The sequence below is a fragment of the Aethalodelphis obliquidens genome, unplaced genomic scaffold, assembly GCF_003676395.1.
Source record: "Aethalodelphis obliquidens isolate GAN/ISIS:26980383/991018 unplaced genomic scaffold, ASM367639v1 scaffold16, whole genome shotgun sequence".
Lineage (NCBI taxonomy): Eukaryota > Metazoa > Chordata > Mammalia > Artiodactyla > Delphinidae > Aethalodelphis > Aethalodelphis obliquidens.
Genome location: NW_020837960.1, coordinates 25,306,892 through 25,552,620, shown reverse-complemented (window position 1 = coordinate 25,552,620; position 245,729 = coordinate 25,306,892). Strand labels below are relative to the sequence as shown.

Here is a 245,729-nt window from a genome sequence, read left to right as displayed (position 1 = left end):
TACATTCACATAATTACCCATAAAACAGTTTCAGAATTTATACATTCACATAATTACATAAGCAAGTCTACTAAAAAGGTAGTTTTTCTTCCCCAGACTGAGGGTTGAAAATCGAAGTACTAGGTGCAAAAATGACTTGGATTACTTCTCTCGCCCTACCCTATCCCTCTTCAGTGGTTTTAAGTTAGTCATTTGAAATACACTTGAGTTCATTTGTTTCTATTTCCAGTTTTAGTTTATTTTTCCTTCCATTATTGATAATTCCATTTTACTTTTGGAATATGTAGAATAATATGCTTGCCAAAGTATAAACCGTACAAAAAAATATATTCAGAGGAATATCACTCTCCTCCCTCTCTTTTTTTTAAATTGATTTATTTTTTATTTATTTATGTTTGGCTGCAGTAGGTCTTCGTTGCAGCGCAGACTTTCTCTAGTTGCGGCGAGCGGGTGCTGCTGTTTGTTGCGGAGCACAGACTCTAGGCGGGCGGGCTCAGTAGTCGTGGCACGCAGGCTCTAGAGCGCAGGCCCAGTAGCTGTGGCCCACAGGCTTAGTTGCTCCGCGGCATGTGGGATCTTCCCAGACCAGAGATCAAACCCGTGTCCCCTGCATTAGAAGGTGGATTCTCAAACACTGCACCACCAGGGAAGTCCCTCTTCCCTATCTCTTGAACACTTTTTCCTGCCACCTTTTTTTATGTATACAATTTTATTGTTTCTGATGTATCCTTCCTATGTTTCTTTTTGCAAAAATAAGTAGATATATATGTTTTCTTACTCCTCTTTTCTTCCTCCAAAGTGAACATACCACATATGCTGTTTTGCATTTTGGTTTTTTCAGTTAACAATATCTTCTGGAGATCACTTTGCATCAGCTTATTGAGATCTTCTTCATTCTTTTCTTACAGCTGAATAGTACTCCATGGTGTGGATGTACCATAGTTTATTCACTTAAAATCTGATGCTTGGATGTTTAGGTAGCGACCAATATTATGCAATCATAAATAATGCTACAATAAATAACCTTCTGTTTTTATATCTTAGGAGGTCTATCTTTAAAGATAGGATTGCTAGGTCAAAGGGTAAATCCATATGTACTACATATTGTCAAATTGTCTTCCACAGAGGTTGTATCATTTTGCACTCCCACCAGCAATATATGATAGTGTCAGTTTACCTGAACTGTTGCCAATGTAATGAATGAGAAATGGTATGTCAGTGTAGTTTTAATGTATACTTCTCTTAATTTGAGTGGGGACAATTTTTGTATCTTTTTTGTGGATTGTCTGTCATTGGCCCATGTTCTATTGGAATTTTTAAATCTTTTTTTTTACTCAATTAAAAAATGTCTTTATATATTAGGGATATTAGCCCTATATCTGGCATATTTCTTGCAATATTTTCTCCTGATTTATGTCTTTTTTTTTTTACTGTGCTTGGGGTTTTTTTTCCATGTAAAAGTTTTTTATTTTTATGGGGGTAAAACTCATCATTCCTTTATTGCACATGGACTTTAAGTCATAGCCACAAAGCATAACACAGGGTAAAGAGGAATTCATTCAAACTTTCTGCTAGATCTCTGATCAATTTGGAGTTTATACATATATATGGTATAAGAAATTAATTTCCATTTTTTTCTCCAACATGATTTATTAAACAGTCCATCTTTGCTCCAGTGGTTTGCAATATCACTTTTATAGTATTTTAAATGTACACGAGCCTAGGTTTTCTATTTTATTCAATTGGTCTTTCTGTCTATTCACATACCAGTACTACACTATTTAAATTGTATCTTGCTATGCTTATCCACCCCCTCTCCTATAAATAGCTCTTTTTAGTAATATCCTAGATATTCTTAAGTGTCTGTTTTTTCATGTAAACTTTAGTATCAACTTACCTAGCTCTAAAAAAAACTTTTGGGTATTTTTAAAACTGGGATTGCACTATATTCATAAATTAACTTAAAGGAGAACTGATATATAGGTAATGTTGACACATCATAACTGAGAAAGGATATCTTTCAATTTGTTCAAATCAAGTTTTGTGTCAGGAATATTTTATAGTTTCCTTCACATAGGTTTTGAACATTTATTGTTAAATTTATTTCTAAGTATTTTTATCTTTTTTATTACAATTATCAATGAGATTTTTCTCTTTCATGAGCTCTTCTCACTGGTTACTATTTGTATAAGTTAAGGCTGTTGTTTTGCATATTAATTTAGTATCCTGCTATCTTACTGAATTATTTTGTTATTTTAGTTTTAGCATTGATTGTCTAGAATTTAACAAGTGTACTATCATGTCATTTGCAAAGAGAGGTCATTTTTCTCTTTTTCTTTTTCAACTCTTATACCTTTAATTGATTTCTCTTGCCTAACTGCACTGACTAATACTTTCAGCACAATATAGTTATGCAGATAGTGATAATCCTTGTCTTGTTCCTGACTTTAGTGGAAATGTCTTAGTGTTTCTCCATTAAATAAGATTCTGGCTTTAGAATATATATATATATATATATATACACACATACACACACATATGTCCTAATATATATATGCCTTAGATTAATATATATTCTCATATGTATTTTCTAATATATATATAGTCTAATATATATCCATATATTCATATTAGATAAATATATATATATTCATATTAGATGTTAGTATATATACACACATAGGCATACACTGGAGATATTATGGATGTGGTTCTAGACCACTGCAGTAAAGTGAATATCACAATAAAGCAAGTCACACAAATTTTTTAGTTTCCCACTGCATATAAAAGTTCTGTTTAGGGTTTCCCTGGTGGCGCAGTGGTTAAGAATCCACCTGCCAATGCAGGGGACACGGGTTTAAGCCCTGGTCCAGGAAGATCCCACATGCTGTGGAGCAACTAAGCCTGTGCACCACAACTACTGAAGCCCATGTGCCTAGAGCCCACGCTCCGCAACAAAGAGAAGCCCCTGCAATAAGAAGCCCCTGCACCGCAGCGAAGAGTAGCCCATGCTCGCCACAACTACAGAATGCCTGCACACACAACGAAGACCCAACACAGACAAAAATTAATTAATTAATTAATTAAAAGAAAAAAAAAGAATCTGCCTGCCAATGCAGGGGACACGGGTTTGAGCCCTGGTCTGGGAAGATCCCACGTGCCACGGAGCAACTAAGCCTGTGCGCCACAACTACTGAGTCTGTGCTCTAGAGCCCGCGAGCCACAGCTACTGCGCCTGCATGCCACAACTACTGAAGCCCGAATGCATAGAATCCATGCTCCAAAACAAGAGAAGCCACCACAATGAGAAGCCCGCACACCGCAACGAAGAGTATCCCCCGCTCGCCGCAACTAGAGAAAGCCTGCGCGCGGCAACGAAGACCCAGTACAGCCAAAAATAAATAAATAAAAATAAATAAATTTATTTTTAAGAAGTTATGTTTATACTATAATGCCATCTATTGTGCACAACAGCATATGTTTAAAAACTAATGTACATACCTTATTTTAAAAAATGCTTTATTGCTAAAAAATGCTAACCATCATGTGAGCCTTTAGTGAGTAGTAATCTTTTTACCAGTGGAGTGGATTCTTGTCTCACTGTTGATGGCTGCTGACTGATCAGGTTTATAGTTGCTGAAGGTTGGAGCTGCTGTGGCAATTTCTTAAAGTAAGACAACAATGAAGTTTGCCACAGGGATTGGCCCTTCCTTTCACCAACAATTTTTCTGTAATCATTTGATAGCATTTTACCCATAGTAGAACTTTTTACAAAATTTTTACAATCCTCGCAAACCCTACCACAGCTTTATCAACTAAATTTATGTGAAGATTCAACAATCTTCACGTCTTCACCAGGAGTAGATTCCATCTCAAGAAATCACTTTCTTTGCTCATCCATAAGAAGCAAGTCCTCATCATTTCAAGTTTTATCAAGAGATTGTAGCAATTCAGTCACATCTTCAGGCTCCATTTCTAGTTTTAGTTCCCTTGCTATTTCCACCACATCTGCAGTTCCTTCCTCCACTGAAGTCTTGAAATCATCCATGAGGGGATGGAATCATCTTCCTCCAAACACCTGTTAATGTTATTATTTTGACCTCTTCCAGTGAATCGTGAATGTTATGATACATAGAATGATGAATCTTTTCCAGAAGGTTTTCCATTTACTTTACTCGGATCCATCAGAGTAATCACTGTCTACAGCAGCTGTAGCCTTACAAAATGAATTTTTTAAATAATAAGACTTGAAAGTCAAAATCACTCCTTCATTCACGGGATGCAGAATGGATGTTGTGTTAGCAGGCAAAAACAATCTCGTGTACATCTCCATCAGAGCACTTGGGTGACCAGGTGCATTGTCAATGAGCAGTAATACTTTCAAAGTAACCTTTTTTTCTGAGCAGCAAGTCTCAGCAGTAGGCTTAAAATATTGATTAAACCATGTTGTCAGCAGATGTGTTGTCATTCAGGCTTTTTTTGGTTCCATTTATAGAGCATAGGTAGAGTCGATTTAGCATAATTCTTAAGGGGTAGGATTTTTGGAATGGCAAATGAACATTGGCTTCAATTTAAAGTCACCAAGCTGCATTAGTCCCTAACAAAGTTAGCCTGTCCTTTGAAGCTTTGAAGCCAGGCATTAACTTCTCCTCTCTAGCTGTGAAAGTCCTGGATGGCATCTTCTAGTATAAGGCTGTTTCATCTACATTGAAAATCTGTTGTTTAGATGAATGATCTTAGCTAGATCGTCTAGATAACTTTCTGTAACTTACACATCACCATTTACTGCTTCACCTTGCTCTCTTTTGTTACTGAGACGGCTTCTTTCCTTAAACCTCCTGAACCAACCTCTGCTTGCTTCAAACTTTTCTTCTGCGGCTTCCTCACCTCTCTCAGCCCTCAGAGAATTGAAGAGTTAGGGCCTTGCTCTGGAGTAGGCTTTGGCTTAAGGGAATGCTGTGGCTGGTTTGATCTTCTATCCAGACCACTAAAACTTTCTCGGTATCAGCAATTAAGGATGTTTCACTTTCTTATCATTTGTGTGTTTACTGCAGTAGCACTTTTAATTTCCTTCCATACTTTGCCTGTGCGTTCACAACTTGGCTAACTGTCTCAAGAGGCCTAGCTTTTGGCCTATCCTGGCTTTCTTTCTTTCTTTTTTAAAGATTTATTTATTATTTATTTATTCATTTTTTTAAATTTCGGTTGCATCGGGTCTTAGTTGTGGCAGGTGATATCCTTGTTGAGGCATGCGGGATCTTTCGTTGTGGTGCACAGGCTTTTCTCTAGTTGTGGTGTGCAGGTTTTCTCTTCTCTAGTTGTGGTGCGCAGGCTCCAGGGCACGTGGGCTCTGTAGTTGGTGGCACGCGGGCTCTGTAGTTGGTGGCACGCGGGCTCTGTAGTTGGTGGCACGCAGGCTCTCTAGTTGAGGCGCGTGAGCTCAGTACCCGCGTACCCTGCATTGCAAGGCAGATTCTTTACCACTGGACTGCCAGGGAAGTCCCCAGGCTTTCTTTTTTTAATTTTTTAAAAATTAAAAAAGTGTTTTTAAAATTGAAGTATAGTTGATTTACAGTGCTGTGCCACTCTCTGCTGTACAGCAGAGTGACTCAGTTATACACATAGAGACATTCTTTCTGGCCTTCCCAGCTTTCAACATGCCTTCCTCGCTAAGCTTAATCATTTCTAGCTTTAGATTTAAAGTGAGAGACGTGCGACTCTTCCTTTCACTTGAACTCTTAGAGGCCAATGCAGGGTTGTTAACTGGCCTAATTTCAATATTGTTGTGTCTCAGGGAATAGGACGGCCGTAGGAGAGGGGGCAGGTGGAGGAGCAACCTGTTGGTGGAGCAGTCAGGACAGGCACAACATTTATCGATTAAGTTCGCCATCTTATATGGGTGCAGTTTACCTATTTTGTAAATTCAGTGAAGCCCCAACTTTGTCATTTAAATGTGCCAACACAACTTGCATGAAGAGTTCATTGAAAACAACAATGATAGAGGTGAATTGTTACTTTATAGATGAAAGATAATAGGAATCCTCCTAATTAGTGGCTGAACACAAACTTTTTCAGAATAAAACTTTATACCAGTTCAAAGGATACCCTGCTAATGCAAGGGTGAGGATTGTTTCTATATTTCAACACACCTATCTCTCTCTATATTTACATATACATCTTAAACACCACTGATTTCATCAACAAAAATCCATTTCTAGCATCAAGTATGCTAATTCGCAAAACTCTGGCATTGATCAGAGGTGAATAGAGCTAACGTGGATATAGGAGTCATCTCTAGAATGTAACCATTTTATTAAATTTTAGCTAACCATCTCTAAAATATATATTCCTGAATAGGGTACAGAGCACCCTTATGGTGTAGATTTAAACTAGCACACACACAATGATATCACATTATTTATGCTGAAGTATTTGAAAATAAACTATAGATAATTTACAGCAGGTCACAAGCCAAGCCCCACGTTCATTTATCCTGCCTGTCTGACTTGTACTGCCCTGCTACCAAAATGATGACACTAGGAGGCATTTTGTAAATAAGAAAATAATATATTTGTTTCTTATGGTGATTAGTGCACTTGTCCCTGAAGGTAGCAGCGAGTAAATCCTAAACAGAGAAGCAAGGGAGAAAGTTTTTCCCTAGCGGGAGTGATAGCAAGGAAGGTGGTAAGGACACAGGTAATGAGGCCAAGGCAGGGGCCAGCTAGTTTCTCCAGTTGGGCCAGGCCTTGGTCTGCCCACCATTACCTCTTCTAACCAGTATGGTCTCCGGCAGTGGTTGTTATTATCCCCACTTTCCGTCAGTCTTCACAGAAAAAACAAAACTTACAATGGATATGGCATTCCAGACTTCACACAAATAAAATGATACTAAAAATTGGAAGAAGAAATAAGCAGTTATTTTCAATGAACCTTAAGGAAGCTTCTCTTAAAATAAAACTATCTTGCTACAAAGCCACATGAGTTTTTATCCTATTCATAAAGAAAATCTGCATTTGGTAATTTTTATATCTAGAACAAGAAATTTCAGGGTTTTGGGTGAAAGAATTAACTTGTGCAGTAAAATACTTTATAGTTTTATTTCATGGAATGTAATTAATTCCCACAATTTTTATTGATTCTCTACATGAAGCCTTTTATGCTAGTAATTGAGTTGCAGAAATAACATCTTTCTTGACTGTTTAGTGCCAGAGTCATTGGAAATTATACCTTGTAGGCAATCTTTCAGAAGAACTAGTCAATATATTTGCTTTTTAAAAAATATGCAGCTTCAATAAAACCTCGTATGTGACTTTTATGGTTTCACTAATTTCCCATCAGTGATATGATCTATTGATTTTTCCATTATAAATGTTTGTAGTTATCATGCAGAAAAACTTATTTTAAAAAACGATGACATTTCATTGCATAAAGATGATTTTTTTTAGAACCTAGAAATGCAGAAGCTGAATTTATTTTTAGCTCAATCATTGTCTAAGATTCCAGGAAGAGAGTGATTGATGGATGTTTCAGTAGTGTTTTTCCTATTTAAAGTTTTTCCATCTTATTAAAGTGATTTTTATCACAAAAATGTGGAAATATAGAAAGGATAGAGAAGTTACATTGCTTGGAGCTACCCATAGACGCCAGCTCTGACTAGATTAAGCAGAAGGGAATTTATGGGAACAATATCAGATATCAGATGACAGTCTACGGGCAATGTCTGTTGCCTGGTTGTGTCAGGACCTGTTTCCACCCTTATGCTTGTGAAGAATCTGATGAAGTGTTCTAGAAAGCAGCACCAAGCCTACATACTGTTACATCCTCAGCACATCCACATCTCTGCATCCACCAGAGTCTTCCCCCAGCCCATCCCACAGTGCTGGACCATTTTATAATCCTTTAACACCAAGTGACGTTTTCTTGTGACAGATTTGATTTTCATGTAAAAGTGTTCTTGCTGCCTCCTTTACTCCATGTTTATTATTCATACACTATAACCCGAGAACCTTCCTTTTATAATAATTTAAACATCCTAGTAAATAGTCAAGCTTTTAGTAAACTTGTTACAGATAGCATATTACCTAAAATTCATAGTGCCTAGCAGTCTTATGTGCATTTGCCCAGTTGTATTACTATGGAGATTTTTAGTACTGTGGCAATAAATAATACTTTATTTCAAAACCCTCAGCTTTTGTACAGTGATCTTCATTCATAAATGATAGGTTCTCAACCCAGAGAGCTTAAAAATAACCAACATAGTGCTTACTCTGTCCCAGATACTATTCTAAATACATTACTTAATTGATTCATTGAATCTTTTGAGCAGTCCTATGAAGTAGATGCTATTATTTTTACAAACCAAGGAACTGAGCTTCTGAAGGGTTTTGTAGCTATAACTTGCTCAAGGTCATAGAGCTAGTAAGAGGTAGAGCCAGAATTTGAAACTGTGCAACCTGCCTTCAGGGTCCACATAACTATGTTGGCTCTAAACTTAAAGCAGAAGTATGTCTTGTAGATAATATGTAAACTTAACTTTAGGAGGATTTCACTGTGTTCACGTAAAAATTATTATAAACTGTTTGTTTGATCACTATAAAACAATGCTGTAAAATGTTCTTGAGCTTGCAAAAAATGTACATAATATACATTCACTGTAACAGGACAAAAATACAGAGGTATATAAAAGAAAAGCTACTCATTCCCCACCAGCCCTCATTCCACCTGAATCCTCTGAGGTAACCAATGTTAATGTCGTGCGATGTCTCCTTCCACATCATTCATTGTGTTTGTACAAATATATACACACATGTATGGGATTTCCTCCTTGCTTCTTCTTTTCTTTCTGCTCCTTTTCACAAAATGGGATCGTCCCGTACACATGCTCTTGCAGCTGGCTTTTTTCCAGTCCTTTGGAGGGAAACATTTCACTTTGGTAGTGTACCAGTTGCTCTCTGGAAATTCCCTCTTCTGATACCTGTGTTGGGCAGAAGGACCTGTGGAGAGAAATGAATCCTGCCCACCTAACAGTCTAGGTCTGCGAGTGGAAATAGGACAGGGCTGAGATAATCCTGTGGCCATTGCAGAAGGGACACTGTAACGGCACACATCGAGGGACGTCACTGTGGCACTGTGTAACTGAAACCTCCGGAGTGGTCCCTTTGGTAATTCTGTTTCCCTTATGATTATTAATAGGAAAATCCATAAAACCAAAGGCACTTTTGTATTTGTCTGGGAGGAAGGGGGAACTGGGGTGTCTCCGTTTCTGATGCTGAGGGATAGAGTGGGACGGTTGGCACTGGCTGACACTACTGTCCTTGGCAGGGCCCAAAGGGAGCCTGGGACAGACCAGTGGCAGCCAAACAGTCAGAGATTTAACTGCAGAAGCAGAAAGCTCATGGGCAGGACTGGTTACATAGTTTGTGGGGCCCAGTACAAAATGAAAATGCAGGGCCCCTTGTTAAAGAATTATTAAGCATTTCAAGGTGGTGACAACAGAGCATTAAATCAAGTGCCGGCCCTTCTGAGCACAGGTCCCTGTGCAGCTGTGCAGGCCCCATGTCCATGAAGCCAGCCCTGTTTATGGGGTCCAACAGTGAGAGGAAGGAAACTTTCATTAGCTTGCCTTTTGGTCAAATAATAACACTTTATTTTTCATTTTCACTGAAGATTATTTTTTTCTTGCTTTTAAAATTCTCATTCTAATGACACTGAAGGGAAGATGTGAAATTTTTACTCTTAAGTGTAATTTATAACACATGCATGAAGGTAAAGTCCCCTCTGAAGCATTATGTCTTATCGCCGGAGGTTGGAGGGGACTACGCTCTGTGAACATCATGTACGGTGAAACATCAGAAGAGAGATCGTGCCATTGATTTGAGTACAGTGAAATCCCAAGATTTCCAAGATCGGGCAACCTCCTTGTTTCCCTTATTCAGAAAAGTTAATGGAGGACCAGAACAAATTAGAAGCAGAAAAATGTTGTCTATCATCTCTGCTGGCACTTTTACATGAAATTATTTTCAAGTTTAATTCCATTTTTTTCATCTAATTTCTTTCAAAGAATTTTCTTTCTATCCAAGAACCTGAAAATACCTATTTCTTCTGTTACTAGATCTCCCGGTCACTATCACTTTTTTATTGTGGTAAAATAAAATGGTAATACTGATCATTTTGTCATTTATAAGTACAAATTAGCTAACCCATCACTTTTTAAGCCTTGGGATCTCTTTCTGGGGGAATAAGTCACAGAATTTTGATTAAGTCTGCCATCCAGGCAATGATAAAATCAATCGTCTGTCTCATGTGGAACAGGTTATGCCTTTGAGAATGGTAAGGCCAAGACAGTCAGGTGAGGCAAAGCAGCTGGTACCATAGAGATGGAGCCTTCTCAAAGCCCTAAAATCCCTACTACTGGGCCCCCCATCCTTCTTTTTATTTTTATTGCGAGCTGACCTGAGCAAATTTAGTAATACCTAACTCTTAGCTTCTTTTTTCATAGGTAACAGTTGTCTTCAATGGTCAGTCAATAAAGGGTTACCTGCTCCTCCATAACCTTGAAAGCAAGTTTCTGTCTCACAGACATTTGCTAACAAATATTTTTGTTTAGATAGTGGTCACAGAAGAATTCGTAGAGCTTTTTCTGTAATTTTGTTCTTTGTTCTTTTAGTACTGTGACCACCACCTTGCATGAAAGGTTCCTTTGAAGCAGATACAATAGTGTTTCAGAGGCAAAATTCTGTTGCTCTTTATAGTTGGCATTAGACAACAAGAAATCCTCGTGACCTATGACTGAATACCATCCCAGAGGGTGCAGACTCCAGGTCTCACTTTACTCTCATCGCTAGTTCATGTAAATGTGGGGAGTGTTTCCAAGATACTTGTTTGAATATTTTTAATCCTACCAGTAAGAATCCATTTCTAACATCCTTCATGATATTTACAAGCCACTAACTATGAAAACTCATTTCTCACATTAGTTAGCAAAATAGTATTGATGGAGGTATGAAGAGCCAGCAGGGTGGTTGGAACCACCCCCTTTTTTTAAAAAATTAATTAATTTATTTATTTTTGGCTGTGTTGGGTCTTTGTTGCTGCGCGTGGGCTTTCTGTAGTTGCAGTGAGCGGGGGCTACTCTTCCTTGCGGTGCGCGGGCTTCTCACTGTGGTGGCTTCTTTTGTTGTGGAGCACAGGCTCTAGGCACGCGGGCTTCAGTAGTTGTGGCACTTGGGCTCAGTAGTTGTGGCTCGCCGGCTCTAGAGCACTGTCTCAGTAGTTGTGGTGTGTGGGCTCAGTAGCTGTGGTGCACGAAACCACCCTTTTTGGTGTAAGGCTATTTGACTCCCTCCCCCTTGTCATATGAATGATCAGATTGCTAGCTGCACCTAGAATGTTACTTGAACACATTTATATCACAGTGTCTATGTGAACTATTTTAAAGCAAATGACAGGCATCATAACAATCTCATAGCCGTGCTTTAAGAAAACATCCTCACTTCTTACTCACATTGAACCCTGCTGTGATCTGGCTTCCACCTCCCACTGTGCCATGAAAACCTTCTCTAATATCTCCTGTAAGCTCTTCATCCCCAGCTCCATGGATTCTGTTTTGTCTTTCCCTCCCTGTGGCCTTTGACATCGTTGACCTCAACCTTATTTTTGATGCTTTCCCCTGCTCTCTCTGTTCCTTCTTTGCAGACTCCTGTTCCTTCCCACTTGTCCATTATCAGTGATCTTGAAGATTTTGACCTCAGCCTTTGACTTTTCTGTTAGTCCCCATATTCTCTTTGACTGAGCTCCTCCAAGTCTAATGCTTCCCCTAGTTTTCTTCCTTACTGAAAACCCCCAGTATCTTCATCTCTGCCCCTCTTGTGAATGCAGCCAAATATATCTATTCAACACTACCATTTGGAGATCTTCCAGGCAAATCGTATGTGCCATGTACAAAATTGAATTCACCATGATCTATCCTCCATGACAGGGCCCATTCCTCTTGTTAGTTTTGCTACTCAAATTTAATGACACTATATGTACATATATATATTTCCTATTGAGTTTGTTTCTTTGGAGAACCCTGACAAATACATATGTACTGTGATGGAGGGAGTTTAGAGTGTTATGGAAGCCTGTACATGGGACACTTAACTGAGACATGAGGGGTTGGAGAAGGCAATATCTCAACCGAGGTTGTCAAATAGACTTCATCTCAAGGGACCACTGGAATTAGTCGGTAGTGGCTGTTTAGTGTGCTGGTCTTTCAAGCCACGTCAATCAAGGCTTAGGAGAAAATATGAGGCTGATCTGGTTAGCAGGCACTGGATCATTAAGGATCTTGTAATGATTCTAAGTGGGACTTTATCCTGAAGGCAGTCAGATATTACTATTGCCAGGAAGTCATTCAGTCAGATTTTCATTTTGGAATTTACTCAATGTAGAGAAAAATGATAAAGTTCTGTTGTGGAAGTTATAAAACATTTCACAAATGAGGAAACATGAAACTCAAAAAGATTGAATATATTTCCCAAGATCATATAGCTACTAAGCCTGGAGTCCAGTTTCTAACCCAGCTTTGTCTAATCTGTTGTTGTGCCTATGATTGTTTTTCTAGTACACAAATATTACCACAGTCATCTTTAATATTCCATAGTCATTCACATTCATTCATTTGTGTAATATATATGAAATGCTCTTTGGGTTAACAGTTGAGAATGCGAATATAAATTATGGTTATCTGCAAGGAACTCATGCTCTAGTAATGGATATAAATATATAATTAATAAATAACAAAATACAGGGTAATTAGAGTGAGAATAAAGTTATACTAGGCAGGGATTGTGGAGAGCATAGTTAAAGGACCACCGAACTCTCCCTGGGCATTATGATGGGCTTCTCAGAGAAGGGGGTAGTTGAATTGAGTCTTAAAGAATGTCTGGGAGTTTTTCTAGAGGAGAAAAGCACAAAACATTCAAAGTAGTGAAGGCAAGAGAAAGGACCTTGCATGTAATTCTATATGGCCAGAGCCTCATAGCATAGACCGTGTATTGTATTAGAACAATAAGCCAAGGTAAGAATCACAGAAAACTCGATGAAACATGAAGAGGCGGGCTTCCCTGGTGGCGCAGTAGTTGAGAGTCCGCCTACCAATGCAGGGGACATGGGTTCGTGCCCCGGTCCGGGAAGATCCCACATGCTGCGGAGCGGCTGGGCCCGTGAGCCATGGCCGCTGAGCCTGCGTGTCCGGAGCCTGTGCTCCGCAACGGGGGGAGGCCACAACAGTGAGAGGCCCTCGAGGCCCTCGTACAGCAAAAACAAACAAACAAACAAAAAACATACAGAGGAGTTTGGGCTTTGACCGGTAGGGGAAGGAAACAGGGAAATGGGCAAGATTAGAATTGCTTTTTTGAACTTTGTGAGGATTTGGTTATAAAGGAGATGGGGCTGGAAAAGGGAGGCTGTTGCATTGATGATGGCAGGAGGTAAAGACATAGAAATGCGGATCTTGGGGAAAATAATTTATATATTTGACTCTCCCCCTGGTGCCTAGCCTCTGACTCACTCTTGTCTCCTTTCCACTGGCAGTCAGTTTATCTCTCTTTTTTCAGCAACTGATAAGCTGTTTGCTGACTTAAACTTAGTCTCTGCATCCCCAGCATCCCCTCTACTTCAAGCTCTGCATTTTCAAAGTAAATGCCTTTGCAATGCTAGCAGTGCCTTCAGCAGCCTGGTGATGATGCTCCCAAGTCATAAAAAAGAACTGCAGCGTCTTTGCCAAGGAGTTGAATGAATGAAGACTTTCCATACCATCTTTGAAAGGTTACCAACTCCTGTTCTTTGCCATGTTTACAAAATATTGTAAATAGTGATAACAATATGTCAATCTTAGCTTATTTTAAGAGGTTTCTTATAGAACATAAAATTACCTACCTATAGAATTTAATAATATTTTCAATTTATTAGGTGACTACAACACCCCAAAAATAGTATCTGGGGCTTCACATATAATGTTTTGTATTATCACAACATCTCTGAAAGATGGCTGATAATATTATTTAGATTTTACAGATGATTAAATCGAGTATTTGAAAGGTTAAGTAACTTGCCCAAAGTTCACAATGTGGGGTTGAGATCTAACTTAGGTTCATGGGATATCAAAATCCACTCTCTTTACACAACACTATCATGCCTTTGTATGTAGATGTGTATGTCCTCATATACTTTAAGTAGGTCTTTTCACTTTGATGTGCTAACTCATCTCTTTTTTTTTTTTTTTTTTTTGCGGTATGTGGGCCTCTCACTGTCGCGGCCTCTCCCGTTGCGGAGCACAGGCTCCGGACGTGCAGGCTCAGCGGCATGGCTCACGGGCCCAGCTGCTCCGCAGCATGTGGGATCTTCCCGGACCAGGGCACGAACCCGTGTCCCCTGGCATCGGCAGGCAGACTCTCAACCACTGCGCCAACAGGGAAGCCCTTTCCAAAGACTTTATTTACACTTTAAGCATTGCAGATATCCCCTTTTCTCCCACTTGATTTCAGTGAATGACGTTGACTCCTTGTCAGGTCAGGCAGATGCCATGCTGTCTTCTAAAAGCTAGATTCTTTCTCGCTTCCATATTTCTATGCATGTGGAATGCTCTTTCTCCCTTTGATGTATTCAGATCCTTCCTTAAGGTCCCACCTCATCTAAAAATTATCCTCTGACTAAAGAGGCTCAACTTTTGTTGCTTCAACCAAAAGAATGACTACATTTAACCAATGTGTTTAACCAACCATAATCATGATTCTGGTATGGTAACAATATCAGCATATTTCAGAAGAAAGTACACCATTAGATTATCTTCTTTGAGCGCAGGGACCATGTCTTAGTCATTTCTGTTTATTCAGTCCCTACATAGGGCCAGAAATACAGTAGACAGCAGGTGGATTCTTAACCACTGCACCACCAGGGATGTCGGAATTTATTTTTTTATTTTTATTGAGGTGTAATTGTCATACATCATTATATTAGTTTCAGGTGTACAACATAACGATTCTATATTATATATATTGCAAGATGACCACCACGATAAATTCAGTTAACATCTGTCACCATGCATAGTCACAGAATTTTTTTTTTCTTGAGAACTTTTTTTTTGAGATTTTTTTTTGAGAACTTTTAAAATTTACTCTCAGGGCTTTCCTGGAGGCGCAGTGGTTGAGAGTCCACCTGCCGAAGCAGAGGAGACAGGTTCGTGCCCCGGTGTGGGAAGATCCCGCATGCCGTGGAGCAGCTAGGTCCGTGAGCCATGGCCGCTGAGCCTGTGCGTCTGGAGCCTGTGCTCCGCAACGAGAGAGGCCACAACAGTGAGAGGCCCGCGTACCGCAAAAAAAAAAAAAAAAGCTTTACTCTCAGCAATTTTCAAATTTGCAATACAGTATTACCAACTATACATTACATATGCATGACTTACTTTACAACTGGGAGTTTGTACCCTTTACCCCCTTTACCATTTCCCCCACCCCCTCAACCCCTACCACTGGCAGCCACCAATCTGTTCTCTGTGTTTAGGAGCTTGGTTTTTTGTTTGTCTGTTTTGTTTTGTTTTTTTAGATTCCATGTAAAAGTGAGACCATATGGTATTTGTCTTTTTCTCTCTGACTTATTTCACTTAGCATAATGCTCTCAAGGTCCATCTATGTTGTTGCAAGTGGCAAGATTTCATTATTTTTATGGAAGAATAATATTCCATTGTATATATGTGAACCACATCTTGTTTACCCATTCCTCTGTCGATGGGCACTGAGGTTGCTTCCATATCTTGGCTGTTGTAAATAGTGCTGCTGTGAACATTGGGGTGCAGATATCCTTTCAAGTTAGTGGTTTTGTTTTCTTTGGATAAATACTCAGGAATGGAATTGGTGGATCATATGGTAGTTCTGCTTTTAATTTTTTGAGGAAGCTCCACACTTTTTTCCATAGCAGCTGTACCAATTTACATTCCCACCAACAGTGCAAAAGGATTCCCTTTTCTCCACATCCCTGCCAACATGTTATTTTTAATATTTCTTATATCCATTCTAACGAGTGTGAGGTGATATCTCATTGTGTTTGTTTTTTAAAATTTTATTTATTTATTTATTTTTGGCTGTGTTGGGTCTTCGTTTCTGTGCGAGGGCTTTCTCTAGTTGCGGCAAGCGGGGGCCACTCTCCATCGCGGTGCGCGGGCCTCTCACTGTCGCGGCCTCTCTTGTTGTGGAGCACAAGCTCCAGACACGCAGGCTTAGTAATTGGGGCTCACGGGCCAAGTTGCTCCGCGGCATGTGGGATCTTCCCAGACCAGGGCTCGAACCCGTGTCCCCTGCATTGGCAGGCAGATTCTCAAACACTGCACCACCAGGGAAGCCCTCTCATTGTGTTTTTGATTTGCAGTTCCTTGATCATTTGGGATGTTAGGCATCTTTTCATGTACGCATTGCCCATCTGTATGTCTTCTTTGGAAAAATGTCTATTCAGAATTTCTGCCCATTTTAAAATCAGATTTAAAAATTTTTTACTATTGAGATGTCTGAGTTCTTTACATATTTTGGATATTAATCCCTTATCAGATATATGATTTGCAAATATTTTCTCCCATTCAGTAGGTTGCCTTTTCTTTTTGTTAATGGTTTTCTTTGCTGTGCAGAAACTTTTTGGTTTGTTGTAGTCCCATTTGTTTATTTTTGCTTGTGCTTCCTTTGGTTTTGGTGTGACCCTTGGAATTTATTTAAGAAACCATGTCATGTCCCTACATATTTCTTGTAAATTGGTACTTGCATCTAGAGACTTGATCAAATTCAGGTTGGATTATTATGGAAATATTACTGCATAGGTGCTGCTTTGTTCTTCCATCAGGGAGCATCTAATGTTCAGTTGTCTTTCTGTGTAATATTAGCAGGTATTTATGTTCAATGTCTGGATCTATTATTTTCATTCGGGTTTAAGAAACAAGATGATATTCTAATTCTATCATTCCTTCTTCATTTATTAGCTGGACTACTTCTGTTCATAGAAAACTATTTGATTATTTACTGCTATAGTTTGTGTAGAACAGGGATGGATTCTTTCTCTTTATTTGCCAGTCTCTTCAACAGTGACTGTTTTTATTTTAAAAATATATCATTAAAACAACACTGTAAAGCAACTATACTCCAATAAAAATTAATTTAAAAAATAAATTTAAAAAAATATATGAACGTATGGATTTAAACATATTTTATGTTACGATTCATCATTGAACTGTTCAACAATAGAGGTTCATTAAATAAATTATGGGGGCTTCCCTGGTTGCGCAGTGTTTAAGAATCCACCTGCCAATGCAGGGGACACGAGTTCGAGCCCTGGTCCGGGAAGATCCCACATGCTGCAGAGGAACTAAGCCTGTGTGCCACAACTACTGAGCCTGCGCTCTAGAGCCCATGCCCTGCAACAAGAGAAGCCACTGTAATGAGAAGCCTGCACACTGCAAGGATGAGTAGCCCCCGCTCACGACAACTAGAGAAAGCCTGTGCGCAGCAACGAAGACCCAACGCAGCCAAAAATAAATAAAATAAATAAATAAAATAAATAAATAAATAAAATTATGGTATAGCTACACAGGAAATAGTAGTATATAGTCCTAAAAATAATGATATATGTGTATTTATTCACCTGAAAGTTATTCATGATATTTAAGTCATTTTTAATGTTAAATACATAATCATGGTACCAAAGGGAACACAGTGAAATATTTCTCTTCCACCATGGTTCCCAAGCCACTCAGATTCCCTCCTAGAGGTCCCCTAAGTTTGCGTATCCTTGTACAGATCTTCCTTGACTTACAGTGGGGTTACATCCTGATAAACCCATCATAAGTTGAAAAAATCGTAAGGCGAAAATGCATTTAATACACCTAACCTACCCAACATCACAGCTTAGCTTAGTCTACCTTAAATGTGCTCCGAACACCTAACGTTAGCCTACAGTTGAGCAAAATAATGTAACACAAGGCTTATTTGATGACAAAGTGTTGAATATCTCATGTAATTTATTGAATACTGTACTGAAAGTGAAAAACAGAATGGTTGTATGGGTCAAGAATCGCTGTAAGTATATTCGTTATTTACCCACATGATCGTATGGCTCTGGCTTGCTTCCACTGCCCAGCATCCCTAGAGTGTTGTACCTTATATCACTAGCCTGGGAAAAGATGCAAACTCAAAATCATAAGTTGAACAATCTTAAGTCAGGGACTGTCTGTATATTCTTCCAAATATTTTAGAGCTGATAGTTCAGCTGCTGTGCATTGCTGTGGCTGTATCAGTTATTAAAATAATAAAATACTTCTATAAGGTGTTACATGGTCACTTTCCTGACCCCCTGAGTACTCTCCTTCCTTCTTGGGCACTCCAGCCCCTCCCTGTCACCCTGCAGACCTTGCCCACTTTTCCCAGCACCACTTATTGAAGAGACTGCCTTTTTTCCAATGTATATCCTAGCCTCATATGTCATAGATTACTTGACCATAGATGCGTGGGTTTATCTCTGGGCTTTCTATCTTGTTCCATTGATCTATGTTTCAGTTTTTGTGCCAGTACCATATTGTCTTGATTACTGTAACTTTGTAGTATAGTGTGAAGTCAGGGAGGCTGATTCCTCCAGCTCCGTTCTTTTCCCTCAAGACTGCTTTGGCTATTCGGGGTATTTTGTGTCCCCATACAAATTTTAAGATTTTTTGTTCTAGTTCTGTAAAAAATGCCATCGGTAATTTTATAGGGATTTCATTGAATCTGTAGATTGCTTTGGGTACTATAGTCATTTTCACAATATTGATTCCTTCAATCCAAGAACATGGTATGTCTCTCCATCTGTTGGTATCATCTTTAATTTCTTTCATCAGTGTCTTATAGTTTTCTGCATACAGGTCTTTTGTCTCCCTAGGTATTTTATTCTTCTTGTTGCAATGGTAAATGGGAGTGTTACCATAATTTCTCTTTCAGATTTTTCATCATTAGTGTATAGGAATGCAAGAGATTTCTGTGCATTAATTTTGTATCCTGCAACTTTAACAAATTCATTGATTAGCTCTAGTAGTTTTCTGGTGGTATTTTTAGGATTCTCTATGTATAGTATCATGTCATCTGTAAACAGTGACAGTTTTACTTCTTCTTTTCCAATTTGTATTACTTTTATTTCTTTTTCTTCTCTGATTGCCATGGCTAGGACTTCCAAAACTCTGTTGAATAATAGTGGTGAGAGTGGACATCCTTGTCTTGTTCCTGATCTTAGAGGAAATGCTTTCAGTTTTTCACCATTGAGAATGATGCTTGCTGTGGGTTTGTCATATATGGCCTTTATTATGTTGAGGTAGGTTCACTCTATGCCCACTCTCTGTAGAGTTTTTATGATAAATGTGTGTTGAATTTTGTCAAAAGCTTTTTCTGCATCTATTGAGATGATCATATGTTTTTTATTCAATTTTTTAACATGGTGTATCACATTGATTGATTTGCATATATTGAAGAATCCTGGCATCCCTGGGATAAATCCCACTTGATCATGGTGTATGATCCTTTTAATGTGTTGTTGGATTCTGTTTGCTAGTATTTTGTTGAGGATTTTTACATCTATATTCATCAGTTATATTCGTCTGTAATTTTCTTTTTTTGTAGTATCTTTGTCTGGTTTTGGTATCAGGGTGATGGTGGCCTCATAGAATGAGTTTGGGAGTGTTTCTTCCTCTGCAATTTTTTGGAAGAGTTTGAGAAGGATGGGTGTTAACTCTTCTCTAAATGTTTGATAGAATTCATCTGTGAAGCCCTCTGGTCCTGGACTTCTGTTTGTTGGAAGATTTTTAATCACAGTTTCAATTTCATTACTTGTGATTGGTCTGTTCATATTTTCTATTTCTTCCTGGTTCAGTCTTGGAAGGTTATACCTTTCTAAGAATTTGTCCATTTCTTCCAGGTTGTCCAATTCATTGGCATAGTGTTGCTTGTAGTAGTCTCTTAGGATGCTTTGTATTTCTGTGGTCTGTTGTAACTTCTCCTTTTTCATTTCTAATTTTATTGATTTGAGTCCTCTCCCTCTTTTTCTTGATGAGTGTGGCTAATGGTTTATCAATTTTGTTTATCTTCTCAAAGAACCAGCTTTTAGTTTTATTGATCTTTGCTATTGTTTTCTGTGTTTCTATTTCATTATTTATGCTCTGATCTTTATGATTTCTTTCCTTCTGCTAACTTTGGGTTTTGTTTGTTCTTCTTTCTCTAGTTCCTTTAGGCATAAGGTTAGATTATTTATTGGAGATTTTTCTTGTTTCTTGAGGTAGGCTTGTATAGCTATAAACTTCCCTCTTAGAACTGCTTTTGCTGCATGCCATAGGTTTTGGATCGTCGTGTTTTCATTGTTATTTGTCTCTAGATATATTTTGATTTCCTCTTTGATTTCTTCAGTGATCTCTTGGTTTTTTGGTAACGTATTGTTTAGCCTCCATGTGTTTGTGTTTTTTTTACAGTTTTTTCCCTGTAATGGATTTGTAGTCTCATAGAGTTGTGGTCAGAAGAGATGCTTGATATGATTTCAATTTTCTTAAATTTACTGAGGCTTGATTTGTGACCCAAGATGTGATCTATCCTGGAGAATGTTCCATGCACCCTTGAGAAGGAAGTGTAATCTGCTGTTTTTGGGTGGAATGTCCTATGAATATCAATTAAATCTATCTGGTCTATTGTGTCATTTAAAGCTTCTGTTTCCTTATTTATTTTCATTTTGGATGATCTGTCCATTGGTGAAAGTGAGGTATTAAAGTCCCCCACTATTACTGTGTTACTGTCGATTTCCTCTTTTATAGCTGTTAGCAGTTGCCTTATGTATTGATGTGCTCCTATGGTGGGTGCATATATATGTATAATTGTTATATCTTCTTCTTGGATTGATACCTTGATCATTATGTAGTGTCCGTCCTTGTCTCTTGTAACATTCTTTATTTTAAAGTCTGTTTTATCTGATATGAGTATTGCTACTCCAGCTTTCTTTTGATTTCTATTTGCATGGAATATCTTTTTCCATTCCCTCACTTTCAGTCTGTATGTGTCCCTAGGTCTGAAGTGGGTCTCTTGTAGACAGCATATCTATGGGTCTTGTTTTTGTATCCATTCAGCAAGCCTGTGTCTTTTGGTTGGAACATTTAATCCATTCATGTTTAAGGTAATTATCGATATGTATGTTCCTATGACCATTTTCTTAAATGTTCTGCATTTGTTTTTGTACGTCCTTTTCTTCTCCTGTGTTTCCCACTTAGAGAAGTTCCTTTAACATTTGTTGTAGAGCTGGTTTGGTGGTGCTGAATTCTCTTAGCTTTTGTTTGTCTGCAAAGCTTTTGATTTCTCCATCAAATCTGAATGATATCCTTGCTGGGTAGAGTAATCTTGGTTATTGGTTCTTCCCTTACATCAGTTTAAGTATATCATGCCACTCCCTTCTGGCTTGTAGAGTTTCTGATGAGAAATCAGCTGTTAACCTTATGGGAGTTCCCTTGTATGTTATTTGTCGTTTTTCCCTTGCTGCTTTCAATAATTTTTCTTTGTCTTTAATTTTTTTCCAATTTGATTACTATGTGTCTTGGTGTGTTTCTCCTTGGGTTTATCCTGTTTGAGACTCGCTGCGCTTCCTGTTCTTGGGTGGCTATTTCCTTTCCCATGTTAGGGAAGTTTTCAACTATAATCTCTTCAAATATTTTCTCTGGTCCTTTCTCTCTCTCTTCTCCTTCTGGGACCCCTATAATGCGAAATTTGTTGCGTTTAATGTTGTCCCAGTGGTCTCTTAGGCTGTCTTCATTTCTTTTCATTCTTTTTTCTTTATTCTGATCCACAGCTGTAAATTCCACCATTCTGTCTTCCAGGTCAGTTATCTGTTCTTCTGCCTCAGTTATTGTGCTGTTGATTCCTTCTAGTGTAGTTTTCATTTCAGTTATTGTATTGTTCATCTCTATTTGTTTGTTCTTTAATTCTTCTAGGTTAAACATTACTTGCATCTTCTCGATCTTTGCCTCCATTCTTTTTCTGAGGTCCTGGATCATCTTCACTATCATTATTCTGAATTCTTTTTTTGCAAGGTTGCCTATCTCCACTTCATTTAGTTGTTTTTCTGGGGTTTTATCTTGTTCCTTCCTCTGGTACATAGCCCTCTGCCTTTTCATCTTGTCTACCTTTCTGTGAATGTGGTTTTTGTTCCACAGGCTGCAGGATTGTAGTTCTTCTTGCTTTTGCTGCCTGCCCTGTGGTGGATGAGGCTATCTAAGAGACTTGTGGAGATTTCTATATAAGCAAATACATCTGATGTTTTCAAGGAGAGAAGGCAGATTATAAAACATTATAAATATATATTTAATATATTAAATTTATATTAAAATACATATAAAATTACATTTTTATAATATTTAAGTGTAAATATATGAATAGAATGTATTCTGGACTGATATATACTAAAGCATTAAAGGTAATTTTCTCTGGTGGCATGATTATAAATGGTTTATTTTCCCTTTTAATCTTAACTGCATTTCCAGATTTCTCTATAATAAACACATTATTTACACTTAAAAAAATATATACTTAAACTGGTTTTATTTCAGTAAATTTTTTTTTTTTCAGTAACAGCAATATTTTTCAATAGCTCCATCTGCTGGCTGCTGAATAAAGTTAATTTTCAAATATTACTGTATTTGTTTTTACTGTAGCCAGGACAAGAAATAGAATTCCTCTATTAAAACAAAGGATGCTTCTTATATATCTATGAAGAGAAGTATCTGCAGTCAAGTTAATTCACCTGATACACATTTGGTTGGATACAGAGTAGGCTATTACCCCATACACAAAAATAGACTGTTTGCCTAGAACAGAAACATTACATTGAAAAATTGGTTTGGTGTTTTTGGCTATCTTACATTGGCATGCTGATTTTGTTGATTGTGTAAAATAAAAACATTGATTAGTGGTTGAATATTGATATGTATTAAATATATCATATTGTAGGAATTCATATACTTTTGCATTCATATTCAGAGCTGCAGTCTAAACTGTCCTATGTCATTCTCATTATTTTGAAGTGAAATTGCTCTTGTTTCCATATCTCTTTATTATTTCCTGAAGTTGAATTGATGATAAATGCTTTCCTTAACATGAATTTCTCTTTTTATGGTAACAGGAGGTATTATATTTTGTTTAAAAGTCTCTCAATCATCTAGCTTTGGAACTCTTAAAAAGTAAAATCTGTCATTATGCTGAGTGAAATAAGTCATTCATGAAAAGACAAGTACTGTACGATCCCACTTATATGAGGTGTCTAAAGTAGTCAGATTCATAGAAGCTGAAAGTAGAATGGGAGTTACCATGGGCTGGGGAGAAAAGGAGTTGTTGCTTAATGGGTATAGAGTCTCAGTTTTGCAAGATGAAGAAGTTCTGGAGATCTGTTTCACAACAATGTAAATATGCTTAACACTACTGAACTGGGCACCTAAAAATGTTAGAATGGTAAATTTTATGATTTTTTTTTACCACGATAAAAAAGTAAAGTCTAAAAAATATATATTCTATGTGTGATATTTATATATATATATATTTTATATATTTATATGTATAACAAGTTTGAGAGAACATATTGAAGCATGCACTATACTTTTTAAAAAAATCTTTATTGGAGTATCATTGCTTTACAATGTTGTGTTAGTTTCTGCTGTACAACAAAGTGAATCAGCTGTATGTATACATATATCCCCATATCCCCTCCCTCTTGAGCTTCCCTCCCACACTCCCTATCCCACCCCTCTAGGTCATCACAAAGCATCGAGCTGATCCATTTTTCTGGTCTCCTCATAAGTCAATTAGTATTTCTACAAATTTATCATATTTATTTGTGATTTACATGGGACTTAATTTAAAAAGAGATTCAAACATGATTGTAAGATGAAATGGGATTTTAAAATTACATACTTTCTAAATTAATTGGAAGATGATGAGATTCACTAAAAAATTTCCCCTGACTATGGATCCCTGGACAAATTACTTAGCTATTTGTCTCAGTTTTTTTATGTAAAATGAATTGAAAGAGGTGATCATTTCTATGCTCTATGAACCCTAAAATTCTCAAAATATTTTCATGGCATCTTTTTGACACCCTTTCCTAACCAGCTCTAATGCAATAATATATATATAAGGAAACAGATAATAAAATTTAGAAAGCAACTATCAAGTAGTTAAAGGACTCTTAGGTATATTTTGTATAAGAAATCACACCTAGTTTGATCCTATATAAAGTAAGTCTCCCCGCTACAATGGATAGATGTGATATGAACTTACAAAGAGCAGACTTTTAAAATATGCATATACATATGGAATTAATATAGTATCCATACCCTGCTTGGGGAGCAGTTTGAAATCTTTGGAAAATAATATAGAGTGGGGCTTCCCTGGTGACACAGTGGTTGAGAGTCTGCCTGCCGATGCAGGGGACACGGGTTTGTGCCCCGGTCCGGGACGATCCCACATGCCGCGGAGCGGCTGGGCCCATGAGCCATGGCCGCTGAGCCTGCATGTCCGGAGCCTGTGCAAAAAAAAAAAAAAAAAAAAAAGAATATAGAGTATTTCCTTTTTTGCCCTTTTAAAAAATAGTGAGGCAAACATTTTCTACAGTTGTAAATAGGCAGTAAGACTATGGAGAGGAAAAGAAAATTAAGATGAAGGGTAAGTCTACAGGCAAAGGAAGTCATGGGCCAAAGCAGCATGGTTGTGGGAAGTGGAGAATTATGGAGTAATGAGAAGTAAATTAAAGTGGCTAAGTTAAGTAAACGAGTCTGGTTGAATAAGTAGGGGTAAGCCGCTGCGTAGCCTCAGACCTACCTAATCAACAGTAGCAGGATCTGCCCTGGATACCCGACAGTTCAGTAAAATCAAAATATAAATAGGCTGTCAGGGAGAGAGTCCTCACTTTTATTCCATTCAGTCATCTGGCCAGATTGTTCTATTACTCATGACTTCTAACACCATATAAAGAAATTTTATTCTAGATGAAACTGTGTTTAAAGAAGCTCATGTATTACTATAAGTATGCTTCTGGTATTAAGTTAAACTGCTTGCTGAGAATTATGGCTCATTCTAATGGCTAATCATAATGCTATTTATTTTAAAATATTTATTTGGCTGAACCAGGTCCTAGCTGCGGCGTGCGGGATCCTTAGTTGCAGCATGTGGGATCCTTAGTTGCGATATGCAGGCTTCTAGTTGTGGTGTGCGAACTCTTAGTTGCGGCACGCATGTGGGATCAAGTTCCCTGACCAGGGATCGAACACAGATTGGGAGTGTGGAATCCCAACCACTGGACCACCAGGGAAGTCCCCATAATGCTCTTTAAATCAGTTCTCATTTGCTTTCTTACATATCTGAGCCAATGATATACTTGATATAAATATGAAATTTAGAAGAAGTCATTGTTCTATGTCAAAATAAAAACATGAGCATAAAATAACAATATATATACTATACTATATATATATAATGCTATATGAGTATATGTATATACATATATATTTGATTTTTGTCATTTTGATTACAATATGTGTTGGTGTGTTCCTCCTTGGGTTAATTCTGTATGGGACTCTGTGCTTCCTGGACTTGGGTGACTGTTTTCTTTCACAGGTTAGGGAATTTTTCAGCTATTATTCTTCAAATATATTCTCAGGCCCTTTCTCTGTCTCTTCTCCTTCTGGGACCCATATAATGAGAGTAGTAGTACACTTGATGTTGTCCCAGGGGTCTCAAATTGTCCTAATTTCTTTTCATATATATTTAAATACATGCACTTCAACTGGTACTGGCATAATTCTTAACAAACTTCAACAGTTGCAAAGAAGACACTATGAAACAATGTTGGATATTTATTATAAATTGTTAAAAAATAGCATTTTGATTCCAGAGTCTACTGGCTGTGCTGTTCACCATAGGAAGCCCCTAGCCACATGTACTTATTGAGCACTTGAAACGTGACTAATGGGAATTGAAATGTGCTTTAAGTGTAAAATTCACAAGATGAACAAAAGAATGTAAATTATGTCATTAATAAAATTTTAAATTGATATGTGCAAATGACAATATTTTGGATATACTGTTTAGTAACATAAAATGTTATTAAAATTAATTTCACTGGTTTCTTTTCACTTTTTAAAATTGGAAGATTTTATGTTGCATACCTGGTTCACATCATATTTCTTTTGGACAGTGTGGATTTACAGTGTAACTAAATGCAATTTCCTCCCGTTAACCAAGATCAGGCCCATGGACTGCACACACTGCTGAGTGCTGACCATGGATAAGAGTGAACAGTCTTTGCTTTGGCTGTTCTGCCCAGTGCATTCAGGAATTCTCAGCCAGCAGCTCAGAACCTTAGTCACAATGGTGACCTATGCTATTTGTTATAACTCCAATGAAACCAAGAAGACTTTAACAAGTCTGTATATTTACCCAAATGATCTTCGATAACACACATACACACAATATCCCCAAAGATTCCAGAGAGTTCTTCAGAATAAAAAAGTTAAGAATTTCAGTCTAGTGTCTGCATAGAAGATCGGGAGTACCATTAGTTATTAGGTAGGTAAGAAGATGGTCCAAAAACTCTTTAAGGAACTAAATGTGCTTAACAAGACGAGACCTCTAAAACAATGTTTAAAAAGAAAGAAAGTCAGCAGGAAACTGCCTTGGCTTACATTTGCTGGCTCTGGCATTGAGCTGTGTTGTAGGCAAAGGTCATCTCAGAACCCTTACCCTAATTTCCCTTTGTGGCATCCTTTCCCTTCTTGCTATTCTCCCTGTTTGGAAATCCTAGTGCCTCTCTCAACGGAAAGGAAAATAATCTTTTGTTAGTGGAAAGCCAGTAGAAGTGTGGGCTGATGGGTGCCACATACTGCTCCTGATGAATTACAACTTGGTTATTTTTTGGACTTTACTTTTATTAGATCAGCTTTATGTTTACAGCAAAATTGAGAGAGGGGTACAGAGATTTCCCATGTACACCCTGCCCCCACATTTGGTTGTTTTTTAAAGCCCTAAACACAGAAATTTATTTTTCTTTTATTACCAACTTCAGATTCCAGTTTTCCTAGACTGTTGCTTTAAATGAAGGTTTAGATTACTAATTTCTGTAAATCCATTTGCTGTTGCATGAAGCATAGTCTCTTTGGTTAGCAGCTATACTTCACTGAGGCCTTAAAGATTTTTGCCTCTCTCCATCCTAACAGTAATCACCAGATAACTTTTAACATATTCCCTCACAGCTGCAGCAGGGAGGAGTGGCACCTCCTGGAGGTGAAGGGGGTTAGAAAACCCACCTTCTGGAAAGCATCCTTGTGGTCTTTAGATTGTTTCTCCCCCGATAAGGACAACTGTGATAAAACGAATGAATGGAATGCTTTGTTACAGATGGAATTACTACGTCCCCCCACCCGCTACCTAAACAATACCTGAAAACGGGAAAGCTGTGGGATTAAGTAAAGACATTACACACACAGTGCAGAAAAAAGCTATTTGATGGCATTTTGAGGTGACTAGGTCAGAGTTCCCAAGTAAGGAGCAAAGTAAACACCAATTTTATTTACTTCGCACAACATTAGTACTCAATTTCACTGTTTTAAAAAATTCCCAACTTTTATCTGTAAGGCTAGAGATATATAACAATTTATGTGGTTTTCGGCAAACGTCAAGGAAGCGAGAAAGCATTGACAGCTGCCGGTCTCGCCCCCACCGCGGCTACAGCGGCGGCGTGCCCGTGTGGCTGCGTGCGCGCGCGACGGGCGGGGCGGGGCGGAGCGGAGGCGGGCACGCGCGCGCGCACGGGGCGGGGCGGAAGGGCCGGCGAGCGCGCGCGCGCGAGGCTGTCCGGTCGGCAGGGGGCGCTGCGCACCCACGCGGCGCTCTGCCTGCCCCCGGGTGCTGTCCGCGGCGGTTCGATTGGAGCAGCCGCCGAATAGCGCTTGGCGCCATTTTGAAGCGGAGAGGAGGAGGAACGGCCGGGCTGGCTGCGGAAGGGGAGGGGGGGGAGGAGGCGATTGGATGCGGCGGCGGCGGCGGATCCCGGAGAGCAGCGGAGAGGAGTAGCGAGTCGGCCACCCGGAGGTAGGAAGCAATTCAGTTAACGGGAAGAAAATGTCTCTTCCCTCTGGTCGCCGCGCTCCATTTTTCAGCGCCCGCCACCGCGGCTGAGTCTGTGGCGGGGCTCAAGCGCCGCCCGCCTGCCAGCCGAGACTCGCCTCCCGGCATCGGGGGCTGCAGCCGCTGGCTGCCTGGCGGCGGCGGGGCCGGGAGGAGTAGGGCGCGGGCCGGGGGCGTGGGCCGGGTTCTGCGGTGGGGGTGGGGAGGGCCCCACGGCCGGCGCGCTCCCTCCACGCCGCGGGCTCAGCCGCAGCCTCTGGAAATTAAACTTGCCGCCCTGGCAGGGCTGGGGCGCCCGCGGCGACGAGGGCGGCGGGCGGCGGGCGGTGACCTTGCGCGCGGCCGGGGGTCCGCGCCGGCTGCCCGCCGCCCCGCCGCCCGCGCCCCGCCGCCCCTCCCCCAGCGCCCGGCAGCCCGGCGGCTGTTTCCCGGGCGGCAGGCGGGCGGCGCGGCGCTCCTGTTGAATCCTCCCGCGGGCGGGTTTTCCCCTTTCCGGGCGAGGGGCGGGGAGCGCGGGTCGGGGCTGACCTCGGGGCGGTGTGCGGGCCTCGGCGCCCTCGCCCCCGCCGCTGGGTCGCCCGCGCCGTGCAGCCTCCGCTCCGGGCGACGACAACGGGCCGACCGAGTGACATTTTTATCCTGTTACTTGCCAGTCGCGGGAGATAAAGCGCGCCTACCGCGCCTCTTGGAGCTGGTGCTGGAGGCACCCGAGGACCTAGTTGAGGAAGAGTCCAGCATGGGCTGGAGTGGCTTCTCCCGGGCCACTACTGAGTTCTAGTTTTCCTTTCGGAAGCCTCGGAGTCGGAGCGACCATGCAAACGGTGTGCAGCTGTACAGTTGACATTTTTGCAGTCTTTTATCTTAGTGACACCTGAAAAGTTTCTGGTCGAGAGGAAACGCTTGTTTGTGGTTTCTTGCTGCTGTTGCCTATTGGTATATACGTTGAAGCTACGTTAAGCCGCGGTACAGTTATTCGAGGGAATGAGTCTGAACCCTGAAACGCTGCACCTCGTCGGCTTCAGAGTTGCCTGTTCCTGCGTTCCTTCGCGGCCGGTGTAAACTCGGGGTAGGGTTTGAAAGAGCAGGTCCCTGCCTACTTGACACGTTTAGGCATCCTAACCAACTCCCGAAAGGGAACCCTTTATTTGATTTTGAAGGACGTGCTTTGAACGCTCTTCTCACACTTCTGTTATGAAATGATGGATGGGCAGTACTGTCCTGAACGACCCTACCCAACCCTGTTTGTTAAACCGTTTGGGAGACTGGATGTAGCCTTTACGTTCGAAGGTTGGTCTGTGGTCTTGAGTGAGTTTTGGAGGTCTTCTACTGTCTTCCTAATAATTTCTAAAAGTTCAAGTGTGTTTATATATGAGGCGAGCTGTAAGTCATAATTATTTAAAACTTGAATGGCAGTATAATCATTGTTCTCAACACATGTAGATGAAGTTCCAAGATAGAGCATTTTCTATACTTACGTAAGCAGTATTCAAGTAAAATGGTTAAAAGCACAAACATGGTATTAAGCAAAATATGAGCTAGAAAGGACACTTATTTATGCAGTACATATGTCGGAGATGTTAGCAATTTTAGACAATAAGATGAGCATTCCTCTGGTGTGTGCAGGTCAGTTTGTGGAACGATTAATCTGCTGTCGTCTGGTGATAGCAGAAAACCTAATTAAAATTTATAGTGATGAATATGTAGGTGACAGTTTCAACATGGAACTTCTTATAGAAAGGTAGATTTATTTTGAAAACCTTAACTGTAAAAAAAAAAATTGAGAACATTATTCTTTCAAAAAAAAAAAAACCTTAAATGAGAACATTATTCTTTCAAAATAAATGTACGAATGTATATAGAAAAGGTGCACATTAGATATTCTTTGATTACTGAAATAGTGGTTTTTTGTGTGTGCTTTTTTGATGGTTTAAAAAATTATACTCTGGGTTTTACTTGAACGTGTGAGTATTTTAAATGACAAGGTAGTGTTTGTATTGGCCTTTATTTTTTCTTAAAGAACTTTTGTGCCCTTTCTTATTTTCTCCTTTTTTGTTGAGGTTGATTCTCCTTGTGTTAACTTTGTTTTTTTACAGTGGCTTTTGACTCTTCCTGTCACTTTCATTCTTGTCTGGTTATGCCTTTTTCCTCACTTTTCCCGAGAATTAGAGGAGATAACGTGGTGAAGATAGTGATCCTTGCTGTCGTGGAATGTTTTGTACTAAGCATATTTGACAAGTAGTTCTACTGAGTTGGCTGTTGGATAAAAGTTTTAATTTCTAAATTTATTTTAAAATGGTTTGCAACTTTAATGGATACAAAGAGTCATGTTTTGAGGACCAGGCTTTGTCAATAATTTGTTAAGCCTAAAATAAAGTGATACGCTGTATTAGACAGGGCTTACCCTGGTGAAGACTGAATGGTACCCAAAACTTTGTGTAGAGGGGAATATTTTGGGAGATTGTGTTCTTTCTGCTTCTCCCTCTTGGAGATTAGGATTGTCCTGTGGCTTCTTCAGTGCTACTTCTTTTGATCATGTGTGCCTAGAACTAACAGGAGAGCTCACTGATTTCGCTTGGATGACAAGTACTGTATATAATCTATGTTAGAAAAGAATAAATTTGTGTTTCCTTTATTAGTGTTAGAGAGCTATAAGGAAATTTAGATGATCTCCAACTCATTATATGCATGAGAAATTAGGTTCAGATTGTAACTTGATTGATTTATTCAAAGTCACAGTCATATTCTTGTGGAATTGAGGCAGCCCTTACATCTCCTGGAGGCTTAGAAGTATCCACGTGGTCTGTATTGTTTTATTCAGGACTTAAGCAATATTTAAAATTATTGCCAGGTAGCATATTATTCTCTTTCTCCTTTCCCCCCTTTTTTTTCATTCAACCAAGAAAGTTTCGAGGTTAACCATCTGTTTCAGAGTCTGGTTTTAATAATTTCTATCCAGGATGCGGTCCACTTAAATTGTCTCAGAAGATAACCTCTTGCATGTCTCTGTCTCCTGGAGTTGCTTGATCTTTCATTGTGTAACAGTATTTGACAAGGCATTTATTTATTCTTTGTTAAACTTGTAAGCCAGGGTAATTTGGAAGTTAGTGTTGAACTTTATTTTGTTATAAGATGCATGTGTGCATGAATGTGTTTTTTTTTAATTTTTTACTTTCTTTTTTTTTACTTTTAAACTCAATTTGCTACACAAGTCATTTGCTTCCAGTTACAGTAGGTGTTTGGAGAAAATTGTATTTGGTTTGAGTATTCCTGTTTGGAAATGTTAAAAATTCCAAAAATACTTAGTCTAACAATAAACCCAGTAATTTCTCTGAGAACATATTTACTTTTTTAGTTTATTTAAGAAGTTGCCAAATGGTTCAAAATTGTGCTTCCTTGGAGTGTAGAGGTCAGCTCTTCCTCACACTGTACTGTCATGAACCACCTGATTATAACCATTTTCCCCAATACTTAAAAAGGTTTTATAACTCTTTCTCACTAATTAGTTCAAAATTAAGGATAAGTTTGCTGTAATTGTTTCAGTTGATAGGGATGATCATGCTCTGTGAAAAAATCGTGAAGATTAAACTCAGATTAGTTAAATTTAGTTGTTTAAATCTTAAAGCCATTACTCTGAGATGTTTAAAAATATCCATGATAGTTATTGTGCTCTAATGATTAGACATCAGTAATAAGCAGTAATTAGAAATACTTGGTTTAGCTGTGTAACACTTATAAGTCAGCCAAGGGGAGTGGAGGAAAGACTGATAAGCAGGAAGCTAATTTGAGGCATCTTTAAAGGACCATGATCTAGAAGTACTCCACTAACTTGCTTCCCTTTGACAGAGATTGCTCTGACCTGATTCAGTTAAAATGAACAAATACTAAGCTTCATATATATACTGTACCATGGATGATGTAATAAACAGGACTGAGACTCTGCCCTATAGAAGTTTCGAGTGGTGGTTTGCCACTTGCACCAAGGTGATGAGAGCTGAGAAAAACCAGAGTAGGATCCCTGCTGTTAAGTGATTCTACCATGGCCAGGCCTTCCTCCCTCTTCAGTGACAGTTGAGGTTGCTCTTTATGTGGGAGAGTGAAGGAGGGGACATTATGACCACAAGCATTGTCTCTCTCTTGGAGAGAATGGTTAGGGGGCCCAAAAGGAAACAAGAGTTTGTGGTTCCCTGGGCAGCGTAGGGATTCTTTTTCCCTTTCATCTCAGAGGTGGTTTTAGAGAAGTAAGAGAAGAGATTTTTAAAGAAAAGTCCCAGATATATATCCAAAGTGTATTTACAGAATGCATCCCTAAGTAGTTGAAATTCCGCCAGGCAATTTCAGTTAACCTTCAGATATTGGGATGGGGGTTGGGGTGTGTATGGAGAGTTGGTAGTGAGAGTTGTTGTTAAGGTTGGCGGGAACAGAGTACTTTAAAGAATTGTATATTTTAAGTTAAAAGTTATACATGTATATGATAAGGAAATTCTTGTGGTACAGAAAATAAAAATAAAAGCTACTTTATCTCTTCCCCCTAAAAGGTAATCCACTGTTAACAGTTTTCAGAAAATTTACTTTTCAAAAAATTTATGCAAATAGTATTATACTTACTGCTTTTTGTTGTTGTTATTAAAAGCTATATTGTTTACTTTTTTTCTGAAATTTACTTTTTTCTGTAGTTGATGTCATGTAGCTCTTCTCATATTGGCACATATAGATCAACATAATTTAAACAATGATTAGAGTATTATATGCATGTGTCACCACAATTTATTCTGACTCCTTTTGAGTGGTATGTAGGTTGTAACTACTTACAGAAACCGACAGTATATGACTATGACTGTTACATGTTTGCCAACATTGGGCTTTATTAAACTTTATGCCTTTTGCTGATTTGATATGTGAAGTTTGTATCTTGTTTTGGGTTTGCATTTTGTTGATTATGAGGAGGGGAAAACATTTTTGTATGCTTATTGGGCAGAGGTTACTTGCAGCGCACACTTTAGATTGAGTAGGTTAAGTTATCTGTGCACCCCTCCTCCCCATCTAAAATGGTTTGAGGGAGATGGAACTTTTAGAGAGAAATAAGGTTTCAGAGCCCGTGGCACGTTGAGGGGGAGCAGTGCTCTGAATGGAGAGGCTGCAGTGCTAGACTTTGAACAATAACCAGAGGTTAAGTATTGAAAGCCCTTAACTTGGTCTTAATGGAAGATTATATAAAGGCAGGAAGGGAGATTTGAGAGTCAGGGCAAGTAATTTCATATAGGGTAAGCTCTATCTCCTACTGTCTACTTGTCCTGTCTCACCACTCCCCCCTTGTGCCCCAACTGTCATTTCATTTTTATTTATACTGTCTTTTGACTTGCTCCTCTTCCCTGGTGGGGTGGCAGCCTTGACTTTGATATTTCAGTTCTTCCAGAGATGAGGAACACTTAGTTTTTATTATAAGGGAAACTGATTTTTCTTCAAACCAAAGGGAGCAGTTCTCATTTCTAATGTTCTTTAGATCTATTTTTTGATCTTTAGTAGTCCCTCTTTATAGTTGATATTCTGCTAGTGTCAGGGACCTTACATGCTGACCTGTGCAGAAGTTGGCATGACTACATGAGCTTTGTTCCTATTTAATCCCTACATGCTGCCCCCACCCCAGCTTCACATTTTTTTTTTAATGAAATAAGTTTTTTTTCTTAGTAGGTTTGGGAGGCAATTGATTTAAAAGGCTCTTGTCTGTTACTCCCTATCCCAACCCCCCCCAAATGGTAAGTATGTAGAGATGTGTTAATTAGCTTGATTGTGGTGATCTTTTCACAGTGCATACATATATCAAAAGACAAGCTGTATACCTTAAATATCTACATTTTTATGTGTCAAAGATGTCTCAGTAAAGCTGGTTAAAAAAAAGTTTTTGTCTCCAGTTATTATATACACGAGTTAATATCAAATGGCTGGCCCTTTTTCAACTTTACCTTTAGTCTAGGCCAGCGGCTCTCAAATGGGGGTGATTTTGAACACCGCTTCCTTCCCCAGCTCCTCGCCCAAGGACCTTTGGCAATGCCTGGAGACATTTTGGTTGTCACAACTGGGGGGGGGGGGGGGGGGGGGCGGGAAGAGTGGTGCTACTGGTATCTAGTGAGTAGAGGTAGGGATGCTGCTAAACATCCTACAATGTGTAGGGCAGCCCTCCACAACAAAAAATTATCTGGCCTAAAATGTCTCTTTTGCCAAGAAACCCTGGATTCAGCAGACCTAGTCCAGGAAGCTCCCAGCTCAGGTGAATTAGGCCTGCCCACCAACTTTGATGATAGCAGTCAAGCAGTAGTAATGTTTCATGTAGTCTTATGCTCAGAATGGAAAGCTTTGAAATATAGATCTTGAGTACATTTTTTTTCTCCTCTGTCTCTTTGGTCCCTTTCTTTTCAGCGTTTTGCTTTCCTTCTCCTCTACCTTCATGGTGTAACATAATTAGGTCAAGGCTTTGCAGTCCTACGTGGAGTTTGGAAGGTCACTAGCATTGAAGACTTGAACAGCAGTAGGAACATATTTAGGCATTTAATATGATGCTTGATAAGTGAAGTCCTTTGCTGAGGAAAGCAGAAGAGCATGGCGGTTAAGCATATAGACATAGAGTCAAGACTGCTTGGGTTTTTATCCTCCCTCCATCACTAGCTAGTTGTGTCACCGTGGATAAATTACCTAATTGCCAAGCCTCAGTTTCTTAAATCTGTGAAGTGGGGAATAATAGCAGGTATCTCATTTTTAAAATCAGCTTTATTGAGATATAATTCACATTCCATACAGTTCACCTATTGAAACTGTGCAACTCATCAACTTCTAGTACATTCGCAGGTGTGTGCAACCATCACCACAATCTGCTCTTAGCATATTTTTGTCTCTTATAAAAGAAACCCTAAACCCATTAGCGGTCACTTCCAGTCACCCCTTAAATTAGTTTTTGATATAAGGCAGGCCAGATGCTTCCCTCGGTGACAAGTATGTAAGTACTTAATAGAAAACTATAACTTGGGGCAGGGAGACTCTATTTGTGGCAGGTCCATTCACAACACTTTAGAGAAGGCAAAGATGGATATTTGTTGAATGGATATTTGCATGCTATACTATGTAAGGAAATTGTGCTCAGAGATATAAAGATGAAAGATACACCTTTATTTAAGAGATCTATATTCAAGTGGGAAGAAGGAGACTGGTATCACAAAATACCAGTTATAATTGTAAAATAATTATAAAACGAGGCAGAATAAAGTGCTTTCAGGAAGGTGTAAACAACATACTTGAAATTGGAAATTTGTTAAAGGGAGATTAATTACTTAGGTTAAGAGTGTAGGAACCATGAAAAACTTCTTAAAGCAGGGACCATTTTGGCCAAGTCTTAGATGATAAAATATGGTACTCTGGCTCTGTGAAGAGCACTTGAAGAATGCTGTGCTTTTTTGAGGTATTGGTGGTATTCTCATCTTTTTTTTTTTGCTGCCTCATGCTGCTGCCAAATGGTTGCCTCTGGTAGCTCCACCTGCACCCTTTTTTTAAAAAAATTATTTATTTACTTTTTGCCACACCTCGAGGCTTGAGGGACCTTAGTTCCTGGACCAGGGATCCAACCCGGGCCCTCGGCAGTGAAAGCACCAAGTCCTAACCACTGGACAGCTGGGGAATTCTCACCCGCACCCTTTTTTGATGTTTCTAATCTGTTGTGAACTTGGGAAGTTACCTAAATGTAACAAATAAATAAGCTTTTAGTGAGAGCCTGGTGTCTGTGAGAAAAGGGTATGATTGTGTGGCCTTATGCTGTCACTTTGAGTTAGTTGCCTTTTTAGTTTTATTCTCTGGGTTAATTGGGTTTACAGAATAAATAATTCCTAGGTAAATTAGGCTCATATAAAATGTTTTCCCTTTTTTTCCTCCAAGGCTTCTATTAACAGCCATATCCCTAACGTTTCTTCTCAATTTCCTATCTTTTTCTCATATGCCATCAGACACAACACTTCCAGTACATGTCCAAAACTGAGCTGCCTTCCTTTATCCTTTAACATCTGCATTGGTTAATACAATTTTTTTTTTAAGTTGAATGGCTAGGTTTGTCATCAAGTCAGCAACTTGAGTGTCATCTTGATCTCTCTGTCTCCTTTACTTCTCAAATCAAATGAGTTAACAAAGCCTGTTGATTCTGATACAGTAGTTCAAAGTTGTTTTTTTTTTTAACACTATCTGCACAGTAATACTTCAAAAGTAAAAAACCAAAAAGAGAAAAAAGTCTCTTTTCCATACCCTTCCTCATCTGTAAAGTTCCCAGACTCCTCTACAATAGCTTACTAGTATTATTGGGTTTTTTATATATCCTTCTGGGGGTTTAAAAAATACAACGCTGTACAAGTATATGTATCCCACCCCATGCCTCCCCTCACCCCAACACATGTTTTACACTAATGTTGGAAACTTTAACTGCTTTGCCTTTTATTTATTTATTTATGTCACTTAACAGTATACCCTGGAGATCTTTCTGTATTAGTATATAAAGTTCTAGTATGTGCGCTCTCTTTCTCAACAGCTGCAGAGTGTTCATTTATGGACCGTAATTTAACTAGCCCACTGATGGACAGTTAAATTGTTTCCAGTTCTTGCTATTATAAAAATACTGCATGAACAACCTTGTACATATATCATCTTGTACACATGCAAGTGTGTCTGTAGATTAACTTCCTAGAAGTGGAATTGTTGGGTCAAAGAATAAAGCGGATACAATTTTGATAGATACTGTTAAGTTGTCCTTCATGAGGGTTGTAGGATATAATTTTGATAGATATAGTTCCGTTGTCCTTTGTGAGGGTTGTCACAGTAATGTATACATGAGAGTAGTTGTTTTCACTATAGCCTTGCCGCAACAGCATACAATGATACTTTTTGGATTTTTGCCAATATGATAGGTGAAAAATGGTACCTCAGTGTAGTTTTAATTTACATTTCTCTCTTTTTTTTTAAAACATCTTTATTGGAGTATAATTGCTTTACAATGGTGTGTTAGTTTTTGCTGTTTATCAAAGTGAATCAGCTATACATATACATACATCCCCATATCCCCTCCCTCTTGCGTCTCCCTCTCACTCTCCCTATCCCACCCCTCTAGGTGGTCACAGAGCACGGAGCTGATCTCCCTGTGCGACTGCTTCCCACTAGCTATCTATTTTACATTTGGTTGTGTATATATGTCAGTGCCACTCTCTCACTTCTTCCCAGCTTACCCTTCCCCCTCCCCGTGTCCTCAAGTCCATTCTCTACATCTGCGTCATTATTCCTGTCCTGTCCCTAGGTTCTTCATAACCATTTTTTTTTTTTTAGATTCCATATATATGTTAGCATATGGTATTTGTTTTTCTCTTTCTGACTTACTTCACTCTGTATGACAGGACAGACTCTAGGTCCATCCACCTCAATACAAATAACTCAATTTCATTTCTTTTTATGGTTGAGTAATATTCCATTGTATATATGGGCCACAGCTTCTTTATCCATTTGTCTGTCAGTGGACACTTAGGTTGCTTCCATGTCCTGGCTATTGTAAATAGTGCTTCAGTGAACATGGTGGTACATGACTCTTTTTGAATTATGGTTTTCTCAGGTTATATGGCCAGGAGTGGGATTGCTGGATCATATGGTAGTTTTATTTTTAGTTTATTAAGGAACCTCCATACTGTTCTCCATAGTGGCTGTATCAGTTTACATTCCCACCAACAGTGCTAGAGGGTTCCCTTTTCTCCACACCCTCTCCAGCATTTACTGTTTGTAGACATTTTGATGATGGCCATTCTGACCGGTGTGTGGTGATACCTCATTGTAGTTTTGATTTGCATTTCTCTAATGATTAGTGATGTTGAACATCCTTTCATGTGTTTGTTGGCAACCTGTATACCTTCTTTGGAGAAATGTCTATTTAAGTCTTCTGCCCATTTTTGGATTGGGTTGTTTGTTTTTTTGACATTGAGCTGCATGAGCTGCTTGTAAATTTTGGCGATTAGTCCTTTGTCAGTTGCTTCATTTGCAAATATTTTCTCCCATTCTGTGGGTTGTCTTTTCGTCTTGTTTATGGTTTCCTTGGCTGTGCAAAAGCTTTTAAGTTTCATTAGGTCCCATTTGTTTATTTTTGCTTTTATTTCCATTTCTCTAGGAGGTGGGTCAGAAAGGATCTTGCTGTGATTTATATCATTACATTTCTCTTATGAGTGAAGATGAGTATCCTTTGTTTGGGCCATTTTGATCATTCTTTTTTTTTCTGTGAACACTCTGATTTTAATTTTCACTCATTTTCCTGTCCATTTTGGGGGTTCTTGAATTTCTCTTCAGTCCATGTGCGGCGATTGGTTTACTAAAAGGAAACATGACTTGCTTGTTGCAGGTGCCTTCTTACAGGTAGCTCTGCTTCCATTTTTCACTCTCTTTTAGGCTTTTTCTCACAGTGTTAGCAGAGTGATACTTGTAGTTGCAGATTTGTATGTGTCCTTCCCTTGCTTAAAGCTGTTCAGTGGCTCTTCACTGCCTCTATAATGCAAATGCCTTAACATTAGAATGGTACCTACCTACCTTGCTGGCATTTCCCTTTTTTCCATAGGTTCTCCAAACTCCAAAAACACTGAACTGCTCCTAGCTCCCTGTTGTTTTAGACTCTTTGCCTCTGTGTCTTTGCATGTGGTATTTCTCTGCTTATAATGATCCATTCCTGCTTGTCTGCATGTCCGAAGTCCTGCTTTTCATCCTTCACCTAACGAAAAGGCTTTTCTGTTACCTAACTCTTCTTTCAGGCAGTGTATGGTGCCCTTTTCTCCTTCTCACAAGTCCCTGTGTATATCTTTTTTTTTTTAATTAATTAATTTTTATTTTTGGCTGTGTTGGGTCTTCATTGGGGTGCATGGGCTTCTCACTGTGGTGGCTTCTCTTTGTTGCGGAGCATGGGCTCTAGGCACGGGCTCAGTAATTGTGGCTCGAGGGCTCTAGAGCACAGGTTCAGTAGTTGTGGCTCGAGGGCTTAGTTGCTCCATGACATGTGGGATCTTCTCGGACCAAGGCTCGAACCTGTGTCCCCTGCATTGGCAGGAGGATTCTTAACCACTGCGCCACCAGGGAAGTCCTCCCTGTGTATATCTTTATAATGTAAACCCTCACATTGTGTATTGTTATCGTGTATTTCCTTGCTTTAGATTGTTATCCTCTTGAGGCATGAACTTAACAGTTATTTTGTAAGCAAGCATCATGTTTGGCACATAGTAGATGAGTAACAATTACCGATAACCCATAAATGTGTGTGTATATATATATATATACACACTAAGTATATATGTGGACAACCCAAGACAAATAAAAAATGGAAAATTAATACTATGAGCTCAAATTTATTTTTAAAATTTGTTTTAATTTATTTATATTGAGATGTAAATTAAATACAATAAAATGTACAGATTTTAGCTGTTCACTTTTAGTTGTGACAGTTATACCCGTGTAACTGATAACCAAAAGATGATAAAGAACATTCTCATCACCCCAGAAAGTTTAATGGTTGCCCTTTCCATTCCGTTCTCCTCTCTCCCAAGCACTGTGATTTCTAACAATGTAGATTATTTTGTTTGGTCATCATACAGTGTGTGTTTTTTTGCATCTAGCTTCTTCTGCTTAACATATATTTCCAGATGCATCTATGAGGTTGGATGTGTCAGAGTTCTTTTTATTGCTGAGTAGTATTTTGTTAGATGAATATACCAGAGTTTATCTTTTCTTCTGTTGATGGATATTTGAGTTGTTTCCAGTTTCTTGTTGTTAAGAATAAGGCCTGCAGGGATCTTCTTGCAAACATGTGTTTTCATTTCTCTTGAGTAAATGCCTAGGATTGAAATTGCTGGTTCACAGGCAGATGTGTGTTTTACTATATAAAAAACTGCTGTGTAGTTTTTCAGTTTTCTCTTACATACTCTCACTGTGACTCTGTGTTAGTTCTAGTTGCTCTACATCCTTGCCAGCATTTGGATAATCATTTGTTAAATTTTAGCTATTTAGTGGAAGTGAAATGGTATCTTGTGTTATTTTGGATTTCCTTGCGACCTAATGATGTTTCATATGGTTATTGACAATTGTCAGTAATTAGTGTATTTTCTTTTGTGGAATATCCCTGTTTTTTGCACATTAAAAAAAATTGGTTATCTTTTTATTATTGATGTGTAAGAATTCTTAATATAGTCTGGATATGTTTTTTGTCACATCAATGCATTGAGAGTATTTTCTCCCAGTTTGTAAGTTTTTGTTTTCCTTAACAGTGTATTTCGATAAGCGAAAGTTTTTAATTTTGACAAAGTTCAATTAATCAATTTTTTTCTTTAATAGATTTGAGTTTTAAGAAGCTTTTGCTACTCCCAAGTCTTGAAATAATTTCCCTTGTTTTCTTTTACAAGTTTCATAGGTATTGAGGTTCATTTTTACAAATGCATTTATCCAGTCCCAACACCATTGTTTGAAAAATTTTGTTTTCTTTTCTGCACTGGACTGCCTTTGTGTTTTTGTCCAGGAATGTTTTTATTTATTTGTTTATTTATTTATTTTTGGCTGTGTTGGGTCTTCGTTTCTGTGTGTGGGCCTTCTCTAGTTGCGGCGAACGGGGGCCACTCTTCATCACGGTGCGCGGGCCTCTCACTGTCGCGGCCTCTCATTGCGGAGCACAAGCTCCAGACACCCAGGCTCAGTAGTTGTGGCTCACAGGCTTAGTTGCTCCGCGGCATGTGGGTTCTTCCCAGACCAGGGCTCGAACCCATGTCCCCTGCATTGGCAGGCAGATTCTCAACCACTGCGCCACCAGGGAAGCCCTGTCCAGGAATGTTTGAACACATATATGTATGGATCTGTTTCTGGACTTTCTTGTTTCTTTGATCTAATTGTTTCTGCTATGCTAGTATCATACTGTCTCTATCACCTTAAGTCTTGGAATCAAATAGTGTGAAACCTCTAATATTGTTTGTCCAGTCTAGTTCCTTTGTGTTTCCATATAAATTTTAAAATCAGTTTGTCAGTTTCTACAGAAAAAAAAAGAACCTTTTGGGATTTTGATGGGGATTGTGTTTCTCTATAAAATATTTAGGGAGAACTGACCTATAACAATATGGAATTTGGTAGTCAGCCTTTAACATGCTTCCCATTGATCTCTGCCTGGTTGTATTTGTATCCTTTTGTAGTCACCTTGCACATTATATTAGGGTTGGTCTGTGTAACCAATATAATATAGTTGAAGTCACTTCTGAAATTAGGTTGTAAAAGGCACAGTGGCTTGTGTATTAGTCTTTCTCTCTCTCATCAGTCACTCTAGGAGAAAACAGCTGCCATGTTGTAGAGAGGCCCATTGTCAAGCCTGTGAAGGAGCTGAGATTTTACCCTACTTGCAAGCTAACAAATTAGCCTACTGCAGTTTCATGGATGCTGATAGAAGACATGAGACTCTTGGGTCTGCGTCGAAAGACAGGTTATTGTCACAGCTATAGTAGTAGCCAGGGTACTTTCAGCATTTTTGCACCAGTTCCTCAAGCTCCAAATCACACTCGATATGAAGAGGGTCAGATGACAACTGCACATGCAGTGCTTGCATTACAAGAGAGGAATTCCGAACATAGGGAACCTGGATATTTTTTTAATGGGCGGTAAGCATAGCTGTTCTTTGCTCTGGAGGAGACTTTATCTTCCACAACTGTTCACTTTATAAACACCTTTGGGAAGTTAGTCTGGAACAAAGGGCAGTGAGATCCTCAGTTGCAAGATGTGCAGAAAGAAATGCAAGAGACCAGTGGAATATTGTCTCCAGACATCCACATGACAAAGAATTGAGGCCTTCTGCTAGTAGCCTTGAGTGGATCCTCAGGCCTTCAGTTGAGTGTAGACCTCACTACAGTTTGCAACCTCATAAGAGACCCTTGAGCCAGACACACCAGCTAAGCTGCTCCTGGATTCCTGACCCTTAGAAACTGTGTGAGAAAATAAATGTTATTTTCAACTGCTGAAGTTTTGGAGTAGTTTATTACACAGCAGTAGATTATTAGTACAGTTGTTCACCTCTCCTTTTATTTAGGTCATCTTTTTTTTGATATGTACTATAGACAAATTTATATTTATGTATCTATGTATCTGTGCAAGATCTTTACGCCAGCTCAATGAAGTAGGTTTTTCCGTATTAATGTTATGTTACTATGTCAATTATGTAATATGATTTTGTTAACATATTAACATATATACATACAATGTAAAGTAACATTTTAATGTTCTCCGTAGAGATCTTGCAGTTAATTTATTCCTAAAGATTTTTCTTTTTGATGCTATTTTCTAAATTTTATTTTTTTATTTTTTTCTGATAATATATCCAGATACAGTAGTTGTCTTAAAAATTGTGTGTGTATTCTTTGACTTTGCTGAAATTCATTTAGTTCCAATAGTTTTTTTGTAGATTTAGGATTTTCTCTACAAAAACAATCATATCTGTGAATAAGACAGTTTTGTTCTTTTTTCTCCCATCTTTATAAGCTTTTTATTTCTTTGTGTTACTTTATTGCACTGTCTAGCATTTTCAATTTAATGTTGAAGAGATGGTGGGAATGGATATTCTTGTTTTATTCCACATCTTAAGGGGAAAACATTGTCTTTTAACGTTAAGTAGAATGTCAGCAGTGATTTTTTTGTAGATTAAAAGAAATCAGATGGAGCGTGTTCCCTTCTATTCCCAGTTTAGTGAGATTTTAATTTTTAAATTATGGATGGGTGTTGAATTTTGCCAGATGTCCCCCCCTTTTTGTATTTATTGAGACGACTATGGATTTTATGCTTTATTCTGTTATTATGGTGAATTATATTTATTGATTTTTGTAAGTTAAACCAATTTTGCAATCTTGGGTTAATCTCATTTGGTCATGATGTATTGTCCTTTTATCTGTTTCTGAATTTGGTCAGCTAATATTTTGTTGAGGATTTAAGTGTCTGTGTTCAGGGGGAATATTGGTCTATGATTGCCATTTCTTGTAATGCCTTCTAATAGCATGGTTAGACTAGCCTTCTGAAACCAAGAAATGTTTCCTCTTCTGTTTTCAGAAATAGTTTGTATATGATTGATATAATTTCTTTAACGTTTGGTAACCATCTAGGCATGGAGGTTTTTTTGTGCGTGCGGGAAGATTTTTGGTAACAGGTTTTGTTTCTTTGGTAAATATATGGTTATATGGATTTTCTGTTTTGTCTTTCTCCCCCCAAGCAGTATATCTGTCTCATTTAAGTTATCAAGCCTTTTGGCAGAAAGAGTGTAATTTTCCCTTGTGATCCTTTTTATGTCTGTAGGATCTGTAGTGACCCTTCTTTACACTCTTCTTTCCTTGGTCATTCTTGCTACAGGTTTAGCAGTTTTCTTTCCACAGCTTTTGGTTTCAATAATTTAATTGACTTTTGTGCTTATCTTGATAATTTCCTTCACTCTTATTTTCAATTGGTTTAATTTGTTCTTTTTATTCCCTGGCTTCTTAAGCTGGAAATTTAGGTATTTAATTAGGGAATTTCGATATTTAAATTTAAGACTTTGTTTTTAAATATAAGCACTTAAATTTATAATTTCCCCCACATTTTTATATGTTGTATTTTCATTTTCAGTTCAAAATATTTTCTAATTTCCTTTGTGATTTCTTCTTTGACACATGGATTTTTTTAGAAGTGTGTTGCTTAATTTTCAAATATTTTGGGTTTTCCTGGATAGCTTATTGAAATTGATTTTTTATGTAATTCTTTTGTAGTCACAGAACATACTCTGTAAGATTTCTGTCTTTTGAAATGTGAGACATATTGTATGGTGTAGTATATAGTCTCATACAATTAAGTTGGTTAGTAGTGTTCTTTAAATCACCTATATCTGAGGTCAGAAAATGTCCTGCAAAGGGCTGTATAGACAATAGTTCAGGTTTTGTGAATTATACTGTTTCTGTTTTAACTACTTTGCCCTTGTAGTGCAAAAAGCAGCCGTGGCAATATGTAAATGAATGGGCATGGCAGTGTTATAATAAAACTTCATTTACAAAGATGGGCAGAGGTCCTGCAGTTTGCTGACCCCTGATTTATATGCCTATGGATTGTTTTTTATCCATTTCAGTTGCTGAGAGAGGGGTATTAAAGTTTCCAAATATACCTGTGCATTTGTTCATTTCTTCCTGTAACTTTTTCAGCTTTTGCTTCATGTATTTCCTCCATGTAGTTTTCCCCTCAAGCTCTGATATTAGATACATTCCCATTTAGGATTGTTATGCCTTCTGGATGAGTTGACCTTTTTACCTTTGATAATTCTCTTACTGAAGTTAATTTTTTCTGACTTTAGTTTACTTATACCAGTTCCCTTATGTTTACTATTTATATTTATGGTGTATAATTTTTTATTATATGTTTAATGTGATTGTGTCTTTGTTTTTAAAGTGTGTCTCTTATAGACAGCATGTATTTAATGGGTTTCCTTCTCTCCTTCTCCCCTTCCTTCTCCCCTTCCTTCCTCCCTTCCTTCCTCCCTCCCTTCTTTTAATAGTAAATATATCTAATAAACTGTGTCTCTGAGTGGAGGACTTGTTAACTTTACATTTAATGTTATTTATACGGGTAAGTTTAATTCTCCCATTTTGCTCTGTGTTTTGTCAGTTTGTCTCCTCTCTTCCTTCTCTTATTGCCTTCTTTTATGTTGGTCAAATTTTGAAAAATATTTTAGATCTTTAATGGGCTTTTTAAACTGTACTGCTTTGTATAAGTGGCTGCTCTAGGGATTACAGTATTCATGATTAACTTTTAAAGTTCATTTAGCATTAACATTATGCTACCTGATGTAAAATGAAAGAACCTTAAAAAGCATAATTACATTTAATCTTTTTGCTATTGGTGTGTTAATTTTTGCTTCAACACAATGCTGTTTTTGCTTTAAATAGTCAGTTGCCTTTTAAAGAATTTAAGGAGAGAAACAAGAGAGTGTTTTGTATATAACTACATAGTTGTTTCGGATTTTCTTTATTTGTGTAGATCTAAGTTTCGCCTGATGTCATTTCCCTTCAGCTTGAGTTTCCTTTAACATTGCGTAATGTCCCGGTCTAGTGATTAAAGTTTTCAGCTTACGTGTGTACATGTACACACACACACACACACACACACACACACCCAGATAGAGTAAGTGTATGTATTTTTATATATATATATATATATATATATATGCTTACTCTTATTTTTCAAGAATATTTTTGTTGGACATAGATTCTGGTTGACTTAAAGGTTCTTCTTAATTGTCTTCTGGTCTCCTTTGCGTCTTTAATTTTCAGCACTTTGATGTGTTCTTTTTTCTTCTTTTTTTTTTTTTTTGTTATTCTGCTTAGAGTTGAGCTCATTGGATTTGCAGATTGGTTTTTTCACCAATTTTTAGCCATTTTTCAAAATGCTTTTTCTGCTCCATTCTCTCTTCTCCTGAGATTCTTGTTCTTTTGCTTAAAAATGTAATATAGGTCTGTGAGTTTGTTATTTTTAATTTTTTTTCTCAATCTTTTGCCCTCAGTTCTTCAGATTGAATAATTTCTACTGATTTGTCTTCAAGGTCACTGATTCTTTTTTATTTTGCTTCTAATATGCTGTCAAGCCCATTCCCCACCCCCCATTTATTTACTTATTTTCCAGTTTCATTGAGATATAATTGATAAGCAACATTGTATAAGTTTAAGGTGTATAGTGTGATGATCTGATACATGTATGTACTGTTAAATGATTACTGCAATAAGGTGGGGTAACACATCTGTCATCTCACACAGTTAACATTACTTTGTGTGTGTGGTGAGAATATTTAAGATTTACTCTCTTAGCAGCTTTTAAGTACACAATACAGTATTGTTAACTATAGTTACCATGCTGTACACTAGAGTCCCAGAACTTAATTTATCTTATAACTGAAAGTTTATGCTCTTTAACAAAAATCTCCCCATTCCCCCCACCCCCCTCAGCCCTTGCCCACTCTCTGTTTATATGAGTTCAGCTTTTTAGATTCCATATATAAGTGAGATCATACAGCATTTATCTTTCTCTGATTTATTTCACTTAGCATAATGTCCTCAAGGTTCATCCATGTTGTTGCAAATGACAGTATCTCCTTTATTGTGGTGAATATTCTCTTGAATATTATATCTTGTTTATTCATTCATCCATTGATGGATATTTAGGTTGTTTCCATGTCTTGGCTGTTGTGAGTAATGTTGCAGTGAACATGGTGGTGCAGATATCTCTAAGCCCACTTTGAAATAACATACTCTTCAGTTCTAGTATTTCATTTTTTAACTATTTCCAATTATCTGCTGAGATTCCCCATTGTGACCATGTTTCCCATTAAGTCCTTGAACAAATTTATAGTAGCTTCTTTAAAGTCTTTGCTTGCCTTTGAATTATTTCATTGTTTTTTCCCATTTATTGTTTTATTTTCATTCTTGACAGTAGGTCACACTTCCCTGCTGCTTTTCATGTCTAGAAAATTTTAATTGTAGAGTGGACGTTGTGGGTGATATATCTCTAAATTCTCTTTATCTTCTGATGAGTATAGTTAAATAACTGGTTGATCACCTTGAACTTGTGGAGGCTTGGTCTTTAAGATGGGTCTGTAGAAAGCCTGAGGTGTTTTTTAAGCCCTTGTAACTTGGACAGGCTCATGTCTCCTCTCCAGTGGGCAGCAGCTGAGATCCCTGATGAGTTCTTGTAGATTTCCAGTTGTTTTCCATTGAGCTCCTTGAACTCTTCCCTGAGCATACTCACCTCAGGGCTCAGTGAAGAATTTGAAGTTTATATTAGTTTTTGAGGCTTCTGCTGCTGTGACTCACTCCTTTCCTGAATTTGTCCTCTATTTCTAGCCACTTTGTGGCCATGAACTTAATAAAACTGCAACTTTCTGCTTGAGTTCTAGTAGCCCATGCTATTGCAGACTAGGAATGCCCTCAGGGGAAAAGCTGTGTAAATTTGAACCTTTTCCAGTGTACTTCCCTTCTTTCACTGGTCAAATTTCCAATTTCTTCCCGCTGTTGATGGTTTGTTCTGCCTTCAAGTCATTCTTAAAAGTGTTTTATCCACAGCTTTTATTTGTTTTTTATAATTGCTATCTGTGGAAGCATTAATTTAATGAGTTGACAAAAACTACTCCACCATTATTAGAACTCTTCAGGCTGATTTTCATTCATTTCAAACTGGCCCTTTAAGTACAATTGCTAACTTAACACACACCTTGTGTCAGGCTTACACATTTTTAGAATAAGACAGAACTCTATATTTTCTTTTTTAAAATTTTTGAATTTTATTTATTTTTTATACAGCAGTTTCGTTAGCTGTCAATTTTGCAGTATGCGGGCCTCTCACTGTTGTGGCCTCTCCCATTGTGGAGCACAGGCTCCGGACGCGGGGGCTCAGCGGCCATGGCTCATGGGCCCAGCTGCTCCACGGCATGTGGAATCTTCCCGGACCGGGGCACGAACCCGTGTCCCCTGCAACGGCAGGTGGACTCTCAACCACTGCGCCACCAGGGAAGCCCTAGACATCAATTTTGTACACATCAATGTATACAGGTCAATCCCAATCTCCCAATTCATCACACCACCACCACCCCTGCCCCCCCCCCCCCCCACGGCTTTACCCCTTGGTGTCCATACGTTTGTTCTCTACATCTGTGTCTCAATTTCTGCCCTGCAAACTGGTTCATCTGTACCATTTTTCTAGGTTTCACATATATGCGTTAATATACGATATTTGTTTTTCTCTTTCTGACTTAACTTCACTCTGTATGGCAGTCTGTAAATCCATCCACTCTCAACAAATGACCCAATTTCGTTCCTTTTTATGGCTGAGTAATATTCCATTGTATATATGTACTACAACTTCTTTATCCATTCATCTGTCGATGGGCGTTTAGGTTGCTTCCATGACCTGGCTATTGTAAATAGTGCTGCAGTGAACATTGGGGTGCATGTGTCTTTTTGAATTATGGTTTTCTCTGGTTATATGCCCAGTAATAAGATTGCTGGATCATATGGTAATTCTATTTTTAGTTTTTTAAGGGATTTCCATACTGTTCTCCATAGTGGTTGTATCAATTTACATTCCCACAAACAGTGCAAGAGGGTTCCCTTTTCTCCACACTCTCTCCAGCATTTGTTGTTTGTAGATTTTCTGATGATGGTCATTCTAACTGGTGTGCAGTGATACCTCATTGTAGTTTTGATTTGCATTTCTCTAATAATTAGTGATGTTGAGCAACTTTTCATGTGCTTCTTGGCCATCTGTATGTCTTCTTTGGAGAAATGTCTATTTAGATCTTCTGCCCATTTTTGGATTGGGTTGTTTATTTTTTAATATTGAGCTGCATGAGCTGTTTATATATTTTGGAGATTAATCCTTTGTCTGTTGATTCATTTGCAAATATTTTCTCCCATTCTGAGGGTTGTCTTTTCGTCTTGATTATGGTTTCCTTTGCTGTGCAAAAGCTTTGAAGTTTTATTAGGTCCCATTTGTTTATTTTTGTTTTTATTTCCATTACTCTAGGAGGTGGATCTAAAAAGATCTTGCTGTGATGTATGTCAAAGAGTGTTCTTCCTATGTTTTCCTCTAAGAGTTTTACAGTGTCCAGTCTTACATTTATGTCTCGAATCCATATTGAGTTTATTTCTGTGTATGGTATTAGGGAGTGTTCTAATTTCATTCTTTTACATGTAGCTGTCCAGTTTTCCCAGCACCACTTATTGAAGAGACTGTCTTTTCTTCATTGTATATCCTTGCCTTCTTTGTCATAGATTAGTTGACCTTAGGTTTGTGGGTTTATCTCTGGGATTTCTATCTTGTTCCATTGATCTGTGTTTCTGTTTTTGTGCCAGTACCATATTGTCTTGATTTCTGTAGCTTTGTAGTATAGTCTGAAGTCAGGGAGTATGATTCCTCCAGCTCCGTTTTTTCCCTCAAGACTGCTTGGGCTATTCGGGGTCTTCTGTGTCTCCATACAAATTTTGAGATTTTTTGTTCTAGTTCTGTAAAAAATACCATTGGTAATTTGATAGGGATTGCATTGAATCTGTAGATTGCTTTGGGTAGTATAGTCATTTTCACAATATTGATTTTTCCGATCCAAGAACATGGTATATCTCTCCATCTGTTGGTATCATCTTTAATTTCTTTCATCAGTGTCTTATAGTTTTCTGCCTACAGGTCTTTTGTCTCCTTGGTTAGGTTTATTCCTAGGTATTTTATTTTTCTTGTTGCAGTGGTAAATGGGAATGTTTCCTTAGTTTCTCTTTCAGAGTTTTCATCATTAGTGTATAGGAATGCAAGAGATTTCTGTGCATTAGTTTTGTATCCTGCAACTTTACCAAATTCATTGATTAACTCTAGTAGTTTTCTGATGGCTTCTTTAGGATTCTCTATGTGTAGTATCGTGTCATCTGCAAACAGTGACAGTTTCACTTCTTCCAGTTTGTATTACTTTTATTTCTTTTTCTTCTCTGATTGCCATGGCTAGGACTTCCAAAACTCTGTTGAATAATAGTGGTGAGAGTGGACATCCTTGTCTTGTTCCTGATCTTAGAGGAAATGCTTTCAGTTTTTCACCATTGAGAATGATGTTTCCTGTGGGTTTGTCGTATATGGCCTTTATTATGTTGAGGTAGGTTCCCTCTGTGCCCACTCTCTGTAGAGTTTTTATGATAAATGGGTGTTGAATTTTGTCAAAAGCTTTTTCTGCATCTGTTGAGGTCATATGGTTTTTATTCAGTTTGTTAATATGGTGTGTCACATTGATTGATTTGCACGTATTGAAGAATCCTGGCATCCCTGGGATAAATCCTACTTGATCATGGTGTATGATCCTTTTAATGTGTTGCTGGATTCTGTTAGCTAGTATTTTGTTGAGGATTTTTGCATCTATGTTCATCAGTGATATTGGTCTGTAATTTTCTTTTTTTGTAGTATTTTTGTCTGGTTTTGGTATCAGGGTGATGGTGGCCTCATAGAATGAGTATGGGAGTGTTCCTTCCTCCACAGTTTTTTGAAAGAGTTTGAGAAAGATGGGTGTTAGCTCTTCTCTAAATGTTTGATAGAATTCACCTCTGATGCCATCTGGTCGTGGACTTCTGTTTGTTGGAAGATTTTTAATCACAGTTTCAATTTCATTACTTGTGGTTGGTCTGTTCATATTTTCTATTTCTTCCTGGTTCAGTCTTGGAAGGTTATACCTTTCTACGAATTTGTCCATTTCTTCCAGGTTGTCTATTTTATTGGCATAGAGTTGCTTGTAGTAGTCTCTTAGGATGCTTTGTATTTCTGTGGTGTCTGTTGTAACTTCTCCTTTTTCATTTCTAATTTTATTGGTTTGAGTCCTCTTTCCTGATGAGTCTAATGATTTATCAATTTTGTTTATCTTTTCAAAGAACCAGCTTTTAGTTTTATTGATCTTTGCTACTGTTTTCTTTGTTTCTATTTCATTTATTTCTGCCCTGGTCTTTATGATTTCTTTCCTTCTGCTAACTTTGGGTTTTGTTTGTTCTTCTTTCTCTAGTTCCTTTAGGTGTAAGGTTAGATTATTTATTGGAGATTTTTCTTGTTTCTTGAGGTGGGCTTGCATAGCTATAAACTTCCCTTTTAGAACTGCTTTGCTGCATCCCATAGGTTTTGGATCGTCATATTTTCATTGTCATTTGTTCCAGGTATTTTTTGATTTCCTCTTTGATTTGTTTACTGATCTCTTGGCTCTTTAGTAACATATTGTTTAGCCTCCATCTGTTTGTGTTTTTTGCGTTTTTTCCCATGTAATTCATTTCTAGTCTCATAGCATTGTGGTCAGAAAAGATGCTTGATATGATTTCAATTTTCTTAAATTTACTGAGGCTTGATTTGTGACCCAAGATGTGATCTGTCCTGGAGAACGTTCCGTGCGCCCTTGAGAAGGAAGTGTAATCTGCTGTTTTGGGGTGGAATGTCCTATGAATATCAGTTAAATCTATTTGGTCTATTATGTCATTTAAAGCTTCTGTTTCCTTATTTATTTTCATTTTGGATGATCTGTCCATTGGTGTAAGTGAGGTATTAAAGTCCCCCACTATTATTGTGTTGCTCTCAATTTCCTCTCTTATAGCTGTTAGCAGGTGCCTTATGTACTGAGGTGCTCCTATGTTGGTTGCATATATATTTATAATTGTTATATCTTCTTCTTGATTTGATCCCTTGATCATTATGTAGTGTCCTTCCTTGCCTCTTGTAACATTCTTTGTTTTAAAGATTATTTTATCTAATGTTTGTATTGCTACTCCAGCTTTCTTTTGATTTCCATTTGCATGGAATATCTTTTTCCATTCCCTCACTTTCAGTCTGTATGTGTCCCTAGGTCTGAAGTGGGTCTGTTGTAGACAGCATATCTATGGGTCTTGTTTTTGTATCCATTCAGCAAGCCTGTGTCTTTTGGTTGGAACATTTAATCCATTCACGTTTAAGGTAGTTATCGATATGTATGTTCTTGTGACCATTTTCTTAAATGTTTTGCATTTGTTTTTGTAGGTCCTTTTCTTTTCTTGTGTTTCCCACTTAGAGAAGTTCCTTTAGCATTTGCTGTAGAGCTGGTTTGGTGGTGCTGAATTCTCTTAGCTTTTGCTTGTCCATAAAGCTTGTCTGTAAAGCTTTTGATTTCTCCATCGGACCTGGTAGGTAGAGCTGACTGTTGCTCTTGTGGACAGAGCTCAGTAAACTTTAATCTGATTGACTGATGATGGGTGGGGCTGGGTTCCCTCCCTGTCAGTTGTTTTGCCTGAGGCAGCCCAACACTGGAGTCTACCTGGGCTGTTTGGTGGGGCTAATGGCAGACTCTGGGAGGGCTCACACCAAGGAGTACTTCCCAGAACTTCTGCTGCCAGTGTCCTTGTCCCCATGGTGAGCCACAGCCACCACCCGCCTCTGCAGGAGACCCTCCAACACTAGCAGGTACGTCTGGTTCAGTCTCCCCTGGGGTCACTGCTCCTTCCCCTGGGTCCCGATGTGCACACTACTTTGTGTGTGCCCTCCAAGAGTGGAGTCTCTGTTTTCCCCAGTTCTGTCGAAGTCCTGCAATCACATCCCTCTAGCCTTCAAAGTCTGATTCACTAGGAATTCCTCCTCCCGTTGCTGGACCTCCAGGTTGGGAAGCCTGACGTGGGGCTCAGAACCTTCAGTCCAGTGGGTGGACTTCTGTGGTATAAGTGTTCTCCAGTCTGTGAGTCACCCACCCACCAGTTATGGGATTTGATTTTGCTGTGATTGCGCCCCCCCTACCATCTCATTGCTTCTCCTTTGTCTTTGGATGTGAGGTATCTTTTCTGATGAGTTCCAGTGTCTTCCTGTTGATGATTGTCCAGCAGGTAGTTGTGATTCTGGTGTTCTCACAAGAGGGAGTGAGAGCACGTCCTTCTACTCCGCCATCTTTGTTCAGGGCCCCAGAAACTCCCTGTTAATTCAATTACATGTATTTGATTTAAGTAGGTAATTATTTAGTGAAAAGCCTAGAGTTAAAGAATGCTTATAAAGATTGGTGAAAGGGATAGCCATATTTCTACTGCCGTTTCTTTTCCCCTTTATTAGCGCCAGCCTCTGATAGATAGCTGTGAGACACATGCGACCAGATAATACTGGAAGAAAATGTTGTTTTTCACCTGTCTTTGACTTTTACTTTTCTTGGTATTTCTACTCTATGGAAAAAAGTAGTAAAATGTAAATGTTTGTCTCAGCTGCTTCTGTCTCAAAATTCATTTTCATGATAGGCCTGTTGGACATCTGTTTATGTTTAAATCGTTATCTAGGACGAGCTCTGGTCCTCTAGGACTAGCTCTGGTCCGGGGGGCCTTTTAGAATCATTCTACAAAAATTTAACTTTATGGCTCTGACTTTTAAGCAAAATATATTTAAAAAGAAAGTGTGTCCAAGAGGGAACTGGATGCGTTGATTGTAAAGATGGCACATACATCTAATAAATTGATTGTCTTGTGCGCTTAGCATAAGTCTAAGGTTAACATTAATATAGTCTAATATAGTCTATATTTTAAGATGTGTTGATTTTTAATTGTTCTCGAAATTGAACAAGGTTATTTTGTTGTTTTAATGTAAATATAATTTAGTAAGAGACAGATTTTAAAATTTGTACTGGCTTCTGTAGAAAGTAAGTGCAGGGCTTCCCTGGGGGCGCAGTGGTTCAGAATCCGCCTGCCAATGCAGGGGACACGGGTTTGAGCCCTGGTCCGGAAAGATCCCACATGCCGCGGAGCAACTAAGCCCGTGTGCCACACTACTGAGCCTGTGCTCTAGAGCCTGCGAGCCACAACTACTTAGCCCACATGCCACAAGTATTGAAGTCTTTGCGCCTAGAGCCCGTGCTCTGCAACAAGAGAAGCCACTGCAATGAGAAGCCTGCACACTGCAACGTAGCCCCCACTCACAACAACCAGAGAAAGCCCGGGCACAGCAACGAAGACCCAACGCAGCCGAAAACAAATCAATAAAAATAAATAAATTTAGAAAGTAAGTGTGTTCAAACCTAACATACTTCAGGTAAATTCTTAAATATTTTTGCTGATGGAAGGTAAATGAGGTATATTATAACCCGAATATGTGCTATTTGACTTTTTTTTTCTTGTATAAACTTATTTATTTTTGGCTGCATTGGGTCTTCGTTGCTGTGTGCAGGCTTTCTCTAGTTGCGGCGAGTGGGGGCTACTTTTCATTGCAGTGTGCAGACTTCTCATTGCAGTGGCTTCTCTTGTTGCGGAACCCAGGCTCTAGGCGCATGGGCTTCAGTAGCTGTGGCTCGAAGCCTCTAGAATGCAGGCTCAGTAGTTGTGGCATATGGACTTAGTTGCTCCGCAGCATGTGGGATCTTCCCGGACCAGGGCTCAAACCCATGTCTACTGCATTGGCAGGAGGATTCTTAACCACTGCGCCCCCAGGGAAGCCCCTGAGTTTTTATCTTTAATTTAGTGTTATAAGAAGTAGATAAGAGGCATGTGGATACCTTTAGCTCTTTCTACAGTAGTCAAACTCTAAATAACATTTCTGTCTTTGTCAGTTAGCGTTTGATTAGAGAAGTAAGATTATTGTTGTGATTGGTTTTTACCAATTGTAGGAACTAGTTATACACACCTGAATCTGCTGCTAGGCTTGAAGTTAGCAGGGCTAGTAGTTGGAAAGGGAACATGGACATGAAGCAGGGGGAGGAAGGTTAGACTGGAACCTGCAAAGAACTTTTAGCAATAAGTTAGAACCTATGAGCCCAAACTTGAACTTTCATGGCTCTCACTGCTTCCACACCTGCAACCTTGATGATGTAGGTAACCTTCAACCTTGATGATGTAGGTAATCTGCAGTAGGTGTGGCACACCTCACCATGGAGCTGCACACAAACCTGCCCCAGTATTATTTGGAAAAGCAAAGGTGGAGCTCTGACAGGAGCTGAATGAGCTGTAGGCTCAATTGCTGCCCCATGCCAATGAGCCCAAAGTTCCATGACACTGTGTGATTACTGCAGTAACACCTGACTTTAGGTTTACATTCTGAACCTGGTGGCTGCTTCACGTTTGTCTTCTAATCTCATGGGAATTTTTTTTTTTTTTCTTTTTGAGGCCAACCCTAACCCACAACCATGCAGGGAATGAATCGTGTTTGGGAAAGTGTAGTTGCAACCCGGCTAAGGTAAAAAGCCATCACAGACCATCACTTGTCACCACGGCACCAGTGCACACCTCTTTTTATCATATTTACCTTATAAATAAAGACAATTACAAAAGTATACTTTTGGTGAACATAATGCAGCTATCCTTTGTTCACCTGATAACATACAAATGCCCTCCTTAAGAGAGGATACAAAATCCCTTTATCCATAGGTGGGTTAATTTTTTTTCTACCTGTGTCTAGGTACCAATTTTTTTTCTACCTGTGTCACATTTTCTACTTAATATCCTGTAACTTAAATATGGAGATATGAGATTAGCTACTATCAGATGGTTGTAGAAAGGGAGATAAGAAATAAGTTTGTTAATATATATACAAATTTTTTATATCATAAAAAGAAAAACTACTCATTAGAATATTTATTTCTGCAACTAGTCATGTGGTTGTAGTTGCTGTCTATAATTATCTTCTGCTGTCATTCCACAGTCCCTCTGTTCTTGGCAATACCTCAGCTGGTTGTGGTTTCTTGCCTGATGGGGTGACCTAAATCTTCATTCCTTAAGGGTCTGGGTCATTAGCAGTCCTGCCTGGATTGTTTCCACTGACTTTAATCACAGTACATGGAAATACTAAGTGGCCTCCTAGGGGAACTTCTGCATTCCAGACATACTTTCTGTTAGCCCCTCTTGTGTGGTAGCAACCTGACTTCCCCTTGATTGTGAGATGAGAACCCTAGTTGGTTCTGTAACCCCCTTTGTCTGTTGATTCATTGGCACGAATAACCCAAAGTGGCTGGGTGGCAGTCTGAATTTCCAGTTTAATGGAATCATTTCTGCATCCCTTGGTGGAAACTAAGATCTTCCAAAGGGACTATATGGGCATAGATGGATATAGGTGGGTAAGTGATGTGGTGTGTTGTATGTGTCAGTGAATTGGGAAGCAAAGTAAATCTGTTTAGAGTGAGAATGAGTTAATACAAATTAATATAGTACATTTCACGATACTTGTGGAGTTAGTAGGGATACCCTATATGAAATATTTACTTTGAAAGAAGTGTAAATATATTCAGAACGTGCATATAGTTTTTTCGTTTTTATTATCCCATATTTAATAATGGGCAGGTGGTTGGTAGCAGTTGAGTTTGAATCTGTGTGTTTTTTTGTTTGTTTTTTTGGCCACACGGCATGTGGGATCTTAGTTCCCTGACCAGGGATCGAACCTACGCCCCCTGCATTGGAAGCGTGGAGTCTTAACCACTGGACCGCCAGTAAAGTCCCAAGTTTTGAATTTAGATCTGATATACTTCTTGGATTTTTTGTTTACCTAAAGGAGGAAATAAGAATTACATTTACTATTTTGAGTTTTTATAAGTTAATTTTAAAGAATATAGAAGAGTGAACATAAATGACTTCATTTTCACAAATGAAAATACTACAGTAACGTTGCTTGTCATATCTACTCTGAAACTAGAAGGAGGAGGGTGAGCCTGGAGTCAGACCACCTGGCTTTAAATTCCAGCTCTTCTGCTTACCATGAATTTCTGTTAACTATGGCTTTGTAACAACAGCCCCTCCCCCACCGTCCCCGCAATTTCAGTGGCTTAAAATGAGTGTGTGTTATTACTCATGAATCTGTAGATCACGTGGATGGTTCTGATCACTTGGGCTAGATTTGGCAGATTTCATCTAGGATAACTCATAACATCGGTGGTCACCTGGCAGATTGTCGGGAAGCTGGCTAGTCTATGGTGGCTTCTCACATTTCTGGCTGTTGGCTGACTCTCTGCTGGATGATGGAGGGTGACCGAGGCTCTCATCATTTATCAGGCAAGTCTGGACTTCTTCACATGGTGGTGGCAGGATTCTTAGAGAGGCAGTAGAAACAAGCAAGGGCTCTTGAGGTCTGCATTTGGAACTGGCACAACATCACTTCTGCCACGTTCTGTTGGTTCAAGGCAAGTCATGAGGCCAGACAAGATGCAAGATGTGGGGAAATGAGCTCTACCTCTTGATGGGAGGAGCTGCAGTGTCACATTGCTAGGGGTGTGGGTACTAGGAGGGATGGAGAATTGGGGCCATTGTATAAGCATTTTACCATACAACATGATGATGCACAAGTCTCTTCATCCCTTTGAATCTGTTCCCTAACCTGTAAAAATGGCTAGGAGAGTAACGATTCTTTTTGAGACAATTTTGAAGATTAGGTAAAATAAACTGTGTAAAGTGTCTCTGGTAGTGCCTTAATATATGCCAATATGTGCTCAGTAAATGTTTATTATTATTACTTGTAATGATTAGGTGTTCTATATTCATGACTAAAATACTCATAATAATCCTGTGATGCTGTCATGATTTCCTTCTTATAGCTGAGGAGACAGACTGAATTGCTTAAGTTACCAGTATGCCAAGGTTGGTGGTAGACCCAACGTTGAGCCAAGGTTTTTTGTTTTTGCTTTGAAAACCTAATACTGGCCTTTGAGAGCCAGTACAGTGGTAAAACATGGGGGCTCTGGAACTGTTAAGAGTCCTTGTCCCAGACCTTACTAGGCTTTCAGCCTTGGACACATTACTTAACCTCTTTGTGCCTCACTTTTTAGGAAAGGAGATTGCTTACGTCCCACCATTGTTGGTGAGGATTAAATGAATTAATATACATTGTTTAGAACTACAAGCACAGGCTAGGTAGGTACTCTATATGTTATTCCTTTTCTTCTTATTATTACACTATGCTGCCTTTAGTCCAAACCTTTAAAAGCCTTTCTTATTGAAAATATTAAATGAGGCTGAAGTTATCACCCTTTTCTTTTTAGAGCCATCTAATTTTTTCATGAAGTAGTATTAATCTTTACGGTTAGTTTCCTAATAGAGTAATTATGGATTTTACTGATGTGATTTGGTTATATGGGGACATTTCAATTTGAGGAAAAACTATTCCATGGTACTTTGTTTTTTTTCTCCTTTTCTGAGCTTTTCTTGCACAATGTCATTCATTTCTGTGACTTCTGTTTAATGTTGGTTACTCTCAAATCAACATCTGAAGTTTGACCTCACTCCTAAGTTTCATTACTTAATTGGTTTTTCATTTTTCTCTCTCCAGTTATTAAATTTACTATTTCTGTTATCTCTCACACTCTTTTCCTTTATGCTTATTGCTTTTGGTTTAGTGCAAATTCTTCTCTTTTTTTTTTTTTATATCTGACCTTATTTATTTGTTACTCTTAGAACATCTTATTTTTGACTGGACTCAGAGGTAGAAGCTTTCAGAGAGGACAGCCTCCCTTTCTTGGTAGTCTCTTCCTGGCATTTTTCTTTGGCCTCCTTCATTCTCTTGGCCAAAGGTTTAGCATATTCTGCAGCCTTTCTTTATTTTTCTTGGTACACTGTTCCTTCAGAGCAATATGCTGATGTTTGTGTTGCAGAACACGTGGAATAACAAACACTGAATCTTGTGTGCCTTGGTCTTAGGTTACTTACCCTCTTTGTTTAGGGGCTTTCTCACAACACACTGGTGGACATGATCTTCTCTAGAGAGATTGAAAAGTTTGTGAATTTTAGCGATTTTGGTCCCAAGTCAGCGAGGCGCAGTAGTATCAGTGACTTCAGGAATATCCTTCTCTCCCCTTTTTTTTTTTTTTTTTAAATGATGACCAAGTTGAAAGCACTTAGACTGGTGTCCACAATGCAACCCTGAACAGATTTGCACTTTCTTTCTCCAGTCTTCCTTGGTCTGTAACAGGACTGCCCCTTAGTAGCAGATGGGCACAGCCATGGGTGAAGACACCCTGATTCATGGGAAACCTTGTTTGTCATTCCCACCAATGATTCTGACCGCATAACACTTCCATTCTTTACCCAGAGCATTAGCAGCAACTTCTGTGGCCATACGCTTCTCATAAAAGGTACAAAGTTTGCATTCATCGTCCACTTCAGTGAGTTTCTGGCATCTAGTGGCTGGGAAAGAGATGTTCAGTTTCATCCTGAAGCAGCTGACCAGCTCTGAGGTTCTGCAAAAAAAGAGCTCATCATTTTTTTCTTAAATTAGTTTAGAAGCCTCCTAATCAGTCTCTTAACTCCGTTCTTACCTTTTCCCAATCCATTCTCCAGGGACTGTCAAGATAGTTTATGTAAAAAACATTTGATGATTTTATTCGTTTGGTTAAAATGTTAACTTCACATTGCTTGCAAGAAAAAATAAAGTTGAGCGTTCAGGGCTCTTGATGAATCTGTCTCTGCTTCCCTCTCCAGCAGAATTTTTAGTTACTTTGCAACAGAATTTCTGACTTCTGCTGTGTGAAATCATCCAGGACTGTTATATTCTCTTACATGTCTGTGCATCTGCGTGTGCTTTTAATTTCACGTGAAATCCTCTGCGTGTGGTTTGTTCTGTTGGCACACTTTGCACATATTTTTAAAGATTTAGCTCGTGTGATTTTTCAGGGAAGGTTTCCTTATCCCTACTACATACTTTCAGACTCCTGATTCTTCCCTGGATTGGTATATGATTTATTATAGCTTTTATCCCATTGGTGTTTTTTTTTTTTTTTTTTCTTTTTGCGGTACGCGGGCCTCTCACTGCTGTGGCCTCTCCCGTTGCAGAGCACAGGCTCCGGACGCGCAGGCTCAGCGGCCATGGCTCACGGGCCCAGCCGCTCCGCGGCATGTGGGATCTTCCCAGACCGGGGCACGAACCCATGTCCCCTGCATCGGCAGGCGGACTCTCAACCCCTGCGCCACCAGGGAAGCCCCCCATTGGTGTTTTTAAACATCCTTTTTTGGATATAATTCACATACAATACAGTTCACTACTTTAGTGTACAGCTCAGTGGTTTAGTATATTTAGAGTCGTGCATCTGTTACCACAGTCAATTTTAGAATATTTCATTATCCCGCAAAGAAACCCACACCTTTTAGCCAACACCCCCTAACGTCTCATCTCCCTTCTCCTCCCCTCTGCAACCACTAATCTGCTTTCTGTCTCTATAGATCTGCCTATTCTGTACATTTCATATTAGTGGAATCATTTAATATTTGGTCCCTTGTAATTGGTGTCTTTAACTTAATGTTGCCAAAGTTCATCTGTGTTGCGGTATATGTCAGTACTTCATTTCTTGTTATTGCCAAATATTCCATTATATGGCTAGACTATATTTTATCCATTCATTAGTTGATGGGTATTTGGGTTGTTTTCACTTTAGCTATTATGAGTAATACTATAATGACCATTCGTGTAAAAGTTTATGTGCAGACATGTTTTTATTTCTGCTGGATCATATGTTAACTTGGTTTAACTGTTTGAGGAAAAGCCAAAGCTACAGCACCATTTTACATTCCTGCCATCAGTGTATGAAGGTTTTAATTTCTCTACATCTTTGCCCACACTTGTTATTGTCTGTCTTTTTGATTATAGCCATCCTAGTGGGTGTGAGCTGGTATCTCATTGTGGTTTTGATTTGCATTTCCTGATGGTTAATGATGTTGAGCAACTTTTCATGTATGTATTAACCACTTGTGTATCTTTGGAAAACTATTCAGATCCTTTGTCCATTTTAAAATTGAGTTGTGATAGTTCTTTGTATACTCTAGATACAAGCCCCTTAGCAGATACATATATGATTTACATAAATTTTCTCTCATTCTGTTGGTAGCTGTTACACTTTCTTGATGTTACCCTTTGAAGCGCGAACGTTTTTTGTTTTTGTTATATAAATCCCCACTTATCCTTGTTGTATTCAGAGTTGAGCCCAGTCTCTCTCCTCTGTTGCTATAGTCTTGACACTTAAAGGGGTCCAGAATAAGCTATCATGGCATAAAAATTATTTTGAGAAGAAGGCATTTGAGTTCCTGAAATCTCTTATCTGCCTAAAAGCATGGCTTCCCCAAAGAACTCAATTGTCATAAATACCCTTCCTGGAGCAGCCATGGAAGACTGACTCTTATCACTGGAGATGAGAAGTCTCCACACCACACCTAAACAGACATTGTCACAAAACTTCCCTGTCTCCCATTTGTTCTTGTCAGGGCCCATTTATCTTTTCAAAAAGTCATTTGTTTTCCTATCAATGCCCATCTCCTATTAAGATGCCATATAAGCCTCAGATTTTAAATGTCTCCTTGAGTCACAGTTTTCTGTGAACTCCTATACATACATACGTGAATAAAAATCTGACTTTTACTAATTTCTTGTATAGGAGGAAAAAATCTGTTTCCTCTATCCATCCTAAATTCATTGGCTGGGACCCTACAAATTAGACTGATAAAAGAGCAATGCATTTTTAGAGAACTGACAAGATGAAGGAAAAGGACATTGAGTTTCAAAGGGTGGCAAACTGTGGAAAGTTAAATATATGGGGAATTAATGGACGATAAGGGCTACTTAGTAAAGTTAAAATGTTTAAAAAATTGAGACTTCCCTGGCGGTCCAGTGGTTGGGACTTTGCCTTACAGTGCAGGGGGTGCAGGTCCAATCCCTGGTCAGGGAGCTAGGATCCCACATACCTTGTAGCCAAAAGAACAAAACATAAAACAGAAGCAATATTGTAACAAATTCAATAAAGACTTTAAAAATGGTCCACATTAAAAAAATCTTTAAAAAAATGTTTAAAAAATTGAGATATGATTGATATATACCATATTAGTTTCAGGTGTACAACATAATGATTTGGTATTTGTATATATTGTGAAATGATCACCACAATAAGTCTAGTTATAGTTAACATCTATCACCACACCTACACATTTTTTTTTTTTATGGAAATAACTTTTTTTTTTTTTTTTGTGGTACGCGGGTCTCTCACTGTTGTGGCCTCTCCCGTTGCGGAGCACAGGCTCCGGACACGCAGCCTCAGCGGCCATGGCTCACGGGCCCAGCTGCTCGCGGCATGTGGGATCTTCCTGGACCAGGGCATGAGCCCGTGTCCCCTGCATCGGCAGGTGGACTCTCAACTACTGCGCCACCAGGGAAGCCCTGGAAAGAACTTTTTAAGATTTACTCTCTTAGCAAATTTCAAATATACAATGCAGTATTATTAATTATAGTCACCATGCTGCACTTACATCCCCATGACTTATCTTATAACTGGAAGTTTGTACTTTTTGACCACGTTCACCCATTTTGCCCACCTCACCCTCCAGCTCTGGCAGCCACCAATGTAATTTGTTCTCTCTATCTGTGAATTCAGTTTTTTGTTTTGTTTAGATTCCACATATAAGTGAGATCATATAGTATTTGTCTTTCTCTCTCTGACTTATTTCACTTAGCATAATGCCCTCCAGTTCCATCTGTGTTGTTGCAAATGGCAGGATTTCCTTCTTTCATTTAATGGCTGAATAATATTCTATTGGAATTAAATTTGGAATTGAATTCCAGCTTTGTCAATTACAAGAGTTATGACCTGTGGGCTATGGACATGTTGCTTCTGTTAATCCTTTATAAGCATGAACCTCATATATTTCAGGGTTGCTAGAAAGATGAGTAACACCAAGTATTGAATACGTAAAAGTAATTTATGTAGTTCCTGGCAAATAGATGCTCAATGAATGTTAGTTTTATTCTTTCATTTACTATGTAGTAAATACAATAATTTGGCAATCTAGAAGTAGCCTTTTGTTTTCAAAATACTATTGTCGTAATGTACTTGCCTGCAGCCAAAGACTTCCTTAGTAGTTACATCTTGAGTTCTAGAAATATTTCAAAGTGCTAAGCTAGAACTGGCAATTACTTTTTTTATTTAAAATTTATATTTGAAAAATACAAATGGAGGTCATGCTATATGTATTGTTTTGCCTTTTCAATTTAATGATGTATTTTGGAATTTGATCTGGGTCAGCACATAAATTGCATCATCACGTTTAGTTTTGTATGTTTATACCAAAAATTGCTTAACTTTACTGTTGTAGGACATGTAATTTTACATACTTTTCTGTCACACTCGTCTCTGCATGTAAATATATTAAAAAAAAATGTAGCCCATGTTGCCATTGCCTGGTATCTTGGGGTTCAAACTGGCATGTGGAGAAGACAGAGTCAAGGACATGGGATAGAATTAGAGTCAAAAGCAGTAATGGAACCATACCGAAAGCCTTTTCTACTTTGGGATTACTGTTTATTTCCCCAAGACAATAAACTCTTTTTTGATGTTGAATGTAGTTGGACTAGGAAATTTTGTTCCTTGACACTTCACGAATCCAAATGGATACTGTGAGCACTCTTTTTTTTTTTTTAAATTAATTAATTAATTTAATTTTGGCTGCGTTGGGTCTTTGTTACTTCGCGCAGGCTTTCTCTAGTTGCGGCAAGTGGGGGCTACTCTTCGTTGCGGTTGTACGGGCTTCTCATTGTGGTGGCTTCTCGTTGCGGAGCACGGGCTCTAGGCACGCGGGCTTCAGTGGTTGTGGCGCGAGGGCTCATTAGTAGTGGCGCCCAAGGGCTTAGTTGCTCTGCAGCATGTGGGATCTTCCCGGACCAGGGCATTGGCAGACGGATTCTTAACCACTGCACCACTAGGGAAGTCCCTGTGAGCACTCTTATCTTGCACTTGTCTAAGTGGAAATGCTCTCGTGTTTTGTAACTAAGTTTAATTATTTGCTCTTTACTTCTGAAAGGTACTGTTCATTATATTAAAGAATCTCTCCTCTTCTCCTGATTTGTTCTAAGAGAGATTTATATAAATCAGGAATAGGGAGTAGTTTAATTTAGATGGTCTTGTGCTTTTTTTTTCTTTTGCCTGTCAATATAATTCATTCATTAATAGATTCTCTGATGTTGACAGTCTTTGCAGAGAGAACTCATTTGCAAGAGAGAGATTATACATTAGTGAGAAGTGAAATCATGTGAATTTTTTTTTTTTTTTGCGGTACGCGGGCCTCTCACTGCTGTGGCCTCTCCTGTTGCGGAGCACAGGCTCCGGACGCGCAGGCTCAGCGGCCATGGCTTATGGGCCTAGCCGCTCCGCGGCATGTGGGATCTTCCCGGACCGGGGCACGAACCCATGTCCCCTGCATCGGCAGGCAGACTCTCAACCACTGCGCCACCAGGGAATCCCTCATGTGCATATTTATTATTTGTCTCAGCTAAAACAAATTCCTGATCTATGGTTGAACCACCTGTGTATCAGTACCTCTGGCTTGGAGAATTGGCATATCCCCATCAGCTTAAATCTGTTTTACTGTAAACCATGTATTTACTCTTTAGGGAGATGGAGTTATTCTGATTATCTAGGGCAGTTAGGGCCTATTTAATGGAGTTAGATATTACTGCTACCCTAAATTAATTGCAGCTACATTATCAAAGAGGGGTGTAATGGTTGTAGGGGAGGCAGGCACATACCCACATTGTTTTGGGTATCTTGACTGTGAAAATATGAGATAAGTAAGAGATACAAATATCTGAAAGGAAGGGACCAATGTGGCAAACAGTGTGGTTAGCTTCTTTCTTGCAAATGGAGCTCAGGTTTGTTACATGTGCTTGGGAGGAGGCTGGTCCCTAGTGAACCACAAGGGTTAAATAAGAGTAGTTTAAACCAACTGTGGCAGTTTCATTTCCGTTGCTAGCATCTGGTTTAATAATGGTGTTATTACCTGTTTCAATTTTTGCTAATTCATTGTGTGAAAATCCTTCCTTATTGTGGTCTTAATTTTTATTTTTCTCATTACAAAGGAGAGAGGGGACAACTTGTCAAACGTTTAATGGATATTTATTCGTCTTTTGTAATGCACCTGATAGTGACACTTTTTTTCTGTTTGGTTGTGTGTTTCTTCCCTATTTGTACGTGTATATATTCTGGTTACTAACTTTAAAAAAAAGTTGAGTTGTAAATACCTTCTCCCATATTGAGATATTAATTTTAATGTAGTAAAGGTTATTAATCTTTTATTTCATGGTTTATTTTTTTATTTATATTTAGTTTGGTTTAAGAAATCTTTCCAGACTTGGGTAATAAAAAATGTCTCTTGTTTTAAACCTTTGTCTTTCATTTCATTTCACTGGGTATGCTTTTGTTTTTTTCATCAGTAGTGGGGTAGGGATTGAAATCCATTTTTTCCTTTATGAATATTCAGGTTCCTTTGTTAAAGAGTCCATCTTTTCTGCATTGATCTGCAAAACTAACTCTATCACAATCAAGTTACCATATGTGTGTAGGTCTATTTTTAGACTCATTTCTGTTCCATGATCTATGTCTGTCCTCACTGTAATAACTTATGCTTTCTGTTAGGGCAAATTCCTCCCCACTTCATTTTTCATGTGTGTTTTAGCTTTTTGCACATCTGAATAATTTTAAAATCTGGTGCTAAGGTCTTTCAGGTGCTCTGTTGACTTATTTATCTATAAGATACTTCGGGGGAGAATTGCTGTCTTTATGATATAAACATAGTATATCTTTGTAAGCATTTAGATTTTATATAATGTTTTTTAGTAAGGTGTTACAGTTTTTCATCATATAGGTCTTAAACATGTTTGGTTAGAGCTTTAAAATGTACCTTGAAATTTTTTTTTAATTTTACATTTTCAGTTGCTTTGGCTGGTGTATGGAAATGCAGTAGATTTTTGCATACTAATCTGCCGACCTTATTAAGCTTTTTGTCTCCCAATATTTTGCTGTTTATGAGTTTCTACATAGCAAATTATATCACCTGCAAATAATGAGACTGTAGTTTCTTTCTAATCCTTATACACTGATTTCCTTTTCTTAGTGTACTAGCTAGAATCTTCTGGTAAATATTAAAGAGCAGTAGTGATAGTGGAATTATTATTATTTTTTGGCTTTAGAGGGAATGCTTGACACGTCTCACCATTGAGAATGATGTTCGTTGTGGGTTTTGGTAGGTAACCTTTATTTAGGGAAGCGTATTTTCTTTTCTTGTATATTTAGCAAATGGGCATTGATTTCTGCATGTGTTGAGATAGTTTTCTTTCTTCCTTCAGTGTGTTGGTGTGGTAGATGATGTTGATAGATTTTTCTGGTTATAAACCAACCTTGCATTATTAGGATAAACCCAAGTTGGTCATAAGATAGCTACACTGTCCAATATAGAAGCCACTAGCCCCATGTGGCAGTTTAATTTTAATGAGAATTAAGCAAAATTAAAATCCAGTTTCTTAGGCATACCAACCACATTTCAAGTGTTAATTGTAGCTAGCAGCTATGATATTGGACAGTGCAAATTATAGAGCGTTTCCATTGCAGGAAGTTCTGTTGAGCAGTGCTGTGATATAGCTGTCTTTTAAGATACGTTGCTGGAGTTATGTGGTTAATCCATGTATGTATGTTTGCTTATGAGTCTTTGTAGTATTTTTTGATTTTCATGTCAGAGTTTTATTAGTTTCACAGAAAGATGGAAAATATTCTCTCTGTGTCTGTTTTCTGGAAGCTTTTGTATAAGATGGAACCATTCTGTTCTTTGAAAATTTGAAACAGCTCATTAAGCCTGATGTTTCGTTTGTGGGAAGATTTCAGTTTTCAGTTTCTTTAATGATTACTGGTATATTTAGATTTTTAAATTTCTTCTAGAATAAGGTTTTGTTATTTATGTTGTTTTTCTAGGAAATTATATCACCTGAGTTGCCAGATTTATTGGCATAAAGCAGGGGTCAGCAAACTATTGCCCATGGGCTGCCTGCCTCTTTTTTGTAAATAAAGTTTTATTGGAATACAGCCACACGCATTCATATTGTCTGTGATTGCTTTAGTGATGTAAGTGCAGTTAGGAAATAAGGTATGAGCCATAAGCCAAAAGCATTTATTGTCTAGTCTTTTAAGAAAAACTTTGCCAATCCTTGGCTTAAAGTATTCTTTATCATGCTTTTAATACCCATACTAATGTCTGTAGTTACATTCTTTTTTTATTCCTAATGTTAATTTTAAAAGTTTCTATTCTTGATCAGCCTTATCAGAAATTTGCCAATTTTTGGCTGTTTAGATGTATTCTCCTAATTAATTTCTGCTCTTTATTATTTTTTTCCTCTATTCTTTGGGTTCATTTTTGTTTTATTCTTATTTTCTTTTCCTGGCTCCTTAGGTTTCATGCTTAACTTCTTTATTTTAACCGTTTTTTTCTTTTCAGTATAAACATAAAAGGCTCTCAATTTTCCTTTCTATACTACTTTCCCTAATTACTACAAGTTTTGTATCTATTTTTTCTTACATCTCTGTTATAATTATTATTTGTGTGTTTTTACATTTCCTAACACATGGACACATTTATCTTTTTGTTTTCTACTGATTGATGACATTTTAGTCAGAATGATGTGGTCGGTGAGATTTGGATTCTTTTGAATTTGTTGTATGCCAGATCGTGCTTAATTTTTCTAAGTGTTATATATTGTGCTTGAGAAGAATGTGTAAGGGTGCAGGGTTCTATAAATGACCAACAAGTCAAGCTTGTTAATTATCTTAAGTTTTCTATATCTTTGTTAATTTTTCTAGTGTATGTCAGTAGTGGAAAAGGTGTTAAAACTCTTTGTACTCTGTTCATGGATATATATACGTTTATCCCTGTGGTTTTATCAATTTTTGCTGTATTTTAATGTCATTTAATAGTTCATATAAATTTAAAATTACCTTCCTGGTGATTACACGATTTTAATTATTTTGTGATGACTTCTTTATGATGATGTCTTATAACTCTTTATGTTTTAAAATCTGTTTGGTCTGATAATAATGTAGGTACCCACTTTTCTTTTTCTTGTAGTTTCCATTTTCTGTTTGCCCAACCTTTCCCTTTTCTTTGCTTGCTTTTATTTCTTTTTAAAGATTTATTTTTATTTTACCACAATCCATTTCTTTTTCTTCCTTTTTTATTAAAGTTTCTTTTAATTGAATAAACTTGATATGTAACATTGTGTAAGTCTGAGGTGTACAGCATATTACTTTGATACATTCATATACTGTAATATGATTGCTGAAGTAGTGGTACTAATCACATTGCATAATTATAGTACAACATTATTGTCTATATTATTCTGTGCATAGATCTATATGGCTTATTTACTACTTGTTACAAGTTTGTACCCCTGAACATCATTAGTCTTATCCCCCATTCTTTCTACCCCATGCATCCCCTGGCAACCACCATGTTACTGTGTTTTTTATATGTTTAACTTTTTGGATTCCACTTACAAGTGATAACATGTCTTTCCCTGATTTACCTCACTTAGCGTAATGTGCTCAAGTTCCATCCATGTTTTCGCAATGGCGGGATAACCTCCTTTCTCATGGTTGAATAATATTCCTTTGTGTATATATACCACCTCTGTTTTATCCATTTATCCATTGATGGCCTTTGGGGTTTTTCAATATCCTGGTTATTGTGAATAATACTGTGATAAACATGAAAGTGCATGAATTTCGTCAAAATCCTGTTTTTATTTCCTTTGAGTATATACTTAGAAGTGTAATTGCTGGATTGTATGGTAGATCTATTTTTATTTTTTTTGAGGAACAGCCATGTTGTTTTTATTGAACAACCATGTTGTTTTCCATAGTGCTTGGACCAATTTACATTCCCACCAACAATTTATAAGAGTTCCCTTTTCACCACATCTTTGCCAGCACTTGTTGTCTCATGTCTTCTTGGTGATGGCCATGCTAACATGTGTGAGGGGATATATCATTGTGGTGTTGATTTGTATTTCCCTGATGATTAGTGTGATGTCAAGCATCTCTTCATATGCCTGTTGGCCATTTTGATGTTCTTTTTGGGAAAATGTCTATTTCTTCTGCCCATTTTTTAATTGGATTTTTTGTTGTTAAGTTCTTTATATTTTGTATATTAACTCGTTATCCAATATATGGTTTGGGTAAATTTTCTCTCTGTACGTTTTTTGATTTTGCTGTTTCTTTTGCTGTGCAGAAGCTTTTGAGTTTGATGTAGTCCCATTTGTTGATTTTTGCTTTTGCTGTTTTTGGTGAAGTCTAAAAATTCATTGCCAAAACCAGGTGAGCTTCATCCCTACATTTTCTTCTAGAAGTTAAATGGTATCAGGTCTTGTGTTTGTCTTTGATCCACTTTGAGTTAATTTTTGTGAGTGGTGTTAGATTGAGGTCCAGTTTCTTTGTTCTGCATGTATTTCTCCAGTTTTCCCACCATCATTTGTTGAAGAGACTGTTCTTTCCCTGTTGGGTATTTTCAGCTCCCTTGGTGAATATCTGTTGACCTTATGTGCTGGGATTTAATTCTGGGCTCCTTATTCATTGGCTGATGTGTCTATTTTTGTGCTTGTATCATACTGTCTTTATTACTATGGCTTGTGGTATAGTTTGAAATCTGGAAGTGTGATATCTCTGGCTTTGTTCTTTTTTTCTCAAAATTGCTTTGGCTGTTTGGGATCTTTTGTGGGTCCCATAAATTTTAGGATTATTTCCTCTATTCCTATGAAGAATGGCCTTTTATTTGATGGGGATTGTGTTGAAACTGTAGATAGCTTTGGTTAGTGTGGCCATTTTAACGACGTTCTTTTGTTTCATGAGTGTGGGATATCTTTCCATTTATCTATGTCTTTAATTTCTTTTAGCAGTCTTGCGGTTTTCATTATACAGACCTTTCACTTCCTTGGTTTAATTCATTTGTAAATATTTTATTATTTTTGATGCTATGGTAACCTAGATAGTTTTCTTTCTTTTTCAAATGCTCCATCATTAGTGTAAAGGACTGCAACTGATTTCTGTATGTTGATTTTGTATTCTGCACTTTACTGAAATTGTTGACTAATTCCAGCAGTTTTTTTGTTTTTGTTTTTTGGGATTCCATGTGTAAGATCATATCAGCAAATAGCAGCAGTTTTACTTTGTTTCTAATTTGGATGCCTTTTATTTGTTGGTGTTGTGCAACTGTTTTAGCTGGTACTTCTGGTAATATACTGATTAGGAGTGGTGAGAGTGGACATCCTTGTCTTGTTCTGGATCTTATGGGAAACACTTTCAATTTCTCTCCATTGACTATATGGCCTTTATATTGAGGTATAGTCCTTCCATACCCAGTATGTTGGGGGGTTTCCTCATGAAAGAATTTTGCATTTTGTCAGTAATTTTTCTGCAAATATTGAGATGATCATGTGATTTTTGCCCTTTATTTTATTGATGTGATGTATTACACTTATTGATGTAAATACATTAAATCATTCTTTGCATACCAGGGATAAATCCCACTTGCTCATGGTGTAATACGCCTTTGCATGTATTCTTGAATTTGGTTGCTAATATATTGTTGAGAATTTTTGCATCTCTATATTGATCAGGAATATTGGTCTATATATTTTTTTCCTGTGGTATCCTTATCTGGTTTTGGTATCAAGGTAATGCTGGCTTCATAGAATGAGTTAGGACATTTTCCCTCCTCAATATTTTGGAAGAGTTTGAGGAGGATTGGTGTTAATTCTTCAGTGAAGATGTCTGGTTCTGGAGTTTTCTGTATTGGGAGATTTTTTTTTTTTTTTTTTTTTGCCGTACGCGGGCCTCTCACTGTTGTGGCCTCTCCTGTTGCAAAGCACAGGCTCCGGACGCGCAGGCTCAGCGGCCATGGCTCATGGGCCCAGCCGCTCCACGGAATGTGGGATCTTCCTGGACCGGGGCATGAACCCGTGTCCCCTGCATCGGCAGGCGGACTCTCAACCACTGCGCCACCAGGGAAGCCCTGGGTCTTGTTTTTTTATCCATCCAGCTATTATGTGTCTTTTGGTTGGTGAGGTCAGTTCATTTACGTTTAGGGTGATTATTGATATGTAAAGATTTACTATCTCCATTTTATGTTTTGCCTTCTGGTAATTTTGTCCTTCCATTTTCTTTCTGTTTTTGTCTACCTTTGTATGTAGTGGTTTTCCATGGCGATTTGCTCAGTCACCCCCCGCCCTTCTTTTATGTTTTGTGTCTCTGTTCTAGATTTTTGCTTGGTGGTTACCATAAGGTTTACGTAACCCATTTCATAAGTAAATAGTCCTTTTTCTGTGGATAGCAACTTATTTTCACTCATCTATAAAGGTTTCAGCCTTTTACTCTTCCTTCTTTATAATTTTGATGTCACAAATTATCTTTTCATACTGTGATTTCATTACCAAGTTGTAGTAGCTATAGTTATTTTCAGTGTTCTTTTCCTTTAACCTTGATGTTATAATCAAGAGTTTTATATATTTTTGTAAAAAAAGTAAAAATTTTCTAATTCTATTTATCACCTTAGAGTTTTGTGTACTTTTGTCTTTTTGTTTCAGTTTAAATTGCTCATCCCAACATTTCTCGTAAGGCAGGTCTGGTGGTGGTGAACTCACTTTTGTTTGTCTGGGAAAGCTTTTATGTCTTCTTCATATCTGAAAGGTAATTTTGCTGGATAGAGTATTCTTAGCTGGCAGTTTTAATGTTTCAATACTTTGTCATTCCATTCTCTCCTGGCCTGTGTAGTTTCTGTTGAAAAATCTGCTGATAGTTTAATTGGGGTCAGAGAGGGGGTTCCCGTCTTTTTTTTTCCCCTGGCTGCCCTTAAAGTTTTTTATCATTGACTTGAGAATTTTAACATAATGTGTCTGGAGAAGGTCTTTTTGCATTTAGATAATAAGGTGTATTAGCTTCATGGACTTCTTTTATCCGGTTCTTTCCCCAGGCTTTGGAAGTTCTTAGCTATTATTTCTTCAAACATAATTTCTATTACCTTCTCCTTCTGTTTTTCTGGTATACCCGTTAATCTTACATTGCTTCTCCTAATCGAGTCTGATAGTTCTCATAGGGTTTCTTCAGTTTTTAAAAATCTTAGTTCCTTCTCCTCTTCACCTGAATTCTCTGTTCCTATCCTCAGTGTCACTTATTCTCTCTTCATCTGATCTGCTTTATTTCCATTGCTTTCTAATGCATTCTTCATCTCATTTATTGAGCTCCAGAAGTTGTTTGGTTCTTTTTTTAGAATTTCAGTCTTTTTTGGTAACGTACTCCTGTTCATCAATTTTATTCATCAAGTTGTTATATTGCTTTTTTTTTGCGTTTTCTTACAGCTTGTCAAATTTCTCCATAATAGCTGTTTTGAATTCTTTATCAGTCAGATCACACTATTCCATGTATTTGTATTTGTTGCTGGAAGATTGTCATTCTTTTTGTGATACAGTGTTCCTTTGTTTTTTTCATAGTGTTTGATGACAAGTGTTTCTGTCGTTGCATTTGAAGTCGTGAACACCTTATTTAGGCAAGGCTTTGTTTATTTTTAGTCTAACAGTTCAGTAGGTTGGTAATTAGGAGTCTTTTGTTTTCTAGGTGGCGCTATATAGCACAAGTTTTTGTTTTTTCTTACCATCACTGACTCTTGGCTAAGGTTGGGAGCCTGTGCATAAAAAAAGCTGGCGGAGGAAAAGGAGTGGCAGCAGAGTGGGAAGAGGTGTGTGCTCAGCACTTGGGGCTTTGAGGGTGCCCACAGCCCAGTAGGGTGATCCTGGAGTTGGGGTAGCAGGGGTTGGGGCGTGCTCAGAGGTCCATGGGTCCAAATATCTTGCCAGAATTTCAGGGCAGATAGCAGGATACACTTTCCCTCAGTTTTCTTTGCCACCTTCCCTTTTGTGTCCCTACCCCCAGTCACTATGGTCTCCCCTCAGAACAATGGGTTCCTCCAGCTGCAGAGGCTGGGCAGACCTTTACTTTCTCTGCCAGAAAGGTCTTGCTGACCTTCTGCTGGACCTGCCACCACTGCCCTTGCTTCCCAGCCTCCTGCAAGGTCCACTCACTGTTGGGTGAACAGATGTTTGGATCTCTTGGGTGTCCTGCTGTGCTGCGCAGAGGTACTTTTTTGGGTTATGGATGTTCTGATTAGTTGTAAATAGAAGGGGAGTGATAAGAGGAATGACTCATGCCACCACGATGCTGATGTCACCCTCCGTTTCTTATTTCTTTTTCATATGGAAGTCACTTTTTATAAAAAATTGGTACCCTGGAAATTCTGTTTTGCATACTTAAAGTTAATTTTAAGATGAATACCTTAGCCTTTTTCAAAGATGACACAAAAAGTCTCTTTTACTCTGATCAATACCCCCCCAACTTTCATGATAATGTTGCCCAGCATTTTAGTCAAATGAGACTTGTTACTGTGTACAGTGCTTGTTTGTATTCTGCTTTCATGTTTATAGTTTCTTCTTCCTTTTTCTTTTTTGTTAAAGGTGATTTTAAGCTTCTGTTTATTTGTTTAGGCCGTGCCGCACGGCTTGTGGGATCTTAGTTCCCCAGCCAGGGATTGAACCTGTGCCCCCTGCATTGGAAGCTCAGAGTCCTAACCACTGGACTGCCAGGGAATTCCCCTACAGTTTCTTTTTTTTAAAAAAATTTCTCCTACCAGGATTTCACAGTTCTCTTTGTATCTTTCAGTATCTCTTAATTTCCTTTTAAATTTCTTTTCTCTTTGTCTCTTAGCCCTGCATTTTAGATAGTTTCTTCAAATTGCTAATTTTTATGACTCTGTCCATCTTTAATCTGTTTAAGTGGTCCAGTGAGATTTTGAAATCAGCCATACTTTTCATTACAGTTTTTTGGTTTTTCTGCCCCCACCCCCGGTCTTTCTGGTTATTCTCAGCAGCCTCTTCCTGCTAGCATATTTTGTAATTTCATTTTTAAAAACTTCTTCAATATTTTATCCATGTCTTACCTTTTGGTGATTAAATTTTAATATCTGAATTCAGTGGTGCATGCATCTCACATGTGGTGTTCATTTGCTTATGTGTTTGGTGATCCTTGAGTAGGGCTCAAGTTTTGTTGAGCTTATTTAATACTTGGGAAATTTGGGAGACTACATTGAGAAGGTTTTTTTTAAGCCCACAGAGGATTTGCTTTTGTATCTGCTAAGATACAGGATTTGTTATATTCTGGGAACTTTATAGGGTTCATGCTTCAAGGATGACTCTCAGGTTCACCTTTCCTCCTTATAACTGGCACAGTGCTGATATGGACGTTTACCCTCTTGCATCTCCATGTGCGTACTGCCTACTGCCCAAGTTTCAACTCATTCTATTTTTATGGGGATGGAGAGGTGGGGAGCATGGAAGTGCTGGAGCGTGGAAATGTCCTTGTATATTTTTCTTTGTATGAATTCAGCAATATGATAACAGTTTTCTACTGGATCAGTTGGGTCCTTCATAATATATAGACTCTATTGATACGGATGTTCAATTTTTTCAGTTGTGCTTGTTGGGCTCTTCACTGCTTCTGGTGATATTTAGTTCTCTCTCCCCTCATCCCTTCCAGTTTGGTCTATCATGCTCTCAAGTCACTAGAATTCTCTTGTTTTACTGTTGCTACTTTTCATACAAGCTTACTTCGTTTATTAAACATACGTATCCACGTTTCATTGACAGTACTAACTAAAAATTTAAAATGTATTTCTGTTGTGTATTTATATTAACTTTGGCCTTTTTGCTCTGCTTCTCATTTCGTGTACCTGTTTTGTACTCTGAGTCTCCTGATGTGCTTGTTGATTTTTCTTTATGCAGTTATATTTGTAAATGGAATTCTAAATTAGTCATTATTGGTAGCAGGTGTGGGCTTCTTTAGCAGTTGTACAAATTAGGATTATTTTGTCTGGATGGGTCCTTCCAAGGGAATGGGTAGCCATAGTTCTTTCTCTGTGGGTTATCCCTAGTATTGTAAATTAACTGAGACAGGCTTTAAAAATAGGGTTATTTTTAGGGTATGTGGGCGGGGAGCACATTGATAGGGCTTGTGTCTCCTGTGAATAAGACAGATGGCTGTGAGAGCATTTGGGTCACAAAATCCCAACTTGATTTACCTTGCAGTCTATGCCAAGTCAGGAAAAGCTCAGGTGCCAAGTCTTTACCTATCTTAATTCTGTTTTGGTGTCTGATGGACTTTCAAAATCCTATCGTTTGGGACTTCCCTGGTGGCGCAGTGGTTAAGAATCCACCTGCCAACGCAGGGGGCACGGGTTCGAGCCCTGGTCTGGGAAGATCCCACATGCCGCAGAGCAACTAAGCCCGTGTGCCACAACGACTGAGCCTGCGCTCTAGAGCCCACGAGCCACAACTACTGAAGCCTGCGTGCCACAACTACTGAAGCCCGCACACCTAGAGCCTGTGCTCCGCGACAAGAGAAGCCACTGCGATGAGAAGCTCACGCACTGCAATGAAGAGTAGCCCCTGCTCGCTGCAACTAGAGAAAGCCTGTGCTCAGCAACAAAGACCCAACGCAGCCAAAGATAATATATAAATAAATAAATAAATTTACTTAAAAAAAAAATCCTATTGTTTTCTGTGTTCTTTGAGCTGAGGTTATTAACAGGAATTAGGAAAGGAGTTGCTGTAGAGGTAAGAGTATACTATTTGGAAGATTCTGTTTGCTTGTTTGTTAATTACGGTCGCCCAAACGTAGGGAACTTTATCTTCTTGTCTTCATTGAGTCCCCCACCCCCTAATTCTGAGTTGGGGTGGTTTACTGAGTCCTGGTTTTGCTTGTGTTGACTATCAGTGTTGTCAGTGATCTTCTGATTTCTAACACTGCTGTCATTTTTTCACCTTAGTTTTCATTTCTTTGGCCATTTTAATGGATTCGGGGAAGAGGAGAGAGAAATGTTATTATGAAGTTGACCACTGTAAAATCAGAAACTACTGAAAAATACTTAAAGGTTTACTCTTATTTTCAGGTTGAAAAGTTCCTTCTTAACTAGAGATAAGATTTTGATGATTTTACTTTTTTACATTCAGCACTTATTCATGCAGATTCACTCCTTCCTATTTCCTCCTTTCTCCCCTTGTCTTTTGTTGTTTTTGTTGGGTTTTCAGCATGCACTGTGAGGTGGAAATCTTAATGGGTTTTGTTTGTTTGTTGTATTATTTCCGAGTAAGAAATTTGTTCTTTCCTTTCTCCTTCTCTCTTAACTCACTTTAAAGTATCTATTTATTTATTGCAGGTTGAGAAGTCACTGAGGTGATTTCTTAGGTCAGAGTTTTGTAAACCAAGTTTCAGTTTGTATAGAAAATCTCAGAATGAATCACACACAAGAATATTATTTAATGAGATTTTTTTTTTTTTAAAGTGTATTTATGTACTGGGTTGTATTGCAAATAAAAAAAATTTTGAAAGACATTGTCTTAGCTTTAGGCTATGAATTGTACCCCGTGCATCCTTGAATCCATTATTTAAATGAGATCTTCAGTAAAGCGATTGAAGGTCAGGAAAGGCCTTTTCCTCTTCCCTGCAGCAACCTAAAACTATTTGTTGAAGCCTAGTGGTTCCAGTGAATACTGTTACAGGTGTGGAGGAGGTAGGCCAGACTGTGGTCCTAGGCTACTCATCAGCTACAAACAGAGACTTATGCTTTTTAGATATTTTGTAACTTAGAAAATACAGTGGGAGATTTTGTTTGAAAATAGAGCTCATCTGCTAAAGAGTGTTTGAAAACCATTGTTAGATAACCAAGGTTTTGAAACTAAATTAGCCCTTGTCTTTAAATAAACCAACATAATACAGGCAACATTTGGATATTTTTTTCTTATTAATCATTGTATTCAACCTTTAGTTTTGTCTCCTGCTTTTCTAGAATGAAATGTGACACTGAGCAGCCTGTCATCATCCTACTCGTTTTTGCTGTGTTTTCAATCTTCACAGTTTATTTTCTTCACCCTGACACCAGTGAAGATAGGATAAAGATATTGCACCATGGTGCAACCTACAAATGTCTGTGAAAATCCCTTGTAAACATACAGTGAGAGGTTCCCAGAAGTTCTTGGTTCACGGTGCCCTTAGCATTTCATTATTTTTTCATAGAGGCAAAAAATAATATCTAATAGGTACAGATAGTTTAATAAGTATTTATGGTCTAAGAATTACATTTTCATTGAAAGAAAAAACATTCCTTTTTATTATTAAATAACGACAGTTACCTATTGATGGATTATGTGTGTCTGTTGGGCATGTGCAAGTTCTGAAGTCTTAGAATTAGATTAGACACTGCCACCTGCATTTTCTATTTTACATTGATTTCCATGCAGTACTTTTTATCACATCCACTGCCCTAAACCCAGTTTCTCAAAGATATGGTAACCATCAAAATGCATTTAGAATGATCTCACGTTGAAATGGAACTCCTTCGAGCTAGTAGTTCACATGGTGTCTGAGAGCTATTGAGAAGAACTGTGTTTTCCTTGATAATTAAAAATATCCTACAGTACCTGTGAGTTTGCTATGAAGTCTAGGGTGTTTGAGATGTCTTGGTGCACAGTTTGGTAACTGTAGGTGTAGTGCTTTACAGTTTATATACTGTTTAAACAAATAGTTACTATCTACATTTTCTAGAAGAGAAAATGGAGCCATCTTTGTAGGATAAGCTATAGATATTTTGCACAAGGCTAATATACTGAGCTGTCTATTTGCATCTAAGAAGAAAGTCTGTAGTTTAAAGTTTATTTCTGATTGGTATTTTAAAAATGTAGTTCATTTTCTGTGAGTTTTTATCCTTTTAGTGGAAGAAAATTGGTTTGCCAGGGGATTGGAAAGAAATATCTTCTTTCAAAGTGAAAGATAAAACCATTTTCTGTATTGACATTTTTTCTGTTGCAAGCTTGTTTTCCTGAGAAAATTTAAAAGAAAGATCAAAAATTAATTTTAAGCAAGTAAGTGAGTAACTGCATTAATGGATCTGTGAACAGGTCATATTTAACTGATATTGTTGGAGAGCTGAATAGTAAGAATTGCAGATAACTAGGAGTATATGATACAGTAGGATAATAGAATTGTAGAGTTTTAGATCAGAAGAGAGGTGTAATGAGGATGGAGATGAGAATTGGGTCATATAATGGAATTCATTGCATCATCTAATTGAATTGAATTCAGTTCACTTCCTTTTAGGATCTTGCGGTGGGAGGCGGAGGGAGATTGGTTGGGAGCGAGGGAGGAAGGAAGAGGAATGCTTTGTGAGAGAGAGATTGTGATTTTCTTCTTGTTACAGGCAGAGATGTCTTTGACAGTTAAGAATGTTTGCATTCTTGACTCTTGCCACAGTATAAAACCTTGAATATCTTTGCCTACTCTTCATTTGAAAGTTCAGTTATTTTTTTTTTGTTTGTTTTTTTTGTTTTTTTTTTTGCGGGCCATTCACTGTTGTGGCCTCTCCTGTTGTGGAGCACAGGCTCCAGACGCGCAGGCTCAGCAGCCATGGCTCACGGGCCCAGCCGCTCCGCGGCATGTGGGATCTTCCCAGACCGGGGCACAAACCCTTGTCCCCTGCATTGGCAGGCGGACTCTCAACCACTGCGCCACCAGGGAAGCCCGAAAGTTCAGTTTTAAGAAAAAAGTGTTAATTAAGAAGAGCTGGAAGGATAGGCAGTTCATAATACCTATAGATAATTGGTTTGTTTTCTTTCTTTAAGGATTGGTTTTTAAAACTATTACCAGTACTTTGAAATAACACATCTGTAAGAGTACTGTCTTCAATCCCAAGTTCAAATCATGTCTATATTTCATCTTTATGTACAGTAGGAATAATTTTGAATTCTCTTATTTCCCATTAATTTAGATCTGTACATATATTTCTATTTTATTTTACTTCTTCCCAGAGGTGCTTTTAATTTTGGTGTATGTTGTAGTGGTGCTTGTTTTACAAAAGTGTCATTATTACACCCATATCTGCATGCACATACACATTTGAGAATAATGCTTTTCTCACTCCTCAGTGTTAGTATAGATGAGTTGATACAACTTGTTCTATGTAATGACTGCATAATATTCCATAGTAAAGGTTTACTACATTTCTTTTAGCTGTTTCCTTGTCGATTTCATTAGGTTTTTCCCCATGTTTTTTCACTATAAACAGCACTGAATTAAAATTCTTACACATTTGTATCACATTTTCATTCAACTGTGTGTGGGATAGAGTTGGAAGAGAGGTATTGCTGGGTTGAAGGGAATATGTCATTAAAATTTAATAGATATAATTATTACATTTCTTTTCAGACAGGGTGTAATAATTCACATTTCCAACAGCATCTGACAAATCAGTCGTTTTCAGATTGTTCCCTGGGGACTTTCTTGACAAGAAGAGTCAAGGGCATTGGGCTACCCGTCCCCCAAATTCAACCAGAGCAGTTTTCTTTTAATCTGTTCAATATATTGGACATTGTTATAAAATATTGGTTAGAAGAATGAGTTTCGTTATTAAAATAAGCCTGAAGAATCATTGCTCTGTGTAGTTAGATTTTTTCCTAGATCAAATTAGACATTGAGATCACTGATTTTTTGGGTGCCTTATATTTTGGCTCCCCATTCCTGTAGAGTGTTTTTACTGAATCATACTTTAAGTAGTTTGAATTGTACTTTGGCTTGCATTGAGGGATAAAAATAAGTAACTAAAACTCACTTTTGTGCTTATTCTGGGTAACATTACTGGGTTATCCTTTATATCACTCATTGACCTAGTGAGGGTTCAGTGAAGACTCAGAAAATGGTTCATTTCCTCTTGAGCAACTCTTGGACGTTGCTCATCTTATAGTTGATATTTCTGTTTGTTTTATTCATCTGATGTTCTTTGAAGATAGTTTGTTAGTGGTTATTTGTTATGTACCATAATTACAGTGCTCTATATTTTAGTCTTAAGTAAAACCAAGAAGTTAGCTGTGCTCCTGTGACTGTTTCCAGTCACATAACCATGTAAGCAGCTGTGGTGTAGCTCCGATTATGTCATTCAGGAGCTTTCTGATCCTGGGCAGATAAATGAACTTCTATTGACATTGGTTTCTTCATTCATTAAATAGGGATGATAATAGAATGGGAGTTGATGATTTCTTCAAAACATTTTCTAGTAAATTCAGTGACTGGTTTTATAGGCTTTTAATGGGTTTCTTGATGGAAGCCTCAAAAAAGAAGCCAAAATGCAACCCACCAAAGGCGAATATGTGGGGCTAAGACAAATGTGGCTCAGAATTGGAGCTTCAGATGTTGTTTAACCCACTTGAAATATCCCTCCCTTCTTTCCTTCCTTCCTTCCTGTGCGTGGGCTTTCTCTAGTTGGGGCCAGCGGGGGCTACTCTTTGTTGTGGTGTACGGTCTTCTCATTGTGGTGGCTTCTCTTGTTGTGGAGCACAGGCTCTAGGCGTGCGGGCTTCAGTAGTTGTGGTACGCGAGCTCAGTAGTTGTGGTGCACGGGCTTCAGTAGTTGTGGCACGCTGACTCAGTAGTTGTGGTGCACGGGCTTAGTTACCCTGTGGCGTGTGGGATCTTCCCGGACCAGGGCTTGAGCCTGTGTCCCCTGCATTGGCAGGCGGGTTCTTTTTTTTTTGCGGTACGCGGGCATCTCATGAACCTTTTTACGAATTAAAACCTCTGAACCTTCACCTCAGGAAATTGCACATTTTCACACGTATGCAAACTTCATGTACTGTTTCAGATGAGTAGATGCTTCATAGACCTCTTGAGGCCTGTTTATGGGTTTCCTACATGGAACTTCAGTAGAATTGGTCTGGAGTAGTGGTTCTCAATCTGGGGTGATTTTTGTCCTGCAGGGACATTTGGCAATGTCTGGAGAAATTTTTGGTTGTCACACTAGGGGTGGTGGTGGCATCATGTGTGTGCTTACTGGCGTCTAATGGGCAGAGGTCAGGGATGCTGCTAAACATCTTGCATAGGAATACCCCTATTCCCACAACAAAGAATTCTGAGCAAAAACGTCAATAATGGTGAGGTTGAGAAACCCTGATCAGAGGAAGAGATGAATTGGATCTCTTTCAAAAATGTAACTCTTCTTTGGGTTTCTTTGTTGATGGTTGGGTAGTAGATAGTTCAAGGTTGTAGTCTCTGGGCCTCACTTTGTATTGAATATTCTCCCCTCAGGTGTTTGCATAGTTTATTCTCTTACTCTTTTTTTTTTTTGCGGTACGTGGGCCTCTCTCTGCTGTGGCCCCTCCCGTCGCGGAGCACAGGCTCTGGACGCGCAGGCTCAGCGGCCATGGCTCACGGGCCCAGCTGCTCCGCGGCACATGGGATCCTCCCAGACCGGGGCATGAACCCATGTCCCCTGCATCGGCAGGCGGACTCCCAACCACTGCGCCACCAGGGAAACCCTATTCTCTCTTTTCCAGGTTTCTGCTCAAATTGTCACCTCCCACTTACCCTTTATTTCTTAACAATTCACATTGCCTAACACACACACATACTTAGTTGTTGTTTGTCTCCCTCCAACTTTAAGTAAGTTTCATGAGCGCAAGAATCTTTGTTTTTCTTTACTTTTGTATCACCAGTGGCTAGAACAGTGCTGGGGTATGATAACATGCTCAGATGTTTGTTGCTGAAAGAGCGAATGGCATGAGCCTGTGTTGTGGCAAGTTTGTGTTTATTTTGGTAAAGCCCTATGTTTCAGAGATCAGATGTGCAGATGGTAGAGTTGACCACCTCTTGTGAAAATTAAGGCTTTTACCTAAGTCCTTACCTGGATGGTAGCATAAGCTAAGAGTGTATCTGATGGCTAAGCCAGGATTAAAAAAATAAATTTGTTTCTTAGCCTCTCTAGAATATGAGTCAAGTACCTGAAGTTGTATTCTGTATTGCTCTCCAGACTTGTTTGACCATGGCAGTTACCTAAGATGCTCCTTAAAAGTGTAGAATCTGAAGTTCCTCCCCAAACCTACTGACTCAAAATTTCTAGAGGATAGATCAGGATATCTTTATTAGAAACAAGTAAACAATGGAATATTACAAGATACAATGGAATATTACTCGGCCATAAAAAAGAACAAAACAGTGCCATTTGCAGCAACATGAATGGGCCTAGAGATTACCCTACTAAGTGAAGTAAGTCAGACAGAGAAACGCAAATATCATTTTATCACTTGTATGTGGAATCTATAGAAATGATACAAATGAACTTATTTACAAAACAGAAACAGACTCATAGACATAGAAAACAAATTTATGGTTACAAAAGGAGAAAGCATGGGGGAGGGGGGATAAATTAGGAGTTTGGGGTTAACAGATATACACTACTATATATAAAATAGATAAACAACAAGGACCTTCTGTATAGCACAGGGAACTCTATTCAGTATGTTGTAGTAATCTATAGAAAAGAATCTGAAAAAGAATGTGTGTGTGTGTGTGTATGGATATATATCTGAATCATTTGCTGTACACCTGAAACTAATACAACATTGTAAATCAAGTATACTTCAATTAAAAAAAAAACACCAGATAAACAGGAAAAGGATAGTCTTCAACAGATGATACTGGAGCAACTGGATTTCCACATGTAAAAGAATGAAGTTGGACCCCATCTCAAACAACATGTAAAAATTAGCTCAAAGTGGATCAATGACCTAAGCAGCTAAAAACATAAATGCTTAGAAGCAAATACAGGGGTAAAATTTCATGACTTTGGAGGTGTGATAATAGATTTTTAGAAATGGTAACAGCAGCATGAGCAGTAAAAGAAAAAATGGATAAATTTGACTACATAAAAATTAAAAAGTTTTATGCCTCAAAGGACATCATCAAGAAAGTGAAAGACAGCGTACAGAATGGGAGAAAAATTTGCAGGTGATATCTGATTAGGACTTAATATCGAGAATATTTAAAGAACTCTTGCAGCTCAACAATAAAAGAACAAACAACCTAATTAAAAAACAGGAAAAGGGGCTTCCCTGGTGGTGCAGTGGTTGAGAGTCCGCCTGCCGATGCAGGGGGCACGGGTTCGTGCCCCGGTCTGGGAAGATCCCACATGCCGCGGAGCGGCTGGGCCCGTGAGCCATGGCCGCTGGGCCTGCGCATCCAGAGCCTGTGCTCCGCAACAGGAGAGGCCACAACAGTGAGAGGCCCGCGTACCGCAAACAAAACAAAACAAAACAAAAAACAGGAAAAGGACTTGAACAGACATTTCTCTAGAATCTATGGATTGTAAAGTATCTATAAGATCCTAAGTATATACCAAAAAGAATTGAAACCAGGGTCTTGAAGAGATATTTGTACACCCTGTTCATAGCAATGTTATTCACAATAGCTGCAAGTGGAAACAACCCAAGTGTCCATCAACAGATGAATGAATAAACAAAATGTAGTATATACATACAGTGGAATAGATTCAATCAAAAAAGATAATGAAGTTCTGATACATGATAAGACATGGATGGATCTTGAAAACATTATGCTGAATGAAATAAGCCTGACACAAAAGGAGAAATACTGTGTGATTCCACTTATATGAGATACTTAAAATTGGCAAATTCATGGAGACAGAAAGGAAATTAGAGGTTACCAGGGGCTGGGGAGAGGAGAAAATGGGGAGTTATTGCTTAATGGTTAATGAGTTTCTGTTTGGGGTGATGAAAAATTTTTAGAAATGGATAGTGGTGATGGTTGTACAACATTGTGAATGTTATAAAAATGGCTAAAATGGAAAACTTTGTGTTATATATATTTTACCACAATAAAAAACTAATAATATATTAAAACTGTTGAATTTAAACAAAAATTACTTCAACCAGAAAGCGTGGAAAGTGAATTGTATGGTATGTGAATTATATCTCAGTAAAGCTGTTTTAGGAAAACAAAAAACAAATAAACACAAAACAAAACTAGCATCCTTGTTTGGACAGCACTGCCACAGAACAGAGTTGAGTTGATTTTAGCCAGGAAGAATATAAGATAGCTGTTGGCGGTTACATATCATAATCATAGAAAAATCTTTGTAATTCTCCCATGGAATGAGAAGCAGCTCCCCAGTTAGGATGGTGCAGTTGGAAAATATCCTAAATAGGCAAAGAAATTTGGAAATCTGGAATTATAAGACATAATTCAGTTAATCACTGAAAAAAGTATTAATGAGACTAGATTAAAATGCTTGTGCATACCTTCAAAATTAATATCTTCAGGAATATCTTCAAATGCTTATGTACTATGATGGTTTTGGTATGTCTTACCATTAAGAGAAATTTACTGAGCAATTTATCAAGTTGAACTTTTTGGTAGACTTTACATCCAGACTTATCTTCCAATTTCTCCCACCCCTGCCCAATTTATTCATTATGTTTTATCTACAAAATACATAACTTTTTTTTTTTAACTTTATCATGGTAAGTACAGTTAACATGAAATTTACCTTCTTAAAATTTTAAGTTTACAGTACAGGAAGTATATAACTTTTGAAGCAAATTTGTTAATTATTATTCTGGATGTCCTATTACTTTTAATTAAATAGAATTAATAATTATACTTTATTCTGTATACACAATGGTATGGTCCATAGGTATCAGTATGGATGGTACATTTATGCCCATTTTATTGTAGTCAAAAAGAGATACAAGTGTAGCATTATGCAAGATATATTGGGTTTTGGATTGAAAGCATAGGTCTCTCTGAGTTGGCACTGTTTAATTTACTTACACTGAGCACCTTATTACTGAACACAGCGACTCTTTGTAAACAGTTTTTCAATCAGATTTCTCTAGGTGAGGGAAGGTTTAGGGACAGTAACAGGGATGCCATGGAGATAAATGACCATACCTGTCTTGGTCTGAGAAAGGGTCAGGATGCTCTCTATTCAGGGGTAAAGCTTGCCTACTGTTGTCTTAACCATTTTCTCCCACTAAACTGTACTTCTCTCCTGTTTTCTATCATATCCTTCCCTTGAATGTTTTGTTCTCTTCCTGTATTATGTCTATGAGCCTCTCATATATTCCAGCACTCTTTTTTTTTTAATTTATTTATTTTGTTTTTGGCTGTGTTGGGTCTTTGTTGCTGTGTGCAGGCTTTTCTCTAGTTGAGGCGAGAGGGGGCTACTCCTCGTTTCTGTGAGCGGGCTTCTCATTGTGGTGGCCTCTCGTTGCGGAGTGCGCGGGCTCTAGGGTGCAATCTCAGCAGCTGTGGCACACGGGCCCAGTTGCTCCATGGCATGTGGAATCCTCCTGGACCAGGGCTTGAACCCATGTCCCCTGCATTGGCAGGCGGACTCTTAACCACTGTGCCACCAGGGAAGCCCTAGCAGTCTTCTTATGTTCTAAATGGTATGTCTCTGTCTTTGGAAATTCTAAAATACAAATCTGATTGCTCTCTGTGTTCTTTAGAGAACAAAGAAAAACAGACAATAACTGCCTTATGTGATAGATAAAGACCAAACTCCTTATCAGGGATATAGAAGAACCTGAAATTAACTGGTCTCAATTTCTTTTATAATTCTCTTCACCTGTATGTGCACATATGTCCATACACACATGCACATTCCAGTTAAATCACTCTGTTAACATCACTGTTGCAGTACATGTTTCTGTGACATAAATTAGCTCTGTGATAAGTAGAGGAATGATTTAAGTATAATGTGGAAGTATCATTGGTCATAAATGTCTTTTTTTCTAGCACATTAGTGTTTTGAAGCATTCAAGGGCAATTTTTCTTCCAAAGATAATATTTTAATGTTGTATGCAGATAAGAGCTGAAAATCCTTAGTGCACATCAAAACTACAGTGAGATCAGATCACACTTGTTAGAATGGCTATTATCAAAAAGACAAGAAATAATTCTTGGTGAGGATGTGGAGAAAAGGAACCCTTTGTACTCTGTTGATGGGAATGTATATTGGTGCAGCCACTTTGGAGGACAGTATGGAGGTTCCTCAAAAAATTGAAGCTAGAACTGCTCTGTGATTCAGCAACTCCACTTCTAGATATTTATCCCAAGAAAATGAAAACACTAACTTGAAAAGATACATGCACTCCCATGTTCCTTGCAGCATTATTAACAATAGCCAAGATGTGGAAACAGTCTGAATGTCCACTGACGGATGAATGATAAAAGAAAATGTGAGGGGCTTCCCTGGTGGCGCAGTGGTTGCGAGTACGCCTGCTGATGCAGGGGACGCGAGTTCGTGTCCCGGTGCGGGAAGATCCCACATGCCGCGGAGCGGCTGGGCCCGTGAGCCATAGGCGCTGAGCCTGTGCTTCCGGCGGGCCTGTGCTCCGCAGTGGGAGGGGCCACAACAGTGAGAGGCCCGCGTACCACAAAAAAAAAAAAAAAAAAAAAGAAAATGTGAGACACACACACAGAGAAATATTATTCAGCCATAAAAAAGAAGGAAGTCCTCACATTGCAACAATATGGATGGATAAGTCAGAGAAAGACAAATACTGTATGAATGCGCTTATATGTGGAATCTGAAAACAAACCAAAACCTCGAACTCATAGATTCAAGAAACAGATTGATAGTTTCCAGAGGCAGGGGATGGGGAGTTGGACGAAGTGGATTAAGGAGATCAAAAGGTACAAACTTCCAGTTAAAAAATAAATTAAGTCATGGGATGCAATGCACAGTATGGTGACTGTAGTTTATATCATATCGTATATTTGAAAGTTTCTAAGCGAGTAGATCTTAAAAGTTTTCTTCACAAGAAAAAATTTATAACTCTTTGGTGATGGATGTTTACTAGGTTTATTGTGGTGATCATTTTGCAGTTTATACATATATTGAATCATTATATCACACACATGAAACTAATATAATGTTATATGTCAATTATATCTCAGTGAAAATTTAAAAAAAAGAAATCTTAAGATGTGGGATGATGTTATGTTTGAAGTTATATTAGATCTAGATGATTGATAAAAAGATTGTTTAAATTTTTTGTGCTGTGAAGGAAAATGTTCTGTAAGTGATCCATAGGTGGAGTGCAAAAAGAAAAAAGCTGAAAATCCAGATGAAAAATTGCCTCTGTTTGTTATAAGCAGAAGATTTAACAGTATCAAGAATCCCTAATCTTTCTGTTACGCTGTCTGCTACAGCTGCAAATGTAGGTGAAATATCTGTGAGGCTATTTTCCCCACTTTTAACAAAACGTTGAAGGCTGTCACTGGATTGCATTTTTAATTTTGCTAAATTTTTTCCTGTTAGAAGTAAGTACCTTCAAGAGCCTACATTTGAAGGGGAAAGCCTGAGCTCCAAGATTTAAGGCTGAGGAGTTTGATTATGATGCTGGGAACAATTGCCAGTGGATATTGACCATGCTAGTATTTTACTAGGATTGTTGTTGTTTTGCTAATGTTCTGTTATAACTGTTATTTTTAAGTGTTGATTTTGCAGAATGTGAGGTTTTTCTAGGAACACACTTATATTGTAACAGATACCTGTGGTTGTCCTTTTCTCAGACCCAGCATGTCTTTGTGCTTTTGCTCGTGGCTCAGTGTTTCCTCTGCCCTGAATCCTTACTTAGACACCGTATTGTCTTCCACAGCTTAGATTAAATTCCAACTCTCTGTGATGTGCCGCTGACAACTTTCTCTACTGTCTTTGATAGAATGAATTGTTCCCTCATTTGTTTCCTTTAAAACATTGATTTTATATGTACAAGTCAGTGATTTTTAGTCATTGCCCTCCAAACATCATTCATGTCCATTTGTAGTCACTCATTTCTCACCCCTAGCCGACGACTAATTTTCAGTTTCTACAGATTTGCCCTTTATGGATGTTTCATGTGAATGTAATCATATATGTATAGTCTTCTGTGTCTGGCTTCTTTTACTTGAATAATGTTTTTGAGGTTCGTCTTCGTTGTCTTCTATATCAGTAATTTGTTTCCTTTTACACCTGATTAGTATTCCATTGTATGGATATATCACATTTTGTTTATCCATTTACCAGTTAATAAATATTTGGATTGTTTACACTTTTTGGTTATTAGGGTGCTTGTTGCTAAACTTAGTAAAAATCCCCATGGAACTTTTTCAGATGCAGGGGTTTGGGCCTGAATACTAGGGGATTCAGTGTGCTCCAGAGATTGGAAATTATTAGGTTAAGGGAATAGGCGTTGGGAATCAGATACAGATTATTTCCAGTTTAGTTGCTGGTTAACTTTAGCATAGTTGATTTCTCTGATCCTCAGTTTCCTCATTTATAAAATGGGCATAATATATAATTCATCTTATTATTAAGAATATTTGGGGAAGAAAATTTGTTGAGTGCTTTTTGCCCATCGTGTTATGCATTAGGTATACAGCAGTGAACAAAATAGGATATTTGTTCTCTTACAGTTTGTAGTTTTGAAGGGGAAACAGACATTAGAGGATAAATATTTACAGTTATGATTAACTTCTTTGAAGGAAAAGTACAGGGGTGGTGTGAGATCATCTAGTAGAGATTTAATTTAGCTTGGGCGGATTTGGGAAAGTGTCCCTGAGGAACTGACATATGAGACTTGGAAAATTAGTGTTAGTCAGGCATGAGGGGAAAGAGTGACAGAGAGGAGGAGGAAAAGAATAGCACACACTTAGAAGGATTTTGGTTTGAAGCCTTTAAGGAATAGAGGTATGACTCGAGTGTAGTGAGAAAGTGGTCAGATTAGTATATGTTGAACTTATTTTTAGGTCAGTGGGAACCTATTTAAGAGTTTTAGGTAAGGCAGGGATATGAAGAGATTAGCATATTAAGATCATTCTGGCTGCTGTATGAAGAATGAATTGGAGGTGGCTTCGATTAGGTTGTGGTGAAGTAATGGACAAGTGAAGGTGAATTCCATTTATGTTTTCAGGTAGCATTTACAGAACTTGATAATTGCTCTTCAGGGTTGAAAGAGAATTTTCAAGGGTCACTGCCAGTTTTCTGTGGGTAACAAATTGGATACACTAAGACACCATACACAGAGAGAAGATCGAAGAAGTGTTTTTTGGAGGGGGAAGAAATTGGGAGATGATTTGTTGTTTGGTTTTGAGTTTTTTTAAGTTCAAGATGCCTTTAAGAATACCTAAGTGGAAATGTTAAGTTGGCAGTTGTATATGTGGACTGGAGTTCAGAAGAGAGCTCTTGGTGGGGTAAAGTCTTTGGAGTAGCTTTAAGAAAGCTTAGGGCTTAAGCCTTGGAAGAAAAACACAAAGACCAAAAAGTGAATAGAGGGGACAAAATTGAGGTCTGATGAATTGCTAATATGTAGAGGTTGGATACAGGAGAAAGAAACAAAGGAGACAGTGGCCAGAAAGGTAGGAGAAAAATCAGGAAAAGGTAAAGTGTAGTAGAAATCAAAGGAAAAGAGTGTTTCAGGAAGGAGGCTGCTGTCAACTGTGTGTCATACTGCTCAGATCAATAAAATTAGGATTAGAAAAGTGTTCGTTTGATTTGGCAACATGGAGGGTAGTGATGACTTTTAGTTGGTTATTACTGCATAACAAATCACCCCAAAACTTAATGGCTTAAAACAACCATCATTTATTAAGCTCCCAGTTCTTCAGGGTGGCAGCTTGAGTTTGGCTTAAGCTGGGTGGTCCTACTCATCTGGGTTAGCCTTAGCTGATTCACCTGGGCTTGCTCATATATCTACAGGTAAGTGTCTGTCGTCACCTGATGGTTTGTCTGGGGCTGGGTTCGTTCATCATGATCATGGCTGGGATAACTGGGGACTCTCTCTATAGCTCTCACTTTCTAGTGGGATAACTTCTGTGCTTGTGCACTTGTTAGGAGCAGAGTTCCAAGAACAGTAAGTCAATAAACTCCAAAGCACAAGCACTTTTTAAGCTTGCCAGTGTCCCAGTGACCAAAGCAAGTCATAAGACCATCTCAGATTCAAGGGCTGGAAAAACACTCTTCTTGATGGGAGGATCCACAAAGTCACATTGCAAGGGTGTAGATACAGGGAAGAGAAAAATCTTTTCTCGTTTTTGAAGTCGATCACACTGATTATGGCAAAAGCATTATTGCTGGTGATGGAGGATCCTGGAAACAAGATTGGATTAGTATGAAAAGCTAATGGGAACTGAAGAAGTGCAGATTACTTTTTGAGAAGCTTGGGTATGAAGGTAATTTGAGAGAGAAGACAGTAGCTGGAAGGGTACTTGTAGTCTAAGCAGGCATGTTGTACTTTCTCTCCCTTCCTGCCTGAATGCCTTCTGTCCACTCAAGAACAGAGTACTTACACTGAATACTGAGGGAAGGAGGATGCTGATGCTGAGGAAAGAGGAGATAACTAATGAAGTCAAAGTCTTTGAGAGACCTGTAGAGGATGGGATTCTGTGCACTTGAGAAGGGATTAGTTTTTGATGTGAGGAGGCTTACCAACTCTTTGGTAACATAAAGGAAGAAGGGAATAGGTACAAATGTAGATAGGCAAGTAGATTCAGTAGTGGGAGACTGGGGAAGTTTCTGTTTGACAGAGCTTCTGTTTTCTCAATGAAGTAGAGGCAGTCTGCTGATAGTGGGGGGTTGTACAAGAATGTGTGCTTGGGGTTTGATGTGAATAGAGAAAGTACGTAATTTTATCCTGTCAATGAATGGGACATTGAGCTGACTACTAACTCCAAAATACCAATCATTCAGTAAATGAGAGATATTATCATTATTTATATAAAAATACTACTTTAAAGGGATTTGATACAACACTTCGTGTTATTAGAAACTGGAGCTAGTTGAGGAGTTCTAGGGCCTGAGGCTCTTTTTCTGTCTGAACCAGTTAGTTTAATACTACTCCTGTCTGTAACATTGATGGTCCTTAAAAAGAATGTAGGCAAGAGAGTAACCATATGTTTAACCTTTTATAAATAAACACTAAAAATATGAACAAAATGGGCCTGCTTTCTAAAAGGACTTCCTAAAGCATTAAAAATTACTTTGTATTACCAGAACATATAGTAATAACTATTAAATATACTTAATTTGAATTAATAAAGATAATTCAAGCTGAATGGTGAGTTTCCATTTATATGGAAAAAAGCTTTTTATAATAGTTGGAAAATATGTAAATGTAGTCTTAAGGTTATATATTTAGGGGAGAATAACGTAATTTATTTTGTCTATTTTTTCTTAGAACACACTCTCATTAGTTTTTTAGTTGTCTCTGGCCAAGAATAAACCCAACTTCTTATACTATGTAATGACTATGTACTGGAAGCATTGTATTTATGGAGGGCACCATCTGCTGGTTATAAGAGGTACCGGTTCTGGGAAGCCTGCCTTTTGCAATTGTAAGACTCTTCGCAAAATCTTGTTTTCCTTCTAATTCCACCTTCCTTCTAATTCCACCTTAAACCTGCAGTAAAGTCCCAGGAGGAAAAACAGCTTTTCATAAACGTGGCCAAGTAGAGATTCTAGTAGTGGCTTGATTTGATTTCTGTGTCTCTGAACATGTCACATATTGGATTTTTAAGAAAAATCATCATGAAAATGGCAGATACCTTCTTTATTCCCAGATCAATTAAAAAATGACTATTGCTATTGCTCTTACCCTTGCTCTTTAATCCAGTGAATGCTTTGTTCTTTTTTTCCATTCATTGAAAGGATCTTAAATATTTTTACTGCAGTCTTTATTAGTTTCATCTTGTGAACATTTATTTACATCTGGTAGTATCAGAGGAAGAATGATGATTTCATTTTTTTTTTCTTTTCTAGGATTGTTAGTATGATTTTTAAAATTACTGATGTTTCTTTTTCATTCCAGACCCCAAAATATAAATATTTATAACAACATGCATATAATGATATTTGAAATTAATATATACATATATACTATATACATTTATATGCTGTGTATAAATGGATTCTGACACAGGTCAGTTTTATATAAATAATTTTTTAAGTTATCATTTTCTCATTATCAGTGTATCTGCTCTACCATAATGTATATTATTGAAATTCCACAAAGATGAATGTCAAAAAATTTCTTTGACACTATTTTACCTCAGAGGAGCAACTATATATTAATGTATCTTTCCCTTTGACTTCAGATAATAATTGAAGATCCTATTTCTTTCCTGTAACCTTCCTTTCTTCTTCTGCATTGCTCCCCTTCGTCTCTCTCTTTCTCCTTTCCCTTTTTCTCTTACCTTGTAATTTGGTGTTCATTCCTGTTATTCTCCAGAAAGTTCTTAAAGAGATCAACTTACCAAGTCCAAGGGAGTATTTGCTGAGGTTATTTTGTACCAGTGATGTGTATTTCTGAAGTAACTAACCCTATATACCACCTCTTAATCTTCATTTTTTTCTAGTTTAAAAAAAACTATTTTTCTATCTTTCTTGACCCTCTTTTCTTTCCTGATTCCCTTCTCCCCCATCAATATAGATATTTCTCAAAGTTCAAAGTTCAGTCTTGGTATCTCAGCTCACCCTACACATTTTTTTTTACTGATATTGTAAGCCCACAAAACATGAGCTAAAATATTTTCTGTCGTTGACTTTTCTCTAGAACTTCAGCGCTACACCTCCAGTTGCCTTGTATTCCAAACTTAATGTTTCCAAAGGCTTGATTTGATCTCTCTCTGGTTTTCCCTATCTATGCTATAATGAGGGCATATATTGTATGTGTTTTGCTTACCATTGTATTCCTAGTGCCTAGAGTGCTATATCACACCAAGTAAAATCTCGGTAAATATTTCAGTAATTGACTTTCCAGGAACAAAGGCTTTGAATCTTGTAATCGTCTTCTACTTCTCTCAAATAATCATTCATGGTCTTTGCATCAGTTTTCTTATTTTCCAGTCATTGCCTGCAGTCTGCACCTTATTAGTTCTTACCTGGAACTTTGTAGCAATTTCCTAACTGGTTTTAGTGTATTTGATTTCTCCTCTGTCTAGTCTGTACTTCCTGTTGGAGCCACCATCTCTTAAAATAGTTCTGGTCATTGATTCAGCAAGTATTTCCTGAGCACCTACTTTGTTCTAGGCTCTGTAAGGATGCCTAAAATGATATATACTCTCTTCGTCTTAAGGAGCTTACAGTCTAGTAGGAGAAACAGACATAGAAATAAGTTTACTAAATATGATGTGATAAATGCTAATTATGATATGTTCAGAGTTTGCCTAGCTGTAGGGAAAGGAGCCTAGCTCTGCCTGGAGAGGTCAGGGGAAGTTTAAACATAGACTTAAGAATTTAATGTACATGGAGTTTGCTTGGTAGAGAGAGGCCAGTTAAGTCTATCTTACTCTGAGGAAACAGCCTGTGAATATTCACAGATGTATTTCAAACCTCTGCTTACAATACTATTGCTTATAAAACTGAAGTAGAAACTGAGTAACCTGCTTCTCTGTTGGCTCTGTCTTTTCCTTCTTAGCTCTCTTTACTTCCTTCTACTTTTTCCTTCTGTCATGGTTTTAGACCAGTAACAAATTCTGAACTTTCTAAGATTTATTCAAATTGTTTTCTCTGTCCTTTTGTTCTGTATATTATTAATATTTCATCCCCATCTACATATGGAAGTGGGTTTTCTTTCAGTCTTTTTTTTCCAAGCTCGTTTTTTGTTATTTCTGTTGATAACTTCAGAATTCATTGTGATTTAGTTATTTAGGGGGAAAGTCTATTTCCTTTGTAGATTTTGAGATCTATCTTACCTCATTTTGCCCTCTAGTCACTGCTAAGAAGTCATGCAAGTAATAGGCACTTGATAAAGTTTTGACTATATGGATCAGTGTATTCTACGAAGGCAGCATGTCTACATTATTTAGCTGCGGTCTGTGGTCACAATGGTATATCTGTTGTTATGGAAGATGAACAACTTTTGCTCCTGTTGAGGTAAGGCAGAGAGACTTCCTTCTATTCCAGGTTCTGTGGAAAACTGGGAATCCTGTCATGTTTATACTTACCTTCCTGTGGAATGATTTGTTGCATTTGCTGAATATCTTCTTTGGTTGAAGGAACACAGACAGCTGTGGGCTTGATTCTTGCTTTTCCTAATCTGAGGTCATGAAGTTGTTCTCCTACATTATATTCTAAAAGCTTTTACATTTGCTTCAACATTTAGGTCATTAATCGACCTGGAATTCGTTTTGTATATGGTGTGAGATAATGGGTACAATGTCATTTTTTTTTCCATAGAGATATGAAAGTGTCTCAGAACTTAAAAAATTTTAAACAACTTTATTGAGGAGTAATTTACATACCATAAAATTTACTGAGATGTGCAGCCATCACCATAATCGAATTTTAGAACATTTTTATCAGTCCAGTAATATCTCTCATGCCAATTTATAATTAATCTGTCACTGGATTCTTTTTAAGCTTTCATCTTGAGCTCTCTGCAGTATCCAGTACTTTTGGCCACTTCCTTTCTTGAAACTTGGTGTGCTCCTTCCTTTCTGACGGTGCTTCCTTCTGGGTCCTCCGCCCCCCTCTTTTTTTTTTTTTCTTTTTTTTTTTTTTTTGCGGTACGCGGACCTCTCACTGTTGTGGCTTTTCCCGTTGCAGAGCACAGGCTCTGGATGTGCAGGCTCAGCGGCCATGGCTCACAGGCCCAGCTGCTCCGCAGCATGAGGGATCTTCCCGGACCGGGGCACGAACCCGTGTCCCCTGCATCAGCAGGCAGACTCTCAACCACTGCGCCACCAGGGAAGCCCCAGCCTCTTTGATCATTCTCAGATTGTTTTGCAAGCTCTTTTTCCTCTTCCCATTTCAAAGATGGGTCTTCTCTCATCTCTTCCTTGGCCTATCACTCTTGTCACTTTATAAAAACATTCCTGAATGCTGTCATGTGCCCCTGGTTTTATCTATCAGCGAGGATTTCCAAATCTGTCTCTAGCTCAGACATTTCTCTGGAGATCTAATTGCCCACTGGCCATTTCTTTCTTTCTTTTCTTTTCTTTTTCTTCTTCTTCCTCCTCTCCCCGCTCCTCCTTTCTTCATTTTTTCCCCTCCCCTCTTTCTTCAGCTTTATTGAAGTAAAATTGATACACAGAAAAACCTGTACATAGTTAATGTATGCAACTTGAACATACACATAATTTGGACATGCAGCCATATGCATAATATGTATATGCCTATGGTACTGTTACCACAGTCAAGGTAATAAACACAGCCATCACTTCTAAAAGTTTCCTTGTGTCCTTTGCCTTTTTTTGGGGGTGGGGAAGGGGTAGGAAGACTTAACATGAGATCTACCTTCTTAACAAATTTTTAAGTGCATAATACCGTCTTGTTAACTATAGGTGCTGTGTTGTACAGCACATCTCTAGATCTGAATCATCTTGCATAACTGTAACTTTATATCTGTTGAATAACAACTCCCCATTTCCCCCTCTTCGCATCCCCTGGCAACCACTATTCTATTTTCTGCTTGTATAAGTTTGCCTATTTTAGATACTTCATGTAAATGGAATCATGCAGTATTTGTCCTGTGTCTGACTTAATTCACTCAGCATGTCTTCCAGGTCCATCCATGTTGTTGCAAATAGTAGGATTTTCTTTGTTTTTAAAGGCTGAATAATATTCTATTGTATGTATACACCACTTTTTCTTTATTCATTCATCTGTTGAACATTTAGGTTGTTTCCATATTTTGGCTATTGTGAATAATGCTGCAGTGAACATCGGTGTGTAGTTATCTCTTAGAGATCCTGATTTCTATTCTTTTGGATATATAACCAGGATTAGGATTGGTGGATCATATAATAGTTCTATTTTTAATTTTTCAAGGAACCTCCATACTGTTTTTCCATGGTGGTTGCATCATTTTACATTCCCACCATCAATGTACAAGGGTTCCCATTTCTCCACATCCTTGCCAAAACTTTTTTATCTTTTGTTCGTGTTTTTTTTTGGCTGTCCTAACAGGTGTGAAGTGATACCTCATTGTGGTTTTGATTTGCATTTCTCAGTGGTGAAAAATGGAAAAATTTTCCTCTTAGATCAGGAACAGGACAAGAATATCCACTCTTGCCACTTCTATTCACTATAGTACTAGCAGCCCTAGTCAGAGCAAGTAGGCAAGAAAAAGAAATAGAGACATCCCTCGGTATCCGTCAGGGATTGGTTCCAGGATCCCCCTTGGATGCCAAAATCCAAGGATGCTTAATTCCCTTGTATAAAATGGTGTAGTATTTGCATATAACCAGATTTTCCCATATGTTTTAAATCATCCCTAGATTACTTATAATACCTAATACAGCATAAATTCAACATAAATAGTTGCCTGTATGTGGCAAATTCAAATTTTGCCATTTGGAACTTTCTGGAATGTTTTTGGGAATATTTTAAATCTGCGGTTGGTTGACTGTGAGGATGTGGAACTCGTGTATGAAGGGCTAACTGTAAAGGGCATGCATGTTGGAAAGGAGGAAGTAAAATTTAATCTGTTTGCAGATGGCATGATCTTATATGTAGAAAATTCTAAAGACCCTATTACAACTCTTAGAACTAATAAACAAATTCAGTAAAGTTGCAGAATACAAAATGAACAAATCAGTTACATTTCTATGTACTAACAATGAATTATATGAAAAAAAATTTTACAAAGCAATCCCTTCATAATAGCATCAAAAAGAACAAATTACTTAGAAATTAACGAGGTAAAAGACTTACATACTGGAAACTACAGTACATTGGGGAAAGAAATAAAAGAAGACAGATAAATAGACATCCAGTGTTTATGGATTGGAAGACTTAATATTGTTAAAATATTAAGCAATATTTAGAACTTCTAATTTTGTTTTCTCCTTTTCTCACTGATGTGCCATGCCACTGTATTCATATATTACATTCACGTTTTGTGGGTCTATTTCTGGGCTAATATTTCCCATTGATCTTTTTCTGCTCCAATACCACACCATCTAAATTACTTTAGCTTTCTAAAGGGATTTGATATCTGGTAGAAAAGTCCATTCACTGTGTTTTTCTTAAGTATTCAGTATCTTGCTATTCTTGGCCTTTTGAATGTACATGTCATGTAAATTTACGAGTTTAAAAAATTAAACTTGTCATCTTTCTTTAAATATCAAAACCTGGACTTGATTGGGACTGTAGTGACTCCATAATCAGTGTGGGAAGATTTGCTATCTTTATAATATTTGAGACTTCTGTGAACAAGATATCTCTTTATTTATTTAAATTTTCTTTAACTTCTACTAATAAAGCTTTATGATTTTTCTCTGTAAAACACATCTTTCGTGAGATTAATTCCTGGGTAGTTTATGCATTTCAATGTGAATTGTATTTTTAAAGTTTTTGGTTGCTATTATATAAATATAATTGATTGTTTTGCATTTAAAACCTTTTTATTTTGAAATAATTATGGACATAAAGTTGCAAAAATACTACCTAGAGTCTTGTGAACCCTTCATCCATCTTCTGCCAGTGGTGACATCTTATGTAACTTGTAGCACAATATCAAATTAGGAAATTAACATTAGCATGGTGTTGTTGATTAGATTACAGACCTTAGTTTTCTCACTTTTTTCCATGCTTGCTCGCTCTTGCTCTCGCTATTTCTCTCTCCCTGTATGTGTATGTGTACTTCTGTGTAGTTTGATCCCATGTATAGATTCATTTCACCACCACTACAGTCAACATACAGAACTGTAAAGGAATTCTCTTGTGCTACTTGTCATGCTCATCCATGCTCCCTGGCAACCACTAATCTGTCCTCAATGTCCATAGTTTTGTCGTTTTTGAGGATGTTAAATAAATGGGAGCATAACAGTATATAACCTTTTGAGATTGGCTCTTTCAGTAATAAGTTATTGCATTTATCAGTGAAACAGTTTTTTTTAATTGCCAAGTAGTATTTCATTATGCAGATCTATCAGTTTGTTTAACCATTCATCCATTGATGGGCATTTTGATTACTTCTAGTTTTAAGGTATATGAGCAAAGCTGCTATAAACATTCTTGTACAGATTTGTTTGAATAGAAGCTTTTGTTTCTCTGGTATAAATGCCCAAGAGTGCATTTTCTGGTTTGTATGGTAAATACATGTTTAGTTTTATGAAAAACTACCAGACTGTTTTTAAGTATGGCTGTACTATTTTACATTTCTACCAGCAATGTGTGATAGATTCATTTTGTTTGCTTTCTTGCCTATGTTTGATATTATCACTAGTTTTTATTTTAGCCATTCTAATAGTATATAGTGATATTTCATTGTGGTTTTAATTTGCATTTCCCTAATGATTAATGATGTTGAATATCTTTTCATGTGCTTATTTGCTATCTGTATATCCTGTTCAGATGTCTGTTCATGTCTTTTGCCCATCCTGTAATTGGGTTGTTTGGTTTTTTATAGTATCCTTTTGAGAGTTCTAGATATAAGTCCTTTGTCATATATGTATTTTCAATATTTTTCCCATTCTGTAGCTTATCTTTTCATTCTCAACAGTTTTTCACAGAGTAAAAGATTTTAATTTTTGAAGTCCAATATATCAATTTTTAATTTTATGGATTTTGCTTTTGGTGTCATTTCTAAAAACTCTTTGTCTGGCTTCAGTACTGAAGATTTTCTTCTCTGTTTTTTTCTAAAAGTTTTTTGTTTGCTTTACAGTTTATATTTAAGTTCATGATCTATATAAAATTTTTGTATAAAAGTATGAGGGGGCTTCCCTGGTGGCGCAGTGGTTCAGAGTCCGCCTGCTGATGCAGGGGACGCGGGTTCGTGCCCCGGTCCAGGAAGATCCCACGTGCCGTGGAGCGGCTGGGCCCGTGAGCCATGGTCACTGAGCCCGCGCATCCGGAGCCTGTGCTCCGCAACGGGAGAGGCCACAACAGTGAGAGGCCCACACACCGCAAAAAAAAAAAAAAAAAAAAAATGAGGTATTTAGGTCTTTTTTTATTTTGTTTTTTTAGTCTTTACATTCAGTTGCTCCAGCATTATATGTGGAAAAGTCTGTTATTGCTCCATTCAGTTGTTTTTGTATCTTTGTAAAAAAAAAAAATCAGTTGGACGTGCTTGTGTGGATCTCTTTCTGGGTTGTCTGTTCTGTTCCATTGATCTGTGTGTCTGTTCTTCTGCCAAATTCACATTGTCTTGTTTACTCTGGCTATATAGGAAATTTTAAAGTTTAGTGGAATGAGTTCCTCTCACTTCATTCTAAAATTAGCTCACCTCTTCTGGTTCCTTTGTCTTTCTAGGTAACCTTTAGAATAAGCTTGTCTCTATGAAAAATCTTGTGGGGATGTTGTTAGAATCCGTAAATCCATAGGTCAGTTTGGGGAAGGATCTTGAGTCTTTCGGTCCATGAACATAGTATATCTCTCCATTCATTTAGATCTTCTGTGGTTTTTTTTCATCAGTGATTTGTAATTTTCAGCATACCAGTCCTGTATATGTTCTTTTTTTTTTCTGTATATGTTTTGTTAGGTTTGCACTAAAACGTTCTATTAATATTAGGGAGGGTAGTGATTGAAAGTAGTATTGTGCTTTTAACTTTGGTTTCTGTTTCTTGGGAGTATATAGAAATAAAATTGATTTTTATGTTGATCTTTATATCCTGTAATCTTTTTTTAAAAAATTTATTTATTTTTGACTGTGTTGGGTCTTCGTTGCTGTGCGTGGGCTTTCTCTAGTTGCAGAGATCGGGGGCTACTCTTCGTTGCAATGCGTGGGCTTCTCATTGCGGTGGCTTCTCTTGTTGCGGAGCACAGGCTCTAGGTGCGCGGGCTTCAGTAGTCGTGGCGCATGGGCTCAGTAGTTGTGGCTTGCAGGCTCTAGAGTGCAGGCTCAGTAGTTGTGGCGCACAGGCTTAGTTACTCTGCAGCATGTGGGATCTTCCCAGACCAGGGCTTGAACCCGTGTCCCCTGCATTGACAGGTGGATTCTTAACCACTGTGCCACCAAGGAAGTCCAATATATCCTGTAATCTTGATGAACTAGTTTTTGTTTTTTTAAGATTCCCCAGGAATCGTCTGTATAGACAGTCATGTCATTTGGAAGTAAGGACGATTTTAGTTCTCCCTTTCCAATCTGTATGCCTTTATTTTCTTTTCCTTGCCATATTGTGCTGGCTAGGGCTTTCAGTATTATGTTGAATAAGAGTGGTGAGAGCAGACATCCTTGTCTTGTTTCTGATTTTGAGAGGAATTATTCAGTCTTTTGCCGTGAAGTATTTTGTTAGCTATAGGTCATTGATGTTTGCATGTTGATTTTTCTACTCTACAACCTTGTTAAACTCAATTTTATTAATTCTGATGTTTTATCTATAAATCTTTGGAGTTTCTGTATACATAATCACGTAATCTGCAGGTAATGACTGTTTTGTTCCTTACTTTGTATCTTTATACTGGATGCCTTTTTCTTCCTGTGTTGACTAGCATCTCTATTACAGTGTGAAATAGAAGTCATGATAGCAGGTATGTTTTTACAGGTCCTAAAAACAAGTAGAACACTTTCAAAAGTTCATCAATAAATGTGATTTATGCTGTAGGGTGTTTATAGCACCCTACCTTTCTCAGATAAAGGAAACTTTCATATAAATTTTAGTTTGTTGAGCTTTTTCTTCTATTTTGTTCTATAGTCAAGAATTGATGTTGAATTTTTATCATTGTCTCTTCATTTTTGACCTTATCACACGGTTTTTCTTTTTTAATCTGTAAATATGATGAATTCAACCTTGCATTCCTTGGATTAAACTCAGTCTTTTATAGGTAGCTACATTTGGTTTCTCAATATTTTATTTAAAAATACTGTATCTGTAAACACAGAAAAGATTGGTCTGTGATTTTTTTTCCTTTCTCTTATTTTTTTCATTGGGTTTTAGTACCATGGTTATGCTAGTTAGTTACATAAAATTAGTTGGGAAGGATTCCCTTGTTTTCTCGTCCTTGGAAATATTTATATGACATTGGAATTATTTCTTCCTCAGTTATTTGGTAGAACTCATTAGTAAAGTCATGTAGCCTTGGGTGTTTGTCCTTGTGGAAAGGTTTATTGATTATTGATTTTCTTTCTTAGTGGCATTTTTTCTTCTTGAGTAAATTTTGGTAAGGTATAGATTTTCTCCAGTTTGTCTAAATTTTTAAATGTTTTTATGTCAAAAATTGTAAGATTGGCCTGTGATTTTTTACTTTGTTGATCTTACGCTTATTTTTTTTTCTTTACTCCTGATTCATTGATTCTTAGAAAGCACTTTACATTTTTAAATGTTTGGAGATTTTCTTTTTTTTCGTTGAAGTATAGCATAATTCAGAAAAGTATAAAAATTATAAATGGCTAGCTCTGTGACTTTATACAAAGTGAAAACAATAGTGTGACCAGCATCCAGATATATAAGTAGAACATTACCTGTACCCAAGAAATATTCTCTTACTCCTCTTTCAAGTTATATCTCCCACCAAAGGAATTCACTATTCTAACTTTTAACATCATCGGCTAGGTTACCTTATTTTTGAATTCTGGAAATGTAGTCATATTTTATGTATAGTGTTTTATATCTGGCTTCTTTCACCTAACTTTCTTTGTAATGTTAATCCATATTGTGTGAAGCAGTAGCTTATTCACCCTCATAACTGTGTTGTATTTCATTGTATGACTATACTACAATGTATCTTCATTCCACTGTTGATAGGTATTTTTGTTTTCTGTTTTGACTAATATGAATGGTATTGCTATGAACATCTTTATGTCTTGTAGTGGACGCAGGTATGTGTTTCCGTTGAGTAAATACCAAGGAGTGTATCTTGGGGCCTACTTATTTATGCTTGTTAATTTATGTTTAGCTTAAGTGCTTTATTTTGTTTAGTGTTTGCATCCTTTTTTTCCATCCTTTTACTTTCAGTATCTCATATCATTATTTAAAAATTTTTTTGTAATCTCTCTATATTGAAGTTTAAAAATCTTGATCTTTTAATGTGATCATGTACACCATATATACCATATTATAATATACTGATATATGTTAAATATTGTTCTAAGTACTATATATAGTAATTTATTATACATTTCAAGTTTTGTCTGGCTCATTTGTCCTTATTTCACTGTATTCCTAAAACTTATATTCCTTGGATATAAACTTCAGCTTTGCAATTATATTCTTTAACCACATTGTGGGTGACATTTTGCTGTCTTCTGGTTTATATTGTTGCTAGTGAGAAGTCACTATTAGTTTAAATACTGTTCCTTTGACGGTAATATGTCTTCTATAAGGTTTTGTGTGTTTTTTTGGAATTATTTTGAACTTAATTCTGTTTGGCTTCTTGAATTTGTGAATTGGTATTTATGATATTCACCTCATAGAGAGGCCTCTGCCTTATTCCTCTTCTTCTGGTACTCCCATGAATCATAAGTTAAGCTATTTTACTTTTTCTTTTGTGTATTGCAGTTTTTTGTTTCTCTGTTCTGTATTTTTGGATAATTTCTTCGGACATCTTTTGTAGCTCATTAAGTCTCATAGCTTTTCTTAATCTGCTAATAAACTCATCCATTAAGTTTTTACTTTCAATTTTTGTATTTTTTCATTTTTAGTAGGTCTTTTTTGTTCATATCTTTTAATTTACTGTATAATTTTTTTATTCCTTGTAGATTTTTAAACTTATCTTTTATTTCTTTAAAATTATAAATGCATTTGACCCTTGAACTAATGGAGGTTAGGAGTGCTGATCCCCCCCCAACCGCAGTTCAAAATCCACGTGTAACTTTATACTTGACCCTTTGTATTCACTGTTACAAACATCCACGGATTCAACCAACCATAGGCTGTGTAGTATTGTAGTATTTATTGAAAAAGTTCTGTGTATAAGTGGACCCATGCAGTTCAAACCGATGTTGTTCAAGGGCTACTATACAGTTGTGTAGTAGTTTTATATTCCATTTGATGGTTGTAATATTTGAAGTTTTGGGGGGTCTGGTATTTCTGCTGGTTCTTGCTCATTGTGCCTTGCTTGCTTAGATGCTTGGTTATTTTTGACTTGATAATGCTTATTGTCCTAGAAACATCATATGGGGATTATTTGAAGTGTAGCATCAAGGTGCCCTCCTCTAGGAGGGCTTGAATGTACTTATATTATGGGGGTGTTACCAGTTGAGGGTCACTGAGTTCTTGTATTGAGGTTCTCTGGACTACGTAGGCAGTGTGAACCTCAGCAAATGTGTAGGCTTATGGCCAAAACTAATTAGCTGTTCCTCCCTTGTATCTGCTATTACTTTGCTCTGCTTAATACCAAGGCAGCCTTCTCTGCTGTCCCTGTGGGTGGTAATGGCAGCATGGGCACATGTTGACTTGGTTTAATTCTTTCCTTTGCAGGTATTATCTTTTTTGGGTTGGGGTAGTATTCTACATTAATGTCAGGAGGGTCTCTGATGTTCTTCCTTGACAGGACTCTGTCCTTCTTTTTCCATAAGATCAGCAAAACTGAACTCTGGATTTGACAGGGTTGGCAGGTGCCTTCAGGGTGTAAGTGGATATAAAGTTCCATTTAGTTCTCTGGGTTCCTGAATTCCCTTAGATTTTGGCCCAAGTAATTTGTGGTGCTATTAAAAAAAATGCTGTGTGTATTTTATATATATGTAAATAAGTAAGTAAATAAAATCACTTAGAGTTTTTTTGTTGGAGGGTCAGTGCAAATAACCTAGCTTGCCACTAATGGAAAGTAAAAATAAAATTTTAAAAATTGGGGAAATATTCATTAAAATGATTTTCATTAATTAGATAAGTGAATTACTATAAATTAGGAAGTAGTTATAATTTTTTGTAGGGAGAGATTCCTTTTCATGTTTATTATGAATGTTGTTGATAACTTATTTTTTGGTTTGCATCTAATAGTTTTCTTGTTTTAGGGGTAAAGATATTTCCATCATGGCTCATTCAAAGACAAGGACCAATGATGGAAAAATTACCTATCCTCCTGGTGTCAAGGAAATCTCAGATAAAATATCTAAAGAGGAAATGGTGAGACGGTTAAAGGTGAGTAAAATTGGGTTATGTCCTTTGCACATCTGTTTAGGATAAGCAGAGCTGGTGGAGGACACCTGTGGAAATCACATAGGGCTGTATCTTGTTAGGGCAACTTCAAGCAAATCAAAGCAGAAAATGTCTCATGGCCAAAACTAATTAGCTGTAATTAGGAGCTAAGAGAGTGGAGTAGATAAAGAACTGTAGGGTTTCCTTAGCTATTGTTAATGGGAGTGCAATTAGAAAGGTGAAGCTTACATTTTCTAGGGCTGTCTATACTTGGGTATAAAGAACAAACCCACAATACGCTTATACTCATTATTATCTTTAGAAAGTTGTCTCCTCCTATATCTCATTTATTTCATAAAAGCAACCATTTTAATTTGAGAAAAGAAATTTTAATTCTACTGAATACTAAGGCTGTATTTTACTTTCTTGTATTTTGAAAGTAGGTTAAAGAGCTTTACTTTTAGCTCTCTGCTTCTGATGTACAGCAGTGAGTCAAGACTGATGGTGAACTTCCATTCGTGAGGCAGTCACTGTATGGTTAGACTCTCTTCACATTTGTTTGAATAATATTTCATCTTTGTCTTCGAGGTAGTGATAGTCTCCGTGATTAAAATGGTTAAGAGAGCAGAGTGGCCAAGAAGATTGTTAAGCTGATTAGTTCAGATGGTCTTTATTTTTGAGCATTTTTTTCAGTTCAATGTTGTATCTACCTAGACATGTTGCTTGTTATATCATTATCAATATTTACCAGTATTTCAAGTGTAAAAGACTTACCTTAATTAATCATTGAAGACCCAGGAGCCTTGAAGTACTACTTTATTGTTGCATGGTTTATTTATTAGAGGAAAAAGACCCTAGTACTATTGTAAGTTTCACATAAAGTCTTAGTATTATATCCTGTGCATAAAGTATTAGAATGTCAGATATAAGGTGTTTTTTATTCAAAGCAAAAGACATCTTTGAGCAGATTAAATTTACCAATATGTGGATATTATATCTAGTTGGGAACTGTGTATATTTTATTAAAAATGGTTAAGCTACAGGGCTTCCCTGGTGGCGCAGTGGTTGAGAGTCCGCCTGCCGATGCGGGGGACACGGGTGCGTGCCCCGGTCCGGGAAGGTCCCACATGCCGCAGAGCTGCTGGGCCCGTGAGCCATGGCCGCTGAGCCTGCGCGTCCGGAGCCTGTGCTCCGCAATGGGAGAGGCCACAACTGTGAGAGGCCGGTGTATGGCAAAAAAAAAAAAAAAAAAAAAAAAATGGTTAAGCTACAAACCCTAGATATGAAATTTTTCATTTCTATGTATTTAGATTTTCTTGACCTATTAAGTTTTTAGAGAAAGAATACATTTATTTCCTCAGATTTGTTTATATTTCAGCAAGGATATCATCCTTATTGTTTGCTAAGAAATGAACATTGAACACAGAGACTATACTTACAAGCATTTAGCATTTAGTGTCTTTTATGGATGATATTTTCTCAGACATCTTTTTTAATTTAGAGGACTCATATATGAGTTATTCATGAGTTTTATAACACCATTTGAGTTGGTCACAGTATTGAGGAGTTCCCATTATCTAGCCCTTGAATAAACTTTATTGATAGTTTTGGTGGAATGATTTCCACAGTGCTCACATTTAGTGCTTGTAGTAAGCTTTCATTATTTTGTAGACATTTCTGCTCAGCAATAATCTGGTTACTTTTCTTCTCTTTCTTTTTTCCTGATTTACACTGCCCACTGTTTATAGCAACCGTCTTGGAGAAATATAGGAAGGATTTAATGTGGGATGATGGTAATTTTTGATATGTACAAGTACAGGTATAAGTTTTATAAGTTATAAAAACTTGCTAATATGTAAAGTGTCATTGTTTATGTAATTTCTAGAATTTCTTATAACATTTTATTCAAAATATACTGAATCTCTCACTCTTGTGAAGCGATTCCAGGGAAAGAAAGAGTTCCTTGCATATAGCTTTTTTTTTTTTTTGTCTTTTTTCATAATACATCAAAGCCATCAAAGCATATATCTTAAAAGTAATAAAATTAAAAAGTTAGGAGAGTAGCCCTGGACATTGTACCCTTAAACTAATTGTAGTGTCAGACTGGAAAGATTAGTCTACTGATGGTTCTGGCCTCTGGTGTAGTAGAACTGAGGGTCTACTCTGTGAGGAACGCTGTTACCCACAGCTGCTCTGAGAATTCAGTAATACATTGGACAATTCATTACTCAGAAGTCTAACTCTACAGCAGAGTGGAAATCCATGCAGTTATGTCTCAAAGACCAAGTCCAGCCCTACTTGTTGATTAGTATTTGTAGCGCCACCTAGTGGATGCCAGGTTGTCACCTTTGCATTAAAGTTGTGTTTAAATGTCCCTGACGAGTTCAGCAATTTTGTCAAGTCTTACGTGAAGTAGGAATAGTACAGACTGAGGCTTCCTTGTGACTGCTGATACTAAAATTAGAGAAAGCTCTTCACAGAATTCAAACTATATTATTTTTCACCATTGTAGTTTCCATCCCACTTCTTTTATGTAAATGTTTGCTTTCTTCTGCTCACTCCATACATGCCATTGAGTCCTACTAATGAATTGTCCATCTCATATTGTCTTTAACTGTGGTACAAGAAATATTTAATTGGATGCTACAGTAGTTACTTCATGGTAGCTTTTTAATGTTTAGGGATTCATCTTTGTCATCCTTTCTTGAATCTGTTTATATATTCTTTTTTAGCTCAGTGTTGTAAAAGTGAGACTAGAAGTACTATGTTAAGCTACTTTTAAACTTTTAAAATCTGGTTAGCAGGTGTGATGGGTAAATGAAAAGTATTTTATTTAGTCTTTTTTTTTGTGGTACGCGGGCCTCTCACTGCTGTGGCCTCTCCCGTTGCGGAGCACAGGCTCCGGACGCGCAGGCTCAGCGGCCATGGCTCACGGGCCGCTCCGCGGCATGTGGGATCCTCCCGGACCGGGGCACGAACCCGTGTCCCCTGCATCGGCAGGCGGACTCTCAACCACTGTGCCACCAGGGAAGCCCTATTTAGTCTTTTAAAGAAAAGTTGTATTTGCCCTATAGTTCAGAAAGGTCTTGTTCTCTCAGATAGATACTTTTAGGGGAAACATGAAAGTGTATTTATTGGAAGTTAACCTTTGTAAATAATATGGCTTTTATTTCAAATAAATATATTTTTACATGGAGGATTTCATTATTTGATTATTTTGTTTTTATATAGATGGTTGTGAAAACTTTCATGGATATGGACCAGGACTCTGAAGAAGAAAAGGAGCTCTATTTAAACCTAGCTTTACATCTTGCTTCAGATTTTTTCCTCAAGCATCCTGATAAAGATGTTCGATTACTGGTAGCCTGCTGCCTTGCTGATATTTTTAGGATTTATGCTCCTGAAGCTCCTTACACATCCCCTGATAAATTAAAGGCAAGTACTGATTAAAAGAACTGCCAAGATTGACTGATACTTTATCTTTCTGTCTAAAATGGGAATTAAAGTATTTTGATTATTTCTTTAGATTCTTTGACATTAGCTGCAGCAGTCTTTTGTTAAACTATTGTACTTCTGTTTTCTGTAGAATTTCCTACCCCCCATTAGTATTTAATTTTGTAAAACAATTTCTGATCTTCAGAATAAGAAGTTGATTAGTAAAGTGTTTTCTATACTTTTTTTTTTTTGGCCATGCCACACAGCTTATGGCATCTGAGTTCCCTGATCAGGGACTGAACCTGGGCCACAGTAGTGAAAGTGCCGAGTCTTAACCACTGGCCCGCTAGGGAATTCCCTATACTTTTTATATTATGTCATCATTAGTGGTATTTCAGTATCAGTTGGGGACACTTGCTTTTCCTTTTTAAAAATTCATATTGAAGACCATGTTCATTATTTAAAACACAGTATCTAGTGTAAGTCTGAATTTATAATATATGAATCCTAATTCACTTAATGTAAGGTGTGATGTGAATTGTTTTGAAGAAAATACAATGAACAAAATTTTAATGAAAGGTAGAAAGCACACTTAGTACTTGGTTATGGTAGTTGTAAGTAAAGGCATGTGAATGAAATAATTTTTAAAAGATGAGAAAAGAAGGAGAATAGCATGATTAATCCAGTGGGTAGAAAGCATGAAAATAAGTAGAGCTGTGCAAAAATTTATTGAATGAGGCAAGTTATAAGAAAATTAGAAAAGCCAACAATAATAAAAGATAATTGTGGAAACTGTTGGTTAGGAAATGAGTCCCTAGGAAGATTACCCAGTATGGAACAAAAAGACAATTTAGGTTTATTTCATTTAATAAATATTGATGTTAGTTATTATATGTCAGGAACTGGGTTTACCTTGGTGAAAAACAACCCAGACTCGGTTCTTGAACTCAGGGAGTTGCTTCTTAAAAACTGGAGTGAGGAACCTGCTCATTTGATCAAGTCAGCCAAGACTCCAGTAAGGAATGCCCAAATTGCCGTGGACACGCTTGTTTCATATATCTTAGGATGGGGGAGGTAGGGGACAATATTTGTCATCTACAAGTAAAATTGAATTGTAAGATTTGAGAATGGTGAGAGACTTAAAGTAGATAATATGAGCTGGCCTGTGGAGTTGTGTACCCAGATGTATATCCTGATTTCTAATTGTGAACCTTTAATTTGAGGTACTTAATTGGTTTAAGGAGTAATTGTATTTGGTTGACTGTGGGCTGTGGCTCGTCCTCACTAGATGTTTTGTTGGCATTCTCATGAAGAGGGAAGTCTAACTTAAGAGTGCTGCTACATGATTTCTTCTACCTCTCTTGTGGATTTCTCAGTTTGCGTTATCAGTGATCTGTCTCAAGGCTTTGGGGTAATGAAAGTCCTCCCAAAAGAATAGCTACAAATCTTTTCTATTAATAATAGGACAGTTTTTGAAAAGAATATTGAAGAGGTATGATTAAATTAGAGTTTTTAGAATCTAGCTTAAAATTTTTAAGTATTTTATTTTTTCTGGTCAGTTTTTTTTTTAATTTAATTTAATTTATTTATATACAGCAGATTCTCATTAGTTACCCATTTTATACATATCAGTGTATATATGTCAATCTCAATCTTCCAATTCATCCCACCACCCCTCTTCCCCCCACCCGCTTTCCCCCTCTGGTCAATTTTTTTGGCTCTTATTTTAAATGCCACTTTTTTCTTTTATTGGGGTAGTATTAAAAATTATTTGAGGGTGTTTCTGAATACTTATAGAATAGTTTTCACTCTGTTTTGGTTAGTATCAAGTTTGTATTTTTGTCTACAGTAGTAATAATAGAAAATTGTGACACTTTGATCCTTATCTTTCCACTGTCAGTTTGTTATTGTCATCAGAAAACCCTTTTTATATACCCAGCTTCATGTTTAGGTCAGTGCTTGTTAGAGAGATGATCAATGAATATTGTCTTTCCATCTCCAGGTAGATTCAGTACAGCAGTTGTTCTCTCTTAGTCGAACCAGAAAGGGTTCATTCATGGAGGACATATTTTATGCAGTACTACTAACAAAGTAACTGTACCTTTTTTTAAAGTAACCATTTTTGAAGGATGTACTTGTGATAGTATTTTTCTTGAAAAGCTACTCAGTAATCTGCATATCCTATTTCTTCCCTTTTAAGAAATGCTTATCATTTTACTTATGAGGGAAACATCTTTTTCTTTTTGATTGATTAACATGCTTCCTTTGTAGAATTAGCTTTAATAATTTTAACCTTTTCCAAATTTTTCAAAAACTATCGTCATAAAAATTTGACTCAAAGTGATATTGAACTTATTTTTACCTAGGTATAAAGGGGTGTGCAGTAAAAAACCGAAAGCAAGAGATGGGGATAGATTGATAAATGGTAGGGGAGAACAAGTAGTTATAATGACAAGGTAGGAAGCTTGACGAGTTAACTTCTGTGGGTCTTTTTAAAACTTCTAAGCTTTTGCAATCTATTGTCTTCTCACTTGGTGATTTTATTTTGGAATTTCAAGTTTCCTAAACCATGTTCTTGCTATATAATTACTATATATAGTGCTATTCCAGCAAACCTGATCAGTTCAGCTCTCAGTCATCGCAACCTGTTTGTTTTAACGACAGCATAAATTTTAGTTTACTCCATTTTCAGGTCTGTTTTTTTTAACCTACAGTAAGGTGTTTTTCTTTCTCTACTTTAAGATCATAGTAAATGATTTACCGTTTTCCTTTAAAGGGCAGTAAGATATTTGGTGTTTTCATGATGATGCACATTTAAAAAATTCCAGCCAAGTAGAATTTTTTTAAACTGGTTCTTTACAATTTATCATGATAGATACACATGAGTGCTGAATTATCTTTAGGAATTTAGTGGATATTTTCATAATCTAAACAAAACTTTGTCTTTTTTTTTTAAAGGATATATTTATGTTTATAACAAGGCAGTTGAAGGGGCTAGAGGATACAAAGAGCCCACAATTCAATAGGTATTTTTATTTACTTGAGGTAAGCAATATATTCTATCTTGAGATGACATTTTAAACTGGGTTTTGTGCTTGTATATTTTTACTAATTAAAATTTTACCCTTTTCCTTTTTTATGTCTTATTTTTAGAACATTGCTTGGGTCAAGTCATATAACATATGCTTTGAGTTGGAAGACAGCAATGAAATTTTTACCCAATTATACAGAACATTATTTTCAGTTATAAAGTAAGTTTACTTTACAAAGAATATAATCTTTTTTTAAATGTAAAGAATTTTTAACTTACAGGTGAATCTGCATAAACTGTTAACTATGATGAATATTGGAAGGCTAAGAGTTATAACTTAAGAACTCATTAACATAATTTTTATAGATGTTTGGACAGTGAATACAGCTTAATTCTGTACTGTAGAGAATAATATAAGAGTGGCATAAGGTAATCTATAGCCAATATAAAATTTATTTTGGCTTATGTTATTTTCTTTTATTTAAATCACATATTACTGACTCCTTAATTCATGTGAATAGTTGAGTTCTTTGTGTATTCCTTAAATTTGTCTACTAGAATTAACTTCCGCAAAGTAGTTTGATTTTCTGAATTTAAGGCAAAACTAAAGTTGCATTTGATTTAATTACTTTTGATTGTGAGACTGGTAAAAATTAGGAAAAAGTAATCCTGGAAATGTAATTTAAAAAATATTTTGGATGCTATTGTAAGATTTGGAAGAGAGGGAAGCTTTAAATGAATATGTAGAATTTGATTTAATTAATACCTGAGTATCAGTTTAAAATAAAGTGTAATGTTCTATGTTAGGATTAAATCTTATAAATTTCAGATATACTTTAAATGAAATATCAATTTTGAATTTCAGCAATGGCCACAATCAGAAAGTTCATATGCATATGGTGGATCTCATGAGTTCTATTATTTGTGAAGGTGATACAGTATCTCAGGAGCTTTTGGATACAGTTTTGGTAAATCTGGTACCTGCCCATAAGGTAAGTAGCAATATATATTGAAATGTATCGAAAGCTTGTTAATATTAGGGTCCAGAATTTGCTTACGTTTAAAATGCAATTTATCCTGCTTTATAGTTTTGGAGACTTTTATTTTATTTTATTATTACTATTTTTTTTTCCGGTACGCGGGCCTCTCACTGTTGTGGCCTCTCCCGTTGCGGAGCACAGGCTCCGGATGTGCAAGCTCAGCGGCCATGGCTCACGGGCCCAGCCGCTCCGCAGCACGTGGGATCCTCCCAGACCGGGGCACGAACCCGTGTCCCCTGCATCGGCAGGTGGACTCTCAACCACTGCGCCACCAGGGAAGCCCTGGAGACTTTTATTGATTAATATTAATGTACATCACTTGTGTTTAATAAAACATGATACACTTATTAGTCACTAATTAAATGAAGAAATAACAGAGTTAGTACATGTGATAAAGTATCTGTAATAACTCAGTTTTGTATAGGATTATGTTTCAAGGAACACAAATAAGGCCTTAGGTAAAAGACAGTGATGGTGTAGATGGCGGGGAGGGGTGAAATTAAAAGGGAAGTCTTGGGCTTCCCTGGTGGCGCAGTGGTTGAGAGTCCGCCTGCCGATGCAGGGGACACGGGTTCGTGCCCTGGTCCGGGAAGATCCCACATGCCGTGGAGCGGCTGGGCCCGTGAGCCATGGCCGCTGAGCCTGCACGTCCGGAGCCTGTGCTTCTCAACGGGAGAGGCCACAACAGTGAGAGGCCTGCATACTGCAAAAAAAACACACAAAGAAAGGGGAAGTCTTTACTAACTTGGAGAAAAGGATATGTTGATGACACAAGTATTTCTTGCCTGGGTGATATTAATCAAGTTGTGTGGGTGTTGTGTGTGTTTTTGTATGTTTCGTTCTTTGAAAATGACTAACACTCTAGTAAGCAGTTGGAAATATGGTTCTGTGATTCACCAGTATAAAGGTCTCTGCAAAATTAAGACCTTTCTGGAAAGATATAACTTAAATTTATAGCTACACAGCATTCACAAATATAATGCTTCATTAAAAATGACCTCATAATCCAAAATTTCCAAACTTTTAAGAAGTCCATCAATACTGAAAATCAGACACTAAGTAAAAATTCAGATAATATATTTATTAGATAAAAACATTAAATACCTATAAAAGGATTAAAGATAACAGTTTTATGTTTTAATCTCTAGAAGCATAAGAGTTAAAAAGTATGATAGCTAGACATCTGAAAGGAGAAGAAGCTATGGTTAGGAAAAGTAGAAATGAAAAATGTTCATAGACATCAAAATATTTTTGGATTATAAAAGATATTTAGAGAACTAGGAGGTAGAGCTGAGGAAATTGTACAGATACAGTGAGGTAAAGTTAAGGAAAACATAAACGATAGGATGAAAAGGTCCAGTATATTTAAAAGTGATGCAGAACACTGAGTAAGAATGGAGAAGAGATGATATTCAAGTAGATATTTGCTTAAAATTTTCTAGAACTGACGAAAAGCGTAAATTTATGAGTTAGGTAACAAAAGTGTCATGAACAGAATAAATAAAAATAAATCCCAGTGTAGGCATATCTTGGAGAATTTGTAGAATGACAAAATAGAAATAATCTATAAAGCATCCAGAGGGAAAAGACATAGCCCTTAACAAGGAGTAAACATTAAACTGATTGCTGACTTCTCAGTAGCAAGGATAGATGCCAGAACATAATGGACCTATATTTCCAAAGTACTGAGATAAAATAACTGTATATGCTGGCACACAGTTGCTATCCAATTTGAGTGAAATTAAGACATTAAATATACAACTTGTCAATAGATCCTTCCTGAAAGAACTACTATTTGAGTACTTCAGAATAATGGCAATTGAACTTGAAAGAAGTGAAATGTAAGAAGTATTGGTGAACAATGAAATGCTCTAAATAAGAACTGATGTATAAAACAAAAACAGTAGCAATAATAATTATAATGATTAATTAAAGGGATTTTAACAAAATGGTCCTAAACCACTGGATAAAAATAACGTGTAAGATTGAATGGCCTAATACAGTCAAAGAGTGATATGATCTTGCTGATGATTAGGAGTACAGAGCTATTGATTTACTTTGAACTTTATTATTTTTTTAAAATTAATTTATTTTAGGCTGTGTTGGGTCTTCATTGCTTTGTGCGGCCTTTCTCTAGTTTCGGTGAGCGGGGGCTACTCTTCATTGCAGTGCGTGGGCTTCTCACTGTGGTGGCTTCTCGTTGCGGAACATGGGCTCTAGGTGCGCAGTCTTCAGTAGTTGTGGCTCACGGGCTCTAGAGCGCAGGCACAGTAGTTGTGGCGCATGGGCTTATTTGCTCCGCGGCATGTGGGATCTTCCCGGACCAGGGCTCGAACCCATGTCCCCTGCATTGGCAGGCGGATTCTTAACCACTGTGCCACCAGGCAAGTCCCAGACAGGTGGGTTCTTAACCACTATGCCACCAGGGAAGCCCTACTTTGAACTTTAAATGAAGTATTCATGTTAAAATTTTAAGGATTACAATGCAAGGAAGAATTACAATAAATGTAAATGGCCCAAATTTACTACTTCAGGTTGTCAGATTAGATTAAAAATAATTCAACTGGTCATTGTTAATAAGAGATAACAAAAATACTGTCACAAAAAGGTTGTCACTAAAAGGATGGAGAAAAGATTTGCCGTGCCAGGCACATAATAACTGAAGGAAAACTGAAATAACTTGTATTGATTTTAGATGTTATAGTCTTTACCCGGTAAAGAAGGGAGTTATACAATGATAAGTTTTAGTTCTCAGGAAGATGCCTAAACTTGTATTCACATAGGCTCAAAATATATAAAGCATACATTGGAAGAATTATAAGGAGAAACAAACTCACAATTTGGTGGGCCATTTTAATACATTTCCAGTTGATTATAAGTCAAATAGACCAACAGTTCTTGAGGATTTTAAAACAAAAAACTAACAAGCCTCTAGCATTCATAATTAATCTGTCAAAAGAGTAAATCATGATGGCAGTTATAAGAAATTTAGAAATAATAATTAAAATGATACATATTAAAACCTGTGGGATTCAACTTAAATGTTGTTTTAATCTAACTTTAGTTTTTTTTTTTTTTTTTTGCGGTACGCGGGCCTCTCACTGTTGTGGCCTCTCCTGTTGCGGAGCACAGGCTCTGGATGCACAGGCTCAGCGGCCATGGCTCACGGGCCCAGCTGCTCCGCGGCATGTGGGATCTTCCCGGACCGGGGCACAAACCGGCGTCCCCCGCATCGGCAGGCGGACTCTCAACCACTGCGCCACCAGGGAAACCCTAATCTAACTTTATAGTTAAAGTGTCCAGTTCAAGAAATTATAAAAGTATCGTTAGAATATACAGTCCGTACAAGAAAGTAAACCATGAAGAACAGAAATGAATGAAATAGAAAACACAGTGACATTTCAGAAAAACCTAAAGTTGGTAATTCAAAAAGTATATTAAATAGGCATACCCTTGGCAGTTTGAATCAGAAAAAGGGAGATGGTATTAATATACAATTTTAGAATGAAATGAGGAACAGCAGGCATTAAAAAGATCAAAAAACAATTCCATGAACAGTATTTTATGCTAACATATTTGGAGTTGGACAAAACAAATTTCTAGAAAATAAAACTTGCCAATTTTTCTCAAGAGAGAAAATCTTGAATAACCTTTAACCAATAAAAGAAATTTAATTGGTTTTAAAAACTATATCCATAAAACAAACAAAAATATTTCCTCCTAAACAACGATGACAGTAATAATAGCAACAGCAGCAGAACTCAAACCAAGTATGAAGGAATTTAAACACATCACCAGGAGATTTCTTTTAATCATTTAAGTGCCGTATAATCATGATATTCAGCAAACTTTTTCAGATTATAGAAGAGGAAGGCATGCTCCACAGTTCACATTATGAGCAGAATATAGTCTTCATAGGGAAAACTAGAGAAAACCAAGTTCAAGAAAGGAGGATAATAGGCTAATTTAATTTATAATACATTCATGTAAATCCAATATAAAATAATAGTGGACACTATCCAGAATGATATAAAGTAATATTGGTAATGAGCAAATTGGCTAAATTTTAGGAATTCAAAGATGGATTAACATTAAAAATTATTTGTGGAAATTAACAGAACAAAGAGAAAAAATAGTCAATAGATGCATAAGAAAACCATTTGATAAAATTCAGTATAACTTATGATAAAAAATATTATTAGCATATTTGAAATAGAAAGGAACTTCCTTAAATTGATAAGGTTATGTATGATAACTGCACTTAATGGTTAAATGCTGAAGGATTTTCTTTGAAGTTAGGAACATTGTCAAGATGTCACTTCTACTCAGGAAAAAGTCAAGTATGCTATTTCGAATCGGCATTAAACTAGAAGCCTTAAGTTAGTGGAGTAAAACAAGAGAAAAGATAAAAGGATTAGAAAGAAGAGACAAAACTGAAATTATTTGCAGATGTTATGACTGCCTGTGCAGAAAACACAAAACAATGTACAGATTAGTTTCTAGAACAAATAAGAAAATTCTGCAAAGTTGCTAGATATAAGATCAATATATAAAAATCTGTCAGTATAATTTCAAAAAATTTTTATTTGTATCTTTAACAAAGACTTGAGCTACTTCGAAATTTATTAACAATGTGCATGACCTTAATGTTCAAAGTTATTACAGTTGTTGTTGAATTGTAAGAGACGACTTAAATATGTTGCATGATTTGTTATAATTGTTTATGTGATGGGAAGCTCAGTATCACAATAATTTCATTCCTCTGCATACTAATAGATAACCCAATCAAAATAGAAATTGTGAATGTGTATTGCGTGTGTATATGTGCATGTGTGTGTAGTTTGACAAATTGGTTTTTGAATAATAAGAAAGTGGGGACTTACCTTACCTGGTGTTAAGACATTATTTCCATATGTCTCTTTGACTGTAATCAGGCAGTAATAGACAAAGGGACATATGGAAGTAATGGAAAATTTACAAATGGTACATGGTTGTATAGAAACTTGAGAGTGTGAGTATTACAGGGAAGTCATTGGAGGGAATAATGGACTTGAATATCCATATGGAAAATAATATAAGATTCTTATTTCACACCATGCATAAAAATAAATTACGGGCAGAATAAAGATCTAAATCTGAAAAGCAAATCTTTGAAATTTTATTTGAAAATATAAAACAACAAATTAACCTCAATATAGAAAAGAATTTAAAAAATATAGAGAGTGCACAAGCCAAATAGGAAAAGATTAATATATTTGGTTATATTAAAATGAAAACTTTTGTATGTCCTAAGATACCATAAGCATTGTAAAAACATAGGTATAGGCTCTAAGATATGTTGTGCATGTAATTGGCAAATGTTTAGTGTATAGAGAAACTCTACAAATAAGAACAAGACAAAACAGCTCATTTGAAAAATGGCAAAGGTAGTATTTATAGAAAATTATTTCTTATATGCACAAGGAGGCATGTATCAATACAAGACAGCTTAATGTCTATGAATAGGAGAATGAGTAAATAAGCTGTAGCATATTATATATGAAAATACTAAACAGCAGTTAGATATTAATGAAATGATACAATACAAAGCGTCAATGCGGATAAATCTAAAAATACGCTGAATGTGAGTTTCAGGATATATACAATTTTCCTGCTGTCTGTAATATGTTTGAACTGGAGTAGTGATTCCATTTCAGATCTTTGGTCATGATTCTTTCCATCATCAAAATCTCTTAGAAACATATATTCTTAAGGTATTGTTTCTTGTACTTTTTTTCTTTTCATACTTGACTATGTTTCTTTGGGTTTTTTTTGGCAGTGCTGCATGGCTTGTGGTTTCTTAGTTCCTTGACCAGGGCTCAAAACCGGGGCCCCGGCAGTGAGAACGCTGAGTCCTAATCACTGGACGGCCAGGGGATTCCCTTGTTATGTTTCTTATATCCTTGGGCTTCCCTATGCTCTGAGATGTGCTTCGGGAAAATCTGCTTTCCCATAGCTGCCCCAAACTCTTTTGTCTTCAGCCACCTGAGGATTCCCCATTTCTGCCCGCACTAGGACCCAGTTCATTCTCTTATGATGTTTTGGTTCTTTTGGTCTTGGAGTGAAATAGCCTGTATTTGTACTCAGCTGAACTGATTTGACTTTACAACTAGCTTTACAGTGACTCAGTATCTCCTTTTCTGTCTAATAAACATTTATTGACCTTTTCTATGTGGTTTACCTTATGCTGTGAATAAGATATGAAGAGAATATAATTATCCTTGCTTGGAAGGGATCTTAAGATCTACTAGATCAGTTAGTCTTAGGAGAAGAGTGACTTTGCCATCGCCCTTTTATTCGAATTGAATCTTAAACAGTTTTCTCATTCATTGATCTAACAGTAGCTTTTTGAATACAGGTAGTATTTCCTTTTTCATATTTAGTGGTGTATAATATAGATACTGTTTTTTTTCTTCAGAATTTAAACAAGCAAGCATATGATTTGGCAAAGGCTTTACTGAAGAGGACAGCTCAAGCTATTGAACCATATATTACCAATGTAAGTTTTACTTGTCCAATTGGTTGTCAGAAAGATTAGCCAAAATTTTAAACACTGCTAGAAGCAGAATTTCGGCAAGTGATACATACTTTAACATTTCGTATTGTTTTAATAATTAAGTGTATTTTCTTTCTCCTTATTTAAAATTATTATTGGTTAATACTTTCTAGAAAATTAGCTCTCATATTTGTTCATTCATTTCTCTCTTTCAAATTGCCTAGGAACTAAAACAGTTTTTATTTTGGTTAGCAAGATATACTGTTTCTGTTCTTGGAAATGGAGTTAAATGTAATTAGATAAATCTTATGGAACTTATCATTATTCAGAGAAGTTGCTTACAGCTTTTTGGAAATTAAATTGATTTGTATAAGAAGAAGATATGAACTAGTATCAAGACATAAAAATTGAAGGCAAGTATGAATAACAGCGGTGTGGTGAAAGTTGCCTATCTTGCTCTCCCTGGGGTAGATTCCATATAAATCTACCTTTTCTGAGAAGGGGGAAGAATTGCAATGAAATGAGCCCTTTCATTATCATCTCAAATCTACTTATTTATGGTTAACGATCTTCTATTTGTTTTCAGGAGAAATGTATTTTATCTGATAGATTCACTGATAGAAACTTATTATAAGTTTTAATCTTTCCCCCATAGTTCTGTTGAGTTGCACAACTCTAGGTGGCACCATTCACATTGTTTTCCATGTGAATGGTACCTACTGGAACAAATCTAGAATGCAGTCTTGATGTTGGCCTCTGGAATTGTGTAGCTGGTCTGTCTCTCCACCTGCTTTCCAGTTTTACCCACATCTAAACATGTAAATCTGTCTTCTTGAAAAAAGTGAGAAAGAAAGCCTTTTATAATTACTTATGTACTTAATTTTCCTGAAGTTTATTGGAGAATTTTTCTTGAAGAAATACAAAATTTAGTATATAAAAAAACATCATGAAAAGATGTACTTTGAAAATTAACATACTTTATGGAACAGTACTATGGTAAATTCCAGTTTTTGTTACTGGCTTATGACCTTAAATAGTTGTGAGCACATGATGATTTGGAAAAATGTATTTAATTTGTAAAGAAATTGTTTTGGAGGGTGGACTTTCAGAATCTGCAGAATTAAATTGTGTAACCTGTCTTAATAGCTCCAGTCAGATTGCCAGGGAATTCTAAATATTGATTTCTGCAAGTTTTGTGAGTCTTGGGTATTGGCTGCAGTAAATTGGTTAGATTGAGTGGATTGAGTTCTTTCTGTTATGACATAATGGCACTTGAAATCTGTAGAACCAGATTTAAGCATTCTGTTATTAAGTGCCCCTTCCCTTTTCCTTTGCTTCAAGTGCCTGTGAATGACTGTTTCTGCGGCCATTAGATACACTTAGGTGAGCTCCTCCTGGTGGTCATTTATTTAAGTTGATATTGCTGAGCCAGATGTTTTTTAGGGGAACACTTACCTTTTTCTGATGCCTTTTTCTGGCATAAAAATAAGAAATTAACACTATACTACGTTGATATATTTTCTAGGATTGGGAAAATAAATATTTGATTGGGTAATAAAAGAAAAAAAATCAAGATAGAATGAGGTGATTAGGTTCATTATACTATTCTCTCAACATCTGTGTATGTCTGAAAGTATTTATAATAAAAATTAAAAGAAAGATAGAAGGATGAAGGAAATACTTTTAGCATTCCCAGGTAAATCAAGGTAAAAACATTTCACTGTCACTTAAACCTCATGTTAATTTCCTGCCTTACCTACAGAAATAGACAGCCCCATCCATACTTGGTTATGTCTTTATCAGAAGCTGGGGCTGGGGGCAAGAGGCAAAGGATTAGTAGAATAGTCTGAGCACACTTTCAGTTATATATTTATTTATTCCCATTACTTTGTCATTATTTTCTTATCTCTCTCTGTTTTCCCTATTTTCTTGTCCCTTGACTTATTTGAGAGTTAGCTAAGAAGTCATTAAGAATTGCTTTTTTTTTCCTCCTCTTCTCCCTTATAAATCTACAGTTACATGTAAAATACTTTATGGTGAGCTTAATTCCTTGTGGGATTTTAGTACAGTGTAAAACTCATTCTCAGCCTTTTTGCATTTGTACATGTAATAGCCATTATTCATATATCTTCCTAGTAGAGAATTAGCAAGCAGAAATAGAGGTAGGATGTCAAGGTAATAATAACCCCACTTCTATCTCTTTTTTACTTGTGTCTTTTTTCAGTCTCATGCATATAGACACATTCAAGTTTCCTCTTTATATACAATGTTGTTTACATATATAGAACTTAAGAAGTCACTGTGGCGTTATAGATTACTTTTTTTTTTTTTTTGCGGTGTGCGGGCCTCTCACTGTTGTGGCCTCTCCCGTTGCGGAGCACAGGCTCCGGACGCGCAGGCTCAGCGGCCATGGCTCACGGGCCCAGCCGCTCCACGGCATGTGGGATCTTCCCGGACCAGGGCACGAACCCGTGTCCCCTGCATCGGCAGGCGGACTCTCAACCACTGCGCCACCAGGGAAGCCCTAGATTACTTTTTAAAATAAATTTTTTTGTAACTTGACAACTCATGAAACTAAAGTGTGTGTGTGTGTGTGTGTGTGTGTGTCTCTCTCTCTCTCTCTCTCTCTATATATATATATATAGACACATATATATATATATATATAAAAGGTACAACAGTATCAAAACGAAAAGTATATAGTGACAATTCAAAAAATATCCTACATGGATCACTTCTTGGTAATGTTGTTATTTTTTTACCAGATCTTTTTAATCACAAGTTTTAGGGGATAGCACAAAAGTATTTTGTTGGATTGAAAAAATGTATCAAGCTTGTCTTGATGTAGGTAAAATTTGGTTAATTTGCTTAATCTCACTTAGCCTTAGTTATTGGAGTTAATAATGCTTGGGTTGATGGTAGAGAATGTGTTAACTGATGTGAAAGCACTTTTGTAATTAAAATTGATCATTTAAATCTAAGGTAGAATTTCTTATCGACCTTTAACTTACTCCTCTTACTCTTTTCATTAGGAGGCAGTTGTTATAATTTAATTTGTTATGTGAAAATTAGTTACCATTTGTAAGTAAAAGACTAATGTTTTTTGGTAGGAAATACTTTATTCAAATCTATATCTGCTTCTTCACTGAATTGCATACCCTCAGGAAGGTTGTTTCACCTATAGTTGTATTATAGTACCTGTTACATATCATTCATTCATTTATTGAATCTATTTTGGATACCTCTGTCAGGCAGTGTATCAGGTTCTTGTTATACAGTGAAGACTGATTTGGAGATAGATGGAGATTATAAGTGTCAAATAAATGTTTTTGATGGAATTTGTAGGACGTTACACTGGGTTTTTGTTGTTGTTGTTGTTTTGTTTTTTCCCATTTTCAAATGAGTTTTCCCCAGACTGATAGAAGAAGAGGATGGTTTGATCACCAAGATGGCCAGATTGGAAAGGATTATTTTCTGTTAAGAAAGGTAGATTTATCATTTTTAAACAGGAGAAATTTTTCAAATGGAAACAACGAAGCCACTTTATCTTCAACTTGAATGAGAATTTAACCTTTGGTGTCATGAAATTCTTTTCCCACAAAATTGATGAACATGGAGGACAGACAAGTTATTTTTAAAACCAATAAAGAAAGAATAGTAGAATAGAATTTTTTTCTTTTTATCCCTTCATGGCTAGGTGGTTGGTACAGGTTCATAGATCTAAAAAACTTAAGAACAACACAGGAACTAAAAGTAATCAGAGGAGACATTGAAATGTATAGTCCTGACTGTACTTTCCAGATAGAAAACCTGATTAAGCCAAGTTGTTTATTAACTGTCACAGAAAGAAGAGATCAGGGCAGCTTGTGTGGTGTAAAGAATCCTTAATTCCTTCTTCAAGGAGATAAAAGATACTGTGGAGAATATGTGGGATATGCTCTGGGTTAATTTTTTACATATTTGGAAGACTTTAAATAGAAAGGAACTTGATCATTATGCCATGTATTTTTACCATTTTCAGTAGTAATATGATGAATGAGTGTGCAAACTAGTTAGTGCTGGCTGCTTATAGAAAAAAATTGTTCACATTTGGATTTTCCTTGTGTTTGTATGTGCTTTTAATTGGACTTTAATTAGTGCTATAAAGTTTGTATGTATATATACATTATCAGAATATAAAAGAAGACAAAGTATTAGAAAGATATTGTTTTGCCTTGTAAATATAAAATTACGTATTTTAAAAATGGAATTGGTTTCTACTATGAAGGTGTAAGGCTTTGTCTTCCATACTGTTGTCTCCCATACTGCTGTGGTGAACAAAATGTGATCCCTTGCCCTTAAGAAATTTATCTAGTAGAGAAACTAAGACATGTGTACAAATAACTGTAATATAGGATAAAATATGGTAAGTACCATAATGTGGAATAAAGTGTATTTGGTAGGTAGGGTATTTATTGATATGCTAATTGATGAGTCAGTACAAATTGCTTGTCTTTTAATATGTATGAGGTGAATTCCATGTTTTATGTAGCCAGTAGTGATTTCCCACCTTCTTAGAAAATGTTTTAGTATGCCTGTTTTGACTCTGTATAGAACGATAATGAACTTAACTGAATAATAAAATTTCAGAAAATTCACTTTATCTGTGTTGTTTCTATTAATGATAAATTTTCTTTCTCAAAAGTTTTTTAATCAGGTTCTGATGCTTGGGAAAACATCTATCAGCGATTTGTCAGAGCATGTCTTTGACTTAATTTTGGAGCTCTATAATATTGATAGTCATTTGCTGCTCTCAGTTTTACCCCAGCTTGAATTTAAATTGAAGGTAACTATTCTAAAAATAATATGGTTTTATCAACCAGATTAGCAAAGCACATTATTTGTGGATTTTTAATCCTTATAGTGGTTTTAACTGAATGTTACCCATGTGGTGGTATTACTGTTATTTATTTACATGTTTGTGCCTTACATATTTGTGTATCTCCAGTGCCTGGCATGGTGCCTAGCAGATAAAATCTGATGAATTAATGGTTAGCAGAATGATATTTTCCTTCAGATGTTTTCCAGATAAATTCTGGGTTGTGACTAACTTTTGAGGTCATGGGTATACATCAAACTTTTACATTTTTAAGGCATAGTTTATAGTGGTTCCCAAGACCCCTTGATGTGCCATAAAAATAGTTTAGGATCTGTTATCCACATAGGGTGAAATATTTTCCCTTTATGAATATTATCTTGTACTTGCCTAGCCTATCTTGAAAGCTCCTTTGCTTTTCACATGGCTTTCTGGAATCTTTCGGTAACGTCCTTATTGCCTTGCCATTAAATTATGCCATAAAATTGAGTTTCATTTGCAGATTTGGGGCATGTTTTCTCTTTCAAATTATTACATAAAGATTAAATAAATCTGGTTATAATTAATACTGTTTGATGAACCCCACTGTACCACCCAGAAAAGTTTTTAAATGATTTCTGTGTTGTATTTCTTGTTTCTAAAAATTTGAATTTGTCTCTTTGAAAACTACAAAATAAACAGTTTATGTTGGTAGTGTAAATACCCCCAAAATGCAGCAAATAATTATTCTCATTTTATGCTGGGGCATATTTCTGGTGTATTTCTCAAGTGAAACATTTGATTCACTGGCCTTCCTCTACCCCCTTTTTTCATGTAGTTAGCAATTTTGATGGGCAAAAGGCAGTCATACCTTTAATTATTTGTTGCTTTGATTTTCTCTAATAAAAATATTGAATACTGTAAGAAATACAAAAATAAGAATTATCATCCCTGCTTTCAGCAAATTTAACATCTATTATGGGAGGAAGAGGAAAAAATCCATATCTAATAAGAGGCCAAATATTATAAGTATCATAAAAGATACAGAGAGCATACAATTGAAGCAAAGGAAACAGCATGCAGAATCATATAGAGGTAGGAAGGTGCTGGGTGAATTTGCAGAACACAAAGAATTACAGTTGCATGGTAGCATAAAGTAAGTTTAAATCATTCCTGGCTGCCCATTAGAATCTTCATCTGTGGAGCCTTAATAAACAAACAGATGTCCAGGCATTAACCCAGATCAGAATTTCTGGCAGTGGAGTCCAGACATGAGTTTTTGTTTGTTTGTTTGTTGTTTCTTAAAAGCCTTATAGGTCATTCTAACGTGCAGCCAGGGTTAAAACGTACTTTTTTAGAGGAATAATCAAATAATAGAGATGAGTCGGGTCATATCATGGGGGCTTTAAATGCTGGGCTTTGGCATTGGTTTAAAATTTAAAAGATCTGTACAGTGCCATCCAAGTACCTTGAATATTAGTGCTTTTAACAATCTCTGTCACATTTTGTGTTCAAGTCTAGTATTGTAGCTGGCTCATTCATTTAAATATTGTCATTTGTTGGAGGTACCAAAAGCAGTAATAAAATTTTAGTTCTCATCCCCAGAGTACCCATTTTCTATATAAAGTGGAAACTTTAGTTTTTGCATGTGTAAGGCTTCCTCATGTCGTTGAACTGCATTATGAATCTGGTGTATGTAGATGAACAGACTCTCCTGTTGGGAGATTTAGTGCATATTTATTTCTACAAAGGGCTTAACAAGTACCTTCATACATAAGTCTCTGTTTACTGTAGGACTGGCCTCTATCAGTGTCTATTCTTAAAGACCACGAATAGTTTTTCAAGGGTCCCAAGTAGGTTTGATGCAAGTTAGTTTTTGATTTTGATTTTGAATGGAAACAAGCCTCAGTTGTAGGAGAGGCCACTAAATTTTAATCAGACTTTGGGATGAATTTTCATGTAGGAGAGTACTCCTTTAATGTAATTTGAAATGATTAGAATATTTAAGGTAACATTTAATTTTATGAAAAATATATTAAACATTTTTATGTATAATTTTTCAGCTGAAGTTAATAAAAAGTTTTCTGTGGAATTGGAGATTAAGGGAAATCAGGGGAAAAATTATTCTCAGTACATCTACCTCATGGTTTTAAAGCTGTGGTTGTGTTTTGTTTTAGAGCAATGATAATGAGGAACGCCTTCAAGTTGTTAAACTACTGGCAAAAATGTTTGGGGCAAAGGATTCAGAATTGGCTTCTCAAAACAAACCACTTTGGCAGTGTTACTTGGGCAGGTATATGATTTTGGTGTCCTGTTTAACAGTAATATGTGTTTATATCTACTTACTATTTTAAAACAGCACCCACATTTAAGATTGTTTTCTGAAATCATAAAAATGAGGGGTTTTATATTTTGAAATTCTTGAATGCTGATTGGCCATATTTACAGTTTCCCCTTCTTATTTTGTCTTCATTAATTTTTAAAAGATGATACATTTAAAAAACTATCTCACAAAGTATTATAATCATGAAATTGAAATGTATTGTTACATAGCAGTGATTAATTCCAACCAGAAATACATCATGGTGAGATACAGCCTCTCCACAAAGAAATTATATTTAATTAGATTATTTGGAGACATTGTAAAGATAAAAGGGTATCCATAGAATGAATAAATAAATGATTATGTATATTCCTCCTACTAACCTCCTTTCTACGTTTCTTGTGATAATGAGGAAATGATAACCTGGGCTTCTTATATGCTTTTAATGATCCACAAACCTCCTGAAATCGGTTGCAAAATTTTGAATGTGTTTCTATATTTTTTCTGTGAGGGGGGTTTATTTTATTACTTTTCTAAAGATACCCCGACCTTGAATATGTTAAAACCACTTCCAAGTACCCTGGCTGAAACCTACTTTGACCCTGAGGATAGAGGAGGATTTTTTCTCCCTTTTATAGTTATGCTTATAACAAATCATGCAATTAAGTTGTAAATAAACAAGTAAATAGGATTGAGATTCTTACTCTGTTTTCTTTGTATTGAAATATTTGCATTGTCATCACCACTTTTCTTTCCATTTTGTTACGAGAACTATCAATGATTATGATAACGATAATCTCTTCTGGCCTTGTTTTTCTAATTTGTCAAATCATATAAGCCTTTATATGTTAAGCCCTAAATTCTTACTCTGTTTTCTTATCTCTTATGTAGCTCAATAATAATATTTAACAAGGTGTGTTAAACTAATAAATATTAAACCATTGTCATTTTGAGTGTGATTTCTAGACTTTTTCCCCTTAAATACAATGAGCAAGAGGGCAAAATAGTTTGTTTAATTAAACTGTGCAACTAAAATCAAAATCTGTTTTATTTAATGTGCTAAAACAAATACAGTTTTACATATAGACATTTAATATATCTTTAAATCAGGACTTGGATTAGCCAGACTTTATAGGATTTTAGGAGGAAAAATTCTGATTTAAACTTTTTACCTTTTGATTACATTGTAATTTTTCCTTCTTTTATTAATGACATAAAACTTGCACATTATTACCAATTTTAGGGAGCTAGAGTATTTTTTTAAAGATGTCTTTTAATGGTTATTTGGTACATGTTTAGTTGAGAAAGGTTAAAGTGTATAGGGATTGAGTACTTGGGTTCAGAACACTGAGGAAACTATATGAGACCAGAGACTAGATTTTTTTTTTTTTTGCAGTACGCGGGCCTCTCACTGTTGTGGCCTCTCCCGTTGCGGAGTGCTCCGGACGCGCAGGCTCAGCGGCCATGGCTCACGGGTGCAGCCGCTCTGTGGCATGTGGGATCTTCCCGGACCGGGGCACGGGGGCACGAACCCGCGTCCCCTGCATCAGCAGGCAGACTCTCAACCACTGCGCCACCAGGGAAACCCCAGAGACTAGATTTTATAGACTAGATTTTTTTGAGTGTACTTCATAAAGCAGTTTGTTTCCTAATAATAATCTTTTATGAGTAATTTGTTGCTCCTTCAGAAGACTTTTTTTCTTTTTGATGCTAAATTTTGTTTCTTATGGTATTAGGTGATACAAGATTTGGAGACTTTTTGGTCTTCGAGAATTAAGACATGAAAATGTCAAATGGAAAATTCTTGCTTCACTTCAACGTTATTGTTGTTACTTAAGATTTAAAAAAAAAAACACTGCTTTGTAGTCCACAATGAACTTATGTGTATAGGCTTTGAACATCAATGGTTTAGAGACAACTAGGCGTCATGTGCTTCCTGGTGGAGGAACACAATGCCATTATCAAGTAGTCTTGCTAAAAAATGAACCTGAATATGATCAAGTCTAGAGACCTGATTCCTAATGTGCAGGATTTAGGAGAGAGGGGAACCTGTTAATTGACATCAGAATGATAAAATTATCAAAATCTAAACTGTGGAAAAACACTACACACACAAACACAAAACAGTTGCTTCACCAGATTACAAAGGAAAAGAAAAAGATAGAGAGGGAAAAAATATGAGTAAAAGATACTTAAATGACTTATCAACGAAAGAGTTTTAACTTTTTAGAGATACATACTAAGGTATTTACATATACATATAAAAATTTGCTTTGATATTAGTGGAAATAATTATGATAGATAGGAGTAATTTCGGCACAATTTTAGAGTCATATAAAGTAATACAGGGTTTAGTGCAAGATCTACCAAACATTTGTGAATGTTCTGTATTTAAGAAAGAATAATTTGAGGAAAAGCTTTCTTTTCAGTGTGGGATTTAATAATGTATATGTGTATTATGTATACACAATATACTTGCATAAACAGATACATTTGAAATTATAGGGCTTCCCTGGTGGCACAGTGGTTAAGAATCCGCCTGCCAGTGCAGGGGACACAGGTTTGAGCCCTGGTCCGGGAAGATCCTACATGCTGCGGAGAAACTAAGCCATACGCCACAACAACTAAGCCTGTGCTCTAGAGCCTGCGAGCCACAACTACTGACCTTGCATGCTACAATTACGGAAGCCTGCATGCCTAGAGCCCATCTCCACAACAAGAGAAGGCACCGCAATAAGAAGCCTGCACTCCACAATGAAGGAGTAGCCCCTGCTCGCCTGAGCTAGAGAAAGTCTGCGCGCAGCAGCAAAGACCCAACACAGCCAAAAATAATAATAAATAAAATAAAATAAATAAATTTATATATAACAAAAAAGAAAGTATACTATTTATAGGAAAAATTTTGTCATTCCAGTTCTTGTATTTGAGCCAAATGTGTACTGTTTAAACATCCTCATTAAAAGTACATAGTTCTCACAGGAGATTGACCTAGTTTAATATAGAGGTTCCAAAGCATTCTTACATACATAGTATATCAAAAACTTTGTTAAAATAGTCTGGTTCTGCTTTGAATTATCCTGTATAAATTGTTTTTTCTTTTAATTAGAGAAATAAATATAAAGTAAGTGCAGGATAAACACTTATCTCTCTCTCTTATTTTAAAGATTACTCTGTGACTTTATATTTTATCAGGTTTAATGATATCCATGTACCAATCCGCCTGGAATGTGTGAAATTTGCTAGCCATTGTCTCATGAACCATCCTGATTTAGCAAAGGACTTAACAGGTACTGTATACCTATAATGGCAAATATTCCTAGATGCTCTTTGGTGAAAAAAATTGGTTTTATATATAGGAAAAAAAACCTTTTTATTTTTGGTTGTTTTTTGTGATTATTCTCAGTGAAGTCTTCTTGTTTCAGTTCATCATCATGGTGAAGCTACAGTTTTTACCTCCTAGTACCTACATAGGCTAGAAGCACTTACATAAAAAGTAGCATTATCAGAGACAATATTGGTTTCTTAATTTAAGAACAATTCTACAAGTATTTCAGGCATTTGGATTTGAACAGGTCTTGACTTTGAATAGATAATGGAACTTCAGTCGTCTTTAATATTTTGAGAACTTAGGTGAGAGTCATTAATTTATGAACTAATTTAACCATGCTTAATGGAGGTAACTTTTCTGAAATCTGTATATTGATGAGGTATTTCAGAACTTTGCATTTTTATAGTAATGAAAATACTGTGTATCTGACTGTTGCTGCTCTGTTAAGGTTTTTAAAGTTATGAAATAGTTCAGAGAATATGGATGAATACAGCAGCCACTGTCTTCCTCAGAAATGTTAGCATTTTGATGTATTAGCTTAGGAGTTTAAAAAAAGAAAGTAAATTGTAGATACAGTTGAAATGCTGTTCACAACTCCTCTCATTCCTACTTCTGTAGAGGGTAACCTCTCTATTAAATTTGTTGTGCATTCTGTTCATGTTTTTCTATCTATGTCACATGTGTATCTGTACATAAGTTATATATAGTATTCTTATGTGATTTGAAAATTTTATTGAAATAATTTGAATTTGATATAGTTGAACTTATTCCCACTATCTTATTTTGTGTTTTCTATTTTGCATGCCTATTCTTTGCTTCTTTTATTTCTGTTTTTCTTCTCTTCTGCCCAACTGATTAGTTTTCTTCTCATTTTTCCTTTTTTATCCATATGGGCTTGGAAGTTACATTCTCCTTCATGCTTTTACTGCATAGTTGATTAATAAAGTCTGAAATTAATCAGAACACTAGCTTCTTTCTGAGCAATCCAGGACCCTTGAATGGTTTACCCCTGAGCACTACCTTCCCATCTTTCATATTATTGCTTGTTATTATTTAGTTATTTACTCTTTTTAAAATTTTACCAACTTGTAGTACATTTTAAACTGCTTTTTCTGGGAGATATCCTGCTTGGAGAACCCTCTGTCTACCTGCTGACAACTGAACTTGGACTGCTCGCTGTGTGTGAGCTTCTGATTTATAGCATTCATCTTAAGATGATTTGTTCTTCCTCTCTCTTTTGCCTTCCCCCTCTCCTTCCCTTCTTTTCTCCCCCCTTCTGTGTGACCCTGAGTGTGTGTGTGCGTGTGCGTGCATGGGTGTGTCTGTGTATGTCTGTCTGTTTCTTCCTTTTCTCTTCCTCCTTCTCTTTTATCCTGGATGTTTCTTTTACTCTGGAGCACCCTTTTCTTGTGTTATGGGTACAGTATTCTCTGAGAATACTAATGATAGTATTTTGGAGTTTTCGTTTTCTTAAAAATGTCTGTTTCACCCATTTGTTTTTCCCACTTTTTATTTGCTTTTGTCTGTATTTTCCATGTTAGAGGCTTTCCTCAAATGCTTGGCAATCCATGACTGTCGGCTTTTATTAAGAGTGGGGGACTAAATTAAAAGCTGTTCAGAAAGCCCTGAGCGTATGGATGGGATTGTTCACTCTGAACTTCACTGTAGGGTGATCAGGGTGGGTTGTTTGTTGGAAAACCTTTAGTTTAGATACTCTCTCTTTGGCTATTCAGATTCCCCAGAAAAGAGTATCCTACCAGGAGTTTAATTTTAATTGCTTGTGTCTTTGGGACACCAAGTATTATTACTTTATTTTTTATTATAGAGTGGTATTTCATTGTATGAATACACCATAATTTGCTTATATCCATTTTTTTTTCTTTTGATGGATATCTGGGTTGTTTTTGGTCTGGGGTGATTATGATTAAGATTACAGTGAGTATTCTTGTATAAGTGTTTCTGTGGATTTATGTTTTTATTTCTCTTTGGAACTACTTAGGAGTAAAATTGCTGGTCATAGGGTAAATGTATGTTTAACTTTATAAGAAATGACCAAGTTCTTCATAGTAGTTATACTATTTCCCACTTGCACCAGAAATGTTTGAGGGTGCAGTTGTTCAGCATCCTTGCCAACATTTTGTATGGTCAGTCTTTTTGGTTTTAGCCATTCTCATAGGTCTTGATGTTTGTTGTGATTTTAATTTGCATTCTCCTGATGACTAATGAGATTAGTCATCTTTTTATGTGCATATTGATACATATGTTCTTTTATGAAGTATCTGTTTAAATTTTAAACCCATTCTTTTTTAATTGGCTTGTTCGTCTTTTTTTTTCTTGTTGATTTGTAGTAGTTCTGTACATAGTCTGTATCTTTTTAAAGTATTTTTTCCATAGTCAGAACTTCAGTGCATTGTTTACTCTTGGCTAAATAATAGATATTTTGTTTTTTTATAGCTGTCTGAAATATACTTTAGATGTGAATAATTTCACCAATAACCTTTTTAGTCCTTCTCATTGTTTTGAATGTTTTGCTTTATCAAAGGATAGTGTACAGTTTCATTTTTTATGAAACATTTATCTTGTTATGTATTTCCTAGTCTTTAGCCTCCTGGCACATTTTAATTTTTAGAGTTGGCTAAAAGACAGATTTGAAAAATCTAGGGGTCTAACTATTAATGCAGATTTTCAACCACTCCATTCCATGTTTTCAGCTGCTGTCTTCATCTCTGCCTTTCTCATTGCTTGGTGCCTTGAATTTCAGGGTTCTTCTACCCTGGAAATGAGCTTGTCTATGGCTTTTCTTTCCCTTTTAGGTTTCATCCTTCTCTTTTGTCTCTGGGCATTTACCAGTCATCCATCTGCCAAAATTTTGGTGAGAAATCTCTTCTGCTATGATCTCTTCTCTTGTTACTTGTCCCTTTTAAAAGACATTTTCTGAGGGTTTCAGGAGTGAGCTGAAATAAATATGTTAAAAACATACATTTATCTTCTTTTCTCCATAGTGTGTTTGTGAGCTTCATCCTGTGCCTTCAGCCAAGTTTTGAGGGACGTAGCCATATTGGGAAGAGTATTGTTAGATGCTGCATCATGCTAACTGTTGAGAATTTCTTCTTTGTCCTGTTTTCTCTTCCTCTGCACAGTTAATATCTATAGGTTAATAGCTCTTGTGTATACCTGTTTAATATGAATGATTTGTTTTAGTGAAATGAGGACGTATCTGAAAATTGATGGTGTGTCATTGGTTTTTCCATTTTTTAGTGACACCTGAAATAATAATACATATTACATTTGAAACAAGTGCAGCGAAAGATAAAAACTCCTGTCTTTATCTTGAGGGGTAAATGAATTTGAGATATATTTAGCATGGGGCATTTGAAATCAATACTAAAAATAACCTTGTTTTCTGTGATACATAAAATAATATTTCCATTTCTTCAGAAGTTTTTTAGCGACATATTGTCTTAAACACTTTTTGAAATAGTTGCTGTTAGTAGAGAATGCTCAAGGTGGAGGGGCTTAGGACCTGGGCATTGATTTTTATGAGCTTTTGCATTATATTGTTGACTGTTAATTTATTGAGAAGTAAATCCATTCACAATCATAAGCTCTGTTTGTTGTTTATAGACATGGCTATGTATGTTACTCCAGATCCAAACAACGAAATTTTATCTTACTGGTCATATAATTAAAAAGCTGAATAATAATTTATGTTCACTTGTGGTACCTCTTCTTTAAACCTAATATATCATTACTGAAGATTGTTAATTTTTTCTTTCAGCTTTCTCAGTGCCAGATCTGAACTTCCATGTTTTTGACTTTAAGATTCTCCTCTAGTCACTCGTAATTGTTAAGTGTTTCATTTCTTCTGTCTTCCCTTTGGCCTTCCTTTTAGTTCAGTTAAACAGAATTGCCTTACGGTCTTTCCTGTAATCCTATTTCTTGGCTGCCATTACCTTAATTTTACTCTTTCAATAACCTCACTAAGGGTTTACGTAGTTAAGGGACAGAAACTTGAATTCTCTAGCCTTTTCCGATTAGAACCACTTGACTTGAATATTTTAACCATTTAAAAAACAAAAGTGAAATATTTAACATTGATATACTTCTTGGTTCATTTATATGGTTTGTTGAATTAATGAGTTTAGGAACTCCTTAGTTAACTACCCTGTCCCACAAATGGGGAGGGGATTTACTCCTCAGTTGCATGTAAACTACTGTATTTTGCCTGAAGGACTGACCTTCTTTCCTTCTTCCTTCTCTTTCTCCCTTTCTCTCTTACCTACTCCTAATGTTTTTGAAATATTGAACCTTCTACTTAGGTTTTGTTTTTGTTGTGGTTTACTTTCAAAGATCTTATGCAATCTTTTCAAACATTTTAGTTGTCAAAGTTTCATTTTAATCAAATAAAATTTTATCTTTCAGAGTATCTTAAAGTGAGGTCACATGACCCTGAGGAAGCTATTAGACATGATGTTATTGTGTCTATAGTTACAGCTGCTAAAAAGGATATTCTTCTGGTCAATGATCACTTACTTAATTTTGTGAGAGAGAGAACATTAGACAAACGGGTAAGTAGGGTTAATAATTATTAGTAGGTTTGCATTTTGAATACTTGAAGTTTAATAGTATTTCATTTGAAAATATTGAGATTTAAATGTAATTAGCCCTTTTTGGGGGGGAGGCATTTTAATATCTAAAATAATGTTTATGAGAAGATTTTACTTTTTGTTACATTAAATTTTATTAGTTTTTCTTTATTAGGATTATTTGTTCTCATCCTCAAAATGGGTCAGCTCTAAATGGTAGAGTAATCAGATGTTTAACCTGTACACTAATTTTAGTAAGTGACCTTTGAAAAGGCCTCTGAACACAACTTCTCTTTTCTCTTTTTCCTTTCATATGGGTATCAGTTCATAGTCCTCTAGCTGATTGTATTATAATTTCTATGGAATGGAAAATACAAGATGTTTTCTTTTTTCTTTTAATTAATTAATTAATTAATGGCTGTGTTGGGTCTTTGTTGCTACATGCAGGCTTTCTCTAGTTGTGGCGAGTGGGGGCTACTCTTTGTTGTGGTGTGCAGGCTTCTCATTGCAGCGGCTTCTCTTGTTGCGGAGCATGGGCTCTAGGAGCGTGGGCTTCTCTTTTTGCGGAGCATGGGCTCTAGGAGCGTGGGCTTCAGTAGTTGTGGCGCACGGGCTCAGTTGCTCAGTTGCATGTGGGATCTTCCCGGACCAGGGATCGAACCTGTGTGCCCTGCATTGGTAGGCGGATTCTTAACCACTGCGCCACCAGGGAAGTCCCAAAAATGTTCTCAACATGGCAAAGCTAACCCCAGCAGAGCAGCATGCTTCGAACCTATCTCCCATGACCCCAAATCTTCCTTCTAGAGCACTGAACAGCTCCACTCTTTAGTTAGTGGCTTCTGAAGAGGGCACTGTGTCTTACATTTGTATTCCATGTTGCCTAGAATGTATTAGGCACTCAGTAAGTGTTTCAGTGAATATTTATTCTCCCCTCCTCCCCTTTGCCTTTCCTTGATGGCATGGATTTTACAGACTTAGACTTAAGAGTAATTTTGGTGAAGGATGAAAATCTTTGGTGTATTTAGGGGTTAATAAGCAAAGAAAGTGGGAGGCCTCTTGGTAGATATGAATAGCTCTAACTAGGTAAAAACTTCACAACATTTTGAAAGTCACTTGTATGGTCGATTGTGCTGTCTCCATCATTTAATTCTCTCTTTGATCATGTGGGTTGTGGATGGAGAATACATGGACAGGAATTGCATGGTTTTCCCTCCAAATCTATAGGTATTCAGAGCAACTTATTTTAGTTGATAAATTTAGACTTGTTGTTATTGAATATTTCAGTACGGTATTAAACAATGAAAAGGCCAAAAGCTGTAAAGAAGGAAAAGGAGGTTTGCATCATGGTAGGATAACAGCCTTCTAAGTGTTCAAGTAAACTTTTTCATAGTTAAACTTAGAATTTAAGCTAAGTATTTGTGTATTATTGGGATCATAATTCATGTATGTTTTTGATCATCATGGTGTGTTCATCATAGGACTGCTTGGTTCATTCATATAAATATTAATTGAGTACCAAAAAATAATTAAATATATTTATGTTACTGGCAGTATTAGAATATGCTCTATCTATATCTTTAAATTTTCCCTAAAGTAGCACTTTCGGGAATTAGAGATAAGATAGGGAATTGGAGATAAAGTTTTTACAAACATATTGAATTTTTATTTTATGAGTAAAGCTTTTGAAGTCTTTTATTTCAATATGTATGCAGTGGATGGATGAAATAAGGACTATTATTTACTGTAATTAATTGAAAGAGAAACCAAGAGAAAAATGTTGCTGTGAGTGACAGACTGCAAAGGAAAAATTAATAATCTTCGCAGATTCATGAAGTTCTTAATATTACTTACACCCTACTGATTATAGTGCTGTGTTTATGTAAAATTTAAGATTAAACTCATACCAAGATAATTAATGTTAGGTATACTATAACAGATATGTATTTATTTTAGAAAATAGTTGAATACCTTTATACCTGAACGTCTTTGCCAGATATACAAAATGAACCACTGATGTGTCTTTGCATTCAGCATCTGATAAAGCCATTGTCATGTATACCTTTAATACACGTATGCTTAATATAGACCATAATTTGGAAAAAACTCTATAAGGAATAGCTCACAGTTTATCCACTTAACTGTCTTTGCCTTTTACAATTTGGTAGCATGCTTTCCCTCACTCATTCTAAGTGACATTAAGTAGATTGTGATTGAGTTTTGTTTTTTAGGGATTGGTAATGGGTATAAGATATCAAAGCATTAAAATTCTTTATACACGTTAATAGATGTCTGTGCTTGACATAGTAGATATATTAAAATGATAGTTGTGTTTTTTCATACAGTCATTACAGATTGACATCCAGGAACTGAGGTATGATGAAAATAAATTGTATAAAGTAAATTAAAAAACTGGGAAACTAGACTTTACTGAATTAATATAACGGAGGCATTTTTAAATTACGAGAAAAATTTTTGTTTTTTTTAAGTGGAGAGTGCGCAAAGAAGCCATGATGGGACTTGCCCAGATCTATAAGAAATATGCTTTACAATCAGCAGCTGGGAAAGATGCTGCAAAACAGATTTCATGGATCAAAGACAAATTGCTACATATATATTATCAAAATAGTATTGATGATAGGTAAGTTAAAGACACCACATGTAAAATGTTTAGTGCTTTTGGTATTATATAACTGTTGTTGAGCTGTTGTTTTAGGCTAACTATTTTCTTTATAACTTTAAACTCCCTCCTCAGTTTTTACTGCAAATTAAAGGTAGTGAGTGACTAGTTGCTTTCCCACCAAAGCCATAAATGAAGTAGTAATGTACATATAACTTTAGGGATGGATACGTCTTTTATGGTCATCTTCGTATACTGTGTTTTAACAGAGTAATATTTGAAAGTAGGAGTGTATGTAATTATTTAAATTTTGTTTCATAGATAATTGTGTTATAAGGATTCACATTCATTTTTTCAAATAAAATTAAAATAAGTATACAACCTTTGGATTTAGACATTTTAAATACAAACAATTCCTACTCAAGGCTAAAAAAACTAGTTTATAAATTTATATAAAAACACATTATCTGAATATAATCTTTGTATTTTTCTATTCCAGTGTGTAAGGTTAGATCTTATATGGAACCTAGCGATTTAGTAGTTAGTAGAACTGTAAATTCTGCTTGCAGTCTGCATTGATTTGATGAATTTTTAGTGGGGTCCAAATGATCTTGCTTATTAACAGGTGAGAATGAGAAAATTAAGAACCAGTAGGACATCTTACAATTTTAAGAGGTATGGGAAGCAGAAACTGAGTATCTTAGGTTGATATTATCTAAGAGACTTTATAGTTATTATTTTTAGAAAATTGACGTTTTTAAGCTTTTTGAGCGTGTGGCATCAATGCACAGAGATTTGCATTATGGTTTCATAGCCCACCCCCCACCATTTAATTTTTCTTTTCTCCTTTTTTTCTTTTTTTTACTTTTATCTAGGTCTCTTTTCATGATGATCACTACAAAAAGTCAAGAATCTTAAACATTTCTTTATGGTTAACTTATAGATGTTTAGAATTTGTCACTTGGAAGGTTCTGGTGTAGTTTTTTCACCCTTTATTATTTAGCCAATGAAATTGAGTCCCTGGTATATAACTTGCCCAAGGTCATGCAGAAGTAGTTAATCTTAGTTAGGTATAGGACTGTTTCCAGTACATCCAGCTAAAATTTTTTCTTTGGCTCTTCTTCTTATAGAAAGAAATCTTTGATTTGGAAATCTCATCTCTACTCAGAAAGAAGAAGCTCTTTTATATGTGTTCTTTATGTGTTTTGGAAATTTACATACATATTTAATACGTACATTTAAAGAAATTAATATAGTACTTTATGTTTTTTCGTAGATTGCTTGTTGAACGGATCTTTGCTCAATACATGGTCCCCCACAATTTGGAAACTACAGAACGGATGAAATGCTTATATTATTTGTATGCCACACTGGATTTAAATGCTGTGAAGTATGTTTCAAATGTTAAACTCTGTTCTTTCCGTCTTTTGCAGTATGTTGGATTTTATGGAAAAGAAAACAACTGTATTTTTAAATGTCAACAATTTATGTAGTGCAAACATTGTTTAAATGGTCAGACACAATAAAATACTTGGATAGGATATTTTTTCAGAAAGTACTGCTATTAACATGAGATTAACAAGGATTTTTGTAACTAATTAAAAAACAGAGCTGATTGACATGGAATCTTTCAGGATTTAGTTTTTCTCTCTCCAGATTTTCATATTGTTGTCTCAAGAAATGCTGATGTACCTTTTGTTTTTGTTTGTATTCCTTAAGGCATTAGAAAGGTCCATATTGTGAAATTAGTACTTTCTTATTTTCACCTGATACTGATTTGAATTACAGAGTAGGGCAGTAGGATACATATTTTTGTGCTGCATAGCCTCAACATGGTGTTATAGTTTGATATAAAGGTAAGCACAAATACATTTTTATGACCATGTTTCATTCAAAAAGTGCTTTTGTATGGCTTTGTAGGGAATTGGCATTTTGGACATGGGAGAGGCATTGCTAATTGAATCGTACTGAGGCTTAGGAAATTGAGGCCTAGAGATGGATATGCTCTAGGTTTCAGAAAGTTTAGATCATCAGTATTCCAGTGAATGTGTAACTTAATCCCCAGCTAATGGGGATTAAATATTCAGAAATTAGAAGTATACGGAGCTGTATATAATTTTCATTCCTACCACAGCTTAATGGGACTTTTAACTGCACTTCCCACATGGAAATTATTATGTATGCTATTTATATCTTTCATAGGAATGTTGAGAAAAAGGGTTGTAGGGGGAGAAATGTACATTTCTTGATACCCACTGTACTTCAGGCACAGGAATATGTGTTAACTGTGGCTGCTTTTCTGCTACAATTGGCAGAGTTGAGTAGTTTCAACAGGGACCTTATGACCCACAAAGCTTATAATATTTACTTTCTGGCCTTTTATAGGAAAAGCTTGGAAACTCCCAGTATAAATGATTTTTTTTTCTGTTTTACACATGATGAGCTGAATCCCACAGAGATCAATGAACTTGCACAAAATTACACAAGTAATAAGAGACAAAGCCAGAATTTTTTTTTTTTTTTGCGGTACGTGGGCCTCTCACTGCTGTGGCCTCTCCCGTTGCGGAGCACAGGCTCCGGACGCGCAGGCTCAGCGGCCATGGCTCATGGGCCCAGCCGCTCCGCAGCATGTGGGATCTTCCCGGACTGAGGGCACGAACCCGTGTCCCCTGCATCGGCAGGCGGACCCTCAACCACTGCGCCACCAGGGAAGCCCCAAAGCCAGAATTTGAACTCAGTTCTTCCTGGTTCCAAAGCTCATTCTTTTTCCACTGCGTATAGTAAAATATGTTACCTCTATAATTAATTGTAAAACATAAAATTTTCATATGCTAGCATCTGTGGAATTGTAATGCATCCTTTTCTTCATGGTGCAGTTGATGGCCTCTTAGAATGGATGAGATAGGATATGTATATATCCCATTTGAAACAACCTATTTAAATCACACCCAATCTGGACTCCTTGACTCAGTTCAACTGTCATTCAGGAGTAAAAATGAATTAAAGACACTTGCAAGCAAAAAATGAGAGTTCACCACTCATAAATCCTACTTGAAAAAATTACTAAAGAATAAAAAAGGAAATTGAATCCAGAAGGAAGGAATAGGATAAAGTTTTCTTTACAAGGGGTTGGGGTCTGGATTAAAAAGTAGGTTATCATCTAGGCTGATATTGTGCCAGTGTACACCACTGCAATGATATGTGAACTCTTTTGAGAGTCCCTGGGATACCCTGCCCCATGCCAGGGTAGACCCTGTCAGATAACAACATGTTAAGATGGCAGGTAAAGTGTTCTAATGTTCTTTTGTCATATAAGAGTGAGGACAGACATGTTGATTAATTAGACCATGAATCAAGTGTGCATATTAAAACTTTGAGTCACCCCTAAAAAAATAGAATTCGAATGTATAACTTCTAAACCCATAGGAGCAAAAAATTAATGAAAACCTTAATACCAGAAGTGGAAAAGAAAATAAAAAATAATTGAAAATAGAATACACAAAACATAAATAGCAGTTTCAAAACTAAATATTTTTATCAGATATCATTCATCACTTAAATGACAAGTCCATTTGATTGAATTAAAAAGAAAAAATGGTGACATAGGAGATATACTGGAAGATAATGTCATGGAAAAGCTGAAAGTAATTTCCAATCTGTGGATCAATTGATTCTACAGAAATGGTTGGTGAGTGAATGAGTATTTATCTCTTTTAAGTTAAAATACTTAAAAGAGAGAGAGAGAGAGAGAATGTTTTTAAAATTACTTTTTATTTTAATCAACTTCTTGGAATTAAGTGACCAACTATACACCTAGTGCTTCTTAACATTTTATTACTTACACTTTAACTTCACATTTATCTGTGATTATTTTCTCCAAAAGTCTTTACACTTATTATCATGAAGTATTTAATGCACACAAATCATGAGTTTTGAAGCATAGTAATAAAATAAAACTATGTATGAACTTGTGAACACTTCTCTCTTTCATCCTCCTATCTTCCTCCCAGAGGAAACCACTAGCTTTAATTTTGTGTTTCTCATTTCCTTTTAAAAAAGTTTTATCATATGTATGTATGTATCCCTTAATAATATATTTTTCATTTTTGCTTGTTTTTGAACTTTATGAAAACGGAATAATTGTGGGTATACTCTTCTGTGACTTGTTTTTTCACGCCACTCTATTACGTTCCTAAGCTTCATCTACTCTATATGTATAGCTTGTGGGTCATTCATTTTCACTGTGGTACTGAATTACTTTGTCATTAAACCACAGTTTTATTCCATCATCTTGGCATTGCAAATCTGAGTCAGTGCAAAGAATGGACATTTGTGTCTTTCCATTTTTTTAATAATACAAATAGTACTACTGTGAACATTTTTCAATTTAGTATACACATGCAAGGGTTTCTCTAACGTATGGTTATGAATGGTTCTCAAATTTGGCTGCACATTGGAATCACGTGGAGAGGTTTAAAAAATACTGACACATGAATCTCATCCTCAGATCGTCATTTAATTTTGTCTGGAGTGTAGTGTGGGCATTGGGGTTTTTAGGAAAGCGTTTCTGGAGATTGTAATGGGTAACCAGGGTTTAGGATCACTGGTATACAGCTATGACTGGAATTGCTGAGGATGCACATTTTCAGCATTATAAACTAGTCAAATTATTTCCCAATATGATTATACTAATTTATACTCTTACTCCAAAACATTATCAGGCATCTTATTTTTTGCCAATCTTTTGGGGGTCACATTTTTTCTCATTTTTTTCATTGGCCTGAATACTAATAATATTGATGTTTTACTTAATGTTTCTAATTTCACCACAGTCCTCTGTATATAATACTCTGTATCATAACACCTGTCCTACTTCATTCATTTACCTTACCATTCTAGCCCAGAAAGTCATTTGAATTTTTGTGACCTCTAATTAGTTTGAAAAGTATTTTAAAATAGCTGCTTAGGGGGCTTCCCTGGTGGCGCAGTGGTTGAGAGTCCGCCTGCCGATGCAGGGGACACGGGTTCGTGCCCCAGTCCAGGAAGATCCCACATGCCGCAGAGCGGCTAGGCTCGTGAGCCATGGCCGCTGAGCCTGCGCGTCCAGAGCCTGTGCTCCGCAATGGGAGAGGCCACAACGGTGAGAGGCCCGCGTACAGCAAAAAAAAAAAAAAAATAGCTGCTTGGCAGGCGGGTTCCTGCTAAGAACTTGTTTGGTAAGGATTTTTCTTATTTACTGAAAGAGCCATATATTTTATTCTATATCTGTGTTCTTTTGGGGAAGACAAAATACTTCCTATATTTTAGACTTTTTGATGTGTACCCACTTTTGGGTAAGTCCCTAGGTTAACTGTAAGTATACTGATTACTGGAAAGGAGAATAGAGGCAAGCTTGGGTACTGTCTGATCATGGTGTGTATTTCTACTTCCCCCAAGTTCCCCAGAACAACTGTCAGTGACAAGAGTAAGTGGTAGTATCAGGTGTCCTGGTTGTGATCTTCTCTTTCATTGATCAGGCTCTCATCTAGACAGTTTTGAACTGTGGAGTCTGATGGGTAATTTGCCAGTTGGGAGTAGAAGGTTGGAGGAGAGTTTCTCTTCAACATTTGGACAGGTTTCTGACTGCAGCCCAATGGTAGTCGTTTGTTTCTTTGAACTGACGCAAACCTGTGGTATGTTGGTGCAAACAAGAAGCCATAGTGAGGGAACTAGTTGTCTACTTAAAATGTCACTTAACAAATGGAAGAGTATCCAGGCTATATCCAGATTTTTCACGTTTATTTAGTGACAGAGCTGGAATTCAGGCTAATGTTAAATAAATGGATATTTGTCTTCCTACTGTAGTAATACTGCTTCTACTAGTACAACCTTTTTTCCTTAAGTACTGTTTAGAAAGGCAAAGCACAAGGACAAATTGTCTTTGCTGCTTAATATAATTTAATTGAAATGCTCAAGAGGATGCTCCCCCTGAATGTTATAATACAAATTCTTAGTCAGTGATGGTCACTTTTTGATTTAAGCTATAGCCATGATAGTTTATAATAAGCTTTAGAATTGCTTAAGATTTCATCTTTAAGTTAATAAATAAGATAATTTCTGCTTTATTTTTCTGCTTTAAGTGAAAGCAAGTTTCAAAATCCAGGGCTTTCAAAAGTTTTAAGTAGTGATAAAATGTATAGGTAAGGAGAGAATTCATTTGACTTTGGAGTTCACAAGTAATTTCACAGATGACTACTCTGTTTCTTTGAAAATTATTTACAGTCCTCTGGATAATGGTCATTTTTGTTTTAATGTTTACATTCTTAAAGTGTGCCAGTTAAACTTTGTGGAACTTTAGTAACTGGAAGACAGTAAAGTTTAGCTATTTCAAGATGAAAATGCCCCAGTACTGTTGTTTTGCCAGTACCATGTTGAAGGGACTACTATGAAGGAATTGTCCAAATTTAAGCTAATTTGTCTCCTTTAAAAAATGCAAAGATATTTTTAAAACATACTGCTGAGGAGGGTGAAAATATTAAACAATTGCCTTGTCTATCAAAAGAAAAAGTGTGTTTTTATATGGTTTTATATGCTTCTATATTAAATTACTCTTATGGCAGTGCTTCATATGTGTGATAATGGAGGTTAATAGAAGTATAGATAATTGAAAACAATGAGAAGTATTATTTGGTTTTGGAAAATTTCCTTTTTAAAATTTTAAATGTGAGTGGTTCTGATATTCTATAACTTAGTATTTAAATAACATTAACTGCTGTCTGATTTATGTATATTTTTTTGAGTACCTATATAATTTTTTTTAGATTTAAATTTCTGCCTGAGAACAATAGAAGTGTTATGGTGATCAAAATTTTTGCCATATAAAATGAATGTTCACTTATATACATATAATGTAATTTTTAAATATTATAAATAAAAGTATATAATATAATGTAAAATTATAATATTTTTGTTTCAGGAAAAAGTATCTCCATTCTCTCAGGGCTCAGTCTTTTCCGTTTGTGTCTTTCATTCCTTTTCATCCGGCCTGCTATTGAATACAAGACCTTACTCCATTAAATATTGCTTTATTTCTTAAGTTTGTAATCTCTGCAGTTCATTGCTATGCCCTTGCCTACAAACATATTCCAGTTAATGATAGATTTTCGCTATTTTTATACAAAAGAAAAAACAACCACCACTAATCCCTTTCTTTTGATATAGCCATCTCTTCAAATGTTATTATCTCTTATATTTGACTTCTCTCTTTCTCTTCATGTATCATCGGTTGCTTAGTCCTGTAAATTTTACCCTTCTCTGTCATCTCCATTTGTAATTTGAACTCTTAGAAAAAATTAACATGGTTGGGATATTCTGGAAGGATGTTTATCCTGTTTTGTTATTTAAATTTATGTATGTGTTTTTCAGAGCACTGAATGAAATGTGGAAATGTCAAAATCTGCTCCGACATCAAGTAAAGGATTTGCTTGACTTAATTAAGCAACCCAAAGTAAGTTATCAACATTTTTGCTATGTGTTGAACAGCTATTTCTGTGTGGAACACTTCTGACTCTAGAACCTATGATCTCTAACTTAGAACACTGAAATTTTTAAGAAACTTATTGCTTAGAAAAATTTAAATTTACTATATCTGCAAAAGGTGATACCCAACAGGTGCTTCTGTGTACACAGAATGAAGCCTTTTTTGGTAGCTTTAAAATTAAAAAAATAAAACCAAAACAATAACTCAGCATTATTGAAAGCATAGAAAACAGTAAAATTACACTTAATGTTGCTATACTGAAATGCTCCCATCATCTTTATATAGTCTTGTGGTTATAGAAAGTTTTAATATCATGTAATTATAGTTTAGTATCATGATATTTTTACTTATAATTAATATGGTAATTTTAATGTATTACCTGGTCTTCATAATTATAATTTAATGGTGGTTATTCATCCAGTTGATGTTGTTTGAGAATGTTGTATGTAGGCCTATAAAAAGTATAATTCATCTAAAAATCAGTGTGCCTGGTCATTTTAAATTGCATCCAGGGAAAACAGTGTAGTGTTATTTTTTGTTTCTTTTTCAAGCACAGTGGACCACCCCCCCCCCCCACCCCCCCCGACATACACCTCATGTTCATAGGACAGAGGTCAACAGAATGGAGTTGTTTCATCTAAGGGGAGAAAATTTCCAGTTTTCCTAGGTGTAAATCTTGCCGTTTGCCCTAAAAATCAGTAAGCTAACAGTAGTTGTTTGAGTGGTTTTTAGTGACCTCACTTTTTTCTTAACCTCTAAATCACTAGTAATAAGGCATTTCATACCACTTGTTTGCCTGATTGAAGCTTACAACTGAGTAGTTTTTTTGTTTTATAGGCTAACAATGACCTCTTTGTTTATGGTTTATTGAACATAATTTAACCTTCTGTGATTCCTGAGTATATTGAACCTGCTAGAAGAAGTTCTTCCTTATAGTCAATGACTTAAAACTAGTTTTAGAGATTCTGCTATTTCAGTACGTTCTGTGCAAAGGAGGAAAATTGGAAAATCCCAGTTAAGTTAGTGTGTTTCAACCAAATAAACGTGTGTTAGTCAGTGTTATAATGCAGTGTTGATGTGTTTCAGATAATAAGCTCTGGTTAAAGTGCCCTTTTTTGCCACCTAGAGACTTGTTAATTTACTTCCTTTAGGTAAAGTTGCAAGAATGTTCTTATTTGCATGTGTATAAAATTATTCCTGATTTTAGGCATTATTGAAGTCATTAGCAGCCGAATAGCATAAGTGTGTAGATCATATGTTGAACAGTGTGATGTAGGAGACGGTAACCAAAAATAACTTTGTTTTTGATTCTCACTGTCCCTTTAAATTTTATTTAGTGGGGGCTTCTGTCCTTTGCCTGTTCATAAAAACTTGGGAGGGTCTCATGACATTCCTGTTCAGTCTACATGAAATAAAATACAATCTCAATTCAGTTACAATGTTTTATTCCCTTCCACTTTGTGGTATTTTCCTTTAAATTATCTTAAAATAATTAACAAGTTATCCAAATCAAAGAGGGAATTCTCATTCATGTGTGGTGGGGGATGAAGAAGAAACAGAATGGAGGAGGATAGTACTCTAAAGTGGAATTCTAGTGAAAGGAGAATTCATAGTCTCTTATTACTTAATATTCACTTTATACTGAGAATTGTAGTAGATATTATAAAGTTAGAAAAAAAATACAAAGCTGTGTTTAACTTTTGGCTGTTTATAATTCTGCCTATTTTACCAGGAAGACTCTTAGATATAATAATCAGTACATGTTTCATTGGCTTCCTCATTATTCCTTCTGATTAAGATAGTTTTTATTCTTTCTTAGTAATGTAGCCCTTCTACTTCATGTAACTAAATTGATTTGCTCAGTGTCACTCAAAGTGACTCTGTAGTTTGCAGTATTGTACTTTTTTTTTTTTTTTTGCGGTACGTGGGCCTCTCACTGTTGTGGCCTCTCCTGTTGCGGAGCACAGGCTCCGGACGCGCAGGCTCAGGGGCCATGGCCCATGGGCCAGCCGCTCCGCGGCATGTGGGATCTTCCTGGACCAGGGCACGAACCCGCGTCCCCTGCATCGGCAGGTGGACTCCCAACCACTGCGCCGCCACCAGGGAAGCCCTGCAGTATTGTACTTTGTTGGTGATGTTTCTTTTTCATGTGGATCAACTTCTAGTAAGGCCAGCACCACCTCTTTCCAAATTGAAAAACAATAGAAATCTTATGTTTCTAGTCAGATCTATTAAGTTCCAAATATTTGGGAATTAGCTCTTGTATGCTATTCTATTATTCTTTGTCTCTCCTTCCTTTTAGAAAGCTCCTTCTCAATAGGGACAGTTTATTTGTTTATTTTTTGATTTGTTGCTTTCACCCCAATGTTTCTCTAGCTCAGTATTTTATGCAGAGTTGCTCAGGGACTTTTTTTTTTAATAACACCTGATGGAATGAATAACTAGTATTCTTAGAAACATCTTTTATACATGTGACTTTACAGAGTGTATTACGTGCAGCACAATGTGATGAACACATTCATTCACTGAAATACTACCCTGATGCAACAAATAACTAGCACTCTTGGAAAATTTTTGTACCTGTCAGTGGCATCTTCATTGTCTTCATCCAGTGTCTTCCCAGTGGCTTCATGACTATGCCTTATAATCCTCAGGGTTAACGATTTTAGGAATACCTCGGTTCAATCAGAATTATATACTTAATTGTCAACTTTCTGTTTGAGATAGGCTAAAAATGTGAAAACCAACATTTCCAGATTAGTTTCCTTTTTTAAACTTAGTTGTCCTGTTCTTTGAGTACTTAAGAAAAACAAAATATCTCTGTGTCCCAAAAGGTTGATGTAGCAGTCATCTGTTTTTGTTTTGGAGGCTGACAAAACAGGACAAGGGAAGAGGCAACGACAGTGGAGTATGACTTCACTTCTACCTTTCATTCGGTTCATCTGGAGTTTAAACATGGCTAAAGAAGGAGCATATAGTGGTGGTCAGGGCGTGGGCCGAGAGCATGAATGGGTTAACTTAACTTTACTTACTTAACTTTCTGAAGAATACAGTGAAGATTATTGTTAGGAGTTTTTTTTTTTTTTTTTTGCTATTTACTAATTGTTTAAAATTAAAAGACTTTTTTAAAAGAGTAGTTTTGGGTTTACAGAAAAATGAGCAGAAAGTACAGAGTTTACATATACCCCTACCCTCTCCCCATTTCCCTTATTATTTACATCTTGTTTTAGTGTGGTATACTTGGTACAGGAGGTTCTAATTTTGCATTTTTTGTGTGATTTACAGACAGATGCCAGTGTCAAGGCCATATTTTCAAAAGTGATGGTTATTACAAGTAAGTTATTTCAAATATATGTAAACTTTAAGGTTTATTTGAAACATTTCTTTCGGATAATATAAAGTGTTTCTTGGAGTTCCATTTTAGGCTATGATAATATAGGAAAATATTAAAGTTTTTTGATTGATTTTTTTTTTTCCCCCAACACGCCCAGCTTTCCTTTTTTTCCCTGATTTTCATTTATTTTGCATACTACACAGGATTATTTTGTGTGTTGATACGAGCAAAAGCTGGGTTTTATTACATAAATTTATTTTTGAGAATACATTCAAATTACTGCGTAACCTTGCTGTTAAAAACTGCATGTGTGCTTTGGTATTGCTTGGTCTAATGTGAATCTATCTGAAGCTAATTTCATCCTGAGTCAAAATTTACAATGAAAGATATACCTAATAACTACAAGAGAGCTTCTTTGAAAAAAAAGTTAATTTGCTTTTTTACTTTCAGTGATTTTAAATAAAATGTTATTTAATTGCCTTTAACAGTAAATACTAAAGGATTGTGTAGCACATCTCCTTTGTTCAGGGCAGGGGTAGGAAAAAGTAGCGGTTTTTGTAGGTCATTTGCTTTTCCTCTCACCTCAGGGATCACTGTGTATAGCATATGGAGGGAGGGAAAATCAGGAACACCTGGAGGAATGCTTCTACTGAGCTTCCATGTGGTAGTAATGAAGAGTTCTTAGACGGATTTTTGAGATGTTAACAAATATTCCGAGATGTGTGTGGAAGTAATGCTAAGACACCAAAGAGAACAGTAACCTAATTCACTGGGTATTAGACTAAGTGATAGAAGTTTTAGCATGAGTAGAAATTTCCCAAAAAGACCAAAATGTCTTTTAGTCCTGAGTAGTTAAGCATAAATTAGTTTTCAGTCCCTTTGGATAACTTAAAGCAAGTGATTTTGTGCTATTGCTTTTTAACAACTATTTCTCTGGTTGTTTGGCTGCAGACACTGTCCCCTAAAGGAGATCGTCTCCTATATTCTTTCTTTTTTTAACCCCCTATCCATTTTCTTACAACAAGTACAGTATTTCCCAAATTCTGTTGTGAAGAATGCCAGTATCCTGCAGGTGTTAATAGTATCATCAGAAAAAAGAGTTCCATGGTCTAGTACGTTTGTAGAATCCTGAATTAAAGGGGTTTTCTGTTGTTGTTTTTCCCTTCCTCCCTGTCTCCATCTCTGTCCTTCCCTCCTCTCTCTCTCCCTCCCCCTCCCTCTATCCCCATTTCACTTTCTTTTTGTCTTGTTTCTTAAATGGTATGCTTTATTGTAGCCTTTAATATGATGCCTATATGTTACGGAGGGGCTGTAAAGTGACATTTTCCAAAACTGTTGACAAACAGTACAGTAGAATTTTTGTATTCTAGAAATATGGAAATGTCATACAGTCAAGTAGTTAGGAGGAAAATTTGTTCTTACTATATTCAGTCATCTAGCCAAGAGTTAAAATGGAATTTCAGAGTTGTATATGAACTTGAAGACTGCATTTACTGTATTCATATTTTAAGATTCAACACATTTCTACTACTTTTATTAGAGTCCATAGTTCTATATTATAATTTCTGTTATTAGAAGGATCCTACCTAGTCTTGTTCTCCCTCACAGTTGTGAGTAGCCAGAAAAAAAAGATTCTAGGATGAATATTTTATTAGCTTTCATAAGTGTTTTGATACATGATGTATTAGAAGAGTAGTATAAAACTCATCTATGATTCTGCAAGAACTCATCCTTTCTCATGTGATAATGGCCTACCCAGCAGTAACACCTGGAACGTGTTGCTCAGCATGGGTTGGTGCCAAGTAGCATGCGTGCGTGTGTGCATTATCTCTGGATGGTTTAACAGTAAACAGTGCAGTACAGGAAAATGGTTTCTTCTAGGTAAAACTGATTGATCTTCATCTCTTACTCTGAATTGCAAAAGAACAATGTATACAACAAGCTCAAGGGATAGTAATAAAATTGGTATTACTCAGGTAGACATGTAATGCCTTTAAGTATTATAAGGAGTTATTTAGAAATAGCCAGTTTGGTCTTTCTCTGTATAGGTGGTCCTTCACAATGATCTTATTTTATGTTTCTAGGAAACAGATTTTTATTTGTGAAAATTTATTATTGAAGGTGCTCTACAATTTTTATCACATTAAATTAAATGAATTTGTAAGTTAGGATTATTCATCAAAGTAATAAAAGGAATGAAAAATGTTGATCTCATTTATTATTTTGATAAATTTCTAAAATTGTATTTTAATTGAATTTTAATTTAATTTAAGGAAATTTGCCAGATCCTGGTAAGGCTCAGGATTTCATGAAGAAATTCACACAGGTGTTAGAAGATGATGAGAAAATAAGAAAACAGTTAGAAGTACTTGTTAGTCCAACATGCTCCTGCAAACAGGCTGAAGGTTGTGTGGTAAGGAGAGAAATTTAAAAAGAGCTCATGTTTGGAGAAACCTCCAAATCTTTTTCGTCCCCTTTTGTAATTTGTTACGTAAAATTTAGAAAATACCACAAAAATAACAATACAATTAAACTGTAATTCCTCTATAGAGACAGTGGTTAATATTATGGTGTATGTTTATATTATACATGTATCTTCGTACATTTTACTTTCTCGTTAATTAGTCTTTTGCAGTATTATATTTAGTAGCAACATAGCACACCATTGAATACGTGTACCGTAATTTATTGAACGGCCCACTTGTGTTACACATTTAAATTTTTTCCCAGTTTTTGATTAATGTAAAGAATACTTAATCTTTATAGCTAAGTAATTTTACACAGTCTTGATTTCATTTCTTTAGGATAAATTCATTATTGGCCAGTTATCACTGTTGGGAACAAGCAAAACTCAAACAAAAACATCATTATTTTGATAGGATTTGTAAAATTGGTTACTAGTCATCTGACCATTTTTTCTCATTCAGTATATTAGCTATTCTTATTTCTTTTGTAAATTGTGTGTTTTTTAGTCTTTGCCTATTTTTCTGGAATATTTATCTTTATCTCATTTGTTAGTATGTCATGGCACTGTATGTTAATTAAGCTGCAGATATAGTTTTCTATCTGTTGTAGTTTTCCCTTTTCATTTTGTTTATGATGTCCTTTACATACTATAGTTTTGTTATCTCGCTAAGTCTATCAGCAGTCTCCTCAAGGTTTTTGTCTTTGGAGTCCTGCTTATGAAATCCCATTCTGTTGCAGGTCAATGAAAATGTTTACTGATGTCAGTATTTTTTTTTTTTTAATATTTATTTATTTATTTATTTATTTACGTTGTGCTCAGTCTTAGTTGCAGCACGCGGGCTCCTTAGTTGCGGCTTGAAGGCTCCTTAGATGTGGCATGCGAACTTTTAGTTGCGGCATGCATGTAGGATCTAGTTCCCCGACCAGGGATTGAACCCGGGCCCCCTGCATTGGGAGCACGAAGTCTTAACCACTGTGCCACCAGGGAAGTCCCTGATGTCAGTATTTCTTAATCTGTTGCCCATGCATCGTCCTAAATTCTTTTTTAAAAAAGATGATTTTTGGCTCTACGCCAGGTTGACTAAATGAGAATCTTCACAATGAGACCCAGGAATCTGTAGTTTTAATGGGCTCCCCTAATAATTTTGCTTGTTGAAGTTTGTATATCCACTGACCCTTGGTTTTATTCTTTCGTATTTGTTTTCATCGTTTTGGAATATTTTTGGTGTAAGGTGTGAGATAGGGATATAACTCTGCTTTTATTCTAAATGTCTGTTCAGGTATTTCAATATAACAATATATTGAATAATCTACCTTTTTCCTACCTACTTGAAATATTACCTTTCTCCTATGCTAAATTCTTAGTCTATTCCTATTGATTTGTTTATTCCAGCACCAATACTATGTGGTTTTAATTATTATAGGTTCTTAACATTTTAATGTAATGAATTATTTAAAAATACTTTTTTAATATTTTAAAAATCTACATTACAGCGAGAAATAACTAAGAAGTTGGGCAACCCCAAACAGCCTACAAATCCTTTTCTGGAAATGATCAAGTTTCTCTTGGAGAGGATAGCACCTGTGCACATAGATACTGAATCTATCAGGTATTTGTATATTAAAATATTGAATTTTCATTACTATTAATTCATTCATGCTTTAGTAGTCAATCATTATTGGGTACCTGCGCTCATTATTGAGTAAGGCACTCATAGTATAGGTTTATGTATATACATAATGGCTATACCCTAATCTGTAGATATCTGTAAATAGATCTATTCATATATATGTATATGTTTGTATATATACATACACTCCTCTGTATATATATATGTATGTATTTAGTTTTTCTTGTTATATATTTTAATTTAGGTACTCTTTCAACTTGGATGAGAATTTGTCAATCCAAGCCTAGTTTTTGTCTGTTACTAGTATACTAGTTAGTTAGCTTGCATAGGTTAACTAATAGAAACAAATTGCAGTTCTGTTCTCAGGAAAAGAAAACTAAGTGAATATGTTGTAAAACAACATATGATGCATTTTCACAGATATCTGAGAACTGAAAATGTTATTTTTAAAACAACCTTCATCCTGAAACTTTATCACCTGACTGTGATATCTTGGAAAATACTTTCTATTTATATCTGTACTTGGTTTTATAAAATGTGGGAAGAGCTCTTTTCTTTTCTATTTATTTATTTCTTTTTAGTTTTTATTTTAATTAATTAATTTATTTATTTTTGTCTGCACCATGTGGCATGCGGGATCTTAGTTCCCTGTCCAGGGATCGAACCTGTGCCCCTTGCATTGGGAGTACAGAGTCTTAACCACTGGACCGCCAGTGAAGTCCCCGTTTCTTTTTTTTTTTTAATAGCTTTTCCTTAAATCTTTCAACTGGTTGAAAAAAGAAAGTACTTATAAAATATGTATATAGCACACTGATTTATTAGTGATCAGTAGTACCTTTCAGAGCTTTATTGGATTCCAAAATAAATAATAATAATGGTACACTCTGTACTCAGTAAAGCCCCTTTGGGGTGTTTTTTTTTTTTTTTTTTTGAGGGCATAGGGTGTAGCTTTTCACTTGTGACCCTCCATAGAGTAGGGAGACAGACCCTACTTTGGATGCCCATTTGTCACTTTGGACTCCTCTTGCATCATTTTTCATTTGAAGAAAGGGTTCTTCAGTTTGAAAAACAAAAGGAAACAGAACAAAAAACCAGAACTTCTATATTAGTACAAGGAAGAATCTGAATCAGACTGAAATTCATTAATTAAATAAATAATCCCATGCCTGCTACAATATATTTGAAGTGATGCTAGTTAGATATTGGCAAAGCATATTTTCTGCTTTTCATCAACCTTCTGTTGAGTAAGGGAATAGAGAGTTTTAATCAGGAAATTATATTATAGTTCTATAAAATTGGTGCAGATAGTGTTCAGAGGACTGTAAGAAGATTTCTCAAAGGGGGTAGTATTTGACCTAAGAGGAAGAATGGAGTAAGATTGTATTTCTACAGAAATGGGAGGAGTATTCTAGGTATTGAGATTAATATAAGCCAAGCTAACTGGGATAGGAAAGAACAAGGATATTTAGAAAATGATTGCCATCTATTTAAAGTACAATATGGAGAAGTGTAAAAGTGTTATGAGGTGATTCTAAAAAAGCATTTGGGGGGCTTCCCTGGTGGCGCAGTGGTTGAGAGTCCGCCTGCCGATGCAGGGGACGCGGGTTCGTGCCCCAGTCGGGGAAGATCCCACATGCCGCGGAGCAGCTGGGCCCGTGAGCCATGGCCGCTGAGCCTGCGCGTCCGGAGCCTGTGCTCCGCAACGGGAGGGGCCACAACAGTGAGAGGCCCGTGTACCGCAAAAAAAAAAAAAAGCATTTGGGATCAGATTGTGGAAAGGCTATAAGATCTAACTTCAGAGCTTTTACTTTGTTCTTTGCTCTGTTGAGAACCAGGAATGATTGATGATGGATAGGAGGAGGGAAGTCAAAAAGATAGACTGCTAAGGTGTTGTTATAATTGTCTGTGGATGGTGGTAGTGGGATGGAAGGGAAAGAACATATTTGAGGAAGGTTTTAAAAGAACAACGTAAAAAATGGGTCATCTTACTGGAAATGGGGAATAAAAGGGAGGAGTCACAAGTATACGGGGTCAAGTCCAGATGATGAATAGTATTACCATGAAAAGAATGAAAGGAGCTGGTAAGAAAGGATGCGCTGCTTATTTGGACGCAATTTTTTTTTAATCAAGGCAAATTAAATTTAAAGTGAAACTGTGAGAATAGATAGTTCCCTGAGCAAGATTATGTAGAAAAAAGTTAAAAAGATCAAAAGATCATGGACAGAACCTTGAAATTTTTTTTAACAGTAGAAAAATTACAGAAAGGTAAGAAAACCAGGTTATTGCAGTATTTTGAAACTTAGGATAGAAAAAGTTTCCAGCAGTAATATGTGTGATGAACAGAAAGACTGAGGACCAAAACAGGTCTTTGACTTTAGCAGTTAGTAGGTCATGGTGTTACAGAAGAAGTGTTCAAACATAAATAATAGTAACAGGTAGTAGCCATTAGTGCTTATAATGTGCCTGGGCTGATTCTCTGTGTTTTACGTGTTTTAACTTACTTCTTAACTTTATAAGGCAAGAAATATTTCTATTCCCATTTTACAGGTAAGGAACAGTGAGCTACACAGGTGTTTGAGTAACTTTCCCACTGCTGGGAAATAGCCAGCGGCATTTAAGCTGAGGAAGGCTGGCTCCAGCGCCCCCTTGCTTTAGCCACCGCACTGCAGAAAGACTCCACTCTTGTTCCCACCAGTAGTCAATGAGTGTCCAGTTCACCTAACTCTTCCTGATAGTGACTTAACCTTTTCAGTCTTTGCCTTTTTATAGGTGAATGATGGTACTATTTTTTTAAAAAAACAAAAAATTGTGAATAAAATTGAACATTTTTTCCCTATGTGTTTCTTGGCTAATTGTGTTTCTTCTTATTCTTCTGTGAGTGGCTTAGAGGAATTGTCTTATTGATTATATGAATGCTTTATAAAGTAAGGCTAGTAACACAGTTTGATTACCTTTTAAATTTGTGCTTGACATTAATAAATATTAAATTATATAATCTATTATTTGTTTCCTTTATGATTTCTTTCTGCCTTTGGTATCATATCAGATGGTTATGTTTTTTACATTTAGTCTTTAATTGGTCTGGAACTCATTTCGTTGTAAGGTGGAGATAGAGATCCATCCTTTTTTAAAATCCTGATAGCTAGTTGTATCAGCTCCATTTATTGAAAAATTGATTCCTTCCCATTTGATTTGAGATGTTCCCTCATTATAGCATAAATTCTTACATTTGGGGTCTTACTGGATTTTTGCCTTGGTTTCTTTGTCTTTTGAGGCTTTTATGATACATTTTTATCTCATTGAGAAAATTCTTTCATCCCTCCTCCCCTAAAATGTACTAGATGTTCCCAAACATTAATTAATTTTTCCAAATGAGCTATAGAATGTGTCTGTTGAATCTTGTCCTACACCAAGTTGTGTTCCTCTGAGATGTAGTGAAAAACACCATTTGTGTAATTCTGTGTTTCCATGCTTGTCTTGATTTTTTCAAATCTTTATGCTCCCTTAATATAATTTCAGAAGTTATGTACAGATTCTGTGCATTTAAAACTTTTTAAAATAAGTTTATTCATTCATTTATTTATTTATTGGCTGTGTTGGGTCTTCGTTGCTGCACGTGGGCTTTCTCTAGTTGTGGTGAGCGGGGACTACTCTTTGTTGCTGTGCGCGGGCTTCTCATTGCGGTGGCTTCTTTTGTTGTGGAGCATCGGCTCTAGGCGCGCAGGGTTCAGTAGTTGTGGCACGAGGGCTCAGTGGTTGTGGCTCACAGGCTCTAGAGCACAGGCTCAGTAGTTGTGGCGCACAGGCTTAGTTACTCTGCGGCATGTGGGATCTTCCTGGACCAGGGCTTGAACCCGTGTCCCCTGCATTGGCAGGCGGATTCTTAACCACTGTGCCATCAGAGAAGCCCCTAAAACTTTTTATTCCTAGTTATTTTGTATATTTTGGCTTGTCATTATAAATAAGATTTCTTCTACCCCTTACCCGCCTGTATTTTTTAGGTGGCTTTGGCTAATACAGAACAGCACAGTCGATTTTTAGTGTTTTATTGGTGTCACCTCACTGAACTATCAGTATTTTGTAATAGTTTTTCAGTTGATTCTCTTTGGTTTTCCAGGTTGATGCTTTTTCCTCATAGATTTTTTTATATCACTGGCTCTTGTTCTTTGGTTACTAGCTCAATTGTACGTCTTCAGGAATGCCTTTCCTGACTGCCCTGGTTAACCAAGGGTCTTGTCTTCTTGTCTTGGCCTTCTTTCTAGTCCTATTGTTCCCTGATTTTAATGTATTTGTTTGCTTATTTTTGGCCTTTGGCCTTCCCTCGCTAGACTTGAGAGCTTCATGCTCTTACTCATGGAAGAAAATAATGAATTTAATTTTGGGTATATGGTATTTTTCATTCCTATGGTACATCTAGGTAAAAATGAAACCTTGGGACTGATGAAAATATGGGAAGAGGATTCAGGCTGAAGATTTTTATTTGGGGTGGTTGGAGCTATGAGAATCAGTTAATCAGGGAAAATGGGCAGAAAAGGACAAAACATCCTCAAAGATACTAATTGTTAAGGGAATGATAAATTTAAGAGGACGCTGCAAGGAAGACAGGTATATTTGACTTGTAGCTTGACCTTAGATTTGAGTACATAATGTTTTTGTAGAAATGTAGATCTACTAAACATTTTAAGGAACATTGAATAATTGAATTTTCTTATATTTTGATATGTATTATGTCTCTAACCTGGTGTCTATTACTTGTTTTTTTGTAAAAAGAACAAATACCTACCAGAGTGAATGATTATTTTCGATAATAGACAGTGCATTACAAATAATTATTTTAAAATTACATAAGCTTGTTTTTAGAAGAAAATTTCAAAACATTGTGTTTCCTTTTTGATATATTCTGAATGTTCTAGTGAGGATTTACTGTGTGTCTGTTATGTGGCATTTTTACACCTTTCAGGAGGAGGCCTTTCTGGCTTTCATAACAGTCCCAGACACAGTAATATTTGCTAGATGGTTTGAAAGTGCTTAATGTTGCCATTTATCCTTTATTTCAATGTACGTTTTTCTACTTACTGGAGTAATAACGAACTTTAGATAGTTAGAAAACATCTATTATCATTCACATGTTTAGGCATAAACTTTACATGGAAAATACAAGAATAAAAATATAGCATTAATAAACAGCAAATGAGGTAACATTTTGACCTCATTTGAATGGACAAAGGAAAATATCATTTCAGAAAGAAGCTATATTTACTATAGCTTTCTGTTTTGCCATAATGGTTGGGCAACAGCTGTATCAAATTTTATGTGGTTTAGTTGTGGTCTATATAGAAAATATTCAGGATTATTTTTCTTAGACATTGCTAATAGAAGAGTTAAAAAAATGACAAAACTTTTTTTTTTCATTCCTTAGTGCTCTTATAAAGCAAGTAAACAAGTCAATAGATGGAACAGCAGATGATGAAGATGAGGGTGTTCCAACTGATCAAGCCATCAGGGCAGGTCTTGAACTGCTTAAGGTAAATATGCTTAAGGTGAAATTCAGTGCCTAATTAGACAATTGTTAAACATATATAGTTTGGATTTTTTAGACTTGAGATTTGCTTCTTTAGGTTTATAGAACCTGAAGTAAAATTTTCTTAATCATTTTTAGGTAATTTTGAAATTGCATGTTTATTCTAACGTGTAAGCTAAATATTCTCAGGTTTAAATTGTATAATATAACCTAGTATTAACTATATTAAGGATTATAATTTGAAGCTTTCATTAGTAAACAAAGAACTTGCTTACCCCTACCACAGGAAGAACCAAAATTTTAAAGTCTGTTTTATGTGTTATTTTGTTAGCTAAAATATACTACTACCTTTTACTGATTACAAAGATATCAGTTAATTGTTGATAAAATTGAAAATATAAACTAATAAGAAAACATTGAGAAGCCTATCATTCATAAATATATTTTGTTTCCTTTTAATCTTTAGAAAAATGTACACTTTTATATAGTTGAGATCAGACTGAAAATACAATTTCGTATCTTGACTGTTTCCCCATAATAAATTATAAGCATTTTTCTCAGTGTTTTTTGACAGTATTTATAAGTGTCAAAAAACAGATCTTATTTTAGATGTATGCTTTAAGTTAATTGCCTCTGTTTCCTCATCTATAATGGAGTTAGTAACAGTACTTCTCTCACAGGGACTAAATTAAATCATGTACTTAATGTCTTAGCAGAGTGTCTGGCTCATACTAAAAATAATAATAAACATTATTTTTTGATTAGTTCATTTTGGAGATATCATAGTGTTCCCAACTACTTTCATATTGTTGGATATTTAGATTTTTCTAATTTTATTACTACTAAGGTAAATAAGAGCTCCTGCTAATGCCTTTCTTTCTTTTTTTTTTTTTTTTTTTTTTTTTTTAAATACTAGAAGGACATTACTGGGTCAAAGAGAATGACCACTTTCAAAATTCTTGGATATATGTGTATTCAAATTCCTTTACAGAGAAATCGTACTCATACAGTATATATAATTCAGTCAACAGTGTATGAAGGTGCCTATCTCCTATCTTCACAAATTTGGAATAGTATAAAATTTTAAAAGTTTTACTAATCTGATAAGCGAAAAATAATGCTTTAATTTATATAATTATTGCTAGTGAGATCCACCTTTCATATGTTGATCATTAGTGTCTTCTCTATAGTGAATTCATTGCTTTTATCCTGTGTTCATTTTCTACTGACATCTCAATCTTTTGTTTTTTTAACTGACTTAAGTGTGCTTTTAACTTCCTTGGCTTTTTTATAGGACATATTTGATATATAAAAAAATAAAATGTATTCTGTTTAAGTTATAAAGTATAGTAATAAAATGAATACTAATAGAAAGTAAAAGGAATGCGAACTCAAATTAAATAGAATATTAATACTGTTGAAGTTCACTGAGTGGCTTTTTACCCCACATCTTCCAGGTCTGATTGTCCTGAATCTGGAGTTTATTATTCTCTTAACTATTCTGTATAGATTTTCCATTTATGTCTATATCTCTAAATAACATCACGTATTTTGCTTGTTTCTCAGTCTTATAAATATGGCATTATGCTCATACGTTTTTCTACTACTTGCTTGTTTTTACATTCTACATTTGAGTCTAATTGTTTATTTTAAGCTTAAAAGTCCTGTCATGTTCAGAGGGGTTTTTATCGTTTGTGATTTTTAAATTTGAAACAACGCAGCTAAAATTTATTTTGAAATTGTGTATTGTAGGGGAGGGTCTAATTTGATTTCCTCCAAATAACTATCCACCTTTACCAGGACTATTTATTAAAAATAAAAATTCCATCCATTCTCATTTATTTTCTGTTACCATCTTTATAATCTATTACACCCTATCTTAAGTGCATATATACGGTAAGCTCTATTTATTGCTTTATTTTTTGTTGTTGTTGCTTTTAATGTTAGTACCATGTTGATTTGATTATTGTAACCTTACAATATCGTTTATTGTCTGGTGTTTTACCCCCTTCCCTAGATTACTTTTTTCCGAAAATGTTATTAGCTTGTCTCTTCTAATGATCTTTGTTTAGAATCATAGAGATATTTTTTAAAATTCTCTTTTCTCATTTTCCTTTTCTCCTACCTTCATTCTCCACCACCCCCCTCTCCAAACATTAACCAAATCCAGATTATTCTGAGTAGAATTATGGTACATGTAATTTAATTTTGAAGGTAATTGTTTCTTTAGACTGTACAGTCTTCCTACACAAGAACATTTCTGTTATATATTTGAGTAAGTTTTAAATTTTATTTATAGTGCTCTTATTGATTTTTTAGCATAATTATTTTTGTATTTACTTGGATTTGTAGTATTTCTAATATGTAACATTTCAGATTTATAAAGGTGAAAAGGATTACAGATCATTTTTTATGATCATTTTTTAGGTACTCTCATTTACACATCCCATCTCGTTTCATTCTGCTGAAACATTTGAATCTCTCCTGGCTTGTCTGAAAATGGATGATGAAAAAGTAGCAGAAGCTGCACTCCAAATTTTCAAAAACACAGGAAGCAAAATTGAAGAGGATTTCCCACACATCAGATCGTGAGTTGAGATTTTTCTGATAAATATTCTGGAAGACAGAAAAATACTTACTGTTTCTTGATTTATGTAATAGTTGGAATCTTTTCAGTTTTGAGGAAATAATGTCTGGGTTATCTTAAGTCTAAAACATTCAGTTTAGATTCTCATTTCCTGGGAGAAAGCATTGACTGGTTTTAGAAGATTCATGAAAATGTAGGGTGAGCATGGCGTTTCTTTCTGAAGCATCAGTTTTGATTAAAGATTTTGTTTTTTGAATTGTATATATACTTTTAAAAAATTTATTTATTTTTGGCTGCGTTGGGTATTCATTGCTGCACGCGGGCTTTCCCTAGTTGTGGTGAGTGGGGGCTACTCTTCGTTGTGGCGCACGGGCTTCTCATTGCAGTGGCTTCTCTTGTTGTGGAGCACGGGCTCTAGGCACGCAGGCTTCAGTAGTTGTGGCATGTGGGCTCAGTAGTTGTGGCGCGCGGGCTTAGTTGCCCCGTGGCATGTGGGATCTTCCCGGACCAGGGCTTGAACCCTTGTCCCCTGTATTGGCAGGCAGATTCTTAACCACTGCGCCACCAGGGAAGCCCTTAAAGATTTTTTTTTTTTTTTTTTGCGGAACGCGGGCCTCTCACTGTTGTGTCCTCTCCCGCTGCGGAGTACAGGCTCCGGACACGCAGGCTCAGCAGCCATGGTTCATGGGCCTAGCCGCTCCGCGGCATGTGGGATCTTCCCGGACCGGGGCGTGAACCTGTGTCCCCTGCATCGGCAGGCCGACTCTCAACCACTGCGCCACCAGGGAAGCCCGTGCTTAAAGATTTTAATGAAAACAGTTTTACAGTAAAACAGTTCCTTGGCATATTATGGCACAGGATAAGTAATTCATGAAAATTTAAGATCCAATGGGAAATTCCAAAGGCATTTCAGCAGGATTGTCCATAGCACTCTTTACTTTCTCCTGTGATATGAGTATTGACTCGAAAATTTTCAGAAGTATTGCTTTCAGAAGTATTTGAATATAGGCCTGTTTGTTTGCAGTGCTATGGTACCATATCCATTATGGCACAGTTCCTTTCTTAATTGGAGCTTTAAACAAGTTTTAGTTTGATTTATTCAATGGAGGTTTTAGTTTTCATTCTAAACTGTCTTTCCTAGTACGCTTTATATTTTAAAGAAACATTGTTTGATATATTTGTAGGAGAACTACGAGAGCAATATATATACTTTCAGAAGTATTTGGCACAGGGAAACAGAGAAGCATGGTATAAGCATCCTAACAGCAGTGTGTTATGTGTGTGTGTTTGTGTGTTCTAGTATTTCCAAGAATTGGAAATTGTGCTCTTATCCTGGTGATCTCTAATAGTGGTTGATTATTGTTCAAGATTCTCTAATAGCTCAAATTCTCTAATAGCTCAAAAATAATAAGTCTTCATTCTTTATGAATCCCTGCTTACTTCTCTGTATGCATCTCTCCTCCCTGTTCCTGGAGAGCATAGCTGATAATTGGTCTTGATATTGCCATAGTCACTGGTGGTTGGTTTTACTTCCAGCTCGTTACTTTTGGTCTAGTTAGTTGTGGTTGGGGTACTGTGCTTCTTCATGTTGAAGAATTGCCTGCGGCTCTTTTCTTTAGAAAGAGACTTGGACAAAGCTAGCTTTTAGAGGCTCAGGTATACTTTCTGTTATTACTTTCTACTTGCATGAACTTAATTCTAGAAACTATTGATATATAGGACAAAAGCATTATTTAAGTGATAATTGAAACATAAAATAATTTTGTAACAGTATACTTTTTAGCAAGGATAAGAAACTTTATTGTTTAGAACTGGCTTCTTAATTTTTAAGGGAGCCTAGAACATAAATTTCCCTTTGGAATGGAGCTGCGACTCTCCTATCCAGATCAGAGATCAGAATTTGGAGATATATGTATACACACACACTATATGTATAAACTGTATATAACTCTACCATATACTGAATGCCCACTTATTGTATTATCTCATTTAAACCTTGTAACAATTCAGTGTGATTTGTAGGAATTATCCTAATCTTCCAAATGGGGAATCTAATGTTTACTTGAGGTAAATGGTTCTAGGTCACATAGCTAGCAAATAGCAGAGTGAAGATTTGAATATAGGCCTGTTTGTTTGCAGTGCTTATGGTACCATATCCATTATGGCACAGTTCCTTTCTTAATTGGAGCTTTAAACAAGTTTTAGTTTGATTTATTCAATGGAGGTTTTAGTTTTCATTCTAAACTGTCTTTCCTAGTACGCTTTATATTTTAAAGAAACATTGTTTGATATATTTGTAGGAGAACTATGAGAGCAAGGTTGAAAGGTGGACATTTTAGAACACACGAGGGCATTTTAAAACATACTCTGCTTTAATATGGAACTGAAGTACTTAGAGTTATTTGATATATATGCTGAGTATATTTCAGATATCTCTCATGAGGAGAATTAATTCAGCTGATATTGAATACCTACTGTGTGTACACACTGTTCTCGATGAAGTAATTCATAGTATATGTCTTCCAGGAGATAAAATATGTTTGCAGATTTTATGTTTTAAATTATTAAATTGGGTGAGTTGATGTTGAGGAAAAACGATAGAGTTAAATGAATGTTTATTAAATTATCTTCCCTTGAATTCCCTAAAATAATTTAAAAGAAAAGTGTATCTAAGTAGAAGCTACCACAAGCTGGACAGAATTGGTGCTAGATAAGCCATTTAGACTGAATTGAATGTGAAAACATTGACAGTTGATAAATGTATCCCTGAATCAGATGTTTAAGGGAATGTATAATAAGTGTTCTTTCATTAGCTCATTTAGAGGGAGGAGTTTGAGATATGGGCAGCTTTGAGAGAAATAGGGAAAATCTAATTTCAGCTGGAATAGAGCTAAAGGAGAGACTTTGTGGTCATACCATTTTTCTCTGGGCTTAACAGGAGGAGCAAAGCTTACAGGTGAGGTAAGGCTTAGAGTAGAATTGTGAAGCAAACGTCTCACCAACTTTACAGGAACAGAAAAAATTATGTGCTGACCCACTAAACTAAAATTATGGTGAATTATGGGTTCCATTATGACTCAGTAAGTCTCTCAGGAATCTGGCTCATCCCAAAGTAGGCAGATGTGCCAAAACTGAGAGTCCCCTACAGCATAAGGTGTGGTCATAGTCCAAGTGGAGCTGGTTCTCAATTGGGGGAGCTTAAGCAGACTTAGAAATTACACAGAAAAAAAGGACTTGATACCTTTAGTCCCAACGTCTTCCTCCATGCTGTTTATCCAGCTAATTAAGCAAGTGTAGTTTGAGTTGAGAGTTCTGATGTTAATCTTTTAAAACAAGTACCCAATGTTCAGTCCTCAGGGAGACAGTATCTGCATTTTTGTTTAAATGGTGGAGCCAGAGAGAATTTCTCTTATTCAAAGATGAATTAACAGAATACAAATAAATTAACAAACATGAATCCTATGGGGATAATTTAGCATTCAAAAGATAGCTGATCAGCACTTTGGAAGAATTGTATTTTTCTAGGAAAAAAGAAAATTTTAGACAGTTGTTCTAAACTGCCAAGAAAATTAAACAGCCAATGATATCTGGAAAAAAAAAGAACAAAAATAAGATAACATAAAAAGAGAAATGGCAGAACTAAGGATAAAGAAGAGCAGGAACATATTTGTATTATAGAAAGTAATTTATTATAAACAGCAAGGAGCAGAGTAAACAATATTGAAAATGTAACCAGGAAGGGTTCTGTTGAACTTGAGGAAACTGCATAGAATGTAGGTACAGTGGGCAAAGAAATGAAGGCAGTTAGAGAGAATTGCAGATAGTGAAAAGCCATGATTAGTTTCTGTGGAGAAGACAACAGAATAATGGGAAATGGAAAACATTTTAAAAAAATAATAGTAAACTTGTTTAGAATGAATGAAAACATGAATCTGGAGATTAAAAGTGCTCATGTTTTAGGAAAATATTGTGATGGAATTTACTGACTTTTCAGAGATTACAGAAGTGATTTCATAAACATCAAGGGAACAAAAAAAAGGTAGATCATGTACAATGGAAAGGTAATGAGGCTGACTTATTTCTTTTCAACCACAAAAGATTTCCAAAGTTAATGATTCAACAACTAGAGAGTTCTGATGGACGAAAAGAATGTATCTAAAGCATTTCCTAACTAGCCAAGTTGTGCTTAAATAAGGGGAAATGAAGGATATTATTTAGGATTCAAGGACTTAAGGAATGTATTAGCCCCTTAATACGGGCCTCTCACTGTTGTGGCCTCTCCCATTGCAGAGCACAGGCTCCGGACGCGCAGGCTCAGCGGCCATGGCTCACGGGCCCAGCCGCTCCGTGGCATGTGGGATCTTCCCGGACCAGGGTACGAACCCATGTCCCCTGCATTGGCAGGCGGACTCTCAACCACTGCGCCACCAGGGAAGCCCTAGCCCCTTTTTATCGTGAGGTCACTCTGTCTACCAAGTTGTGTGATTTTTTTTCCCTTTGCATTCAGTTTAGTTTATGCCCCTAAATCAAACTCTTGTTTTCTTCTTGTCTGCATCTCTCTGATTTGTCTTTTCTCATCATTTTACTTTCATTATTTAAGTTTTAGATGTGGCTATATCTATATCTTAGATATTTGAAAACCTGAATTTTTTTTTAAGGGTGATGTAAATAAATAAAATTGGGTCAAGTAGAGGGAAGAAGAAAACCTAATAGACTATAACTATAAAAGAATTAGAGAAAATTACCCTCTAATAATAATAATAAGGGCAAATAAAAGGTGTGTGTTAAAGGAGGTATTTCAAATATATATATATATATATATATATATATATATAAACCACATAGGAATTCTAATTTATTTAAGTTGTTTAGAGCATGGGAGAAAAAGAAAGCATTTAGATTACTTCTTATAAAGCCAAGGTAACTACAGGAATGCTAAAACCTGATAAAAGATATCCCTCCAAAAGAAAACTAAGACAAATATTACTAATGTTGATGCAAAAATTGTACATAAAATATTATCAAAAAGAGAGTTTACTACAATAAAACAAGAATATACTATGGCCAAATGTGATTAATTCCAGGAATACAAAAAGGGTTACTACTAAAAAGCCTAATATTCATGTTATAATTCATTGTATAAATGAGTAAAAGGGAAAGGGCACACAATAGATCATTTTGACAGCTGCTGAAAGGGCTTCTGATAAAAAAAAATCAGCTATTTATAATTAAACCCAATAAAATACGATTTAATGCCTTCATACTTCTCAAACCAGTATACACCATCATATGGTAAAACACTAGAAGCATTCCCAGTAAAATCAGGAGCAAGATGAGAAAATACACTAGCTCTGCTATGATTTAACATTGTTTTGGAAGCATTAACCAATATAATTACATAAGAAAATAAGAGGTGGAGGCGTTGGAAAGGAGGAAGCAAAGTTATCATATTCTAAGAAAAATTCAAGAGAATGAACTGCAGAACTAGTAAAATACTAAAAAATAAGATGGGCAAAATAAGTATGTAAAAATCCAAAGCTTTCTTTATATACCATTAACAATCATTTAGAAAACATTATACGAGTAGAAATCAGAAGATTTAGAAGTAAAGTGTATAAGAAATTTGCAACCCTGTAATAGTGAGGGGTATAATATTTAACAAAGAAATTAGGAAAACTTAGATTATTGAGTAAATAATTGGCAAGCTGTTTTAAAAAGAAAAATTAATGTAGACTGCTTACTTGCTTTTATATGTATTCCAGATGAGTCAAAGATTATTCATATATCTAAGATTTCAAATATATATAAAATTAATTAATAAACATATTAGTAACCAGTACATTTTTTGTAACTTCTTACTTTGTGGTGAAAGGGACACTGATGCCAAGTCACAATTGAAATATTGATGGGTTGGATTTTTAAAAATTCATTTATTGAAAAAATATTTGTAGAGCCTTCATTGTGTATAAGGTACTTGAGGATGTTAAAATGAAAAGGACAGGTTAAGTCTCTGCCCTTATATTTTAGTGAGGGAGAATACTATTTAGACAAAAGCAAAAATCATGAAATAAATTGGAAACAGAACTGGTATGCTGGGAAGCTATTTTCAATATATATGACTTTAGAAAAGGTTAATATTTGTAATGTATTAAGATTCTTAACAAAGGAATAACAGACATATCTCACAGTAGAATACTAACATAGGGAATAAATAAGAAATTTACAAACAGGAAGTCCTTCATCACATTAGGAAAGGACATTTATGCCTGCTAAGAGTGCTGGAGGAAAATACAATACCCACGTGCTGTATAACCAGTTTTAGCTAGCATGCCAGTGCTGCTCTCAGTTGGAATATAAATGGATGCAGCTTTTCTGAGTTGGTAATGTGGTAATACTTACCAACTTAAAATGTGTGTGGTGTTTAATACTGTAGTTTCACTTTGAGGTATTTATCCCAGAGATAATTAGAAAATACGTCTACATAGTGGTTATATGGTTCAGGGTCCAGTCAGAAGCAGAAACCATTCCAGGTATTTTAAACGTAAATAAATTAATTAATACAGATGTTTGAAGCTTGAAAGAGCAAAAAGTTGCTTTGGCAGCTCAGAGATTATGATTTGCCGGAAGCAGTTACCACCCTTAGGGCTGGTGGAACAACTGGGAATAAGCGGTGTTAAGGACTGCCCAATGGGTGGAAGAGCCTGTCCACATTGTGCCAACTAACTGTCAGAGTAGGGGTGGCCTGGCTCTTGCTGCAGGGCAGCACAGCTACTGCAGAGGCGGCCTTAAAGAAGCTGTGGTGTCTCTTGTTGGAAGAACCTACTAGCTCTTGTGGGAGTCTGGGAAATGTAATTTGCAGATTTACAGCTCCAGGATCTCAGAGCAGATTATAGGATATAAAGCTCAGAGACACTAGATAAAGAGCTAGCACAGGGATGTTCATTGTTTGTTGTCAAGATTTAAAAAAAAAAAAAAAAAACCATCTAAATGTTCAGTGGTAGGAGACTGGTTAGATTAATTGTGGTATAGCCAGACACTGAAGACCTGTGTGACCTTTAAAAAAAAAAGTTTCTAAATATATGTTTTGTATTCTCATTTATTTAATATGTGTATGTATGTACAGAGAAATTTTAGAAGTAGTTCTAAAATAATGTTAACACTAATTATTTCAGGGTAGTAGGATTTGGAGTTTTTTTCTTTAGTGTTTTTAATGTGTTTTTCAGTTTTGTTCGCAAGTGGGGCGGCAGGGGGGTTTCCCCTTGAATTTGAAGGGGAAAAATCAATTTAATGAGGGAATAAAGGATTTCCTTTAATAGAAACTTATTAATATAAAAAGCAGTCAGAAGGTAGTCGCTTCATTTACGTTCATTAACTTCTCAGTCTGCCTAGGGCTTTAGAATTCTTGAAATTGTTTTTTTTCCCTTCCTTATTGTTTTGGTTTATTTCTGTTTTCTGTTGAAATGAGAATGCAGAACATTGGATGAACTTAAAATTTCTTATGCTATCTTTGAAAGTCCCACCATAGTTGCTTCTTACTTGTGTGTGACTTATGAGATGATAGGTCTTCTCTGGGGACTTCAGTTACTGAAGTAACCAGAAAATAATAATTTTTCATTTCACAAGGAAGCCACAAATCACAGACTAAAAAGAGGGCATTTTGGTGAGGCTCGAATTGTTTTTTTACATAGTTTATTATTGAAGTTTTCAAACATATAAAGAAGAGGTAGAATATAATAGTGAACTCCCATGTATCCACCAACCCGTTTATATATAAATAACTAAAAGCCACTTTGTTTAATTTATAATTCTGCCCACTCCCCACATTCCCCTTATATCTGAACAAATCCCAGACTCTGTATTTTCATCTGTACATCTCAGTATCTCCAAAAGATAAGAACTCTAAAAAAATGATCACAATGCTTTTATCGTAAACACAGTTAATAATAATTTCCTAATAATAATATCCAATTAAAACATAGTAATTTTTTTTTAACAGTTTGGTTTTTTTTTGAATCGGGATCCAAGTGAGGTTTCTACATTGTTACTGCTTGATAGGTCTCTGAAGTCCCTTTTCTCCTGTAGGTTCCCCCTCCAGTTAGCTCTTCTCTTTGTGTTTGATGAAGAAACCAGGTTGTTTATCTTGAATACTTTCACATAAACTGACTTTTGATTTTTGCTAATTGTGTGCCTTTGGCACGCTTTAACGTTTTCCTGTGTTTTCTGTAAAGTGATAGTTGAATCCAGAGGCCTGATTGGATTCTGCTTCAGCTATTTTGTCGTCACAGGACCACTTTGCAGGTGGTGGTATGCTCTTCTGTCAGGAGGAATGTAATACCTGGCTGTTTCTCTTTTATGATGTTAGCAGCTGATCACATCTAGTAATCAGTAATGATACTGTGTCATTCCTTTATCACTTGTTAGCTGAATACTTTTATAAAGAGGAACTTCTCATCTATTCTTTGGCAGGATAAGTGCTTGATACTTTTTTTTTTCCTTTTTTCTTTTTTTAGCGTCAGAAGTTATTTATTCAGGCTTTTTTTCTGTACCTAATATTATTCGTTTTGCTCTAAGTCAGTTAACTTGCAGAAACAGAAACATTACTTTAAAGCACATAAAGAAAAATTAAAATGCTTTTTTTCATTTAATTTATCAGTTTATTTTAAACATCATGAATAATCTTTTTTTTATTGGAGTATAGTTGCTTTACAATGTTGTGTTAGTTTCAGATGTACAGCAAAGTGATTCAGTTATACATATATTCTTTTTTTTTAGAGTCTTTTCTCATATTGGTTATCACAGAATATTGAGTAGAATTCCCTGTGCTCTACAGTAGGTCCTTGTTGGTTATCTGTCTTATACATATGTAGTAGTGTGTATATGTTCATCCTAAGCGCCTCATTTATCCCTCCCCGCCACACTTCCCCTTTGGTAACCATAAGTTTGTTTTCCATATCTGTAAGTAGTGGGTGATTCTTTTATGTATTGAACAGAGTTCAAAATAAAGAGTGAGGAGTTTACTAGTATCCTCTGTTGTCGTCTTTTAAAAATATCATTATAAACTGATGGATTTACTCATATTTGTGTTTCAGTCAATTACAGTGATCACTCGATGCTCACATTGTCCCATCTATAGGCTATTCAGATTGACTTCTGAATCCTTTTGAATAACTCCACTAATCTTTGTAATGTCTTTGCAACCTGGTATGACAAAATGTTCCAGACCCATCTTGTACATGTCCTGCCCCAGACCTGGATTCAGCCATTTCTCTGAGGAGCCCTGGTTCGTTTTAATGGGAATAGTATTAAGAAATCAGAATGTCAGTCTTGTGTGTACTAATTGCTAATGTGTGGGTCACTTTTCTAGGACAATTCTGTGCATACAGCTTAAAAAAAAAAAAAGGTTTTTTGGAAGATAAAATGCATTGTATGTTTATATTGATTATTCCAGTTCAAATTGGGTTTTTATTGAGCCTCTTCAATTTTACATTTTTATCTTTTCCCCTATGCCGAGCTAATACAGGATGATAAAACTATGATATTACATAATAACTCATTTGAATTATCCCATAATAAATACAGAACAGTCTCAGAATAGTAGTAGCACCACCAGTGTGATTCCTAAAAACAGCTGTTTGTTTGCCTTATGTAGTTCTCTTATGTATTTAGGGTGCATCACACTAGGGATTTACAGTCAAAGTCTTGTGTTTTAAAGTTACTTGGAATGATTCTTTGTGTGGTTATGCCACCAAATGGATGCACACTTTCGTTCATTTGTTTCTTTTTATTTTTTGAGGTTACTTTAAAAAATTTTCATTTCTTAATTATATGAAATATTCACAGGTTTTAAAGACAAGCTGAAAAAGCAAGATATATTCTAAGAAGTCTAGCTTGTACTCGTCAACACTCTACCCTATTCCTTCTTACCTATAGATAAACTTAAAAGAAGTCTTTTCATGCATGTCGGTCTAGATATGTTTCAGTGCGTATGTGTATATGTATGTGTGTTCACATGACCTCTTTGATAGAAGAATGATAAAAAGTACACTATACATGCCTTTCTCCACCTTGCTTTTTTTCTCTTTACATATACTAGCAGTTATTCCACATTGAAATATTTATTTTGTGGATATATCATAGAATAAATGCATACATAATTTTACTAGATATTGTTACAGTTCCCTCTGTAGCAGTTATACCATTTCGCATTCTCTCCAGCAGTGTACGAATGTACTTGGTTCCCCATAGCCTTGTCTACAGACTATGTTGTTAATGAAATGTTTCTCCTTGTCCCTGGTTAGCTTCCTTGTTCTGCAGTCTTTGAGAGCAGCATCTACTTTCATTTGTATTCGTGTTTGCAAGGCATATCTCTTTCTTTCAGTCTTTTATTCTCTCATTCTTTTTTTTTTATTAACATTAAAATTTTATTTATTTATTTATTTTTGGCTGTGTTGGGTCTTCGTTGCTGCGCGCAGGCTTTCTCTAGTTGTGGCGAGTGGGGGCTACTCTGTTGCAGTGCGTGGGCTTCTCACTGCGGTGGCTTCTCTTGTTGTGGAGCACGGGCTCTAGGCACGCAGGCTTCAGTAGTTGTGGCGTGCGGGCTCAGTAGTTGTGGCTTGCGGGCTCTGGAGCGTAGGCTCAGTATTTGTGACACATGGGCTTAGTTGCTCTGCAGCACGTGGGATCTTCCTGGACCAGGGCTCGAACCCGTGTCCCCTGCATTGGCAGGCGGATTCTTAACCACTGTGGCACCAGGGAAGTCCCAGTTCTCTCATTCTTTCATTCCGTTCCTCCCTCGTCCCCTCCCCCCCTTCCTTCCTTCCCTGTAAATGTTCCTGGGGCTTAATATTTAAAATAAATACCTTGTAAATATCCTATAGTTTGAGTTGGGTCTTTGTTTTGTTTTTGTTGGTTTGTTTTGATTTTGGTTGTTTTAATCCAATTTGACACACTCTTTCAATTGGAATGTTTATACCATTTACCATTTAATGTAACTGTTGATACAGTTGGGTTTAAAGCTGCCATCTTAATATATGTTCCCATTTCTTTCTATTTCTGCCCTCTTTGAGGTTGACTATTTTTAATGATTTTATTTTATTGGCTTATCTGTGTTCAAATAAAATTATACCCCTTAATGTATATTGTAAAAATCTTGCAGCAGTATACTTCCATGCCTTCCCCCTCCAGGCTTTTGTGCTTTTGTTGTCATACATTTTGTTTCTATGTATGTTATAAATGCTACAATATGTTACTGATATTTTTGCCCTAAACACTTTGATATATCTCAGATTAACAATAGCATATTTCTTTGATTTGTACACATATATTTACCTTTTTTACCATTCTTCATGTTTTGGATATCTATCCATAGTTTCAGCTGGTATCATTTTTGTTCCTGAATAACTTTAATGTTTCTTAGAGTATAATTCTGCTTATAATTAATTATCTTAGCTTTTCTTTGTCTGAAAAAGTCTTTATCTTCATTCTTAAAGTATTTTTGCTTGGAATAAGAATTCTAGGTTGAGAGTTCTTTTGGTTTTCAGTACCTGAAAGATGTCACTCTCTTATTTTCTGGACTGCATAGTTTCTGATGAAAAGTGATCTTTCATTCTTTGTTCCTCTGTACATAATATGTCTTCTCTGACTGGTTTTGAGATTTTTTTTTTTTTTATCGCTGTTTTCACCAAATTGATACTGATGTGCCTTGGAATGGTGTACTTAATGTTTCTTCTGCTTGAGGTTTGTTGAGATTCTTGGGACTGTGGGTTTATTTTCATCATATTTGGAGTTGTTTTGGTAATTCTTTCTTTCTTTTTTTTTTTTTTTAATGTTCTCCCCTTCTCACCCCCTTGGTTTCTGGAACTCCAATTGCATGTATTTTTGACTACTTAATATTGTCTTAGAGGTCACTGATGTGCCATTCTTATTTTTTTTCCTGTCCCCCTCCCTTTGTTTTATTTTGCATAGTTTCTATTGCTATGTCTTCAAGTTCACTGATCATTTCTTCTATAATATATATAATCTGCTTTTATTCTATGTATATATTTTTAATTTGAGGCATTATATTTTTCAGAATTAGTAGTTCCATTTGGGTCTTTTTAATATATATATATTTCACTTCTGTCCTCATCACGTTCATGTTTTCTTCTTACCTTCATGAGCATATGGAGCATATTTATAACAACTGTTTTTATGTCTTTGCTAATTCTGTCACCTGTGCCATTTCGGGGACTGCGTCTATTGATTAATTTTGTCCTGATTATATATTTGAAGGTCTTTCTGCTGTGGCTGGTGGAAACATGAATTGCTACCAGCCCTGTGTGTGGTAGGGAGTTTTTTGGCCTACTTCTTTCTAACATTCTTTTCCTGGTCTTAGGTAGTTTTTGCTCTTGCGTGACGCTGATCATTATTCAGCCAAAGACTCAGGGATACCCCTCTTCAGGTCTACAGAACTCAAGCTCTCTTTCTCTCTTTGTAGCTCCCTCCTCTGTGGTGCTTTGCTGTAGAAAGTATAGCTCCCTTGGCCTCCCTGAATTCTCATTCCTGTCTCCCTCAACTGCATGCAACCACCAGGCTCTATTTGGGTCTCTACTTCTCCTTGTACTGCAGTCTGGAAACTACCTCCTTGCAGTAATTGGGGGCAGATGTAGGGCTCTTCTAGTTTGTTTCCCATCTTTTACGGATTTTCGCACTGTGCTTCCTATTGTCCATTGTCTGAAACCATTAACATATTATCTTGTTTTCTACTTGTTTAAGGTAAAAGAGTAAACCCAGTCTCGGATATACTGTCCTAATCTGAAGCAGAAGTCCTCTGAGTATAGTTTTAATTTGTATTTATATATGTTTTTAAAGGAGTGAAGGTAAACATCTGTTCACACATAACTGGGTAATTTGTTTATCTTCTTTTGAAGAGCTTTCTACTCTGTTAAATCCAACCCATTTTTCTGTGATATTGTTGGTCTTTTCATTCTCTATTTGTAGGTGTTTACATTTTAGGGATATTAACCCTTTCTCTGTAACATGAAATGCAAAGTTTCCCTTCAGTTTGTCATTTATTTATTTTTATTATATTTTGCTGTTGGTATCTTTTCTGAGACTCTGATATTATTATAATGAATTATTTTATCTCTAATTTTTTTTTTCTACTGGAGCACTGGGTTGTTATTGGGGAAGGGGGAGGATTCAGAAGTTGCTTTCACTGTGAGATGTATTCATAATAGTTGAGCTAAGAGATTCTGCTTTATTCAGGATTTTAAGTTTTTATATAGTGGAATGATATGATACATAAATGTTCTTCCAGGTAGCTATATGACCCATTCCCTACCTCTTTCAGAACTCTGCTCCAATGTTACTTTATAAGCACATCTATAAGCACCCTATTTAAAATTGTAACACTGTCACACACTTAGCCCCATTCCCTATTCCTGTCTTCTTTTTCTTCTTCTGCTTCTTATTTTCCCTTTACAGGAGTTACCACAATTTGACATAACATATGTTTTGCTACTTTATGTATAATCATGTGTCTTATCCCTAATATGCTGGTAGCATGAAGGCAAGGATTTGGGACTTTTAATAGTGCCTGGCACTATAGTAAGTGCTCAATTTGTATTGGTTAAATGATCAAATTTCTGTTCATGTAGGTTGTTTTGGCACAAAGTAAAAGGTGAATTGGAAGAGGAAGAGCCTGGAGAAAGAAGGTGTAAGGTGGCAGAAGCTTAGCTGAAGTGGTACCAGTGAGAATAAAATAGAAAAGGCTAAAGGAATGACATTAAAAAGAAGAAATGGGTCACCATCCTTGTTTGTTTTTATAATTATTAAGTAAAAAGGAAAAAATACTTTATTTGGATTATATTTTTAATATAGATATTTATAAAGCGAAATTATAGATTGAAAATGTCTGAGTAGATGTTATGACTTTTTTTGTTCTTACAAAACATTACTTAAAAAATACAAGCTATCTAGTGGAAGTCATGTTGTTTTTTCTGGTTAATTGTTTTTCTTTAATTTTTTTTTTTTTTTTTTAGAGCTTTGCTTCCTGTTTTACATCACAAATCTAAGAAAGGACCCCCCCGTCAAGCCAAATATGCTATTCATTGTATCCATGCAATATTTTCTAGTAAAGAGACACAGTTTGCACAGATATTTGAGGTAAAGAGAAAAGTTTTTTGTTTGTTTCATGTTATAGTTAAAAAACAAATATGAATGATTTTATAGGATGTTCACATTTGGAGATGTATCATTTTATAGTTTATTTTCAGAATTTGAATTAGTATAATCAATATTGATGGGCGATTAAAATCAGAAAATATCTGATTATTCAGATGTTTAATGCTAACTCAGATTCAGAAATCAAACAGTTGTATAATATTTTTTTGACATTACTTTATACATTTAGTATTAGGAAACTGTTTTTCATTAGTAAGTAATTACATATAAAATCCTACTTACTGATAGTAGGTAGTAGATGATTATCAGTTTACAGATTTGAAAGTTAGATTTCTATATATGAGATACTACTGAAATGTGGGGTTCTATAAATCCATACTAATTTGTAATGTAAGGTAAATAAGTATAAGTTTGTACTTCAGTGACTGACATAATTTTATGTCAGATTAAAATGTGCCTTTTCCCTTGCAGAGCATTTGGTCCACACCAAAAGGTTCTTGATATTTTGGTGCTCTCCAGAATGTCTGTGGACATATTTGGTCCATGCCAAATGGTTTTGGACAGGACCAGATATGAACAAATATCGAGGACCTTTGTGTGTAGACCAAGTGTCTTATGGATGTATTGGATAGGACCAAATGTCTACTGACCATCTTTTCAATATGTATTTTATATTATTTTTTCTGTACTTGGAATTACTATTACCCTTTCTAAGCATTGCAATTTCATTACAAGCTATTATAATCAGGGGCTGTCTTTAGCATTCTTCCTGCAAATAGAAGCTAAGCAGAAAATCTATAAAATCCTAACTTATAATTTTAGTTTAGGAGCTTTGAATGAAGTCAAAACAATTTGGAAATTATGCTGAAACTAACCCACCATAAATACTTAGACTTGTTATCTCTGTTTTAGAAATATTTATGCTAATTTTGTCATATTTTCATATATTATGTTAAAGACCTAAAGGAGGAAAAAAAGTTTTCTTTATTAAACAGCATCTTTGCTATAGATAGCAAATAGTAATATATTTTAAATTTGGGGGTGGAAATACTTTCTATAGTCTTTTTTTTAAATAAGAGGATGACTTCAATGAACTCATGTTGATTTCTAGAAAGCTTTTGTTTTTCTTGAATAATCTCCTTTTTGTTCCTTCCAATGATGATGAGGGAGGAGGATAATGCTGATAATAACTTGAATTTTTAGGGTACTTTTATTTTCATTTTTGATATCTTTTACTTATCTTTATGAGAACCTAACTGGTAATCCTTCTACTATGACATACAGGATTGGCTGGCTTTCTGAGAAAAGGTCTCATAGAGACATATGGCCTTTATGAGGTTACTGTTAATCGAGGGACTGGCCATTTATTTTGCTTTTTCAGAAATGATTTTATTATCTTACTGTGGAAAATTGTCACACATTATAATAAATGAATTGAAAAAAGTACACTATCAGGTATTTGTTTATAATGTAAACAACAAGTTATCACTTAGATGTGCAGTGGAGGTACTGAGGGAGGTCATCAAGAATAGCAAGAAGTAAACTCATTTAAGTATACTTTTGACTAAACTAAGCCTCTCATATTGCCCCATTGTGTTGGGAAGAACAGTTTTGTGTTGTTTTTCAAGCCTAGAATTCTTGGTGTTCAGTGTAGGAGGATAGAGCATCAATTCTTAATTAAAATGTGTCATTAAAATTTTTAATAGATAATATATTCACTTGCTTCAAAATCAAGAGATACAAAACAAATATCCAGTAATAAATACTAAAGAGTAAAGAGTTTTCTCTTTTGCTTCACCCCCATATCTCCAGCCACCCAGTTTCTTAGAGGCAGCCAATGTTATCAGTTTCTAATGTACTTTTCTGGAGAGATTTTATTCATATGCAAGTAATGTAAATACACAAAATACACACATATTTTGTCCCTTCCCCCTCTCCTTATGCCAATGATAGTATACTGTAGCCACTCTTCTGATTTTCCTATTTAAAAAATTTAACAATATATTTTAGGTATCAATTTATGTGAGTATATAAGGAGCCTCATTCTTTTGTCATGGCAAAATGAATATTAATGGCTGGGTTTCCTATTAGAATAATAAAAATAATTTTATTAGTTATGGTACTTAATATTTGATGCTATAAAAATCCACAAAAATCCATGTGACTGTACATAATAAAACTTATTTCTTGGTCCTGAAAAAAGTCTAATTGGGTGCTTTGATTGTATTCTAATCAGTGGCTTAGGCACACAGACCCTTTTTGACTAGTGGCTTCTCTTTGAGTCCCACTGGATCCTTGGTATTAAGACAGCCAGTGAGTAAAGAGAGAGAATGTGGAGAAGAAACATTGCTCATATCTGCCTCAGTACAGGCATGGCATACCTCACTTTCATTCCCATTCTGGTAACCAGAACTTATTCACATCCTCACCTAACTGCACATATAGGCATCCTTGAATGGAAGTGGATATTGGTGAGCCTTAGCAGTCTCTAACATACTTATATATGTGGTCATAAAATATATGATACATAATATTCTTCATGCTGAAATGTTCTTTACGTAACCTCTAAAATATAACTTGGGCAAAACTGAAAATATTGAAATATGATGCCTTCTACATAAATAACCTATAAAAGTTTAAATGTAAGCTTGAGCTACTACTTAAACCATGTATTGGAACTTTTGTAGTTTTTAATATTTGAAGGTGAAATATGTGAACAGCTTATTTGCATGTTTATGGAGTTGATCATTTTCCTTTCCTCATTTTCAGCCTCTGCATAAGAGCCTGGATCCAAGCAACCTGGAACATCTCATAACACCGCTGGTTACTATTGGTCATATTGCTCTCCTTGCACCGGATCAGTTTGCTGCTCCTTTGAAGTCTTTGGTAGCTACTTTCATTGTGAAAGATCTTCTCATGAATGATCGGGTAATTTTTATTTTTTAGTGGTGTGTTCTTCATAATGCTATCTTCTAAAATTTTATGCATCAAAGAGAGAAGTGAAATGATGTAAATAACACTTCAATTTGGCTGACTTATTTTAGGTTTTCCTATCTTTTTAACATGCTGTATCTCCATTGTAAGTGAAACAACATTGAAACATCTCTTTAGTTGAGCATAGGACTATGACCTGGAATACTTTCCTTCATAAATACAAAACATTACCTGATTCTGTCTATTTTAACTTTATAGGGGTTTAATTTTTATAATGACATCTTTTTTAAAAAATGTGAAGACTGACAGGTTAGTTTATAATATGGTTGTTATGATAGTAGTTGTTGCATTTCATGCATACAAGAGAGAATTAAAAGAGCCTTGGGAGAAAACATTGGGAAAGAAATAGTGATTTTCTCTGTCTCCAGTATATGAGTATTTGGGGTAGGGCATGACATGTTGGGTCTTAGAGAATTGACCCCTTACAGTTACGTGGAGTTTTATGCACGTCTTTGTGTTTTTAGATATATACACATATGTGTGAAAAGAAAACCTTAAAACTAGGATTTTCAGAATGGTAAATGAGCATTGGCTTCAGTTTGAAGTCACCAGCTGCATTAGCCCCCTAACAAGAGAGTAGGCCTGTCCTTTTGAAGCTTTGAAGCCAAGCATTCACTTCTCTCTGGCTATGAAAGCTCTAGACGGCATCTTCTTCCAATAGAAGATTGTTTTCTGCATTGAAAATCTGTTGTTTAGCATAGCTACCTTAATTAATGATCTTAGCTAGATGTTCTGGATAACTTGCTGCAGCTTCTGCATCAGTACTTGCTGCTTCACCTTGTACTTCTATGTCATAGAGATGGCTTCTTTCCTTAAATATTATGAACCAACCTCTGCTAGCCTCAGATTTTTCCTCTGCAGCCTCCTCACCTCGCCAGGTCTTCACAGAATTGAAGAGAGTTAGGGCCTTGCTCTGGATTAGGCTTTGCCTTAAGGGAATGTTGGGCTGGTTTGATTTCCTCTCCAGTCCACTAAAACTTTCTCCGTATCAGCAATAAGGGTGTTTTGCTTTCTTATCATTACGTGTTCACTGGAGTAGCACTTTTAATTTCCTTCAGGAACTTTCCCTGTGCATTCACAACTTGGCTACCTGGCACAAGTGGTGTAACTTTCAGCTGATTGCAGCTTTTGACATGCCTTCGGCACTAAGCTTGATCATTTCTAGCTTTTGATTTAAAGTGAGAGATGTGCAATGCTTTCTTTCACTTGAACACTTTATAGAGGCCATTGTAGGGTTATTAATTGGCCTAATTTCAGCATTGTTGTGTCTCAGGGAATAGGGCGGCCTGAGGGAGAGGGAGAGAGATGGGGGAATGGCCAGTCTGTAGAGCAGTCAGAACACACATTTACTAATTAAGTTCACTATGATATGTGGGAGTGGTTCATGGCACCTCAGAACAGTTAAAATAGTATCATTAAAGATCGCTGATCGGGCTTCCCTGGTGGCACATTGGTTGAGAGTCCGCCTGCCGATGCAGGGGACACGGGTTCGTGCCCGGGTCTGGGAGGATCCCACATGCAGCAGAGCGGCTGGGCCCGTGAGCCATGGCCGCTGAGCCTGCGCGTCCGGAGCCTGTGCTCCGCAACCGGAGAGGCCACAACAGTGAGAGGCCCGTGTACCGCAAAAAAAAAAAAAAAGATCGCTGATCACTTATCACCATAACAAATGTAATAATAATGAAATCATTTGGAATATTTCAAGAATTATGAAAATGTGGCACAGAGACATGAAGTGAGCAAATGCTGTTGGAAAAATAGCACTGATGGACTTGCTTGACACAAACCTTCAATTTGTAAAAAATGCAGTATCTGTGAAGCATAATGAAACAATTTTTGTCTGTATACAAAAAGTATGTCAGACAGCTGGGTCACAGTAAAAAAAAAAATACTGTATATTTAGAGTGTAATTAGAACTACAGCAAGAGAGGAAAGAGAATATGAAACAGAAATAGTATTTGAAGTGATAATGCCAGAAAATTTTTCAAAATTTATGAAAGACGTCAAAGCTGTACATTCAAGATCAGGTAGAAGCCCCAAATAGGATAAATATAACACAAAGCACACCCAGATACATCATAGTAAAACTGGAACCAATCAAAATAGAAAAGATTAAAAGCATTTACAGCAAAAAGACAGAAAACCTTCAAAGGGATAAGACTGTCACTTGACTTCAAAAGAAAAGATAAGAAAATGGAAGATAATGGAATAATATCTTGAAATTATCGAGTGGAAGAAATGTATTAATCTAGAATTCTAAACCTGGAGAAAATATCCTTTAAAAAGGGAAGGCAAGGGCTTCCCTGGTGGTGCAGTGGTTGAGAGTCCGCCTGCTGATGCAGGGGACACGGGTTCGTGCCCTGATCGGGGAGGATCCCACATGCCGCAGAGCGGCTGGGCCTGTGAGCCATGGCCACTGAGCCTGCGCGTCCAGAGCCTGTGCTCCGCAACAGGAGAGGCCACAACAGTGAGAGGCCCGCGTACCGCAAAAAAAAAAAAAAAAAAAAAAAAAGGGAAGGCAAAATAAAGACATTTTCAGACAAACAAAAACTGGAAGAGTTCATCAGCAGTTATCCCAGCTAAAAGAATTTCTACTTTAATTCTTTGGGTAGAAAGCAAATTATCACAGAGGCAAAACAGAGTGAAAAACAAGAGAAAGAGGAAAATATGTTGGTAAGTCTAAATAAATATTAACTGCATAAAATTAGAACAGTAATGGTCCTGTGTGAACAAGAGCACAGTAAGCATCAGAGTATAAAGGGAGTTGATGTATTTTAAGTTTTCTTAGAATACTGAACCTACTACTGTTCTGAAAGTTTAAGACAGAATTATTGAAATTGGCCTTCAATAAGTTAAGGCCACTACTCTCTAGGACAACTACTAAAAGAATAGGAAAATATAAAACGAATAAGCCAGTAAAGAGGAGAATGGAATAAAAATATTTTACCAAAAATAAGGCAAGAAGAAGATGAAAATGAACACAGAACTGATAGAACAAACTGAAAAAGCATCAGGTGGCAAATTTTTATTTTATTTTATTTTTTGGCCAGTTTTTAAAAAAATTAATTAATTATTTTTGGCTGCCTTGGGTCTGTTGCTGTGTGCGGGCTTTCTCTAGTTGTGGCAAGCAGGGGCACTCTTCATTGCGGTGCGCGGGCTTCTCATTGTGGTGGCTTCTCTTGTTGCGGAGCACAGGCTCTAGGCATGCGGGCTTCCGTAGTTCCGGCACGCGGACTCAGTAGTTGTGGCTTGCGGGCTCTAGAGCACAGGCTTAGTAGTTGTGGCACGTGGGCTTAGTTGCTCTGCGGCATGTGGGATCATCCTGGACCAGGGCTTGAACCCGTGTCCCCTGCATTGGCAGGTGTATTCTTAACCACTGGATCACCAGGGAAGTTCCTCAGGTGGCAATTAATCCTAATCACTATTTACATAACATGTAAGCAGAATATGCTAATTAAATACAAAGTTGACAGAAAGTTTGTCAGAACTGGGTTGTGTACAGTTCTATATATGACATTTAGAAGTCTTCAAGTCTTCTATTAGTTACTGTTACTCTGTCTTTTCCCCCTGAGATTGGGAATGGGATAAAAATATCCACTATCACCACTTGTGTTGTTTTGAAGGTTCTGGCCATTCTAGGAGGAAGAAAGAGAAATAAAATCCATTAAGAATGAAGGAAAAAAAAAAAGCTGTTATTACTATGAACGGAGAAAACCTAAAAGAATGCAAAAGTTAATAGAATTAAAAATTGTCTTTAACAAGGTCCCTGGATTCAAAGTCAGTATAAAAAAGAAGTAACTTTATATTTCTATGCCAATAATAAACAGTTAGAAAATAAATATTAAAAATTACATTTACGGTAACATCAAAAACCGTTAAATGCCTAGGAATATACTTAAGAAAGGTAAGCAATACCTCTACACAGATGTTTAAGAAACATTCCTCAGTGAAGTTAAAGGCCACCTAAGGTATATACTGTCTTCATGAAATGAAAAGGTCAGTATTATAATACCATGGAATGGGATGGTGATACTATAATGATGACAATTATCTGCAGATTTACAGTTCAATACAATATGTATCAGAATTCTAGCCAGATGTGTGTATATGTTGGCATAGAGTGGTATAGGGAGAAGCGACAAGCTGATTGTAAGATTTCAATAGAAATGCAAAAGGCATAGCCAAAATCATCTTGAAGAAGAGGAAGAAGATGATGATGATGAAGTAGTCGTAGTAGGAGGAGGAACAGCAGCAGCAGAAGTCATCATTAAAGACATTTGGAGGACATTAAAGACATTTGGAGGACTTAAGCTACTAGATATCACACCTTGTTATAATAATTAAGAAAGTATGAAACATAATCGATTATATACATATGATTTAGAACAAAAGTAACAGTAACATCCTGGAGAATTTCCTAATATTGGATTTGGCAGTGTATCCCTACATGAGAAATCAAAAGCACAAACACTAAAAAAATAAAAACCAAAAACAGATAAATTGCACTTCATCAAAATGTAAAACTCTTGTGCATCAAAGAGCATTATCAAGAAAGTGAAACCATCAACAAAATGAAGAGGAAACCTACTGAGAGAAAACATTTGCAAATCATGTATCTGATAAGGGGTTAATATCCGTATTATATAAATGACACATATAACTCAATAGCAAAAAAACAATTTGATTAAAAAATAGGCAGAGAGGGCTTCCCTGGTGGCGCAGTGGTTGGGAGTCCGCCTGCTGATGCAGGGGACGCGGGTTTGTGCCCCAGTCCGGGAAGATCCCACGTGCCACGGAGCGGCTGGGCCCGTGGGCCGTGGCCGCTGGGCCTGCGCGTCCGGAGCCTGTGCTCCACAGTGGGAGAGGCCACGGCAGTGAGAGGCCCGCGTACCACAAAAAAAAACAAAAACAAAAAAAATAGGCAGAGACATTTTTCCAAAGAAGATAAACAAATCATCAACAATTATGTAAAAGGTGCGCAACATCAGTAATCATCAGGGAAATGCAAATCAAAACCACAATAAGATAGGACCTCACTCCTGTTAGATTGGCTAATATAAAAAAGACAAATAACAAGTGTTGGTGAGGATGTGGGAATATAAATTGTTGGTGGTGGGAATGTAAATTGATGTAGCCACCATGAAAAACAGTATGGAGAATCTTCCAAAAATTAAAAATAGGAAAAAAAAGTTATAAATAGAAGTACCATGTGATACAGTAATTTCACTTCTGAGTATTTATCTGAAGGAAATGTGAATACTAACTCAAAAAGATACCTGCACCCCCATGTTCATTGTATCATTATTTACAATAACCAAGACATAGAAGCAACCTAAATGTCCATCTGTTGGGTGAATGGATAAAGAAAAAGTGGTGTATATATACAATGTAATATTATTCAGCCATAAAAAAGAAGAAAAAATCTTGCCATTTGTGACAACACTGATGGACCTTGAGGGCATTATGCTAAGTGAAATAGAGAAACATAAATACTGTGTGATCTTTCTTACACACGGAATCAAATCTAAAAAACACTGAATAACAACAACAATAACAAAACCCTCCAAACTCATAGATACACAGAACAGATTGGTAGTTGTCAGGGGCAGGGGATGGCTGATGTGCAAAATGGGTAAAGGGAGTCTTCTAAAGGTACAGTTAGAAAATAAATAAGTCAAGGAATGTAATGTACAGCATGGTGACTATAGTTATTAATACTGTATGGTATATTTGAAAGTTTCTGCTGAGAGAGTATATTTGAAAAGTTCTCATCACAGGAAAAAGAAATTGTAACTGTGTGGTGCTGGGTGAAAACTAGACTTATTATGGTGATCATTTCATAGTGTATGGAAATATTGAATCATTGTACATCTGGAACTAATATGTTATATGCCAATTATGTCTCCTTTTTTTGGGGGGGGGGTGTATGCGGGCCTCTCACTGTTGCGGCCTCTCCTGTTGCGGAGCACAGGCTCCGGATGCGCAGGCTCAGCGGCCATGGCTCACGGGCCCAGCCGCTCCGCGGCATGTGGGATCTTCCCAGACCGGGGCACGAACCCGTGTCCCCTGCATTGGCAGGCGGGCTCTCAACTACTGTGCCACCAGGGAAGCCCTATGTCTCCTTTTTTAAAAAAAGAATTATCAATTTGAAAAAAAAAGTGAAAAGTGAACGTACAGAATGGGAGAAAATATTTGCAAATCATATATCTGATAAGAGACTTTCATCTAGACTCTATAAAAGAACGATTACAACTCAACAAAAAGACAACCCAATTTTTTTAAATGGGCAAAAGACCCAAATAGTCATTACTATTAATAGTTACTATTGTAATAGCTTTTTCTTTTTATATTTTTGTATTGTTTTGTATTTTGTAAGGTATGTTCATTATTTTTTTAGACATGATGCTATTTGCACATTTGATAGACCATGTTATAGTGTAAACATAACTTTTCTATGCATTGGTAAACCAAAAAAATTGTGTAACTTATTTCATTGCAATATTTGCTTTCTTGTGGTTGTTTGGAACCATACCTGCGGTATCTCAGAGGTATACCTGTTTCAGCCTGCTCATGCTTCAGTTTTTTTTTCTTCTGACCCATCTTTGAATTTACTCATTCTCTCCAGATTTGTCTAATCTTATGTTAAACCTATAAATATGAATTCTTAATTGCAGTTTTAATATATTTTTATTCTGTAATTTCCTTTAGTTTTTAAATATAGTTTTTAGTTCCCTGACGAAATTCTTTTTCTTATCATTTAATCCTTGAACATCTTTAATTATGTTAAAGTTTATGTGTGTTAGCCTCAATATCTGGATCTCCAGGGGCTCTTTTTCTCTTGTCTGTTTTTCGCTTGATTTTTGGTCAAGTCTTATCTTGCACATGTTATTTTTGATTGAGCTGTAGACTTTGTGAACAAAAAATTGTAGAGATAATTTGAGGCTCTGGATGATTTTATAATTCTTCCAAACAGGATTTATTTTTGCTTCTGACAGGCAGTTGAGCTACTGTCAGATCACATTCATTCAGTCAAGACTGCAGTGATTGGAAGCTAGCCTTCAGTTTTTGACAGGCTCATTCTTTTTCTGGTCACTTTTATGTCTAGGATGTTTTTATTTGGGATCCCCCCACAAGTCTAGGGTGTTTAACAAGGACTCTTTATTGAACTCAGAATTCCACTTTTTTTTCCTTCTACCTCTGTGACAGTGATGAAAACATTGCTCAACCTTTTAACCTTTTTCACTTTCAAAATCAGGCATCATTTATATAAGAAAAGCAGTTTTAGTGCCAGACTCAAATCTCTTGATTATTCTCCCCTTTTGAAACTTTGCCTGCAAAGATTCAACACCCATGAATTCTTAGCACCTGGTTTTATTATTCTCCCAACTTTTCTTCCTGTTTCTTTCCTGCCCCAGGTAACCACTTTGTTGAATTTTGGTTTATTATTCCCTAACTAAAACAAAACACCATTTTACCATATATTCATCTCTAAACATGTACTTGTTTAATTTTGCTTGTTCTTGAAGTTTATAAGAGTTATTTTATACCGTATATATTCTTGGGTGACTTGATATTATCATTATGGATATGTTTCTTAGAATAACCCTTGTTGTCAAATCTAGCTGTAGTTCATTCATTCATTACTCTGTATTATATCACTGTGTGAAATGTCTCTTATTCTCCTAATGGACATTTGGAGTATTTCCATTTCTTTCCTCTTTTGAACAGTGCTCCTGTGAATTTCTTATAGAGGCCTTCTGATGCATATGAGCACAGATTTCTCCAGGTTACATTCACAAGAGTGATATAGTGATGAACATCAGTTTGTACACATATTTAACTTTTCACTTTATTGCTGAAATATTTTTGAAGATGGTTGTTAAAACTTATTTTCCTCTCAGCAGTGTATAACACACATTATTGTCAGATTTCTTAATTTTTGCCCGTTTAATTAGATATAAAACAGTGTCTCAGTATAGTCTTAATTTGCATTTCCCTGGTTACTAAAAAAGTTTATATGTCTAGTCATCATTCATGTTGCCTCCTTTCTGAAATTCCTTTTCATGTCTTTTGCTTTTTTTTCTTGGGTTGTCTTTTTCTCATAGGTAATCTTTACACACACTAATATTTTTTCAGGTACATGTTGAAGTATGTTCATAAAATGCATAAAATCTCATTTATGGTGTGTCTTTTTACTCCCTTCATTGTGTCCTTTGAACAAAAATTATTAATTTTAATTTAACTACATTTATCATTCTTTTGTAGTTAATGCTTTTATATCTTGTTTAACAAATCATTTCCTATGCCATTGTCATAAAAATAGTCTCCCATATGTTCTAAAAGTTTTAAAGTTTTCTTTTCACACATAAAAATTTTAATACATCTGGAATTGATTTGTTTGCTTTTTCTTGTATGCTGTGACTTAAGGATTCCATTTCTTTCTACTCTCCATTAGGGTAACCAACTTTCCCAGCAGAATTTATGGAATGATCTCTCCTTCTTCCAGTCATCTGCAGTGCTAACATTCATATCATACACGGCCTCTATTCTTTCCCATTGCTTTGTTTGCTCATCTACAATTTTCTTTCATTAAAGTTTTATAATTTTCTCTGTAAAGAAAATTTAAATATTCCTCTTACACAACTTTGTTAGGTATTTCAGTTTTTAAAATTATTTTGTTTTGTGGTGGATTTGGGGAATTATTTTGTAGTTTTTAATCTCATATCATCTTGTCTTGCTAAACTCTTTTCTCTTTAGTTTTCATCATAATTATGAGAAAGGCCAATTTTGATTTTTTTTAATCCTTAAATATTTTATCTCTATGTATTTCCTTATATTTCTATATGTATTTCCTGTACTTACCTTTTTTCATCTCAGCTTCATCTGTCAGTTTTTGAAAGAGGTATATTCAAGTCTACTGCTGTGATGATGAAGTTTTCGACGTTCTTTTTTTAAAAAATCATTTTTGTTTTGGTTTGTTTTGATATTAAACTGCTAGTTTTACAGATGTTCATGAATTTTATATCTTATGTAAGATTAAAGAGAAGTACATCAATATCCTTTTTATATTAGTATCCCATATAAATCCATATCCTGTTTAAATGCTTTTAGATCTTGACTAGTGTATTTGTCCATTAGTTTTAGATTTCTTCTGTCTTTGGTTGTGTTGCATCTGTTGTGGTTTCATTTATTATTTTTGAACCTCTCTATTGGTCTTACTTATGATAACTTTTTTGTTTGAACCTGTCTGTTGGTCTTACTTATGATAACTTTTTTGTTTTCTATTTGTAATAATTATGCTGATTGAATTTTCTTGTGAATTAAATATTTTAGTGGAGTGCATCTTCGAATAATTTGTTCAAAATGGCTTGTAATTTGGAAGCTTTCTCTCTGATTTCTGAAAATATTTTCCTCCTCATTCTTGAAGATTAGAATTCTATTTTTCAAGTCACTTGGCTAACAGAAAATTCAGAATGTTGTTTTTTGGTGTGTAAAGAAATCTGAAGTTGATATGGTTCTTGTTTCTTTTTTGGTAGGTTCCTCCATGCAAGCTTTGAGATTTTTTGGATATTCTTAGTTCAGAAATTTCATCAGTATGTTTCTAATGAGATCCTTATTTCATTATTTTCACTTCACACTTTGAAGGCATTTCTCAGCTGAAGAATTAATTCTTAAGCTGTTTGTAAATAGCTCTGTTTGGGGAGTTTGCCTTCTGGATGTTTGAGCTACCTATCCTGTTGCCAAAGGGTTACCTGAGGTGCTTTTTGATTTGTTTCCAACTGGAAATTACTCATGTCAGGTCGAGGTAAAAATGGGACCTCCAGTGTTCCAAGATTGGGTTCAGCTCTTTTGTCACCTTACTTAATTTCCTGACTACTACTGTAAATTCACATTTCTTAATACCTTCAGCTTATCATCTCAGGGTTATACTATGATTGTGCTAAAAAAAAAAAAAAGGCTTTTTGGAGGGTGTTTCCTTCTGTGCTTTTCTGGAGTTGTAAGCCCTCTTAGCTCTGTTAATATTTTTTTACTGTATATTTTGCTTTTCGAAATTTTTCTTTGGTTTTTTGGGGGGCCCCTTTTGTTTTCGGCCCAGCTAACTGGTGTGTGTTTACGTGCATGTGCGTGTGTGTGTGTGTGTTGCCATTTTGGTGGGATTTAAATAGGAAGACACTAATGTATGTTTTCTGTTACTTCTGCAAACCTTTATAATTGTTCCTTGCTCAAGATGTTTTGCAGATACCTTTTCCTTCATCATTTATGACCGATAGCTGACCCTTGAGCAACATGGAAGTTAAAGGTGTCAGCCCTTTGTGTCGTGGAAAATCCTAATGTAATCTGTAGTCAGCTCTCTGTATGTGGTTCCTCCCTATCCACGGGGCATTTCTGATTCAATCAGCTGTGGATTGTGTATTACTGTAGCAGGTGTACATTCAAAAATCTACATATAAAGTGGACCTGTGCAGTTGAAACTTGTCTTGTTTAAGGGTCATCTGTACACTTTTTGGCTCCATTGATTTTTATCTTAGTCCTTGCCAACTGCTTTAAATAATTGAAACAGTAGATTAAAGGGGATTGAGTAAGGAAGTATATATATAAGTGGTTAAAGTTGGGCCTATCTCACACCTACAAAGAACCAGCTGGTGATGGATGTATAAGGTTATTTGTGGTGCTAGTGAAGACAGGCCTTTCAACCTTTTTGAGTAAGTAACAGAAAACATAGTCATGTATAATGACTGTTCTTGCAGAAGATAAAAATTTCATTCATTCACTAAATATTAATTACACATGAGAATGTGTATTTGTGTTTTAAAGTCCTTAATTTTTGTTTAGCTTCCAGGAAAAAAGACAACTAAGCTTTGGGTTCCAGATGAAGAAGTTTCACCTGAGACAATGGTCAAAGTGAGTGATATGCATAGATCTGTTGATTTTAATATATTTAATATACTGTATTATTATTATAGGTGTTAAAATGTCTGTTCCTGTTATAAAGATACAGCTATTAAAATCAGGTTTTTATATTTATTGTATGACATTATCCTCTGTGCTGTGAGAGTGTAGGGCAATAATGAGAAACTTGAGGCCTGTGGGCAGCTGCACATAATGTAGTTTGGAAAACAAAGTTTGAAAACTTTCTCTATGTTGCTGCTTCTTAGATATCCACCTTTTAATGGGAAAAGGCAGTGCTGGTTTTCTTAGGTACATTCTCCTATTCAGCAAAGATGGTCGTCCAGGTTTTAAGACTGTTCGTCTTTTCCATGGGATTTGATACACTTTTTTATTTTTATTAAAGAAAATTCAACCTGTAATTTCTTGAATTAGGAGTTATGGGTAAAAGGATTGCTCATCACAGCTGTAAAGTATTGCTTTACTAAAACTGTCTGTACTCCGTAATGTAGACCTCATATCAAGCCACTGCCCAAGGTGTAAAGGCCAGGAACAAATATATTAAATATTGTTTTTCTAATTATAATTTCTTGCAGATCCTTTCATTGTATGTGTATTTGTTTATGTTTCATTTTGTGAACTACTTTGTCACATTATTGCAGCTTCAGATTCTGATACTATTTCTCCAGACCTGTAGGGCAGTCTTTCCTTTAGCATCATTGAATGATGCTTGAAAATTTTGAGTTCCAGTATAAACCTGTTTTCTCAGCTTTGGTCTCAAGCAGCAGTTTTGTATAATTGGGCAGCACTGCACTAGAAGGCGGGCCACCTGCGCTTAAGTTCATGGTTACAAAGTGGCCCAGGAAGAGGATCTTAAGACTGATAGCCACATGCCACTGTTCAAAACCCATTTAGCTCTGGAGCCTCAGATCTGTAAAAATTAAGATAATATGTGAAAAAGAGATAAGATGCACCCCTTTGAAAGGACTGTTGCAAGCCTTAGAGGCAATAACAGGTTTTAAAGTACTAAGTACTTCATAATTGTCAAATGCAGTACAAATGTAAGGTGGTATCAACTCTTAGACACAAAAGATCGAATATAATTTTCAGTCGGGATCTTTCTGGACTAGGGAAGTTAGCACGATTTTACTATGGGTTCTAAAGGGTAAAGTGTTTGTTGGGGAAACATTTTTTAAAAAGCAAAAAGAACCAGTTTTTAGATAAATCGTTCATTTGTCAACTACCTGGGGGTGAGACAGCTTTAATTTAAAACATTCAAAAAGTTATCTTCACACATGCAGAAAAAAATAATTTTTTTCTTTCCTTTTCTTAAAAAATATCTGTTAAAAACATTTCTTCATTCTTTTTCAGGGCTGATATAGAATTTCTTTAAATGGTAGCAATGTTTTATTTGTCAATTTGTATTTTAAATAGATTCAGGCTATTAAAATGATGGTTCGATGGCTACTTGGAATGAAAAATAATCACAGTAAATCAGGAACTTCTACTTTAAGATTGCTCACCACAATACTGCATAGTGACGGAGACTTGACAGAACAGGGGAAAATTAGGTATGTAATTACAACTTCAGAGTTCTTTGGATTACACACTATTTTAATGTCTGGTGTAATTGTTGAATGATGGTTTCTTTTTTAAAAGATAATTAATATTGCTTTGTAGGTATGCATATATTTTTATTGTAATACGCTTTTGTGTAGTGCTTATTTCAAAATGACAGTCTCATGTCTAGTGCAAGGTACTGCTGTGCAATCTTAAGTATTTTAAACAATAGATGTTTACTGTTTTGAATATCTAATGTGAAAATGTTACTGTACCAATCAATAACTGATGTTTTACATTCTTGTTAATGTCTAAAGCTAAAAGAACAGACTGGATAGAAGGCAACTTACTGAATCTGTTTCCAGAAGTATAAATATATGCAAATGTGAAAAATGACTTGATGCAAATTTTAAAAAATACACATACCTTTTTGTTTGTTTTATTTTGTTTTCTTTGAAAGATGTATAGTATAGTGACTGAAAACATGAGCTCTGGAGCCCAGATTCAAATCCTGGCACCACCTCTTAGCAGCGAGGTGCCTTTCAGCAAGTTACTTTAACCTCTCTGTACCTCAGTTTCCTCATCTATAAAACAGAGATAATGATTACGCCTATCTCGTCTAGCTGTTATGATAATCAAATAAGTTAGTATATTTAATGTATTTAAAACACTGCCCAGCACATAGTAATTAGAAGTATTGATGGTGGTAGTGGTTATTATGTCAAGGTTAGCTAAAATTTAGAAGTTTGTCCTCTGTGAAAACACAAGTGTCATTTATTGTCTCTTATTGGTAATAAAACGTGTGAGAATAACTTCCCCCACCTTAACATATGTATCTAGCTTCAAGTCTTTAGAACAAAATATAAATGGTGATTGCCAGCTGCTTAATACTTTTCCATCTTTGTTTCTTTTCTTCTTATATGTTTTGCTCTTGCTGTATTTTTTGCATAGAATATTAACAGTAGCACATTCTTCTCAAACAAATCAAATAATAAGAAAACTCTGTAAAGCATGTTACATGTATAACTCATTTATTTACCTTCCTTCAGTCTAATTAGTTGTCTTCACCTTCTACTCTTATAATTACATGCTAGCGTTCAAGATTTACATAATAATTAGAGAAAAATTTCCTTAGTATTAATACGTTTTGTCTTAAATTTATTAATTACATTGTTTATGTGCACTTTAGATCTCACCTGTTTTTGTTTCTTTTTTAATCTATTTTTGGTTACGTTGGGTCTTCGTTGCTGCACGCGGGCTTTCTCTAGTTGGGGTGAGCAGGGGCTACTCTTCACTGCGGTGCGCGAGCTTCTCATTGCGGTGGCTTCTCTTGCTGTGGAGCACAGGCTCTAGGTGCGTGGGCTTCAGTAGCTGTGGCACGTGGGCTCAGTAGTCATGGCTCGCGGGCTCTAGAGTGCAGGCTCAGTAGTTGTGGTGCACAGGCTTAGTTGCTGTGTGGCATGTGGGATCTTCCCGGACCAGGGCTTGAACCCGTGTCCCCTGCATTGGCAGGTGGATTCTTAACCACTGCGCCACCAGGAAAGTCCCTCACCTGTTTTTATCCATGTTATTCTTTAATAAAATCACGTGTGTACTTGAATTCTGCACATGTATTTGAATTACATTGGGTCTGCTTTTTTTTTTTTAATTTTACTGAAGTATAGTTGATTTACAGTGGTGTGTTAATTTCTGCTGTACAGCAGAGTGACTCAGGTAAACATTTATATATATATATATATATATATATATATATATATAAAAAATCTTTTCATATTCTTTTCCATTGTATTTTGTCACAGGATATTGAATATAGTTCCCTATACTATACAGTAGGGCCTTATTTATCCATCCTGTATATAAAAGTTTGCCTCTACTAATCCCAAACTCCCAATCCTTCCCTCCCCTACACCTCCTCCCCTTTGGCAACCACAAGTTTATTTTCTATATCTGTGAGTCTGTTTTTGTTTCATAGATAATGTTGATTCATGTCATATTTTAGATTCCACATGTAAGTGATATCATATGGTATTTGTCTTTCTCTTTCTGAGTTACTTTGCTTAGTATGATAATCTCTAGGTCCATTTGTGTTGCTGCAAATGGCATTATTTCATTCTTTTTTGATGGCCGAGTAATATTCCATTAATATTCCATTATATACACCACATCTTCTTTATCCATTCATCTATCAGTGGACATTTAGCTTGTTTCCATGTCTTGGCTATTGTAAATAGTGCTGCTGTGAAGATAGGGGTGCCTGTATCTTTTCGAATTATAGTTTTGTCTGGGTTTATGCCCAGGAGTGGGATTGCTGGATCATGTGGCAACTCTGTTTTTAGTTTTTTGAGGAAATTCCATATTGTTTTCCATAATGGCTTTACCGATTTACATTCCCACCAATAGCATAAGAGGGTACCCTGTTCTCCACACCTCTCCAGCATTTGTTATTTGTAGACTTTTTAATGATGGCCATTCTGACCAGTGTGAGGTGGTACCTCATTGTAGTTTTGATTTGCATTTCTCTAATAATTAGCAATGTTGAGCATCTTTTCATGTGCCTATTGGCCATCTGTATGTCTTCTTTGGAGAAATGTGTATTTAGGTCCTCTGCACATTTTTTGATTGGGTTGTTTGTTTTTTTTTGTTGTAGAGTTGTATGAGCTGTTTGTATATTTTGGAGATTAAGCCCTTGTCAGTTGCGTCATTTGCAAATATTTTCTCCCAGTCTCTGGGTTGTCTTTTCATTTTGTTTGTGGTTTCCTTTGCTGTGCAAAAGCTTTTAAGTTTCATTAGGTCTTATTTGTTTATTTTTGCTTTTGTTTCTATTGCCTTGGGACCCTGACCTAAGAAAACATTGGTACGATTTATGTCAGAGAATGTTTCACCTTTGTTCTCTTCTAGGAGTTTTGTGGTATCTTGTCTTTAAGCCATTTTGAGTTTATTTTTGTGTATGGTGTGAGGGTGTGTTTTAACTTCATTGATTCACGTGCAGCTGTCCAGCTTTCCCAGCACCACTTGCTTTTTCCCCATTGTATATTCTTGCTTCCTTTTTTTTTTTTTTTTTTGCGGTACGCGGGCCTCTCACTGTTGTGGCCTCTCCCGTTGCAGAGCACAGGCTCCAGACGTGCAGGCTCAGCGGCCGCGGCTCATGGGCCTAGCCACTCCGTGGCATGTGAGATCTTCCTGGACCAGGGCACGAACTGTGTCCCCTGCATTGGCAGGCGGACTCTCAACCACTGCACCACCAGGGAAGCCCTTGCCTCCTTTCTTGAAGATTAAGTGTGTGGGTTTATTTCGGGGCTCTTTGTTCTGTTCTGTTGATCCATATGTCCCTTTTTGTGCCAGCATCATGCTGTTTTGATTACTGTAGCCTTGTAGTATTATCTGAAGTCTGGGAGGGTGTCCTGCTTTGTTCTTTTTCCTCAGGATTGCATTGGTAATTCTGGGTCTTTTATGGTTCCATATACATTTTAGGATTATTTATTTTTGTTCTGTGAAAAATGTCATGGATAATTTGATAGGGATCGCATTAAATCTGTAGACTGCTTTGGGTAGTATGGCCATTTCAACAATATTAATTCTTTTCAATCCAAGAGCTTGGGATGTTTTTCCATTTCTTTGAATCATCTTCAGTTTCCTTCGTTAATGTTTTGTAGTACTCACCATATAAGTCTTTCAGCTCCTTGGTCAGGTTTATTTCTAAGTATTTTATTTTGCGGGGTACAGTTTGAAAAGGGATTGTTTGTTCACATTCCCTTTCTAATATTTCATTGTTAGTGTAAAGAAATGCAACTGATTTCTGTATGTTAATGTTGTATCCTGCTACTTTGCTGAATTCATTTATCAGTTATAGTACTTTTTGTGTGGAGTCCTTAGAGTTTTCTACATATAATAATATCATGTCTCCTTTGTTGAAGATTAATTGTCCATAGGTGTGTGTGTTTATTTCTGGGCTCTCTGATAATTAATATTATGTGTGTATAACAATAATTTTACCTCTTCCCCACCAATTTGAATAGCTTTTATTTCTTTTCCTTCTCTGATTGCTTTGGCTAGGACTTCCGATACTGTGTTGAAGAGAAGTGGTGAGAGTGGGCATCCTTGTCTTGTTGCAGATTTTAGCAGGAAGGCTTTCAGCTTTTCACTGTTGAGTATTATATTGTCTGTGTGTTTGTCATAAATAGCTTTTATTATGTTGAGCTATGCTCCCTCTATACTCACTTTCATAAGGGTTTTTATCATGAATGGATGTTAAATTTTATCAAATGCTTTTTCTGCATCTAGTGAGATGATCATGTGGTTTTTGTCCTTTCTTTTGTTGATGTGTTGTATCACATTGATTGATTTGCATATGTTGAACCATCCTTGTGACCCTGGGATGAATCCAACTTGATCATGGTGTATGACCTTTTTTATTTGTTGTTGGATTCAAGTTGCTGATACTTTGTTGATAAATTTTGTGTCTATTCATCAAAAATATTGGCCTATAATTTGCTTTATGGTGGTGTGTTTGTCTGGTTTTGGTATCAGGGTGATGGTGGCTTCATAGAATGTCTTTGGGAGTGTTCCTTCCTCTTTAGTCTTTTGTAAGAGTTTGAGAAGGATCAGTATAAGTTCTTTTTTGTATGTTTCGTAGAATTCCCCAGTGAAACCATCTGGTCCTGGACTTTGGTTTGTAGGAGTTTGTTTTCTCAGATTCTGTATCATTCTAGTGGTTGGCCTGTTCAAGTTATCTGTTTCTTCTTGATTCAGTTTTGGTGGGCTGTATGTTTCTCGAAAGTTGTCCACTTCTTCTAGGTTCACAGTATTGTTCATAGTATTCTCTCTCTCTCTTTTTTTTTTTTGTATTTCTGTGGTATCAGGTGTGATTTCTCATCTTTAATTTCTTATTTTGTTTATTTATGTCTTCTCTCTTTTCTTCTTGGTGAGCCTGGCGAGAGGTTTGTCAATTTTGTTTACCCTTTCAAAGAACTAGCTCTTGGTTTTATTGATTTTTTTTATTGTTTTTTAATCTCGATTTTAGTTATTTCCTCTCTGAGCTTTATTATCTCCTTTAGTCTGCTGACTTTAGGTTTTGTTTGTTCTTCTTTTTCTAATTCTTTTAGGTGGTGGGTTAGGTTGTTTATTTGAGATTTTTCTTGTTTCTTAAAGAAGGCCTGTATTGCTATGAACTTCCCTCTAAGAACTGCTTTTGCTGTATCCCATAGATTTTGTATGGTTGTGTTTTCATTGTCATTTGCCTCAAAGCGTTTTTAAATTTCTTCTTTGATTTCATCGTTGCCCTGTTGGTTTTTTAGTAGCATATTGTTTAGTCTCCATGTAATTGTTTTTTTCTCATTCTTTTTCTGTGGTTGATTTCTAGTCTCATGCCGTTGTGGTCAGAAAAGATGCTTCAAATAATTTCTATACTCTTAAATTTGTTGAGGCTTGTTTTGTGCCCTAGTATGTGGTCTCTCCTAGGGAATGTTCCATGTGCCCTTAAAAAGAATGTGTATTCTTTTTTTGGATGTATTGTACTGAAGATATCAATTAAGTCTAACTGTTCTGTTGTATCATTTAGGATCTCTGTTGCCTTATTGATTTTCTGTCTTGAAGATCTGTCCATTGATGTGAATGGGGTGTTAAAGCCTCCTACTATTATTGTATTCCTGTCAGTTTCTCTTTTTATGTGTGTTAGTATTTGGTTTATGTATTTGGGTGCTCCTATATTGGGTGCATATAAGTGGGCAAGTGTAATATTCTCTCCTTGTACTGATCCTTTTATCATTATATAGTGTCCTTTTTTATCTTTCTTTATAGCCTTTGTTTTAAAGTCTGTTTTGTCTGATATGAGTATTTTGACCCCCGGTCTCTTGTCATTTCTGTTCGCATGAAATATCTTTTTCCATCCCCTCACTTCAATCTGTGTGTCTCCTTTGCCCTAAAGTAGGTCCCTTGTAGGCAGCATATTGTAGGCTCTTTTTTTTTTTTTTTTTTATCCAATTTGCCACTCTGTGTCTTTTGATTGGAGCATTTAGTCCATCGACATTTAAGGTAATTACTGATAGATATGTATTTATTGCCATTTTAAACCTTGTTTTCCCATTGATTTTATATTTCTTCTTTGTCCCTTTCTTTTCCTTTTTCCTTTTGTGGTTTGATGATTTTCTTTTGTGTTATTCTTATGTTCTCTTTGTTTTTGTGAATCTCTTGTATGTTTTTGATTTGTGGTTGCCCTGTTTTTCAAATACGTTAACATTTTTCCTATATCTCCTTGCTTTAGACTGGTAGTCATACAGGCTCAAACAAATTCAAAAAAAAAATGTATGTTTTCTTACTTCACCACATTTTATGATTTTGATGTCCTCTTTTACATCTTCATGTTCACACTTTTGCTGTTCATTGTGGTAATCATCGCTTTCACAGAAATTTTTTGATGTTTTGTTAATCTGTGTACTTGCTTATTTAAGTGATTTACTTTCCAATTATGACTTTCTCTTTCGTATAGATCCTTACATCGTTTCTACTTAGAGAAGACCTTTCAGCATTTCCTTTAGGATAGGTTTAGTATTGCTGTATTCTTTTAGTTTTTGTTTGTCTGAGAAATTCTTTATCTTTCCTTCTATTCTAAGTGATAATCTTGCTGGGTAGAGTATCCTAGGTTGCAGATTTTTCCCTTTCAGGACTTTGAATATATCTTGCTATTCCCTTCCGGCCTGCAACTTTCTGTAGAGAAATCAACTGATAGCCTTATGGGGGTTTCCCTGTAATTAACACTTTGTTTTTCTCTTGCTGCCTGCAGAGTCCTCTCTTTATCTTTAACATGTGCCATTTTTATTATAATATGTCTTGGTGTAAGTCTGTTTGGGTTTATCTTGTTTGGGACCCTCTTTGCTTCCTGTATCTAGATATCTGTTTCCTTCTTTAGACTTGGGAAGTTTTCAGCCTTAATTTCTTCAAATACATTTTCAATCCCCTTTTCTCTTTCCTCTTGTTCTGGAATCCCTATTATGCGTAGGTTGACACGCTTTATATTGTTCTTTTTTTCATTTGGGTTTCTGTCTGCTGTTCTAACTGGGTGATTTCCATTATTCTATCTTCCACATCACTTATTCCTTCTTCTACAGTATTCATTTTGCTATTCATAGCCTTTAGTTCAGCTTTCGTCTCTTCAAATGAATTCTCCATTTTTTCTTGGCTCCTCCTTACAGTTTCTAGGTCCTTCTTACAGTAATCTGCATCTATGTCTATAGCCTTTCTTAATTCCTTCAGTATTTTCATTATCTCCTTTTTGAACTTGGTGTCTATTAGATTGAAGCAGTCTGTTTCATTGTTTGTTCTTTCAGGGGAATTCTCTTGATCTTTTAATTGGGAATGGTTCCTCTGCTTCTTCATTTTACTTATATTTCTCTTGCTCTATGAGTTTAGGAGAAACAGTTATATACTGTGGTCTTGGAGGGTATTTTTATGTGGGAATGTCCCTGTGTAGCCTGTGTGGGTTTAATATTTTTTGGTGTGAGGGCTGTTTTTAGTATGGATGCCTGCCACCTCTTTCCTCAGTGTATGCTGGCCATTATCCCCTTGATAGGAGGTGTGACTGATGTTGTGGTGACCAGAGCCTGCACAGGATATTGACCAGGGCCTTCTCTTTGCTCTGTGGTTGTCATTGCCTTGTCGGGGCAGGGTCTGCTCCCTAGTTGTTGGAGTAGAAGCCCCAGATAACGTTTCTAAGCTGTGGTGCAAGGTAGGTGGGATTGGAATGCTCCCACTGGGAGAGGAGCCACTGAGTGTTCTTCCACTGGAGCTGTTCAACTGAGTGTGCTCTTTTGTGTCACATTTCACCTGTTGTGCAGACTCACAAAGTACACTGTTGTTGGTACTGCCCTCGGCCCCACCTCAACTGTGGGTATGCCAGCAGTTGTCCCTGGTGTCTCTCAGGTGTTGTTTCCACAAGGCCACCAGTGCAGATCCACTGAAGTCAGGTCTCAGGACTGCAGTAGTCGTGCACCTGGACCCACCGTGGGAGCTATGGAGGCAGCTCAGACCCTAGCCTGGCCCAGCCCCCATGTGTACATGCCCACAGAGCCTGCAGCTGCTAAGACCTGACATGTCCCCGCTGCAGGAGCACTCACTGGGTCTCCGTTTTTAAACTGGGTCTTCAAAAACGTAGTTGTAAAGTATTGTAATTATTTATTTTTTATTTGTTTAAATTAATTATTTATATAAAATTATATTAATTTATTAATTTATATAATTATATAATTATATTAATTAATAATTAATATAATTTTATATAATTTTATAAAATATATAATATATATTTATATAATATATATTATATTATATATATAATATATATATTATATATATTAATATAATAATAATTATATATAAAATATAATATATATATTATATTATATGTAATATATATATATTATATATATATTTATATAATATATATTTATATAATATATATTTATATAATTATAAATTATATAAAATTATATTAATTATTTATATAAAAAAACTCCAACAAGAAAAATCAGACTTTCCTTAGCAGTGGTTGGGTGATTTACCTTATATTAACTACTTGGAATATTGCTGTTGATGAACTGAAAAGCACCTCTGGGACCTGTAACTTCAGAACCTTATTAATGTTGGCATACATTCAATAAATATTTTTACAAAATCCTTAGAAAGATAAAGGAAGAGTCTTAAACCAACTAGATCATTAGATCTTGGAAGACTGAGCTTTGTCTCTTTTAATGAGCTTTGTCTCTTTTAAGTCCCTCTCAGTACCGTATATAAAATTGACACATATTTGTTGTATGAATATTAAATAATAATCTTTTACTATGGAACTACATAGGGGATCCTAATTAAGGAGTTACAGTTTCCCTCCTTACATTAGTCCAGTTACATTAGTAATTCATCTAACATGTCAGTGTATTAGGAAGGATTGTTTAAATATATTTACTAGTCAGGAATTTCCTAATTGTTTAAGTATGTCCCATTTAGCAAAAAATTTCTTAAATATAGGCTCTTGGGGGTATTTCAAAGATTGAATACTAGCTAAAAGTAGTAATGTTTTATCCACTACACCTGCTTTCATTCCACTTCTTTTGTACTTAGCACCATAGTTTCAGTTGACTGATTAGGAACTTAGGATATTTTATGCCTAATGTATAAGTAAACACATTAAAAAAAAATCTGTAGTGGAAGACTTAAGACCTAACAACTAAACATACAAATATATTTGTTCTAGGCTTGGCTGAAAGCTGTTTTGTGTGGGATAAGAGAATTCAATGACTAGCATAGACTTATGTTCAAGAGAAGAATTTTGTGGCATTACACACCATCTTAGAGAAGTGAAGGAAGCATAATATGGTGTTCAGTATCACTAAATTGTTTTCTACCCTTTTTTTTCCTTGGCCAGAGGAATTTTTATAAAATTAAATATTCAAAGTAGGAATGTTTTTGTGCAGACATTTAGAAATCTAATTCACATTCTTTCTTGCTTATTTTTCAGTAAACCAGATATGTCACGTCTGAGACTTGCTGCTGGGAGTGCTATTGTGAAGCTGGCACAGGAACCCTGTTATCATGAAATTATCACATTAGAACAATATCAGCTATGTGCTTTAGCTATCAATGTAAGGAAAATGGCTATATAGAACATGACTTTCTATGGTCTTTGACTTTTAGGAAGGAGAAAGTCCACCATGATAAAGAGATAAAAATCTTGAATGTTTGTGTCTCCTCTTGGAAAATTTATGTATGTGAAACATTTTAGAGTTCTAAAACTGTCATTTGAATTGTGGGTTGCTGACATAGTACAGTTGATTCTTGTTACTTGCAGTAGAACACAACTTTGTTTTTTGTCTGGTTCTGTTTAATGGCACCTTTTTTAGTGTATAGTTGTTTCACTAACATTGAACTCATGGCCAACAGCGCTGTAACTCATGCTTGAATGAAGCTTATGTGACACAGATTTTCTCCATAAGGCACATACAGCCTTCTTGCTCTTAGGAACACGAAACAGCACTTCAGCAGTATGCATGGGAGCTATTTTAAACAACAAAATCACCAGTAAAAAGTATAAAAATGCAAAAAATGTGGCACTAGAGAGACCACCAAACAGACATTTGTTTATGATAATGAGAGCTGAAGCAGGGAGGCAGAACATTGCTTTGTTTGACTTCTGCTGGGACGTGTGTCAGGCAACTCAAACTTTTCGTATCTCTGTGCATTTACTCTTTTTTATTTTTTTAACATCTTTATTGGAGTATAATTGCTTTACAATGGTGTGTTAGTTTCTGCTTTATAACAAAGTGAATCAGCTGTACATATACATATATCCCCGTATCAATTCCCTCTTGCGTCTCCCTCCCTCCCACCGTCCCTATCCCACCCCACTAGGTGGTCACAAAGCACCGAGCTGATCTCCCTGTGCTATGTGAGCTGATCTCCCTGTGCTATGTGAGCTGATCTCCCTGTGCTATGCGGCTGCTTCCCACTAGCTATTGGTTTTACATTTGGTAGTGTATATATGTACATGCCACTCTCTCACTTTGTCCCAGGTTACCCTTCCCCCTCCCCGTGTCCTCAAGTCCATTCTCTAGTACGTCTACGTCTTTATTCCTGTCCTGCCCCTAGGTTTTTTTTTTTTTTGTATGACGGACTCTAGGTCCATCCACCTTACTACAAATAACTCAATTTCGTTTCTTTTTATGGCTGAGTAATATACCATTGTATATATGTGCCACATCTTCTTTATCCATTCATCTGTCGATGGACAATTAGGTTGCTTCCATGTCCTGGCTATTGTAAATAGAGCTGCAGTGAACATTGTGGTACATGACTCTTTTGGTATTATGGTTTTCTCAGGGTATATGCCCAGTAGTGGGATTGCTGGGTCGTATGGTAATTCTATTTTTAGTTTTTTAAGGAACCTCCATACTGTTCTCCATAGTGGCTGTATCAATTTACACTCCCACCAACAGTGCGAGAGGGTTCCCTTTTCTCTGCACCCTCTCCCACATTTATTGTTTGTAGATTTTTTAATGATGGCCATTCTGACTGGTATGAGGTGATACCTCATTGTAGTTTTGATTTGCATTTCTGTAATGATTAGTGATGTTGAGCATCCTCTCATGTGTTTGTTGGCAATCTGTGTATCTTCTTTGGAGAAATGTCTGTTTAGGTCTTCTGCCCATTTTTGGATTGGGTTGTTGGTTTTTTTGATATTGAACTGCATGAGCTGCTTGTAAATTTTGGAGATTAATCCTTTGTCAGCTGCTTCATTTGCAAATATTTTCTCCCATTGAGTTGCAGTCCATTGAGTTGTTGGATTCTTGGTCTGGTATTTGTTAGTGTATTGGTGTTGTCGGTTGTGAAGTAGAAATTTTTTTTTTTTTTAAAAAGGTATGTATGAAAATATGTTAAAAGAGATGGGCTTTGTTTGAAACTCCCTGTGTGTAATAAGTTTGTGCAGATCATTAGTTAAATGTCCACTACGTGCAAAAAGCATCCACACTTGGTAAGTTCTAGAGACTTTCTTTTCTAGCACACTATTTGTTTTATGTTACTATCTCAGTCACCAGATTCCCAAGGTCGAAGTTCAGATTACCTAAGTTTAAAGATTGTTTTGAAATTCTGACTGTGGAACATGTGTTAATGGTTCAGAGTTAATTATTAGCACATTTTCACAACTTACAAACATGAGATTACCCTATCCTATGCAAAACTTTTTCCTAATTCTGCTTTTCCTTTAAACCACATGCTTGTCTCTTCTTTTTAAACCTCCAAACCTCAAGAAAGAGTAATCTGTATCTTTGTCTCTCTGATCCTCTCACTCCTCACTACTTATATTTTGCCATTTGCCTTCACTGTTTTCCAAAAATGGTCTAATTAAGTCCCCCAATCCAATGATCTTAATTTTTTTTTTTTTTTCTGTACACGGGCCTCTCACTGTTGTGGCCTCTCCTGTTGCGGAGCACAGGCTCCAGACGCGCAGGCTCAGTGGCCATGGCTCATGGGCCCAGCCGCTCCGCGGCATGTGGGATCTTCCCGGACCAGGGCACGAACCCGTGTCCCCTGCATCGGCAGGCGGACTCTCAACCACTGCACCACCAGGGAAGCCCCAATGATCTTAATTTTTATTATACATGTCCTTTTTGCATCATTTGACACAGCTCACTGCACCTTTATTCTTGAAACGCTCTTCTTTGTTTTTTGTCTCCTGATCTTTGTCATGCTTCTCGACTACATTTTCTGGCCCTTCTCAAGTTTCCAGTCCCACTTCCAGTGCTAAACAGAAATTTCAAACTTTCATGTTCTGTGAAGGTAAGACTGAATCTTTCCCAAATCTATTCTTTCCTGACCTGCAGAGAGCCTCAATAAGCATTAAATAAAGCTGGTTGGCATTTCTTAGACCTAAAATGATGATTTATATTTGACTATTTGCTTGTAGTTGCACCTTGTTGCAAAAGTACAGATAATTCTGTCCTTTGATATCTATTATATCTCTTTTTATTCATACCTTCTTAACCATTCTTACTGCTGTACCCATCATTAGCTCTCAACTATGCTATTCTCTGTAGTTCGTTAAATTTCTCTGTTACAGTTCTGATCATGTTATTCCCCTGGTCAAAAATATTTAGGCTCTTACACTCGTAAGAAAGAAAAAATCGCATATATTTTACATTGCCATTCAAGCCCTTCTAATATTTGGACCCAAATATACATTTAAAAATTCTGTTTAGCACACTGCCCTTTACCCATGCTTATTTCAACAAAGCCGAACATTTTTTTCTTTTATGTACCTGTGGTTTGCTGCCTCTAATTTTGTTTTCACCCTCTCATTTCTACACATCCAAATCCAACCCTTTCTGCAAATCAAGGCTCAGGCACAGCCTTCTCCACAAAACTTGCCCTTGTTCTTACAGCTACAGATTTTGTCTCTAGTCCTCCGGTACATACATGCATTGTGCTTAGTTATGTACCTATGGTTTATTTCTCTTTCCTTGAGTTGAGATCTTTAAAGGCAATATTGTGTCTCAGTGACCTTTGTCATGTACTTGAATAGAAAGTAAATATAGAGGAATAGAAATTCAATAATAATCTTAAAATTATTTAATAATTACTTAGGTATTTTAGAATTTGAATGCAATTCATTAAAATTTGCTGTATACTGCTATGTGCTATGCATTGTTCTAGGTTCTGTAAATGCAAAGATGAGTCATGGCTACAGCCCTCAAGAAGATAACCTCTTAGGAGAACAGAAAATATAAATAAGTGTTGATAACACAGTGCAGTACACAGAGTAATTGAACTATTTGCAAGATACTAGAAGTAGCTCTGAGATAATTTATACTTAAAAAGTACACTTTGCTGTACAGCAGAAATTAACACAACATTGTAAATCAACTATATTTCAATTTAAAAAAGGACATTAAAATTTAATTTAAGATGCAGACTAAAATTAATTTCTTAGTAGTGAATAAAAGCTTTGATCAGAACTTTATCCTTGGGAAAAATATTTTGTAGTATTAGACACCATCTTCTTTATGTTGAACCAATTATTGGTTATAAGTATAACCATGAAAGTATCAAGTGTGCTTTTTTGAGAGTGTATTTTTCCTGATAAAAATTGTATCACTCTATCCTTTACTTCACATGCTTTTAAAACCTAGTCAAAAGGGTAAATCTTTACTTCACATTTTTTAATAACCTAGTCAAAGGGATAAATCTGTCCTTCATATTTTTTTTATAACCTAATGAAAAGGGTAAATCTTTGCAAAAAACAAACATTGGAAGACTTCCTCAGTTCCCAGGAGCACATCTTTTAATCTTTATTCACATGATTCTCTTTTGATGTACATACTGTATCATCATTGTGGTCAGTTTTCTAATCTTTTGTTGTTAAATGTGTCAGTTGCCTGGCATATGATTTGACAGTTCTTTTCTAACATCACTTTAATGACTTTGAAACTCTCCTACCTTTGCTATGATTCACAATTGACTTTGTAATGAATTTGCATTGTACTGTTGGATCCTCGATGATTAATGAGAGAATGACATGTTCTATCCCCCTAGTGTATCTAACTAGGGGATAGGGATAGGGGGAGGGATGTTTGAGTGCTATTCAGTGTTTCTGTTGTTTGCTTTATTGAAGTATATTTGATTTATAATATTGTGTTAATTTCAGGTGTAACCAGCTTAGTGATTCGGGTTGACTTTTGCAGATTATATTCCACTATATAGATTATTACAAGATATTAGGTACAATTCCCTGTGCTATACAGTAAATCCTTACTGCTTTTCTATTTTATGTATAGTACTTTGTATCTATTAATCCCATACTCCTAATTTGTTCCTCTCCCTCTTGTTTAATATTTTAATGAATGGTCTGTTCATTTGTGAATATATTTGTGATATATTGACTTTTACTTACATAGTTTGTAATTGGGTATTTTTGTAATAAATAATTGAATAATGAAAATTCCTCTCCCTATAGGAGTAATACTGAGGAAGGAATGAGATAAGTTTAACTTCCTTTTGTGGATTATGAGGGTAGATAATAGACAATATTTCTGTGAAAGCTTGACTACTTCTTTTTTATAATTGAAGTATAGTTGATATACAGTGTTGTGGTAATTTATGCTATACAGCAAAGTGATTCAGGTATGTGTGTATGTGTGTGTGTGTATATGTTCTTTTTTATATGCTTTTCCATGATGGTTTATCACAGGATATTGAATATAGTTCCCTGTGTTCTACAGTAGGACCTTGACCTTGTTGTTTTTCCATTCTATATATAATAGTTTACATCTGCTAACCCCAAGCTCCCACTCCATCCCTCCCCCACCCCACTTTCCTGGGCATATGTCCGGAAAAGATAAAAACTCTAATTTGAAAAGATACATGCATCCCAGTGTTCGTAGCAGCACTATTTACAATAGCCAAGACATGAAAGCAACCTAAACGTCCTTCAACAGATGAGTGGGTAAAGAAGATATGGTGTGTGTGTGTGTGTGTGTGTGTGTATGTATATGTGTATATATATATATATATATATATATATATATATATATATATATACACACACACACACACACATACATACAATGGAATATTAGCCATAAAAAAGAATGAAATTATTATTGTATCATTCTTTTTATGGCTGAGTAGTATTCCATTGTATATATGTACCACATCTTTATCCATTCATCTGTCGATGGACATTTAAGTTGTTTCCATATCTTGGCTATTGTGTATAGTGCTGCTATGAATAAAGGGGTGCCTGTATCTTTTTGAATTATAGTTTTGTCCAGGTATATGCCCAGGAGTGGGATTGCTGGATCATATGGCAACTATGTTTTTAGTTTTTTGAGGAACCTCCATACTGTTTTCCATAGTGGCTGCACTTGACTACTTTTTTAAAAGTGGGTATTTGGTACTGTAATAAACTGAAGTTTAAGTTAAATGAAAGAAGATACCCAAAATAGGGATTTAATGATAAGGGCAAGATGTTATGACCTAGGTTTCAAAGAAAAACAAAATTTATATTCTCGATAGAAGAAATAAACATAAAGTTGCAATAATATGAAACATACCACATGTTATGTTCATTGGTGGAGTGTAAGGTGTAATAATGAAAGTCTTTTTATGTCATAGAAGGTCTTTGTATGTCTCATATATAGCTCAAAAGTCATATGAGCTTTTCCCTGTAGTTTAGAAAAAATTCTGATAATCTGTGTACCAGATATTGTGCTAGGTTTAGAGGCACAAAGAAAAATAAAGACGTCGTTCTCATCTTCAAAGAACAAACAGCACTGGGTAAGACAGATAAACCAGTTGTTTTCATACTGTATACTAAAGGCTGTGGTGGAGATAAGCACAGAGTGCTAAGGGAGCACAGAAGTGGATTCAGGATACAGATTCCTCAGTGATTTCTGAAAGATACAGGAGCTGTCGTTAAAGATGAGGTCTAGGAGAGTGGAGGTGGGTGGTCTAGGAGAGTGGGGAGCGTGAAGAAAGCCGGCACAGTGGCAATGAACAGATTGGTTCATTTATAGAACTGAAAGTAATGTGATGTTTCTGAAATTAGTAACTCTTGCCTTCAGAATTGTCCATTTTAATCTGAATAGTTTTTTAAATGATAGGACTAAAATATATAAATTGGACAGTTTTATCTTGCTCAGCAAACGAAAAAGCTAAATATTAGCTAGTGTTCAAACTTTTTTTTTTACACATCTCATTTATTTAAGTTAGGATGGATTAATATTTACTAGTGTTATCTGTTTTAAGATTACATTCAATATGTTCTAACACCAGGTAGCTGGTAGTTATTAGGGTCCAGGTGGTCACTCCAGCCTTGATATTAACTTATCACATCTCAGTCTTGTGAACAGAAGCAGTGATTGTGGGTAAACTTGCTATGTTTACCCTTCTGGTTACTTGATATAGCAAATTTCATATCTAAAGTTGTTACTCTTTGGTACCATGTGGATAATATGTTAAATAATTGTGTCTTTCAGGATGAATGCTATCAAGTAAGACAAGTGTTTGCTCAGAAACTGCACAAAGGTCTTTCCCGATTACGGCTTCCACTTGAGTATATGGCAATTTGTGCACTTTGTGCAAAAGATCCTGTAAAAGAAAGAAGAGCTCATGCCAGGCAGTGTCTGGTAAAAAATATCAATGTGAGACGCGAGTATCTGAAACAGCATGCAGCTGTTAGTGGTAAGCGTATATGAAAATGAAAAGTGTACTTTCCCATCCTGCCAGTTTCAGTTTTATAGAACACAAAATGATGTTACTGTTATTTATTATATTCTAACTTGCCCTCATTAAATAAGAAGTTGTTACTGTTTTTCAATAGCAGCTTTTCCTTTTAATAGGTCATTTTAAAATATAAATGCATGGGTATTTAAATATCAACCCATAGCTCTTTATGCAACTGACTAAAAGGCCAAGGGAAAAAAATCAGTGACTTTGGAGGTAAATAAAACAGTAAGCGGTACATTTATGTAGATTGTCTAAGTACTATCTTTTAGTTTAAAAAAGTACCGGTCTTCGATCTTTATTGGTTGTCCTCACCTGTAGCTGACATTAATAGCGGGTTCCTGTGTGCCTTTTTAAAATCTGCTCACTTTACCCCATCCACACTATTAGTTTTTGTGCCCCTCTGACTTCTGTGACTTGATCAACAGCATTAAAATCCATCCAGTTATGCAAGTCAGAAATCAGAGGCATTCTTCACGCCTTCTTTTTTCCTCTCGTTGGTCACTAAATCCTCTTAATTCTTCTTCTGGATATCTTGAATATTCCTCCTCAACTCTCCTACACTGCTGTATTTCACTTGGATTATTTTATATACTCCTAACTAACTCCCTGTTGTAAATGTTCCCCTGCCTCTGACCCACCTCCAGCTGTGCCACACCGCTGTCAAAATTATCTTTCTAAAACAGATGAGATCACATCACTTCCTTGCTTGAAACCTTTGTCGATTGCTTATTGCTCGTAGGGTCAAGTTGAAGCTCATCAGCATGGCCCTTTTTAGTTTGCCCTCAGCCTGAGTTTTAAGCTTTCTCTCTAGCTACTCCTGACTATGAATTCTGTGCTCATTGTACTCTGGATTATTTGAAATCTGTATCGCCATCTTTTTTCTCTGTTGTCAACTCTGTCTGGAAATTGCGTCCCCCTTCTGTCCAAACAAACAAATAAACAAAACGAAGGAGAGTGGTTTGCCCCTTTTGAATCCGTTAAAATACAGTTTTGGTGTTACCTCATCACTAGGACCCTCTTTCTTTCTGTTCCTACCTCACCTTAGAAAAAATGAGGGCTCTGGAGTCAAATCCCACCACTGCCATTTACTGGTTGTGTTTGGGCGGGTTACTTGTGCAATCTGAGCTTTAGTTTCCTTTTTGTAAGACTGGTATAGTTTTACTCATAGCTTATGGTGGTTATGATTATGATTAAAAAGTTATGTGTATAAAGCACCTGGCATAATGCATGGTCCAAAGAAGTACTCAGTAGTTGTTACCTATTTTTATTTTAGGGCACTGTCCACATTGAAGTATAGCTTCTGTCCTGTCCATGCTTTAGTATGAGGTTTTTATCTAGTCTTATGCATCTTTATATTTAAAATAGCCCCGATAAAAATAGAAGGTCTGGAAAAGAGTAAGCACTCAATAAATGTTTGACAGACTTTTTCACTGACTTTTGAACCTTGTTACTTTTTTCTTCTATACCTACCTTGAAATGAATGATATTACACACAAACTTATTCTCTTTGAGTTCAGCAGTAGAAATAAAGAAAACTTGGTGCCTTATTGACACATACATTATTATACTCTAGATTCAACATCTGATTTAAAATTTTGAGAGTAGGAAATATAAAAAGAATTGTTCAGAATATGAATCCTAGTCTTTTGAGTAACCTTTATTAAAACTAGTTAGGACTTCCATTCTACCTCTAATGGAATATGCTGATCTCAGTCAAAATATTAAAATATTTGAATTTAAACTAAAAAGATGTTTGTTATTTAAAATGCCCTAGAAACAATGTCTATTCCTTTATATCTGTTCTTATGTTACAAATAATAGCAAATAGTATCAACCGTTACTTCCTGTTTTTGTGTCATACTAACTGAAAAATTTACTAGTTTTTTTCATTTTGCTCTGTAGCTTACAAGGGAGTGTTGCACATAGAGTTACTAATAATAAAAAAAATAGATCTTATGTTCCTTAGTCTTGAATATAGTTTGGGTCACTTTTTCCCATATCTATTGAAAATTGAAATATTTGTCTTTGTAGCCTCAGCACATGGTGCATTTAGTAGGGAAATCAATATTGGCCATGATGGATGAATGAATAAACTTTAATTTATGATGTACCTCAACACTGGACATTTCAATATATTTTTCTTCCAGTCATATTGTGGTAAACTGTTGGGATGCAGGAAACATAGTATCAGAGAGAGAGAGAAAGAGAATGAGTAAGATTTGGTTTTCTAACCTGGCTGTTTTTGTTTTGTTTTGTTTTGTTTTTTCTTTTTCTTTTTCTTTTTCAGAAAAATTATTGTCTCTTCTACCCGAGTATGTTGTTCCATATACAATTCACCTTTTGGCACATGACCCAGATTATGTCAAAGTACAGGATATTGAACAACTTAAAGATGTTAAAGAGTAAGACTTTTTCCATCCCATTTTCATATTTTCTGAAAGTTTTTTCCCTTTCTTGCTGATAATGGAATCTCAGTTATAATTAGTATATTAAATTTATTTCATTTCTTAGGAGTTTCAGGTTCTTTACCTTATTTGTTCTCTTATTTTTCTTTTTTCATACCACCTCTTCATGTTTCATTTCTTATATAATTTCCCAAAACAACTTAGCATAATTACTGTATTACTGACATATTTCTCTACCAGTCTGGCATTTCTTTTTTATTGAAGCAACCCATTAAGAGTTTCCATTCCAGTTCTTATCTTTTCCTACTTTCTTCTGAAACACTGTATAGATTTTCATGTGGGGAGAATTAATATTCTCTTTTATTCACATAGTAAGCACATTTTCTTTGCAGTTACTATCTTGCTCTATAAGGAATAGAGAATAGTCTAATTTAATAATGGGCCAAGTTGATAACCAGGCAACTGATCCCACTTACTACTTCATTGGTGATTCTCTAATTAAAGTTTATGACAGTTAACAGTTCTTTCAAAGATTCTTGTTGAGAGGCCAGAAGACTATATATGCCTGGGTGTGGGATAGGGGAATATAACGGTATTTAGAGAAGTCTTTGTAAGACTACCAGAGTTCTTTAAAATATGGATGAGACCCTGTTTCTGTTACAATAAAGAATGACCTTTGTGGCTTTGAATAAATTAATTTCTCATGCCTTTAGCTTCTTATTAAAGGAAAATAACTCTTGGTTTCTTGATTCATAGAAATATTTTATAGTTAAATATTTGAGATGCTTCAAGAGAATAAAATTAAATTATTGATAACTTTCTCATGACAAGAGAAAACGATTTTACCCTCTTTTTGCCACAGTTTCTATTTTTAAAAAATAAGCAATTAGTTTTCCCAAAATGAATTCTGTGTTAGAGTGATTATATAACTAATGACAACTTTTAGCCACTCCTCCTTATCGGAACACATTAGTTTTTGAAATAGATAAAATATTCTTTGGAATTTACTAAACATTTTGGGCGGTATTTGTAAATTGCCCTAGTACAGCCATGAGTGATCTCCATTGCAGCAGAGAGCCACACCAGAAGAACTTATCCTGTGCCTGAGGTCTCAAAGGTTACTTTTTTCCCTTCTAGAATGATACCTTGTTTCACATTTCTCTCTTCTCCCATTTTCTCCTCTGTGCTATCCCTCTGTCCCATTCTGTCTACATAACACAGAGACAAAGCACTTTCAGTTTTTTCTTGAGTAGAATTTAATGTAGTTAACTTTAAAACTGAGGTACTGACACTTTCTTTTATTTTTTTCTTTCTTTAAGCAAAAACAGTATACAGAGTTGTCAGCCATGACTTTTTCCTCAGATTTATTGATGAAGATTCTTACTATTGAGTAAGGTGGTTAGATTTTCTTGAAGACTTCCATTCAGGACTACAGTCAGTCTTGAATATTTGAGACTTCACTTTATCTATGGCCCAGTTATTCCTTTAGGCAGTCTTCCCTTCCTGTCATAGCCAGGGATTAAGATCACTTCATTCTTTCCACCATTTCTGTTTCTTTTTAACCTGCCTCCCTAAGAAAGTTAGTGAGACTTTGAGAAGGGGTATTACGACCTCGCACGTACATTGCCGATACGTTGTGATATGTATGTGACATATTTTTTTTCTCTATTGATTTACAGCTGTTTCGTTTTAATTTTTCCTGCTCCTGGAGTTCATTACATTTATATTTAGAATTATATCTGTATTTAACAGTGAATTTTTTCTTTTTTTCTTGGTATTTTTTAGGTGTCTTTGGTTTGTTCTGGAAATATTAATGGCTAAAAATGAAAATAACAGTCATGCATTTATCAGAAAGATGGTAGAAAATATTAAACAAACAAAAGATGCTCAAGGACCAGATGATGCAAAAATGAATGAAGTATGTAATTCTTTGTAAATAGTTATGATTCCATGTTGATTTCAAGCATTTGAGTATAGGGTATGAAACTTCTGTAGACAACATCAGTCTTTTCTGTTAGTAGTATAATAAATAGTAGTATTCATATTAGTAGTAATTAGACTTACTAACATAGAATTAATATAGAATTAGTAGTAATGCTCTTACTAGTAAACTAACGAAAATAATAGAGTAAGTCTTTTAACTTACACTATTGTCCTGAAAACTGCATACTAAATGCATGTTCTAGAATTACAACTAATTCTCAGAGTCTAGGATACTGATTTAAGTACCTAATTTTCTTTTAATACCATTGCAGAAACTGTATACTGTGTGTGATGTTGCCATGAATATCATTATGTCAAAAAGCACCACATATAGTTTGGAATCTCCTAAAGACCCAGTACTACCAGCTCGTTTTTTCACCCAACCTGACAAGGTAGCTATTTTAGGATTTGTTTGTATAAGTTGAAATAAAATGTATTCTCAGCACTAGGTTGTGGGAAGATCACGAAGAATCAGTATCAAGAAGTGACACACTACTAATGTCATGAAAAGGTTGCCGTGAGTCTTAACAATGTGGTTCAAGACCAGAATATGGGCCAAACTGGAGGACACAAATAAGTTCCGAGATGAGTTAGGATGATCTAGAGTTTGTATTCCAAGTTTTATGCTAGTCTAAGAGCACAGGCAAAAATGATCAAAGCTTGTAAATCTGTGAGATAATGGCCATTGATCCAAAATGGGAAGGAGAATGCTGATAGGGATAGTCTGATAAGCCCTTGAGATTTCTAACTGGTATGAAGAAACAAGCAGAGAACTGACACTAAACAGGGCCAAGACCCTGGGAACACTACAGGGATGTTCCCAAACCACTCTCAGAAAACTCAAATATTGTATGATACTAAAAAAGGTGTTTTTTAGAATCTCTCTTGGAGTTTTATAGTGCATCTAAGCCTGTTAAAGTAACTGAGAGGAAACAGCCACTACCTTTTTCTTATTTTTTAAAGCAAAATACCGGTTAACGTCTTACCCAGTTTACAGAGATCAGAACAGTCCTGTAAGTTCACCCAATAAAAGGGACTGTCTGCTTTTAAGCATTCACCTTTTTGTGATTAAGATAATAGGAGTATACGAAGTCTCTTCCCTGGAGAGTATTATTACATAAGCATGTGTTTGCTGATGAGCTCTTAGAGCTCTAGCATGTTAGAGCTCAAATATGTTGTGTTAGTACTAGAATTAGTACGAGGTTAGTTTAAGCTTATTACAGCATTTAAAATCAGTGACTAAAATTTTGTGTTTCAACTGACTGTTTAGTTTAAACAAATACGTATTTTATAATGTACTTTAAAACAAAAGCTGCTCTATGCTTTGTTGGCTTTTGAATCACCTCCTAGATATAGTACTTCAGTAGTCATTGACTATTATTTTTTTTCCCTTGTTTGTAGAACTTCAGTAACACCAAAAATTATCTGCCTCCAGAAATGAAATCGTTTTTCACTCCTGGAAAAGTATGTTTTGAAAATTGTTTTAATTTTTATGTGGTAGTTTATTTTAGTGTGACTGTTGGCATAATTATGTTATTTAGTATTTCTTTAAAAATTGATATATCAAAAGTATTATCTTCTATTTACTAGTAAGAAATAGTTATATTTACTATATAGATGGAAGCTGAGATATAGAACTTGTTTTTTAGCTTATGATAAAACCCTGGAGACGTTCTTTCAAATATCTTATCTTGTAATATTAAGATAAAAATATGAAAGTAAAAAGACATCCTCTTATGTCCTTCCCTAGCAAGAGTCTAATTATCAGTTTTCATTTTTGACTATACATTTTATGTGCTCTCACTTCCTATGTAAGCCTTTTACTGCAGGTAACTAAGAAACTTAACTATTATTCTGTTTATATAGTCTTTGTTCAGTGATATTCAGTTTATAATTCTTATTCTTATTTTGCTTAAGGATAGGCAAGTTTTTCATGATTTGTATATGTAAATACTTTGACAGGTACTATTTATGTTTCTTTACATCTAAACTTCTTTTGGTTTTAATCAAATAGAAAGATATGCATTTTTCATTTCAGCCTAAAACAACCAATGTTCTAGGAGCTGTTAATAAGCCGCTTTCATCAGCAGGCAAACAATCTCAGACAAAGTCATCACGAATGGAAACTGTAAGCAATGCAAGCAGCAGCTCAAATCCAAGCTCTCCTGGAAGAATAAAAGGAAGGTAAGTACATAAGAAATACCATACTTAACATTTAAGGACTCCATCAAGGCTATGAGACCTAAAATAACATCATTTACATTTAATGTCAGTGAATGAAAATCAGTGCATAGCTGAACATTCCTATTTTAACACTGGTAGCCATTTATAAGTTAAATGTATTTGCTTACTCATTTAGGTAGGTACTCCATCTTAGCCTTTCATATTTTAGCTTGTTGTTGTTGGTAGACATAAGCTAGTTTCCAAACTAAATGTCTAGTTCATCCATACAATGGAATACATAGTCATTAAAAAATGATGAGGTATGAGCTCATATGAAGAGTTTCCACAATATATTATTGAGTGAAAAAGGGAAAGAATAGAACAGTGTAAAGTATTTTTGAGTTTTTAAGAAGGGTTTGTATTTTCATTTGCTTGTATATGCACAGAAAATTTGGGGAACAGTACACAACGTCTTAATAGTGTTTACAATAATCTAGTGTAGGAGGGAGATGATTTTATATTCTGATATGGTTTGAATTTCTTTTACCATGTACGTATATAAACTTCTTTGTTTAAAAAATATTTTAAAAACGTACTTTTGAATTATGCTTTGCAGGAGATTTTTTTTTTCTTCTTAAGAAAGAAAAAAGGAAAATCACACTTTAACTGGTTTTAGCATGGGGCTTAGCATACCATTTGTCAGCAGCAGAGCCTCGTACAAGGCTAAACTGCCACCATTTATTCATTTTGCTAAGTTATTATGAAAGATTATGTTGTCTTTTGCACTATTCATAACCAATCAGTAAAGAAGGGAGGAGACATTCTAAAATGTCTTATCAGTTTCCTTGTAATGAATAAATTAGTAAATGATATATAGTATAATCGAATTAAAACAAAAATTACATCTAAAGTTCTTGTTTTTTCTAGATTCCTGTTTTAATGCATATTAGTGGCTGATACCTAAGTGACCGTTCTTTACCTATGTCATTTAGACATTTTTCTACTGGATGGCCTCATATTTAACATGACCAAAAACATTTCCAGCAACTCATTTCCTAAATTACTGGCTTTTCTCCTTGAATTCCTGGTTATAATCAAAGATGATCTAATTCACCCATCTAGGCTAAGAGCCTCAAAATTGTCTTTGATTTTTCCCCTGTGCTAATAAGTTTTGCCAGTTATTTTTCTCTAGAATGTTTATTTAATATTTCTCTTTTCTGCTATCATCGTATTCATTCCCTTTCGTTAATTACTGTAGTATTTGGATATTTCCCTTTCTTATTCCTCTGTCTGCGTATGGTATATCATGTCACTGCTAGATAATCTTTTTTAAATGCTATGTTTTCAGGTTATTCCATTGCTTGGAAATCTTAATTGGCTTCCCTTGTTTGTTTTCAAGACCAATATATAGTTTTACCCAGTCCTCATCTCCCATTGTTTTTCACAACAAATGACTCGTAGTTTCCCTACTTTACTTTTGGTTAAACTTTCTTTCAGCCTCTGTTACTTTTTTTCTCCAAATCCCATCGGTTCACTAAGATTCTTTCTAAGGGAATGAGCTAGGTGTGTTTGAGAGATCAATTTGGTTGGAGAGTAGGAATGAGAGAATAATGGTCAGGGATGAAGGTGTGAGGTACCCAGATTATGTTTGGACTTTGTGGGTAATGTAAGGAATTTGGGTTTGATTTTAAGTAAAACTGGAAGATGTTCTGGAGTCTAGTGGTCTAATTTGTGCTTTTAAAAGATTGCCCAGATTATTGGTGGAGAATAGAGGCACTAGAATTGAGGTAGGAAATGCCACTTTGGAGTCAGCTAATAGTAATCTGGGGAAGGGATGAAAAGGGAAGATGATGGAAAATAGCCAAATGGTGTTAAATATACTAAAACCGGATACTTTTTGAAAAGAATGAAACTTTTCCTCATAAAGTTATAAAGCTACACTAGGGAAAAGGAAAAACTTCTAAGGTTATTTGATTGTAATAACAATTACAAATGTCTATATTAAAAGGCTTGATAGCTCTGAAATGGATCACAGTGAAAATGAAGATTACACAATGTCTTCACCTTTGCCGGGGAAAAAAAGTGACAAGAGAGACGACTCTGATCTTGTAAGGGTGAGATATTTGGTTTGATTTTATAATAAGTACAATAATTATTATTTTTACTATGTAAATAATCATTTTTACACTGAAACCAGTTAATTTTACTCTCAAGTTTGACATGTGATTTTACTCACAAATTTGAGTTCATAATTATCCTCTACCATGTAATTTAAGTATATTGAACTTCTTGTGTTTCTTGTCATTCTAGTAAGCAATCTTTATTCTTTAGCGCTTTGGAATCAAACATGCCAGTTCCATACTCAGAACTGCTTGGCTTTTGTGTTTTTTTTTAAACACAGTAAATTTAGGCTTAGCCTTAAAGAAGGAGGCTAGAATGAGGGTCCTTAAAGTTTCCTTCATTTTAGTTGATTTCTTGAGCCTTTAATTACTAAGTAAGTTTCTAGTAAATGTAGGAAATGCTACTGTTTTCATAAAGTCCTTGTTTAGTTTTAAAATCTTAATAGCAATGATGTTGATGTGTGTGTGATAGGCATAATTTATAAATGTCATTTGAAGACAAATTTGGTACTTTTAGTAAAGATACAGAATACAGTTGTGTATTGCAACACAACCTGATGGCATTAATAATTGAGTATATTTTGACTTTCGAGGTTAGCTCTAAACATTTCTTGAATAACCCATTAGGTTCCCTGAATGAGTTCCTTTATCAGTGAAGTGTGGATACTTAGCTAGTAAGGTTTATCAGAATAAATGAATTAGCCCAAATGAATGGTTGTTGCTGCTGTTTTGTTATAAAGATTAATATTTTTGATTAATGATTATCATAATAATGAAAGTTAATGTTTTAATCTACTCGATTAATAGAGGCAAAAGGTTATTAATAAAAACATTTTCTTTCTCTGACATAGAACTTGCACTCCTGTCTTCCACTGGCCCAAGCTTACATATCCCAAGAAGTTTAAATTATTTTCAGTTTTTTTCAGATTTTTCCAGTAATTTATTTTAGCAGATTGTTTCTCTTTCCACTTAAAAAAATTAAAATTCTAAAATTCTTACTAAATCCTAACTATACTATAAATTCGGATTTTTATTGGCTGTTTAAAGTTTTCACCCAAACAGAATTAAAAATTGATTGCTTAGCCAGAAAGGAATCCTGTTATCCTGATTTATGGAAGAATCTTTGAGTTGGAAAAGGTATTTATGTCTTCTAGTCCTGCTTCTCACTTAGTGCAGAAATTTCTTCATTATCATTTATGAGAGTTGGTGCTTGAAAATGCCTTAAGTGGAGAGCTTATAATTTCTCTCATTTGTTGGAAACCTCAACTAGGCTACCCATACCCACATATACTGCCTCCTTTCCCTCCCCATTACCCCCTTAATTAGGAAGCGTGGTTAATATTTTGCTAGCCTATAAATTCCATATCTAGTTCTACCTTTTGGAGCAATGCAGAACGAAGTCTTTTTTTTTTGCTGTACGCGGGCCTCTCACCGCCACGGCCTCTCCTGTTGCGGAGCACAGGCTCCGGACACGCAAGCTCAGTGGCCATGGCTCACGAGCCAAGCCGCTTCACGGCATGTGGGATACTCCCGGACCAGGGCACGAACCCGCGTCCCCCGCATCGGCAGGCGGACTCTCAGCCACTGCGCCACCAGGGAAACCCTGAAGTCTATTTTTTATAGAACAGTTTTGAATTTCTGAGTTTTAAGATTTATTTATATAATTAATGAAGGCCTTTGGCGGTCTTTTGTGTAACATTGCATCCATTTTCAGAAGAACCTTATTAATAAGCTCATTTCAACTGAAATATTCTCAAAGAGGTGAGCATTATGAGACAGAAGTTCAATTTAAAGACCAATAGATTATGGTGAAAGAGTATCGTCTTTTTTATATACTACGAGCTTCACATTGAAATTTCACTGCAAAGGAATTATTCTTCATATACATTTGTATTGTAATATTTAGCTTTACAAATAACATATTTTCTCCATTTCCTGCTTCTAACCTCAATTTTATACCCCCCTCTGTTCTGAAAACAATACGGTACAAAATGAAAAATTAGAGAATGTAGTGCTTTAGGAAGCTTAGATTATTTTATGATATTCTCAAGAAAACAGACATTGAATTTCGGGTTTGCCAACAACCTTTTCCAGAGCATAAATGAATTCAGCCACTTTTTCAGATCTTTGGATGTCAGAATGAATTGTAGCATTGAAAATTGGAGGGTTTAGTTTTAATGTTTCTCTTCCCATCATAAGTAATGACAGGTAATTTTTAATTTATGTACAAAACTCTAGATAAATACTAACAAATTAAAACCAATTATTTATAGGGCTTTATTTTCCCCTAGATTTCAAGGATAATTTAAACGCTAAAAAGAATAAAAAGCAAATCGACATCCCAAATAAAAATACTAACAAGATAATCTCAGATCATGCCAAGCAGACACAAATAAAATTTAGAATTCATTCTTGACAAATATGAACTCTTTGTAAATTAATACTAGAAGGATACTTCATTAACATGCTAAAAGTTTTATCTGTTTAAATCAGTAGTCAGTGATTTAGTCAAAATTATTATTCTTAAAGGCAAAATACTTGAAACATTCTTATTAAAACTCAGGAACAAAACAACCTGTTGTTTAAAATTGTTCTAGAATATTTGACCAGTTCTGAAAGACAGTAAATAGGAGCCAGAAGTATGACAATGAAAAAGAAGAGACAAATTTATTTTTATTTTTGTACTCTTAAAAAAAATAAGGGAAGCAGTTGAAAAACTAAGAGTGTAGGCGTATGTATGTATATATGTAACTATAATTTTACTCTGGTAATTTTACTTTATATCAGATGTACACTTGGGGGAAAGGGGATTTACTTTACAACACTAGCCATTACAACAACGAAATTAGATAGATGGATCTAAACATAACCTTAAAAAGAGGTAGGGGGAACCTATGTGGAGAAAATACCAAAACTGAGAAACAGAAGAGAGAGAAGACATGCCATATTCCTTCATGGAAAAAATGAGTTAAAAAGATGACAGTTCTTTCTAAATGAAGATATCATTGTAAAATTCCAGTGTGATTTTAAGTCCATGTGGAAGAATAAAATGGATGCAAAAAAGAGGAGTAATAAGATCAGCCCAACCAAACACAAACATACTTAGCTATAATTAGTAAAATATTGCACTGTTGTTACATTAGCCCAGAACCATTATTATTATTATTTTTTTTTTTTTTGCGGCATGCGGGCCTCTCACTGTCATGGCCTCTCCGATTGCGGAGCACAGGCTCAGCGGCCATGGCTCACAGGCCTAGCCGCTCCGCGGCATGTGGGATCTTCCCAGAGCAGGGCACGAACCTGTGTCCCCTGCACCAGCAGGCGGACTCTCAACCACTGCGCCACCAGGGAAGCCCACATTATTTTTTGAAAAATAATGCAAAATAAAGGAAGCATTACAAATAAGTGATTTTGAAATTGATTAGATGTCTGTTTGGCAGTGGAAGTAGGAAAAATAGTTTAGAACCTCAACTCAGCATCCTATTCTAAAACAAGATACAATAATGTCTTAGTCTGCTCAGTCTGCCATAATAAAATATCATAGACTGGGAGGCTTAAACAACACAAATTAATTTTCTCACATTTCTGGATGTTGGGAAGTCCAGGATCAAGTGTGGGCCAATCCAGTTCCTGGTGGGAGCTCTATTCCTGGTTTGCAGACGGCCACCTTCTTACTGTGTTCTTAACATGGTGGAGAGAGAGACAGCAAGATCTCTCTGGTATCTCTTTTCATAAGGATACTAATCCCATCATGAAGGCCCCACCCTCGTGACCTTATCTCAACTGAATTACCTCCCAAAGGCCACATCTCCAAGTAGTATAGTATCATAGCACTTCAGCATATGAATTTTGTGGGGACACAATTCAGTTCATAACAAATAGGAAATAAAATTTAAATATACACAAAAGTGTAGAATATTTAGATTAAAACTCAGACTTTAATAAACAGATGGACAAAGGGCATAATACCAAGGATATAATTAGGCAGTTCACAGGCAGGAAACACAAGTGACTAACTAAACATATTAAAAAATTATAAGTAATTAGATAATTTTTCTTTTCACTGTTTTTTTAAGAATGTAAACTGGAACAGACGTTTTGGAAATTAACTTAGTACTATAAATATTATGTGTCTTGGGTTTCCCTGGTGGTGCAGTGGTTGAGAGTCCGCCTGCCGATGCAGGGGACGCGGGTTCGTGCCCCGGTCCGGGAAGATCCCACATGCCGCGGAGCGGCTGGTCCCGTGAGCCATGGCCGCTGAGCCTGCACGTCCGGAGCCTGTGCTCCGCAACGGGAGAGGCCACAACAGTGAGAGGCCCGCGTACCGCAAAAAAAAAAAAAAAAAATTATGTGTCTTATGTACATGTGTATACCTGTGGAGAGCATTATAAATTCATATACACTATTCTTGGTTTCTTTGAAGAATTTCTTCAGTCTCCATCTGCTGGTCAGTGCTTAAATTCAGTGAACGTAGACTGGTATTTTATTTTAAATTTGAAAGTCACTGATTTTTAAGTTATTTTTTTTGTTAGTTGTATCTGGGAAGAAGTGATATCTTTGATTCAGAAGTGTTTTCAGAATTTTTAATAAATGATGAATATGTTTAAACTTTTGTATCTTGCAACCTCCATTTATAAAATAAAAATAGTTCTTTTATGATGTGTATGCATGATATATATATAACATAGTTGATATTTTATGTCTTATTATACATTGTGTGGTAAAATTAGGATTACTTAAATTGACTATCAAAACAGATCCATTATACTTCAGTATAGTTGTCCATTATTTAAGCATTCAATTTAGAATGTTCTTTTTTATGAAATAGCTCTTCACCAAAAATTTATAATCTAATCAAATACTGATCTTGAGGGGTTTCATTTGAGGCTCTCTAGCTTGAGTAAGAATAAAAACGTACGCTCTTACCCCCAGATAGTGTTTTAAATTAGAAAATTATTAATAAAGGCAAGTAAGTAGTTATCATTCTGATGTACTTCAGAACTCTATACCTTATTTAGGTACATTTTTATGACTGAAGTGGATAACAGATTTTTTTTTTGATTCTTAAAAATACATATACTAACAATGCATACTAAGTTTTATATTTGAAATTGTGGCTTTTATTCCTAGTCTGAATTGGACAAACCTAGAAGCCGGAAAAAAACACCTGTAACAGATTCAGAGGAGAAATTAGGGATGGATGACCTGACTAAGTTGGTACAGGAACAGAAACCTAAAGGCAGTCAGCGTGGAAGGAAGAGAGGCCATACGGCTTCAGAATCAGACGAACAGCAGTGGCCTGAGGAAAAGAGGCTCAAAGAAGATATATTAGAAAATGAGGATGAACAGAATAGTCCACCAAAAAAAGGTAAAAGAGGCCGACCACCAAAACCTCCTGGTGGAGGTACACCCAAAGAAGAGCCAACAATGAAAACTTCTAAAAAAGGAAGCAAAAAAAAACCTGGACCTTCAACAGCAGAAGAAGAGGAAGAAGAAGAAAGACAAAGTGGAAACACAGAACAGAAGTCAAAAAGTAAACAGCACCGAACTTCAAGGAGAGCACAACAAAGGTAAGTATGTTTAACTCTAAACTGCATACATTTGGTTACTATATTATAAATCATAATTTGATGCTATCCACATTTGGGTCTTCCCCAAAGCAGAGCAGAATCTCCTGAAACTAGTGCAGTTGAATCCATACAATCCACACCACAGAAAGGACGAGGAAGACCATCAAAAACGCCATCACCATCACAACCCCCCAAAAATGTGTAAGTTGTAAATAATATTAAATTTCAAACCAGTTTCAAATTATTTTGCAGGGGTTCATAAATTTCTAAATATACATAGGGCTGTATTTAAATCCCATATATTTAGCCCCATTACACTAGATAACATAACATTTTTGTAAACCTACCTAGGTGATTGATACTCAGTCAACCTTTGGTGACATTTGTACATTTTTACAGGTTTTAGACAAAACTTTATAAATGAATACCAAATAGTTTATTATTTCCAATACATACTTTATGGTACCTGAAGAGATGATGAAGTATTTTTAAATAATTACAGAATAGACCACGTTACCTTGTCATTCCATGCTACAATTTTTCTTCGTGTCTTTCCTCAACAGCTTTAAAAAATAGCTTTTACACTTTTGCTTTGATTCTTTGAACCATGTCGGAAAGTAACAGGCATCATTTTTCTTAAATTACATCTGTAGAAATTACCACATGGTGATCTCAAGTTTTTGATGTCTTGATTTTGTTTGTTTTCTAATCACATTAACACATCTGTATCTATAGATAGTTTTGGATGTTCACACATGTACATGTTTATAGGAGAGTTACAGTAACAAATCTGTGTCCAAACTTATTAAAGTGACAGGGGCATCAGTGTTGTAATTTGTAAATTGGCACTTTTTTCTCCTCAAAGTAGAAATAGAATAGCGTGTCTTCTACTAGAACTTTTGCAGTTTTTCTGAAAGTAATCCCATACTTGAATAGCTTGACTTTTCAGAGTTGCCAACAGACCTTGGTTAAATACTCAGTTACCTTCAAAGTTTTTCCTGTTCCTGTGTATTCCATAGGAAGAGGAAAAGTTACCTGAGTGTCTAGCCAGTACTTCCTGCCTTTTTCCATATAATTTTTCCCTCAGATAAAAAGTAAAGGTAAGTACATTTTTGTGGCAGCTTCATAAATGTGTTTGTATTCAACCATGGAAACTCATTGTTTTTTCGATAAAAAAATATTCTTAAGGCATCTTAAATTCCCGTCGTTAATTTTATAACAAGAATATAACAGGGTGAATATCTTTCATGCTTGTAACTTTAATTTGTTTCTGTTTGGGCCTCATGAAATTAAGGGCTTAGATGATTATCATGTTACCTCCTAAAATTACACAAGTTCCTCACATGAGTGTTCTAAATCAAACAAACATTTCTGTTAAAAAATCAATACAGAAGGAGATTCTGTATTCTGTCTTAACAACCTAACTTCCTTTCACTGGGAAGCCCCTTTTTAGAGGTAATGTAATAACATATGTTATGATTTGTCTGTTTTCTTGTTCTGACCTCAGTGGAATTGAGAAAGATTGTATTATTTTCCTTGTATTTTCTTCTGTTAATTCTGAAAAACTGAATCAAGTACGTTTGAGTAATTGGTTTGAGTATGGATTAAACAATATCTATTTTCGATTGCTTATAGAAATGATAGGCTAAGTTCTTAATTAAAAAACAAATATTTATCAAGAGAGATACATTTAATTAAATGGTGACATCTATTACATATTTTTGAGTGTCTCCTGTTTCAGAGGGTACTAGGTGCTAGGGAATTTGGTGGCACGAAACAGGCACGATTCTTATCCTTATAGGACTTACCATCTAAATGGGCATGTAGTCATTAAATAATCACACATAAATATGGAATAGTAAATTGTGATATGTGCCCTGAAGGATAAAGTTAGGGTGCTGTAGGAGAATGTAAGGACAGGGCTGGGGAATTGGGGAAGTTTTTTTCTCTTTGGAAAGTGACCAGTTGGTTCCTTGAGAGTAGTAGGAGTTAGACTGATAGAGAGTAGGGAGAGGAACTCAGGTGGAGGGAACACTGTTTTGGAAGGTTCTGAAGTGGGAAAAATCCTGGCAAATTCAGAGAGCTGAAGGAAGACAAGGATATTGCTGTGTTGTAGTTGTGGGGAACTGGGGAGTGGAAGGAGATGAGAATGGACAGGTAGGCAAGGCCTGTCTGCAGCGCTTTATATACTGTATTAAGGAGGTTTATGCAGTTACTCTCAGTACGTAGGGGGCTCTCTAGGGGGCGTGGCATCAGCTGTTTTTACATTTTTGAAAGATTACTTGTAGAGACAAGAGGCAAGAGATGAGAATGGTTTAGAAATATGTAGTAACAATGAAGATGGAGAGAAGTGAATGGATTTGAGATTTCTTTATAAGTAGAATCTTAGGGCTAGATAAAGAGTTGTAGACTATGATGAAAGACTCTTAAAATTTCTGCTTTGAGCAACTCAGCCTTTTACTGAGTTGGGAAAGGTAAAAGGAAGAGTAGACTTTGGGTTATGTTTTAAAATCCTTTATGGTATTGGTCTCAGTTACACTGACTTGTTATTTGGTAGATCTTTTTATATGTAAGATTCTAGGATTAAGTGCTTGTCTAGGGTTCGGAATGTAAGAAAAATATTTCTTGGCTTACAAGGTAATTGAGAATAAAAATGATAATTAATGAAAGCCTGTGAAATATTTAAAGCATTTCCTGTTATGAAGTAACCTACCACTTAAGGATCAGAATGTTCATTTTATTTTACATGTGTTTTACTCTAGCCGTGTAGGACGCTCCAAACAAGCCGCTACTAAAGAAAATGATTCAAGTGAAGAAGTAGATGTGTTTCAGGGTAGCTCTCCTGTCGATGAAAATCCACAGGAAGAAACAGAGGAAGAAGAAGTTTCTGCAGTAAATGTATGTGTTTATGAAAGTGCCATGTGTAATAGTATGGAATATAGACTTAGAGTTGGTAAATATTTGGTCAGGTCCATTTAGCACTTGCTGTTACTTAATAATTCTAAATATTTATATATTTTTCTTCATTAGTTTATAGTGTTTCATCTGCCGGCTTAGATAGTGGAGACTATGTCCTTTGTGAAAACCTGAAACCAAGTGAGAATAATAGACGTAGCCTAGTGAAAGTGTAAATGCCCAGTTTAAAACTGAATGCAGAGAGGAACAAGTGGCAGTCTGATGTCAACACTTTACGCATTTAAGTTCTTCCTGTATCTGTTATATATACTCTTGTTTCGTAAGTATTTGTTTGAGTTTCCCACTAGCTACTAGTAGTTAGTTGTATAGAATAAAATCATGTCTTTAACTAAAATTAGCTTTTGGAATTCATAAAATTGGTAATAGACACTTCTTTTACAGAGGTAGGAATGTGATGCTTCCTGAGATACTTTTTTTTTAAAGAAATGAATGGTTTTGCTGGTTACATCTCAGATTTTTTTCTCTTTGGAAGAAATATAATTAACACATTTAAGTAAGAGCTGTCATCTTCCTAACATTAATGGTGAATCTTTGGGTCAGCTCAGCCAGCCATCTTTGTTTGAGAAACCTGTGTTCTTTGATCAGGTCCCAGGGTTGATCCCTGCCCCTCTGTTCTATTTAATATAATCAGCACTTCTCTCTGCATCAGGATGCATTTATGTGAATGAATTAAGACCACAGATAAATATGTTGAATTATGGTCTCAAACTAGTTGGGCTTGTTTGTAAAGGGTTTTAGGGGGGTGTAAAAATAAGGCTGAAGAGTTGTACATAGTGACTGGTGTCTTCATCGAAGAAAAGCTATACTGTAAATTAATTAAATTAAAATCCTGTTCTATTTGTATTCCTCTTGTTAATACTGATCTTTTTTGAACTAAAGTTTTATGCTTTCATTAGTACTTGCCAGTAAGTGGTAATATGTCTGAATTTCAGATTATTTATATGTATTTGATAGTTGTTATGATCCAAACTCAATAGCTGTTTTCTGAGAAAGACAGCTGTGAGCCTAAATTCATAAATATTAAACGTTTTCTTTTACTACAGAAACATAAGTAAAAAGGTGATATTTGCAATTGTTTTTCTTGCTGTTGGCATTGATTTCTGTTCATTTCTCTTTAAAATTATTAAATAGAAAAGTAAAATAGTTCTCTGTTTTGCTATCCTGAGAAAGGCTGTTTATGGGCATTCATGTATTATGTACGTCTAAATGTGTGATGTCAAGGCAGGAAGTTAACATAGGAGGAAGGTTTTGAGGAAAGAAAAGCAAAGAAAATCAAGAACATGTAAGAATAATGATTGGTTAAAAAATAATAATAATTACTGCTGTGTCTAATTAATATGTACCCATTTTAATTAAGCATCTGGTGATATTTCTTTCAAGGTACGGCGGCGAAGTTCTAAAAGAGAAAGGCGATGAACAAATGTCATTAATAACTTTCTATGTGAAAGCTTTGAAAAAAATAATTTTTTGTCAAGCTTCAGGCTGAGTAAAGCCTTTGATGCACAAAGTGGGACTGCTGAAGAGTGGACAGTTGGACCTTACTCTGATGACCTCATGTATTTGTGGTCACGTGCTTTAGCCATGCGCACGGTATAACATTGACTATGGAGTCTTGTGAAAAAGTCTAATGTGCGATGGCTATGTAGACATAAAGAAGAAACTTGTAAATATATTTCTTCTTCTTCTTTTTTTTTAATGTTTCTGACTTCTAAAGTGCTTGTATAGCTTTTATCTGCGGCTTTAAACTGACAGTACCCAGCTGTTTATTGGATCTATTGATTTGAAAAGAGTTTGTTAGGATAGATCTTAAGCAGTAATCTGTCAGTGTTTGTATTTGTATTCTCTGCAGTTTTACTGTGAAAATTATTTTTCAACAAATGGTGTCATTTTCTTGATGTCACAATTTGTTGGAGAGTTAAAATGATCGCTTTCCCTTGTGTATCTTACCTAGTGTTTACTCCTGGGCACCCTTAATCTTCAGAGGTGCTAAATTGTCTGCCATTACACCTGAACAATGCCTCTGATGGGAGGACGCCACGCAAACTGTGGAATAGTCCTGAAGTTGTTTGATTATTTTACACCTCAGTATTGGTCCCAGAATTTTCTGGCCTTTCATGGCAAGGAAAATTTTAAAAAGAGAGAGATTTAAAATATTATAATTTTAAAGAGTGTGTTATAAAAATAATGTACTGAGTTCTTTATCCCATTTTATCATCCCTTTTCAGTTTTTATTAATCTACTGTATCAATAAAATTCTGCAGTTTGAATTAGTTTTTAATAGTCTAGAATGTTACTGTGTATAGATATTTCCTCTTGAACATTATATTCAGAAAATGCAAATTATTACACTATAATATAAAATCTGATATATACACATTAGAAATGTTTCAGTTCTCCATAACAGTGTAAAGTTAATCAGAAAGAAAAAAATTTTATTGATGCAGTGTGTCTTTATAAAGCTGTTCTTGAAAGCAAGTGTTTTGTATTTTATAGTGAGTTGCATGTTTATGAAAAAAAGTGCTGAAAATGGGATGTGCTCTTTTCTGTAAATTCGTATTTAGCCATAGTATATGATAGATTGCCCCATAACATAGTTTTTCATCAAGAGTTTATTATTGTACTTTATTTTGGAGCCAAAAATTGTTTCTGGGGGGGAGGGGCAGGATGGGAGTGATATATCCAACTATATGAGCTACTGTAGGTTCACAATCTTATGAACTTCGAATGGAATTCCACTTTGTCCAGATTGGGAGAAGTGGAAATATATTTGGGTTTAGAGCATATCTTTTTTCTTTGTTGTAATCTACAAAATATAGAAACAAAGGCAGCATCCTTTATACAGTTTTATGAACTGTATTTTCAACCAAAACATATAGGTTACAACTTAATGCTTTCCTAAATTCATTTTAGTATTTCAGGTGCTGTTCTTTCATTTTTTCATGGTTACCATCAGAAAAGAAAATCGTATTCTAACTTATTAAATTTATCACAATGGATAATGGAGCATTTTCATTTAATATGCCATTATGTTTAAGGTATATTTCCAAGTTGGTTATAATAGATGGGGGATATAATAAAGAAACTATTTTGGAAAGTGACATTTTACTATTTTCCAGTGTATATCACAATTGATGTGATTATTTTTCTTTTGAAGATTTCTTCATGTTTATGAAACGGCCTTTTATTTTTTAAAAAAAAGTTTTGAATTGTGTCTTGATCTCTCAATATTTAACTATTCTTCATCTACAACAGTACTGACACCAGTGATTATGGGAGGCTGCTGTATATCAAGGCAGCTAATGTTGGACCAAGATACAGTTGGTTTTTAAATGTGTCATTAGCTCAGTTCTCCCAAACACACTATTTCTATTTCAGCAGTACAAAGGCATGTTTTTAAGTCTATAAAATAAAGAATAAGGGATAGCTTTGTATTTTTGTCGTTGACTAAATTGCACCAGAAATGTTTATGGGAGTATATCTTTAAGACCATTTTATAAAACAGTGAAAAAATGATTGTGGAGGATTTTTATTTGCATGATCATAGTTAACCAAATTTCACTGCACATTTAATTCTGTACATCAGTTCACAAAAAATGTTCATTGTAGATTTTGTTCAATGACAGTGAGTCTGTGATTTTATAACTTGTCTGTTCACTTTTTGGGAGAATTATGATGTAAATTTTCCATTTTTCTGTAGAAAAAATAGGTGCAATAATGATCAAAGTTTTGATGTCCTGAGTCATCTTAGGGGATTATCTCATTATGTTGAAACTTAACATTTCATGTACTAACATTTGGAGAACCACATACTGTAACTAAAGTAAAATTAAGTATGTGTAAAACGTTAATTGCTAACAGTGGTTAGCAAACTCTTCAGTGATAATGTTCATTTTGAAAATATATACTGTATAAAAAAGTTAAGAAAATATTTAACTCACTGTAACAAGTTCCATTATGAAGATCTTATGATTCTTCAGTGAGGTTGTCTTGCTGCACTCTGTAGCAAATCCGTTTAATCTACACTATAATAAAATTTCTTGCTGCAGTGCAACAGGAAGCTTTTTCAGTGATCTCCACTGTATATGTAAATTACAAATGTGGCTGTAAAACTTGTTCCGGGTATTAAAGGTTACATTACTTTCTGTATTTTCTTATAACTTGTAAGTTTGATTTTTGATTTTCCTTTTGCCCACTTAAAGAATGTCAGGAATTTAAGAATTTGTTTAACTTAGGCATATCTCCCCTACCACATAGTATTATGTCACCGTAATGAACAGTTGGTATTTAGATAGATAATCAATTTTCAGACACACTTTTGGATTTTCTGTGAAGTTGAATAAACATGAAAGCTAATATATAACTGTATTATTTTATTTATGTGAATCTATCTATATATATTTAAATATGTTTACTAAATGGAGGAAGGCACATTTTAGTGATTTTTAATTTTGGAGGCTTTGTTTCATAAAGAGGAAATATATTTCCTAGTAACATTTTTCAGACTTCTTGTTTAAACTTCTCATGCAACATCTTGGCTGGCAGAGACTTACTAAGTATTATTTAAAAGGTTGCATAACTGAAGAAAAGAAATGTATAATATAAACTTTAAAAGTAAACACTAAGAAAATAAGTTACTGTAGTGACAGTTTTATTAATTTGTTCAGTGAATATTTATTGAGTACCTACTATGTGCTAGGCTAGTTACAGAGGATATAGTGTGATCAGGATAGAATAAGGCTCTGCCTTTGTGGAGCTTACATTCTCCACAAAGAGGTGGGGGACTAAGGAAAACAATAAGTAATATATAATGTCATACTGTGAAAAGTATGGAGATTAGAAAAGGAAAGCAGGATAGAGAGTAGAAATGATTGGAGGAGAAGCTATTTTATATACGTAGAAGCTGCATTATTCAGTAAAATTTAGGTTTGTTAATGTCTTTATGATGAAGTGACACTTTTATAATTATAAAACATCGTTTGTTAGCTGTATGAATACTTCATGCCTACTTTGTCTGATAATTGATAACCAGTTTTGTTTTAACTATTGTTTGCGTGACAAAACTTTTTCTGTTCCATTATTTTCAACCTGTTTATGTCCTTATGTTTAAAAGTGCATGTCATGTAAACATTTTATACTTTTGGTCTTGTTCTTTTATCCAATCTTAGAATCTTTGTTCTTTAATTAGAGTGTTTAGACTATTTATTTTTGGTATAATCACTGATACAGTAGCTTTTATTGCTATTTTTTTGCCAATTTTTTCTTTATTCCTTTATTTTCTCCTTTTCCTACCTTCCTTTGGCTAGGTAAAGTACTTCTTACTATTCTATCTCTTTTATTAGCTTTTTAGTTACACCCGATTGTATTATTATTTCAGTGGTTACCCTACAGATTATAATATCTGTATTTCACTTATTATAGTCTGCACTATATTAATGTTTTTGCCACCTTCTGAACAATGCAAGGATTTGAAAACAGTTCAATTTCATTTGCTGCGCCTCTACTCTTTGTGCTATAGTTGTTATATATTTTGTGGTTATAAATGTCGGAATATCTATGCTTTCAATAGTTTTCTTACTTGTTTATACATACATTTTTTCTTTGCACTTTTTAATTTTTTTTGGTAGTTTTGTGCTTCCATCTTAATTCATTTTTCTTAAGCCTGAAGAACTTTTAATACTGCTTATGCTGCAGGCCTGGGGGCAGTTAACTCATTCAGCGTTTGTTTGAAAGGTCTTAATCACACCTTCATTTTTGAAGGGTATTTTCCTTGGATATGGAATTCTAGATTGGCAGTTCTATTTATTTGGCAACTTAAAAGTTAGCATTCTGTTGTCCTCTGATTTTCATATTTTTTGTTGTAAGTCACCTTAAAACCTTTTTGTTCTTTGTAGGTAATGTGTGTTTTTTTTCTGGCTGCTTTTAGGATTTTCTCTTTATCTTTGTTTTTAGCAGTTTGTGCTGAGCGTACTTACGTTTTTCATTTTATTTATCATGCTTGGGGTTTACTGAGCTCTTGAATCTGTGGGTTGAAGTATTCCATCATTTGTGAAAAATTATCCATTCACATATTGCTTCTACTCTATTATCACTTCTCTCTTTCTGACACTACAGTTATAAATATACTTTACTGTTTGTGTCCCATGTGCTTTTTATTTTCTTCCCTGATCTTTCTGCTTTTTTTTTTTCTCTCTGTGCATCTGTTTGGGTGTTTTCTGTTGACCCATCTTTCAGATTTATCAAGCCTGCCTTCTGCACTGTGCAGTCTTCCATTTAATCAACCCAATTAATTGACTTCAAATATTGTATTTTTTAGTTTTACAATGTCCAGTTATATTTTATAGATTTCATTTTTCTTTTGAATGTCTCTGTCTTTTTACTCTTTCCTCCCATTTAAAAAAAATACAGCTGGCAAACATTTGAATTATATAACTAAGTCTAACATCTGCATCATCTGTGGATCTGATCCCATTGCCTAGTTCTTTTTTTTCTTGATTACCAGTCACATTTTTCCTGGTCACACTTCTTTCTCTCACTTTATAGGGCTTTTAATTTTTTCCCCTTCTGCAGGAGAATGTTTATAAAAGAACTGAAGGATTGAAGTTGATGTCATTTTCCACCAGGAGAGAATTTGCCTTGTTTTTCTGTTAGGCATTTTAGGGCTTGATTACCTCAATCCGTGGAGTTGGGCTTGGGTTGCAGCTTTTGTTAGACTCAAACTTGTTTCAAAAGTCTTGGGAGTAAGACTTGTATTATGTGACACGCCTTGCAAGACTACCAGAGATGTCATTCAGCTTTTCTCTCCAGCCCAGCCTCTCAGCAGGAAGACTGTTTTACATAGGACAGGCAAAGAAGGTTCTTTGAGAAGGTGACATCTGATCATGGACTTCCATTAAGTGAAGGAATCAAGCCATATGGGGGGAAAAAGTATTATGGGCAGAGGTAGGAGTACGTACAAAAGTCCTTAGGGAAGAATAAGTACATCAAGGATTTCAAGAAGGCGGTGTTTCTGGAGTGAAAGTGACCAAGGGATAAAAGGGTAGGAGAGAAATTCAGAAGATAGCAAAGAATCAGATCATACCTGTATGCCTCTTGGGACTTTTGTTCAGAGTTTGATGGGAATCCACTGCAGGGCTTTGATGAGTAGGAGAGTGGCAAGATCTGGACCTGTTTTTCTTTCTTATTTTTTAATTAAAAAAAAATACTTTGGACTCAACATGTCTAAAACTGAGTGCATAACCTTTCCTTCCTGGATCTGGTCGTCTTTATATATCTGAAAATAGAACTAGCATTCAGCTAGCAATGCAGATCAGAAATCTAGAAATTACCTCCCAACTCCTCTTCCTTATGCTCATATCCATTGTGTCATCAAGTCCTGTTGATTTTGCCTTCTGATTATTCCTGGAATTTTTCTACTTTTTTTCATCAGTGTATTAAAAAAAGTAGTTCTCATTTCTTTGTCTCCAAACTTGTCTGCTCACATTTGCTCTTGCCTGACCTCAAATTTATTTTTACAGTGTAGCCAGACTATATTTTGAAATACAGTGATCCTGTCAGCAGCAGCAACAGCAACAACCCTACAGTATAAACCCTCCAATCCCATAACACTACACCATTGCGTTTAGGATAATGTGCCCTACAAAGCTCAGCATCTTTGGTCAGTCCTATCCAGCCAGTCTTTTCTTCTTAGTCTCTGTCAGCTAGGCTAGTCTTTCAGTCCCCTTATACCTAGCTGCCAGAGGTACAAGTTATTAGGGTGCATATAAAGGTATATAGACATTCAAACGATAAAATAATAGTCTGTTCATTCTGCCTGGAGCACTCTTCCTTTTTCTGCTGCGTCTAGTTGTTTCATACACTACAAGTAAGAATTTTCCCTAGGAAGCCTTTCTAGATTTCTGTGATCAGGACAAACCCCACTGTTATCCGCCCCCTTAGTTTACCTCTTTATAGAGCTTATTAGCACAGTTGGCATTTGAATTGTTTGATTAACGCTTGTCCTACTGCCTCCAACATTGTAAACGACATGAAGACAGAGGTGGTGTTTTTTTTTTTACTAGTTTATCTCTAGCACACAGCACAGTGCCTAGTATACATAGTACTCAAAAACGTTTGTTGAATAATCTAAATTAACTTTACTTTATTAAAATGTAGATAAGACATTAAAAATTGTTCGATTTAAGACGAAGAAGTCTGTTAATTTATTGTGCCAGATAAACTTAACTAAAAGCTTTACATACACTGTCATCTCATGTAGTCCTCACTGTAGCTCTGTGGTCATTGATGGTATGCCCTTTAACAGATGTGGGAACTGAGGGTCAGAGATTGTAATGGTTTACTCAAGATTCCTCATCTCTAAAGTGATGACTGAGGGGTCGATCACATGTGTTTTACTCCAAAGCTATGCCCTTTTGGTACTACCTCAAATATTAATCATCAAACCAACATTGATTGAATAAATATTAATAAGTCTTAAAGAAGTAGTGATGTAATTCTCAAATTATGTTGGAATTTCCCAGTCAAGGTGATAACCTAGCATTGGCCACATTTTATTGGATACTCTGTTACCTGTTTCCCTACATTATCTCCCATTGTGAGAAATGTGTATTATCAACATTTTATAAAGAAACCTAGACTTGCCCAAAGGTCACAGAGTAGAGCCAGAGTTGATGGTCTGAAGTAATACTTACGCCATTGGTTTGGACTAGAATTTAAATAACTTACTTAAACCCAGGCTGCTTTCTATTTATTGAAAGCATATAAAATGCATAAGACAAATCTGATAGTGATGGATAAAAATGTAAATTTATTTACTTTACATAATTTGCATTCTTTGGTGGATGGGTTTAACTGGTTCACTAGGTAGTCTTCTGCGTATGCCCCTTGGATGCCCCTAGTTATCATGAAAAAAATCCTGGAGAGGTGATAATACTGTTAGCCCCTTATAGATAGTATGTGGATGTTTGGAGCTTGGGTGCATACCGCACATGTTCATTTGGGAATTGAGATCAACTTGGCTGAAGGGGAGAACTTTATCTGCGTTGTGGTTGGGTAGTGGGGAGATGCTCTTGCAGAAGTATTTTGGGAGAACATAGTTTAGGGCTTTGAGTTACAAAGCCAGTTAAGGGAGCTACCGATGGATTTTCAGAGCAAAAGAAGGAAGCTAGGAAGTTATTAGGACTTTTCACATGACAGCTTTAGAAGGGTGTGTAATACAGTTTAAGGGACTACAATATAGTTTAAGGGACTACTAAACTAGTCCAGTTAGTTCACTGTAAGATTAGCTTAGTAGTTTGCTCTGAAGAAGCAATTACCTAGTTTTTAAGCCTCAAAGTGTTCATAACTAGTAATTGTTAGACCTGAGTTCTGTAGTTCCATTATTCAAATAAACAGACAACGTTCACAGTAAGTAACAGCCAGCTGAACGTCATTTTTGATTTAAAACCTTACACAGGTACTTCCTAAATCCTTTCCCATAGAAAGGAGGTAGAAACAACACAGGCATTCAGAGCAAAATATGAAAATCACCCTTCGTTTCACCTGATCAGGATTTCAGTCTCACTTCCTTGCTTATATATACCTGTATATCTTGTTTTTATGTAAGTGGGACCATACTATACCCTTCTACAACTTTTTCCTCTACTAAATGTTTTTATAAAGCTATCAGCCATATGAGTTTATTGCACCCTTTTAACAACTGCATAAGGTTCATTGTATACGTATGCCATGATTTATTTAATCACTGTTCTGTTGATGGGCATTTGGGTTATTTACATTTTTCACTGTTACAAATGATGCAGTAAATGATCTTTCCTGTTAATGTCTTTGTGCTGAAGTGCCAGATTTCCTTGTTCATATTCTTTGCGCATTTTTCTATTTAGCTGTTTGTCTTTTTATCATTGTTGTTTATCTCTGGGTAAAAAGGAAGGAGGTAGGGATGGGTTGTGGACTTCAGCCACACCATGTTACATTTTGTTACAAAAATATACTGTAGTTTTTGGCTAGCATATATGCTAAAAGTGAGCTTACGATCTTTCCATGAGCTCTTTACATATTCTCACATTATTCACTTGCTTGTTAAGTCCGTGGAAGATATCTTCTAGTTAGTCACCTATCAGTGAGCTTTTTTTTTGTTTTTTGGCCACACACCACACAGCTTGCGGGGGATCTTAGTTCCCTACAGGGGATTGAACCCAGGCCAAGGCTGTGAAAGCACCAAGTCCTAACGTACTGGACCACCAGGGAATTCCCATCTTTAAGGTTTTTTTAGTGGTGTCTTCTGTCATATAATGTGAGAGTTTTTCCTCTTTGTGAGCTCAAATCTGTCAGTATTTTTCAATGTGGCCTCTGAGTTTTGTGCTTACTACAAGATTTTGAAATTATTTTCCTGTTTTCTAATACGTACACTTTTTTTTTTAACATTAAATCATTTACTCTACCTGGGGACTACTTTTGTATATAGTGTGTAATTATGGTCTAACTTAATTTTCTCCTAAGTGTATAGTTACTTTTCTTAACACAGTTTATTGTGTAGTTTCCTTTATCTCCACTGGTTTGAAATGCTACAGGTATCATGATGTAAATATCTTTATCTACCTGGACCTGGTTTTGGACTCATGTTTCATTGATCTCTTTGTCTCTGCCTATAACCAATATATAATGTAATTACTATACCTATATAATAAGTTTTTATATTTGGTCTGAGAAATTTTCCTAAATTTTAATTTTAACAGTGTCTTATTTGTTATTCTTGGCCATTCTTGTCATTTTCTCTTACTCAAAATATCAACATCTTTACAATATTGAGTCTGCCCACTGAGATTTTTTTTAAAGTCCTTCCTTTCAATATAGTTTTACTATTTTCTTCATAAGAATAGGCTTTGCATCTTAAAAAATATATTTTATGAATTTTATTGTTATTGCTAACATTGTTATTCTATTTTCTAACTGGTTATACCCACTGTGTATGTTTTCAGCCACTTTGCTGAACTTTTTATTAGTTGTAAGACTTTTTCATTTAATTGTCTTGGATTTGTTAGATAGATAACACTCTCTGCAAAGAGTTTTGTCAGTATTTCAGATGTTCTGATATTTATTTATCATGTTTTTCTGGTCTAATTGTGTTGGTTGGCACTTCCAGAGCATTGTTAAATAGAAAGCAGCCTGTCTTTTTTCAGTTTAAGAAAGTTTCTATTACTGTCTAATCAGAGTTATTAAAAAATAAAATCTGGAATGTGTGTTGAATTCCATGTTTGCATGGCAGTTTATGTTTTAAAAAATATATAATTGTCAGTGTAATGAATTATATAAATAGATTTCATAAATAGAATCTCCTTGCTTGCTTTGGTAGGATTAACCCAGCTTGGTCATGCCATTAGATTTGGCGTGGTAACATTTTACTCATTATCCTTATATTCATGTCGGGTATTGAGATTGGTTTGTGATTTTCTTTGTTGTGTTCTCTTTACTCCAGTATTGGTATGAAGGGTTTTTCCAGCCTTTAGAGTTAAGTTGGAAAGGTCTCTCTATTTGTCTATGAAACAGTTTATATAATGTAGGAATTATTTACTTTCTGAAATCTTGATAGAGCTCACATTTTACATTGTACATGGTGCTTTTCTTAGTTTTATTTTTTCAATTTTCAAGTAAAAAATATTTCCAGCATCCGGGAAATAATGTAGCAGACCATCATGATCTCATTCTCCAAGTTTAAAAGATGTTAATACTTCACCATATTTGTTTCAATTCTCGATAACTCCCCCCACCCCAACACGCGCGCATACACACGCTCATGCACGCACACACACACATGCATGCACGCGCGCACAGGCACGCACACACACACTTTGTCTGCTCCCTCTGCCAGTGAGCAGTAAAATCTCTCAGGAATGTTTAGGAAGCAGTGTTTCTTTATTGTGTTTTAAGAATAAACATTCCATAATTGTGTCATAGATGATGTGGAGTGATTGCATTTGTGTCTGTCCTTTCATGGGGAGGAGAAACTCACTTTATGTAAAAACTACATTCCTGTTTTGTTTTTTTTTTAAGAAGATGTAAAATACTAAAAGGTATAGTTAAAGCTTATAACCTTTTTTGATTCTTACCCCGTTTCTTCACTAAGCAGTAAATATCCTGATATTAATGTGTATCATTCCCATGCATGTTTTCATCCTTCTTTTACATATGTGTATTTTAAAAAGTGCATAGGAGTATTTTGTATATTTTTAAATTTTATGGGAAAAAATCCATTGTATCTATAATTTTGAAACCTATTTTTACTCAGTACTGTGTCTTTGAGGTATAGGTATAGCCATGTTTGTTACATGTTGTTCTATATTTTCACGATTTAACATCTCTGAAATTAGGATGCTTCTTAAATCACGATGTCGTATTAAATTTGATGAAGTTCTGTAAATTCCTCTTAATTGCTTTTGTAAAGTATTCTATTGTTTGACTATACCACAGTTAATTCATTCTTATAGCAGTTAATCATTTTTCATATTTTTATTCTTATTATCAGATTGTTTACACTTTCATTATTACAGTCAGGGCCAAAGTGGGCATCCTTCCTGTCTCATAAATGGTTATTTTGAATGGGAATGTTGAGTTTAATGAATATGGGTATTCTACTTTCTAGGTATTGCCAAATTACATTCCAAAGTGGTTGTCTTACTTTATACTCCCACCAGCAGTGTATAAGAGCTGTTATTTGCTTTTAATTTTTAGATTTGAATCCCTTTGAAATTAACTTTGTATGTAGTGTGAGTTAGGGTCTTACTGTATCTTTTTCTAATGCATAGCCATTCACCTCAGCACTATTACTTACTAAATAGTTCATTCTTTCTACTTTGATTTAAATGCCATAGCTGTCATATACCAAGTGCCTTTATATGTTGAGAATATATTTAAAATAATATAATATTTATGTTTATAATGTTTCTAGGCTCTCTTTTGTCTTCCATTAGTTTATGTAAGTACTCCTGCAACTAGTATATTTTCATTACTGTAGTTTTATAGTAGGGCATCTCCCTTATTACTACTGTTCAAAATTGTTTTGGCTATTTTTGTCTTTTTACACCTGCACATGAATTTAAAATCAGGTTGCCAAATTCTGGGAGAAGTCCTTAGGATTTTTACTGGAATGGCATTGAATTAAAAGAAATTTTTTTTTGGAGAGAATGGTCATTTTTATGATATTGAAATCTTTCCATCCATGAATTGGGTTGGTTGGTGTCTTTTATATCCATAAGTAAAAGTTTACTTCACAACAATCTTGCAAACTCTATTTTTCTTTAAAATTACTTTTTCTCATTGTTGCTGTTGGATAAGGAACACTGGCTTAGTCTATCCTCACTCCTTTACCCTTACTCCTTTGGGGCCTAAAAGCTTTTTTAAGAGCTGAAGCTTTTATTATCTTTTTAGCTTCTTTATGGTTAGTTAATCCAAGTTTTTCAGTCTTCCTGAAGTGAAATTTTGGTAACTCATGTTTTCCCTAGCAGTTGTGCATGTCTAGATTTAAAAATTTGTTCAAGTAGGCTACTTTATATCGTACATCTCCTCTGCAGCATATCTTATATATTTATTTTTTCTGGGTTCAAAAAAATTTTTTTTATCTTTTTTTTTCCCCTCTATCCTTGGATTTCCTTGACTAAGAACCTGCTTTAGTTTTTATTGATTGAGCATTTTGTTGTTGTTACATGTTATTTCTGTAATTTCTGCAATAATCTTCATTCCTTTTTTCAAATTTATTTGAATTTATTAATTCTTCTTTTAGTCTCTTGGGGTATATACTCAGTTCATTTACCTTTAGTCTGTCTTTAATAATATATACATTTCTCTTCTGACTATGGCTTGATTACATTCCAAAGGTTTTGTTTTGTAGTGTTCCCCATTATTATTCAATTTCTAAATAGCTTATAATTTTTCTTTTGAGTCTTAAGCTTAGTGGGACTTTTTCTCCCAGCAGACTTTTAAAAAATTTTGAGTAGATAGGGTTGGGCATGGTGGTGGTGATTTTGTTATCTTTTTGTGATTAATTTCTAATTTAACTGAATGTAGGCTAAGAATGTCACTTGTGTAATTTTACTTCTTGGTCTGTATTGAGAGATTTTTGTTGTCTGTTTCCATATGTGCCTGAAAAGAAGGTTTATTTAGGTTTATTCACAGTGTTTTGTGTACCAACTTGTGTGTATGTATGTGTGTTTTAGATTGAGCTTGTTTATTGGGTTATTTAAATTTATATATCTTGGTTTTATCATCTGTCAAACCTGTTTAGGAGATAGTTCTTTTTTTTTTTTTTTTAACTTCATATGTTTCAGAGTTCGGGTCTTAGAAGTTCTGTGACTGATATAAATATTTGATACCCCTTTTTTCAAGCTTCCCTCTGTCATTTTGTTTTATATCTGATTTTAAAACAGCGTATAGCTATCTTTACTGTTTTTTTTCCTTCATTTTCTCTGTTCTGTTTCTGGAATTCTTTTTAGATATTTAGAGTTTTTCGAATTGTCTTCCACATCTAAACTTTACCTTTGCAACGCTATTCTCTAGCCTGTGTTTTGGGCTATGGTTCTTCTTAAAAGATTTGTTTTTCTTTCCAGAATTTGCCAAAATTTTATGTTTCTTTCTCTTGTGGATTTATCTGGAGTATGTGTGCGTGTTCTTATCCGCTTTCATTTTATGAGGGAAGATAGTTGCCAGCACCTAATCTTCTGTCTGGATCCAGTGGAATTCCATCTTCATTCCAGGACTTATGTTGTGTCCCTACCCATTTTCTTTTTGTTTGCTGGGGAAATGAAAGTTTCTTAAGCTTATACTTAATGCATCATCTCTGACTGAGCCTTCCAGGGCTGCTTTAAAGAAAACAAAACAAAAACTATTTTTAGCAAGTCTGGTTATGTTACTGCTGCTTATCACTGTAAGTTGGAGTCACTTCAGTTCCTCGGGGGCTTCTGCTGTCCAGTTTTACAGAATTGTTATTGTAGATCACCAATGACCAAATCCAGTCCTTTCTTCTCAATCCTCTTTCTCCAGGACTTCTCTATATCACTTGCTTTTTGACTGGCCCTTGTGACACTGTTAGAATAGGATTTTCTTCCTACCCTTCTGAATGTCTGTTATTTTCAGTAGTGGTTTTTCTTTTCACCCACTCCTTAATTGGCATTGTAACTTAATGTAAGAGTTATGAACTTTCCTCTTTCTAAAGGCAAAAAAGTTTTGCTGAATTCTGCACAGTAGAAATTGTACTTTCAGTATCCATTGAGAAAATTTATATAAGGTCATAATAAGTAGAGCCACATCACAAATATATTTAACTTACACACTAATTTTAAAACCTACTCCCCCTGAAAGATATGACTCTACTAGCTTCTTTAATCTCCTCAGCAGCATATAATATAATAAGGTTGAATAAGTGGAATTCCCCGGTGGTCCAGTGGTTAGGACTCCGCGCTTTCACTGCCAAGGGCACAGGTTTAATCCCTGGTTGGGGAGCTAAGATCCCACAAGCCAAGTGGTGTGGCAAAAAAAAAAAAAAGATTGACTAAGTGTATAAAATGCAAATATTTAAATAAGATGAAGTAAATATTGCAAGAAGCAATATCTACCTATTTTCCATTCACCAGTGTTTTCATAGCTATTTTAAAGGCAGAGTTGTTTGGATACCCTGACATCCTTTTGTGCCTTTCATAGGTTTAGGGCATTGGTTCTCAAATTTTAGTGTGCATGGAAATCACTGCTTGGGGTTAAGTATATAAAATCATGGGAGATGTAAGGGATTTTAAGGGTACTTTCAGCTATACCCAAGTTTGTATGGCAACTTTAGATTTGCCACAGTCAGTAAGTTTTTATTCCTATCTACATACATTTGAATGATATTACTACATATATGGAAAATACATTTATTGAAACTTTATGTAGATGTAGGTCTGTTCATTCCATGTGATACTCCAGGTGTAAAGGAAAGTGTAGACAAATAGCTATAACAGAGCTTTCGTTTTACTGGCTCTGCAGATGTAACAGATGTATGATCTTAGGCAAGTTATTTTACTTGTCTGCACTGCAGTTTCCTCATCTGTAAAACAGGAGTAAATAGCTTAAAAAAAAATCCCTCAAAGTGTAGTCAATCAAATTATTTAAAATAGTGTGTGTGTAAAAAAAAAAGATCTGTGGATGATAAAGTCCTCAGTTATCAGTAATTCAGTTATTGGGATCTTTACCCACTTTTGGACAAGAGGGTAATTGTTGGTCCTTAAAAAAAATACATTTAACTGAAAAAGCAAGATACAGTCATGGGGAACTGAGAGTTCCATGTGGGTGTGTGTACGTTAGGGTATCTATATTATATTTACTGCTTTGGAACAGAGGTAGGGAATATACAAACTATGTTGCCGTCTTCTGTCCACCTTCGGTGGTTTCTCAAATCCTGACCATTGCTCATTGTCCAAATGATAGTTCATCTTGCGCACTGATCTTGTTGGATTTTTTTTCCAATATTTAAAAATTGTGGAAAATTTCACTTAACAAAATTTACCATCTTAACCATTTTTTAAGGGCATAGTTCACTGGTATTAGTTACATTCATAGTGTGCAGCCAGCACCACCATCAATTTCCAAACCTTTTTTTTTTAAAAAACAGAAACTCTATACCCATTAAACAATAATTCCCCATTTCCCCCTCCTCGCAGCCCTTTGCAACCACCATTCATCTATCAGTGGACACTTGAGTTGCTTCCACATTTTAGCTGTTGTGAGTAATGCTGCTGTGAACGTGGGTGGTACAATTATCTCTTCAAGATCCTGCTTTCCGTTCTTTTGGGTATATACCCAGAAGCTGGAATCTGAGTCATGTAGTAATTGTTTAAAAATTTTTGAGGAGCCTGCATACTGTTTTCCACAATGGCTGTGCCATCTTACATTCCCAACAGTGCACAGGGTTCTGGTTTCTTCACACCACTGATTCTGTTTTGATTCCTATGTATTATATCTCTGCTGTAATCCAAACCAAACCTGAATCTGAGACTAAGCCCTGTGCCTTCTGCTTATGACCTGTTAAACTTTAGCTTTTCCTTTTAAATGGCCCAACTTGATACCTTGGGTATAGACCTTCATGGAATCTTATTTATCCCACTGTTTAAAACCAGAAGACTTTTTTTTCTTTCCATACCAGTGCAGCCATTGAAAAGGATTAAAATAAGTAGAAAACAAGAAAACTTCATATTGAGTTAAGCAAAGAAACAGCCATAAGTGTATGCCACAAATTACAAAGAATATCAGTGTTATTTTATATTAAAAATTTTAATTTTTATAAATAATGTACATAGTTGGGAAAATCTAGTATTATGGAGTGGCCTTCAATAAAATGTCCCAAACTCTCAGAATAATAAATCTCCTGAATCCCAGCCCCAGCCCCACCCCCGTGCTTTCCCCTGAACCTCTCCCTTGGAGCTGTCTTTCTGTGCAGCTCTCATTCTGGATTTTCCTTCTCTTAGAATCTGTTTCCTAGATCTCATGTCATCCTCTTAGATTATTTCCTTACTTTGCTGGAATTCACCTTCAAGTAAACTCCTAAGAAAGAAAAGGTTATGGGAAGGAAACTTTGTGAGTATATGAATGTCTGAAAATATATTTATTCTACATTCACATTTGTCATTTGTCCTGAATACAGCTCCCACCTCTCGTTGGAGAAGTGTCAGTGGCACTGTAAGATGAGCCTGGGAAAGGGATATGTATTGGTGTGGCTCTCCAGGAAATTCCACTTGCCACAGTGATTGACTTAGCAACAGGTGTGCTTGCCTCTTTTAGTTTCTGGTTCCTCCTTCATTGCCTGACATTGGTTCTCAGTTCCATTTTTCCTGTGAGCTCTAGAGCTTTTGGAAACGTTGACCTTTCCAACCGCTGATCCTTAGCTCCTATTCCATGCGTGTCAGTTTTCCTCCCCTTGGCTTTCTTTTTGTACTTCACTGCTACCTTTGGTCCACATATCCCTGACACTTTGATATGCCTGTAGAGCTTAAGTAGGAGAAATAATGCTCGCAGTTACCGTAATCCAATCCAAAAGCCAAATGCAACAGAAGTAATTATCCCTCTTTGCCTGTAAAGTTTTATATTTCCCCTCTTCTCTACTTAAGTCTACAAAATTTTCTGCTGCACAACAAAAACAAAAAAAATCTCACTAAAGCTAGAGCATTCAAATGCAGAGTGACTAATTTAAAAGAAAATGGTTTGCATTTGAAGGGGCTTATTTTCTTGGCAGAAGGATTTCAAATGTGGAGCTTCGGACTTCCCCGGTGGCACAGTGGTTGAGAGTCCGCCTGCCGATGCAGGGGACACGTGTTCATGCCCTGGTTCGGGAAGATCCCACATGCCGCGGAGCGCCTGGGCCCGTGAGCCATGGCAACGGGAGAGGCCACAACAGTGAGAGGCCCGCGTACCGCAAAAAAAATATGGAGCTTCCTTCATAGATTGATGTGTTTAGACTTCAGTGAGTAAGGTGCAGAGCTGTTTAGAGCTCAAGGATGTGGAGCCACGACCAGAGGAAGACTAAATAAAATACAGACTCCCCCCTCTCCCCGCCCCCGCCCAGAAGTGGTGTTGCTGTGAATAGAATGTGCGGTTTGAGAATTGGTCAGAAAAGATATAAGCGATCTTACATATAAGGGAAGATATAAAATAGCTGACTGTGTGGGGAGGAAGAGAGGATTGATTTTCTCGGATCAAAAGCCATGCTTCGAGCACCACCCCATCACGCGCGTTGTGAGGGGCTTGCTGGGCGTCCTAGCCCAGGCTAGGGAGCTGAAGAGGCCCAAGACAGCTGGAGGGAGGCTGCGCCTGGGCAGTGCCTGAGAAGTGATACCCTCCGGTCTGCTGGCCTGGCTGGTCCACAGCACAGAATCCTGGGCACCAGATGTGGAACTTTGGTAAGGGAATAGCTTGGGGTCATTTTTTAAAAAGAGATTTTGTCCAAGAAAGAGGCCTGCCAGGGTAAGGACTGCTCATCAGTCAGAGTTTTGGGGGATTCCAAGAGCCAGAGGTGAGGAGGGGAATCCGGAGGGCACCCAGGAGTACTTTATTATTATCTCTTGAGTCCTCCTGGAAACTGTGGTATCACTACTATTATTATCAACATTTACAAATGAGGTAACCCACCGAGACTCAGGGATTCTGATAACAAATGTACCAAATTTATAATCTGGTTCAGATGGCCTCTGGTATTGACACCCTGGGACATGGGGGACCCTGACCACAGAAGAAGGTGACCCGACGCCTTGGGCTCCAGACTTCGCTCCTCCCTCGAGGGCCCTTCGGGAAGGATCCCTTTAAGGGTGATCACAGACAGGCTCCTTTTCACCTTGCAGGCCCGGTCCCCGTGCCTTGGACTCTGGATACCGGATTCCAGGTACCGCCGGGTCACACCATGGTCCCCCCTGACTTCCCTGCCTCCCTCTCCCCACTTGACTTGCAGAGCTGAGTGTTCCCTCCCCGCCCGGCAGGGGGCGCGTGCAGAACCGCGGGTGAAATCACCGTCTGGGTGCCTCCTGAGTGGGCGCTTTTCATCTTCTACTCTGCGCGGGTGTCACGGATTGTTTTGTTCTTTCGCGGAGCCCTAGACAAAATTCCAGGACAACTGAAAGGCATTTAACAACCCATTAATCTTGGAAGTGCCACACAGAAAATGACAAGGCTGGATCTAAATTTAGGTCTGTCTGGGTCCCTAATCTGATCTGTCTCTCTCTGTTTCTACAGAGATACACATATTGTCTGTACATATATGTGTATGCATGGAATAAAGTTCAAAAGGAAATCCGACATCTTAACCTTGGGGGATAGGTATTACTATTGGTGGTTTTAAAAATAATTGAGCAGAAAAGTCACAAAGTTTTTTAATTGATAAAACAGATACATGAAGAGTCTGTGGAAAATGATCAAAGCAAAGGTGGAGATGATGGGAGTAACTGACTTTGGAAGACAGTGTCAGGTGTTTTCAGACAAGAGTGTTATGCTGAGTGAGCTATGGACCTGTTGTCCTGGATCAGTTTCCATGTAGCTTTGACTTCATTTGACATGTAAAACCATAAGGTACTCCTTTATGTTAGATAAAGAAAAAAATAATTGAAAATGTTTTCTTAAAAAAAAAACTAAAATTTTATTATTGATTTAAACGCTAAAAAAGTTCATTTCTTCCCTGATATCAGAGTGAAACCCACGCTTTAAAAAATACTGCATTGAAAATTAAAGGGTGGAAAAATATACCCAGCAAATAATAACAAAATGAAAGCTGAGCAAGGTATATGAAGAAGAGATACCTTAAGACAAAAAAGCATTATCACTACATAAAAAAAAAAAAAGCATTATAACTACATAATAATAAAAGGATCATTTTACTGGGAATGTATATTCTAAATTTGTGCACTAATAAAATAGCATAAAAAATATAAAGACTAAGGGACAAATCCATTTTAATAGGTCAGTTCATTCAATTATTAAGTTAAACAAAAAATCAGTAAAGATACAGAATATTGAACAAAACAATATGTTGGTCAATTAGTGTGATGGGCCATAAACTTTGATAATACACATTTTTCTCAAGCACACATGGATACTTTACAAAAATTGACCATCTATTAGCCCATAAAGCAATTCTCAACAAATTTCAAAGAACTGGTATTATGTGAACCACATTTTGTTTTCTGACTGCAATTCCATAAAGATAAGATTAAAATTTCCATACATCTGAAGACTGAGAGAATATATCATAAGGGAAATTTAAAATTTTAGTATCATCCATGATGATAATACATATCAGCCATTATGAGATGGAGCAAAAGCAGTACTTAGAGATTTATAGCATTAAATGTTCCATTAGAAAAGAAGTCTGAAAATTAGTAAGTGAAACACCTAACTTAAGATATTAGAAAATAAAATAATTCTTTAAAAAGTAGAAGGAGGGCTTCTCTGGTGGCGCAGTGGTTGAGAATCTGCCTGCTAATGCAGGGGACACGGGTTCGTGCCCTGGTCTGGGAGGATCCCCCATGCTGCGGAGCAACTAGGCCCGTGAGCCACAATTACTGAGCCTGCGCGTCTGGAGCCTGTGCTACGCAACAAGAGAGGCCGCGATAGCGAGAGGCCCGCGCACCGCGATGAAGAGTGGCCCCCACTTACCACAACTAGAGAAAGCCCTCGCACAGAAACGAAGACCCAACACAGCAAAAATAAATTAATTAATAAACTCCTACCCACAACGTCTTCTTAAAAAAAAAAAAAAGTGGAAGGAAGGAAGAGCAGAAATCAAAGAAATAGAAAACAAACATGACAGACTTAACAAAGCCAACAATTGATTCTTTATAAAGAATCTATTGATTTTATTAGATACATGTAATGGAAAAGTCACAAATAAGGTTAGGAATGAAAAGGGGGACATATGTATAGACACAGAAAGATTTAAAGATAAGAATACTGTGCACAACTTTATGCCAATTAAATTGATATTCTAGATAAAATTGACAAATTTCTTTAAAAAAAACAGAACTGAGGAAAGAAGAAAAGTAAAGTTTGAATTATAGAGAATCAGTAAAGCTATCCCTAAAAAGAAACAACCAGGCCCCGATTATTTATAGACAAGTTCTATCAAAGTTTCAGGAGACCCTGTAGAGAACAGAAAAAGAGTTTACTCCCTACCTCATGACATAAGCTATGACACTGTTATAAGTTAGATATCAAAACAACACAAAGATAGCATGGGAAAGACCCCAGGCCAATTACATTTATGAACGTAGATTAAAATTCCTAAGCACTAACAACTGAATCTAGCCATATACTTTTAAAAAGAAGAAAAAACTAATGGGGTTTCTATAATTCCTGGGTTTATTCCAGGAATTCTTTTTAATAGATTAAAAGGAAAACACATGATCATTTCAATAGATTCAGAAAAAGCATTTGGTAAAACTAAACACATTCTAAATAAAAACTCAGAAGAGAACTGCCTTAATCTGATAAAGAATATCTACCAATCACAAATATGATTTTCCATAAGGAATTATTAGAAACATTTCGCTTTAAAATTAGGAATAAGACACATATGCATATGTGATAAAACCATATATGTATATGTAAAAAAGCAAGGAAATGAGAAACCTGACGTTCAAGAAAGGTGTCGCCTGCTGGGGGCACAAGGCTGGGATAGGAAAGGAACACACACAGTAGTAGTGGGTCTATTCTACTTCTTAAGTCGGGTGGTTTTATAACAGGCATTTCATTTATTATTATGCTGTGTGACACATTACATCTATTCTTGTTTATGTAGTAAGAACATTAAAATGAGATACAGAGGAGAAACACATGACAAATGCTTGTCCTAATTCTGGACTCTGATGTCTCTGTGTGTATCTGGTGGATTGGGGTGGGGTGGGGGGAGTACAAGAACCCAGTGTGTTGGAGTCAAGGCCCTTCAACCCAGGAAAGAAGAAGGCAGCAGCCCTCTCTCGCCCTGGAGTCTTGGTTTCCAGAAGGAGAGGCCTTCGAAGCAGGGCTTGTAGTTTCTCTCACTTGATCAGCTCTTAGCCCAAGTCTGTGTGCTGAAGAGCGGCCTGGAAGTAAACAGCAACAGCTCTGTGACCCAAACCCTACAAGTCCCTGGGAGAAAAACTGCCCCGATTAGGAACACCTCTGACGGAATGTCACCTAGAAAGGGAAGGAAGCCATTTCCCCGTCTTTGCAGAGCTCCGAGTGCACTGTGAGGGCTCCGAGGAGGCGGCGATGGCAGACAGGAGGGCGCAGGTCCGGGGAGGCGGCCTGGTGCCTCTTCCACGAGGCGGTGCCCCTTGGACCCTTAAGGTGCCAGTGGATGGAAGCTCGGTGCCCTGGGAGCCCACGTGAGAGCAGGCCTGTGTGTCCACAAGAGCAAGAAGAGAGCCTTGGAAATGCCTTGCAATACCTGCCTGGTGACAGTTATTCCTCTGACCTCATCTGTATCCACAACCCGGATGATCTTTCTCTTTAAGAGAATGAGATTTATAAGCTGCTGTATTTTTGTTTCTTGGAACATAGTATCAGCATTAGTCGTATCTCTCTGTCTCTGCTTCCCTCCCTCCCCATATGCCTGCATCCTTCCGATAGGGATACCGTGCTAGTGTTACCGACCTTTCCAGTTGGGGTCCAGCAAGGGTCCTCCTGCCTGGTGTCACTCGTGCCAGTAGAACGAGACCAAATTTGGTTCAGAAGCAAAGGAAAGTTTTGTTCTTTTATCAAAGAATGGAGAGGTGCAAGCTCTACCCCAGGGGGCTCGCTTTCTCAGACAGGCCGAGGCCGGGACTGCATTATGGGGATCCCGACAGTCAGCGGGGCGGGGGCGGGGCGGGGGGCGGGGTTCCCCTGAGGCCGCAGAGCTGTGCTGCTCCCGCCTCAGATCGAGGGCAGGTGCGCAGCCTCTCTGCGCACGGCTCGCCGCCGCCATCTTGAACTGAGGTGGCGTGTGCGGCGCTTCTACGCACAGCCCGGTGAGCTGAGGTGTTGGTGCAGTCGTTTCGCGTCAGGTGCCGGGTGTGACACCCCGTCGTGCAGCACCCTGTGAGCCAGTGAAACTAAGCACAGAGGAAAAGGAAACAAAAAGGTTAGTCTTTATTTTATTACCCAGACTCTCTAATTTCCCAGGAATTGTTAATGGGCTTTGCCGGTGACGCTAGCTCTAAGCACAGGCCGCTAGTTGATACTGTTAGTTCTTACAGGTGTTTCTAAGTACTTTTCCAGAAATAAAGAGGAGAGTTCCCCAGGAAAAGCGCCAGGGTGCCTGGCCGTGCTTGCAGCGTGGCTCCCTCTCTCCCCCTGGGGCTAACGAGTGAGCAGGATTCCCTTCTGTGGGATGCACTGCTGCACACTGCTTTTGTTTCCAGAGCTGTTACGTGAACAAGACTGCGTTAGTGCTTTAATTTTGCCCTTTCTCCAGCACTGTGCTTCTTAACTCGAAACATTC

General features: G+C 36.1%; 1 protein-coding gene and 1 pseudogene across 5 annotated transcripts; one reads left to right on the top strand and one right to left on the bottom strand.

Annotated features, from left to right (window-relative positions):
• The first annotated feature begins 27,988 nt into the window (after positions 1-27,988).
• On the top strand, positions 27,989-225,927 carry PDS5B (PDS5 cohesin associated factor B). 5 transcript variants are annotated; one of them, XM_027116533.1, is made up of 35 exons: positions 27,989-28,145; positions 103,275-103,401; positions 106,630-106,833; positions 109,792-109,878; positions 109,987-110,084; positions 110,730-110,856; positions 117,362-117,442; positions 122,124-122,264; positions 124,451-124,566; positions 127,789-127,883; positions 132,347-132,492; positions 134,997-135,148; positions 136,404-136,517; positions 142,532-142,613; positions 145,932-145,980; positions 148,254-148,393; positions 149,941-150,056; positions 155,497-155,602; positions 158,026-158,186; positions 172,207-172,330; positions 175,118-175,276; positions 186,173-186,241; positions 187,661-187,797; positions 197,292-197,415; positions 204,304-204,508; positions 206,841-206,955; positions 208,744-208,876; positions 209,214-209,333; positions 210,343-210,405; positions 210,980-211,125; positions 213,113-213,218; positions 218,355-218,794; positions 218,888-218,995; positions 221,557-221,692; positions 223,151-225,927. In XM_027116533.1, exons 2-35 carry the CDS (start codon positions 103,294-103,296, stop codon positions 223,184-223,186), a joined length of 4,344 nt encoding a protein of 1,447 aa, XP_026972334.1. In that variant the 5' UTR covers positions 27,989-28,145; positions 103,275-103,293; the 3' UTR covers positions 223,187-225,927. The 5 variants fall into 5 exon arrangements, with proteins under 5 accessions (XP_026972334.1, XP_026972337.1, XP_026972336.1 ...); XM_027116536.1 differs by having other exon boundaries at positions 28,021-28,145; positions 213,113-213,212; XM_027116535.1 differs by having other exon boundaries at positions 28,021-28,145; positions 213,113-213,212; positions 218,885-218,995.
• LOC113625702 (40S ribosomal protein S6 pseudogene) lies at positions 56,592-59,464 on the bottom strand (annotated as a pseudogene).
• Positions 225,928-245,729: the final 19,802 nt, after the last annotated feature.

Bases quoted from the DNA above. Each gene is read 5' to 3' on its own strand.
- PDS5B (XM_027116532.1), top strand. From the start codon at position 103,294: ATGGCTCATTCAAAGACAAGGACCAATGATGGAAAAATTACCTATCCT. The intron at 117,443-122,123 runs GTAAGTTTTACT...CTTTCTCAAAAG, and splicing joins TTGAACCATATATTACCAAT to TTTTTTAATCAGGTTCTGAT. The intron at 155,603-158,025 runs GTAAATATGCTT...ATCATTTTTTAG, and splicing joins CAGGTCTTGAACTGCTTAAG to GTACTCTCATTTACACATCC.